The sequence below is a fragment of the Phyllostomus hastatus genome, unplaced genomic scaffold, assembly GCF_019186645.2.
Source record: "Phyllostomus hastatus isolate PE091 unplaced genomic scaffold, TTU_PhHast_1.1 phas_contig_58, whole genome shotgun sequence".
NCBI classification, from domain to species: domain Eukaryota; kingdom Metazoa; phylum Chordata; class Mammalia; order Chiroptera; family Phyllostomidae; genus Phyllostomus; species Phyllostomus hastatus.
In genome coordinates, this window is record NW_025333916.1 from 37824644 (window position 1) to 38113001 (window position 288358).

At 38.2% G+C, this 288358-nt stretch overlaps 1 pseudogene; it reads left to right on the forward strand.

The window, feature by feature from the left end:
* The first annotated feature begins 139523 nt into the window (after positions 1-139523).
* Positions 139524-139616, forward strand: LOC123825053 (annotated as a pseudogene).
* The last annotated feature ends 148742 nt before the right edge of the window (positions 139617-288358 follow it).

Below are 288358 nucleotides of genomic sequence, written 5' to 3' on the forward strand. Positions count from 1 at the left end.
TCAGCTGAAAGTCACATCTGGGGCTTCCTGGCAAGGCTTGAGGAACGGAGCTCATTTGTTACAACAGTATTTATTCACAAGTGTTTCTCCTTCACTTTATTGTAATTGCGTCTTTTAATATAAATTTTTAGTATTTGATTAAGTGAATGAATGAATTCTTTAAGTATCAATGAGTTATCACACACCTTTTTGGCTTGTGTTTATACAGTATCATTATTGGCTACTTAATGGGTTAAAGCAAAACGTGTGATAAAATGAGTTTAGTGATTAAAATAAGCATGTTCTTTTATTCTTGAGTCCATTTTCTACTCTCTGGGGATTAGCTTGAGGTAAATTAATTAAGTCTGCATCCTGCTGGGAAAGTCCTTTCCTCATTACTCTCTTTCTGATACCCTGTCTTCCTATTGACACTGATAGACCTTGAGATGGAAAATAGATACTAATTATTTTCCACCTTTATCCCTCATTGTTCAGAGCAGTATGTGATGATTTGACTGACATTAACACAGAGCTCATTAAAGCCAGACAGAATGAATGAACTCTCACGAACAAAGATACATAGAACACAAGGCACAACAAGAGAGAAACTATTATGTAAAAAATGCTACCCACTCTATTTTTAATTACAGAAGAAGGGGAAAAAGCAATGCTGATGTATATTCTTAGGCATGTTTTACCTGTCCAAGTGGTGACAGGAGAATCTATTTTCTGCTACCTTTTTATGTATATCAGCACCGTTACCAATTGCTCCTCTCCTGTCCTTCACATCCAGTCCTATAAGAATCTAAACTTACTGAAGAAATTAGGCCAAAAATAGGTGCTAGATTGATTGGGGGCCAGTGTTGATGAAACTTTGTCAGGACGTGAGACTCCAGAATTACCTGCTATTCAAGGTTCACCCAAGAACAACCTTCTGTAGTGAGAAGTTCAGAAGTATCCCCCTGTAGCCACTGAAAAAATTAGTTCCCTAGGAAATAAATACTCCTTATCTCAGAGAGACAGAATAAGAAAAATCAAAGCAAACTAATATCCAGCAATATGCACAAATGGAGATCAGTTGATGGGCTCATAACAAAGACAGTTTTATGGTCTGAAAGTACAGTGAAACTATCTTGTCTACATTGCACTAACATGCACACTGTGAACTCACTAGCATATATTCAGCATGATCAACCTATCCCTATTTCCTTAATAGAATTTAAATAATTTTTATTGTTTTTTTTGAGAGAGGGAGAGATTGGTTTGTTGTTCCACTTTGTTGTGCATTCATTGGTTGATTCATTTTTTAGCTTTTTTTAATTGTTCAAGTACAGTTGTCCCCATTTTCCCTCCCCATCACTCCTCGCCCCACACCAACCATTCCCACCTCCCACCCCTGATCCCACCCCCCAATTGGTTTTGTCCATGTGTCCTTTGTAGATGTTCCTGAAAATCAGAGGGGAGGTGGAAGGGGATAATAGGAGGAAAGGGGGGAAGGGTTTTCCAGGTTGATTCCCACATGTGACCTGACCATGGATTAAACATTCAAACTTGGTGCATTAGGGCAATGCTCTAATGCTCTAATGCTTTGGCCAGGGACCATAATGCAATTTACAAAGCAATTTTGGATTTGCAGTCAACATCTATACAAGATCGCTATGGGATAGAAAGACTAATGTTTTATTTCTTTTGTAGATTAAAAAAAAACAAGGCTCAGAAATCTTCAGTAATTACTTAAGGTCACCAGTTTTTAAATGACAGAAATGGAACCAGATCTCAGGTCTCCTTTTACTCAGAGATTTTTCTGATGCTTAATGATAAAAATGTGTCAACATACAACACAGTGTGATGCTTAATCTTACATACCAACTTAACTGGGCCACAGGGTGCCCATATGTCCTATCAAATACTATTGTAGGTGTGCCTGTGAGGGTGTATTTTGGATGAGATTAACACTCAAATTGGTAGATTGAATAAAGAAGTTTCTTTTTATCTATCTATCTATCTATCTATCTATCATGTTGGTTCTGTTTCTTTTCTAGAGAAGTCTGACTAATACAGTTAGCTTCTTTGAATTAGCAAAACTCTGATTCACAGTTGGCATTAAAACTTCATTATTAGGGTTTTACAAAATCTAAAACTAGGTGAACAAAGTTAAGTACACAAAAGTCTGGTATTCATGCACAGAGCAGAATCATGTACAATGAGTTGATGGCCTCTGCCATTTTAAAAGAAATAAAATTCTCTTTTAGACCTGTGTCCTTAAATATTTTTCATTTGCATTGCCTTTAAACTAACCTTGAAAAACTGTTGTCCTCTCACATTTTTATGTAAGTATCTAAAATTAGTTAACATACCTTTAAATATGTGCAATAAATATATACACACACATATATATGCACATATATATATTACCATATACTGTGTATGATGAGGATTAAATATATTTTCACCAAACTGTTAGAGCTGTAGGTTTACTGGGTTCCGGGGCCAATATCAGTAGTATGTTGCAAAAAAAGCAATTGAAAGGTTCTGTGAAGGCATGCAGAAAGTGCAAAAAGAAGGCTACAAAGGAGTTCCCATCAGACTGTCAGCTGATTTCTCAAAAGAGACCTTGCAGGAAAGAAGGGGATGGAAAGAAGTATTCCAAGTCATGAAAGGCAAGGAACTACATTCAAGATTGCTCTATCCAGCAAAGCTGTCATTTAGAATGGTAGGGCAGATAAAGTGCTTCTCAGATAAGGTCAAGTTAAAGGAGTTCATCATCACCAAGCCCTTATTATATGAAATGTTAAAGGGACCTATCTAAGAAAAAGAAGATAAAAATCATGTATAGTAAAATGACAGCAAACTCACAATTGTTAACCACCACACCTAAAACAAAAACAAACTAAGGAAACAACTCTAACAGGAACAGAACCACAGAAATGAAGATAACATGGAGGGTTAGCAACAGGGGAGTGGGAGGAGGAAAAGATACAGAGAATAAGTAGCATAGATGGTAGGTAGGAAATAAACAGGGGGAGGGCAAGAATAGTATGGGAAATGTAGAAGCTAAAGAACTTATGACACATGAACATGAACTGAAGTGGGGGAATGTGGGTGGGAGAGGGTATGCAGGGTGGAGGGGAATGAAGAGGGAGGAAATAGGACAACTGTAATAGCATAATTGATAAAATATATTTTTAAAAAGAAAGCTTTTAAGATACTTATACAAAATAAAAAAAAAGACAGTGCTGGAAATAAAACCACAGGTCCAATTCTTTTGTGTATATTGACACCAATATTGTAAAGGAAATATTAGCAAACTAAGGTCAGCAAGTTAAAAAGTATGTATACAAAGTCTCATGACCAGATTAAGCTTATGGCAGAAATTCAAGCTGGAGGCACCCAGACACCATGTCCATACAGAGGGACCTGAAATGGAAAAGAAAACATGTGGGGAGCACACACATGAAGTGAGACACTGTAAGCACAAGCAGAGCACGAACTTGCATCCAACTGCTTACTCTTGCTTTGGTTGAAATCCAAGACCAACTAAGGGATAATGATACTGGGGACCAAGGGAATCTGCTGCAGGTCACCACTTACACCTTTCAGATCTGTTCATCACCGAAATTAAATCAATTTGTCACAAATCTTTATAGAAATAACTGGTTGCAAAGTTGATAAAAGGAGAGGTTATGAATATGTGGTCTACTCTGTCTCTAAAAGACTTCCTAAAGGTTCAGGGTCAATTCTTAGTTTGAATGGATGCAAGTTGCAATAACTATCAATCGAGTTTGCAGAGGATTTCCTAAGCCATCAGACACAAATGGCCTGTACACGCCTTGTGGCAGTTCCCATTAACCTTTAGTGCTCAGCTCCCTCTTTTAGGTGTGCTACTTTGTAGGGCATACAGGGCATGCTGTTTAACCAGCATGAGGTCATCAATGCAGCATGACTTTCCATACAAACTCAAAGCAATTAAGGTCATAGTCTATGGTTTTACAGAGAAGATGATTGACAAATGTTAGTAGTAAGCTAGCCAGGGGTGAGTGGGTGATTATGTATATCTGGAGCTGTGCTTCTTAAATGAGAATGGATTTTGATTCCTTTTCTTGATGAGAATTGAAAATAATACATTTGTGTATTAGGGTTTTCCTACATAACAAACCCACCCAAAATATAGACCAGATTTTTAAACTTCTTACTTTCTGGATTAATGATTTTTGCTGGGCTTCTTTGAGGATATTTAATTTTTTTTTCTTCCAGGGCATACAACTGTGGTCAGCTGCTAGGTTGGTTGGGGCCTGGATGGCTTAATGTGGCCTTGGTTGGGTTGAGGTGGCAGAGAAACGTTGGGACAGAAAACAAGAGTGAGTCGAAACCACTGAAACAAGGAGCCACCGGACCACAGGATGAGCAGTGGCCAGAAGGAAAAGGTGGGTCACAAAATAACTTGCCCCATGTTTGGCACATTACTTCACCTGCTGGATTGGCTAGATTGCTGCTGGTGCTCCTATGCCTTGAAATTATGCTTCATTTTGAGTTACATCAATAGTCACGCTGTCTTTTTAAAATTGTTTTCAGTCTCTAATTTGTTTTCCATTTTGGGAATACCCTCATTTAAAAATGGAAGTTGATGAAAATTAGAGAAGAAATGCAGAAAATGTATAATGTTTTTATCAATTAAAAAAGCCAGGGAGAGGCATTAACATTTACAAATATAACACTCCCAATGATGTAATGGTATTGCAATGAGGCATGCTTGTGTCACCAGTAGAGGCTCAGAATGGTAATGAAAAACTTCCAACTCTTGTATCTCACCTGCAAAGCAGACCAATGTAGGTACTGGGTTGGTGATCCTCCTTGCTGTGATTTAGGTTCCCAGGCCATTCCCCAAGGCCTCCAGGTCCTCTGCAGGATCCACTGCAACTTGGGAGCCAAAGAAAGAGGAGAATGAGTGAGCAGAAGAGGGAAGGAATTATCATGAGCCCGACTTGGAACCGGCTTTCACCATTTCTGTACACAAACCAACATCCAGAACTCAGACACAAGACCCACACAAAACTTGTACATAAAGTTCAAAGAGGTAGAATTAGTCTATGATCTCAGAAGGCAGCCTGGTGGAAGGAGAAAGAAGGTCTGACCAGAAAAGAGCATTCGGGAGGCAGCTGGTGTGCTGGCAAAGCACTATTCATAACCTGGTGGTGCGGGTGTGATCAGTGTGATCAAAATTCACTGAGACATGCAGTTATGAATTGTGTGATTTTTTGTACATGGGTGACAATTTAATTTTGAAAGTTTAATATAATTTAAGGTTTTTAAGAGAATAAGAAGACAAGCCATGAACCTGGATAAAAATACAGTTGACCCTTGAACAACATGTTGGTTAGGGATGCTGACTTCCACACACTCAAAAATCTGCATATAACTTTTGACTCTCCAAAAACTTAACTAATGCCTAGTGTTGACTAGAAACCTTACCAAAAACTGTCAGTTAACACATATTCTGTATGTTATATGTATTACATACTATATTATTACAATAAATTAATATAGAGAAGAGAAAATGTGATTAAGGAAATCACAAAGAAAAGCAAATGCATTTATGTTACCACACTGTATTCATCAATGCAGTAAGTTTATGAGACAAAAAAAAACCCCTGCATGTAAGAGGACCCGGGAAGTTCAAGCCTGTGTTGCTTGAGGATTAGCTATATTTGGAAATCAAGGATCTGATAAAGGACTTGTACTCAGAGTATGTAAAGAAATCTCGAAACTCAACAATAAGTAAACAAATTACCCAATTAGACCATAGACAAAGCATTTGAACAGATCTATCATCAAAGGAGATATAAAGATGACAAAGAGAAGATGCTCAACATCATTAGCTATGAAAGAAATAAAAACTAAGACTGCCATGAAATATACCACACACCTATTAGAAGGGCTAAATACTACCCAACCAGCCTGACCTACTCTGCCTCTTTAACCTTGAATTTGATGCTCAGACTTTACTGAGGGATAGAAAAGAGATTGTGACAGGTTTGCAGTGCACTTACATTTGTCTTTGTTTAAATCCTACCACTGCAGAGCTAAATGTTTATGTAGGATTCTTTTACATATCCATAGATTGGCTTCTCAACAACTGTATTTTGGCATACATTAAAGATTGTATTGAGAAAAACCCAGTGAAACTCATAATTTTATTTTCCATAGGAATGCTGTTGTGAACTTTGTCCACTTCACTTCTAAGGGAAAACTCACAGATGTAAGTAGCAAATTTATGTGTGTGTCTTGGGTGGAAACTTTTTTGCTTGGAGTGGGTGCTAGGGGCAGAGGGGCTGGGTTAGCTTGAAAATGGAGCTGGAGTGGAGCAGAGCAGGGGCAAGGGGTGTCCCCATGACTCGTGACATGCTGTGTGTCCCATGGTTAATGTCCAAAATCCACAACACCTCTTGAGAAGACACTTTCTGTCTGTGCTGGCATTACTCCTTTAGCTCACTACTAACTTGCTTTATCCTTGCTTTCATTTTGGGATGCCGAGGAGCTGGTGAACATCAGAATATGGTCTCTATTGTCTTCATCATCTCCTCTCTCCTGAGTTCTGCACAAGTAAAATGAAGATGAAATGAAATAAATGGAACTAAATGCAGAAGATCCTCTTTTCTCCTTCTTCTACTAACAGCAAAACAACCCCTTCTCTGTAAAGCACAGGGAGGACACCAAGCAGAGGGATGACTTTGGGAAGCAGGTGCATGGTCTTCAGTCTTTCCCATGTAGAAATAAGCTCTCTCTCTCTTTCTCTCCTTTCAATCTCTCTCTCTCTCTCTCTCTCTCTCTCTCTCTCTCTCTCTCTCTCTCTCTCTCTCTCTCACACACACACACACACACACACACACACACATATCCATTCATACACGATTCCACATACATTAAAAATCACAAATGAAACAAAGCCATAAGGGTCAAATACTGATTCTAGAAAAACAGTTGAGTCAACTAAGTGTTTATTTATGAAAAAGATTTAGCTACTGTTTAAGGTAGTATCTTTCTTAAGTTAAAATAGTATAATTACATTCTAAATCTTCCGGGAAATTTGGCATTCACATAATGAGGCCTGAAGAGAGATGAGGTATCTGGTATCTTAGTAACTAAAAGTTCTGTTGTGTCTTCTAATAACAGAAGATAATAAAGTCCAGGGACTTCTGTGGGTTAATTAATGTTCTAGAGATGGAATTATTGCTATTAATCAGAATAGAAGCATAAAACTGTTATTAGGTACAGTGAACACCTCACAGAAAAAAGTCAGATTCTATGATGGTCATTTTGCATAGTGGATTTTCCTTTAAGGATTAAGGGACTTTGTCTCTTTATGGTGAATCGCCAAGAAGGGACAGTTAAGATCAGTGAATGGGAGGTAGGAAGGACTCAGTACATACACATATGCATCTACCTCTCTCTGTCTTTCCATATAGAGAAGAATAACTCAGGAAGTTTAATTACTGATGTTGGAGGAGCTTCATAGTCTTTATGTGGACAAAATTTCTCAGGAAGTTAGGACCTAGAAAAGACATCTCCACAGTTGTGCACAAGGCTGTCTCACTAGAGGAATTTGTACCCCATCTTGAGGTGCCCAGGAGTTGGGATCTCTCAGTCAAGGGTCTTCCTTCTCCTTGGCTCTCCCTCCACTCTGAGAAAACAGCCAGAAAACCCACTGCCAGCCTCAACGTCACTAAGATTCTACAGTCTTATGAAATAGCCAGTGAGGAAGTTAATTTTGTCTTCCTAGTTGTCCTGCTATTGGAACCTACCACTGAGGTAAGTGATGTCACTTTTGAGAGAAGATCTCTCACTGGAGTAAGTCTATTTTCAATCTATGCATATAAAGTAACAATGAAAATGAAATTACGGAGAGAGCCAGGGGTGTTAGCAAGGTGAAGACCAATGGAATGTGCTAGAAAAGAAAGAGGGAAGTCCTAAGAAAGGGCTTGGCATTGTGCTACCCTCTGTTCATAACTCATTCTTATTGGCCAGAATAATAATAATTGCTATAATAACAGCTGAGCATGAGAAACCAGTAATTATTCCAAGAAACAAGATAAGGACATTTCTTTGGTATTAGGAGCAGGTATCCAAACCACGGAAAGGGCATATGGGAGCATCGTGACAGTTAAGACAGGTGACTTTCCTGCCATGGCATGGGAAGCAGAGACTCTGATGACGGCACTGATCTCTAGCAAAGGACCTGAAGGGCAACTAAGTGAATCTAACTGTAATTATTTCACTGTTTGTCATCTGCACAAGTAAATTGGACATTCTCACTTCCCTCCACACTCAACTGAAATGGAAAATGAGCTGGCGGCCAGGCAGAACAGCTGGTAGAAACTCCCTGTGCAAAATCCACCCCAGGAACCAGGACAGCTCTTGGACCCCTCAAATCTGTATCTACTGCTTCAGATTTCCTCCAAAAGCTGGAGACTTCATGGTTTTGTGGGATGTGGCACTGCTGAGGATATGTTTAAGAGGGAAGGGAGGAGACAAATGTCCTGGGGGCAGGGGCTGGGAGCCCATCTTCTCAGGTACTTGGTGATGCCTGGTCAGCCCCAAGGGTAAACCTGGTCCCCATGATGCAAAAAGAAGGAAAAATCCCGAGAGGTCCCCTCCCCCAAATCAGATGCACAAGGGGGCCCACTGTCACATCCTGCTCAGGGCTCCTGGTAATACTTGGGGTCTCCCTCCCCACAGATACCCCAACGCACACATACAAGCTTGTGAGAATTCTCAGGGGTAGGCTAGCTTTTACACACACTTGACAGTTTTTTAAATACAGTTTGTGAACATTTCTAATTGATGGATGGATTGACTGAGAAGGATTTTAACAAATGCCAGTGCCAGGGGACATGATTATGGCATCCCACGCCCTCCCCCGCCATTTCCAGCACATCTGCTGTGTGTGCCACAGTAAGCCTTGGGGACAGCGAGAATCCACCCACATCCTTTCTCTGAATGATAACATCTAATGATTCAATGTTGCTGCCACTTTAGACTCCCAGGAGGAGGAAGAGGGCCTGGTCTTAAGAAGCTGCAGAATAATTGTCTTTTTCCCTGGAGCTGGAAAAAGCAGGTCCTACTTGTGATGGGCATGTTTCCATCCATCAAGTGGCTGGTTTTGAATGTGACTGTTGTAAAGATACCTTCTCCGTCACCCTTTGGCCCACCATGATGCTTATAGTAGGTAAAGGGCAAAGAAGGATAACTTCCCTTCTTCGCATGGTTGTTTCTCATATTCACTGTCTACCTTCTGCACAATGGTGGATGGCAGGTGACAGGTCTGTGACCTGTGTTTGCAGAGTTGCTGTCACCTTTGAAAAACTTGAAACATTTGAAAGTACAGCTTGCTGGTCTTCTTCAGTTCTCCCCATCAGGATAAATGTCGCTGCAATCACTTCTCCAAGGCCTGCTTTCTTTTGTCCCCACCTAGGGACAGCATAAAAATGTCTGAGTTCCAGAAGAAAGGAGAGTGCCTTGTAATGTTTTTGTGAAACTTACAGAAAGCAGAAGTAGCACTTATAAGCACCAAGACACAGTTAAGATCTCATAGGGGAAATTTTACCATCACAAAAGCCATTTATTTTTAAAGTCAGCAGAGGGATAGAACCTGAATAGATTTCATTATTTGCTGTAACACAAAATACATGCTTTGTGGAGAAAGAATATCTGGTTTTGATCAAAATTACAATTATTTCTTTTTCTTCTGTATAATTTGTGATGACTGGTGAATAAAACTATTTCTGAAATAAAGCATTATAAAGTCAACTTAGTAGAAGTTTGGCTAATTTCACATTTGAATCCAAGGTTAAAACATGGCCTTTTCTCACTGCTTTTACTCACTGTATGCTTCCAATGAATGTGTATGTCTGTGTGAGTGCGTGTGTGCATTTTCCAGCAGAGAAAGAGAGGTAATGCTGGTAGCATCTCTCCTGTTGAGAATGTATAAAGTCACATCCTATCAATTTTCATTTGCCACATTGCTTCTTACATAAGATGTCCCAACCCTGTGACATTGGCACTTACCGAAGAACAAAATGCCAGTATGATGCCTTTTCTTCACATTGGAAGAGACGAATTCTAATACACATACAATTTTGTACTATTAGCCATTGTCTTCTCAACTTTGTACTCTGCATGATTTATAGGATTTATGAATGAGCACGCAGCTCTTGGTTTGTAAACCATACCCCTCTCTTTGATGACACTGTGGATCTCAGAGAAGTTGGTGAAGTGAGAGAGAATATGCCAGGACAAAGGTGTGTATTGCCAAGATGGTGAGAAAACTGGATGAGACTGTCCAACATACGGTCCGATAAAGACCAGGAAAATTGTGTCCCATCTCATTACAAAAGCTTCTGCCCCAACTAAGGGGGCTCCCACTTTCTCCCTAGGTCCTGGCCCAGTCATGTAGCCCTGCCCGTACGTTCTTACTGACTTCAGGAGGGAGAATAATGCCCCCCAGGCATGCTCAAACCCCAATCCTCAGATACTGTGATTGTGTCACATCATAGGGCAAAGGGGAATTAAGGTTGCCAATGTAATTATGGTCGCTACTTACTGAATTTAAGACAGGAGATTATCTTGGCTCTTCTGGGTGAGCTCAAAGTGGTCATGGGGGTCAGGAGAAGTAGAAGATAGAGATAGGGGAGAGAGTGAAAGAGAATGTGACTGCAGAGGAAGGTCAGTGTGAGAAAATATGAAAAGTCCTTGAGAATCTTCTCTGCTTTGAGGATGCAGAAGGGTACCCTGAGCCAAGGAGGGCAGCAGCCCCTAGAAGCTAGACTGTGTAATGAAACTCATCACACCTGAAGTCTGCAGAAAGGAGCACAGGCCTGGTGCCTGTCTCAGCCCTGTGACACTGTTTCCAGCTTCCAACCTCCAGAGCTGTAGGTAATAAATTTGTTTTCTTTTGAGTTCGTAGCAATTTGTTAGAGTTGTTTTAGGAAACTAGTACACTGTTCTTACTGTCCTGGAAGAGTATGTATTTTCTTTTCTTTTCCTTCTTTATTTTTTTTAAATAAGAACAAGCCTGGAGCTTTTTGCCTCCATCGTCCTCCTGCCCTGTCTTCTCTGCTCACTCAGCCCCACTCTGGCTATGGCCGTAACTCTTTTTTTTTTTTATTTTATTTTTCAATTACAGTTTACATTCAATATTATTTTGTAATAGTTTCAGGCATACAGCATAGTGGTTAAACAATCATATACTTTACAAAGTGTTTCCCCTGATATTTCCAGGGCCCACCTGGCAGCAAGCATAGCTATTACAATATTATTGACTCTATTCCCTATGTTGTACTTTCTTGAACTCTCTACATGCTCTTTGCCCTTCTTGAAACCAGAGACTTGCATTTATGGGAGTGGGGACTGGACCTCTCTCTACACTCAGCATAATGGTCACTTTTTGCAACAGGGCAAATTCGGGGCCTGGGGGTCCCCTTTGCCTCGTGCACCCCTCAGATGGAATGAGCCAGTGTGTTCAGCACTAGTTACTCCCCTTGCCATCCACCTGGTACACAAGGAGGTTTCCCTCACTTTCCACCGTGATGGAAGGGGTCTCCACACAAGAAAACACATCAAACTTGTGTTGTATTATGTCTTTAGTGTGTTCGGTTATTCATTCTTTTAGAAGTAGCACTTGTACCTCCATTGTATTTCGGGCATGCAGAGATAAATAGGCAGATACAGATCTAATGCCAAAAGGTAATGTCTCTACAGGGTTTATGAAATGCTTTGACTTCTGTGGATTCTGACTTCCAGAAATAAGTGAGTGTGTGTTTTCTCATTGTTGAGGGTAGCAGTTCCTTTAGTAAGGCCCTGAACTCTGTGAATAATAAAGGATTTTCAAATCATCTCAAGTGAGAGATTTTTTTTGGTCTTCTATTTTTTGATGGATCTCAACATTTTGTTTGGCCTGGGGTGAGATCTTGGAGTCAGTTTTGTTTCTTTGTCTTTTTAATTTTTTTAAGTTCTCTAAGAGATTCTAATGACTGGCCTGAACTGGAACTTGTTTGAAATGGTTTAGCAATTTTACATGGAGGAAGTAAATTACACAAAGAAACAAGAGTGGAGTGAATGATCCAATTAAGAAAGGACTGGAGGGATACAGATTCTCTGAAAGTAAAAGGAAGGGGTCAAGTGTAGGGATCTTTGCACCTGGGGACAGAAGCCGGCCCAGCCTTTGGATGAAGGTGCCTTAAACAGGGACACATCAGGGCCCCACAGTCCTTGGCTCTTTGGTCCAGCCTCAGGGGCCTTGTTTTAAGTCTAGATCATCCCTTATGTCCTGGCTGCAGGGACTTGTCTCTTGTCATGTCACAAGGCCACTGTCTGATTTCCTGTCTTTCCAACTGTACCATAGAATACTACACCTCTCCCTGTCTCCTGCAAAACTCCCATACACCCTTATCACCATCCTGCCCAAAACACTGCCTTATATCTTAAATTCAGCTCCTTTATGTGGGAGCCCTACTTGACCCATGCTGCTCTCTTCCTGAAGGCCAGAATTATGACTTAGGGACTTAGTCTGGTAGATCTTTATCCAACTTCTGTCTGGACAGCTGTCTAAGTACCCTGGACACTGGACACACTCTTCAGTCTCCACTGTCAGACTGCCTGAGGCACTGCCTGCTGCTAGGAACTCTCAGGATGCCCATCCTTCTGCCCAGCCCTGGTTTTTGTGCCAAGTCACAGACATCTCAGATCTGGTCTGATGCACCATGACCAGGCCCTAACGGAGGTGACAAATCTGTGTTCAGGAAGAACAAAGTGTGCTAAGAAAAAGGGGCAGCCCTGTGAGCAGGCCGGGGGAGGAAAAGGTAACTAAGAAATGGAAAATTGATGACTAAAGGTGTAGAATGTTGCAGTACACATGTTGTTTTCCATTCTTTGGAAGAACAGTAATTCGGCTGTGTAAAAGAAATCTTTGAGAAGATTGATTTAAACACAAAGAAAATCACTGGTGCTTATGACAGGTGCTCCATAAAGCTGGGATGAATAGAAGAGAGAACTTTCTGAAAGGCAAGAGATATGACAGTTGGGGTCTTCCAGAGCTGGCTGTGTCAATCCTGTGATTCCAGACCTGTGGATGGAGGCAGCACTGGTCTTCCTATATCTCCCAGAACATATCTGGTTGCTTTCAAGGGTCACTCAGGCTTGGTGCAAACTAATTCAAGCACAACTTGATTCAACTTCCACAAAGTTGCTGTAATTCCCTGTTCTGTGCACAGTTAGAAAAGTTTAATAGCAGGAAGACCTCTTTGCAGTGAGCTGACTCAACAGGAATGTACTGTATTAGTTTCCTGAGGCTGCTGTAACAAAAGTCCTGCAAACTTGGTGACCTAAACAACAGGAATGTTAAATCTCATGGTTCTGGAAGCCAGAATGATAAGGTCAAGATATCAGTAGTGGTTCTTCTGAGGCTGTGAGGAGCATCTGGTCCAGGCCTTTGTTCTGGCTTCTGCTGTTTTGCTGGCTATCACTGGCATTCCTCAGCTTGTAGAAACGTTACCCTGTCTTTGCTTCCATCTTTGCATGCATTTCCTCTCTGTGTGTATTTGTCTATGTATCCAAATTTCTCCTTTTTGTAAGAACACCAGTCATATTGGCTAGGCATCCTAATAATCCCATATTTTTGTTTTTTAATTATTATTGAATTTATTGGGGGTGACATTGGTGAAGAAAATTATGTGGATTTCAAATGTACAACCCTATAATATATCATCTGTGTGCATTGCATTGTGCATTCACCACCCAAAGTCAAGTCTCATCTTAACTAATTATACCTTCAATGACCTATCTCCAAATAAGGTCACTTGCTGAGGTATTAGGGATTTAGGATTCAACCTATGAATTGTAGAGGGACACAATTCAATCCATATGCCATCTTGCCACACTGATCCCCTAGGTACAGGCCTTCTTCTAGGAAGTAACGCAGGAGCTTCTGTCTCCTCTCTTAGAGGGGTCTGGTGCAGAGATGCTTGCATTGACTGAAGGTATAGAGCATTGGGGACAGGGCACCCTGCAGAATACACAGGCATTATTTACTCACATCAGGATGCAACCATCCCACCTACCTGTGTGCTTCTTCATGACTACTTGTTAACTCTTAACACATGGAACTTTTGTTATTACTCACCCTTCTGTCTTCTTTTCCAGACTCAGTTGGAACAGTGTGGAAACTATGAATTTCTCTTCATCCTCACTGAATATTGCTGGAGAAATGTTTAACAAATGGCTGTTGAATGAATAGAGGAAGGAAGGAGGAAGGAAGGAAGGAAGGAGGCTCTCCTAATCAAAACTTCTAGTGGTTCCATAATTGACCACAGACTTATGGACCTGACATAGAAAACCCTCTACAGTCTGATTTCGGCACCTTTGGCAGTCCAGCGATATCCACTGGTATTTATTCTTAAGACCAGCTGAACTGCACCTGGCTCCCAAAACATGCCCAATGTGTTCCTATTTTTAAATTTTCTTTCTTCTCTATTATCATGTATCTTCATCAAAATGGTCACTTAGATTTGCTAAAACACACGGGGGACTGATTAAGTATATTTTGGAGAATTTATTTTTTAAAATTTGTTTTTTAAAGATTTGTTATTTATTTATTTTTAGAGAGAGGGGAAGAGAGAGAGAAACATAAATGTGTGGTTGCCTTTCATGCACCCCCAACTGGGGACATGGCTCACAACCTAGGCATGTGCCCTGACTGGGAATTGAACCAGTGGCCCTTTGGTTCGTACGTAGGCTGGAACTCAATCCACTGAGCCACACCATCCAGGGCTATTTTTAAAAATTCTTAACACAGTTTTCAAAACTAAAAATTAACGCATCTTCATAATCACAAAGAACTAAATGTGGTCAAAACTTTTAAATAAAATTTATAAATAAGTGTTTCAAATTTTGTTTGCAATTTTATTGAAATAAGTCAAAAACTTTAAATAATATTTATAGAATGTAACACTAGCAGATGTAGGTTTAAAGCTTTTAATTAATTAAACTTACAAAAACAATAGTGCTTGCAAGTGGGATAGCACTAGAATTTATTCCTACAAAGGCAAGTGAGAATAGAATTATTTTAATTCTATAATTGCATTTTTGAATGTATCGCATCCTATGTGAGGAAGATTTAGATAAAGTTTCAACTTTCAATTAGATGAATTTATGTTTTGAATTAGAATATATTAAGAGTTACATGTTTGAGACTTTGGATCATCAAAAATGAATAAATTCCCAAAAGTTTACAAGAATAACATATTGCAAACATACAGAGATACTCACAGATATAGAATCTCTATGTATATGTCATATGCAGATAAAAGCAAAAGCTTAATTTTAAAGGCTTTCTATAGGTGTGACTCACTTTGAGGGTCCTCCTTCTTGTCCCCAACCTGTCATCTACTGCACACTCTGGCCTCCTGTGTTCTCAGGGTAATAAACGTGAGGACAGGTTATTGTCAACAGACACAGAGTTCATCATAACTCTCACCTCTTGCGGGTGTCTTTAGCTTCCTCATTTCCTCATGAAAAATTATCCTGGCCAATGACTATCATAAGCATTTAAACACATAAAGTATGTACACTACACCACAAAAATGTCAGGAAACAAACAGATTATGGAGAAAATTGAACTTTGGTGAACTGTAAGTGTTATCTCACAACCCAGTGAAAAAGAATGAAAGAAAACAAGGGAAACCTTGAGAATTGAAGAAACAGATCCCGTGTTAGCAGGGGCTCTTCCATCTCTCTCTCTCTCTGTTTCCATCTCTCTCTCACCTTTTAATATTTTTTTCTTTCAAGCACAAAGAAGAGTTTTCTAGAATCAAGTGATAAATAGCATGCTATAAGGAACATAAGATACAAGTTTCTAGACAAATATTATTGATGATTTGAAAATACACGCATCTGATATATACCAAAACTCTGTGGAAGCATCAGTGCTGCCTCCCTCCTCCTCATCAGCATCCTTTCCGGGAAAACACACCAGGCTGTTGGGAGGCACCCTGACTTTAGAGGAGTGGAGTTGGCTTTGAAGAGATGCCCTTTCTCACCTTCCATTTCCTATTCTCCCCACACCCACCCACTAGAGGCATTTATGTGGATCCTCATTACCAAAAACCAATTTTACATCTTCTAGCCCTGTGATAGAAAATGTGAAGAAGACTAAGAGGAAATGAATATTTATAAATGAAAAGGGCAGAGGTTAACTACACGATAAAGTATAATTAAATATCTTTTTCTTTAAAGCATTAAAAATTTAGTAGGCATTTTATATGTTGAGATGTTACAAATGTCAATATTTATGCTATGCAATGCTAACAAAGAATACATAAATTTGAGTTTTTACTACACAATACTAATTTAAATAACAATGTGAAAATAAATTCATAATTATATGGATATGGAAATGCTTTTGCCCCTCGAACTCCCTAAACCACCAAAATGTGATTTGTTGTTCCATTTTTCTTGCTGCCTAAAAACCTTTAAAAATTAATCTCTTGTGTTTTTCAGAAGATGGATTGCTTGGGCAGTGGATTTGGATCAGGAAAATGAGCCCCTCATGTCTCCTGTCTATATTTCATTTCCACCTGGATTGCCACTGACACTTGCCCCTTTCAATAACCACTGAAAATTAATTATTGAGTCCCCCAAATCACAGGTTTGAGCTTAAATTCTGCCTGAAAAGCAAAAACTCTGCAAAGATTGCCTTCAGCCTCAGAACTCCCACAGTGCCCAAAGGCGAGTAATTTATTTTTACCTTCTTTCCAAATCATCCTTCAAGTAATGCCTTCAGAGATTAAGCTAAACTCTATTTCAGAGCCTACAGTCAAAGTGCCAAATGTCTCAGGTGTCCAAGCATCCCCAGTCACTGGTGTGGGAATTAAAATCAAACAAAACAGAAACCTGGATTGCTGCAGAGCTAGATGACTCTACTTCTCTAGTTAGGGTTGCTTTTTCTTGTTTCAGGGCCTGGTAGAATGAGGTCTGTGTCTCAAGATCCTATTTAAGATTCTTTCTCTGTCTTTGGAGGCCAAGGTCCTGGAGGGCAGGGGCCATCACACTTAGGCCTGGAGTTCCTACTGCCACCATTCCCCAGACACCTGAAGCAGTACTCCCCACAGAGAGGGGCTCATAGAGTGCCAGCTGGCCCCACATGTGGGAAGGCCAGTGAGTCAGATGGGCAGATGGGGATGGGGTTTTCAGAAGATGGAGAGGTATACACCTCACAAGGAGAGTGGAACTTTGGGCTACTACCTTCACGAGATGAAACTGATATTATTCAAGGTTCCTCCTCCCTGTCCTCTGTGGAACACATCTCAGCTGACACAAGAGGGTATTTCAAATAGAGTAGCTGACCACCAGCCATCATCTACCAGACATTTTGCCCCAAGAGACTTAATCATTGTCAGGAAAACTGGTGCTTTGTCTTTGCAGAAACTCTTGGCAATCTTATAAAAATCAAGATTTTAAAACAAATAATCAATGGCTTTTAATTGATATTATAAGAGTTATAATATAAGGATTATAATGACTCCGAATGGAAGGCACACTTGTAAAAACAATTGCATGTCTTATTACATGGCTTATTGAGGTTTTTCTTTTTTAATGAAACAGGCAGAGTGCAAAAAAGGGGCTCCCGGCAGAAACTCCAAAAAGGAAAATTAGGGAAGAACAACTTGACTTCTCACTGTGAACACTCTTTTCCACAATGTCAGCAGAGCACTGGGATGGTTGTTCATTAAGTCAGATGTGGTAGCCTTGACTTTTTCACTCTAAGGGGGCTCCATTTTTTTGAGTTGGACTCTATTTTGTCGGGGTTCATCCCTTAGTCTTTGACAATCTTTACTTTTTGTGTCTGCAGTCCCAGCAACCTGTACGTCACCTGATCTATCCCAGGCACTCGGTAAATGTTTGCTAGGAAAATTTGTGAATCTATCACTTAGCATAAGATGCTATGTATCAAATTAATATGTACTATATGTCAAGTACCTGGAGGTAATTTTCAGTGGAATAGAACTGAGTTCTTTGCATAATGGCCTGGTAACTCCATAAACAAATATCAAACTGAAACACACCTGGCATTTTCTTGATAACTTGGTTATGCATTCTGCCCAGTAATTTTTAAACCAATCAACCAATATGTTTTGAGTAACATTTATGTGTAAGTTTCTGTGCTTTAAAAAGATGACTTCTGCCTAATAGAGAAACTTGGATAAATGGGATTGCAACCACTCAAATCAACATAAAATAATGATTATTTTATAATTGTGAGCTATTACATAGCATTATACATTCTTTGGATGGTAGAACACAACACAAAGATACTCAGATTATAGATAAAAGGCAAAACTCTGTTACTTGCAGCTCCAAATGAGAAAAGACTGTCACACAGGAGTCACACTTGGGAACAGGTAACAACGACCTAGAGCCACAGGCACTACCTTCAGTAAAGCAAGCAGAATGGGCTTAGCCATGTTTACAGCTCTCTGTGATTCAGCTCATCTGAGTACATCTGTGGGCCCTGGGCACAGGGCTGATCCTTGGTTTATTCGTACCTGATCCCAGGGCAGTTAGGGTGGCTGCATGGTGGCCTGCAGTTAGAGAGTTCCATAAGGAAGAGGCTGGGGTGTAGGCTTAACCAGTGCTGGAGAGGAGAAACTGACAGGCCTCAGGCCACAGCCTCAAAACTGGGTCAAGGCTACATTTTTAAAAAATTACAATGGTGTAATGTATTATGTCTTCACATGAGTGACAAGTGATACCAATGCCATCCCTTTTCCAAGCAGAACTTTAGCAAATGTCTTTAACAACCATAAAATCTTTATGTGTCTTGTGTCGTATGGAAATACATGAATTACAGTATTTTAATGATCAGGTTGAGAATGAACATAATCACAGGTGCTTTTTGAAGACATTTTTAACATTGTAACTGGGATAAAAACTAAAGTCACATTCAGAGTTGGGACGAGACAAAGTACACTGAGTTCCACACATTCCAAGGGCATCTGTTGACAGTTTGTTATTGTGCTCTAGTCAGAGCTTGAAGGACTGAGGATTTAAATGGCTCATCCAAAGTCACTGCGTAAGAGTGTCACAGTCATCAAATGCCATAGGACACAAGCCAGAATTTAACAGTCCGTGTGCTGGGGGCAGATGGTGTTTGCAATGGAATCATGGGATAATATTGTCACCCCATATTTGGGAAATGCAGCTTGACACCTTCCTTAACTCCCCAACTCTGTACTGATTGGCTATCTATAAACTCACTAGGAATTTGGGTAAAAGTTGACTTGGTTTCTACAAGAGTAACAGCACTCAAATTTGGTACTATTTAGTTAATGTTAAATATGATTCACTTTTTAAAAATGTGAATTTAATTAGATACAAGAAAATATTATTTTTTCTCATTGTTGTTAATCATCCCTCAGCCAAAGACTTTTTTTTTTCATTGTTTTTAGACAGAGATGGAGAGAGAGAAACATCCACGTGAGAGAGAAACATTAGTTGGTTGCCTCCCGTACACACCCCGACTGGTGATCATATGTGCCGAGACCGGGGATTAAACCCACAACCTTGGGATGTGCCCTGACTGGGAATCAAAACTTCAACATTTTGGTTATGGTACAATGCTCCAACCAACTGAGCCACACTGGCCAGGACTCTCACAGAAATCTTAAAATAACTGTTCTTCTGTTAGTCCTTAAGCAGCTATATATCACCTTCCAGATTTCATTATACTTCATATACCATATGTCACACCAAATAAGTACAGGGTTATTTAGGAAGGGATGATACTCTCAGTTCATATATACATGTCTATCTCTAGACATGTACCAGGTGGGGCAAAAGTCGGTTGCAGGTGTGAGTATGTGAAACAGTTTATTCTTGTATTACTATTTATTTATTATTATATTTTCTATTGAAACAACTACAAATGTACTTTTGCCCCACACTGTATTTATGTATGTATAGGCATGTGTGTATATACATTCACATATATGCATATATATGGTACATGAATATGTTACAGAACAGACCGGGGGACGGGGCTGAATGATATATAAGATCCCCCCTTTTTCTCCAGGGTTTCCTCCCCCGTACTAGGTTCATTTTGCCCACCACCAGAGGAAAAATGTCTTTTGATAGCAGAGATTGGTGAAAAGGAAAGGAATTATTATTTATTTAAAAGTTATACATACTAGAGTTCTTTAGAATAGCCACAAATGCACACAGTCCTTTCTTCTCTGTCTACCCAGTCTGGGGTACTATATTTCAGGAAAGAAGTAGAAGTCCATGATTCAGGCTCCTGGCACCATCCATGTGGTAAAAGGGAGTACTTCCAAAGCCATGGTCCCAACAAGATGCCCAAGCCGTCTGGTTCCCACTCCGCCAAAGCCATGTGGTCCCTCTTCCAAGACCCCAAAGCCACGTGGACCCCACAAAAATGCCAAATGACTGTGGTTCCTGGGTTTAAATCCCAGTGCCAATCTTCCTCTGTAGCCCCATTTCTGGCTCCTCCCACAATTGGCTACAGCTGCCAGATTCTGGGCAGGTGTGGCCCTGTGGTGTGGAGCCAATCATCTCCAAGCTCTTCTGGACCGTTACAAATGCCTATTTGGGGCCCCCCTCTTGACTGCACCCTGTTACACATATACATGGATATACCAGTTCTGTCACTGGAAGAAAAGACCTGATGTGTTTTTTTTTTCTAATGGATGGGTTTGAACAAGATGATATTTAAGATTTTATTTAGGTTTTATAGCATTGGATATGTGAAAAGAAAAAAAAAGAGGGAAGGGATTTAATACCTGATGGTAACAGACTATCTTTACTTATTACATTTTAATTTGTTCAAAGAAAGAGAAAGTAGTTGATCTCATGTCCTTGCTAATTATTTTTCAGAGCTCATAATTTAATATATTTGCATGAAACGAGGTGGAGAATCTGGCTAATCTCCCTTTACTTGTAATATACCTTAAGGGAAATTTGTGGTTAATTGACAAGACCCCAGGGCTGATGTTAATAAAGAATGAGAGGATATGGTGGAATGAGTGAATCATTTGTGCTCTGCCAGTCCAACTCCCCCTTGTGAAAAAGAACAGAAAGGAATCCATGCAATAATTTTAAAACAATTCCTAACAGTGTCAGAATCTCTTAAGCCTTACACTGTTTGTTTTATCTTTAAAATCTCTTTCCAATTAAACAGACTAATACTTAGAATTAAGTAAAAGCCTCAGAGAATAGGTGGTACTTTTGCTTTTAACATAATTTAAAATGCAGACATCTCAGCAATGGAAGATTACCTAAGATCAAATACTCATATATTTGAAAGAAAGAGATACAATCCCACAAAACACCTGTGCAAGACACAAGAAGAATTACCATCAACCTATTATCAAAAGACGAGAGGTAACACATTTTGGCAAGAATGCGGAGAGAATTTTAGAGTTACCGTATGACCCAGCAATCTCACTTCTGGGTATAGATCTGAAGGGATTGGAATCAGTATATTGAAGAGATATCTGAACTCTCCCGTTCTCTTAAAAATCCTCCAGTGGATGAATGATAAAGAAAATGTGATATATATAAAAGGGAACATTATTCAGCCATAAAAGAGGAAATGGTGTCATTTGCAACAACATGGAGGAAAACTGGTCATTATTCTAAAGAAAATAAACCAGACAGAGAAAAACAAATATTGTATAGTACCACTTATATGTAAAATAAAAAAAAACATTTTAAAGCCTATTTTATAGAAACATAGAATAAATGGTGATTTTCATGGGCTGGGGGAAAGAGGACATGGGGTGATATCAGTCGAAGGGTACACACTTTCAGTTATAAGAAGCCTAAGTTCTGGGAATCTAATGTTCAACATGATGACTGTAGTCACCAGCATGTGTTGTATACTTAAAAGTCTCTGAGATTAGGCTTTAAGTATTATCACCACATGAAAAAATTTATCAGCCAAAAAAAATACAAACTTGAGATCAGATAGCAGTAGAGTACACCGATTTCTCTCTTTGAAGACCTATAAGAGATTTCAAAGGAGCAACTACAAAAGCTATAATTTGGGATCACAACCCGTAATCTCCTAGCCTACAGAAATGGTTCATCGGTGCATATAAGAACTGAAAATTTCCATTTGCATAACAGTCTCTTACTAGCTTTTTATTATATACCTATATCTCTGAAATACTCTCACAGCCCTCCAAAGAGGTTACAATTGAAACATTATTTTGAAGCATACCATTCTGACAGGTGAGCAAGACTGTATGCTTTTCAAGAGCTCTATCTACAGTACTATCAAGTCTATCTCTACCAAAATAGTCAAATAATGTGTGATATGTATGTTTCTCCCCAAAAGCAGCCGTGTTTAATTTGTCTTTGCATGAACAGAAATAACCTAGTACCTGGAACAGAGCTGGTAGGGTTGGGGGTGGGGGGTGATCCAAAAATCTCTGTAATGCTCCTTAAAGATAAAGCACTGTGTCTCATACTTCTGTTTTATCTTCCTTGAGATTAGTCATATGCTGATCAGCTATTTGGCTCACAAGAAATGTGCTGGCTAATTGCTAAATCTGTACATGCTTTTAGGGTTATGAGTTTTGTTCATAGAAATGCAAAAATCATAGCCTGTGTAAAGCAAAATCCAGCTGTTCATCGAATCTGCTATTTCTATTTGCACAATCAGGCAGAGAGAAGTCTGGATCTCCTGTCTTGGTTTCCCAGGAGTGACCTATGTAAAGTGTCATCACATTTTCTAAACAAAAATGAGTACAAATTTATAACAAATCAACATTGTGCCATTTACAGGTGCAAGAGGATGTCTGTGGGATGTGTTTTGAAGGCTGACCATTGAATGTCTGATTAATTTTGTTGATGAAGGCAATGGAAAAATAATGCAAATTACAACATCTGAAAATTAAGGATGTTTATGACTTTAGGGTTCAGAATAAAACAATCAGAAAATATAAAGATCTATTTTGCAATAATTTTGAAACATTGAGATTAGACTAAACCAAAAAAAGATAGCCAACCCCCCCCACCCAAAACCCAACAACAACAACAACAACAACAAAATCCAAAAGTGACTTAACATGAAAGTGAGTAATTTCTTTAAGCCTAAAAATGAAAGTTCTAGATCATCTATTCTCAAACCACCTCAGAGTACAAGGAGCATAAGTTAACTTTCAAGGAAGGCTTTCTTAAATTTTTCCTGTGATGTCATTACTATGATGTTCATTGAACAGTAATGAGATTTCTCCTGGCTTAGATGGTTGGCTCCCTCTCTTGTATGCTCAGGTGTCTCACCTGTTAGATGGGAATTACCATACCTGTTGAATATAGTTGTGTGTTACTACCAAGAGTTGTATTATTATTAAGTATTTATGTTATTATGCAAGTGTAGAGAGTGAAGCTTAAATCAGTTAAGGATTTGCGGGAGGCCCTGGAACTGGAAAGAAGCAGCCTGGGTCCCAAGGCTACCTGCAGTCAGGGTTGCCCCTGCCCCCAGGTGTGTGAGGGTAAAGGGAGAGCAAAGAATTGTGAGTCCTCTGTAGAGCTGAAGGCCCTGAGCCTATGTACTACCCATTGCTATTTAATAGTTCAGTCAACAGGGAACAGTGAAGTCTTAAGGAGGATACAAAGTTTATAGAACACTTATGCAACTCAAAAATAAAATAAAATTTGTGGCTCTATGCTGAGAGGTGCTCTGTATTAGGTGTATTAAATTTAAAAAGATTTGCAGTAAAGAAGAGGTTTTAACCTTGTTCCAATGTCTGTGGTTGGCTCCTTTTTTACTCCTGCAGATTTGAACTATGTTCCAGAGTTTTTCTTGGTTTCAAAGCCATAGTAAACATTATTAAGGTGTGCAGGCTACATTTCTTTGAAGACGACCATTTACATCCAGAAAAGGAGACTCAGAATACGCTGCAAAATTCCAGGACTTTCTGCTGTATGAATGCGGAAAGTCAAACTCCTCAAAATCCAGCAGAACAGAAATCATTGTCCTGGGCAGACACCCCTCAAAGCTCCTAGGATGCCATTCCTTCCTGCTGGGGGTGGTGTTTTTTTGAGCGGCTGGTGCTGGGTCTCAGATGATCTGTCTGAGCATGACTGGTGCTCAGGGAGCAAACCAGATCACACCTACACTGTGGTTTCAAGGGGAAAGCAAAGCAAACCAAACTCAAACCAGGATAGGAGTGACCATGTTCTGATTACCCCAGAGACTGTTCTAGTGAAGAGAGGGCCCTGGACTCTCCATCAAAAGTCCGTAAATACCACAAGCACCCAGGTGACCTTGCCATGGTCAGCAGAGGAAAGATGCTGCATCAGATAGCTTTCAGGGCTGGAAGTGGCCAGAGTCCAAGAGAAGAGATGCTGGTTTGGCAGTTACATCCACTTTGCAGGGGACAGGGCACTGTGATGAGCATTTTATGTGCATTGAATCTCAACCACCTTACAGCATAAGTATTAGAAATTCTATTTTGTAAAGGAAGATGTTAAGTATCAGAGAGAGTAAGTAGATTTCCCCAAGTCAAAGGTCTACTGAAAAAGAGAAAACAATATCATTAACAATATAATAACCACATAGTTAAATAAAATGTAATACATCTCATAACAAATTTGAAATATTTAAGAAATGCATTCATAACATAAGGATATAAATATATATTAAATTGCATACACATACACACCTATACTGCATATATATGAGTGCACACAGTCACACACATTTACTTAATTGAGCAAAAATCTGAATGACTTCTTATTAGCCATGGAAGGAAGATAAAAGGTTGGTGATATCACTAGTCTATGAACAAAAAGGGGTGGCGGAGTGGACTTGATGAGCTTAGGGGACTACCGGGGAGCCTGGCAAGCCCAGTGACAGAAACTAACCATACAAGTCGGATCATAAATTCTTAACTGTGTAAGGTCATGATGGGTAGTCATTTCAGGCCTATAGCTTCCTTAGCAAAAGTCAATATCTGCCTTAAAAGAGTCCTTTCCATGGTTCTTATGCATCTAGGATGGCACAATTTTGAAATGTCAGAATAATTTTCTTTTCCAGCCCCCCCAAAACACAACTGCTGATACCAGAGCAGGAGGCAACAAGACCACCAGTTGTTATCTTCTTGCACGTATACCATCTCTGTGTGCTGTGAATGGTAACTGATAGTTATCCTGTACCCATCAATGTGAAGGAAACATATGTCTCTCCATTTTCATTTTTAGAGAATCCTAGAGTTTTCCCTGCCCTACTTTCTCCTGCTGATTTAACCTACTGCCAATGGATTTCATGTGACAAATGGAAAACTGTGCTGTCTCCTTTGATTCTAAATGTATAAAATAAGCTGCAAAACTGCCATTCTCCAGAGCATTTCCTCAATCAATTGAGATTTTGCTTCCTGGTATATCCTCAAAATTTTGGCTACAATAAACTCACGCAAAAGTTTTTTATAGGTTAGAGGTTCTTTTGTCAACATATGAATATAGACTCCCAACTCATAAATAAAATACTAGCAGATATAATTGGAGAGTTTAATAAAAAAATGAGAATGATATGTTTGTAACAGAGATATTTCACAAATGGAAAATTCACAAATGTAATTCACCTAGTTAATAGTGTTATCCCCCAGTGGCTCAAAAAAAAAAAAAACCAAAACACACTTGGTATGCATAGGCTGTTTTAATATTTAGTTTATAGAAAGTTTGTGCCCTATTTTTTGCAACCTCAGCTTAGACTTTTATTTACTCATAGCCTCAGTTTGCTAAGACAGAAGTCGCTCACAGATTCTTCTTCCCCAGGGTTGGCCCTTCGGTAGCCTTTACTGGTAGAACTTTGGGTGGTTGAGTTCTCCACAGAGTAGATTTGGCAAGCTTTCTTCACTTCAGAATGTCGTAGGGAGAAAAGTAAAAATGACCCCAGTTCTATCGCCTAGAGATAAACAATCCTAATATTACTTCTACACAGTCGTGCCCACATTATACTAAGTAGCACAAACAGCGTTCTTGCTTACCTGTTTCCTCTAGCAATCGACCCCTCCCCAAGCCTGTTATTAGAGAAACACACCCACATTTACTAAGCTCAGTATACATACAGATGGCCCTTCCCAATCATGAACTAAGTAATTCATAGAATGAATCTTTCAATAAACAAATTCCTTAAGAAAATGTATGCTTTGGTCAAAAATTATTAATTATTTGATATGGCATCAGAGAAAAGAGCCTCACCAAATGAAAATCGGCATGGTAGCTGGCATGTTTTGAGTTATACCGATCACATAAAGGAACCGAAACCACACGAAATTAGAGTTCACATACAGACAACTACTGGGGCTCTAAATGCACCATCTAGTTTGTGAAAAGAGGCAACGTTTACCCAGCATTGGTAATAGACAGTGCAAAACAGGAAGCCAACACAGGCTCTGAGCAGGCAGGCCCAACATGGTCGTCTGGAGCCATCAGGTCCTAACTAACACCATGAGATACTGGAGCTCCAACTGTTTTCCGTAGACACTGAAATGAAATGAGAAAAACATAACCTGTAGTAGAACTAAGGAATATAAATTGCTTGGTACAAACAAGACACTTAATAAGTGGTAGGTGCAATCGAAATTATGAGTAGAGATTGTTGTGAAATTTCTACCAGATAATACTATAAAGGTGTAAGGGAACAGATGCCCACTTTAAAATAAGAAATTTTATTAGAAATTTCACTTGATCATTATGACCACTAACCATTGATCTCAGAATTTATTATGAGATTGTTAATGGAAGAGGAAAATATATGAAATGTGTTAGTTGTATTTTCAAATATTGTAAGATCTAAAAACCTTGCTGGAAATACTCATGATCCTGTTTACTTTTTCACTTTGACTTTTTTCTCTTTTTGGCAGTGAATTCAGAAAACTTTTCAGTGCATTTTTATTTGTATTTAATCTTTATTGTATTTTTTCCATTACCATTTAGTCCCCTTGTGCTCCTCTCCCCCATCAATCACCACACTGTTGGCCATGTCCATGAGTACTTTTTCCTTTTTGCTCAGTCTCCACCCCCTAAAATCCCCCCCACTAGCTGTCATCTGCTCTCCATCTATGAGTCTGTTTCCATTTTTGCCTGTTAGTTCAGTTTGTTTATGAGATTCCATATATGAGTGAAAGCATATGCTATTTGTCTTTCTCTGACTGGCTTATTTCACTTAGCATAACGTCCTCCAGGTCCATCCATACTGTTGCAAAGGGTAAAATTTTCTTATTTGCGGCTGAGTAGAATTCCAATGTGTAAAAGTCCCATAGTTGTTTTATCCACGGATCTGTTTAAGGACACGTTGCTTCTGTATCTTGGTAATTGTAAATAATTCTGCAATGAGCATAGGGCTGCTTTTGTTTTTTTGAATTAGTGTTTTGCATTCCTTCTAATATATTCCCAGAGGTGGGATTGCTGGGAAGATCCATTTTTAATTTTTTTAGGTATCTCCATACTGTTTTCCACAGCAGTTGCACCAGTTTGCATTCCCACTATCAGTGCAAAAGTGTTCCCTTTCTCCACATCTTTGCCAGCAATTTTTGTTGTTTTATTGATGATAGTCATTCTGATAGGTGTGAGATAGTATCTCATTATGGTTTTAATCTGTATTTCTCTGATGATTAGTGATGTTGAGCATATTTTCATATGTCTGTTGGCCATTTGTATGTCCTCTTGGAGAAGTGCCTATTGGATAAGAAGAATGAACATCATTAAAATGTCCATACAACCCAAAGAGATCTACAGATTCAGTGCAATTCTTATCAACATTCCAATGATATGTTTCACAGAGCTAGAACAAATATTTCATGTTTATGTGGAACCACAAAAGGCCCCACATAACAACAGAGATCCTGAGAAAGAAGAACAAAATTGGAAGAATCATGCTACCTAATATCAACCTATACTACAAGTCCATAGTGATCAAAACAACTTGATACTAGCATAAAAACAGACACATAGACCAATGGAACAGCACAGAGAGCCCAGAAATAAACCCACTCCTCTATAGTCAATTAATATTTGACAGAGGAAGCAATCACACAGAATGCACTAAAGATACTTTATTCAATAAATGACACTGGGAAAATTAGACAGATACATGCCAAAAAATGGAACTAGACCACCTTCTTACAACACCTACAAAAATAAATTAGAAATGGATCAAAGACTTAAATGTTAGACCAGAAAACATAAAAATTGAAGAAGAAAACATAGGCAGCAAAATCTTGGGCATTGTTCATAAAAATTTTTTATCGTATATATCTATCCAGGCAAGGGAAACGAAAGAAAAAATAAACAAATGGGACAACATCAAACTAAAAAGTTTTTGCACAACAAAGGAAATCATCAACAAAATAAAAAGACAACACACAGAATGGGAGAACATATTTGCTGATACATCTGATCAAGGGTTGATATCCAAAATTTATGAAGTACTTACAAAACTCACGACACAAAAAAGTGCATTTTTAATCTCTTAGAAAACATAAGAAAATAATAAAAAGTATAGTTTCTACAGAAATGATTTTCTTTCAGGTAGTCATAGGAATAGAACAATAAAATGTAATTGTGTGAAATGAGTTGTGTGTAACTTCAAAGAAAGCCTGTGGAAGACGGTATGTGACATGACATGATTTGTCTATTATACACAAATGCTACTTTGGCCAATTTATTTAGCTGTCCTACTCACACTGAAGTTTGGAACAAAAGATGCAGAAAGATTGTCGTAGGCATTGAAACCAAGCAATTTCAAAAACAAAAGGCAACCTGTTCATTTTCCATAGAAAGACTTAGGGAGTATTATACAAATACAATATCACAATCCAGGTATTCTGAAATGCCAAGTTTCAATGTTCACTCTCTTTAACCATCCTATTTGTTTTCAGAGAGTGATTAGAGTGAGCTCCTTTTTTCCCCTATGTACTTTGTGAAGAATCTAATACACATATACCATGATATCAAGATTTTGGTTTCAAATAATATTCTCTGATGAAAGGAACAAGCACAACTTGGAAATATGGTTGATTTCACAACTGGATCTGGAAAAGCACCAGATGAGCCTGGAACACATTATTGCACCAGAAAGTAAGTAAGACCTTAAGGCGTCATAGGAACACATCAAAGGAAGCCAGGGACCAGCTGCAAGAGCTGCCACGGGTATGATCTGTGAAAATTTGAGCACCAAAATAGATATTTATTGTAAAAGACAATGATCCATTGGATAAAATTAAAAAGACATGAGTTTACCCTGATATAAAAGAACATATAAGTAGGGGGAGGGATGGTTCTATCTTGCAGTATAATGTCCAACTAATAAATATAGAAATAATGATGTAGTTAGAAAAGTATCAATGGATGCTAAAATAATAAATGCATAAAAGTTTGATGAAGGACCAGAGATTTTTACAACCTTAAAGGATCGACCCATGAATTCCCTGCAAAGATAAAATTATGATTCTACATTGAAGAGTCTTGGCTGACAACACTTAAACTAAACTGTTAAAATTTAACCTTTGACACAACCAAGATGTCCTTCTGTATGTGAATGGATAAATAAACTGTAGTATATCTGGACAGTGAAATATTGTTCACTGTTAAAAAAGAAATGAGCTATCAAGCCATGGAAAGACATGGCTTGAGAACCTTAGAATGCACACTATCAAGTGAGTAAAGCTAATCTGAAAAGGCTACATACTTGAAAATTCCAACTCTATGACATTCTGGAAAAGGCAACTATGGAGACAGGAGAAATATCAGTGGTTGGCAGAAGTTTGGTGGGGGGGGGGGTGGTGAATAGAGGACACACAGAGAACTTCTAGGACAATGAAATTACTGTGTATAATACAGTATTTATGGATGCATATCATTATACATTTGTCCAGACTCGTAGACTATACAAGAGTGACCCTTAATTTCAAACATAGACTTTGGGTTACCATAATGTGTCAGTGTAGGTTCATCAGTTGTAACAAATGTTATCTCTCAGTGTGGGGGGCGGGTGGTGAATCTGTGCTTGTGTGGAGGGAGGAGTGTGTTGGAAGCTCTGTACCTTCCCTTTAATTTTGCTGTGAAGCTAAAACTGCTCTAAAAAATGAGAAGTCTAAAGGGAAAAAATGCTTTCACCGATTTGGAGATAAATTCATATTAAGTGCCTCCTTACACGATAATGCATTAAGAAGTCAGCAGTTCCAGAATATATCAAATCAGATATATTAAATATATAACAAACAAATTGGAATAAATTCCTTCATCACCTGGTTTGTTAAGAAACTGTTATGCTAATTGTGTGTACCCAATACTTCTGGGCATCCTAGCCTGAAAGACAAATGAGTCTTAACATTTCTAATGGTAGCTGTTCAGAGATGATAAGGTTTTTCAGGCCGATATCATTGACATAAAAAATGTCTTTATGTAGAGAAGCAGCTATAAGGTAGCTTCTCTGAGTAGTTTCTCTGAGTAGTTTCTGGAGCAGAGGAGCAGGGGTTTATAACAGGGGCTGTTGCAACAATATATTCAACTGCAGCCCTTACACTGGTGTCAAGATGAGTCCATTGCATGGGCGCAGCCATGAAGACCCCAGATGTGCATTGCTTCTTGTTGGCACAAATGCAGATGGACACATGTGGTAAAAATCATGTGATTAACAAATATTTAACAGCTTCATATATGAGGTCTCTCTGGGAAAAGTCCAGCCATTGCTAACATAACAAGAACAATTTGTGCAACATCAATGTAACCTGGCAGCCAAGGAGAGTGGACTGGAGTGCACATGTGTGAACAATGATGACTTCACTGTACCAGTCAGTGGGGGTGGTAGATGCTGTTGAGCGAACATGTGTATTGTGTGGCTGTCACATTCAAAATGAGCAAGTAGACCAATGAATCTGCATCAGATTTTGCATTAAGCTTGAACTTTCCTCCATGGAAACTATTCAGGTGATTCAGAAGGCTGCAGCTATAGGCAACTGGTGATTGGCAGCTTCATCAGGACAACATGCCCTCGTAAGCATCACATCTGGTGCAGAGTTTTTTGGCAAAATATCAAATCATCCAGGTGACTCAGTTCCCCTGCAGCCAAGATATGGAGCCCTGTAACTTCTGGCTTTTCCCAAAACTAAAATCACCTTTGAAAGGAAAGAGATTTCGGATAATCATTGATGAGATCAGGAAAATATGACAGTGCGGCTGATGGTGATTGGGAGGACTGTGTAAGGTCCTGAGGTGCCTACTTTGAAGTGACTGAGGTGTCATTGTCCTGTATACAATGTTTCCTCTATCTTATATCTTCAATAAATTCTCTCTTTTTCATATTACATGGTTGAATACTTTTGAGATAGACCTCATATATCTGCTCTCCTATTTGGCCAGTCAAGTCCAGTGTATTTCCAACCAATAAAGAGACTTTAGTTTTATGATCTGAGCTGGAGGTCTGTGTCTACACCTGCCAATCTGCCACTCAGAGCTGAGCTGCTGCTGGTTTCAGTGAACTTGTGATGCCCAAAGTTCCCTGAAGGGGGTGCAGTCCTCCGGGAGCAGAGCTAAGATTGCACAATACAGCTCTATCTTTATTTGAAGTGACTGTCTGCTACATTTAGATACTATATCACGTTAGTTATATTATATCTTTATTTTTAAATTAAATTTTGGGGGATAACATTGGTTGAGAACATATAATTTTGCTTTTTTTGTCCTAAGAAGAAAGGTGCTTGTTGAATGATTCCTACATTCACACAAATCTAATTGTGAATTATAATTCAACTCATGAGACAAATCATATGAATGCTGAAAGCAAAACAACAAAATTCAAACTAATAATCACATACAAAAATCAATGCTATTATTAGATTTGCTGTGTTTATTTGTGAAACAAATAATTTTTAACTCATAAGATCTTCTTAACTCATATAAGCAAGTTATAGAAAACAGAGAAATTATGTCTGTCTATGTCTATATATTATTTAAAAAGTCTTCATTCTGTTGATGTAATGATTCCCCTTCTCCTTCTCATAAATGCCATTGCTTCTGTCTTCTAATTGGCACCCTACTTGGGCTCCTGCCTCCTTCAGTGTGTCTGAAATATCTACTCTTATTGATCTCACATCAATGCTTGTTGCCTTTCACTTTGAAAGGCCTTTTGATTTTTAGGTTAACAATATCTACATCTGTATATCACCTGCCTGACAGACTTCAGGCCTCATCTTGCCACTTATTAGCTGCATGATCTTGGACTTAAATCTGCTCATCTATAAAATGAAGATAAAAATATAACTTTTATACAGATTAAATAAAATAAGGAAAACATTAGCACAAGATCTAAAGTATCATAAATACAACATAATTGTTATTATTTTAAGGTAAAGGGCCCAAGGACCCGAGATCCTGATGAGGGAGAAGAATGAGGGTCTGGGCAGTAATCGGCTTGGTGAGATGTCAAGAGAGAAACTGTGCTCAGATCCTGCCCATCCACCCTATGGAGAGTATAGTCCCTATGCATAGTCTCCACCATAGTCACCAGATGCTACAGGACAGAGTCTGACTAAGGAAATGAGGGACAGAAGTGAGTACTCAGCAATACTCCGAGATGATGAGGTCATAAAACTGAAGTCTGGGGCTTAGGTGGGCTTTTTCTTCCTAGAACCTTTCTTATTTTCAGGAGGACAACTTCAGATTATAGGGAAGTCATCTTTGACATACTCATCTTTGCTCCATTGCATGAGAATAAAGATGTGAATTTTGTGTTACTTAAAAAAACAATGACAGAAAGAAAGCTCTGTCGCCAAATAGGCAGAACTCTTATATGCAGCCTGAGAGATCCCAGGTGGAATGTAGCCTTTCCCAGAATCTTACTGGAACTCAGAACTAGAGACTGAGAAAACTGGGCACCAGTTCATCTTTCAGGCATTTCCATGGTGATTGAGTCAGGTAAATTTCAGTGGAAGAAAAATGTGACTAACAAATCAATGCACAGGCAAGGAAATGACGATGGATGAGCTTTCTCTAAATCAGCCTCCCTGAGGAGGTGTTTCTGGAAAGGACTGCCTAGACTGTGGTACCGTGCCAGCTGGGACATACACCAGAATTTGCATCTCTGAGAAAAGCTAATTGATCTGTCTGGGGTCCACATTTCAGAGCCTTCTTTCCCCAGACTCGATGTACTGAGTTAATTACCAAGCACATATGTGCATAAAGATGGACTGAAACCTGCCTAGCAGAGGGTCTGCGGATTTCTTCTTAATCCCATTTTGTTGTATTTCCAGTCAGTTCCCACACAATTCTAAGCTGATAAAATTAATAGATATATATAAGCTTATTTAGGCACAGTTTTATATGACCATAAATGAGAGTGAATCCTACAACCTGATTCAGCCTTAGCCTGACATCCAAGGCGAGCTAAGCAAACGACCTAGGTTGGGGTGGGGGAGGTTAGGCGGAACCGTGTCCTGAGGGGCCATCACTAAATGGGACTTATATTAACAATGTTATAGTTCATTTTGTTAATTAAAAAAATACATAAAATCTTCTGAAATTTTCCTTACTTACAATGATGCAGTATTGATAAATTCAAGAAAATAGAATTTGTGCAGAGTTTTGGGGTTCACCCCCTACAATAGTGCCCATTGGAAACCTGCAATTTAACTTCACATCTTCCTTTTCACCAGATGTTTTTCATAGGTAGAAGCTATAAACCTATATAACTTCTGGGGTGTCAGATCCATCCTTCTTCATACAAAGTGTGTGGCTCATGAAGACGGAGAAGACATCTGTTTTGGTTTACCCCAAGACGTTGGTTCAAGAATGCATCATCTGATGAATGATGGGGAGAGGCAGCCTTGATTCCAAGTAAACGCTTCATGATAGAAAAATGTCACTGACACTAAACTCCTAAGAGTCCTGAGCCACCTCCAGAGTGCAGATGTCTTCATGGAGCTTAGGTACCACATGAGATCAGTCTGTCAATGCCTGGGGAAATGGAGCCCTTGAAACACAGGGTGGCTTCAGTTACTGCAAGGTTTTAAGCTCTTCCACATACCCAGATTGAATCTGTGTAGTATTTGCAAGAGAAAATACTTGGTGAGATTCCAAGGGTTGGATTAGAAGAGAAGCTGGGACATTTTACACTAGGCTTATTTGAAATTATTCGAATTTTAATATGCCTGGAAATTAAAAATCAAATTTGTGACATTATGAATTGTTGCTACTCTAGAATTGTAACAATTATAACCATAAATACCAACAGGTGGAGTAGTTGCTACATACTGGTTGATTTTCAAAGCCAAGAGAGTACACATATTGTATTGCTATTGCTAATATGGCCAAGAAAACATGAATAAGTGGGCAGTTGGGGACAATTTATTGAAATGATCTTGTCTCTACATTCTGAGGCAAATACAGTCACACACTAATCTGTATCTCTAAAGCCCCTTAGACCAAAGCAGGTGCCCAGCCATGTGACCACCTTCCAGGAGGCACCACAACATGATGACTTGCCACCAAAATGGGCTCCAGGGGTCTTTATTCTTCTTAATGGAAAAAGAGGTGACTTTTGGTAGGAGTACAACAAAAATTGTCTCCAAATAGTGTCAGTCAACTATGAAACAAAAACCCATTACTACAAAATTCCACAGCAATTCTCCTCAAATGTGATTGGGTCCTTGCTTGTGTATTAAGGAAATAAATAAAACAACACAAAAACATGAAGTTTTGTTTCAAACCAGTACTGTAAATTCCTTTCACATTTCATTCAGATGCTGTCTGAGGTCTTGCAAATCACTGTTATTTAGATAAAATGTAATAAGAAAGCATTACCTGAACGCTCATGCTTTCCTGCACAATGACATTAATTTTAATTCCTTCCTCCAGGAAGCCATAGAGTTCCTCAGAAGACTGAGTAGTTCATTCACTATTTCTAGGAATTCTACCAGCTCCCAAAGCTCACATGCATGAGGGGTTCATTTTAGATTAATTATTTTCCATGATGTGTGAAATAGCTTGTAGGAGTAAAGAAGTATGGATTTTTGTTGAGTAAACGGTTGATGCCTTGTGAATATACCCTCAGTTCTCCAGAGAGGGTAGGAACAATGCCATGTTCCTACACACAATAAGAAAATTGTGAACACACTCTTTCCTGAGGCAGCCCCCTACAAGGAAGCATGGGGCAGGTTGCTGGAGAATGTATCCTAGGCTAGGTAGCATAATGTGATGGCTAAGAGTGTGTTGGGAACCGCCCTGACTGGTATCAGAAGCTGAAACCCCTGCCTAGGCTAAGGCTAAGGGAACACCCTTGGAACTGTAAGCCAGCAAGGAGACAAAAGCTTATCTCCCTGGGAGGAATGCTGCTTCTGCTGCTTTATTCATAGCTGAATCCCAAGAAGCTTGGTCGGTTAGCCAAAGACGGGTAAGATTCCCCAAGGGGGGAACGACCTAAGACAGGCATGATCACTTTGGGAGGCCCCCCAAAAGAAGGACTTTGGGGGGCTGCAGCAAAAGGGGGTGATGGACCCTCGCTCCTCGGCTTTGACATAGCCTGAGTTCTCAGCGTCTGAGAGAAAACCTCCTTGTCTCCCAGTTGCCTTAGTTCCCTTGCTCCACCTAAGCCTGAAACAATGACAGGGTGGTGCAGCTCTGTGCTGAAAAGTGCGGATTCCCCGGGGTGATCAGGCCTAAGAAAAAACATGTAAATTACTGTGAAACCTTCTTTGTTTAGAATGTTCTCAGTTGAATGAGAAGGGTCTTAGGAGGAAGTTAGTTTGTTCCTCAAAGTCTTACAGCTTAATGAGTACTGTACTCTACCTGAATTATTATGCAAAATGAGCCTAATAAAAGTAGATATGGACTGTAAATCAGTGCGCTCCCCACTAGGAGGGGGTGGCCATTTTGTCCCTACTTCCCCACAGAAACTAGTTTGTCTCTGTGCATGTGTTTTTTTTTCTCGCGTGTTTATCATTGAACCATCCACAGCATTCTGTGATCACTGCTGGCCGGTGACCCACACGCAACAAAAGTGGACTCCCAGCTTAGAATGAACATCCTGCCCTGGCATGGACAGGCACCATAGACTTCCCCTGGTGCAGAGGGGGACTTGAGTAAGGGGCATCAGAGGAAGGTGTTCTCAGCAGGCAGGCAGAGCTCCAGAGGAATAGATGAAGGTGCATCTGACTCAGTTTCCTTCTTACATATCATAAAGCTTATTTCTACTGCCCAGTGGAGAGGAAGTTATGAAGGAGGTGAAGTGAAACCAGAAGTCTTGCCACAAAAATCTGTCTTCAGATGAAATCAGACACCAAGGGTGGATAATAAATTGTTCACTCCTTCCTATCCATATGCCCCACCCCAATGTTCTCCAGCTTCCTCCTCTTTCAACTCCTGTGGTTTATATAAAAGGCTGCATGCACTCAGGTGTGGCCTCCAGCTTCAATGAAGGGATAAGCAGTAAACCAGGACAGTCCCATGACCACCTTTGTAACCCCACTCCCCTAATATCAACCCTGCTTCTTAAAGTAACTCCTTTAAGTGTTCCACTAGAAACATTGGCAGATGGCACAGATTTGTCCCTCACAAGTACCTGCAATGGGGCTGAAGAAAACAATAATTAAAATAACTCCAAGTCTATTTTGATCCCAAACTAAAAATCACCTCTTACTCTACTTCCCATTCCATTTCCTGTTGTTCAAAATAGTCCATCATTGATTCTGCAAAAAAGGTCCAACTACATTAAGATGCTACAATAATAAAATGTATAAAGGAATTTCCATGATAAAATTTCATCTCTAACTTTGAATATTAAGCCCTTCCAGTATTATATTTTCACAGACATTAAAGTGCAGAATTAAATCCCTTTAAAAATTAATTTGTTTTTTGTTAAACTGCTGTTAATGCATTGCTTATGTAGACTTAAGAAGTATACTTAAACCTAAGAGTAAAAAATTATCTATAGATATCATCCCAAAATATAGTTTCAATAATCAACATTTCTATTTATAATGTACTGAGGTAAACATTTCTATGTATTTATAGAAATAACAGTTCTTATATTAATTAATTAATTTAAATTTATTGAAATGGTATTGCTTAATAAGATCATTCAAGTGTACATTTCTATGATACATGATTTAAATGTTACATGTGTGCCCACTACTCAAAGTCAAATTATTTAAGAATCAAATTAAAAAAAGTATTTAAGAAGAAAATTAATTTTTTTCTATTTAATCACTTTATTTTTATTTTTTAATCTTTTTATTGTTATTCTATTACAATTGTCCCAATTTTCCCCCCTTTGCCCTCCTCTACCCATCCCACCCCCCCCATTCCCACGGTCAGTCCTCACACTGTTGTCCATGTCCATGGGTCATTCATACAAGCTCTTTGTCTACTCCCTTCCCCTTCTTTCCACCATTTTCCTCCCCCCTCCCGCCCCCTCTGGTCATTTTCAGTCTGTTTAATGTGTCCATCCATGCCTGTGGTTCTATTTTGTTCATTGGTTTATTTTATTCATTATATTCCTCTTATAGGTGAAATTATATGGCCTTTGTCTTTCACCAACTGTCTTACTTCACTAGCATAATATTCTCCAGTTCCATTCTGTTAGCATGAAGAGTAGTAGCTCTTTCTTTCTTTCTGCTGCGTAGTATTCCATTGTGTAAATGTACCATAGTTTTTGATCTACTGATGGAGAAAATTAATTTCTTTAGATTAAGTTTCAAGTACATTGTTCTTGCAAGTCCAAAGGAATGAAATTCTGATTTTTTTATTCCTTTCAGTCTGGCATCCGGGAATTTTGCTGTCTTCGTGAAAGTTTAGGAATTTGCTGTGGTGTCAGCCTGAATTGCTAGGTCTTATGTGAGATGTTCTTTTCCCATTAAGAGTATGTTTTCATTTCCCCCATCACTGGCTATCTATATCTGACACCCATATTTTAAACCTAAAACCTCATAAAGCTGTGCTCTCTGTTGCCCTCAGTATTCAGCTGCTTTGTATTTTCAAAGGCCCGTATGCTATTCTTCCCATCAATGCCTTAAAACTCAGTATATGGAAAAAGTATTTCTCTCCCTAATTGCACTTTGGCCTTAGTTGCACTGGTTCACTAAAGTCTGTGTGGCTCAGCCGTGTCTGTTTTGATCCCTGCATACAAGAGCATGTGAATGTAACATGAATCTCATTGCCCCTGTCATTTTACTCAAGCACCAGCAGCCTGCATTCCTGAGACCCCACCATGTGAAATCATTACCCCTCTTAACATCCATCATATTGATAAGATTGCAGTGTTGTGTTTTTGAGGCCTAAGTAGGCCCATCTTTGTTGGGGACAAATAGCCCTCACATCTCTTGAGTTAGGTCAGCTTCTCCAAGAAGCAGATACCATTCTGCAAGCAAAGATGGGATTAGAAATTCAAAAGATTTATTGGGACAAAATTTAGTGTGGCAAAATGCAGTCAGAGTTATCTTATATTATTTAAACCACTGTAAATGGAGGAGGTCTTTTAGGAATAGTATTTCAAGGGAGAAAGGTAAATAAACCTGATGGGTAGAAAAGAACAACGCCCCCCCCAAAAAAAAACAAAACAAAACAAAACAAAAAAACCCAAGAGACATGATGTCACAGAGGCCAAGAGAAAAGGATGTTTAGCAGAGTCAACAGCAGTGAAGTTGAAACCAAAAAATCAACATCATACAGAAACATGGAGACTGTTGGTGATCTTGAAAAGAATCATCATGGAGTGGGAAGGCCAGTATTGGATTGTGGTTGGCTTAGGAGCAAATGGAAGATGAGAGTGCAGGAAACACATGTAGGCAACTATTAAGAGAAACTTGTTTGTGGATAGGGTAAGGAAATGAGGCTTTAGAAGGGTGAATGGGTAAGGGGGTTTGGGGGTTTTGTTTTGTTTTGTTTATAAAGGACAATACTAGACAATGTTTATAAACTGTCAAGCATAATCCAGAAAATATGGAGGTTGATGATACAAGAAAGAGAGGATAACAGAAGGAGCAATATCAAAAGAGGATGGAACCTATAGTAGTTTGGAGTTATTGGGTTCTGATAAAAGAAGAAGTATTTAATCAGTTACAATAAGAGGGAAGAAGAGGGGTGCAGATGTGGGCAGATTTATGGATTGGGAGGGAAGAATAAGAAGTCTGCTATCTGGTTCCTTCTATTCATTCTGTGAATTATGAGTCAAAGTTAACCACTAAGGAGAAGGAAAATTTACGAGCCTTCCATCTAAAAGACGGGAAAACTAAGGAGGATAGATGAAAGCAGATTTACAAGGTAATCATGCCCATATGAGATTGGAGATAAAGATATTAAAGGGATACCTAACTGACAGGACATGTGATTTTCTCCAGCAATGTCTAGCCATTCCAATGAAAGCTTGAGCTAGCATATGAAAAAGTTTATACAGATTGGAGGGTTGCCATCCATGCAGGAAAAGAGAAGGAAGCAAATTCATTGAAAATGAAGGATTTTAATGATGACCTTAAGTTGTACATCAAAGGAAGGGAAAGCAAAGAGATGGTGAGGAAATTTAAAGAGCATTGGGCTGAAAATTACATCAAGGTTCAGAATTTTGGCAGTGGGATATCCTTGGCTAACTGTGTTGGTAGATAGAAATTTGTGGTTGGGGGGTGAAATGTCAGAATTTGATATCAGAGAGGTGACAGGTTTTTCTGATGTAGAACCCTGGGAGAGAGTGGTCAGTGTGCATTGTAGGAAAGGTCATGGAAGATGAGGAGATGTGGAGTTTCAAGGTCAAGGTGTAGATTGTGTATCTATGTGGACCATGGACGGTACATCTGACTAGGTGCTGGAATCCAAGTATTATGCGGAACTATAAGTAGAATATAGATGCAGGGATGTAGAAGAAGCCAGTTAAGGATGTTACCAGGTGGACAGTGCTGGCAGAAATGGAGAGGAACTAGGGTAGATTTCAATAGTTATTTTTACAGAAGCAGGGGTATTGAACACTGGAGAGGGACTGAGGTGTGGTGGGAGCACAGGGATGTAGGGGGAACACTAACCCCTTGCCCTGGCCCTCAGGTATGATGGGTGTGAGGAAAAAAATAATCTGTCTCAGTCTGTTTGCACTGCTATAACAAAATGTCAGACTGAGGAGCTTACAAATGCCATAAAGAGATTGTATTAATGTATGATGTTAATAACAGGGAAGCTGGATGTGGTATATATGAGAACTCTCTATACTATTATGCATATTGTTGTAAAATTACAATTCTTTCATAAATCTAGAATTGTTTTAAAAATAAATGTTTAATTAAAAATATGTATTTTGTGGACAACATAGTATTATTTCAGTGCATGCAACTTGTAATGTACAGACAAAACTCAACACACATCATCCATTTAAATATAGTCAGGGGCACTGCTATACAATGAACATTGTAAACTTTGTAACTACTTTCGCATATGGGACCTCACTCCCTTCTCCTCTCACTGACTTTTCTCTGAGCCTATAGAGACTGAGTGTGGTTCCAGGAAATGAGGAATGGTGGAAATTCTTGCCATGAAAGAGCAAAACTTTAAAAAAAGGTTGGTCATTCTTATGTTGCTGATGGATCTATGGCTATCTCTAGGTATGAATATATGAATAGATAGAGATTCATATATCCACATAAATGTCTACATATATAAATATCTCTCTACATATAGATACATATTCTACTTTATAGATGGTAACTTAGAAATATATATAAAAAGTATGTATTCGTATCACCTTAAATAGCATAATTTCAGTTCTGTGAATATCCTACAGCGGCTCTCACATAAATGTGAAGTGGCATATGTGCAGTGTTACTCTCTGCAGCATTGTCTGCTATGGCAAAATCTTTGAAGTAACCTAAATGTTCATCTACAAAGGACTGGTGTGTGTCTGTGTGCATATCATGTGGGCACATCACCCCAAACTAATGTAAACTAATACATGAGACAGGACTCTACAAGAGTAAGAAGAGGAAATACAGAACTATGCGGGGGGAAAGCCATTAAAATCGTCATACTTTAATATATGAGATATGTGCAGGCACTTTATTTCTAAACAAAATTCTTTTTTAAACAATATTTCCAGTTAGACTAATTGAAATAAGCATGGCAAAAATGCTTGGACATCTTATGGTGTGATCTCAATATTTATTTTCTACTTTTTCTCCTTCATTATTATGAAGAGTGACTTTATTCCTTTATTTCCTACCCTGACAGTTAAAAAAAATGTAGCATCCTTGTCAAATATTTGTTTGGATGCCTTTCAACCAACTTTGAGTGAAGAAGCAATATGATAAATTAGTTGCTTTAAATCTTCTATATGGATTAATAAAATGGTTCAGAAAATAGAGACAAATTCAGTTCTAGAATGCCAAAATCTCTGAAATAATTATATAAAAAACAGAAGGTTCAAACACAGCTTTAATGATACTGTCAGAATTCGCAATAACCCTGGAGAGAACATGATAAGAAATAAATGCCTTCAAATCTGTAAGGAAATAGTGCAAGGGAAAAAAACATGGAAACTATTATAATATGAGCTTTTATGTACCTTTAAGGGATACCAAAAAAATAAGGAGAAACTGCCATTAGCCAATTCTGAAGATGTGTAGGTGTTACATAAAGGATTATCTTTTTTATATTTTATACTGTTTTTGTATCTGTTTTCTCAGGAAGAATAAGCTTTTAAAGACTAGTTGTTCTAAAAACTAAATAGTAATGCTATAAAAAAAACTAGCATGAAGAAAGGTATGCTATAAATTATACTTGGGAATAATAAAAGAGACCTGTCAAATAGAAGAAATCATGCGATAAGAAAAATACCTTTGTGAAAGCAAACAGAGGAAAGTGCATGGGGGCTAACACAGAAAACAAATTATGAGACGTTGCTGTGACTGACTCCACTCTTGCTGTGGTACATCCCCAAGAAGGGATCCGGCCTCTCGCTGCCCCCACACTGTCTGCGCCCCACCGCGCCCCACTGGCTGCTGCCTGCTTTATTTTCAGGAAGTTAAAACATCAAAAGTCCTGAAGACTCAATGGCTCCAAATATATCAAGTTAAAAAAAATCTTGATTAAGCTCATTCTGCAGCACTTTTATCTAAAACAATTATGTATACATCTCCTGCCCAGGACATCAATAAAATGTCAGATTAGAAGTGGCCATTTCTAAGGGAGTGGAGGAAGGGGACAGGAAACTTTTTTTTTTTAAATGATCCCTTCCACTCATAGTTTATCTTTCTCATTAGTTCAAATCTGCTGGTCAACCACCTCCCAGTTTCCAAGTAGAGAGCATGGTGCTCCACTGGATGGCTGTGGTGTATGTACACACAGGCACAGAGAGCTTTATTGCTCCTGTGGTGGTACATGGGAGATTTCTTCAACATGGGTGTATTTCTTTGCATATAAGTGTATTTCTGTTCCCAAAAATTATTGGGCTTTCTTTGTTTTTCATATCATTGCTTATGTTGATGGTCTTCTGCTACTGTCGCTCCTGCTAACACTGCTGGACACAAATGGAATCAGGTAGTCCAGTTTATCCAGTTTAAAACCACAGTTCAGAGGTCAAAAGATAATGCAGTGTGAGACACAGGTCGGTTTAGAGTTGTTCGTATGAAAAATAATATAAAAATTAATAAATAATAGTAGAAGAATAAACTCTGTTGTACATATTCACAATTGCAAACCTACTTTTGCCACACCCTGTATTCTATTTCAGGCAGAGCAAGATGTGTCTGAAGCAAGCCAATGAAATACAAGTCTAGGGTCACTGAGAGATTTTTTTTGTTGATATAATTGGGAATGGTCACTTTAATAGCTAATATGTGTGGCTGTCTATGTCACATTCTGGGAGCTGGAACTTAGAGTCAATAAGACAAATCCAGTGAGGCATTAGGAACATGATCCAGCTCCAAATACACATCATGTTCATCATTCTCTGGCTTGTTTTTAGCTACAGAGCAATCCACTCACAAGGAAACTCTGGGGAGGACTTTCAAACTGTCTATCAGTGGATAGTCCCGATGATGAATGCAACTTTACCATGAGGACGATGACAACAACGTTTCACTGAATTAGAATATTAGGCAGACAATTTCCACCAATAATTAATGTTTTGTTTGGTCACTGAGACAGCTGGATTGTGATCAACATTACATCATAAGGCAGTAATACAATTTTGAAGGTCCAAAATGGATTGTCATATTTTATTTCCCAAAGTGGTTAAGTCAGCATTTTCTGAAAGGTGAGGTTGTTTTTATAAGTGCTTAGTGATTTGCTCAGGACACAGAGGAAAAAAAAATCAAAGACAAGATCAGGAATACAGTTCCTGGGAATGTAGTTCTGTGCTTGGTCCAGAGGGCAGTCATTACTAGTGGCTCTATATGCTTTGGTCAGGCATGTGGAAGTGGACAAACACAGCAGTGACTCTCAAATGGGTGCCCAGAGCAGCAGCATCAACATCATCTGGTTGGAAATACTAATGCAGGGTCTCTTCTCTAAACCTACTAGATAGGAAACTCTGAAAGTGTAGCCCCCCACACCTGTGTCTTCATAAGACCCCCTGTTGTTTGTGATACATGCTAACATTTGGAAGCCAAGGACATAGGAAATGATGTAAACAACAGGTGAGAAGGAAGCTACATGTGGTCAAGTCTGGCCAATTCTTCCACCATCACTCAAAAATACTCTAGTTTATAGATAATGGTTGGAAGAACCCGGACTATAGCTGACATTTTAGATGGCAAGATAGACAAACACATAATCACACAAACTCTACAAAGAAGAAGTGAGGTGTTATGGGACTTTAAAGATAACAGAGAAATTAAATTGTGGGTAAATCAAGGAGCTGACATTTGGTAGAGACAGGAGGGATGAGTGGGTGTTAGTCAGGTCAGGTATGGCAGAGGAATGATAAAAGTAAGAGGGCAGTTGGGAAGGCACTAGGAGGGGGGAGGAAAAGCTGAGAGTTTTAAGAAATAGAATAAAAAGGCAAATGGGGATTCATGAGCAAAGGTGGTATGAGCAGTGAGGGAAGAAGTTAAAGTATTGGTATCAGGTTAGCAGGGCAGATTAGACCCTGAGGTTTCTGTCACTGGGAATGTGAATGATAATGAGAACAGAGACAGTTTGTATTTTTTGTTGGTGCTCCCTCTCCCTTTCCCTCTCCCTCTCCCTATCCCTGTCCCTCTCTCTCTCTCTCTCTCTCTGTGGGTTTTTTTGTTGTTGCTGTTGTTGTTGTTACTGAATAGAATATATGCAGAGAAACAGGATGAAGGTGGGGAGAGTGGTCAGAGGACAGTGACATGAATCCTGGTGAGAGCAGACAGTGGGTTCAATTAGCTGTTGGTGGTGTGAGAGTTGTTAACACATCCCAACAATATCCAGGAAGTTAAATCAACAGGAGTCGATGATTATTTAGGGGGCGGGAGTTTTGTGAGGTGAAGAGGTTGTAAAGGACAATTCTGAACTTCCTCGCATTTGACAACTGGTGGATGATGGTGTCATTTACTTCTGTAAAAATATGACTGGAGAGACTTAGTCCATGAGGTACCAACACAGGACAGGTTTATGCAAATAATCACTATCAAATTTTACCTTTTGAAATAAGGCTCTCATCTCATTTTCACTCACCACTCCTTTTAGACATCAGAGAGAAGAAAGTTACTAATCCACAGGGTCTCACTACCCCTCAAAAACACCTATATCTTGTATCTGGCCCAGTTATTAAATCTTATCTTTATTTTGGTTAAATTTTCCACTACATTTTAGGACCATTATTCTCTCTTACTGCCTTCTGCACAATGGGACTAGGTTTGGGGTCCTCTCCTGTAATTGTAGGAGAGTGCAGCCAGGGGGCCCCCGAAAGAAGGACTTGTAATGGGGTTCAGAACTCAAGGTGTCCAGGAAATATTAGAAAGATATATAGGATGTCCTCACCCTCCACCACAAGTGTGAGTTGGGAGAAGGGACACATGGAGCAGGACCATAAAGAGCTGTTTTGCATAGCAACTAACCTTTGCAGCTAACCTCTGGCATGGTCATTTAACATATCTATAACCTTTAACTGGTTGCATAGATATGTTAAATAGCTGTGGCCATGCTCTGAGCCAGGGGGATGGAAGGAACTTCCCCCCAAGATGTAACTGGCAGGCAACCCCCCTAGGTACAGTGCCTGCGTGAGAACTTGGAGATGATTGACTCCATGACATGGGGCCACCCCTACGCAGACCCATGATGGAGCCCAGTAAAGCTGGCAGGATATTTAAACCCAGACTTGGCAGCCATTGAAGAGAAGCACGCGACTGTAGCCATGTAAGGAGGACCACACACTTTTGGCACAGGGGACCCCCCTCCCCACAGCCATGAGAAGAATCACCATGTGGCTTTAGCAGAGAACCACCATGCAGCTTTAGCAAAGAATCACTACACAGGTTTAGCAAAGAATCACCACACAGCTTCAGCAGAGAACCACCACTCGGCTTTAGCTGGTGGTCCCGGCAACACAGCCAATGGTGCTGAGAACCGAGGAAGGCCTACCAGCTGAGCACAGATTACTGGGAAGAACCTTAAGCTGCCTGAGCCAGGGACTTCTATTTCTTTCCCTGAGATACGGGCAAAGGGGTAAAGGAAGGACTGTGTGTGTTTGTGGGTGTTTTAAGGGACTTTGGGATTTTGACGAAGACATTAAGTCATTACTTTTAGTCTGTATAACTTGAATAAATAACTCCTTTCTTTTTCACCAATCTGTAACATGGGCAGCTATAATTCTCTGGCAAAGGGAAAGGTAAACCTAGTACAGGGAGACCCCAGGAGGAGTGGTAGCTTTAAAGTAATACAACTACTTGTACATATTCAGTAAAAGCCCACCAAAACTAGCTAGGAAGGATCTGCCCTATAAGAATAGAGTCCCTGCAGTCCATGAGATCCATCTCTGCTTGGAGTTGGCCTGCCCCCATGTTCCCTGCTATAAACTCTGGGTGTTCAGTTCAATTCTTTGTCCCGATCACCAAGAACCTGGTTACCTGTGCCCACCTGTGACATAATGACCTGCATCTAGACTGGACAAGAGGCCAGTAGGGGTCAACCTACATTGATAATTGCTGCTTTGGATTCTGGAGCTAGTGACACTAATCAAGCTTCTGTTGTCTTCGTGGTCACGTTGGGCTCTACAATATGGACATCTGACCGACCTTGCCTCCTTGGTTTAAGTGGTCCCTTCTCAGTCTCTGCTCTCAGAGAAGCTGCAGCTTTCTGTTTAGCCTGTGAGCACTCCCACTCCCTGTGAGCACTACTAAACCTTTATGAACTTGGAGTAGTAGGTATTCTGGAGCAGCCTGCTTCCCCTTCTTCACCTAAAGCTTATATTCACACAAATGAAGACATTCTCATAGAATTATTATTCCAATTATAACATGCCTATAATGAGAGTTATTCCTGGGGGAATTGCAAAACCACCAGCCAGGGTATTGTCTATAATTACGTCATTTGCAAATGTTTAGCAACCTGAAGCCCTAGACTAAGCATCCTCTCTGCCCTCCAGTAATTCTCAGTCTTTATACTTGCAGGGACAAAAGTTACAAGAATTATCCAACTTCCATAATTATAGGAAACAGAGACATTTAAAATAAAACATGCAAGAGAGAATGCTTAGACTTGTCAAGAGGGCTTTTACTTTTTGAAAGAGAACAAAAAGAGACTAGATCCCACAAATTATCACAATACTGTCTAGAATTACAATAACAATAATTGTGTTAACTCAGGAAAAGGAGTAAAACAATGGAATGGAAGACTATTCAGCCTCAGAGCCACATAAAATGTGTTTTAAATGACTTAAAAAGACAGCAATTTTTAAAAATTTTATTTATTTATTTTTAGAGAGGGAAGGAAGGGAAGAGAGAGAAACATCAATGTGGGGTTGCTGGGGGTCATGGCCTGCAACCCAGGCATGTACCCTGACTGGGATCGAACCTGCGACACTTTGGTTCACAGCCCGCGCTCAATCCACTGAGCTACGCCAGCCAGGGCAAAAGACAGCATTTTCAAATCAGTAGTTGAAGTATAGATGCTGTTAGGAAAAAGTTATCAATTTAGTAATGCCACACATCAAGAACCATTACAAATTTATATGGATTAACAATATAAATAAAAATAAAAATAAGAAATATTGAAAGAGAATGTGGGGTTCATTTTTTTTAAATTTTCATTTATTGGTCTTTTTAGAGATAAGGGAAGGGAGGGATAAAGAGAGGGAGAAAAATATCCATTGGTTAGTTACCTCTTGCATGCCCCCAATTGTGGACCAGGCCTGCAACCCAGGCGTGTACCCTGATTGGAAATTGTACCAGCGACCTTTCAGTTCACAAGCCATCATTCAATCCACTGAGCCACACTAGATGGGGCATGGAGGTTCATTTTATTGTCAGGGTTAGAATTGCCTTATTAAGACATAAATCCTCCCCATCAAAATAAATTCTAAGTGAATTAAGATCTAAATGACATATATGATATATACATATGTAATTAATAGAAGAAAGTAGAAAGGACTGACAAAATCAGTTTAGGAAGGCTATGCTTGATGCACAAGTCTTAGAAACCATGCAAAAATTATTGATAGATATGACCGCATGACCTCCTGTAAAATCCTCCAAATGAAAAATAAATAAGGAAAGACATCAATAGGAAAAATATGCAAAGGTTAACATACAAACTAAGGACAATACAAACTAAACAAAAGACAGGCAAACATGCAATCTTCCCTCTGCATTGGCAGAGATCACTATTGTCCAGTGTGTTGTTGAGGGAGTGGTGCATATGTTTGGTAATCTTGTGTTTCATTTGTGGAATTCCAAGTTGGTATAGATTTTTTAACAAGGTGATCTGCTAGTATTTATCAAATTTAAGTACTCATCCTACTAGAGAAATGTTCATTTGTATGCAAAAAGATATGTGCAAGGCTGAGCTTGGAAGCTGCAGAATAATAGTAAATGACTTAATTGCCCATCCATGGGGGGATGATAAAATAAATATTGTGGAATAACCTGTAGCAGCTAAGAAGAAAAAGAATAATTTATATGTTTTGATATGAAAATAATTCAAAGACATATTTTCACTAATAAATGCATAGCCAAAAAATGTACACTGTGATTCAGCTAACATACTAGAAAATTCAACTGCAACTCTATCTATATATATAAACATATGGGTTTATATAAATGTAACTCCATAGACAAGGAGCTGGAAAGCACACATGAAGCTTAAAATAGGGATTTGCTAAGAAGAAAATAATTGTATGGGCATCAATGCCAGGAGAAATTTTGAATTTTGAAATTTTGAAATTTCTCAGAGTCTCAGCTCCCTGAGCACTAGAAAGGGAGAAACCAAGGGCTCAGAATGCAGGGGGCTCAGCTCAGGTAACTTTCCCCTAAGGAATCAATCTGAAAGATCAGGGACACCTTCCCATTACTAGAACCAGGATGGGGCTGGAGAGGAGGCAGATTTCCTAATTACTTGATGTGATACTGAGGCAGATGGTTTGAAGCTGTGGAGGGAAAAACTGAAAATAACAACTTTATTTATTTACTTGTTTATTTTGTATTCTCTCCAACAGAGGACAAACAGCAAAAAGGTGCTCCCACTGACGTACCCCATTCAAAACAGAATGGCAACAAGGACTGTCATCAGCAACAGAGGTTTCTGTTCCTGGTGGGACAGGGATAATGACTGAGAGGAGAGAACCTCTTGCTTTCACTGGATTAGGTGCTGACTATTTCAATGACCTTAAAAATCTTGCTCAATATAACAACCATTCACATAGCTCAAGAAAATTATTCTGAAATGTGCAGAAATTTTAGGCAAAAAAACCCCCTTGTCATTAAAAAGTCATTTGTAGAAGGTTTTGTAATGGTATAGTTATGTACCATTGTGTCATCAAGTTAGACTTAATGCCCACATAGCCCTGGAAGTCCAGTCATCTCTGAATCTAATTCTATTCAAGTGGGTCTTATGTCAGACTAAATGTATGAGGGAAAGAAAGAGCTTTGAATGAAGGCTTAGCATTGTTACAGGGTGCAGCCAAGAGGGGGGACCCCAAATAGGCATTTGAAATGGGGTCCAGAACTCAAGGTGTCCAGAAGATTTTAAGGTGTCTTCACCCCTTCCCCACAGGTATGAGTTGGGGGAAGGGGCACACAGAGCAAGAACATGCAGGGCAGCTTTGCAGCTAATCCATGGCGTGGTCATTTAACATACCTATAGCTTTTGGCTGGTCACTTAGATATGCTAAATAGCTATGGCCATGCTCAAGGCCAGGGGGATGGAAAGGGACCCCCCCAAGATGTGACTGGGGGGCATGTCCCCCGAGTTATAGCACCTGCGTGGGAGCTTGGAGAAGATTGGCTCCATGACATGGGGTCACACCTGCCCAGACCCACGATGGCAACCAGAAAAGCTGGAGAAGACAGCAGATTGAGGGCAAGTGTGCCCGAGTGTAGGAGGAATCAGAAATGGGGCTGCAGAGGAAGATTGGCGTGGGGATTTAAACCCAGACACGGCAGCCATTGAGGAGAGAAGCATGTGGTTTTGGCTGAGTGGGGATCAGCCAAATTTGGCTGAGTCTCCCAGAGGACTCCGTGGCCCTGGGAGAGAGGACCATGTGCTTTTGCCAGAGTGGGGACCCCCGCAGCTTTAGAAGGGGGAGCCACCACCTGGTTTTAGCAGAGATCCTGGCGACTCAGCTGAGGGTGCCAGGACTCCAGGGAGGTCTCCCAGTCAAGACAGAGTACTAACTGGGAATAACCAGAGGACTGCCTGAGCCCTGGACTTCTATTTCCTTTCCTGAGATATGGTACTCTGGACTGGGCAAAGGGGGAAGGAAGGAAGGACTGTGTCTGTTTGCGGGTGTTTTAAGGGACTTTAAGATTTTTGGTAGACATTAGGTCACTACTTTAAGTTTGTATAGCATTAAATAAACGTGTCCTTTCCTTTTCACCAATCTCTGGCATTGAGAGACGTCTTTCCTCTGGTGGTGGACATGATGGACCTGGGGGCTTTTCTTAAAATAATAGTATATCATCCCAAGCCCCCCTTGTTTGTTCTGTAACAGTGTCATTATTCAAATTTTCTATACCCAAGCTATAACCAAGATCCAAAGTTTTGATTAGGGTCTTTGTCACTTTCATCCTAAAGAGACATACATACAGAGATGCCAGAATTCAAAGACTTCATTCAGGTTTTTCCCCTGAAGGGGTCCATAACTATCATGAAAACAACTCTATGTGAGGTCAAGGATAGAGCAAATTTCAAATTTTATTTGGGATTTATACTTCATGAATAGTTCCATGGTTATTTTTATGTTTTAGCTATGTGTATATAGGGTATATTCTTTTGCCAAGAACACCAAAGGCCGAGTAATGTTCTATCAGTTGATCTAAAAAACACCCAAATCTTCAAAACCAACAATAGCTTATAATTCAGAAACTTTAAATAATATAAACTCACTAAAATTTGATCAGGGTAAAAATAAGTGACTATATAACTTGACTGGCTTTGTTGAAATTGGTGGAATTTAGAGATAATTTTCTACAAGAGAAAGAATTCAGAAATTTTCCTGTATTGCAAAGAGTACATTTGATGGCAATTAAACAACAACAACAACAAAAAAATGAATTTTCTCATTTAAAGCTAATGTCTACTAATCATTGCATTTTATGTTCTAAGAGTTTTATTAAATCTTCTACATATATTATCTTATTTGTTTTCCCAACAATAAAATAAAGTATATATTATTTCTCCCTTTTTACAAGTGGGAAATTGAGCTTTAAGAGGGTAAGTATCTGCCTGAGTGTGTACTGCTGGTAGAGGACATGCTGTACTGCTGGTAGAGGTCTTTGGTGTTTTTTTTTAAATCAGTAACTCCAAAAAGTAAAAGTCTCATAACAGGAAAAAAGCAGAATTCTAAGCTAACAATTAAACACTCTAATTGTTTATAGAATAAAACAATCACCAGAATTTGGAGCTCCAATATTACTACCAAGGTAAAGTATCTCATGCAGCTAATTAAAATTTCTAATTTTCAGGTCCCATGGTAAATATATTTAAATTTCATATTGGCCTTATGAAGTGAACCATTCAAGGCAACTAAGTCTGTTTATTGTAATTCTAACTCAATAGACACATTGCTTTCATTCACTGAGTATGGTTGGTATACAACCCTGAATACAATTATTTGTGGGAAATATTTGAGAGAGTTTGGAGGTAAGTAGATGTTATAGTTCTCCTTATCAACTCCTATGAAGATCAGTTGATGAAGCTGGTCACAATCTTGAGATTCTGATTGAACTCAAGGAAATTTTAGAGGATTTCCAAGACTATTGTAATTAATGAATTATTTGAGCATCATTAAATAATGGGCATGATATTATAGGCACCCTGTCCCCATAACCTCCCCTCCACCCAAAGCACACACTTAATATTTGGTTATGAGAAAAACAACATAAGCCATGTGAAGACAGTACATGGGGCAGAACCTAGGGCCTGACCATGAACCACACTGCTAGGTACCCAGACAATGACCAGAAGTGAGGCCACTTAGAAATGGAACTTCTAACCCTAGTCAGGCTACCAGCTGGCACCAGGTGGAGCAGAACCGAGTTGTTCCCACAGAGCCCTGGCCAAACTGCATAATTTCAAGCACATCAATATTTCAAGCCACTGTGTTCTGCAATATATAATTCAGGGCTCTCTAACCTGAACACACTATATATACAGAGACGAGTATTTATAATGATTGGCCTAATTTACTGGGTTCTTGCTTTCACTTGATTTACTTAAATTAGTACCAATAGATTTTTAAAATATTTATCAGAAACTGCTCCAGAGCTTTCAAACACGGGGCATTTGACAGAAAGTTACATGAGGTAGAAGAGTGAGAAGTCAGACAAGCGGCAACACAGAGTGTTTATAAACACTTGAGAGCTGCTACCATCCTGGAGCCGAGGGAGTAATGGGAGGAAAGAGAGTGCAAGGACCCAGGAGCTAGAACCACCTTATGAAGACTGCCTTGTGGAAGTTAGGAACATGGAGGGTGTGGCTGGTCACCAGGAGGTGGAGCCCAGGGGAAAAGCTTCCTTATGTCCCTCTCCTTTTTTCTGAAGTCTTCCTCATTTTCACTAGACTGATATGATTGCAGTGATTGCCTAGTTGAAAAACAGATTTGAATGGCACATATCACATTTTACGCCAAATTACCTGAGCCAAGAACAGTTCTGATATAGGTTCATAATCACACTCTAGACCTCCTATTCCCCTGAAATTTCACTGAAATTTTCTTGTGATGGATTTAACTGCTAAGCACACTGCACTGGCACATTTGAAAAGAAGTTTATTTTATTTAAAAGGTATTTTATTATTTACACTATTAAAGTTGTTCCAAGTTTCCCCCTTTGCTTCCCTCCACCTAGCCCATCCCCCACTTTCATAGCCAATCCCCATAGGATTGTCCATGTCTGTGGGTCCTTCATATGTGTTTTTTGACTAATCCCTTCACATTCATTCAGTCAGTCCCTGCCTGCCCTCTCCCTTATAGCTATCAGTCCCATCATTCCATGCCTATGGTTTTATTTTTCTCATTAGTTTATTTTCTTCATTAGAGTCCTCTTAAAATTAAGATAATATGGTATTTGTCTTTCACTGACTGGCTTATTTTACTTAGCATAATTGTCTCCACTTCCACCCAAAAGGTAGGAATTCCTTCTTTCTTCCTGCTGTGTAATATTCCATTGTGTAAATGTACCATAGTTTTTTTATTCACTCATCTACTGAGGGGTACTTAAGCTGTTTCCAAATCTTGGCTATTGTAAATTGTGCTGCTATGAACATCGGGATACATACATTTTTTGAACTGGTGTTTCAGGGTATTTTCCCAGCCATAGAATTGCTGGGTCAAAAGTCAGTTCCATTTTTAGTTTTTTGAAATGCATCAGAAACATACTGACCTCACCAAACAAGAGTGACTCTGTTTTTGAGGTAGGGCAAGGATAGGTGACCTTCCAAGTGGGAGCCCCACACTGTGTGATCACAGTGGAGAAAATCTGAGCAATAGGGATTCATAAAGCCAGTCATTTTATTTTTTATTTTCCCAACTTTCTTCTCACTTACTCATTCCTCTGACATCTTCCCAGGAATTTCATATGTTTCATTGAACTGATCCCTTAAAATCCTCTTCCTCCTTGATTTAAACTCCACAGGGCAGGTGTTTTGTTAACTTTGATTCCTAGGGTGTGCACCCTAAGGGCAGACCAGGAGAACAGGTGGTATAGCAATTCTGTGCAAATAATGTCACAATACTGTATGAGGAATTGGCCTCTTTATGTTTCAAAACTAGGTGGGTGGCAGCAGGTAGACAACCAGAAACAAGAGATTTTAAATCTTAGCCAAGAAACAGGAGTGAATTAGGGACATGCTGGGATCAACCTTGTAAATCCTTTACTCCTTAATTGAGGTCATTAAAATGCACCTTGACTTGGGTTATTGATTGTTTTATGATCCATCCTTCATACACAGTAATCACTTTACACAACAATATAGGTCAGTCAATAAGAAGATGCATTTCATACAATTAAATGTGGTAGTCTGATGTCTACCATTATATCAAAGTCTTTAAGAACACAAGAGAAATTTCACTATGGAATCACGGTGGTAAAAGGAAATTCAAAAGTAATGGATAAAAAAATGAAAACCCAAATATCCAACAATGGAACCAGGTGCCTTATTAAGACATACTTGATTGATTTAAAGCAACTTCCACCTTATCCTAGTTTTATATTTTGGTGAGAACCTGGTTTTGTATAGAATACTGTGTTGTACCCTATTCAGAGCAAAACTTGACCCAGAGAAATTCTGTAGACAATTTTTATAGAAAACTTATTCTGGCATTGTTTTTTTTAATGAAGCCACCACTAGCATATTTATTTCAAAATTAAGGTTTGCCTTGGTTTCTGGAAGCACCCATCACTGGCCATCCTACAGAAACCTGGACAGTCAACAGGAGGAATTGGAGTGGCGAACCCAGGAATGATGCTTCCAGGGGTCAGAATTTGAAAGAGCTATATTGGGCTGACAGGTGTTGGGTTATGGCCTCTAAGAACCCTCTGACTGTTTGGGGTCCTGTTTTCCATTGAATAAAAAACACCTACCATTTTCTGACTCTCACTTTGTTGATTTCCTTCCCACTTCAGACCCCTTTGTTCCTTCACATGTACAGACTGTCAACCTTGCCATAGGTTGAGCTTTATAATCACGTACAGCTATGTGAGCACTGTTTGAAACATAAACAGGATGATCATAGTCTCTTCACTAGATTTTCTCTCTCCTTAGTGTAATGGTGACATAGCAGTGATGGGGGAAAGAATGACAAAAGAGAAGTTTGAAATGCTCTGCCTCTGTGGCCCTTGTGAAAGAATGAGTTGTTCACTAAAATGCTCCTGCAGAGCATTCATGGAGCGAAAAACTAAAAACATGTTTCCTCACATCGCCCTTCTTTCCATCAGGAAATACTATGACATGTTATTTCTGTAGTAGCTACCACAGCCCCTTCTCCCTTTTCCTTCCAAATATCTTTGTGCCCTCAAGTACGAATGACATGTAAACCAGAAAAGTCTGCATAGATGGGAAGAGGAAGCATGACCATGGTGGTCCTGATGCAGTCTGGGTATGGGTGGGTTTTCTTTGACCCAACAGGATGAGTTTTTCATTCTACATTATTAATTATAGTCGTGATAATAATTCTACAGTTATGATGGCACACAAAAGTGATTAATTAGCCTTGGTCGGTCTTCTTGTCTCAATATATCACATGATTTCTCTCTATTCTCAAGGCAAGTTTTCTTCCTTAAAATGTAAAATCACACAAATTTTAAAACAGCAAGAAAAAATAGAAAAGGGAAAAATAAAATCTGTTTTCAATGGACATTTTACACAAACACAAAATATTTGCAATATCTTTTAAACCAATCATAGAAATAATGGTCTAACCAGTTGCTACAAAGATTATCAAAGGCCTTGTCTATACTTGCCCAGTTGGGGGTTAGTTCTCAATGCGGTCAGCAGAATTGAGTTAGCTGGTACCAACCATAGAAATAAGAGCCACCATTTATGAAGACTTAACCCTTATCAGACACTGGGTTAAGATCTTTGTGTAGAGTTTCAACTTGCTACTTAAAACAACTTGCAGGGGAGTCATCATCACCCATATTTCACATGGGAAACTATGAGCCCCAAAGGATAAAAAGCTCACATATGTGTTCTACAGTGGTCAAGCTTAGCTTTGGAGTCAGCAGAAGCTCATTTTTCTTTTTTTGCACTGCTGGGTGGTCTCTGAGGACAGAACTCCAGAAATAAGTGCAAAAAATCAGAGGTGGGAATCCCTCCCACCTCTATCTTCTACCCTCTACCCTCTACAGAGCAAATGAAACAAACAACAAAAACAACAGTGAAAACATAGGAAAGAAAAAGATTGAAGAGTAAATGGTTTATCTCCCAAAGGAATATATCACTAACTTCTACTGGAACACTTTTAATTTTGAAAACTTTTTAGTGTCAAGTAAATATCACATTGAAATTGGTCATTGAATTTTTTTTTCTCAGCATTAGAATATAAATATGCTACAATTTAAAAAGCAAACAATCTGTCCTGTTTGTTTCCTGGATGTTATGCTTTCCTATGTCAAAATAGAACTTTTTTTTTGGATTTTAATTTATTTGTAATAATGTCAATAATAAAAATCCTTGGGATTTGAAAGATATTGTTTTATATTCTGCTAATGACTCACTAATTGCCAGAATGGATAATAGTGTAAATTACTATGCCACCACTCAATTAAAAAACTCCACATGTTTAAAATTAGGAATTGAGATTCTTTTCAAGATTGAACTCCAAAAATAGCTTGTGGCAATTCCCGTTTCAACTGGGTAACAAAAATTCCTAAAGCCAACACATTTGTTAAATATAAAATGTGTGAAAAGTGTTCATTTTAAGTTTGGCAAGTGAAAAGGTAATTCTCTCTAAAAGTGACTGGGCCTTGTGTTTTTAGATATTCATAAGTATTTTAAAGTAACACCATTGAAAAACAATTCAGAGTGTTTTCGAGCAATAGACTGACTCCCTAAAGAAGCATTTCTGAGCTACTCGTTGCTTTCCAATAATTTGGGTTTCAGCTTAAACAGGATTAACAGTATCACTGAAAAACCAATTTCAAGGTCTGGACTATTTTTCCAGGTATAATGGTTTCTTTTTAATGTCCTATTAAAAGAAAAAGAAATAGCTGCATTTTACTAAAATATGATTGAATTCATAAAAAGGCATACATATGCAGGTATAAAAATAAATTTAAGGACTCTTTCTCCAAATGAGAAGAGTAAAGCTCTTGAAATACATCTTTTCATAAATATGCCTTCATATCCACACAAGCCGCTCTTTCTGTCCCTTGAAGCTGTCCATGGGGACAAGGATTGCAGAGATTCATCTTCACACCATAATGTTGTCTGTGCGTCACCAACCCTGGAGTTTACATTAATCTCCAAATATGTCTCTGTGTATCTGCTGATTTGGTCAAAGATTTGTTAAAAGTGAAAAGTCAGAGTTTAATAGCACTATAAATTTACACTTAAACTTAACTATAAATTTACCTTTGGCTGGTTTTTACTTATGATAATTTAAAAGCACGGCTTTGTTTTGTTCTGAGAGTAGGTAAGTATATAAAAGACAGACACCTTTCGTGACTTGTGCCAAATTGGGACTGGAAGAGAAATAAGAATTCAGGAAACAAAGAATTATTTTTTGAAGCCAACATAACCCTGATAGCAAAAATGGGCAAGGATGACATGCACACCCAAAAAAGTACAGACTGATATTTCTCATGTATATAAATACAAAAATCCTAAGCAAAATACTATCAGATCAAATACAATAATACATTAAAAAATAATACATCACAATCAAGTGGGGTTCATTCCAAGGGCTCGAGTTTGGTTCAACATACACAAATTGATAAGTGTGATACACCACACTAACAAAACAAAAAAATAAAATTGTATGATCTTATCAATAGGTGCAGAAAAGCAGTTGATAAGACACAACATTCATTTATGATTAAAATACTCTGTAAAATGGGTATAGAAGGAAAGTACCTGAACATAATAAAGACTACATATGACAAACCCTAAGCTAATGTCATATTCAATGGTGGAAAATGGAAAACTTTTCCTCTAAAATCAGAAACAAGACAAGAGTTTCCATTATCACCACTCTTTATTCAACATAGTACTGGAAGTCCCAGACAATGCAGTCAGGCAAGAAGTAGAAATAAAAGGCATGCACATTGGGAATGACAAAGTAAAAATGTTGCTTTTTGCAGATGACATGATTCCTTACATAGAAAACTCTAAAGAGTCCACAAAGAAAAACTGATGGAGTAAAGTTGCAGGACACAAAATCAATGTACAAAAATTTGCTGCATTCCTATATATTAACAATGAAATTTCAGAAAAAGAAATGAAAAAACAATTCCTTTTTCAATTGCAACAAAAAGAATAAAACACCTAGACACAAACTTAACAAATGACGTTATGTACTGAAAACTACATACTGCAAACCATAAAGTATTGTTAAAAGAGATTTAAAAAGATGCATTTAAATCAAAAGATATTCTATGTTCATGGATTGGAAGAATCAACATAGTAAAAATGTCCATATTACCCAAAGCAATATACAAAATTAATGCAATCCCCATCAAAATCCCAATATTAATTTTTAAAGAAATAGAACAAAAGCCCATCAAATTTGTATGGAACCACAAGACCACAAATAGCTACAGAAGTCCTGAAAAAAATGAATGAAGCTGTAGGTATCACACTGACTTCAAATTATACTATAGATCAATGATAATCAAAGCAGCATGATATTGGCAGAAAAACAAATACTCAGACCAATGGAGCAGAATTGAGAACCCAGAAATAAAACCATGTGTTTATCAGCAAATAATTTTGAACAAAAGAGCCAGAAACATGCAATGGGGAACAGAAAACCTCTGTATTAAATAGTGCTGGAAAAACTGGAGAGTCACATGCAAAAGAATGAAACTAGGCTGTGGTTTGTCCCTATGAACAAAAATTAATTCAAAATGGATTGAAGACCTAAATATAAGATCTGAAACAATATATTACACAGAAGAAAACATAGGTACTAAACTTATGGACCTGGGTCTTAAAAAAGATTTTATGAATTTGATCCCAAAGGCAAGGGAAGTCTAGACAAAAATAAATGAATGAAATTTTATCACACTAAAATCTTCCGTACAGCAAAAGAAACCACTAACAAAATAAAAAGGCAACCAGCTGAATGGGAGATCATATTTGCAAACAGCAGCTCTGACAAGGGATTGATATCTAAAATATATGAAGAATTTATATAACTCAACATAAAACAAACAAACAATCTAATTAAAAAATGGGCAGAGAAGCTGAACAGACACTTCTCCCAAGAAGACACATAAATGGCCCACAGGTAAATGAAAATGCTCCACTCCTCTAGATATTAGGGAACTGCAAATCAAAATTGTGGTGAGATACCAGCTCACACCTGTTAGAATGGCTGTCATCAACATGACAAGTAATAACAAGTTTGGGAGGGGCTGTGGAGAAAGAGGAACTCTCATTCACTGCTGGTGAGAATGTAAACTGGTATAGCCACTAAGTAAAACACTATGGAGATTTCTTTAAACATTGAAAAACAGAGTGACCATATGATTCAACAATCCCTTTTTATTGGTATCTCCCCCTAAAATTTGAAAACATTCACAAAGATATATGCCTCCTCATATTCATTGCAACATTATTCATGGTGGCCAAGACATGGAAATAACCAAAGTGCCCTTACAGAGATGATTAGAAAAAGGTGTGGTACATATATACAAAAGAATACTACTCAACCGTAAGTAAAGATGAAACAGTGCCATTTGCAACAACATGGATGGAACTTGAGAATATTATATTAAGCAAAAGGCCAGTAAGAATAGACCAAGAACCATATGATTTCACTTATATGTAGGATATAAAACTGAAACATATAGACACAGACAACAGTAAGATGTAACCAGAGAAAAAGGGTGGAGATGCAGCAGGTAGTAAAGGGGAAAGGGGGCCAACTATATGATAGCAGAAAATGATTTGACTTTGGGTGGTGGGCACACAATGCAACATACAAATCATATATCATAGAAATGTATACTTGAAATCTATATAATCTTATTAACAAATGTTGCCTTAATAACTGGAGTTAAGAAAAAGAAAAAAGACCAAAAGAAGTATACATATTGACACAAAACAAAACAAAAAAGGACCACTAGAATGCTTCTGGGAGATCCATGCCCTCGCCTGCCCAATGATCCAGGAGATAGGGTTTAATCATACCTCACATAGAGTGACGTACTTACTTCATGCATGGACTATGTGCCATATATTTTGATAAACTCACCCACATATTACTGCAAGAGGCCTGAAATTTTTTTCTCCAGTTCCTAGTACCAAGTAAAATACACATTGTTTCCATTTATAAAGGTTTTTCTACTTATCGTACGTAGCTTCCATAAGAAGAATATATTTAAATAGAATATGATTTGGCCAGTGTAAAGAGTGTACAGTTTGAAAATGTTCAAGCCTGTTTTAAGTCACTAGTTATATAACAGTTCCTAAACAGACTTGCATTTTTACTTACTTTATTTAATAAGAATGCTTAGTATAACATATTCCAACCACTAAACTCTACATATATAATAATAGTTAAGGTAGTGGATTTGTAAGGGCTTTTCTTCTAAGAATCTCCAGTGTGCCACCAATGTCTTTATATATATTTTCAGGACATATATCTTCATATCCCTCTAGTATTTACCATGACGTTTTTGAGGACTTCCATAATATGTAGATTGTAAGATCTGCAAACTGTAGAAATCTGAACATTCAGGAAACTCATGGCATGCCAAATCTGGGAAAAGTTCCCACAGTGATTTCATCAGTTGAAAATTACCATGTATAGAAGTACAATAAAATCAACTCACCCAAGTACTGTGGCTATGAATACATCACATATTGTAGTGGAAAATGTTCTAGATTTCTTGGGCAGTACTTTAAGCAGGTTTACTTTTCTTCTTTACTGTTCTGTAAATATGCAGGTGAAATACTTTGATGGGAACATAAGTAGTGAGAAAACAAGGTTAAAGGTAACATGAAAGGAAAATCGCCCTATAGCCAATGGACTATCTTGGTTAAATTTCTGTGTTCCAATCGCTTCACCTTAGAGAATGTGTTTTGTATTATTAGCAAATGTCACATAATAATGTATATGGTAATATCTCTAAAATGAATAGAATCCATTTTTCAAAGCTTGACACCGATTTGGAGAGAAACCGAATGGAGTTAAAAATGGAAATAATGTTGAATAGCAATGGCATGATTCAGAAATCAGAACTTCCCCTGTTAACCTGGGGTAATTTATTACATGAGAGAAGTGACCCTGGAGAAAGAATTCTAATTCCTTAGGAATAAAAGATGACTGTGTCAGATTGACTAAAACGTGCAGGTCTTATGTGATTTGTGAATTAGCCCTAGTATTCGCTGTATCACCTGATTTCAGGATGAGTTCAGCTTTATCTTTGGCTGGTTTCCTGGCTGTCCTCCCAATATTCTAAAGCCTTATTAATAATTTGCTCTGCACACTTGCTTAAATCCTTTCTTTTGTTTGATAAAGTTTGCCATTCAAAATTTAATCTACAAAGTGCTTATTTGACAGGCCCCACGAAAATGAGTATTAATTTAGGGATGATATGATATTTTCCTGGGTCTACCCATCTTTGAGTGAATCAGTTTGTTTAAATCATCAGTTTAAGCAACACAGATGCTTACATGTAAGTGAATATCAAAGGGCACTGGAATGTTTAGATTGCTAAAACAGAAAGTGAGTGTTCCTGGTCCATCAAAATCTGGATCTGTGTATTATTAAACATATGACAAAAATCTGGTGTAAGTAATTTTATGAAAATAGAATAAGCGATCTATCTGTTTTAAATATTGACTCTATACCAGTCAATCAAGATAAGCACCAAAATCATATGCACTTGAATTAGATTACTTTACCTTCCTAAAAAGTCTTTCTCCAAGTGAAATAGTAAAGTTATGCTTTCAATTATTATTGGTTGATGCTATTAAAAGCAACATATAAAAGTTATTAGGGTATTTATTTGCAGTAAAAATTCTTAGTGCCTAAAGTGACATTTTGGACCCATGTCAATGCACAGTGTTGTCTTAGAGAAATAGTGTAGGCAGGATGGCTCTGGACTTTGTTTGGGACCCTGTGTCAGTCAGGAGTGATGTGTTCAAGTTACAGTGGCTGACAACGTCCAAATTTAAGTGCCTTCAAACAACTAGGTTTACCTTTTGTTTGGAGTAGGCCAACGTGGGTTAGGTGGGAGCCCCGAACTATATGCTGTTCTCAATGAAGACGGCAAAGTGTCTGCCATCTGGAATCGGCCCTGACAATTGAACGTAGATGAGGCATGCCACTTCTGCTCACGTTTTATTGACCAAAGCAAGTCACATACAATTCCTAATCTCCAAAGGAAGGGAAGCTGATTTTAGAAGAAGGATATCTTAGAATACTGGTGCACTGATGATGACTACCCCCCAAATAAAGTGCTGATGACTGCCACTCCCCAAAACCCACCCACAAAATAGAGTATCATTGGAGAAACTTTATTAATAATTCAGGTGTGAAAAGCTTTCATTCCTACCCACTCATAAAACTAAGATGTATCATTTATTTTCAATAATGAGAATAATTTAACTTATCCATTCTTTTTTTTTAACTTCTCTTTCAGCAAACTTAAAGCCAATCTGGAAGCTTCATGGGGCATGGGACCTTGCAATTTGAGATTCTCTTTCTCTCTCTCTTTCTTTCCATAGATATATTCACAATAAAGTTTTTGAAAAAAGAATGATTACCCTTGCGATGAGTCCTGCATCAGGCAGCAATAACTTGCTCTAGCAAGCCAGCCTGCTTACTAGCTGGGAGTAGCCTGAGGGTGTGAAGTCAATGGTGAACCTCCAGGTTTAGGAGCTGGAGGCTGTCAGCCAGCTGTGCTCCTCATGGCTTGTTTCCTCAAAGTGCGATCTGAGCTGAGCATCTCCCTGACCACCACAGAGGATTAATGTGGGAGTGTAATCATCTATAATGCCATTATAAATTATAAAAACATGCACATATGTCAAATTTTAAGTAATACATATTTCAAGTAAATGTAAGTTCCAAGATAGCCCAACTAACAACTAAGTGACAGAAATTGGCTACTTAATGCTAATGATCCAAGCTAAATGGATTAACTACTAAACATATTAATGTTACTCATTTTTCTGCAGTTAAAAACACTTGTCTTAAAACAGATTTTTTTGCACAAATATAGTTTTCAAATCTAAAACAAACTGGTTTTAAAATGAACACCTCTAACTTTTTTTCTCAAAAATTATTCTTCAACACCTTTGGGAAGCATTTGTTGGTTAAAATCATTTAATATTGGCCTCTCACCAAAATGTTTGAAATTTCATTCAAAACCTATACTTTTTTCCTTTATAATTTGCAATTCAAATATTTACCCTTTGAGATATATCTTTATGATGACACATTCTCTTGGCAAACAGAATGACCATATGTGGCTGGGGAAAAAGTGGTTTTTAATGAAAAGGCTGATCTTTCCTCTCTGGATAATATCTTCAAGCTGTATGAGGGAATAACAGCAAGAGACAGGGAGAAATCCTTACAGATGGCTCCTCAAACCCTAATAAGCCTGAAATGTCATGGAATGTGGCTTTGTGCCTGATGCTTTAATGCCACAAAATATTTTGTTTCCACACCATGTTATTTCTAGTAAAGTAATCATCCTTATCTTCACCTTAAATTATACCATAAGAAAAAAAGAATGTAACTAAATGTGAATGTAAGTGCAAAAATGTAAGAAAAACTAGGAAGTGCTTTTATTTAAAACCTTTGGTTAATCACAGGGAGAGTAAGAATGTTCACTCAAAAGAGACAAAGAGCTCTTGTATCTAGGACCCTCACTCCCTATACTTAGCACTGATCTGCAGAGTCTAAGTGTGTTGAACTTTCAGTAGCTTCTGTGAGTCTCAGTAGGCCCCGAAAGTGAATGACTTAGTTGCTTTAAAACAATGTTTTAGTAATACTAATGTGTTATAGCCAATAAATTTAAAGTTTGGATACTGATACATAAAGTAATAAAATATTTGTGAAACTACCTTGTGCATAATAACTTTGTGTGTATGTGTGTGTGTGTGTGTACCAGTGTTAAAGGAATCTAGTTTTATATTCTCATTCCAAAACATACATATTCTGGGATTTGCACCATTTCATTCTAAGTTGCCCATATCCAGCCAACTGATAGCAGAAAAATGGTGGTCATTTGAGAGAGCTAAAATTTCTTGAGGCTCATAAAACTGGTATCCTATACCTAATGACCTGATTTTGAATTTTAATATTTCATGCTTTTTCCTAAAGAGATGCTCAAAAATTGAATGAGCTCCAGGTTCCCAAATCTAGATCACCCTGATAAGTTGCCATTTCTCCTTCATGTGCTCTGTTGAACCAGTGGGCTTCAAAACATTTCCCTTCTTTGTAAAACGAAGGTCAGGCAACCCTCAGTGTTTATTAAGTCATGTATGACAAGAAAAAATATTGTGAGATGTCTCAATCAAATCATAGCAGGCTAGAGGGTAGAAGGAAGGCACAAGAAAGAATCAGTTAACAATTTCGGGGAAAACCAGCAAAAGACTGTTTATGTTCTTGGACATATGTTGAAATTTTGAATTAATTTTCAGGTGGCTATTTCTGCAACTCTCTAAGAAGAACAGCCAAGTAACTAAGTACCAGGTGCCACCTACCACATGGCACCTCTGCTTCTTGCTAACACATGATCCTCCTGGACTGTTGCCCACCACCAATCCATAGTTCCTGTGGACTACAGACCTGTGCAAGAAGTAGCCCTGCTTTACCTTCTCCTACTACCTTCATTTACAGACAATGTAAATTCTTTCAAAACAACTTACATCTTTCTTCCCCAAACTGTTTGCATGAAAAGGTCATACAGGGTGGGGCAAAAGTAGGTTTACGGTCGTGAGTACACAAATCACAGAATTTATTCTGGTTTTATTATTTATCAATTATTGTGTTATTTTCCATACTATAAACCTACTTTTGCCCCACACTGCATTGTCTTCTCCATCAGCTCTACCACTGGTGGGCTAGAAGTCATGCCCCAGGACCTGGTCTTTTTTTCTGGATAGCCTTTAGCTCAACAACACATATTTTTTCACAAAAGCTTTTAGCTGTGAAGTTTTCTGTTTTACATGCAGCAGATCCAAGACAACCAAATCTTAAGCCAATTGTGGTGCAGACCAAAAAGTAGTCCAATATATACCATGAAACCATCAATAGCTACCCGAATTGGTGTACCATTATCTCGTAGATGGGGATGAAGAGGGATCTAAGATCAGAAAGCAGGTGAAACCCTTTTCTTTATAGGAATCTGTGCCACCATGATATTTCCACCCCAGAACAGGAAGTTTCTCTTTCCTACACTTTCTAGGAATTTTATTACAAGGGAATTTTTCCACAGGTCACATCATTCTTTATGTGTGCTTTGGGTCCTTCCTATGAGGCACTCAGCATCCTCAGGCAAATTTAGAATTCAGCCATAACAGCCAGGGCTGGACTTTGGGCCCTCATCTTTCTTGGGTTGCCCGAGTGCAATCAGGACCTGCACAGGTGTTTGTTTTCGAAGGCTGCTACCGTGCTGATTTATGAGAAGAACTTCTGAAGAATTGCGTTTCTGTCAAAGGGTTACTCGCAAATGATCTGAATATGGCAAAATATCCACATAATACTGCAAATGTATATGGAGAACCCCTAAATACTTTTATAGTGAGAAATACAATATATGTAGACAAAATTTCAAAATACTATTAGTATTAAGTATGTTTGGTTAAATGTCATAAGTATCCAAAAGCATTATTCTTTCCCAGTGAGGTTTTATAGAACATCACTAAGATACCCACTCAGGTGTGACAGGGATAAGATTATAGTTTTCACAGACTGACAGTTGTAGAACTTAGCACATTAGTATTCTGCATAAGTTCATATTTCTGTAAGCTAAACCCCCAAATTGGTGTCATTTTTCTGTATTCAAACCTCCTGAACTACTTCTCAGAAGGATGTGCATGAGTGACTCTGGCTACATCATTTGCCTTTTCTGTATTTTAGTCATATTGTACAAATCACGATGAGAAAATCTGCCTTTCATTTAAGAAAATGACAGTTTTAAACTCATACATTTTAACATTTGTTTGCAACTGCTCTTCTGCAAGAAAAATCCCCCTATATCTCCTTCACTGAATGAGGTTGACATTAAGGAGAAAATACTCTCAGGAGAAAACATTTCCTTGGAAGAAGAGAACACAGGAAAATACTCAGTGGTTCTTGGATTGTGGTAACTGTATGAATAAAAACAGAGAATTGTCTCCTAGATCCCTATACACTTGCCCTCCTGCAGGGCAGGTAGCTGCACAGGTAAGTGGTGCTCTCCACCTCCTCAGGGCTAGCATGAGCAGGAGTGCTTTATGGATGTGAGACCCATCTCTATCTGGTCAGGTGTGGAGGGGTCTAGACCAGATGTCCCCCACTTTCTCAGCCATACCTAGGAAAAAAGATTCCCAGGGATTCATAGTCCATTTGAATCTGACCTTTGGGAGTAGAAGGACACACAAGTACTTGGCACATTTTATGTGACAGATCTCCACTTGGCTAAGAACACCTGGATCCCTCATTTACTGGTCATAAAGAACGATCAGACAGCAGATGTTCTGAGAAACTGCCACCCTGGACTGAGTCAAACCAGCGACTTGCAGAGGTAAAATTAACATCCCTTCACTAATGTCCTGGGCTGAGTGGGATTCTTTAGCACTATCACTTTTCTTTTTCTTAAAGCACGAATTCAACTTAGAATCAGCATATTGCTGTTTTACTGAAATCTAGGCCAAACAATTCACTTTGGGGACATCAGTTGCCTTGGTATTCTTACAAGCTTTCTGAAATCTATTTCAAGTTATTAAAGAAAACTAAAACAGTCTTTACAACAAGCAACTTACTTATGTGGTTTCTAAACATAAAGAAATGAAAATCTCTCTCTCTATATATAAGTAACTACATTCCTTAAACTCAAATAATTTCATACACCATAAAGAAACAGAACATTCTTTTTAAAAAAAGATTTATTCATTTATTTTTAAAGAAAGGGCAAGGAAGGAGAAAGAGAGGGAGAGAAACATCAATGTGTGGTTGCCTTTCATGCACCCCCAACTGGGGACCTGGCCCACAACACAGGCATGTGCCCTGACTGGGAATCAAACCAGTGACCTTTTTGTTCGCAGGCCTGTGCTCAACCCACTGAGCTAAAACAGCTGGGGGGAACATTCTTAAAAGTATAACTATCTAGAGGAATCCCAAAGTCATTTGAGGGACTATGCTAATAAATTAATATTTAAGAATAAACATGCTGGTGTAATGTCTTAGTAGGGTCCCTCTCCTTCAGAACTGCTTCTCCCCTCCCTTCACCACTGATGTATTATGTGGTTTACAAGCATTTGATGTCCATTTCTTTTCTTTTTCTTTTTATTTATTGTTAAGTATATTCTAGTGATTATGCTATTATAGTGTCCCATTTTTTCTCCCCTTTATCCCCATCTGCCCTGCACTCCGTCTCCCTCCAGAACTTCTACCCCCTTAGTTCATGCCCATGGGTTGTATATATAAGTTATTTGGCTTCTCCATTTCCTGTAGTATTCTTAACCTCCACTTGTCTATTCTGGACCTACCAATTATGTTTCTTATTCCCTGTACCTTTTCTCCCATTGTCCTCCTTTCCTGTCCTTGCTGATAACCCTCCATGTGATTTCCATTTCTGTGATTCCGTACCTGGTCTAGTTTGCTTAGTTCATTTTTGTTTTTGTTTTTTAGGTTCAGTTGTTGATAGTTGTGAATTTGTTGTCATTTTACTATTTGATCTTTACATAGTTTTGATCTTCCATTCTCAATGATAGCTTTGTTGGATAGAGTAATCTTGGATGTAGGTCCTTGCTTTACCATGACTCTGAATACTTCTTTCCAGCCCCTTCTTCTCTGCATGATTTCTTTTGAGAAATATTATGTATCTTGGTGTGTTTCTTCTTGGGTCCAACTCCTTTGGGACTCTCTGAGCTTCCTGGACTTCCTGGAAGTCTATTTCCTTTCACAGATAAGAGAAGTTCTCCATTATTTTTTCAAATAAGTTCTCATATCTTGCTCTTCTTCTTCTCCTTCTGGTACCCCTATGATTCGGATGTCGGAATGTTTAAAGTTGTCCCAGAGGTTCTTAAGCTTCTCAAGCTTCTCTTCATTTTTTTTGAATTCTTGTTTCTTCATTCTGTTCTGGCTAAATGTTTATTTATTCCTTTTGTTCCAGATCATTGATTTGAGCCCCAGTTTCCCTCCCTTCACTATTGGTTCCCTGTATATTTTGCTTTTTTTCACTTTGTATAGCCTTCACGTCTTCCTTTATTTTGTGTCCATACTCAGTCATTTCTGTGAGCATCCTAATTACCAGTGTTTTGAACTCTACATCTGATAGGTTGTTTATCCCCTTGTTGCTTAGGTCTTTTTCTGGAGTTTTGATCTGTCCCCTCATTTGGGCCATGTTTCTTTGTCTTGGCACACATGTTATGTTGTAAGGGGCAGAGCCTTAGATATTTACCAGGGCCAGGCAACCCACTTTGCTGCACTGTGGCACTGTATTTTATTTTTAAGTAAAATAGGAGTAGAATGGGATCTCCTTACTGTGATTTTAAATTTCTCTCTCAAATCAGCCTTGGCAATATGCTATGGAAATGTTTGCCAGTTAGATTAGATATGAAATGAATTATGAAGTGTTATTTGAAATGTAGTGAAATTGTCAGTGTGTGCAGATGATATTTTGATAATCTGGAATAAACAAAAGATACTTTTAAGCAAAAGAATTTAATATAAAACCATCGCAGACAAGAAGTGAATTGAGTAAGATGGATGACTTTAAACCACACTTGACAGCCCTAGCCAGTGTGGCTCAAATAGTTGGACCATCTACTCATAAACTGAAAAACCATGGGTTTGATTCTCAGTTAGTTCGCATGCCTCAGTTTTGGGTTCGGTTCCCAGTTGGAGCAAGAAGCAACCAATGGATATTTCTCTTTCGCATCCATGTTTCCCTCTGTCTCTCTTTCCCTCCTCTCCCCTCCCTCTAAAAATCAATAAACATGTTCTTAGGGGAGGATAAAACACAAAACAAATAAAAACAAACAAAAATGACACATGGTAAAATCAATAGCTTTGTTTTGGCTCAAGCTAATAGATGGAAGATACAGATCTCTTATCTCCTATATAAAATCCCACTGAAATGACAAGGGGTGTGTGTGTGTGTGTGTGTAAATAATAAATGAGACTCTGAGATGTGGGGAGTTTTTGAGCAATTTGTTTTGGTATTATTTGAAAGCAAATGGGATTGGACTGATTGGGGAACCAGGGACAAGAACACAAGCCAAGCCACTCTCTACCACCTGTTGTTTCAAGTAGCTCCTTTCCTTCTCCAAACTGGGGAAGTGCCCTGCTGCTCATCATTCAAATCTCAGTACTGGTATAAGCCAGGTGCAATCAGGATAATTTTACCATGGCTATAGACCATCTGGGCCAATGAATGCGCAACATGAGGTTTGGGGTCATTCCACATGGACTCTATTTCTCCAACTCAAACAAAGTATCTAGGACATAGTGGCCAAGTACTCGATGTGCTTGGATGGATTGATGAGACAATCAATAAAGAAAGAATGAGTGATTGATAAATGCCATTCGCTTTTCCTCCTCCTGAATAATTTCCTGTGGCCAGCACTGCACAGGAAAACACTAGCACCAGTCCCCTAGCAAAGGTCCAGCTTTGATACTGATTCTACCATGAAACATTCTCTACTCACCTCTCCTCCACTTGAGTGCTCCACCTCTCCTCCAATCCCATGTTTGTTAAATGTTCATTCATCAAATAGCTAGTAAGTTTCTGTCATGTGCACTGCACTGTGCTTATGCAATAGAGCCATGTACTGTATGTAGTTACTGTCCACAATGGTTGGCTTAAATAAATGTTTTTAAGGAAATAAAAGTAAGCTTTTATTTCACTTAGAGTTCTTATGACGGTACTGAAATAATAAATTTGCTAGAGTTAGATTTTTGGTTCTTTCTCAGGAGAAGCAGACACTTTGCCCTTGACTGAAGCAGTTTATGAGTTTGTCAGGATTTCAGAATGTGGCATCATGTAAAAAGTGCAACTAAGAATGGCAAGACAGGAATCTCCAGAGTAAAATCTACAAATAGCTATGCTGACTTTTGAATTTTAACAGAATCTCACAGGGTGACCAAAAGAAAAGACTTGAGGCAAAACAGGACATTCTGTACTTAAAATACTAGGAGGTTATCATAGGACTGTTTTGTAAATAAATCAAAGGACAAAGGTTTATATAATATTGTCATTTAAAAACTATGACAGATAAGAATAGTATGTGAGACTACCTCATGTTCTTTAAAACTCAGTCTAGAAGAAGGAAGCATAAAAATATTAAAACATAAGTCTGAACTCAAATGAAGAGTGTGAGGGGGCAGAGATATAATAGATCCCTTTAAATTGGGGATGATAGGTTAGTATTTTAAAAAGTTAAAACTTCGGCTCCAACAGGTATGTAATTAATCATGAATTATTGAACTATCCTTTGTTCATTACTAAGAATATGATACATTGGATTTGGAATTGCTCATTTGTTATTCAGTTTAAAAATATTTTTCATAATTTTATTTAAATTATAATTTTTCTGAGTCACCAAAATTAGGCTAAGAAAAGTATATAGATAAAGCAAATAAATACATTAGTGTATGGGTCCCTCATACAGAACATATTTACTTACCCAAAATATCATATTGTTTTTCAAGTGGCAGCCTGTTCTTACCAACTGGTCTTTGCTGCTTATCGAGGTTATGGTCTATGGGTTGCGATGTGGCTTTTCTCAGGCCCCAGTGACTTTCCAGGGCCAACACTGACATGCCGCCTTCAAACTTCTGCAGCTCACCTGGAACAAGGGTTTTGTTTGCTGTTTGTTTTTATTTTAGCTTACAAATTTAAAATCAGTCAGTTACAGTGAAACAATGAAATAAGGTTGACAACTTACCATAATGTGACAAGCCCATTTTAATTCTGATTTAAAAAGAAGAATAAGTTAGTGTATTTAGTTTGCCATGAACTATTTTGATACCAGCTACTAAACGAACATCTGAAGTGATTCCTACCTATTCTAGGGCCTACACAGAATGAAAGCAGCTTTGTGTCCATGCCATACAAGTACTGTCTTTAGCGATGCTCCTTTTTTCTAGAAATAATTCGATTAATGTTGGTTATCAGGTGTTTATTGGGTAATAAGCCCTGTTTTAGAACTCTACACAAATTGTTTGAATGAAGTAGGTACTACTGGTATCATTGTGAAAATAAGAAAATAGAGGCTTAAGGGAGTGAGTAAGTTGCCAAGAGTTGTATTTGATTAAATATACACACAGGTATATGTAACCATGAAGTGCATGCTTTTAATCTCTCTGCCACACTCTTTGCACATCTGTGTTATACCCTTTTCCAAAACACTTCCATGGTCTTCCAGTGTTCTTAGAATGAAGATGAAAAAGTTCTAAATGTGCCAAAGCATTGTCCTAACGTCTTTCTTCAGTTCTTACCATCCTGGGTGCTCAGTGGTTCTCAGTGTTCCAGTTGCAGGGCCTTTGCACATGCTATTTTTCTAACTAAAAATGTTTTTTTATCCTCACTTTGCCTGCTCAAATCCTACTTACCTCTGATATATCAGCCTGATGTGGCTGCCTCAGAAAGACTGCCCAGAACTCTAAGCATGTCAACCTTCTTACTGTAATTTCTGAGGCCATCATAAACAATACTTCATCTCTTTTCAGTTTTGAACTTCTAACTTCAAATGTGTCTGTGAGGTTGCCACATTAATGATGCCTCTATGCCTGGCTACAGAGTCCTCACCATGAGGCCTGTGACAGTGTTTGCCTCTAATCATTTCTTCTCCAGCACAGATCTCAGAAATAGCATGTGGTGGGTATCAAACACATACTTGTTGAAGTAAATGAGATAAGTAAATGAGTATGTATAAGTAAATGAGAACATTTTTCTAAAAACAATCATTTGCTTTTCTTCTTTCCTTACCGGTGTAGGGCAATGTTTCTACCACAAAGAACATACTAGTAAGGAAAGCATGAGAAAGAAAATTAAGGCACAAAGAGGGAGAACAGAACAATTTCATGAGAGTTATACAGTGGAAATATTATGGATAAGTGGTGTCTCTCAGATTCCAGAGAGAGGAAAGTATCAACAAATGTCCACTGATAATTGAAACAGCATTCGTGGAAACTGTCTTCAGAAAGAGGCAAGTATCTATGCCTGACATTTATGGGCACCATGCCTGACATAGAACAAATGTAACAACTAAATAAGACCCTTCCATAATGTCCTAATATTTTATTCACCTCATCTTTCTATTAAATCTGGCAAATAGTTCATGGTCCTCAACAAGTATTTGGGGAATATACTGAATATTGAAAAGCCATGTGACACAAGAAGGTATTCATATCATTGATGTGGTTTTAGATGAAGGGTATGATGATGGCAGAAGATGTTTCCTATATTTGGGTCTGCATATTCTTAACTATAAAATACTATTGTAGAATTGAGATGAGCCTTCAGGGTAGAAGTTAAATATATTTAAGCAACCAAGTTATGGAAGAGATAGAAGTGGTACCTACTCAATGGTACTATAAGATGAAATTTGGATTTGTAAAAGAAAAAAAAATCCAGAAGCAAGTCTTCTCATGACAGACTAAAAAATTCCATATTTCTTGCATGGAAATGAAAATCCTGAATAAAGCTGTGATTATTAGGCTTTGGTAATTTAAGTTTCTTTTTTCATTTGATGGATGTCCATTATGGTAAATGTAATAGATTTATACCCAAATGATACATCATTAATAGTGGGGCAATCACAGCTTTAAAATATATTAATATAAAAAGCCACATATTAACTCTAGATAAATATAGGTTTTAATTTCAATAACAAGTCGCTAGACTTTAAAAATGCTTCATAAAATTACCTTTTTAATTTGTAAAATGTAAACTGACACAAATACTGGAATTAAAATTTGACATTCATTTGAACCTTCAACGCTGGCCCCAGAGTAAATCCTAGTCATCTCATGCTTCTTTGTTCTTTGAAGAACAAAATTAGGACAAACTTTTCAAAAACATATCATTTTCAGGTTAAGTTATCCCAAACCATTTATTCAATATGCATGGATTCTAATTCTTACAACACCATTATAAGTAGATATCATCATCCCCATTTACCAGTAAGAAATCAAACACTCATCTCAGAGCTATAAGGACAGCAATTGCTTTTGAACCCAAACATGTGCATTCCAAAACCCTCAGGATGATATACAATATCACAACATGCACAAAGGGCAAAGGTGCATAGAGAAGATTGAATGATCTGCCTGAGCAAAAGGGAGGGATATTCGAGGCAGGCAAGAAAGTGACTAGTTTGCTGAACAGAGATTTTTAGGGAGAAAGAAGCATTAGCAAAACACAGAGGGATGGAACTCGAAAGATATACTGAATTTATGGGATAATCCTGCATAGTCAAGGCACTCAGTACATGGTTGAGGTATGGGAGGGGAGTGATGCTTAGGGGAGGGCAGAAGGTAAAAAAGGTTAAGAGGAAGGGTGTAGTAGCATAGATGGAAGGAACAGATACTAAAGATTCTTGTAGGTTATGTGTGGCTTTCTCCACAGAGATTTAAACAGTACAAAACTAGTACATCATCAGGTCTGTGATAGAAGTAAGTCCTTGGCAGTAGAGAAGATGGATGAAGACTGGATAAAGAATAGATAAAGAGGAGGAGGAGAAAGGGTAAGAGCAAAAAAGAAGAAGAGGGAGAAGAGAGGGAAGAGGGGAGGAGTGAGGAAAGGAAAAGGAAGAAAAAGACTATTAAAATGACAAATTTAACTGATGAGGAGATGGTGGGAGTTGGAGGGCTCTGAAGTTCCCAGCCTGGTCATGTCCAGCAAAGCTTCCAATCATGACAGAGAACAAAGGAGGTTTGGCTCAGAAGGCACCTTCAGATTAGGGCACTTTGGATCCAATATTGGATAAATCATAAAAGGGAGTGCTCTAGCAGGTTGCTGTAAATATCAGTCCAGTTATAAGTAGAACATTTTAGAATAAAAATAAAGATTAGGGAGTTCTCAATATGTTAACTGTCTTTAATGGTGACTCAACAAGTGTTCAAAGAGTGGATGAATGACTGAGTTAATAGATACATAGATTTATGAAGCCATAAAAGTTGATGAGATTGTCCTGTCCAGGGACAACATGCAACAGAAAGAAAATAGATTATTGCTCGAATAGGTTTGAAATGCCTGGCACACACTAAAGTCAGCTTTCTGGTTTTGATTACCTGTTCCCCTTGAGCAAGAGCAGGACATGCTTCAAGAAAATGTGCAGGATTCTGGGTAAATCTGTGGCTCCTACACAAGGGGTGTCTTGTAGCAGAAAAATATTCATATTTTCTTTAATATTCAACTAAGCTAGACTCAAATGTATTTGTAGGTTTATTGTTTGAAAGCAGAATGTCTTTCTCAATAAGAGAAAAATTATAAATAAAGGTTTGCTCCTTGTGCATCAGCTGATTCTTAGGAATAATGTTTTGCAGCTGTAGTCTTGCCAATCGACACTAAACCCTCTCAAGTTAAACATACAAAAATTGTCATCATATTTTGGTGACAATGGAGATAAACAAAACTCAAGAGGAAGTTGGTTATGAGAAGGTGGTGGGTGAAGAAAGTAAATCCAAGTTTTTATGTATCTCAATATTTTGAAATATTTTAACAAACACTCAATTACTTGGCTTATGTTTTGCTGGTGAGAGCATAAGCATGTTAGATTTGACTTCTCACCCTAGGCATTGAGCAGGTAAAATGAACAAGTAGAGAGGGAGCTATGTGGAGGCAATAGCAGTTTAAATGCATCAGTTTGGCATGTATACATGTGTTTGCATGTGTGTGTTGTTGTTGATAATGATGCAATCTTTTGGTTGCTAAAGTAAAGAGGAAAGCCCAGAGTATGTTTTTCATTTTGCACATTGCACTCTGAATTCAAGAGAACATAAAAGAGATCAGATAACCCCAGTGGGGTTTTCTAAATCTCTGTAATAACAAATTATGCAAAGCCATAGTAAGAACCTCCTCATTATTTCATGAGATACCATATTACTGTCTTTTGTAGACTATCCCCTAAAATCATTCACTACCATTTAATGATGGTGGCTGTCCATCATTTTCATACCCATGAAAAACAAGTGAATTTTAGAATGCTGATAAAATCCTTGTAGTGAGATCCAAGCTATCCTAAAAGCAACATAAAATCCTTCTTTATAAAGTTACCTGCGGGATTCCATTAAGTAGCTCTATTTCTTTGGTTGTTTTGGTACCATGGAGTTTTTATAACTACTCCTCTCCAGAAGAGGATGTGAGGCTGAAAACTAAAGACTAATAATCAAGCTGCAAGAGATTTTCTTGAAGAATGCAAGTGAACATTCATTTGTGGAAAGTTTGTTTTTATTTCTTTGTTTTTTTGCACCTGCTAGAACTGGCAAGTACAGAAAATCTGCTTTATAAATTTCAACCCTCTGTAAAGCAACCATGTATCCTGGGATTGCATAAAATGACAATTTTTCAAGAAATAAAAGTAAATCTACTGTACCACATCAAAGCCATTTACAACCACTCCCCTCAAAACTCGCTGTGGTCAAGGACTCCCCCAGAGCTCTATAACTCTCTCCCATGACTCTCACATTACTAGTGCTGGGCTCACCTCCATTATCTTTCTGTTAATCTGAGCTTTATCTAATGTTTTAGTCGCACACCTGTGTCCAGAAACACAATTTTAATTGCTCCTGTAATAGCCAAAGCCAGTTTTCTTCTGACTAGATGGTTCATACAAGCAGAAACTAAGTTCCTAGAATGTGCATTTACATAACAGAAAGCCATTTGGAGCCTTTTGTTATCCTCATCACATGACAGTGTTCACAGAGTTTTATAACAACCCTCACGCTTTGCCTTTCAAATATGAAATTCTTTATTGTAAGATAAATATCTTCCCTGCCAACAATTTCATGTGAAGTCTCACTGGGTGGGATTTGATGATCCCAGGTTCTTAGTGAATTCCCCACACACTAGAATTCTGTGCCTTGAGAGATCAACCAAGCCTCCTAAAAAGCCATTCCCATGGAAGGGCTTTCCAAGAAAACAAGTGCAAGAACTAACACAGGAAATGGGGGTGCCTGCCCTTGCACTCATCACAAAAACATCCAAAGTTAATGTTGTTATTATGCTTAGAAATTTAAAACCCTACAGAAGCTAGCATCTCAAAATTAAAAACACAAACCTTCAAACTATCGACTCACAGAATGAGTTTCCTGATGCTCTCCTAACTTTCCCATTAAATTATTAGTGGTAGTCTAGACAGTATCTTGGCAGCATGGCTTTCAGAAGGATGGGACAAATGCCAGCAGATCTGAGTGTATGTGATGGTTCATTCTATGTGTTAACTTGGCTAGGCTGTGGTGTCCAAATGTTCGAAACATTTGGACACCACAGCCTAGCCAAGTTAACACATAAAATACTAGTCTAGATGTTTCTGTGAAGATATTTCATAGGTATGCTTAACATTTAAAGTCAGTTGGTTTTAAAAAAAAGATTTACCCACAATAATGTGCTGGACCTCATCCAATCACCTGAGGGCCTGAAGAGCATAACACAAGGATTGTTCTACAAGAAAGATTGTGACTCAATGCTGTAACAAAGAAATCTTGCCTGAGTTCCTCATCTGCTGGCCCGCCTGTGGATTTCAGGCTCAAGACTGCAAGATCAACTCTTGTCTGAGTTTCCAGCCTGTCAGCCTGCCTTGCTGATTAGGTACTAGCCAGCCTCCACAATCATATGAACTAATTGCTTGAAATCAGTATCTATCTATCTATCTATCTATCTATCTATCTATCTATCATCTATCTATCTATCTATCTATCAATATTTATCTATCTCCTCTTGGTTCTCCTCTCAAGAACTTAGACTGATACACTGTGTTTCCAGGGTTCCTCCCAGTGATTTCCCTTATCTGGATTCAGTAAAGTAGTCTCTTCTTAGGTCTCAAGTTTTGGGGGCTGGAGGCATAGATTGCAATAATTTGGTCACCTGAGCCTTGGGGAGAATCATGGATCTAAACCCAAGGAAATGTCCGTCTGTATTCACAGATCTGCTTTCCAAAATGATGTAGTAGTTGGGCAGGAAGAAGAGCGAGAGAAAGCTGGTTTCCCTTTCTCATCTTGCAGACTGAACTCGTGTGCTTCAGGGCAATTCCCTCCCCAAGTTGTCCTTGTTTCTTGGTGGACTTCTTACCTGATAGCTGCTGGTTTTTATTTTAACATTTGCTCTGGTAGCTCCTCTGGCCCACTTTCTACTCTTACCCTTCTAACAGTCAGTAAGGATGAGTGTTGACATAAGTTTAAAAAAATTCTTCTATGAGTGTGGTCATGGCTCATAATCCATTAACTTTCCTTGAAGAATTTGGATAACTGGTATCTGGATGAAGAAAGGATGTTTAGGGAGCTCTTTACTTTCTTTTTTTTCTCTTAGTTCCATCAAGTACAGGGTATCAGCAATTTCTCCCACTTCTAAATTTTTGAGAATTGATCCCCAAAGAGACAAAATATTTGGCTTAATTTTTGTGTGGGTGGACTGGAATTTACACCTTCATATTCCATGAGGAATCAAGAGACAAATTATAACTCAGATTTTATTTGGTCCTACTGACATTTTTCTTTTTAGATTGACTCATTCTATCCTCTGAGTTTCTACCTAATGTCCTGTCAAGATGAGCTTGAACTTGCTCTGTTCTCTGCAAGTCCTTCACAGGAACGTTAAGGAAAAGCAAAATGAAGGAGAAGGAAATAACCAATAACACCAAACTCCTAACAAACAGAGGATTAAGGGAAAAAGTCATTACAGATCCTAAATATGAAGTATGGTTGTGCACCATTTAACAACAAGGATATGTTCTGAGAAATGTGTTGCCAGGCAATTCTGGCATTGTGAGAACATCATAGAGTGCACTCACACTAACCTGGATGGAATAGCTCTCCACACCCACAGCTAGGCTCTATGATACAGCCTATTATGCAAGCTATATACCTGTACAGCATGTTACTGTACAGAACAACAGGAGATTAAATCAAGCACAAGAGAAAATGGTGAAATCAAGAGACACAGTAAACATGAGATGCATGAGCTGCTTCTAGCATAAACAGCATATTGTTTTACAGTAAACCTGTTTTTCTAAGTAGAAAAAATATACTTTAAAGTAATGATAAAAGGCATAGTATAGTAAATACATAAACCAGTAACATAATCATTTACCATTATCAGGTATTATGAAGTGTACATAATTGGATGTGCTATGCTGTTATATGACTGGTAGCGTGCAGTTGGTTTGCTTACACCAGCATCACCACAAACATGTCAGTAATGTGGTGTGCTACAATGTTAGGACTGCTGCCACATCACTAGGTGATGGAAGTTTTTCAGCTCCACTATGATCTTAGGAGATGCATGACTGTAGACACTTCAAACTATACAACCTCAGCAAGGCAAACATTAGTGTATGAGCTATTCCTCTTTTTACAGAAACACCGGCCTGTTACCAGTGGGACTACAAATGTCTACACGCAAGCCACTTTAGTCTGTGTTGGATTAAATTGAGCTTCCTTGTGTACCACTTCTGAAAGGGGAGAACACTCAGTGATACGCTCCAGGAAATTTTCTTTTGTTCTAGATAAAGGGACAATGACCAGTGGCATGGCCTCTCTGCTGTTTCACACCCATATTTTTTTATGTCCTGAAAATTCTCTCCAAGCATCATCGCAGAAATGCCAATAGTCGCATGGTCAGGGAAGTATCAGCCTGGTTTTCACTTTATAGCTCCATATAAATTAGAAAAGCAGAAAACCATTGGCCTTGTGGATTCTAAATGCATGAAATCCAGTTGTATGATACTACTTTCATCTTATAAGGCATTCAGAAAAGCTTGCATGGATATATGGCCACGATTGAAGGCAGTAGCTCTCAAACTTCAGTGGACATCATGGCCTGGAGGGCTGCTTCAAGTCTGATTGTTGGGATGTCCCCTGACTGATTCAGTAGGCCTCGGGTGGGGACCAGGGAATCCTGACAAGATCCCAGCTGTTGATCTAGGGACCAGGCTCCGGAACCAGTGATTTAGGAAATAACTGGCATTACATTACATGCTGTTCCTTTCATGGGACACAAAAGAATACTGCACGTATTACATAAGAAACAGTGTTATGCTTCTTTCTTCAGAATCATTTTCCATTCACTTCAGGATTATTTTGAGTTTACAGAAATTACAAAACCAACCATAATGATGGGTTGTTATTTTCTTGCTAACCGTTTTTCTTCTTGATTCTAGATCCCAGCTGGGAACACAATAGTGTCTAGGGATCTCCTCATTTCTTTTTTACAACTGCTTAATTTTAGCCATAACACTGCTAAATCACCACTTGCTGGCTGCATTGTTTTATTCCATATTGTCCCAGAAAGAGAAAAAAATCAGTAACATTTTTTTTCTGCCATTAACTTACTTTGCATTGTTTTTTTTTTTCTTCAGAGAATAGTTTGGACCATATAAAATACTTTCCTATCATTTCCATTTAGTGCAGCATTTAATTTACTCTCTAAGTGTTGGTTTGATGTAATAAGAAAAAAATACCCACAAATTCATTCCTTTAAAGAAGACTGTGTGTTGGGGAAGAGAGATGCTGATTACGACATCAGAATAATTAAGTGTGAGGCCAATTTCACCACCACGAGAAGCTCTGTGGTGTTCAGCATGTCCATGCTCTCTCTGGGCCTGGTGGTGTGAGGACTGTACAATAAGCATTCAAAATCTTTATATAATTCTAACTATTGTGTAAGATTTAAAGTGATTGCTAACAAATAGACTGAATTATGTCTACAAACACATTTTATTTTATAATAGCTATAGGTTACATAACAATATATGATGAACTTAAGGGCTATTTATCATTAAATAAATTATATTAAAGTTATCCTTATTTCTACAACGTATATATCAATTATTAATTTTATTTTTTAATACATTTACTTCTAAGACACTGCAAATTAATTAAAAGGTTTTTGATCTGGAATTAAATAAATTCAAAGGTGTTTTAAGTGTTCATGGAATCTAACAAGAAGCTTCCTAGACTTTAACAATGAGAATTTAGTAGATATTTTGAATTTGATCAGATGTGTTTTAGACTGACTATATCAGTAATAGTCATAATGATTTCACTGTATATAATTTATTTAAAAACAAGAAATTTTATGTTAATCAAAAGTATATCTTACACAGTAAAAATACAAATGTAAGGTAACATAATTTAATTTTAATTTATTTCTTATGAAATATTTTAAAAGTAGATTTTTTGTCCATTTTCAAATCCTCATTCTTTTTTTGAAATATTAGAAAAATAATTTATTAAAGAAATAAGATTGTAAGTATAACACTTTAAGCAAAGCAATCCACTCAGAACAGAAGTAGCTGTGAAACTTCCAAAGTGTATAATCTTGATGCATTTTTAATTGCATGTAACTCATCATACGTTGGTTACATAAATGCACAGACAACATTCAGGAATAAACATAATTCACTTTTTACCTCCAAGTTCTCCAGCAACAGGTGGTTAAGTTGAATTCCTTTACACTTTGTGTTCATATTTTAGAGAGCTATAAAATTGTTGCATTTCACATTTATCAATTTCTCTTTCCCTGAGCACATGGTCAGTCTATTCAATACTCATGTATTATTTGTATGTCTACTAAAGAACATATCACTATTTTATAAGTATTGTTGCAATCTGATTACCAAAAGTGATCAAAGGAATTTTGATTGGACAATAGATTAAATCTTTCTATGGTGGAAAGTAAAAATAATTAAATTTGTTTTCTTTGTGGTAAAAAGTTTGAGAATCCTTAATATTGCCCAACTTCATTATTTAATAAATGATGTAAACTTGGGTTTATACAAATGATAGATTACCCTACATGCAGTGGGAGAACTAAGACCAGAAGCTCAGATTTCTGATGTGGCAGATCTGAGTTCTTAACACAGTATCCCCTAGAAGTAATAAAAGTCAAGAACTCTTTAACTGCATCCAGGGTCTGAGGCTCTAGCTCTCATTACAGGAGGAGACTTAGAAGATATGGCAGCGAAGTGCAATGTAGATCCCGGATGGGATCCTGAACCAGAAAATGGGCATCAGTGGGACAACTGTCATGATCTGCAAACGTCTGGAGATGAGTTCACAGTGTTGTTATCAACTGTCTATGTTTTTTTTTAAAGCAACTGATTTAAAATATTTAATTCTTCCATAGTTAATACTTTCATATAGCTTTAGACAATAACTCAAAATATTGCAATACTATAGTTTAAATAATTATAAAATTTACCCAAACATTATAAAGGTAGAGTGATTTATGGGGTACAATTACTTTCCTCGCATGCGAAATGTCATTCCCCCATAAACAAAGGTTTTTTTGTGAATCCATTAACCTAAAACCATGAAGTCTTTGAGTGAAATTAGTGCTCTGAAATAAAGCACAAAAACTCGTGATAGACCTGACCTGGCTGGTCTTCAACATTTGTTGGGAAATTGTTAAATCTGGGCCATGTTCTCTATTCACTTTGTCCTACTCTTTTTTGAGGTTTTGTTACCATTAATTATTAATTTGGCATTACCTAAGAGATAATATCTCAGTAGTTCTACTAATTGTTTGTGTTTTAAAAACAGGAATCAACATTTCCCTTTTAAATATTTAAATAACTCTTTAGGCTAGAATAATCATATTAATTGTGTCTGCTGGAAAAATTTTAAAAAGATATTATATCAAAGGAAAGACTATACAAGTAATCTATCATGCAATAACTTTTTTTCTTATTGACTTCATGAATAAAGCCAAATGATAAGTGAAGCAGTGAACGAAATGGCCGAAGGTCATGATATACACACTATAACTGGTATTTAGAGACTGCTGCAGTTCATCCTCAGTAGGCATCGGATGGGGACACGGGGTTAAAGAGACCCTTGCATCGTTGTATCCCTTCTAGAGAGATGATTTTAGATCTTGACTCGTGTCAGAGTTCAAGAAACTTCTAACAATAATTCTTGAGTTCCTAGGTCCACAGAGAAATTTCTACATTCACAAAACAAGATATTAGATTCTCTATTCAGAAGGAATGTCTCAATTGTGTCACGTGCAGAAGGGAGGTAATTTTTACCTCAAAAGATAGGAATGTGTGAACTAAAAAGGATTTGGTACTTCCAGTATGTGGTCAACACATGCATGTTTTCATGCCCTACTAATACTTTTAACAGAATTCAATTTGGAGAATCCTCAGCCTTTTATTCAGGTACTAAATGGTTGGTCAATTCTCACCTGTGTAAGAGCGGGTCAATTGCATGATCACTCCCACTTGCTCTAGTTAGTCTCAAATTATTTGTTGTTTTAATCTTATTTTTCAGTTACAGTTTAGGTACAATATTATTTTGTATTCATTTCAGGTGTATAGCATAAGGGTTAGATGATCATATACCTTACAAAGTGATTCTCACTAATTTCAGTACCCACCTGGCACTGTACATTGTTAGTACAGTACTATTGAGTGTAGTCCCTATGCTGTACTTCACACCTTGTGACTACTTTGTAATGATCAATTTGTACTTCTTAGCCCCTTCACCTTTTTAACTCAGACCTTCAACAGAATAAAAATAGACTCATAGGTACAGAGTCTCAAATGATATGAACTTTTTAGCATTCCTAGTTTTCAAAGATCAACAAATGATTTTGGCATGCCCCCCGGGTTACCTGCTCAGTAGCCATTTCTACCTCAGCACGACTGAGGATCTCCTAAATTAAGGGGAAAGAGGTTCATGAGAGGGTCATGAGACAAAGAGTAAGAAAGTCATGGTTCATTAGGACAGTGGCAGCCCAAGGAGGGCAGGTGTCCAGACTTCAGTGAATAAACAGTCAAAGGCCTCCAAGACAAGAAAGGTCAAGAGGACAGTCCTAGCTCATAAGAGGCAACTGATACACATCACTGATCCTTACGAAAACTCTGTAAGGTAGGTATCACTTGGCTGCTAATCATTAATCCCTTTACATTGAAGCTTAGAAACAAAGGGCTAGCCTACATTGCCAAACATTTTTTCTAATCAATAAATGAGAATTGTACAACAAGATGGTTTTTTTTGTTTACCATATAAGAGCATATTGCTTTTGTATAGCTTTGCTGTTGCATTTATTATTTAGTTAAGATATATGAGATAGATCACCTTCCTCAGAGAATGTAATGTTTCTGCAAACAGTTTTGGTTATTAAACTTAAAAATTTTAACCATTAAATAAATTGGTCATCTGTGTAATCAATATATCTGAAGCTGAAAAATAGAGGAGAAATAAGGCCTCAAAATTAATAATTGAAAGTCACTAAAAATCTGCCATGAAGCCCCAAAGTGTTGTCCATTAGCCTTGGGCTTTTATTCTACTCTGATTCTAACCCTCCAGGTTCTGTGATTTGCGGGGCCGCAGTGCCCGAGGAAAAGAACTAGAAGGTGAAGGGGCCTCTTAAAGGAACCCCATTGCTGCTCAGGCTCCAGAGCAACAGCAGAGATGGAAACCTGTAAAAACCAGACATGAAAAAGCATAACATTTTGGACCAGCTCACCCGGGGACAAAGAGACTCTCATACTTAGATAAGACTTGATGGTTTTCTTCTTGATGAGTCACAGGGCTAACCTGGAAACATATTCTGTACAGGCTGTGTTTGAAATCAGTGAAACTGATATTGTATTTTGAATTTTTTCCCTTTAAATGACATGTTTAAAACTGATGCTCTGGGGCTAGGAGGGAAATTCCAAATTTAACCTGCTCTATGAGGTATAAAAATAATTCATCCTCCACAGATAAAACAAAAGTTTTATTCTACTTCTAATTAGATTTTTCAATATGTAAGAGGGAATTTCTATAACTCATGCAAATTTTCACAATTTATTTGTCTTTCTCTAGCCCAAACTCTCAGCAAACCAGGAGAGAGGTAAGAATTAAAAACACTGTTGTGAGTGACATAATGGCATTCAATGCCTTGTGCTTACAATGCATTGCACCAGGTCTAGAATACAAGTAATTGATAGAATAAGACCTTGGCTATAGGTCATCATTCAGGGTCTGTAACCCCAGCAATGAATGAGAGACCAAGGGCACCTTGTCCTCTGTCCAGCATTTCACACAGACCAGCTGCAGCACCTATGTGGACCCTGCTGGACTAGTGAACAGAGGATGCATTCTCATCATTCATGATGGATCAGTCTGTGGCTGTGATGAAGGGGCTATAAAGATAAAAGAAAGGCTATGAGGAGCACATGCATAGCATACAAACCATACACCCTTGAATAGAGTGATGTCAGTTACTATGGGCCCACAGGGCTGACCACTGGATAGTTTCCCAAGGAGAAAGTCAGCAAAGAAGGTGGAAAAGTTCCACCGGCTGAGATTGAATTTAGAAAGCCCTGGAGAGACTTTATTTCCCACCCTCCTTTTTAAATGTACCTTCTGATTGCTCTATGTGCAAATAGTTCCAGGTTCAAAGTTGTTCTTAATGACAGTCTGCTCTTTTCTTGATTTTTCTGAACCTTCACTACTTGATTGAGGAATGGTGTCAAGTCTGATAAAACAGAATATTGTAGTTACGCTGTTCGACACAGACTTAAAAACACATTCTTTTCTTAATGGATGTTTACATTCAGAAGACAGACTCAACAGTTTTGAGGAAAACCAAACCAAGCGTAAGAACTATCTCCTGGTCACCATGAGGCCCCATGGTTATAATTTTACATGGTAACATTGATATCTTTTTTCTACCAAGTCCTAAAATATAGGCAATGTAGTCCCACCACTTGTGAGTAGATTTAGAATAAAAGGGTAGATGAGAATGTATGAAGAGTAAAGAACACGGGAGTGAGTATGTTATCAGGCAAATTGTAACTACCGGGCTCTCCTCCTGCCCAGCTGTGTTATCTCCCTGATGGCCCCTTTACTTCTCTTCCATGTTCCCCAGTATCTCCCCCATCTCTGGATGCTCACATTGTCTTGGAAAAATTATGTGAGTACTTTTCACTGTGGAAACAGGTCCCTTCCAGGCAGAAATGGTTAAAACCAGGCCTGTTGTCTCCCACCTCCAACTAGATGCATTGGCCCATTTAGGTCAATGCCCATAAGGGTGATGATGCAAAAGCCTCCGTCAGCCTTGGTCCTTCAACTCACCCGTCCCCACCCCCACCCCACAGTCCCACCAACAATATGAGACTGTTACAGGGGTTAAAATATTTTTTTCTTGTGGTAAATTTCTGAAACTTGGGGAATATCTATTACAACTCTAACCTAGGCTTATCTAAGAGAGCTTTGCACTCATACTCTCCCTCTGACTACTACAGTATACACTGTTTGATGGTCTGTTCAAGTGACTCCAGCCTCGTGAGTAGAAATGAGAGGAGTGGCAGGGCAGAGGGGGGAATCCACACCGGAGGCCCTCCCAGTTTTCCAGAATTACAACTAGCCCTGCAGAAGCTCCATATATGTTTTCCAATCTCAGTTTGGGTCATAATCAAGAAAGAGTGGCATTTGCATATCAAAACTCCACTCTCTCCTATCCTGCTGTATTCTGAGGAATAAAAGGAATCTGGAGGCTAGATTTGGAAGAGGAGACCTGGATTCATAAGATCATTACTAACAAGCAGTGTACTGGGGCCAAAATGATACAGACACATAATTTCCATATGACAGGAGTGAATCTGTGTCAAAGAAGCATGTATGCATCCCAGATGCCCATCACGTAGGCTGTCTGTGTGAATGTAGCATGGTATAGTTTCCAGAGATACAAGCCTTTTTAATATTTCTAAAACATGCCTGTTTTTCTTCAGTTCTCCTAGGAATAAAGTGTCAAGCTTTTATGATTCTAATCTCTTATTATGATTCATTTATTCAGGTAATTCTCCCTAATGAAATGACACCAGCAGGCCAGGCCACATTCTTTAAAGAAGCATCAGTCCTTGACATCCCAGCTACCCTACAAGTAGCATGGTCCTGTCTGGGGAAGGGGAAATGGGGTGGGGTTATGGGGAAACGGTATACTTTCACGCACAGGCATGTGCGTGAGGCTGAGCTTGCCTGGCGACTGCGGGAGGAAGGCGGCCTGGGCTCAGTGGACTTGGTAGCTGCATGACTTGGTGAGCCAGGGGATTCTTCCCAATGTTGGCTGTACGCTTGCTTCAGAGGGCCAGGGACTGAGAGCCAATAGAAGAAGGCCCAGGAACTGCAGTGGGAGAAATAAAGAAACAATGACCACTAGTTCATTTAGATGGAATCCAAAGTTAATACTAAATTACTAACTCTCATGCCCCACCATGCCACGTTACTGCTGTAATGATGCATTCCAGCCTTTGGAATAGGGGCTTCAGGACCCATCTTTAAATGTGAGGCCCTGTGGTAGCCTAAATCTCAGAGAAGATTGAAAAAATAGTATTTTGCCCTGACTGGTGTGGCTCAATGGTTGAGTGCCAGTCTCAGAATCAAAGTGTCACCGGTTTGATTCTCAGTCAGGGCATATGCCTGGGTTGCAGGCCAAGTCCCTGGTAGTGGGCATGCAAGAGATAACCACACATTGATGTTTCTCTCCCTCTCTTTCTCTCTCCCTCCCCCCTCTAAAAAATAAATAAATAATTTTTTTTTCGAGAAAGCAGTGTTTTGCAAGTCTCCTGCTATTTTGGATGAGTCACTTAAATAGATGCTTCTGTGCCTCCCCATCTCTGAAAATGACAACCTCATCTTCCCGTTGGTTAAACCACAAACCTTGGAGCCATTCTGCACACCATTATTTTCAGCTCTGACCTAAGGCAGAGTCCTTAAACAGATTACCAGACTGGAATGGCCTAGGGCAATAGGGTAACTAGGAGGCTAATCAAGGCCAAGCTGGGGGGTGGGGCCAGGAGATTTCAGTTGTGTGAGTCCCTGGAAACCTCAGGGTGGGGATTGGGGCTGGAAGATGTCTGCATTGATGTCATTTTAGGCTGGTAAGCGAGAGGTTTCTTATTTACAGGACAAGTAGAAGCAGTTTCAGTTAAGTGGCCAAAGCCTAGAAGAGCAGTGCACATAATTATTTAAAAAATAACACTGGAACAACTGCTGCCACCTAAGGTTTAGTTCGTTGGAATGCAGGCCTCAGGCTTCCCATTCAATGTCGCAGTCAGGATGGTCTGCAGCCTCCCTGCTACTTACCCTGTAAACACCTGCATACACCACGAACAAGTTGGCAACTCTTATCGGAAAGAAGGAATTTTAGATGCCTTCACACAGCTTGCAAATTTCAAGAAAAGACAATGAAGTTTTCTTTGGAGACAATTTTCTCTATTTTACTTTTAATTGTGAGATTATAGCGGAGTCAGATTACAACTGTGAACATTTTAATAAGAAACTGAAAAATGCAGATGACTTGATTAAAAAATATCTTCACAAGCTCATGGCATGATCTAAAGTAGAAGCCACTTCTTCCACTGTTAACATAAATAGGTGATGGCTACCACAGTCTAGGTTAGAATGTTAGAAACATTTCAAGGCTTGTGCTAAAATAGAATCATTTTTGTCTAAGATACTGCAGCCACATACATTTGTTCAGAAGCTCCTTTGGAACAATGTCCCTGACGAAGAAGGTGGGCACTACAAGGCAGGGCTTCTGGGATTTTGCAAATAGATGAAGGTGGAGATGAGGTTTCTTTTCCTCCCACTAAATAAGAAAAAAAAATGAATTCTTGCAGAAGGGGACCTTCTAGAAAGCTGAGAAGAAAGAAAAAGGAAACAAGAAACCCAGGGAGACGAAGGGGATGGCACAGGTCTGCTCCTGCATGAAATAAACCTGACAGAGCCAGTTTTCAAGGCAGCGCCTCTGCTTTGAGTCCGCACTGCTGTGTGGGGGCTGAACACACCGCTCTGTTTTTTTTATTTCCCTTCATATGACCCAGTGTGATGGGTTGGGAGTAAGGACTGGGAGTGAAAGGTAGCAGGGAGAAAGAGAGATTTCAAGAATGATCCAGAAAGAGATGAGAGAGCCTTGAGTTGAGTTGCATTTATATGAGGTGTTGGCAGCCACCATTTTGGTTGCTAATGTTTTTCTATGGGAAAAAAAAGAGAGAAAAAAACAAAAAACAACTCCCAATTCACTGGACACTGAAATTTTAGACTCTATCAGCACTTACAGCCTAAGATTTATACAGTAGGATAGGATAACACATAACCAGCGGGTTCATTCTGTGCCATTGTTTTCAGCCCTCATGGCTCAGGGCTGAGGAAGGAGTAAGTCACCACTTTAGTGAGTCTGTGGGGCCTTGGGGATGCCTGCAAAACTCAGAGGTGAAGGACTGATGGAAACCAACTCTAAACCTAACTGTCCTGACTCTCAGGACTGGGATGCTTAATCAGAGTGCCACGTAACAGACTGTTTTGGGGAGAGAACACCAAGTTAGCCACCTAAATTGCTTTAATGCTCTGTATCGGTGATTTTCAGCCTTTTTCATCTCATGGCACTTATAAACTGATTACTAAAATTCTGTGGCACATCAAAAATATATTTGTGATTGACTTACAAAAATTAATCATAGTAATTATCTACCCTTTGTGCTCCAAAGTGACTTTTAAAAAATCAGTGACCTACCTTTGAATATAAGCATGTCCACTACCAAGAATTAACCAATCAGATGTAAACTTATTATGTGACCTGACCAATAACATGCAACTCTATCATGTGACCTATATTTTTATAGTTCAAGACAGGGCATTCACACTGGTCCACTATTGTTGTGCTGGCTATTGTCTCTTTTTTATATTTGACAGTCTAAGGGAAAAGAGGCCACTGCCCCTGACTAAATAGTCAGGTATCACATGTTTTAAAAATTCTTGTGGCACACCAGTTGAAAATCACTCCTCTATGTAAACCCAGCAGAGAACTTTACCGAGCCTCCCACCAAGAGGGCTCCATTTCCTACCCTAATGTGAAAGCTGCCCGAGATAATTCCTACTTTGGCTAGAGAATTAATCCTTACAACAGCAGTAATCTCAAAGGGCAAAGTGCCTCATTAACAGGGAACATAAACTACAGAGCACTTAAGAGGCACATTATTAAAAAATATTAAGAGGCATGTTATTAAGAAATGAAATAATAATAATTATCATCACCTGTAACCTAAAGATGCCACCAGGGATGCATACTGTCTTTACAGGGTACATTTTATGGGAGGTGAGGAATTCTAAGGAAGCCCAACTTTTAAAGAATAAATGCAATAGCCTAATAAACATATGAAAGAAAATATGTAAAGCTGAAGCAAATAAATTATGTTCCTATGAAAACAAAGACAAATGACTTACTGAAATTCATACATATGTGTAATTTAAATATTTAGGACTTCTCCCAGTGTTAACTGCATAAACAACCCTCCCAAAACTTCTGTTTGAAATGTCAAGTCTTCTGCAGACATATCATTTGAAAAGGGATATAATTCATTTACTTACACATGACAATAACCCTCAGGCAAAGGAATCAAGCTTGGCAAATAAGTCACTGTTACAGATTATTCTGAGGAATAAAATGAAAATTTTCATTGCCTTTTTGCATGATTTACTCTTCTCATTGTAACATTGACAGATAGACAGAAACATAATTTTTTAACTAATGACATTGCAGTAAGTAAGCTAAACCTGAATCCTGAATTAACATTGCTCAGTTTTATATCCCAAAGCTGGCATTGTCTGGTGTAACAGACAGATGAAAGGGCTGGTTTTCAGAGGACGGTGGTGGTGCTGTTTCCTCAGGAGGCCCACGGGTGGAATCTGAAAGTGGAGGAGGAAAAGCCAAGTCCCTGCTGTGTCCTGTTGAGTCCTAACCCTGTCAGCCAGGGCCACCCAGCCCATCCGGGACCTCTAAGGGAAATACTTCTTTTCTTCACCATGGTCTGCTTTCTCATGGGGCATCTGAGTCCATCCATAGGCAACGTACAAATCTTACCCAACAATTAAATTCTGGACAAGGAGGCATATCTTGCTATTCCACCGGCTGCCTCTCTATTTTTCTTTCTTTTTCAAAAATTCCTTTTTTCAGAGAGCTGGTTTAGAAGTACATCACTGGTCGAGTGTCCTCATCTCCTCATCCATAGCGGAGAAGCTGGGAGCCCCCAGGAGAAGAGGGTTTGGACACAGGATTTGGACATATGCAACCAAAGAGCATTGCAAAGTGAGAAGTTTGGGAACAGCTGTAAGGCGAAGACTATGAATGGAGGATGTGCTTCAGGGGAAAAGGGAAATCCTGCACAATGAGATGAACACCATTTGATCAGAGATAGAAGGAAGGAGTCTGGGGTAAAGAACACAGCAGGACAATTGGTACACAGGAGATCATTAGAAGGAAGCAGAAAAGCCAGCTGACTTGGTGTCCTTTATGAGAGAAGTTCATCTCAGAAGTACTCTTCCTGAAAGAGATATCAGCATTTATCAAGCCCCAATTATGTGTTAGGTGCTCCGCTACATGTTGGGAATACAATGGGATAGGCACACACAGTGCCTTTCTGAAACCAACCACGGAGAAGGGAAACTGTTAAAAATATTTAATTATAAAAGATTAAAAAATTATAGGAGCATGCTATGTCCTCATGAAACAGCCATCAACTTCCTGCCCCAACAGCTTACTTACCTTCAGAGCACCCAGGGTCTATAGATGGGATCAGATAGTGGGGACCCAAAAGAAGTAGCCCAGGGAACCTGCTTTGTAACCTGGCTCAGCCAACACTGGCCGTGTCTCTTTGGCAAGTTAATTTTCTCAACATCCAGTTCCTATTTTTCAAAAGTGGGTTTAACAATACCTACTTCGCAGAACTGTTGTTAAAATAAAAGAAAATCAATGGAAATTGTCCTGCATGGTTCTGGAACTCTGTTAGTGACTCGATAAATTACAGGTGATATTGCTAGCTTAGAAAAATTTTATCCCATCACCTTTGTGCCTGGTGAGCTGTTGTATTTACTGACAAAGGTGAAGAAGGACAGGGGAATAATAAAAATGGGAATCAAATCTAAATGCTATCTGTTCAAATGATTTAAGCCAGTATTGAAGTCTGGTCTAGTTAAGAGGACTTGCGCTTTAATCAAAGTGTAATTGCAGGAAGAACTTCTTGAGTGTTGGGACAGATTGCTTATCTTCTGTTGGTTAATATTGGCAAGAAGAAGATGGGTATTTTTTCTGCATGACATTAGAACTGAGACTGATAAGTCTTTAAAGACTTTTACAGAATTACAACATAAAGTTGAGACCTTACTTAAGGTCTTTAACATCCATTCCTGGACGTGCTGACTGCACCAGGAGCAGCTCACTGACCTGAATAAATGTTTTATTAAAACTGTCCCCAACCACCTTGTTGGAGGAAATTGTGCCTAAGGAAGCATGGTCTTATGTGGTTTCTTATGAGCTCATGAAAAGAACAAAGGATGATATATGGGACACAAATCAAATATTGATGAGAAAAATTCCAGGAGTTGGGTCTCACTTTAAGGAAGCTATGAAGAGGAAAGATTTAGAACACAGAAAATTATATTTTCCCCACTGATGTGGCTTTCTGTTGTTATTCAATGCATTCCTGTAGCACTTGCACAGTCATCTATGATAATTAAAAAATATGACCTATGAAAATCCTTTTGTAAACCACAGACCCAATGGTTAATGCAGAGGACTTGTTTGAAATGCAGGTAAGAACTCCCTGAGGATCCCCAGGTACACTTGGAGGAGATTTTGTGAGATCCTTAAAAACAATTTCATACATCTACATGCATATACCTTTGTTTCAAAATTTATAATGTATTATACATACTGTGCTTTGTTTTTGCTAAACATTTCACCATGACCATTGGTATATATATATTAAATGTTCTCTGAATATTCCAAAAAAGCAAACAAACTGAATTCTCTTATGACTTGCTAGTCCTCAGGCCCCACCTCTCTCAAGACCTTCAAACAACAAAACTGACCTATGGGCTTCGGGCTGACCAGTTCCTGAGTCAGCCTAGTCGGGGCTGGCAGAATGCCATAGGCCCCATTGCCCATGTAGGGAGAGCTCTGGAAATCCCTTATGTACCCTGAGCATGAGTACCAGCATGACCCTAGAGAGAGCACTGTGTCCCCATGGGGTCATTGAGCTGCACCTTCTTATCCTGGAGACATTTTCCTACCCACTTGATCAACCAAGTTTATGGTGTGACTTCCTGATGAGCATATTACATCTCCTATAACCCATTCTAATTGGCAGCCCCACTCATTGTCCTGCTCAGTGATCGACAGCCCTGCCACTGGGCTCCAGATCCACATTCCTGAACCTCCCTTCACCTGACCCTTCCTGGAGCAGTGGGCTGCTGCTTCCCATCTGAACATCTGCCTGTGGGCACCATGCAGCTGGCCAGTTTTATCACCACCTTTTCTCACTCAGTCACCTCTTGGCCCAGCACTTTCCTTGCCAGCTCATGCTGCTGGCATTCCAGCATTCTCAGGGAAGGCCCACACTGGTCAGGGCAATGGGGCTTGGTCTCTGAATGTAGAGTTAGGGCAGCTGTATGTCCATCAGGGAGAGGCTGGGGCAGTCACTGTTTTGGGTGGACTGTACCTTTGCAGAAGCTGGTGGGGCTATAGAGAGAAACATCACAGGAGGCAACCTCTTGCCCCCATAGTCAGTAATTGTATCACCAGGGGCCTCAATGGGGACACTGCCCTTTTCCTTTGCTCCTGTTCTCTTTACTTCTAGAAAACCTTGAGAGTCCACCTCAGGGATCACTCATGAATGTGATCTGTACAATCTGGGCTTCAGGTCTGCCTTCACTCATCTTTGCTTCCTCCTTAGTCTGCTGTTACACTTGCCTTCCCCATAAGCCCTCTTCTATGTGATAAAGCCACCTTCCTTCAAACTCAAATTGTGCTCCTTCTCTGTTGGGAAACTTTGGTTGCTCATCCTCTGAGATGTAAACACCTTTGCTGGTGCACAGGTACCCTCACAATTTGCTTCCAATCTGCTGCATGGCCTACCACCCTCCCTCACCATCTCTGGGTTGGATTTGTTTGCAAAAACAGAGATTCACAATTACCACGGTCTACACGAGGAAGCTCCTTCTTGTCTTGTAAGAGAGCACACAGGCAGGTAATGCAGGGCTGGACTCTGCTCCATGACTCTGTGTGTGACTCTGTGCCATTAAAGGCTTGGAGAGCCAGGCTCCTTCTCACTTACTGCTCCAAGATGATGGCTCCAGCTCCAGCTTTTATGTCTGCATTCCAGGCATGAGAGTAGAGGAAGAGATGAAGAAGGGTCTTTTAAGAAAGTTTCCAGAAACTGGCACACAGCATTTCCACAAACATGCCCATGTCTAGAGCTCAGGAGATAGGGACCTACAAGTGCTAGACTTCATGTTAAGCCTTCTGTTGCTGTGGAGTAAGTGAGACAGCAGGCAATTTGGGCCACATCCTTTAATCTTCAACCACAGTGAACCTCTCACCAGCCCCCAAAACACTGCAACCTTTGTGCACCCTATCTTTGTCAGCAACATTTTCTCTTACTTGTCCTTAAACAAAAGCCAATTTATTTTTAGTGATGACTGAGTTCCTATTCCCTCCTTTCAGTTAACATGCATTAAATGCCAGACTGTTTTAAGAATGGTGTAAGCATTAATGTATGTTTACAATGTCCTCATAATATATGTTCCATCACCTGCCCCATTGACAGACTATGTGATGGACTATGTGATGTAACAAAGAGGTTACAAATGCTGTACCATGTCACAGATCTGGGTCCCTTGCCCCTACCCCTCACTGCTTCTCCTTCAGCCGTACCCTCTTGGTTGTTCTTCAGCATTCAGTTCATGCATCAGTGTAATATTCCTTTTCTATCCTACACTTCACTGAGGTGCCACTAGCCTGCAGGCTTGTTGAGTGCAGGTCCCGTATCTCTAGCCCCCAGTCCTGTGTATAATTATATACTGTGGAAATTATTTCCTGAGGAGATGTAAACAACCTGCTCCACCTAGAGACCTAATGAAAGGACAAGAGAACCCTTATGGTATATAGAGGAGACCAATTGTGCCTGTACACAGGAGTGTATATACATGTGTGAATGTGTATGTGAGTGTGAGTGTGTGTGTGAGTGTGAATATGTGTGCCTGGGGGGTGAAGAAGTAGCCCAGAGAGATGCAGGAGTAACTCAATAGTATAGAGTTCTGGATCAGAGTGACAAAGCCATAGGAAGAGAAAAGAGGAGGACTTGTAAAATCAGAGGACAGAGCAGGGGCATCAAAGTCCTGTTACTACATGGTGAGCCTACTGTACCAGCTGGGACCCAGAAATGAGTAGGGAAAGTCTGGAAAGGCCAATGAATACAGCAGAAACCATAGGTCATGCTGAGAGCAATGAGGGGAAAGCCAGAGAGGCAGACATCTGACTGCGGTCTTCAGCTGTGGTATTACTAGTGAGGGCTTCTAACTACAGTAAACAATATTCCACTCTGGCAGAGAAACAAAACAAAAAGCAATGTGCAGGGAGGACTTGAGCAGTGCAGGAGGTAGAAGTGGAGCAGCCATGTGCTTGAAAGACTGGGGAGCCCCTGGAAAGGCTGAGCACTCAGTGAAGAATGAAGAATGAACAGGGTTTCCTCGGGGCTCCGCTGCCAGCCTCACTAACTCAGTGGTGACTAGAATCTGTGCGCAAATCTCTGCTCAAGGGCGTGGAGAGGCTGGCCTGGCTTGGGTGACACGCTTGGCAAGGAAGGACATCTCACCTTGAATGATCATCACACCAACAACACAGAACTGTAGTTCTGTAGTTTCCTTCCAACAATTGGGGTACTGCTCCCTCGAGAACTGAGAGCGCATGCTCACCAGGGAATATATCTGCCATTCACTAGAAATGGGAAGGATTTCTGTTGACAACTGGACAAGATGTTTGTTATTCCAGCAGTAGGACCTGGGGGATGAGGAAAGAAACAGAGATGGGAAAACGCAGGTGACAGGAAGGGAATAGTAAGCAGACTAGGCTGGCTAGAGCCAGATGGTGATGGGGCCTAAGTACTATTGGGCCAAAATCTGGAAAACCACCTCAGTGACACACAAATAAGTTTCAATGTTATTTTGTATACAAAAGGGAGCCACTAAAGGTATATGGTGAGCAGTGGTCCCACGTTACTTTGATCGATCTTTGCAGGTTGGAAGAATTGGTGACAGGAAGATCAGTTAGGAGGCCATTGCAATGTTCGGGGGAGAAATAATAAAGACCTAAGACAAGGTAGTAGCAATGGGAAAGGACGCTGAAAATAAATTTATCTTCAAAAGAGAAATTTAAGATTGTATCTTTTCAATGAAGCCACTCCGCTGTGGCCTGAATTTAGTGCCGTCACCTCCAGCCACGCAGGCTATGCATGGCACATGGAAACTAATGGCTCTCCTAAAGCTGTGTGACATGGCAGCTCTGCCCGGAGCTTCTGAGATATATAGGTAAATAAATATCCACTGCTTCCTCATAGAGACCTCCAGTGATCGGATAAATCAAACAGTCCTAGCAAAGCAAGGAATAAAAACAAAAAATATTGGAGATAGGCAAGGAAGGACCGACAAGCAAGGGACAAGTAAAATAGTAAGAAGTATTTTATACTCTGAGAATGATGGATCTCGAGCTACAGACAGATGGAGAGATGGATGGTCAGAGGGAGCGCAGCTGCAGGCCCAGGAAATCAGTTATGCGTGTTTCATTGAACAGTTCAGGAAATCCAGTTCCCATTTTCATTCAAGCACAGTGGTGTGCCTTGCTATTCTCAAGGAACTAATTTCGTTTAAAATTCCCATGGCAGGACTGCATTACTGTAGGTAGGAATGGCTACCCACCAGGCAGTCCTAATCCCTTCCTCCCATACCTGCTCCCAGCTACAGCAGGCAGAGAGCCAGGTGCTCTCTTTCTCAATACCCTGTCCCTGGAAGGGCCCTGTGGTTCAGTCACATGGATGGGAGGGACAGTCTGCTGGGGGTTTCTGGGAAGACCTTTCCTTTCCTATAACATAAAGGAGCTCTGCTTTCTGCCTTGAGATATCCTCTTTGAGAATAGATACCTGGAATTGTGGAAGCCACTTTGCAACCATAAGAAAAATGCAGGAGAGTCAGAGACTCTAACTGAGGTCCCACTATTGTGGGACTGCCCAGTCAACATGGAACCACTGATCTTCTTGCTCAATAAACAGTGTATGTTCTTGTTTATATTTTATTTATTATTTATTTTAGACAGAGGGGAAGGAAGGGGGCAGGGAGGGAGAGAGGGAAACATCAGTGTGTGGTTGCCTCTCACATGCCCCCTACTGGGGACCTGGACTGCAACCCAAGCATGTGCCCGAGACCAGGAATCCAACAACAACTCTTTGGTTTGCAAGCCGGCAGTCAGTCTACTGAGACACATCAGCCAGGCCACAGTGTATGTTCTTAAGGGTTAAGCCACTTCTGGGTGAACTTTCTCTTCACTGCAGATGAATGTGGTCTGAATTGATATAGTCTCAGTCGAAGGGTATAAAACATGCATTGCCTGTATCACAAGTACTTGAATCTGAGCTTATTCTATCCACCACCTGATGAGTAAGTACTTTGAACCCAAGCAGTGAAAGATCATTATTGACAGGCTCCTTCTGCACCATTACCTCCTGAAAAAAAGAGGCACATTACTAGAACTGATGAATAATTATGATAATAAATAATTCAATGTTTCAATCAATATTTTCTCTCTCCATAATTTCCAAACAGTATACCACACATCTATTTTAATAAAAGCAACATGAACTTTTTGCTGCTATGTTTCAATGGTGAGTTATTTATCAACTGACAAGCTTTCCATTTGCTAATGTATGATAAGCAATCTGCTTCAGGAATTAGTACGCTCTTTGTTTTTTCTTTTTATTTCTGTCTTTATTCCTGAAATAAAGTTACTCAGAACAAGTATGACAAAGAGGATTTGGTTTTAAATCATTAGACATACTAGTCACAATTAAGTTTGAAAAGAGCAGGTTTTTAATTTCTACAAATCTCGGTTGCTGAATTCTTATGAGATGTTTTATGTTACATCATTAGCAGGTTGTCTATAACAAGAAATTCAATCGCTAGAAAGCTGTTAAACAAGGTGTTGGGATGGGTGAACCTTGCTCGGTAAGATGTGGATGTGCAGCTAAAGTGTAAATTCACTTTCAATTCCATTGATCCATCATCTTACAGGTCAATACACAGGATTTTAGCTCCTGGAGTTTTAAAGGTTTCTTTTGGGTCTTGGCATAAGTAGACTATATATCAAAAAAGCCATCTGTCATATTTTTGGAAATTAAGTTCTTTCTACCAGCCACAAGTAATAAATTGAAGAGTTTGAAGTTACATTTGTTCAATGGTCTCTTGAATTTGCTATTATATGTCTGTTCTCAGAATGTTGTTCTAGAAAAAAGTTTTAAGGCACACTTTTATTTCAACTATTTCTGGGAAGTACAAGATCAAGGTGGCAGCAGATTTAGTGCCTGGTTAGAGCCTGCTTTCTGATTGGCGGGTCACAGTCTTCTCATTCTGACCTCATGAGGTAGAGAGCAGAGAGCTCTCTGAGGTCCCTTTTATAGGGACATTAATCCCTCCTCACCTAATCACCTCCAAAAACCATCCCCTGGAGGGTCAGAATTTCAACATATGGATTTTGGGGGTTATAAACATTCATTCTATAATAAGGATTAACTACTAAAAATTAAACAAAATATAAACATAGTACCTGACACATAGTGGAAGTAACAAGGGTTATGCTATTATTGTTCGTTCATATTTTATCTGTACATTATTATAATTATAAAAGGCATCTGAGTTAAGCTAATAAATTATTATTCCCTAGAAAACTGTAAACCAGTTCTCCATCATCTTTAGAATAAAATACAATAATTAATGGGACAAAAAATCACCTAGTCCCCAACAAAGATAAAATTAACAATGGCAGGCATCCAAAGATTTATTTTATGCAAATAAGGAAGTAATATTATCAATCATAAAAATCAGCTAATAAGGAAGAAAAACATAGAAGTGACAGAGTGGATGAAGACTATTAGAAGAGCTATTATTAATGTTCTCCATTTGTTTAAGAGGACAGAGGAAGAAAAGGGGACAGAACTGGAATGTATACAAAAGATTCAGAAGGAACTTTTAGAGGAAAATAAAAAACAAACTGAATAGAATTTAAAACAGATTAGATAGTATAGAAGAGAACAGCAGTGACTTTAAAGACTTTGCTATAGAAATCAATCAAAAGGAAACAGAGAGATAAGGTGATTGAAAAAATAAGACTCATTGACATGAGTCTTATGACATGACTCATAACTCATGTCAATGAGTTATGAGATAACATGAAGCAATCTGCAGGTACACAGAATAACAGTGCCAAAGGAGATGAGACAGAAGGAAAGAAAAAGAAAATCATGTGAATAAATAATAGATGAAATTTCTCCAAAATTGAAAACTATAAATGTAAAGATCCAAGAAGCCCAGTAAATATCAAGAAGAACAACCACAGCAAGCACAACTTTACCAAGCTGTTAAAACTTAAGGTAAAAGTCAATCTTAAAAGCAGCCAAATAAAAAGAAGTTACTTTCATATGAAGGTGAGAATGGCAGAACACTTTTTGTCATAAAATATGGAAACCAAGAAACAATAGACTCATCTGTAAAGACCTAGAACAAATATTGTCAATCCAGAATTATCTATCAACAAAAATACCTTTCAAAATTGAAGGTAAAGAAAAAAACACAACTTTTTAGAGAAATAAAAATCTGAGAAAATTTATCACCAGGAGAATTTTACTACAAAAAATATTAGCAAGTTTTTCAGAAAAAGAAAGAGTAAGATAAAAAAATGAAAATTTGGATCTACACAAAGAAATAAAAAACACTGGAAATTATAAATATAGAGATAAATGTGAATAATATTTTTCTCATAATTAATTGTTAAAAAACAATAATTTGGGGGTGGGATTTATAGCATATATGGCTGTAGTGACACAAAGAATAAATAGGAAGAAATAGAAATATTCTGTTTTAATGTTTTAAAACTATAGGAAAAATGGCTTAGTGTTATTTAAAGCTAAATTGTGATCAGTTAATAATGTGCACGGGAAAACCTGAATAAGTCATAAAAATAAGACAAAGAGTTAGCTAAAATACAACTAATGGTGATGAAATGGGATTATAAATAATAATGCAAACATTACAGAAAAATTCAGGGCCAGAAAAGAGAAAAATAAAAGAATACATTAATAAAATGGAAAAAAATATGAACAAGATAGATTTAAACCTAAGTATATCAAAACTATATTAAAAATCAGAAGTCTAACATTTTAAATAAAAGAGATATTTTCATTTTAGATTAAAATCAAAACACAACTATATACTTTCTGTGAGAGACTCATTGTAAATATAAAGACAAAAATAAGTTATAAGTACAGGATGAGAAATATACCCCACACAAACACTAAGCAAGAGATAGGTGGCTCTATCAGTAGCAGAAAGGCTATATTAGTATCAATGTACCTTTTAGAATAAGATCTTCATTATTGACAATGAAAGAGACATTATCTAGGCTAGAGGGTTTAACAAGAAGCTGTAACAATGATAAATGCACCTCATAACAGAGCTCTGAAGTATAAGAAGGAAACACAGATTAAACTCAAGAGAGAAACAGAGAAACCCACAATCATAGTTGGAGAATTCAACATTCTTTTCTCAGTAATTGGTAGAACAAGTACAAAATTAGCAAGGATGTAGAGAACAGGAACAGTGCTATCAACCACCTTGATCTCAAAGACATTTACAGAACTTTTCACACCCAAACAGCAGAATACCCATTCTTTTCAAATGGTATGGGCCATATTATGGGCTATAAAGCAGGTCTAAGTAATTTTTTAAAGATGTTATTTATTTATTTTTAGAGAGGGGAAGGGAGGGAGAAAGAGAGAGAGAGAGAAACATCAATGTGCGGTTGCTGGGGGTTATGGCCTGCAACCCAGGCATGTACCCTGACTGGGAATCAAACCTGTGACACTTTGGTTCGAAGCCTGCGCTCAATCCACTGAGCTATGCCAGCCAGAGCTAGGTCTAAGTAATTTTAAGAGAACACAAATCATACAAGTTTGTATCTCTGACCCAATTATTTAAATAATTCATTGTATGAATTAAAATTTTGATTACTTATTTTTTTATTAGCATTTATCCCCCCACACATGCTTCCACCTCCACACACACCTTTGACACCCCTGGAAACCACCACACTGTCGTCTGTGTCCACAAGTTCTTTATCTTTATTTGTTGTTGTTCAGTTCCTCCACTCCTCTAGCCACCCCCAAGCGGTCAGCCTGCTCTCTATCTGTAAGTCTGTCTCTATATCATTAGTTCAGTTTGTTTATTAGATTCCACATATGAGTGAAATCATGTGGTACTTGCCTTTCTCTGACTGGTTTATTTCACTGAGCATAAAACCTCTATGTTAGCCAAGATTTGGAAGCATCTCAAGTGTTCGTCAGCATGTGAGTGGATAAAACAGCTGTGATACATTTACACAATGGAATACTACTCAGCCATACTTAAAAAAAATGTTTTTAAAGAAAATTTTATCCTTTGTGGTAGCATAGATGGACCTGATTATTTTCAATTGAACAATTAGAATAAAAATTAATAACAGAAACATATCTGGAAAAATCTCCAAATAACTAGACATTAAACAGCATGCTTATCAATAACCCTTTATACAAACAAATCACAACACATCAAATTTTGTGTAATGTATGTAACTAAAGCAGTGTTTAGAGTGAAATTTATTGCATAAAATTTTTATGTGAGAAAATAAGACAGGTCTTCAGTGGATGGTTGAAATCTTCCTCCTTAAAAAGTTAGAATGAGGAGATTACATTAAAACAAAAATAGAGGGAAAGGCAATAATAAAAAGAGGATATATCAATGAATGTTTTTTAAAAAATATGAACTAGCTATACTAGTCCAGGAGAATTTGGTTTTCTAATCATAATGGCGAGTCTCTGGTTCATTCAGAAGTGAACCAGGTGAGCTTCAGAAATTGTCCAAAAGCAAGTGCCCAGTTTGCTGGGGACACAAAATTAAAAAAATGGTCTGTAGCATGATTCCTTGGTTGCCCACCCTTAGCCCAGAACTCTCAGAAGTGCTCCAATAAAGTACTGAGGTTGACGGGCAGTTTGTGTGGGCAAGAGCCTCTCTAATTCGTTTGAGTTCAGTCAAGGTTTTCATTTCAGAAGAGAGAATTTAACTACTCATTTTATAGTAATTAAGAATCTGGCATCTTTAAAAAGAGGGACTGATGATTATATATTTTGTTCAGTCTCAGTTAGCCTGTAAAACAGATTCATTTCAAATTCATGATGGTTTAGCTGAAACTCAAGACTGCAAATTCTACTTGTGCTGTTTTTCTTAAGTAAATTTGGAGGATTTTGATTGTTGTCATCAGTAGATATTTTTTAATGAAGTGTATTAAATACATACACACACTGCATTTTAACAAGAATAAACCTCTGTTATATTTGAAATTCTTTGCAATGAACTTAGCAGTTACCATATTTCAGTTATTCTAAGCAGATACAGTGTCTGGTAAAAGTAACACCATTGAATGTGGTTGGTAGTTATGTGAATGTTTCACACGAAATGGACAGCAATTTGAACATTTCACCTAAAATGTCACATGATGTGCTTGAGTGTGATATTGTTATGTTACAGAATTACATGCTTATGATTTTGTAATACAAGATTTGGTATAGATTACCAGCTCATAAAAAGAGGTGTTATTTGTGCTAGACCCTGCATATAAAATAAAATACATCCTCCTTTCTTAAAGCCAATGACACATATCATAGTCTTCCAATACTATAAGTAAACATTTTTACAAAATTTTCCACTTCTCATATTTCAAGTGTAATTTCTGGAGATTGTAGATGATTATTTGTATGTCCTAGAGGCAGACCCTTGATGGACTAATTCCTATAATCCATCATTTTTCTTTTCTTTACATCTGTGTCATAAATCATTTTTACACTTGATTGTGCAGAATTTCTGAAGCTAAATTTTAGAAAATGTATAGTTTTGTGGCCATCTGCTATACCACATGATCGTGTATACTAATGCTACCTTTCTCAAGGCACTCAAAGTTCTTTTAACAAAATTTGACATTTTCATTATGACCATCTTTCATATATACAAGCTCTTCACTGAGATGTTTCAAAAAACTGAAAGCAAAGTTTGTGTTTCCATTCTTACAGAGATGGATTTGCATGTTTCTTCCAGAATAAGTATGGATCAGTTTCCTTGGAGAGATATATTTGGAAATATAAGTGAAAGCATTCAAATAAAACTGTGTAATTACAGACATTGTTTCATAATCTTTTTGATGAAATATCATTTGTTGTTTTGGTAGTAACCTATCTCATAAAAATCCTTAAAACATCTCTACCAGATATCATATACAAGCATAAAACAATCACTGGGGAAGAATATTTCTGCTAATTGGCATGGGAGTGGGTTTCCCCAGACTATAAATCTCATAGTAAACAGGAAGAGAAGAAGATAGCTGTGGAGGGTTTCCCATGCCTGGTGTCCCCTAGCCTTGAAGATCTGGGATTTAAAGGTCTGTAGAGGAGGAGGATAGTGTGTGAGGGGGAGGGAGAGGACATAGCAGTTAGAATGATTTGGGGCTCAAATAGGTTTACACCATAGGGGACATTCAATGAAAGGTGGCTCCCAGGCAGAAGGGCCCAGCTCTGCCTCTCCACTGTGTTCCTGCTCCCTGTACTCCTGGAGCCAGGTCCCTGGTCCCTGCCCTGGCTGGTAAGAAGCAGGCACCTACATTCCACCTTCATATCCCCAAAATATCAGCATCCAACGGAAGAAAGGAGTTCTCCTTTCCTACAACTCCTAGGAGCAAGGACACATTTCCAGGAGCACCTCATCTCTCACTGGCCAAGACTGACTTGCAGGTTGGATAATAGCTGTACAAATAAAAATGCCAAGACCAGACATAGCACATACCCTCAGTCACCGTGGATTTCAGCTGCAGACAATCCTTCTGCTTTACACTCAGGCTGCAGCATCCATCTCAAGCATTTGCCTCCATTCCTGTTCTCCTCAGACCTCTGTGCAGCCTCAGGAGTTCATCCCAGGATAAACCTCAGCCATTGGGGGACCCAGGAAAGGACACTTGGAGGAAGCATTGGTATCCTTTCAGCAGTCCTGGATAAATGAAGGTTCACACCCATAGTGAACCCTGATAAGGCTTCTTCTTCCTTGTCCCCTGCCCTCACCCCTCCCACCTGTTGCTGTGCAGTCATCTCCCCAATGAACTGCGGTCTAAACACTTGTTTGAGGCTCTCTTTGAGGAGAGCTTAAGCTAAAATGCCGGGATGGGCCCTTTTTACAAAGGACAGAATGAAGTCCAAATGAAGACTGGCATCTAGTATGTTTCTTGCATTCAGGTAAGGGCTAAGGTGGCCTTCTACAGCCCATCTCTGGGAATGTTATTCAATCTGCATGACGTTTACCATCTCCTGAGAAGTGTGCAATTCAAAACCTGCACCCTGCATGCAGTGGCTTTGAGAGGAGAGGGAGTGGAGTGGGCATCTGCTGTCAGGTGCATCTGGATGCCTTCAAAGGGCCGAATGCAATTTCAACTTCTTAACAGTTAGGGAGTAGTTACATTTATACAGCCCTAAAATTATATTCAGCCCTTTGAAGGCAACTTCGAGGTTGATGAGGCCCCTGGTGAAAATGAGTTTGACACCGCTGACATAGGGGAAAAGAGAAATCATTCAGCACTCTTGTTATTCCAATGTATTTAAAATATCTGTATTCCAATGTGCAAATAAACAAACATAGCACCTAAAATGAGATGTGGTTTATTGAATAACAATAATTAAATAGTTAGTATTGAGCATTTTAATGCTATTTAAACCATACTATTAAGTTCTTTACATAAATAAATTTATACAATACTAACAAAAACCCAACAAGGTAAGTGTGTTTTCCAGACGAGAAATTAAAATCACAGAGCAGTCAAGCAACATGTCCAAGGTCACATACCTGGGCAACTATCTAAGCCTAAGTTTGGTCAATACCATTAGAGGAGAAACATTAAGATATCATGGGAATTTTAAATTAATAAGACTATATTAATACAAGGGCATAGTATTTGAGATCCAAATAATCCATTGGTAAATTTTTAAAATAGAAGTGATAAATGTATAGACGTGTAATCATTAGCCAAGCATATGGTGTTTCTAATATATTTATTGCTTAAAACATATTTCTCACAGAGTATTGAATATAGTACTCCATTTATTATTAGTTGTGTAACACTGGAGTATATTTAAGATCTACAAACATAATGTCAAGTTACTGCCTACAATTGAAACAATCAATTAAAATTGATTATAAAACATCTTACACGATGCCCATCAGCTCTTGAAGGTATTTTAATATGAATCTGAAAGGTGCCTGTTCCTTCCCACCTTCCTTCCCATGGTTTCCTCCTTTCTCCTGTGATGTCATCAGAGGCCTGTGTGGGGCGTGATGAATGGTCTCCACTAGAGGCCACATGACAGCTTGGACAGTATTACCACAATTCAGCAAACATTCAATGCATTTCCAATTAAATAGCACATAAGGAAAAATGTTTTTAGCAAAGGCTTTTTTAATCTTCTAACATAACCTTGAAAAATATTTAAATGGTGAAACATATTTTTTCCTATGCCTTTAGTTAGTCATAACTACTGAAATACTATCAATGCCAGCAGTTGAGTTCCAATGCTTGATAAAAAAACTTCTCCATAATATTTAAAGTATCTTCAGTTTAAAAAAAATAGCTTTGCTCTTTTATTTTTTCCATGTATTTAAAGAAAAAATCCATGGTTTTGGAGAATAATTTGAGAATACAAATTTTCAAAAAGAGCAAGTGAGGTTGTTTGTAGCTTATGATAATGATGATGATGATGATGATGATGATGATGATGACAGAAACAGAGAAAGAGCTTCTTATTAACTCTAACAGGTTTTTTTCTACTTGCTATGCTTTTGAAAATTTAACTGGTTTATGTACAGTGTTGCTGGCTGAGGTAAATTTACCTGGCACTTTTCAGAAAAAAAATTGAGGCTAAAACAAATAAAAGTTTACTTCTTCGGGCTTTTTCACAGGCTTATTTTGATGGAATATATGCTCTGACCAACTCATTTCTTATGTCTGCTCCTGTCTTTTCTGAATCAGCCATAGCATACAGGGCAGAAGAGCCCTTGGTATGAGACTTGGAACAGTAGCCTTGCTTGGCAGGCTGCGAGGTTTAGATAAGTGACTAGGCTTCTTGGGGCCTCAATATCCTCATGGAAAGTTAGGACCATATGTGAGAACATTTGGAAAACCCTAATGTACTAAATAAGAAGGAGGCACTTTATAATATTGTCATTATTATTTATATCATAAATCTATTTAAACTTCAATTACCAGTTACATTGGGTTTAAGTTAATTCTCAGGGGCATTATTTGACATATGTAATAGTGCATCAAAATGCATCTTATCAAAAGAGATGCTTACCAAGGAATCCCTTTGCCAGCATATATTGGTTTTAAGGTCTTTCTTTTTGACCTTTAAGGGTCTCTGTGGTCATTCCTCCTGGATGAGGAAGAATCATATTTATTCTGTGTTCCATGTTGATATCCTTGGTGATAGCCTTTGAACAACCCTTTTGCCTTTTGTGTGAAAATTCAATAAAGGAGATAGTTTTTGAAATGCCAACAACAATGCTCTTTCTGTGTTTGGAATGCCCTTGATGTATCTAGCCTAGCATTTACTTCTATTCTTTATGTGTAACTTTCGAAGGAGACTTTGACTTACCTTTCATTGAGATATAATTCTATTTACCCAGCATAAATATTCAGGATTCTTCCTCCTTTCATGTGTAGTAATTTTTGGCATGTTTTATATTTATGATAACTATTAACTACTTAAATTATTTAATCATTAATAATAATTATTTACAATAATAATTTTATTTCATAATTATTCATGATTACTTACAACAACATAAAAATTCATATTCTTTACAATTTAAACATCAATTGATTTCCTTGCTATTGACAGTTCCCCAAGGTTCCTATCATTGACAGTTGAGTAACCTGATCATAACATTGTGAAAAACTGAGAATTTAAGTGAGTGAGTTTTTTAAAAACAGCAACTAAAGTACTGAGAATAAAGAAAGAAAACTCACCATGAAGTGTTCTGAATGTGGGACGTTCCACCAGAACTTCACAGTCTTTGATATCAACAGGGGCCCTGGGAGGGAGGAACTGCAGTCTCCTTCTCAGAACACAGCTAGAATGTGTGTAACCCTCATGTTACAAAACCCGCGTGACTTTCCTTTTAAAATAACATTCTTGAGCGTTAATTGAGATGATAAAGAAACTGAGCTCAAGTTTCATCCTGTCTGTATTCCTCAGTTTACCTGAGCCAGCATTTCTGCCTTAGGTAAGACAGAAGCTAGAATAAATAAGAAAAACCATGTGAAAAAGAAAACAATGTTGTACTTCTACCACAAGGAAATCGATTGATTCATTATGCCAGCTACATCCAACAGAAAGTGAACTCCAGTAGAAAGTAGCTGGGAGAAAAAGAAAACAAACTAAAAATCTCAACTAGAATTATTAGTTTTCTAAGCAAAGTTCTCCTAAAATTTTTAGGAGATTTTAAAATTGATGTTGACTTTATTTTATAAGCTTTTAGTAAATAAATATAAACATAAATTAAACAATAAATTCATCAGCCACTTGAAGAACTTTACATCATTTACATTTATAATCAAAAGAAAACATACATATGTGTGCACGATATGTTACTCTTTCCTTAATACAATTTTTGTTAATGTAAAATATGGATGAAATTATAAAGTCAATAAGCAATTATAAATGAATTATTCAACATGCATTCAGATTTCTTAGCTGTATGAGGCTCTTAGAAGCAAAAACACAAGATAAGATCAAGTGTGCTGGGAGCCTCCCCTTTGTTTCCCAGCAGATGAGAGACACGCCCACATGGGACTCAAATCCCAGTCCCCAGACAGCAGGCCACCACTACAGGAAGTGACATGCTTCAGCAAAGAAGAAAGTTACCACATCTGATTTTTCCTAGAACATGTGGATGTTCGTAGTATTACCACTAATTACCTTCACATTTATAAAAAGAGTTCTGTATTTGCAAATTCAAAAAGTCAATAAATGTATCATTGTATATATGGCCTAAGATTTTTCATGATTCCAGGTTAGTTCAGAACAACCTGGAAAACTATACCTTTTTAATCAGTAATAGGTTTTTTGAAAGCTACTACAATATTTTTGCCTGTTTAAAGGGAAAGAAATATAATGTCAAATCCCAATAACAAAGATCTCCTTGTGTTGGAGTAATATCTGACAAAGCATCTCATAACCCACTTCCTTTCCCCAAATTTCCCAAGGCTGTCTGGGCCATGTGGTTTTTGTAACTCACAAAAACAAGCCTTACAGCAGCACAAAAAACACCACTCAGCTTCATGAACCAAGGGACCAAACTGCTGCAAAGACCACTTGAAAAGATAAGGAAGAAAAAATGCCTGGCCGGACCTGTTCACGCTGAACTTCCTCCCCACCTCCACCCCATCTCTGCATCCACTCTGCAGTGCCAGCACCAGGGAACAGCAATGGGGTGCCGGCCCCGCAGCCTTCAGGCCCCAGTCACACTGACAGATGGCACAGGGGGAGTAGCAACAGACCTTTGGGAAGGTGCTCACACATATGCGATTTTATTTGAGAGTTTAATATGTTAAAGAAAATATGGTAGGATAAAAACAAAATGTAAGTTGTTTTTTAAAATATATTTTATTGATTATGCTATTACAGTTGTCCCATTTCCCCCCCTTCACTCCCCTCCACCCTGCACACCCCCATCCCACCCAAACCCCCCCTTTAGTTCATGTTCATGTGTCATAAGTTCTTTAGCTTCTACATTTCCCATACTATTCTTGCCCTCCCCCTGTCTATTTTCTACCTATTGTCCATGCTACTTATTCTCTATATCTTTTCCCCCTTTCTCCTCCTCCTACTCCCCTGTTGCTAACCCTCCATGTGATCTCCATTTCTGTGGTTCTGTTCCTGTTCTAGTTGTTTGCTTAATTTCTTTTGGTTTTGCTTTAGGTGTGGTTGTTAATAATTGTAAGTTTGCTGTCTTTTTACTATACATATTTTTTATCTTCTTTTTCTTAGATAAGTCCCTTTAATATTTCATAAAATAAGGGCTTGGTGATGATTAACTTCTTTAACTTGGCCTTATCTGAGAAGTGCTTTATCTGCCCTTCCATTCTAAATGAAAACTTTGCTGGATAGAGCAATCTTGGATGTAGGTCTTTGCCTTTCATGACTTGGAATACTTCTTTCCCTTCTTGCTTGCAAGGTCTCTTTTGAGAAATCAGCTGACAGTCTGATGGAAACTCCTTTGTAGGTGATGGTCTCCTTATCTCTTGCTGCTTCTAGGATACTTTCCTTCATTTTTATCTTGGCTAATGTAATTATGATGTGTCTTGTTGTGTTCCTCCTTGAATCCAACTTCTTTGGGACTCTCTGAGCTTCCTGGACTTCCTGGAAGTCTATTTCCTTTGCCAGATTGGGGAAATTCTCCTTTATTATTTGTTCAAATAACTTTTTCACTTGTTGCTCTTCCTCTTCCACTTCTGATACCCTATAATTCAGGATGTTGGAACATTTAAAGATGTCCTGGAGGTTCCTAAGCCTCTCCTAATTTTTTCAAATTCTTGTTTCTTCCTTCTTTTCTGTTTGATTGTTTCGTCCTTCTGGTCCACTCCATTAATTTGAGTCCCAGTTTCCTTCCCATCACTTTTGGCTCCCTGTGTATTTTCCTTCATTTCATTTAGTGTAGCCTTCATTTTTCATCTAATTTGCAACCAAATTCAACCAATTCTGTGAGCATCCTGACCACCAGTGCTTTGAACTGTGCATCTGACAGGCTGGCTTTCTAGAACTTTGATCTGTTCTTCTGTTTGGGCCATTTTTTTTGTTTTGTTTTGTCTATATGTGAGGGGCAGAGCCTTAGGTGTTCACCAGGGTGGGGCAACCCAGTCACTGGGTTGTGATGCTATATGTGGGGGCGGGGTCCAGGAGGGAACAATGGCTCCCCATCTACTCCCTGTCAGGTTCCAGTCCCCTCCACCACTTCTCCCAAGCAAACTGGGCCCTTCTGGTGCTGATTCCCATGTGGGTGGGCCTGTGTACCTTCCAGGACCCTGTGGGTCTCTCCAATGAACTCTCCTGTGAGGCTGGGAGCCTCTCCCTGTGCCTCAACTCCCACAGGTGTTTTCAATCAGTGTTTCGAGGCCTTATTTCCCAGCGCTGGGACCCTGGGCTGCGCAGTTTGTCTCACTCTCCAGTTTCACCTGGTTTATCTACCGGTGAATGTGGAGCCACCTGGTCAGCCAGCCACCAGGCTCGCAGTGCCTTGCTTCATAATCGCCACCTCGCTGGGTTTGCCCATTGCCACCCTGCACCTGGTGTCTGCCAGCCTCCGCCTGTGTGCCCAGGGTCTGCCCGCTGCTGTCTTGTGCATCCAGGGTGCCTTGCATACCCAGTTCCACCACTTTTTGTGCTGCGACCCCTCTCTGCCCAGCCGTCTGACTCCACTCTGCCTACCAGTCTGGATGAATGTGTCTATTTTAACTCCTTGGTTGTCTGACTTCCATACAGCTCAATTTTCTGTCAGTTCTGGTTGTTTTTTGATTTCTAAATTGTTGTTGTCCTTATTTTGTTTGTGTGAGGAGGCACAGTGTGTCTATCTACGTCTCCATTTTGGCTGGAAGTCTAAAATGTAAGTTATTTTTTATTCCCTCTGAACTGGCACCAACTCACTTTGATTTTGCAGTTTTCTGATCCTGACAGTGTGTCAAGTTCATCCTGTGTTCCCTACCTTAGTGTTCACTCAGCATGTAGAGCTTCCTCAGTTTTCCCAAACCACATATAGTGACTAGAATTAAGGAGTCTCAAGTTTTTTGTCATAGCACAGTAATTAGAACTGAGAAATTTCTGGTGTGGATCATCTGTGTGTTAATTCTTAGTTTTGGGAGCTTTTAGGCAACTCTGATTTTCCAGTATTTCTTCTACATATTCTCATCAACTAGATAAAATTGGATGATTCACAGCAGCTAGTGTTTGCAGAACATATAGTATGTGCATGATGTCTAGTGTTTGCCAGGTGCTCAGTGTTTACAGTGTATTTTGTGGGTTCATGGCATTTGGGTATGAAAACATCTGGTGTGTGATGAGGAGGACTCTACTCACCACCTTGCACCCTACACAGTTGGACCCATTCTCCAGGTCCTACGGAGAGCTACATTCAGTGCTTCCCCTGTCCTGGGCTGTGCACTGTTCCCAGACTGGAGTCTACATGATTGGTATCTGGGATTCTCAGACTTTTGGACTCAGTCTGAACTATACCACTGGAGTCCCCAGTTTATAGATGGCAGATGATGGGCTTCTCAGCCTGCATAATTACATGTGTATCTATAACTATCTATCAAGAGAGAGAAAGAGATTTATAAATAATAGGTTTATAAACAATTGGCTCATACAATACAAAGTATGCATATTCTATTAGTTCTATTTCTATAGAGAACCCTGGCTAATACAAGGTATTATTAATTTTGCAGCAATCAACAACATGGAAGTGTCTGTTGACACCCTCTCTAATACTGAATGTTGGCACATTTTAAAACACTCCCCTCTTTGATGAATACGAAAAACAGAGTTCCCTGCACTTTGGGCCAGGCTTCCTCCTGCAAACCTGTCCAGACCCCAGGAAACAGCACAGTGTTCTACAGATACGGCTGAAGCTGCTGCAAACATAAAGCTGCCTGCAGTAACATTTCTCTCTTCTGATAATATCAATGGTTGTTCACATTCTTGAAATTCCACTCAAAGCTTAAAACCAGTGTATTTTTCTATCCATATACAAAAGCCCATTCAATAAAACAATATATTTTTCCTTGTACAGCATATTTTATACTGTGGGCAAAATTTTGATCACTTTAGCCTTTATTCTAAATTATGCATTAGGAAAAAGTGGTTAGTTGCTTTCATATACCAACAAAAATTATTATTTCTGGAAGATGGATTTCTCAGAGTGAACCTATGGAAATTTGCAGACTTCCTGTTATAACAAGTATTATGAAATCAAAGACCAAAGTTTTCTCAAATACAATTTTTTTCAGTGATGAAAATAGTTACTGAAGCTCTCATTTCATTATTTTAAGTTGGAGAACTTAGACTATTCTCATTTTATATATTGTCCTATTTTTTGAAAGTATCAGAATTCAGATAAGGGTGTTGTGTAGAACCTTAAAATTTAAAATTTAAAACATTTACTGATATTATGTTTTACTTTTTTAATGGAGAGTTTCCTTTAAAAATATTTTTTATTGCCCTATTTTTTTTCTCCCCTTTATTCCCCTCCACCCTGCACCTCCCCTCCCACCAGCATTCCCCCACCCTTAGTTCTTATCATGGGTCATACATATAACTTCTTTGGTTTCTCCATTTGCTATACTATTCTTAACCTCCTTCTGTCTATTTTCTACCTACCATTTATGCTTCTTATTCCCTGTACATTTTCCCCCATTCCCCCTCATGCACCCCAATGGTAACCCTCCATGTAGTCTCCATTTCTGGGATTCTGTTCCTATTCTAGTTGTTTGCTTAGTTTGTTTTAGTTTTCTTTTTTTGTTGTTTCATTTTGTTTTGTTTTGTTTTTTTAGGTTCAGTTGTTGATAGTGTGAGTTTGTTGTCATTTTACTGTTCATATCTTTGATTATCTTTTCTTTCTTGAATAAGTCCCTTTAACATTTCATATAATAAGGTCTTGGTTATGATGTACTCCTTTAACTTGACACTGGGAAACACTTCACCTACCCTTCCATTCTCAATGATAGTTTTACTGGATAGAGTAATCTTGGATGTAGGTCCTTGCCTTCATTTTGAATACTTCTCTCCAGCCCCTTCATGCCTACAAGTTTTCTTTTGAGAAATCAGCTGATAGTCTTATGGGGAACTCCTTTGTAAGTAACCATCTCCTTTTCTCTTGCTGCTGTTAAGATTCTCTCCTTATCTTTAATTTTGAGTAATGTAATTATGATGTGCCTTGGTGTGTGCTTCCTTGAGTCTAATTTCTTTGGCACTCCCTGAGCTTCCTGGATTTCCTGGAAGTCTATTTCCTTAGCCAGATTGGGGAAGTTCTCATTCATTATTTTTTCAAATAAGCTTTGCATTTCTTGCTCTTCCTCTTCCCTTTCTCCTTCTGGAACTCCTATGATTTGGCTGTTGGAACGTTTAAAGTTGTCTTGAAGGTTCCCTAAGCCTCTCTTCATTTTTTAGAATTCTTGTTTCTTCATTCTGTTCTGGTTGAATGTTTATTTCTTCCTTCTGGTCCAAATCATTGATCTGAGTCCTGGTTTTCTTCCCTTTACTGTTGGTTCCCTGTACATTTTGCTTTATTTGACTTTGTATACCCTTCACTTCTTCCTCTATTTTGTGATGGTACTCAACCATTTCTGTGAGATCCTAACTATCAGTGTTTTGAACTCTGCATCTCATAGGTTGGCTATCTCTTCATTGCTTAGTTCTATTTTTGGAGCATTGATCTGCTCTCTCATTTGGGCTACATTTTTTGTCTCTGTGCACCTGTTATGTTGTAAGGGGAAGAGCCTTTGGTATTTGCCAGGGTGGGGAAATGCACATAGCTGTATTGCAGGGCTGTGTGGTGGGGAGGGGTCTGAGAGGGAACAATACAGCTTGCTTTGCTCTCAGCTGGCTTTCAGTCACTTCTCCCACTATCCACAAGCAAATTGGGTCCTGCTGGTGCTGATTCCCAGATGAGTGGGTTTGTATACTTTCTAGGCCTCCATGGGTTTCTCCAAAAGACTCTCCTGTGAAGCTGGGAGTTTCTCCCATTGCTACAACTCTCACAGGTTTCTAGAGCCACAGGTTTTGAGGCTTTATTTCACTGTGCTATAACTGCATGATCTGTCTTGCTCCCTAGTTGTTCCTCCTAGTTTATCCATGCAAATATGGGACTGCCCAATCCACCAGCCGCTGCCTTGTCATGAGAACTCTCCACCCCAGCTGCCTGACTCCACCCCTTCTACCAGTCTGAATGAATGTTTCTTTAATTCCTCGATTGTCAGACTTCCATACAGTTTAATTTGAGGGCAGTTCTGGTTATTTTTTGTTTTTATATTTGTTGTTGTCCTTCTTTTGGTTGTGTGAAGAGGCAAAGTGTATCTACCTATGCCTCCATCTTGGCTGGAAGTTCTCCTGAGATTATGTTTTAGAACTAGATAGGTAGAGACAGACCTTATTACTGGAAGAGAGATATATTTCAATTTTACTGTATATTTTAAACAGAGCAATAATATTAATTTTGTCTAGACTTTACCTTTATGTTAAAAAATACCTAGTTTTGTTTTATCAATGTGAATGCATTTAGAAGAATAGTGATATCAATTTTTAAAAGAAAACACAGCATTGTACTTCATCTTGGGAATTTTACAATATCCTTAAATATCACATGATCTATCAGTTGACTGTATTTGGCCTGGTTTACACTGCTAGTAATTGTTGGGTAGAGCCCAAGGTTGCTGCTGAACATCTTTACAAGGTACAGCACAGCCCTTGAAGCAAATAATTGTCCAATCCACATGCCAATAGTGCCCTTAGCTGAGAAAACATGTTCTATACAACATAATGCTAAAGATGCTACCTGTACCATTTATTTACAAACCCACAGACTTTGCTAGAAATATGGCTTTGGGGCTGTGTGGCAAAACTAACATGTATTAAATCCCCATTTGGACATTCTAAGAAATGTGATGTGGAAAAGACACATTAGCCAAGCCTGTACAACAAAAACAATATAATGAAGTTTAAAAAGCATGATTCAATATATATATGAATACTGCACACCCAGAAAACATCTCAGATAATATTACAAATATACAAAAGTCAAAATTTAATAGAACACATCTGTCTTAAAGGGAGATGTGGATCATTATTAGAATTTATGTACTTGTGGTGATTAAATGTAAACCCAGTTTTTAATCGACTTGAGTGTTTTCTTATGATTGAGTTTTAATAGTTCTCTGTTTATTTTGGACAATAGTCCTTTATCATATATGATTTTTGCAAATATTTTCTTTCAGTCTGTGGCTTACTTTTTCATTCTTTTGCAAAGAGCAGAGATTTTTAATTTTAATGAAGTCCAGCTAATCAATTCTTTCATGGGTCGTGCCTTTCATGTTGTATGTAAAAATTTATCATCAAGTACAAGATCATCTAGATTTTCCCCTTCCTCAGAAGTGCCAATTGACACTGGAAATGAGCTTGAGATCACAGTAGGTTACGCTTCCACCAGTGCCCATCTTAATGGCTGCCCTGTTCGCTTAGATCCCTGCTTCCAACCATGCTGTCTCAGTGTCTGTGGGTCAGCACACCTCTTCTACTGTATCTGTGCATTTTGCACTTATAAATTAAGCATTCAATAAGATCTTATCCTGCAAAATATATACAAACATAGACAAGATCAGGCAATGTCTCTGTGTATTTTCACTATGCCCAAAGTCAAACTCCAACTGCAAACCACTGCCACAATCATCTCTTAGGTATAAGCAGTGTTTTTCTTGGTATTGTAATTTCAGATTGCAAAGGTTTTGAGTGGTCTATTGTTCTCATGAGGTATGCTAATTTTAATGTGAGGTTTTCCATAATGTGATTTTTTTTAAGAATCATGTATGGTTTTATAGCAGAAACACCTGCACTTTTGCATGTGTGTGCACATGCAAACACAAAGGCATATTTACAGACCTGCACACAGAGGGAAGATATCAATATGTGGATATATGCTTTCACTATCATTTTCCAATTTCATTTTTAATGTTTATGCATAAGCTCCATATTTGTTTTCAAATTTCCAGTATATTAAATTCAGTATCATAGTTTTCTAAGTATTTGCATCCTTTTGAATATCTTAGATAATTTAATTTATTTCCTATCTTAAATAAAAAAAATATGTATCTTTGTACAAATGGATATTTCATTTAGCTGAGTCATTTTCTGGAAGTTACATATATGCATGGCTGGAGTAATACTTCTAAACTTCCAAGTAACTTCCAAATACTGTGCAAAAGCCATATGTCAAATGTCATTTATTTCTGCATCAATACTACAATTACAATTGTAGTGGTATGCATCAATTTATACATGTGTGGATTAGAGTTCTTCTAATTCCAAATAAGATCTATGGGTTCTTATTCCCAAATACCATGTAAATATGTACTTTGGAATTCATTCCTTTAGTTAAAAGTCATCTTGTTGACATCATTTTACTAGAAATAAGATACAAAAATCTCAAGACAGTAGATCAGCAACATGGCTGAGGAACATAATGCAAATTATTCACAAATTAGTAAGTTTGCACACCCACCTGAAGAGTTTATTTTCTTCAGTTTCCTCTTCTGTAAAACTGGAATAATAATGCCCAATTCACAAGGCTCTTTTGAGGCATAAGTGATATGTATTAAAAGAGAACAATAAAGTTTCTTTGAGAAGGGATGCATATGGCTATTACAGTTTTATGCCTCAACATAATTAGAAATTACTACATACTATAAACTTCCAGGGTGTTTGTAAACTTTTTATATGAGAAGTACTAAATCTGTAAATGTCAAGTGCTCATTATTTAATGTGAGATGCCACAATGTTTTCCATTAAGTGGTGCAAAGTAATTCAGCTACATGTCTGGAAACAATGAATAATTTTTTGACTACTTGTATGTTTGAAGCTTGGTGGCAGGTGTCGAAGACACAGAGAAGAACACAAAATGAATTTGCTGTCTGGTAACAGAGGGAGAACACATTCATAATGTGTTCCAAACAGCACAGCATAGGGAAAGATAAACATCAAGTGAGAAGCATAAGCAGGAGTTTAGGGAGCTCAGAGGAGAGAAAGGATAGGTGTTCCAAGGAAATGGGAGGTTTCCTCTGGCTTTTTCATGAAGGTTAGGCTGTAGCGGGATGTGAAGAACATCTCTAGTATTGGGTCACATGTGCACAGCATGATGAGGGAAAGACAAGGAGAGCAGTGTAGGTTCCTGTTGAGAGAAAGAGAGAGAGAAAGAGGGAGAGAGAGAGGGCGATGGAGAGAAGTAATGATGTGAAAAAATGTTGGGGGGAATCTTAAGAAGAACAATGTTGGCCGTGGTATATAAAATGTGTTGTACATGACACAATGAAAGGCAGTGAAACCTGTTAGAAGATTAATGCATGATTCCCTTAAATATATATTATAAATGATTTAGTTATCATTGCAATTAGGCTATTTTAAATAAGAGCACAAAACAATTAAACTAATATATATCAATTACCAAATACTAATTTATGCTTATTATGTACATCTTGCTAAAGATACTCATAATTCATACTACATGCTATGATGTATAGATGCTGTTAATAAATGTTAACTCAGTGACTTTCTTTAAATACATAAACACTATCGGTATTGATCTATTACACACTTAGTTTAAAATGCTAATTATAAGCTTTCTCATTTCATTTTGCTTTTAATAATAAATACCATTAGTTATATGTACTGCCTATAATACTAAAAATGATTTTTTTAAATTTTTTTAAATATTTTTTTTATTTATTTCTTTTTTAGAGTGGGAAGGGAGGGAGATAGAGAGAGAGAGAGAGAGAAACATCAATGTGTGGTTGCTGGGGGTTATGGCCTGCAACCCAGGCATGTACCCTGGCTGGGAATCGAACCTGGGACACTTTGGTTCCCAGCCCACGCTCAATCCACTGAGCTATGCCAGCCAGGGCTAAAAATGATTTTTTAGTTAAAATACCAATAGTTGGTTATAACACTTTGATTTTCCTGAAAAATGTGTTTTCAAACTGATTAGCTTGAAGTTTGTGGTGATGTATTTGGGGAAAAATTAGTAATAATGGAAAGGCAACAAAAGCTGTAGAGGACATTATCACGAGTTGCTTCAATTATGCAATAGACTGGTAAGGGGCTAAAAAAAGAGTCCGCATGTATGTTTAAGTTGTGTGCTTGTGCGTGGAAGGAAGGTCATTGGCCAAGTGCAGGGAAAGAAGTGCATTTGGAAATGATACTAAGGGGTTTTCTCACAAGATAATACAAATATATTTCTTCATTTTTATTGTCTATTTGAATACAATTTATTATACTAACATATTTGCTGGAGGTGTTACTTACTGTATAACAAACGAGGCTTCAACACCAGAGCCCCTGGTTTCATGAGCCCTTATGTGACCTTGGGAGCATACCTAGCAATTTTTATTCATAACTTGGTAACTTTTTCTTAAAAACCAAACTGTACAATACTAAAGGCATAATCCACAAAAGAAACAATTAATAAGCTGGATTTCATTAAAATTAAAAACTAGTCTACAAAAGATATCAAGAGAATGGGAAGACAAACCACAGATTAGAAGAGAATATTTGCAAAAGGCACATCTAAAAGATGAATATTATCCAAAACATACAAAGAACTCTAAAAGCTCACTAATAAGAAAATGAATAATCTGATTTAAAAAAATAGGAAAAAACAAGGCCTGAACTGACATCTCACTAAAGAAGATTTACGGATGGTAGAGGAGACAGAATATACAGATGTGTACAGATATGTCATTAGAGAATTGCAAGTTAAAACAATAAGATACCACCACACACCAATTAAAATGGACAAAATCCAAAACACCAACTACACCACAAGCTGGTGAAGACAGGGAGCGAAAGAGTCTCTCCTACATTACTGGATGGAACACATGTTGGAAGTGGTTTGTCACTGTCCTACAAAACTAAACATCCTCTCACCACGTGACTCAGCAGGTGCATTCCTTAGTGTTTACCCAACTGAGTTGAAAACATATGTCCCCATAAAAAACTGCATATAAATGCTTTTAGAAACTTTAATCATTATCTCTAGAACTTGGAAGCAACCAATATGAATGGATAATTCATAGTGCATGAATGGATGGATAATTTGTAGTGCATTTATACAGTAAAATGTTATTCAGCATTAAAAAGAAATGAGATATCATGTTATAAAAAGACATGGAGGGACCTGAAACACATATTACTGATAGATGCCAATCTGAAAAGGATAAAAACTGTGTGATCCCAACTATTTGATATTCTGGAAAAGGTAAAACTATAGAGATAGTAGAAAGATCACTGGTTTCCAGGGGGTTGAGAAGTAAAGTTGAAAAGGTAGAACAAAAATATTTGGAGCAGTGAACTATTCTGTATGATACCATAAAGGATGCACATACTTGCACATTTACCTGAGCCCATAGAATGTACAACACCAAGACTGAACTCTAATGTAAGCTCTGGACTTTGGGTGATAATGTTGTGTCAGTGCACGTTCACGTACCATGATACACGTACCACTCCGGAGGGGGATGCTGACTGTGGAAGAGGCTGTGCCTGTGTGCAGAGAGGGACCCTGTGAAATTCTGAACTCAATTTCTCTGTGAACCTAGAAGTGCTCTAAAAAAATAAGGTCTACTTTTAAAATATTGCCTACGCATACAAATTACAAACTTCAGCCCTCGAAAAATCTATACCTGTCCCTGATTATTGTAGGATAAATACTAATATATTGTTCATCATTTATGAGGTGAATTAGCACATTCAATATTCTACCTTCCATTGTTTTTTCAACTGCTCTTCAGCCACTCACCCCAACCCCCAAGACTGTTTGCTTACCTTGTGATCCTGTTGACAAAAATGCTTCTCACTCAATACCCTAATATATGCTAATATAATCATAACTTGTATTTTGATACATTAAACTTATAGTTTTATCCTATTTTAAATAGTTATAATGATGACATGCACATAATACTATTTTGTCTTCTTTACTTAATATTACATGAACATTTCCTCATAGTCATCATTCGATGGTATCAAAACAATCCATTGTGTGCATGTATCATTATTGGATGCCTAATCCCTCCACTGTTGAAAACTCAAGATGGGAACACCAGTTATTACTCAGTTATAGCCTTAAAATACAAAGCTGAACAGGAATATTATTAGTCTATTAGATTAGTTTTGAGTCTACTCCAGAATCTGATTTTAGTAATAAATGTATTTTAGGGTAAAGTCAATGCTAACTTAATGCCAATGCCCACTAGCTGAAATCACAATAGATATTAAGGGAGTTTATTTATGCCATAATTTCCCATTAACCATTCAGCCCCATGAGAGCTGCCTCCTCCATTACCGTACACCCATGGCCTGTCTTGGTGCTTGGCACATATTTTCAATAAATATGTGATGAATGAATTAACTAAAGAAAGGCCACAGTCTTTAGGGCTAAACCAGAGCCAACACAAACAAAAAGTCAGGACACTGAGATTTGGAAAACATTACATTCATTTTGAAGGGAGAAGGTGCGTTTTGTTAAAAGTGTGCATGTCAAAATACCCTTCTGAATGTTTATGTGATTTGTGCAGAATGACTAATGATGTGTTGCCGGGGTGATGAAAGGCCCGGTGGGGATCCTGCAATTTCTTTCAGTGTATTGTGTGTTTCTCTCATCAGGCAGATGCTGTCTTTAGTGAATATTTACTTAATAAAAGTGTCAGCCTATTAACTTCACCTTTTAAAACTCTGCCCTTATGGACAATAATTGCTGTGCAGTTACCTAGTTTCCACTAATTTTCTTAATGAGGTGTTAATTTTGTCGTCTGACTGAATTAATGGTGTCCAGATACATGCTCACACAAAGGCGGGAAAAGTCATTTTTCTAACAGCAACACTATTTTCCCTACCAGATTTTTAAAGGAACATTTCAGTTTCATGACTCCTTGTTTTTGTGCAGGTTAAGGTTCTCCTGATTCCCTGCTTTTCTCCTCACCCCAACTAGTTAATAAAACAGAAATTCTAAAGAAGCACCTAAGGCCCAAGGGCTTTCAATTTCTTTGCTACCACCTCATATCACCACGCCTTTCAGCGAAAGGAGAGTTTCCCCATCTCTCAAGGATTTAGATGTTCTTTCTAGGTTATGAAGTAAAAGGGTAGTGAAGGCATGGGCCAGGGATTCATTTGTTTATTGGACAGGTATTTACTGAGCTTCTCTTGGGCCTGGAACCATGCTGGAAGCTGCAAAGACCTGAACACAGAGAAGCCTCAGCCTTGGGCAGCTAACGTTCTTGTGAGTTGAATGAAGCTGACAAGAAAAGCTTAGAATTCTCGTTGGCATATTACAACTGACTGAGAAGCCCTTACAGTTCCCTCAGCTTGACTAAATTTGAGATTAGCTTCTTCCTGACTCCTGGCCCCTGAGCTTCCTTTTATTAGAGCGTTTACTTTAGACAACTTTAAATTGCAAATTATTTATCTGTTCCTTTGAGATGTAAATCTTTCAAAAACTGTTGCTAATTTTACATCGTGGAAATGTCTTTCTCAATGACTTGAGAGCCATGCCTTTGAAATGTAATCATGAAGGAAGAGGATGCCCCTATCTCCCAGTCTCTGTTGGGAGTACAGTGGCCTAACTTCAATGAGCACCAACCAGCAAACTGTACAGAGGCGGAGCAGAGCATTTGCAAACTCAGGAATAACTCCATCTGTTGAACACATTTCACTGATCAACCAACCCCCAAATATCCCTTGGTACTTTCCCACTAGTTCACCCTGGAAGTTAAAAATCCCACTCACCTTTGTATGGCAGAGTTGAGTCCACAGTCAGATTTTGCCTCACTCACCTACTGCAGTAGCCTTAAATAAAATCTACTTGCCTGTGTAGTATTGCCTGGTTCAATTTATGTGTTGACACAACAAATGATTCTTTGGACAAATTGTTATACACTCTCTGACTTAGACGCCACATCCAAAAAATATTAACTCTAAAATCTGGCTTATTCACCTCATTTTATAAATTATGGCAAGAAGAAACTGTGTGTAAATATTTGAAAAATAAGAAAACACTATGTTGCACAGGAGTTATTAGTGCATTCAGTTAATTTAAGTAATTTAATACTTAATAGCTAAATTAAAAAATTTAATAGCTCATTTTATAAATCCGTATGTATAATGATTTAAGGCATATCTATTTGCCAAAATACAATGATAAACTAATTAATTCACATTCTTGATCTAAAATGATTTTAAACATCCACAAAAGTCCTCCCACAACTATGACCTCAAGCTTTCTTCTCCTAACATTTGGGCAGAAGCAATGAGCCATACAAACTGTAAGGCTTCACTAATTCCTTATGTAAAAAAGGGCCCCCTGTCTTACCGTCACAAATATTCAAGCCCTGGGGTCTTCCTTTCCTTACTGAGCAAAGAGCTCTCTACCAGAGTTTGTTCTCCATCCATGAAGCAGCTTGTGGCACTCTAAGAATACTCGCACCAAGTATAAGGGAACTGTGGCTGTTCTTGGTTACTTGATCTTTTGCCTCTTTTTTTTTTTGTAAGGTTGGCCAGCTTCCCTCCCTTAGTCTGACACACAACCAGAACCAGTCACCCAAACCTTCCCAGGTGGAGTTGTGTACAGGTTTAGTTGATCTGTTGTGAGGTTACAGGATCATATCTAAAACCTTTAGAAAATGCAGACTCATCTTAAAATGATCAACAGGGAAAAAACCTCCTTGTTCTCTAAGACAGAATGAAAATAATCTACTCCTTAAGGCAAAGCATAATAAAGGTAATGGCACGTGATATTGATAAATTGTGAGTAAACCTGAGTTCTGCTTATCTTGGAAATAAGTAGTTCTCTCTCGAGTACCAACTATACATCGAAAGTAAGAACTTGTAACTCTTCTCCACTGAAATCAGGCCACCCCAACTGCTTTGACTAGAAAACTTGAATGGCTTCCCATTGAGCTCAGGATAAGACTGAAGCTCCTGTAACGTGCTCTGGGGGTTAGATCCCAGGCCCCTCCACCTTTCACTCTCATCTCTCACCCTCCCCCACATTCCTGATGCTTCACTTACACCCAAAATCTTCATGTCCTCAGAGGACCAAGTGCTATTCCTCCTAAGTTTTCCTCCTAAGTGCTATTCCCTTTACCGGCAAAAATCCCCAATTTATACTGGTGTTTTCTGTCTAACAATTCCCACTCCATAAATCTGGTTATTTTCTCAACCATCTCTCCTGAAGAACTTACAAGTGCAACTTCACATTTATTTGTATGATTACGTGACTAACTTCTCCTGAACTAGACCATACAGTCTTTCAAACCACAGTGTAAGCTCCTTAAGGGTAAACACCATTTACCCACAATCATCTTCCTAGTGCCCACAGAGGGCCAAGCTCAGAGAACACAATCTCCATGCTGTTGTGAATAACACAGGCATTTGAGATGTCCAAAACAATCTGTAGGGATTAAAAAGTGGTGTGCACATTGCAGGAATGACAGTTGTCATTCTTATGTGTGTAGTAAAGACCTAAGACCAATTGTCATTTCCTTAGTAAAGAAGGATTTGGCATTTATTAATAATAGTCAAGAGTCATGGACTAATTCCAGTGAACCAGATAATTTAAGTGGAATACTATTTAGCCATAAAAAGAAGGAAGCCTTAGCTTTGTGACAGCATGGATAGACCTGGAGAGTGTTATACTAAGTAATACTGGGTTCTATAGACAGTTGCCCTCTGCCAGGAGACCCAGGCTGAGAGTAGAAGACACTGAGTTCTCACCGACATTGTTATCCTGAGCAACATGGGGAGGTTCCCTTTTCTTCCTCTTCGAAAAAATGATGACACCTATAAGAGAGTGTTATAGCTTCATTAAGAAAAGGGTCAATATCTAAGTAGATCTGTCCAAGTCAAAAGTTGGCTTCCCTTGGCCCACAAAGAAATGTGCACAAAATGCACACAATAGAATAAGATTCAAAGAATGACGACAAGTCACGGAAGTGGGGCTGAGCAGCATGAGTGGGGCATTACAGATGGAAATAACTGCTGACCTGTGGGAGAAAGCATCACGGTCCTCACACTGTGTAGTCAGATGCAAACAAATGTCAAAGGTATTGGAACCCTTCCACATGAGTAACAGAGTTATGTGATTTACAAGAATTAACATTGGCAGGCTTCTAGGCAAACTCTCAAGTGCAAACCATCTCCCATCATCATTTTTTCTAAACAAAAACTTCAAGTCACAAGACATTTGGGTTGGAAGATACCTGAATTACATCATTGTTAAGGCTGCATTTACAGACAAGAAAATTGATGGGGAGGATGTTCAATGGGTGTTTCTAAGGATACTATAATTTACTACAATTTAAGCTTTCTTCATTTCCAATGAAATGTTGGTTTCAGAATTTTCAAAAGTGTTTTTCTTTGAAAATACAGAAAGGGTAATATGCAATTTCCTAAAAATGCATCAGTAATAGCATGGCTTATGAGTTTCTAAATGTCACTGGATTAATAAAAGTATATTAAAAGTAGTTGTTATTCAAACTAAAGTTTAAGCTATGATTTACAGACATTCAATTATCTTATCATTAAATTGACTATATTTATAACCAATGCATTAAAAAAACAAATAACAAGAAAGATCTGACTTTTCTATCAGATTTTGGGCTATCTCTTGCATGAGCTCAGGAAATGAACAAGAAAATAAATTGATAAAAAAATAGCTTTATTTTCAGTTTTGGTAGAATAAAGTAAACACTCTATTTATGGTGATACAAAGTTTGTTTAAGCAAAACTTTTTAAGATAAAAAAAGACTTACATAACCATTTGCCTTAGCTAAACTATAGTAGAAAAAAATCAGTAGAAACACCCTCCTGGTTTCCAGCAGACCTAAACTCTGGGCTCCGGAGGCCTCACTTTCTTTCCTCCTAGGAGCTCTGCCCAGCCGAGTTCAGGGGAACAGTTGGGAACAGATTCAGATGTGTTGTTCAGGGTTATAGAACACACCCAAAATTTTCCCTGAAGTTTGAATGGCACCTCCCACCCACAGGAGGTACAGTGGTCCAATCTTCCTGATTCCATCAGAAGCACTCTCAAAAAGAGCAAGGCAGTTGGAGGAAGATCCTGTAGTGTCTTGGGATGTTTTCTAGCCCACCTCTGGGCCCTGTGCTGATAAAAACCAGATTTGCAGTGCAGCTTGTTAAGTCCAGTGCCCCAAGGAGATAGCCATAGACTGTGGATGACTTGTAGTTTTGAACAGGCTGCTGAGGTGTAGATGTGGACAGCATCTGACATTGGCTTACACCAGCGTTAAACAATATCAGAGCCATATTCAAAGGAAGAATCCAACAAGCAGGCACTAAATTCTGCTGAGATGAATTCCACCTCATTCCTTTTCATTATTTTCATTATTTTTCTTTTTTATTACCTTTTTAATATTTTTCTTTTTTCTCTATTTTTCTTTCATATTTCTTATTTTATTATTTTCTTTTTCTTACTCTACTGTTTTTTATTTCTTTTTCTTATTTTTATTATTTGTCTTTTTTTTGCTGTTTCTGCTTTCCTCTTTCTATTCCCTAATCTTATTGTTTTCTTCCTTCTCTCCTTTCATTATCATTTTTCTTTCCTTTAGATTTTTATATATTTTTTCTTTCACTGTTCTATTTCTCTTTCCTCTTTTCTTAATCTCTGCTCTTGTTGATTTTGATGTTGTTTGGAGGGGGGTTGCTTGTTTATTTTTGCATGTGTATGTTGTTTGGTTTTGCTCTGTCAGCACCTGTACAACAGCATACAAGACATGGATGAGGTTGAGCCTCTCAGTCAGCCAGCCAGAGGGACAACCCCATCAATGAACAAGCGAACAACATTCAGGACCCAGATACAATAGGAGAGTCCATATAACCCAAACAAGGGACATTCCTAGAACATACAGCTCAAGATATCAAGAATACTGAACCACTTGGTCACTCAGGACTCCTATCACATAAGGCCACCCAACAAAGACAAGGAGTCAAAGCAGATCTATCTAATACATAAAAACAAACAAAACAGGCAGATCAAATGAGGAGACAAAGAAACAACTTCCAAAAAAGAGAAAAAGAAGAATCCCCAGAAAAAGAACTAAATAAAATTGAGGCAAGCAATTTATTAGACAGAGTTCAAAGTAATGATTATAAGGATGCTCAAGGAAGTTAGAGAACTACCAGGAAGTTAGTGAGTACTATGTGAGTCTGAAAAAGGACATAGAAACTATGAATAAGAACCAGTTGGAAAAAAAGAATGCAATATCTGAAATAAAGAACAAACTAGAATAAATTAAAAGCAGGCTAGATGAGGCAGAGTATTGAATGAGCAATTTGAAAGACAAGGTAGAAAAAAACACCCACTCAGAGTAATAGAAAGAAAAATGACTTAAAAAGAATGAGGATAGTTTAAGGGAAATTTGGGACATCACAAAACATAATAATATCTACATCACAGAGACACCAGAAGGAGAAGAAAGTGAGCAAAATATAGAAACCTGTATGAACAAATAATGACAGAAAACTGCCTTAATCCAGTGAAAAAAAGAAGTCACACAAATTCAGGAAACACAGAGAGTCCCAATCAAGACAAGCCCAAAGACACCCAAACCAAGACACAGCATAATTAAGATGGCAAAGCTTAAAGACAAAGAGTAAATATTAAATACAGCAAGAGACAAGCAATACCTACAAGGGAACTCCCATAAGACCGTCAGCTGATTTCTCAACAGAAACACGATAGGCCAGGAGGGATTGGCATGAAGTATTCAAAGTAATGAAAAGTGAGACCCTGCAACCAAGACTACTTTATCCAGTAAGGCTATCATTTAACGCTGAAGGCAAAATAAAGACCTTTCCAGACAAAATATAACTAAAGGAATCCATTACCACAAAAGCAGCATTGAAAGAGATCTTAATGGGACTGCTTTAAAAAGAGGAAGAAATTGAGAAAAAGAAGAACACAGGTATAAAGAAAAAAATGACAATGCATACATACTTATCAATAACCTTAAATGTAAATGGATTCAATGTTCCAATCAAAAGGCATAGGGTAGCTGAATGGATAAGAACACATGAACAATATATATGTATATATGTGTATATATATATACTCTGTCTACAAGAGACCCACCTCAGAACAAAAGATTTATATAGGCTGAAGTGTGAAGGGATGGGAAAATATTATATGCAAATTACATACATTACAAAAAACAAATATTTCTGGACTAGGAATACTTACATCTAACAAAATAGACTTCAAAACAAAAGCCATAACAAGAGACAAAGATGGCTACTACATAATACTAAAGGGATTAATCTAACAAGAAGATATAACCCTTGAAAATACACACACACACACACACACCCCTAATACAGAAGCATCTAAATATATAAAGAAAATCCTGGTGGAATTTAAAGGAGTTATTGGCAACAATACAGTGATATAGGGGATTTCAACACTCCACTGTCATCAATGGATAGATCTTCCAGATAAAAAATCAACAAGAGTGACCTTAAATGACACACTACATCAAATGGATTTAATTGATAGTGACAGAACATTTTATTCCAAAGCAGCAGAATATACATTTTTCTCAAGTTCACATGGTACATGGATCACTCTCAAAGAGTGATTTAACATTTAAAATAATATATGCACTCTTAAGTTCATAGCGAAATTGTTTACAATAGCCAATGGTTTGAAACAGCCTAAGTGCCCATCGGTAGATGAGTGGATAAAAAAGCTGTGGTACATTTACACAATGGGATATTATGCAGCAGTAAATTAAGGAATTCTTACCTTTTGCGGCAGCATGGATGGAACTGGAGACTATTATGCTAAATGAAATAAGCTGGTCAGTGAAAGACAAATACCATGTGATTTCACTCATTAAGTGGAAACTAATGAACAAAATAAACTAATGAACAAAATAGAGTCAAAAGCATAGAAACATGGAACAGACTGACGGCTGTAAGTGGGGAGGGGAGAGGTGGGAACTAGTTGAAAGAAAGGGGAAGGAACTAGTCAAAGAACATATATGCATAACCTAGGGATGTGGGCAATGGTGTGGGGATTGAGTGTGGGAAGGGGGCACTGGGGGAGGGGTGCAAAGGGGGGAATTGGGGCAATTGTAATAGCATAAAAAATTAAGTATTTAAAAATAAATAAAATAAAACATTTCTAAGGAAAAAGAGAATAATTATCCATATGTATGTGGAGTTGCTTTAAATCAAGAGGAGAATTATAAATATATATTTTGTTAACAGATAAGATGTTCAGACCAAAGTCATGATGATATTAGAGAATAACTTATTTTCTATTTTTTCCTAAGATATCATAGCAACTTCTAAAACAATGATATTTTAAGTTATCCATTTGATTCAATAATTTTAGTTTTGTATAATCACAATAGTAGACTACTACTATTAAGATACCTGCCATTTTCAAATATTTTAATTTACTTCTTTTGCCTATATATAGTTTATTCTGGCTCTAAAATGGCAAAATTAATTCATTTAAAAACATTATCTATTAATTATGTAGTTGGTACTGCTGAACAACTCTATGCTAATGCTTCTAGTGATGTTTAGTGGGGGTATTAAAAGAAACTAAATAGGTGCTTGAAAATGAATTTTCCAGCATTTGAGGAAAAAAATCTCTCTTTATTTATAGTGTGTATTATTTTTACAATTTATAGAATTTTCAGAGTCTGCAAAGTTTCAGGAGTATAAATATAACTTGTCAGAAAGTGAGAAATAAAATTAAAAAAAGGAATGTGGTTAATTCCAAGACATATTTACCATCGGTATAATTTAAAATAATTAAAATGGTAATTTTAGATTTTTCATACTAATATGTAAGTAGACAGTCTGCTATACTTTCATCTCAAACAATGAAATAATTAACCTTTAAACAGTATCTAAAGTGGAAATCACCATCCCACTGTGTATTCCAACTTTAATCCAGATAAACCCTAAAACCCTGAGGAATAAAAAGATTTACATAAATTGACTCTTCTAATTACAGAAATTAAAAACATGTTTGTAGAATAGAACAAATGCATGTGAAAGAGAAGGAGGAGGAAAAGGAAAAGTAGATAAAGTTTTTAAAACATACATATACATATATGCGTATATGTATATATATATGGTTTTCTCTTATTTCTTCTGTTGCTTTTGTCCTAGTTTCCCTGTACATTTCTGCTTTCCATGCATTGAATACTGTGCAGAAATGATACCTGCAGATAAAATAAACAGTACCATTAAAAACGGTTATTTTTGGCAAGGCATGAAGATTCATTGTGAACACTGAGACTACTAATCAAAAAAGCTAAATTACTGTATTTCAAATGGTGTAGAACCCAGATAGGTAATACGTGTGTCTCCATTTGAATCCCTGCTGCTGTGTCAGAGAGGTATTTTTAGTGCTTCTCTCATTGTCCCAGAGTTACGGCAGAGTAAAAGGGAACCTTTTGTATTTGCATCTGTTACCTTTCTAAGCATTATCAGTGAGGCAATGATGAAATATCCTCTTCCACTCACTGGGCAGCATGTTGCCATAGCAACATGTCACTATAAAGTTCAGTTCAGACAGGTTATCCCTAAGTAGCAGACAGCTAGTACGATATAGACGTTATTTCTTTTAACTTGCAATTGAACAAATGAATTAAATTGGTCTTGGTGCTGTGAGCTCAGCATTGCAGTTATATAGTAAAAGGGAATTAAAAAAAGAAAATAGGTCTTCTTGGCTAATGTATGCATGAAAAGGATGTTTTAATTAACTTAGTTTATCAGATTCAACTAATGGCTTACTTCATCCCAAAAAGAATGCTAGCTTGTTTAAACATCCTAGTCACAAATTATATGCAACATTATTTTATCCTGAAGTTTTATTTTAAATCATATTCCTGCATCCTCACCCTCAGCATATAAACTCCAGAGAGTCAGGCTCTGGGGGACATAGTCTGTCTTGTTCACTGTGTTCTCACTGGAGTCTAGAAGTGTTCCCGGCACACAGTAGGTGCTCCAGCAGAGCACATGGTTCATTGTGTGGACCCTGGGGCCTGATGGCCCAGGTTAGATTCCCAGCTCCAGGTGGCATATTTCTGCCTTTCCATCATGTTGGGACTTAGCTCACAGGTCCAGAGCCACACGGGGAGCTTCTTCTTGCCTAGGGCTTGGAAGGTGCCTGGCACACAGGGTGCACTACTCAAAATTTTGCAATTATTATTTTCTTGCCATTTTAAGCTGACCGATTATAAACCCTACTCAAGCCCAGCCCCTGCCTGTCAGTCCTCCACACGTGAAACAGGACAGATCATCATTCTGTTTCAACTGCCTTTGCTGCCTTGCTGAAAAACAAAGCAAAACAAAACACTCCTTTAAGTACTCTACATCATAAACTAATAGCTTAAAAGAAATTTGCCGCTACATTTCCTGTGAAAGGAAACAAAATTGTATTTAAGACAAAAGTGCAGTCAATCCAGTCCTCTGGGTCTCCTTTTTAAACTCTCATCCAGCCCTGTGGCTGAAATATAACTCCGGCCAGACTGAAGTCATTTTGCTAAGGAGGCAACTCAAGGTTCTGAGGGAAATTACTTGGCTTAGATTTATTGTATCTAAATTATAAAACAGCCACCCAGTTGACAAAGTTGGCAGCCCTTCCCTGGCAGTCACCAGGTAGAAATACAAAGTCTAAATTACCCTCTCACACCCAGGGGTAAAATTTATATTATGTCTCTTCCCATTAGTGTGAGTGGGGATGTTTGAGAAAAACCTATGCAAATCACATTTACACTACATTAATTTAAAAGAAAAAAAGGAGCTGTCTACTCCATGGAATAGGAAAATTATGTTGTCACTTTTCTGAATTGCTACATTATACTAATTATGAACTAGTGGCTGACATTCCAAGCTATTTGGTAGCTAGAGTTGTCACACTCTTTCTTTGGGCATGATCTTATTCATCCCCAAGGCTTCAAACTGATCTGAGGTCTCTATTACTGACCCAAACCTCTGTCTTTAGCTTTGAAGAATAATTTCTAATTAACTGTCAGCCCTACACATGCAATTGAAATTCAGCAAATCCAAAACTGAGCTCACTGTCTCTCCTTTGACCCAAATCTGTCCATTCATCTGAAATTCTAAATTCACTAGAATAAAATTTTCAATCTAACCTATGCTAACTTTCAGCTTTATCTCCTGTCTCTCCACCCACAACTCCAGCTGACTTAAGTTTTTCACCTTTCAGAACATTCTGCCTTTCTCTATCTGCGGGTTATGCATAAACTGTGCCTCTTCCTGAGGACACCCATCCATACCATCTCTACCAGGAAACATCACACTGTCTCTAAAAGCCAGCTGTCATGCCTCTCCTCTGGGGGTTGTTTCTGACCCACCCAGCCCAGGTCAGGGTTCCCACATCTCTGTGCTCATTGAAGGGTATTTCTCCTTCAGTTAAGATAGTGCATTGGGTCAAACTGTAGGGAAGGTGTCTGCATTTCCTTGCATGCTGGGAGCTTTCCTTGAGGTCAAGTGCTGAGTCTTATTCTCATCCATGATACCTTTATTTCCTCAGCACACGGTTAGCTTTCAATGAAGGTTTATGGAATGAATACACGACAATTTCAGAATTCTAAAAGTAAGCCTCAGAAGTCAGTGCAAGCTTAAGGTTGAACTTTCGTCTTTTAATCTTCCTGGTTAGTAAAAGGAATAGCAGAAGAATGATCACATTAAAAATTCAATTACTGGCCCTGGCTGGCATAGCTCAGTGGATTGAGCGCAGGCTGCAAACCAAAGCATCGCAGGTTTGATTCCCAGTCAGGGTGCATGCCTGGGTTGCAGGCCATGGCCCCCAGCAACCGCACATTGATGTTTCTCTCTCTCCCTCTCTATTTCCCTCCCTTCCCTCTTTAAAAATAAATAAATAAAATCTTAAAAATTCTATTCCTTATTTTGACAATTTGAGGTGTCCAGAGGACACAGATTAGCCCTAAATATTGATGTACACCCCTTCTTACTGCCTGTTTAACTAAAAGTTACCCAAGTAAGGTGTGAGTGGAAATTTGAAAAAGTTGGCATGACAAGAGATTATAAATACAGCATACCAATTCTCAAATATTAGTGACTATAAAAATAAACAAACACACAAGAAAAAACACAAAAATTCATAGACACAGACAACAGTATAGTGGTTACCAGGGGGACAGGGTTGTTAGGAGGGTAGAAAAGGGTAAAAATATGGTAACAGAAGATTTGACTTTGGGTTGTAGGCACACAATGCAATATATAGATGGTGTATCATAGAATTGTACACTTGAAAACTATATAATCTTATTGGCCAATGATACCCCAATTACTTTAATTTAAAAATGGTTACTCATAGAGATTATTAAAATAGCAATGACAGGTTTCAGCTGCGGTGGGGGTGGGGGTCTCTGCCCACAGGGCCACCCCAGCTGCCAGGGATGAGAATAAGTCTACCAAGATGTGATCTGCTTGGGGAGGAAAGGTGGCTGATCTCTCAAAGGAGAAGGGCCAAGAGCCTTTTCCTCAGTGGGCTTTTATTGGGTTCATTTGCATAAGAATACAGGTAAAGCTCATTAATCATTGTCAGGCAGTAAGGATCAAACAATAGATAACAAAGAACTCTGAGGACCTATTTTGAGTCAGGGTCAGATAGCTAAAGAGCTATAAAACTTTGAGGAACAAACTCACTTTTTGCTTGGACCCTTATTCAATTGAGAGCATTCTGAACATAGCAGGTTTCACAGGATTTTATATATTCTTTCTTAGGCCTGATTGTCCGGGGAACCTGCCTTTTCTAGCACAGGGTTGCACCACCCTCTGTCATTGTTTCAGGCTTAAGTCAGACAGGGGAAGTAAGGCAGCCAAGAGATTAGGAGACTCCTAACAGACAGGATAAGGACTTGGGCTTTGTCAAAGCCAAGGGGTGAGGGCCCATCACCCCCTTTTGCTGTAGCTCCCCAAGTCCTTCCCTGGGGCCTCCACATGATAGTACCTGTCTTAGGTCGTTCCCCCCTTGGGGAATCTTACCCATCATTGGCTAACCGATCAAGCATTGGGGGCCAGTTATGGATGAAGAAAAAGGAGCAGAAGCGACACCCCTGCCAGGGAGATAAGCTTTGTCTCCTTAGTGGCTTATGGTCCAAAGGTCACTTTCTCAGCCTTAACCATGGGGGGTTACAGCTTCTGAAAACAGGCAGGGCAGTTCCCAACATTCAGCCCTGAGACTTGTCTTTAGGAGGTTTGCCCTGGGGCTTGGGGACCACCATAATAAGGAAGAATTCTAGGTGAATCTAACACCAGTGGTTTAGGATCATTCCTTGAGCAACAACCAGGGGTTGCTGACTTTAGTCCACATTATCAAAGGTACTGACAGTAAGGCCAGTGATAGATAAGCTTTGAGACAATATGGCTATCTGTTAACTTCCTGAAGCTACTTGAATTAATTTAAGGAAAGTGCTGAGCACAGTGCCTGAACTACAGGAAGCACTTACTGTGGTTGAGCAACTGTCAGTGCCTGACCAAAGGCACTCCCTCCAGTCGAGAAGCTCTCCTTCCCATACACTAAGATGTAGCTCCTAATAAGTTGTAAACTTAAGTAGAAACTGTGGCCTTCTAACAGGCTGCACATTAGATTCATGTTGAGGTTGTAAAACATTGTAAATGCCTGGATCCTGCCTTTATGTGCAGAGACCTGAATTAATTGGTCCTGGTAGAGTGTAGGCATCGCTTTTTCCTAAAAGCTGTCAAGGTGAATGTAAAGTGGAGCCATAGTTGAGAACTATTGATGTCTAGAGTATGAGAGGATATTAAGAGAATTATGGCAATGTACAATTAATGATTAGATAATTAATCCAATTTTCTTCATTATCTAATTGGGTCCCAATCAGTAAGCCAGGTACTTTAGAAGATTAAAAGTCTTGTATAGCACATTTTAGAGATCCTACAAGTTCTACAATTCTAGGGGAACACATGAAAGTGTATAAGACAGGATTCCAACCTCCTGCCCAGCTGCGAGGACTGTGGTGGGCTGACAGCCTTCAGCTCTTAACTCCTGCAGTGTCTTCCTGAGCTTTTTCACTGTGTGCAAAATATCCTAGGGGAGCCCCTCAATCTGAGTAAGCTAGTGGTAGCCAAGTGTGCACTCTTTTCAGAGATGCCTACACACAATGACTGGACAAGGCAGTGGGTCAAAGACCTGGCTTTTTCTGCTCAAATTTTACAATAGAAAAAAACAGCTTTGCTTGAAAATTACATTAGGCTGGTAGAGGCTTTCACAGGTCTGATGGCACTCTTGCCCAATTCTGCTTCCTTCCTGCTTTCAAAGGGTTACTCCCTCCAGAAAGCCTCTGCTCCATCCCAGTGTCTCCATTCTGGAGAACCCAATCTGCAGTAGGATGCCCAGATGAGCAAAGCCAGTGAGACACAGTAGAAATGCACCACACACAAATCCAGAAAAAGCCAATGGGAAAGAGACAAAGATGGTTTGAACTTAAACTTGGGGGCAGCAGACATTGTGTATATAGCTTCTCTTTATATTTTCACTTTAAGTGTTGCAGAATAGCTATTGTGATTTCGAGTTGACATATACAGAAACAGACCTACAAAGGTCTGCAAATTCACTGTTACATAGTTTATAATAGGTGGAAGAAGGATATGATCTCAGTTTTGTCTGGAACTAAAGCTTACATTTTCCCCAGCACACCATATTGATTTCAGTTCTTCAGTCTCATAACAACTCTATCCAACATTTGTCTGAACTCCTACTGCAGCCATTTTCAAATGGTGTGCCTCAAGAGGCATCCTGGTGTGCCAAAAGCATTTTAAAACATATAACATCTGACTATTTAGTCAGGAACACTGACCTCTTAGACTGCCAAATAAAAAATGATAACAGCCAACACAACAATAGCCATCTGGTGTGAATGAATCCAAATTATACCTATTTTTTTGTCAGAATGACAAAAAGTCTATTTTTGGTGTGCCACACAATTTTATTAATTAGTTTACATGTGCCATGTGGAGAAAAAGTTGAAAATTACTATCCTAATGTATTAGCCATAATTTAGATAGTTACATTTAACACAAATTTGCACCATTTCCTAATGCCTTCTTACAGCCACATATAATCACCCCAATACCATAAGTGCAAATGCCTTAAAGTTAGGAAAAAGTTATGTTTCTCTTATATCATACCTTACATGTGTTTCCATAATATAACTAATTGTGCCAATTGTAATTAAATAACTGAAATTTGCAAAAAGACTTTGGGCAATAATTTAGAATACTATAGCAGAAGTGAAGATTCATGTATCCAATGAACTAACAGCTCCACCCTCAGAGCACAACTTCTCCACCTTGGACAGCAAATTTACTCATGAGTTACACAGTTTCCTATGAAAATTCATTTACAGCAAATGAATTTTATGTAATTTAATAATTTTGTTGTACAACTGTGTTTCCAAAATAGTTATGTAAAACAAGATCTCCAAAAATACTCAAAAAAGATCCAAAATTTACAGAAACACTTGGCCTTGAGAAGATGAACAAACATGAAAAGAATGGGAGAGAATCCAGTATTATTTCACTGTCTGGTTATATATGTAAGTTTCTTCACAACATGCATTAATTAATATTTTATAAAATTATTTAATTATGAACTAACTTTCTGATTTTATTTTTAATTCTAAACGAATGTTGTTGTTGTCGGTAAGTTAACCTGCAGGATCATAAGCAACAATACTTTGTTTATAAAACATATACAAGTAAAAGATTAAGAAAAATAATTTTGAAAACACTAATTTGAATTCAAAGATTCTGGAAGTATTTATATGTATTAATATAGCTCAAAGGTTTAACTTTTAAAAATTTTACATTAATTAAATATATTTGACAACATTATTTCACTTTTATCAAACACTTTCTTCAGCTTTCAACAAAGGGATAATCCACATCATTGGTTTGGCCTTGATTTCTAGCTCTTTGAGGAAGAAACTGGTTTTGAGAACATAAGGGGTAGATCTAGGCCAGGGTAAAGAGAAGGCAGAAGTCAGAGATAATTTCCCAAAATATAGTATTAAATGATTGTTTCATGATGTTTACTAAAATATATGTATTAAAAATTTTGGAGGACATTTTCTGAAACACCTAGATCTCAGCATTTTGTAAAAAGGATGACAGTATACTTTATGATCCAGACTAGAATACTTTTGACAGGAAAACAGGATACTATAACTATTCCAGGGTGATGAAAACCATAAAGCAGGACTTATTCTTAGACTTAATCTTCAGACAATCAACATTTAACCATTTCCCTGAGTTGGTGTATCAGTGATAATGCATTACTATGCAATACATTAAATTTTTATATAATGAGGTGCATCTTCTTTGTGTGGTAGTTACATAGACTTTATGGTTCATGTGATAGATGTTCCTGTGACTGGGTTTATACAAGTCTGCCCCTTTTCATTCATACTTTTCTGGGTGGGTATGTGATGCTTCCTGCCAAGGAAACATCATTTTCTGGGGCAAGGGAATCTGGGAAAGGTTTTTTCATAAAACAATGAAAGCCCAGTAGAAAGGGTTTCTCTCAATTGGATGCATATGATACCTGAAACCACATAGCTATTTTGCATCATCCAAGGAGCTAGTCCAAGTACCCTGCTGAGGATGGCAGATTGGAAATTGAAAGGACATTTATGTAATGCTAACATTATTCAAATACTGTCTGACATCCTGTAGATTTTTGTGGCTAGACGGTATGATGGCTCTTTTTAGGGTAGAAATATTCTGTGAAAACAATTTACCAAAGAGAGATAATATTAAAGTACATGAGTTTAATTATGTCTGATCAATCTATCATTATATTAGTATGATCACATTAGTGTGGTCAGTGGTACCGCCAAAGAGGAAAAATATACAGCTCAGATTCTGTAAGGGGGTACAGTCATTGACATTTGCTTGGTCTGCCCAGTTCAGCAATGCCCCTGATCAAGGGAGCTGTAAAAGTACTGTGCCAAGTATTTGTGGTGAAAAGAAGCAAACAAAAACAGCCCCTGGTGGCTGGAACTGATCTGAAGTTCACAATTAGACTTCTGTGTTATTGTAAGCTAGTCTGCAAGTTTAGACATTGTGTTCTGCCTTTGAACATAAACAGTCTTAGAAAATATCAGGCAAGGTTACAGTGCAACACAGAGTACCCAACATTCCTTGCACTCTTTGCCAATTATAGATTTATCCTTCCAATAGACTATCCTTTCCACAGATAGGATTTATTGAGATACCCAATTATAGAGTCCCCCCAACTTTGTGCCACCATCTTATCTAGTGCAAACCTCACCTCTTTGGATTCTCCATCAAATCACCCAACCAAACCCAAATCCTCTAATGGGCTCTTTAATATCCTCTTATGGAGATAGCCCACAGTTCTCTATGATGTGCATTCTCCCTCATTACAAGGAGTAATAAACTGAACCTGTTTAAAAGCAGATGTGTTCCTAGTGGAATTTAGCTAAAGAGCATTGGTAGTGAATGTATACTGTCTATTAAATCTTCACAGCAATTCTGCGAATAATCGTCATTATTGACACTCTCCAGATGAGGAATCTTAAGCTCAGAAAGCTTACATGTCTTGCCCAGGTTCACATGGGTATTGAATGACAAAGCCCACGTCAGAGTTAGGTCTGTTGTGCTCCTAGCCCTATGGTCTTTAAAATACAAGTTTTAAAAATCATTATAATATTATATGCATGAAAAATACTAAGTGAATAAATGACTAACATAATACTAACACTTAGTGAAAAATACTAACATATATGTTAACATAATAAATGAACATCCACGAAGTCAATTTAGAACAGTCAGGACTGTGAGATCTGTCCTTGTGTCTATCTTATCACATCCCCCTCCTTCATCTCCTTCATCACTAGAGGAAACCAGGAAGTTTTGTATTACGTTTACCATTACCTTTCCTCTTTTTATTCTTTTTTAGTTTTGAAGGCATTTCAAATTTACAGAAAAATTGCAAGTACAATCCAAAGAAATGTTTCCCAAACTATTTGAAAAGGTCACCAACTTGATGCCACATCATCCCCAGAGCTTCAGTAGGTATTTCGTACCAACAAGAACATTCTGTCTAACTGCAGTGAGACCGTCAAAATCATGAACTTAAAGTTGATGCATTTCTACCTTCTAGTTCTCGATCTCCACTCAATCTGTATAAATTGTTCCAATAACACCGTTTATAGTAAAAGGGATTAGTTCAGAAACATATGTTGTGTTTAGTTGTCATGTCTGTTAGTCTTTTTCACTCTGGAATAGTTGCACAATCTTTCTTTGACTGGCATGATGACCTTTTGAAGACTTGAGACCAGTGATTTTGTAGAGCTTCCTCAATTTCAGTCTGTCTGGTATTTTCTCAAGATTAAGTCCAAGCCATCTATTTTTGAAAGGAATGTCACAAAATGATTACTGTATTCTCACTGCATGCTCTCAGGTAGTGAGTGATTTTCAGCTTGTTCGATGATATCTATTTTGATCACTTGATTAAGGTGGTGATTAAGTGATCAGGTTTCTCCACTCTAAAGTCACTCTGTTTTCTTTTTAATGAATACGTAATTTAAGGAGAAGTTCTTTGAAACTGTGCTATATCACAGTCCTCATGAAAATTTAACTATTTGCCACATATGGATATGGACTTACACTGATTTAATTTATTAGGTTATAATCCACTGCTATCATTATTTATTTTGATGCTCACATTATCCCAGATTTGGCCAGTGGGAAAACATCCATGCGGGCTTCATTATCTTTGTGAGATGTCACCAGTATTCTGTCATCCCTTCTTTGCTTTTTGGCCCAAGATATTCCAAACTCGTCTCATGCAGCCTCCCTACTTCTGCTCAGGTACTGACCATTTTTCCAGGGATCCCTGGTTCCTTTTGGTGGATAATGATATTCTAAACCAGTATCTGGGTTCTAGGTGTGCTCATAGCTATTGGGATGTCAACCCCCGAGGTGAACAGACATAGGGACACTCAGATTTTGATACACCAAACCTGTCTATGCCCACTCCCCACTTCGGTCCTAGCATCCATGCTAGTTGAGAGTGCACATGAAAACTCTCCTAGTTTTGCTCAATCTTTGACACTTCTCATTGTCCTGACTCTTTTCTTATATGGACATCTATCCTCCTACCTGAGGCTTTGATGCACCAAGCCAAGCTTGTTCTCTCATAGACATTCCAACACTCTCCTCACCGTCCTTGGGCTCCATTGTTCCGCAGCAGGTTTGGATGCTCTACCAGAATGAACTTCACATGGGATTCCTTGCAAATTCATGTTCTTCTCCACAAGATTCTCCTATACTGTTCCCTGTAATAGCTATTTAATTCATTTTTACTGCTGTATCAGTATGTATTCCAAGATGTAAATGCATCCAAAATTAAGCATCTTTTCAATGTTATAATAGGCAAAACTTATTTTTACTTTTTCAAGGGTATCTTGGCTATTCCTGGGTATTTTTTCTTCCATATATAACTTACCTCATCAAGTTTATTAAAAACACTTGGTGGATTTTGACTGGTATTGTATTAAATAGATGAAGCAATTTTTGAGAAGCTGAAATCTTTATCATTTTATAGCTTTCTGTCATTCACCAGGTTGTAGCTGTCAATTTATATATCTTTACTATATTTTAAGGGTTTTATATTTTTATATAGGTTTTTCACATCTTTTGTTAATTTTACTCTTAGATATGTGCTCCATTGTTTTCTAGATTGTTTCTTTTGAAAAGTTACATATTCTAAATCATAATTAATGGTGTATATTGTATATTATTCATTTCTTGCTTATCAGTATTCATGTATACTGTATTTCTTTATTTTATTTTTTGTTTATAATTATACAGTGTTATACTGTGTATAGAGTTATACTGTGTATAACTCTAGTATGGCACTTAATGTAACTGGTGATAGTAGGCATGCATATTTCATTTTAAATACATTTCTAATATTACAAAATGATTGTATAAGAATGATAATATTGCCCTGGCTGGCGTAGCTCAGTGGATTGAGTGTGGGCTGTGAACCAGGCATCGCAGGTTCAATTCCCAGTCAGGGCACATGCCTAGGTTGCAGGCCATGGCCCCCAGCAACCACACATTGATGTTTCTCTCTCCCTTCCCTCTCTAAAAATAAATAAATAAAATCTTAAAGAAATGATAATATTAATATTGCTTGCTTGATAGATTTTAGACTTCTAAAATTATTTATTTTAACATATTATGAATATGTATGAATACTATATTTTTATCTGTTGAAATACTGTTTTTTATTTGACATTTATATATGATTCTAGTTACAAATTTTTATTCCAAGTTTAAAAAATTAGTTATTTTTTAGTTACCATGTTTTTTAATGCTGTACAGGAGGACTCAGTTTGGTAATTTTTATATTTAATATTTACATCATGATTCAAGAATGAGATTAACTTGTATTTTTTTCTTTCATACTGTTCTTGCCTAGTGTTAGCCTTATTGCTGAGTATAAGATCTAATTGGGGGAATATATCCTCTTATTTAAATTTTTAGGAGAGTGTGTATAAAATATGAATGATATATTCATTGAAGTTTTGGTAGAACTCACCTTAAAGTTAGCCTGGTATTTTTTATGGAAATACTTGGAATTACTGGTGTAATTTTTCTATGGTTATATATATATTCACGCTTTCTACTTATTTTTGAGTTAATGTTGGCATGTAACTGAGTGACAAAGAAAATTTTCTGTTTAAACTATAGTTTATAATTTACAGTCATAAATATGTTCATAGTTCATCGCTTCTTGGCCTTTTGGCTAAGATCAAGTGTAGTATCTGTTTTTATCAGTTTAATACGTTCATACTTTATATGTTATCTTTAAAATTTCTCTTCTATCAGTAAATATTATTCCTTTTGTATTAAATGTTCCATATTAATATTATTTATTTGGGCAGTTTTTTTTTTCTATTTAGTCTATAGTGGTTTGTTCATTTCTTTAGTCTCTTTTAAAGAAACTTATTTCGATCCTCTCTATTGTATGTTTGTCTCCTATTTCATTGCTCTTTGTTCTAATTTTCATTTGATACACCAGTCTTCTCAGGACAGAGTGAATTGTTATTAGTCTAGACCAATTTTAGTAATTCAACTACCTATGCCAAAGACTGATTTAGAAATGAACACAGGATCTAATTCTTACCTATGACATGATAGTTATCATTTACTGAGCATTTGCCATGTACCAGGTGCTGTGTTAAAACATTTCGTGGATTAACCCAATCTCCAAAGCAACTCTTAGAGACCAGTACTAATAATTTTATCCCATTTCCCTGAGTTATATAGCTGTAAATGGCAGGGATAGGACATAAACCTAAGCTACTTTCAGTGTCTGCACTAGTAGACTCTCTTTTGCTATATCCATTTCTTCATGCAACCAACACACGGAAATCCACAGAGACCCTGCTGGCTGCAGTATGTGCAGTGGGAATAGTAGGAAAATAAGAGCTTGTCTTCTTGAAGTTTACATTTTAGTCAGGGAGAAAAACATGTAACCAAGTAACCAAATTGTGTGTATGTGCATAGTATAAAAATGGATGAGAAAGAAAGTTGGGGTGTGGTGAGTTGGGGGTTTATTTTAAATAGCGTTATTAGGGAAGATTTTTCTGAGTAGATGCTATTTGAGCAAAAATTATAGTAAGAGAGTAAGCCATATCAAGATTTCAGAGATCATTTTAGAGATTCTCTATGTTGTACTGTTTGCTTCCTAGCTTCAGATGATATTTTAATTGCAGTGATTTTTGAATCTTTATTGCACAGACTGCAGGTTTATATTCTGTTTCTCTATCCTTTTTGATGCCCCTAGCTACTGCGTGCAATTTTCCTTAGGTGCACTGCCAGTCCCAGCCTTACCTGTGACTGCTGGGTCGGGGAATGCAAGCCTCTGTGGTGTTTGGCAAGCAGATTATCTTCCTCTCTCAGGCATGATTTGAACACGTTCTGCTCCTTTTTACTGAAAGTATAAAACTAATTCCAAAAAATAATGTACATTCACCCAAGTTTTACTTAAAGTTCCTGTTAAACAATTTTTTTGAATTACCTCTCCCAATTCTCGTAAGGACTCTGTGATTCTTCTACTATGAAAACCTAAGATGTAACTATATTTCCTCTCACTGTTAGACAGGACTTTGGTTACATAGTCATCATTAAAAGGTATCTCCCTTATATTGGCCTTTCTCTTTGTGTCCCATGCCTGTTCTCTGTGGATTTTAGGGGTAGCTGACACATCTGTTATCAATGTATTTTAGAAGGTGAAAGTAAAACCGAGACGTGCTCCAGAGACATTTAGGCTTGGAAGAATAGTATTTTGGTTAAATTACTACTTATATCCATCACTCATAGGGTACATGGACAGAAGATGTCTGCCCAGAAGTATTTGTAAATTAACGTTGCCAAACTTACAGGCAAGGAGAAGGTAGCAGGAAGGAGGACTGAGTAAGTGCAGCTTAAATGAGGCTTAGGAAGATGGCTTCTTTTCCAGGAAATCTGCCTTATGGTGCTGATGTGTTCCAGAGGATTAGACACAGGTACAAAATATCAGAGTTCTCTTTTCACGAGGATTACCATCTGCATGAATTTTTGTTCTGTATTTCCTAAAGAACATATCATTTTCTTAACTTTTAAAAATAATTTTGCCAGCCTCTGTCTCAGTTTTTTTTTTTTAATCACAGGGACTTTTTTGTTGTTCATTCTAAAACCAAAGAGGGGTAAGATCAAGGGTGGAGAGTAGGGATGGCTGGGGTTGGGGGAGTGGTGGGGGTAAAATGGAGACAGTTGTACTTGGACAACAAATAAATAAAAAAAACCTTAATGTTAAAAAATAAAAACATTTTCTTCAAATATTTCTTTTTTATCCCTGCTTGTATTTTGGGATTTTTTAAATCATCACCATTATTATCATCATGGTTTTTAAGTGTTCACATAATTAACATACAGGTGTTACACCTCATAAATATAGTATCTTCTCTTATCCAGTGTTTCAGGGTTGCCATGGTATTCTCTTTGCTGACTTTATGTAGATGTTTGAGTAAAGAATAAAGTTATTTGACATGAATACATATATTTATCCTTAGAACCTTTTTATCAATTACATACAAGACACTTGGTTCCACTTATTTGAACTAATCACCCTTGATAACTATTGGTAATGGTAAGCAATAACAGTATCGATTTTGATTAAGTTTAAGATTCTGATAACAGTAAAAGCCTTAACTCTGTTTTATGTAATGGTAAGATAGAACACCCAATCTGTGATCAAATGACCTGTATTTAAATCCTGGCTCAGGAATTCTCACACCTTCTGCAACATTGGACAAGAGGGGTTTTTGTTTGTTTGTTTGTTTTTGGTTTATTATTTTCCAGGGCTTGATTTTTTTGTTTGTGAAGTGAATCTCTAGCCATTATTCCAGCAACACTAACTCAATGGGCAGCTTTTCCCCAAGATTGTGCTGCCTCGCTCAATGATTCAATGGTCCTGCTCCAGTCACACCCGCCGCAATCTTCCAAAAATCACTTGAAGACATCTTTGCAGGATACATGAGAAACCAATAACACACTAGTCGTAGGGGAGCAGAACATCAAGGAGATTGTACACAGCACCCTATAAACCTTATGAATCTTGCACATGTAAACTTAGTACCTATTATCACAAACAAACAAGTAAATGAAAAGGAAAATTATAGATAGGATCTAAAGGTGGAGAAAAACCTCTATTTCACTCTATTCTACAGTTGACTCAAAACAACACTTCAATAAAGCTACAAGAGTAGGGAAATCATTAGAATTGTCTTTTCCTTTACTATTTTATGAGTAGGAAGAAGAGCTAATGAGTAACAAGGTAGCCAGAAGACAACTATGAAAGTTGAATAGTATGTATTGAGCCTCTCAGCACTGGCAGTTTACATTACATCAATATTTGGTCTATATTTTATAGACCTAAGGAGGCTGTTTCATAAAATCTTTATTCCCTCTGATGGTCCCATGGCCCCTGAGCATTAAGAAGTTACTGCCTGCCAGACATTCCTATACCCACTGTTGCTTAGACACTTTAAAACATCTGTTTATTTTTTATAATGATTTAAGATTCTAGTTCTTGGGAAACATAATCCAATTCAACACTAACTTTTTTGATTGCTTTGAGTGAATAGACACATTTTTAAGTATTTTGTACATTTTTGACAAATAGTCATGAATTTTTTTTTCGAAGTATTTTGGAGGAAAGTGGTGTTTGAACACCTGTTCAGCAGAATGAACAGATTGTGCTACGGAGAGAATAGTATCTATTCTGGTCCATCCTTATTCTGGCACACAGGCACGGAAATGTTTTGTTTCCTTAAGGCTAATTAATTTGTACTGATACTCAGAGCAGTGAGTATATAAGACTCGTCTTTTAAAGAGTACTTTAATTCTGGAAAAAATATCCTTTGCTATATACTATTAAACATGTTTATGTAAATATAAACAGTACAAAAGCTATAATACATGAATCATATTCCATGAAAATTTCTTAATTCCCTACACTAAGATTTGAAATTAAAATAAGAAACCTCATTATGACAAATAAATTGAACCCCTGGTTTCCACTCAGACCATCTGCAACCTTGAGATCCCCACCGATTTCTGAAAATGCCCTTTAGCCCACACGTTGGAGGAGAAGAATATTGGCATTTAGTTCAGGCCCAGACAAGACAGAGAAAACTGGAGATTTGGCTTTTGAAGAGTAAATGATCATGGGTTTAGACTTTAGATATGATTTTAAAGAGAATGATTTAACAATGGGTTTTTAGCAAGAAAAGCTTAACGAGTGCTCACTCTTCTTTTTGACCTTGGCTAATACCCCTACCCAGCTGGGGACTCTCATTTTAATGAGGCGATATTGTATTTCTGAGCAGCAGGTTCTGCTTTAAAACAGTTCTGTTCTCTTCTGAAAGCCTAAAGCTGCTTTCATGCAAGTATTATAGATTAAGAAATTATTTCTTCAAATGAAGAAAAAAATTCCATAAGGGGCTTAACATTGAGCAAGTTTAATTTTAAAAGAAAAAGTAATCTTCTTGGATGTTTTGACTTTTAAGGTATTTCCATTAACAGTAACCATTTTCTGTGCTTTCAGTTACCATCTTATTTTTCTGAATCTGTAATTTGCATTTCATAAAGATAACAGACAAAGGGCAATTTCGGCCTTCTGAATAATTAATTATAACTTTTTAGCAGTGCGTTTCAAAAGGCCAGAAGGGAATAAGTATTCACAATAAAAGCTGAAGAGTAGGGATGTGACTTACTAAGATCTCTAGTTATTCAGACACATTTACAGAGGAATGGTTTAATGGTTCTTTTAAATGCTTTTTATAGTATGATATTTCATTGGTCAAATATTAATGGTTGACTCAACAAATGGCCCCAAGAAAAATGGTATGTGTCTGTTCAAGTTCTATTCTATTTCTACTTTCATGACAGTCATTTTCAGACTCTGGAAACAAATAAATTATACGCTATTTGTGTCTGAATCTTCCACAAGTGCAAATGGTACATGTTAAATATATTACATGTATCATTCATATGTGGGATATAAAACTGAAAGCAACAAACAAATAAACAAATAAGACAAATAAAAACTTATAAATAACAGTACAGTGGCTACCAAGGAGAAAGAGAGTAAGGGAATAGCAAAGGGTAAAAGGGGTCAAATACATGGTGACAGAATGAGATTTGACTTTGGGTGGCGTATGCACAATGCAATATACACTTCTTATATTATAGAATTGTACAACTAAAACCTACATAATTATATTAAGCTGTGTCACCCATACATTTAATAAAACAATTTAAAAAGACAATTAATTCCAATATAATTTTTGTAGATCTTTAAAATGCCTTTGTTGAACTGCTGTCCCTACCACTCATTCAGTGTAAGAGCAGTACAAATTAAAATTAGGGGCTTGATTCTCCTATTGAAAATAAAAAAGGTAGACATTTCCTCCTCTTTTCTTAGAGAATTTACTTAAGGAAACATGCAACTGTAATTTCTTTGTCTTTTTGGAATGTATGTACATCTTTGTAAGCTCTTTCAAGGACATGGGTGCCATCTCTGAAATGCAATCTCATAGGGAGATGTGTCCCTGTGTCCCAGTCTCAGTGCAAGCATAGGAACCCAACTTTGATGCGTACGTGGTTCCAAGTTGCAAAACTGCTTTCTATCATGAGATACGAGGGGTTTGTTTTTCCTTGGATAAAGTCATTTAACTAACACAGATGATCAGCCGTGTTACCAAATGTGTTTAGGATGAACTCTCTGTTCATCAACTTGAGGACTAGTTATTGTTGCTCTTGACAACATGCATGCAATACCTTGTTTCTGCTTGCTTATACAAAAGAGTGAGATTTCCTTCCTTTTTTCTTTGCAATTTCTTAGCAGACTTTCTGTGATGTGCACCACATTCTGGTTTAATGCTAATCCAATAATAAAACTGTTTTTTTTCTTTCTTTACTACTTTTATGAAGAGGTTTTCTGAGTTGGGAGAAGATTTTGTTTTTAATTATATTTCTGCAACATCAATAATAATACTCCTCCTCTAATCTCCTCTTACCCTTCACATAAAATCCATATAATCCCTACAGAAATACCCTACAGAAATACCCTGCAGCAAACCTGGGGAGTTAGGGAGGCAGGTGTTCAGGTATTGGGTCCCTAAACACTGTAGTGGTAACTTTAATTAGACTGCATGCCCATATGATGGTGAGGAAGATAGTGCCAATAAGTAAAAATGTGCATCCCACAGTAAAACATGTGCACACATTTTATGACTTAACCTGGAGATTTACTGAACATCAATGATGGAATCTGTTTCTTCCTTCCATTTCTGGGACATTGGAAGGGAACATATCATAGCTACCCAGTGCCACTAAGAATGAGTTAAATACATATGAGTTTTATATACCTGTTTTTTCTTCAATTCATTGACCTTTTTCTTCCATATAAAATAATGTTCCCACCTCTTCCAAATAATTATAATAAAAGACAAAACAGAAAAGCCGAAATGCATTATCTTCCCAACAGTTATTTTGGCAAAGTTGCTCATTTCAATATCTAATTCTTATGACATCCCAACAAAAGTATTCTGTATGCATCGTAATGATAAAAGGTATTCCTGATCCTTAATTGCAAATGACTATGTTCCCTGCCAATAACCTAGGTATGTAGGATATGCACAGACAGAGCCTTGTCTCATGAAGAACAGAAGGGAGAAAATCTTACAAGAGGTCATTATTTCAGGAAGTGTTGGAAGAACAAGCACAGACATTAAATACAGTTAACAACTATTTCCCTTTATTCAGTACATAGATTTTTCTTTCTGTTCCTTTGCACAGAAGTCAAGAGCCTTGATAGTTCCTCTTTTGGATTCAATTTCAAAGAACTTGTGTCTGCTTTTAAACATTTTTAAGTCAGGCTTAATTATTAAAGCAGACGCTGACCTTTCTGTGAGACTGTCAGATGGAAACTACTTAAAGAAATCTACTCACCCCATGGTGAGCTTAGTTCCTCCAGAAATGAACATTTCTGGAGCAGTGTCTGGCACTAGCCACTAATGTACACTGTGAAAATACTAAATTACAGCCTGTATATTTTTCTTAGGTTCAACTTTCACATATCATCAATTCACAGATGAGGGTTGTTCTGAAATGAGTGGTCAGGCAGGAACATTTACGGCGAAATACTTTATTCAGAGAATCTTATTACTTATCACTTGGCTTTTAAAATACCACAATCGTAATAAATCCTAGGGTACACACTTCTAGAAGAATAAGCTGTTTGGAAATTTCCTACCTTCACAAAGCCATCTGGTTCTGATTTTCCCATAGAAGTTGAATAGAAAAAGAAGTCTGAATAGCAAATCTGAGCAACTCTGCTTACTCAAACATTTGAGAGATGTTATCAAAAGCTTCAGTCTCAAAAACAATAGAAAAAGGTTATATACCATTCCAGCTCAAAAATAACTTCTCAACATTGTTTTATATAAAGCTATCCTTACCTTAAGGCCTGGTTTAGTGTTGTGATATCGTTTTGGAATAAATTTATCAGAGATCATTTCTGAAAAAATAATGACATTTAATTTAAACCTTATAACTACAAATTCAAAATTCCTTTTCTTGTCAGGGTCTTGACTATGTTTTATTCTCATAAAGAGATAAAGGGATAAGCTTCTGATACATCTGTCTCTAGTCCTTCCAAGGTCAGACCTAGAGTGGTTGAGACCTATTACCTTACACTTGAAGAGCAGCATGTCCTTTGATCAACAGCCACTAATGTACACTGTGAATTAATTTTTCCATTTATAAGTAACTAGGAACTTGGGCCCCATGTTTTGTACTAGTCCAGGAGGGTGGGAACAATGAGATGGCATATGGATCTTTGACCTTGAAGGTCAGGTGAAGGCCAGAGGAGCAGAGTGCTGTGGGAGCCCAGGGGAAGGATGCAGAGGGAGTGCACAAGGTTAGGGAGGACAAGACAGGCCGTAAGACAGATGCAGGACACTTATCAGGCAAAGGGGAGCAGAGGTGGAAAGGCAGGGAGCAAAGCATTCCACAGAGAGAAATTTGGCACACTCAGTAGTCAGCAAGGAGGTCTACTCTGGTGAAACTGGCTATATAAGGGCTTTGGCAGGTGAGGATGGAGGATTAGGCAAAGGCCAGACAGGAACAGCATCATGTGACATTCCAACGCTCTATTCCCAGAGGATTCAGCTTCATTTAACTGTAGAAACACATCTTGTTCACAACTGATAATGAATAGTGATATTATTTTTGAAATTTCTATTATTTTAAAGACACTATGTGTGTATAATATATACACATGTAATTTTAATCCTCACAACTAAAATTAATGCAGAATTCACATATGTGCTCTTGCATTGTGTACTGATATATTCCAAACACTAAATTGACGCAATTATTTTTTTTTCTTTTTGTATAAACCTGTTGTAGGAAACTTGCTCTTTGTGTACTTAAGAGAGAAAACATAACTCTTTTTTTCCTTTTGCTTTTTTAAAAAAGCATTTCCTAAACTGAGTCATAATCAGGCAATGTCATGCTCATTTCATCTGAGGGCTTCTGACCCTTCCCAGCTCCACTTTATCACACTGCTGCTCTTTCTTTAACGGCATCAAACCAGGCTTATGGAAAAGGATGCAGAGCAGATCTCTGAGTCCGACTTGCACTTTCCTGGCTGTACCAGGGCTTTATTTGATGGTTGGCCCCAGGTAGGTGTGAGACCAGGAAGTCATGCCCAGCCATGGCTGCCCACTGAAATCAGCTGGTGGGGGAGGGGGGTTAACATAGTATCTAAAACATGTGAGAACAAGGAAAATAGTGTTTTACTTATTTTTTAATATTTTTTTATCCTCACTCAAGACATTTTTTTCATTGCTTTTTAGAGAGAGAGGGAGGGAGAGAGGAAGGGAGAGAAACATCAATGTGAGAAAGAAGCAGCAACTGGTTGCCTGCCTCCTGTACACGCCCTGACCACGCATAGAACCCACAACATGTGCCCTCACCAGGAATCAAACCTGCAACCTTTGGGTTACAGACAAGCTCCAATCAACTAAGCAACACTGGCCAGGGCATGTTTGCTTTTTTAAGAATGATGTTCTAAGAATATAAATATTGCAATGTTAAGAGACCAATTAGCTATACTATTTTTTATTATTTTGGTCTATAAAATCAACTCTATTTTAGAAAAAATTGACAAATGCAGTCCTTGAAATATGATTTATTTACTCCAAGACCTGAAAGAAACTTTTAAAACCCTAGAGGCTAATAGCTCATGTACTGACCTATGGGGTATCAGGTCAGTGGACTTCAAAGTAAATCCACATTTGGGCCAAACAAGATTGATCTATCTCAATGCCTTGTTTATAAATTTTTTTATTTCTTGTCATTAGATTACCTTTTAATAAGATGGCCTGAAGGAAGCACAGAGATTTGTGAATAATTTTTTTAAAAATGCTGTTCTCTCCAAAGCTTTATTATCATTACTTATTTCTAATTATTTAAAATAAGATCATCTTGATCATGCCAACTCTGAGTAAATTCATTAATTTATATCAAGAACAAAGGAAATCCAAAGGAGAAAATAGCTACTACTGAACATGTTAATAAACAACCAACCACTGATAAATTTGTGTTGGTTTTATTAAAATGAGACTTTACCTGAATAACTATTTGAAATCAAGTGGAAGAATGAGTTTGATTGAGACTTTGGAAATTAAATTATAATAGTAGTTTATTGTTCTGTAAATGCTCTCCATTTCTCTTGGAAGTAATAATGGTACAGAAGGACCCAGTCAATGACAACCCTTACTGCTTTGGTGCAATTTCCTACCAGAGTTTGGAGGGCCTGTTCAGATTCAAGTGCTGAAGCAATTTTAATGTTCTTCAACTGGGACTATAGCAATTAGGATACAAAAGCAAGGAACACTCAACCCAATGAACAGTAGCTTAAACCTAAGGACACATTGTTACTTCAACCCAAGCCAAGGGCATGTGGTCCGTGAGACTTTAATTTTTCCACAGTGACAGGGCTGGGGCTGGTGGTCAGTCCTTGGTCTCTTCCCCCTCAAGTTCCAGAATGGCTGCCACAATTCTAGGCATCACTTTTCTGGTGATCACCTGTGCAGCAGAAAGCAGCAAGGTCAGGCAGGTAGAGATTCTCCTAGTGATTAGACTCTGTCTGTTCCAGAAGCCCCCACCTAGCTTCCCTACAGTTCCCATTAGAAGGGCTGGGCCTGGAGGGCACTCCAACAACTGAGGATGAAATGTGAGCTTTCTGGCCACTGCAGTTGGAGTCCCATCAGCCAGGCAGGAGGGAGTGGGAAGGTCTGGTGGCAGTCATTCCTACAATGGGTGTTACTGAGCCTTCTGGAAAAAAGTACATTCTGGAGAAAGTCGAGACACACAACCGTAGTGTGACTGGCAACAGTACTGAATTACATGAACTGTTAAATCAAACAAACCTAGTAATTCTATCTTTCTGCAACTGTTCTGCCTCTACAAGTCTCTCTTTTCCTGTCTGTACCTCCTCATGCATCACCCTCAGAGTAGAAAAATCTTTTTTTCCTGCATGTTTGATTTTTGTTGTTCTCCAATACTTCCTGGTTTCTTCCAATGCTTGTGTAAGAAACTTCTATGCTATATGTATGAGGTCTCAGATCTTGGGGACTTCATATCTATCTACCTACGTGGGCCAGAATACCCAGGGAAGGCTGCTGAAGGCAGAACCCCAGGTGTGCAAAGTCTGGTGGTGACTGGTTGCTCAGCCCTGACTTTGGGCAACAGATTAGGTGCATCACTGGGGAGGAGAGAACTTCCAAATTTCACCTTAAAGGTACATGCCACATTTGTTAGTCAGAGTTACTCTGTTTCGTGGAAGTGAAGGTTCCAATCTCCCATTTCAAAGGCTGAGGCACAGTTCATATCTTCAACAGACCCCCTTGTTATTTTGAATAGCAGTGCTTTACTATTCTGAACAGTTTTCCTCTGTGTGGCCACTTTTATTTCCTTGTGCAGCAGTTACTTGTACACTTTACTGATGATTTTGGATGAGGACATGATTGTCACAATCCTTTCTGTGCCTGAGCACCTGGTCACCACAGCCAGTGTTCCAGAGCTCTTTGGGAAGGATTAATAAGGACAGCTTTGCCAGGACTCTGTTGTGCTTTGATTTATTTCCTTATAGCTTGTTTATTCCCTGAATGTGCCACTCCTTGGCAAAGTGTGCATATGAGTGTGTCTGTGGCCACTGTAACAAATTACCAAAAACAATGGTTTAAAACAACACATGTTTGTTCTCATACAGTGCTGGAGGCCAGCAGTCTGAGACGATTTTCACTGAGTGAAAGCCAGTGTGTCAGCAGGGCTGGTTCCTGCCAGAGGCCCAAGGGGAACATCATGTTCTTGACTTTCCTAGCTTCTGGTGGTTCCCTGCATTCTACATTTCATGACCTCTTCACATCACTCCAGCCTCTTGCTTCCACCATCAAATCTCCTTGGTCCTCTTACAAGGAGCCTTGTGATGATTACCTTGGGCCCACATGGATAATCCAAACTAATCCCTATATCTCAAGATTCTTAATTCAACCACACCTGCAAAGCTCCTTTTAACACTCATAAGTTAACATTCACAAGGTCAGAGGTTAGGACCTAGATGTCTTTGTGCACATTATTCAGCCACCCACAGAGGAACAACGGACGTGTAATGGAGGAGATAGGGGTCTGGGATCCAGGAAAAAGCAAACAGAAACACAAAGACAAGTTCCTAGAAACTGCCACACACACTTCCACTTATACTCCACTTATATTCCTTTAACAAGAGCTTCACATCATGGCCACAGCATCCCCAGAAAGCAACTGTGAGTGCTACTATTGTCAGCAGTTTACAGATGATAAAACTCAGGCCCAAAGAGGTTAAAGTAAATTGCCCAAGATCAAAGAGCCCACTTCACATTGATTTAACATGAGTGACTTCTCCCCTGACGAGTCTTCAGTGCTTGGATCATAAATCTACTTGTCTTGCTGTTCTGCAAATTATCTGATTTCACATCACTGGACTGAGCAGAGAACCTGTTATTTATTTTGTAATCCTATTGCTTAGCCCCATGTCATGGGCATATATACCATAGAATATAGTCTTTCTGGTGTTGGTGTCAAGAAGACAACTTTTTCTCTCTGAAACAATGGCTTCCCAGCTACTTCACATCAAGCAAGGCAGACATCGAGTCTGGGGGTGATTGCAGCCATGTTGCTCCATGAGGCTTGGATCCAAATCCTCATGACACAGGGCATCACGCCTGAAGGAAGTTGAAGACCTTATAGAACAGAGCAGCTCTCCCAGCCCAGTATCACCTGCTTTGGGGCATTTATATGGGAAAAAAATAGCTGTCTTTTAAAAATCATTCATTTAATTTGAGCTCTCTCTTCCTGGCATAGGAGTCTGATCCTAACTGTTGTGGAGCGTGGGGTGAAGTGAGTAAGTTGGTGATGAAAGGATCTGGGACTAAACTGTGAAGGTGTTTTGTGTTCACCTAGATGGGGTTTGATTTTAATGAACTGCCAGTAATAATTTCAGAATTGGCTTGCAATCAGAGCTTGATTAGATTTTTAGGGAAGATAACTTTGGGGCACTTTAAAAGAGGGAGAGCACGCTCGGCATCAGACTGAGGAGGCAGCGGGTGCACTGGTAGCATGCGGAAGAGATGGTGAAGGCTGAGCCCCCACACCGTTCATGAGGAGAGAAGACACAATCCAGAATCAGTCATTTCTGAGGTAGAAACACGAGACTGGAGAAGCATTAAATGAGAGAGGTAAAGGAGAATGAGGAGTCAACTTTGAAGTCAATGCTCAATGTCGAGGCCACTGGGAAATAGCTGCCCAGGGGTTGGCAGGAGAACAAAGGGCTGGCCTTGAGCAGGACCCTATTCTCATTGTGGTGCTGAACTGTGCCCCCTGAAATCCATATGTTCAATCCTTAACCCCCATAATCCAGAATGTGACTGGAAATAGATTTGGAAATAAGGCCTTTAAAGTGGCAACTGAGTTAAAATGAGGTCACTAGGGTGGACCCTAATTCAATATGACTGGTTTCCTCATAAGGAGAAAAGATTAGAACACAAACACACAGAGAAAGACCATGTTAGGACACATGATTTGCAGGCAGGGAAGGAAGACCTCGCAACAAACCAACCCTGCCAACACCCAGGTCTCAGACTCCCAGCTTCTAGAACTATGAGGACATACATTTTTATTGGTTACTCCAGCCAGTGTCTGGTACTCTGTTATGGCATCCCTAATGCTATAGATGGCATGTTTCTGTTCAGCCAAAGTTCTAGATTGAAGACTTATCTCCAGTATAATGGTATTTGAAGGTGAGGCCTGTGGGAGGTGATTAGGTCCTGAATGGGATTAGTGCCTTTATAAAAGAGGCCACAGAAAACTCCCTTGCCCCTGCTGCCATGTGAGTTCACAGCAAAGAGATGGCCATTCCTGAGCCAAGAAGAGTCCCACCACCAGACACAGTCTGCTGGCACCTTCACCTCACACTTCCAGCCTCCAGAACTGCAAGAAGTCAGTCGTTTCTGCTCAGTAAATTTCTGCTCTTTGTAAGCCACCAGTCCATGGTATTTTGTTACAGCAGCCGGAAAGACTGTGACACTTAGCTAGCTAATGCAGAGACATAATGTGCCAAGCAGGAAACTCAGCTGAAGACCTATAGCTCCACTGGCTGAACTAGAAGCTGTGTTAGAGGTGGAGAGGGAGGCGCAGCTCAGAGGCCACGTGGGACAGGAAGCTCTTCCCCAGGGCATGTGGAGTCTTTGGCTCAGAAACCTAAGGATTTCCAGAACCATAGTCAGAGTTGTTTCATGTTTGATTTGGGCTCAACGTGAAGATGACAATCCCATAGCTTGTGGATCTGTAAGGGCTCGATGAGTATCTTACAAAATATTTTTTATGTCTGTTTTGTGTCTCTAGAAAATAATAATTGGCAATACTTGTGATGCAACATAAGTAAAAAAGGTATTGCTTAAAATTGTATAATTATATGAAATGAATTTAAAAAGTGTGTGTGTGTATATATATATACACACACGCACACACAAGACTATTTTAAGTTTTCTGCAGTTTCTCTTATAATTGTTTCTGGAGGTTAGGGGTACTATTCATTTATCAATACTCCTAAAGGAGTCTGCAGTTTACAAAAGCACAAAAAATCCAAGTGCTACTAAATATGTTTGTATAATTTTAAAAATTTAGTAGATAACTATGTAGGCGTTAAGAAGGAGATGAGGAATAAAAAGAGCCTGCGTGAATGGGAAATAAACTCTTCTCAGTTACTTGCCCAGTCTCACTTGATATATTATCAGGTCACACTCCTGGCTTTTTTTCTCAATTTTTGACGTGTGTCTCATAAATCATTCTTTGCTCCTTTCTTGAGTTCACAGCAAAGAGTGTAAAACCATGCTTCCTTGGGCACAATTTTCTCAGCAAGGAGATCGGGGAGAGTTTTAATAAGACATTCATTCAGATCTGTGAGCTCTTCCTGGTTCAGGCAGCACACCTGGGAACAAAGGCTTCCTTTCTGCGTTACTGACATCAAGACAGGAAGTGCTAAGAGCAAAGTCTTGAACGTGTGTCCTGATCCTGGAAACATCTTTAAAGATTTATTAGGCCTGATTCCCTGAAGGTTCCCATTGAAAAAATCATGCAGTACGAATTAACACCTGTTCTTTTGATGATGTTGAGCACAAAGTAGGCAACCTCTCAAGTTCTTCCTGAAAACAGTCCTGTTCTCTGGACTGTAGGATATCTTAATGGTAAATGACTTAAGCAAATATGCCTGATATCGGGTCTCTTTTTTTCTCATTACCTTTCCCTTTTGTCTGTTGGTGGAAACAGTTCTGGTAAGCTTGCCAGACATTGGTGGATCAAACAACAGAATAAAGAAAAATGCTCTGGGTAATATCAACTATAATTTTTTTTCCATTTGCCAGACAACACTCAGAGCACTTGCCATATGCTTTATTTTCACAATAGTTCAGCAAAGCAAGTATGAGCAGATCCATTTTACAGAAAGCAGCAGAATAAAATTATTGACAAAAGCACTTTCTGAGTCAGTATGCTCCCCCGTCTGGCACTGAATCTAACTGAGGATGAGGTGCTGAGGAATTCAGTGCAGGCAGACCTCAGACACATCGTGGGTCTGGTTCCAAACCCCTGCAGTAATGTGGATATGTATAAGCCAGTGATTTGCATTCATGATACCATTGCGTAAACCGGTTTCCCAAAGAACACTGAGCATGCCAATAGCTATGCTGCCAGGAGCCTAAATGACTGCATCACATAATGATAACATTTGACTTTTTCCATTAGAAAATAATTTACTGGCCACAGTTTTGTATTTTTCCATTAAATGTTTTTCAGGGGATTACACTTTTTCATTGGGGGTGTTGGTCTAGTTGAGAACCCCTTGCCTCCTCCATACGTTGCCCCAAAAAGGGCTTGTAAATCCCCTGTGATATATTAAGGTCAGGACACTATTAGGTATGGCTATTTAATTTTTTAATTTCCCTGCCCTGTTCCTTGCATGCCCTGTAGTTTAGCATCCTTAAGCAACCAGGTTAATGAAATACCTTAAGCAAACAGGTTAATGAAGTACTTAGGAGATCACTGTTAGGTGAGGAACAATTCTCTCAGCTTTGTAGGGTTAATCTCCTGGGTCAGCTTCGCTGGAGGTAGGAAATGAATGCAGTGCTGCTGATGCCTCTGCGAGGTTGTGCATAGAGCACTAGAGCCACATGCAAGGTGCTTTCTTGTTTTGTTTTTGTGTTTCTGCAAAGCTAGCCTATCACCTGTATATTCTGGTGAAGCATTCCAAGCTTCCCTCGAATCTTTGAGGATCATCGTAGAGTCAGAGCATGTCTTGACCCTGGTCCCATATTTAGAAGGTCCTCAGGATAGTTTAATGCTCTGCTCTTGCAGTCTTGAGTCTTAATAATCTGTAAAGAAGACTGTATTTTCATTTGGCAGTGGTTCCCACGATTTCTGTAGCCAGTTCTGCTGGAATCAAGGCCTAAGTAAATCCCTGAAGCAAGCTTAAGTAAGTCCCTACCATTTCTTCCACCCTGATTTTGTAGGAATCTTCTAGTTTCACAATACCTTTCTCTTTGGAACTTGTGTCTTGCTTTTCAGGGGTTGGGCCTTCTATGGCTGGCAGTGAGCTGGGGCAATTGTACTGGGACAGAATAATCTCAGGAATGGGCTTGCTTGCTGGCTGAGGTGTTACCCATCCCCATTGTATGACATCATTGCCTAGGAACAGCAGTGACCAATGATGACCAATTTGGGAGTTTCAGATGTCTTAAGTGAGTTATATGGTACTTTTATCTGGAAGGAAATTTGTGGACCTCAGTGGTAATTGACTATATGCAAGAGTAAATCTGGGTAAATCTGCTCCCTCACTGTGTTTAAATGATCTTAAGTAGTCTCTCCTTATCTCTCTTCCTTCTAGCGCTCAATCTCATGGACATGTTTGGTGAGCTCCAGGACTATTTCAAATGAATAATTAAAATGCAGGGTGAGTAAAGTGGGTTTGTGGGAAGTGAGGGAAGTTGCACAGATCTTAGGGAGCACTCAGAAGACCAACGCTGGCTTCTCATAGTGCTGGTGCCTCCTCACTCCCCATTTAGAAATCACCCAGTTCTGTTTCTTATTTCTCCTTTTCCTGAAGTCACAGTCTTCTGTCTCTTCTTCCTCTCAGTTTTTCTCTCCTGGTCCCACTGCTCTGGGTGATCACTGTCTGGGTAAAAGTTGTCCTTTCCATAGCTAGTGAGAGGAAGAAGTGCCTGCTCTGCATCTTCATTTACCTGCAGATGTGGCCTTAGGCATCTGACAGTGATGCTTGTGTAGAATCTCTCCCCTTCTTTTTATGCAACGGGGGATCCTTGCAGCTCAGGGATCCTTGCAGCTCAGGATTCCCTAGGGATACCCTTGCCTTGGAACCACATCTGGGACTAAAAATTAAATCTGATTCTTAAAACATACATATGCAGCTGTTGCATTTAGGTCAAGACATCTGTCCCTTTTAGCACAGGCGTTGAGGAAGTTCCTCACGCTCTAGCCTGGTTTCTAGTTACAAGCTATTTCTGTTAACCCAGGAAGAAGCACCCCCTAATCCGGATTATGTCAATGGTTTATTAAAGGAACTCTGAACCTAATAAGGTGTATCTTTCAGGTTCGTATTATAAGATTCAAAGTTGAAATGTGCCGTCTCCATGTTCTCACACTGAAATATGGAGGAGCAGGCATCTCCTAGGGAAACTCCACCTTCTTTCTTTGAGGTTTAAAATCCTGTATGATTATTTAAAATTATCTACTTTCTGATAAAAGAGTCCACTTCAGCCCCAGTAATGAGTCCTCCATTTATACTGATTAATTTTTAATGTTAAAGATAAATGTAAGAACCTGTTTAAACATTTTCCAGGAGCTAAGAAAAATGGTTTAAAATAATTGATTCAAAATCCTGTAGAGATATTTGTTTGGGGGCCAGCATCTCTGGCAGACATCTGGCCATGTCTTTGAGGCTGTGGATTGGTCCCAAACATGTGGGGTTGATCATCACAGTGAGATATGCTTTCAAGGGCGGTAAAAACGTGCATCCAAAAGTCTATTTTACAGCCTGCAGTGGCGATTAATGCTGTCTTATCTTAGAATTCCCACTGTTACTGGTTAGCTATGTTTTATCTCTGCAACACAGTTTTTTTTTTTAGGAATCAGATACAACCATGTGGTCAAGATACATGATTATTTTAAAGAGCAAGATGCAAAGTATATGGAGTTTGATTTTCTTCTTTTGTTAGCAAGTTTGTAAAAAGTAAATACATTGATTTGCATTCGCATAAAATATTTTTATTCAAGAAGACATTGGAAACTTAGTAATGGTTAATTTTATGAAGAGATGAGATTTTTTTTAAAGATTTTATTTATTTATTTATTTATTTATTTATTTTAGAGAGGGAAGGGAGGAAGATAGAGAGAGAAATATCAATGTGTGGTTGCTGGGGGTCATGGCCTGCAACCTATGCATGTACCCTGACTGGAAATCGAACCTGCGACACTTTGGTTTGCAGCCCACGCTCAATCCACTGAGCTACACCAGCCAGGACCAAGATGAAAAGATTTTTAAAATTAATGACAGCTTTCTAAACTATTTGAACTTGTAGTCTTTAGCACAGGTAACATTTTTATTAACCTCAATGCATGTGACTTAGTATATTCACCCAGGTATAGGTTATGCTGAAATAGCCCCAATATCTCAGGGACTCTAAGTCACAAGTTGAATTCTCAGTCACAGATTGGCAGGAGGCCTTATTCTTCCCAGTGGAGGCTTTTCTATCTGGACCACATGGCCCTCTCATCCCACTGGCAAAAGGAGAGTGACTGGAGACTGGAATCAGCATGAGCTTCTTACTGTACCAGTCAGGAAGCAGTAGGGATGCATGCCCCAAATGCTAAAAATTTGTTGCCCAATATTAGTTCCAAGACCCTGCTAATTGCAAGGAGGGCTGAGAATTATAAGTGTTCTTTAAACAATCTTCAGCTTTAGAGATATGACCATGTTAGACATATGCATTCTGTTTCTGACACAAATGGCATTAAAAGTTCCCTGGGAGTGAGTACCTTCGATACCCAGTATTCGCTACTTATGGCTATGTAACTTTCTCACAGGCTGTCTCATTTGCCAGTGTCAGTGAGGGTACTTCCATCTCAGACATGGCTCCTCGTGCTTGAGAGAAGTCTGACACATCTCTTAGCTCCCTGCCCTCATGCACATACTGATGTGGACTCCAGCCCACAGAGTCCGTGTGTTGTGGCTGTGATGAACAAATTCACATGGACTGTAGAAGTCCTGTGGAGAAAAAGGGATGGCATAGCTGTTCCCTAAGAGAGAGGGCCCCAACCCCTGCCTGGACAGGATTTTATTGTTTTTCTGGTTACATTACATCAAGGATGGTCCTCATTTACTATGGACAGGTTTGCTTTAGGTGATTACCTTTTACAGATAACAAAGTGGAGGATGTTGTGAATTGCATCAGAGAAAAAGGTTATTTGCAAATGCAAGGGGGAAAGTGGTTGAACTAATTACACTCCATACTTGGGAGGTTTAGCACAGACTTTAGGAAGTTACTTTAAAGATATGCAGTAAACATTTGCTGCCTCAATTCAGGGTGAAGGAGTTTTAGCAACAGCAAGCCTCATAGCAGCCTCGGTACAATGCAGACCTGATTCCCCATGGGAAAACCCATCTGTGGGCCCGGTTCCTATGTGCTGACTCACTCCCTGTCATTTTTCTGAATCAGGGGCTGGGCTACTTTCACCATGCCACGTGGATGGGTTTTGTATAACATACATTAAAAGTCAAAAAGAGACTAGACTTTACTACTTAGTCTCTCTCTATATCAGCCTATTAATAAGGGTTAGGTTATGTGCATCCAAAAACTAAATTTCACAGTGCTTAAATATACAAGATAAAATAGTATCAGGTATGGAAGAAGGGATGTTCTTACACTTTGCAACTCTATCATAGTCCCAGGTTCCTTCTGTTATTATGCTCTGCTCTCTCTAGGGTTTGCTCTACATTATATGGCCCATGGTGGCCACTGAAGATGCAGAAGTTAAATTTGCTTTCATATAATCAGAGAAAAAAAGAAACAAATAAGAAGAGAAAAGGGTTTGTGCATAGCATCTTTTGGAGAAGATTTTCAGGAGCTTTCACTGATTTTTTGCTTACTTATCATTGTCCAGAAACTCAGTGGAATCTTCTTATATAGCTGGGAGTATGAAAAATATAGTTCATATTATGGGGGCCATGAGCCCAGGTAAAAGCCTTTTTACTATTACAAGAGGAAAGAATGGGCATTGGGATGACTAGCTACCTTTGTCATGATCACGGAGAAAAACCTTCTCTAAAAGCTTCCAGTAAATTTCCCTCCTTTTATCAGCCAGAATTGGGTCACCCTGCTAGACAAATGCCAGGTGACCAACTAAAGTGGGATTTTAGAAAAACAATACCTTTTTATTATAACTATGTTCCATGTGAAATTCATTGCTGTATATCTGATATTCCAATTTAACAGAGTATATTGCATTTGTACTGGTCTAATCTGAACACTGATGTGCAAAGGATATTGGAAAAGTGAGTACTTGACCCATGCAGACCCTACAGGTCTAAAAGAGAATTGAATGTGGGCTGGGGCGGGGGAGGTAGGGTAGAGGTGGAGGTGGGCAAAGGGGAGGAAAATGGGGACAGGAAGATACTTTGCTTGGGGTGATGGGTACACAATGCAGTGTGCAGATATCGAGTTGTACACTCAATAAGTGAAGCCTGTATGGTTTTGTGAACCAATGTCACCCTGATAAATTCAATTGAAAAAGTAAGTCAACCAGCCACACAGGAAGAGCATTTGGCACATGGTGACAAGTTGAGTCCAATAAAGGAATAGTAAAGTGGTTTCCAAAACACAACCATGGACTATTTATTTCATGTAATAGTTAATACAATTAGATTCTAAGAAAAAAAGAAGATTTTTGTCCCCCCTAAAAAAAAAGAAAGAAAAACAAAGATGGAAGAGAATGTGTGAGAGAAGTTATGATAATATGGCATTGTTTAAGGTCACACATGGGAAGAAGCTGCAAAGCTGGGGTTTTAGGCAGGTAGTAGGATTCCAGAGCTATGACCAGAACATGATCAAGAAATCAGTTTAGCCCTGGCTGGTGTAGCTCAGTGGATTGAGCACGGGCTGGGAACCAAAGTGTCCCAGGTTCGATTCCTAGCCAGGGTACATGCCTGGGTTGCAGGCCATAACCCACAGCAACCGCACATTGATGTTTCTCTCTCTCTCTATTTCCCTCCCTTCCCTCTCTAAAAATAAATGAATAAAATCTTAAAAAAAAAGAAATCAGTTTAAACTTATCTAGCTCCCAAATTTGAGGGTTTAACAGATCAGTACATACTTGTTTAAGGGGCCTCATTGTAAGGTGCTCAATCTTTATTTAACCTGTCATTTCTGGTCTTGATCGACAGTGTAATTGTGGCTTTCCCAGCTGGTGACCTGGGCATTTTCCCAAGCACCTCCTGATCTGAATACCCATTTTTTTTTTTTACCAGTCGGACTTGAGAGTCCCTGATGTAGATAGCCTAGCCAGAAAAACAAAATAACTTTATTTTAGAGGCACCGTATAATTTTCTTTCAAGCTTGGACACTTTGGAGAGCGAATGGCCCACACTTGGGCCATTCACATAGATGTCAGTGGGACTGTACCAAAGAAAGGGGGTACCTGAGCCTCCAATGGAATGCCCTATAGTTTGATCTCTTAATCACATAAAATACTCTCTAGAATACAGAAATAATGCCAAAGCCTCTTGTGCATTTATCATTGGGCACCCCAATGTCACAATAAGCTACCATTAACTTTCTCCACATTCAGACAATTTGCCTGATGCTGTGAAGCAGGAGGTGAACAGAACCATGAAGCCCAGGGCAAAGGTGAAGAGGGAGGGGTGGGGCTTGAAAGCTGTCAGCAAACATCTAAAATTGAATCAGACTCTTTATACAGAGGTTTAGGGTAAATTTTTTTTCTCACAAAACCCCATCTGTTGATGAATGTTAGAAGACATCTAGTCTAAACCTGTATCATATATTTGTTTTATGAATAACTTTCCTTAATAATAGCTCTGAATTGGAAATGACTCAAATGTTCACAAACGCAGGGATGTACAAAGAAAATATGGTGTATACATAAATGGTATACCACTTAGCAATAAAAAGGAAGTAAATGGCTTATACTTATTACCCACACTAAGGAACTTTAAAAACATAGTGCTAAATGAAGAAACCAGGAACAAAAGACAACACATGGTACGATTCCATTTATTTGAAATGCTAGAAAAGACAAATCAACAGAGACAGACAATAGATTAGTGGTTCCTTAGGACTAAAGATGGAAATGTGTATTACATGTAAATTGACATGTGAGATGTCATTAAGGTGATTAAAATAATCTAAACCTAGATAATAGTGATGGTGGCACAACACAGAATTTAATAAAAACCACTGCATTGTATATTTAAGATGGGTGACTTCTATTATGCATGAATTATACCTGAATAAGGATTTTAAGAAAATAATAACTTTGACTGATGTTTCTTTATCAAAACTAAACTGCATTATGATAGTTATATAATAGTCTTTTAAGTTCTTAGAGAAAAGTCTCCATTTAGTATATATGTAAAACTATATAATCTAATAATATTTCAGTAGGCTGCTTAAAAATGTGACTTCCCTTTCCTATTTTTAAATATTAACTTTGGCTTTTGAATAGAGAATTGTTGAAATGTTTGGTGGAGCTGATTCCAGAGTTTTGTTTCTGTGTTTCTGTGGGGCTTCTAATATTACTACTTATTAACAAATACTGACTTGAAATAGAAATTCTAAAGTTTTCAATAATGAAGACTATCTAAATAAACTCATATTTTAGCCAACATAAGGGATTATTCAATATCTAAGGCTATACAATATACTACACATTGAGGAAAATTTCAAATACCATGTGGCTTGTAGAGTTATTTCACTTGAAAGTCAACCTGTGTCCTCTGTGTGTCTTGTCATGTATGTTGCTCTCAATATCAGATTAAAAATCCTGTAACCCACATGTGGTAGTGAGACTCTAGTTTATGATATACTTACTAGCAGTACTGATATTCACAGAAGATAGAATGATTCAAATAAGTAGCTTTGGTAACGTCAAAGGGAACACTATGTGGAGCTAAAGGAGTTAACTTAGACACTTCTGGTAATCAAATCCCAGAAGCATTAAATGAATATGTACCAATTGTTGTGAAGACAGCCTCAGAATACACACAATGATGCCATGAGTATAAAAGTTCCATCACCTGAAAATTCTCTGTTCCTGCCCCAGGCCACTGGACCAGAAGTTCAGAGGACAGTACTCAGCAATCGGTGTGAACCAGCCTCCAGGTGTTTCTGTTACTTGCTAAAGTTTGAGGACCACTGCCCTAAATGTTGTCTGTATTCCATTTCTATGCTTTTCTGAAGTTTGTGGGAGACAGAATATTCATATACCTGGACTTGTTGCATTTATAATTCACATTGACACAGACTCTCTGCTTTTCTAGCTTATCTGGAGCTATAAATCATAGGGTCATACTAATACCATCCTCACTACAAGAATATTGGCATTTGTACAATGATGTCCTAGAAGACATTTGAAGGCATTAAGAAAATGGATGTGAAAAGTAAGAGGGACTTTTATCACTGAAAACTGTCCCCTTGTCCAGAATCAAGAGGCTTTTCCTGGGGATCATCCTCTCCACTGAGAAGTGGGACATGAGGGAGATCATTTTAATCCAGCGCAGACCAAAGTGACATGAATTTAAATAAGATTTCAGCCTTATGGTTGACAGCGTTGTGGTTAGAAAGTAGCATGTGGACTAACATTCACCATGGTGACATGGTGTGCATTGATTAGTCTCTTTCTTACGTATGATTCTTAGTGGTTTTCACCTTAATTTCCTGTCTGATAAGAGTTTGATATTTCTAGGAGTTTCCTTTTATTCCTCCTTTTCCTATAATATTCTCACATATTGAAGTTTATGTAAAAATATATAAAAAGGTTCTTTTGTATTTTGTGATAGCAATGTAATATTCTTTTTAAATTGGGATATGTTTTATATACCATAAAATCACCTCTTTAAAGAATACAATTCAGTGGATATTATTATATTCACAAAGTTGTGCTCCCATTACCACTGCCTAATTCTAGAACTTTAAAATAGAGTAGTTTCCCTCTCTTTCATTCCAGTGAAACATGTTGAACACACAAGTCCATCATGCAAACACCTTGGGGACAAGCTCAGAGGAAGCAGTGAGTACATCTGAAAAGCGTAATAGCATCAACCAGATAATCACTTGGGTTATATTTAGCTTTTTAATTCCTGTGGTACTTGAACATAGAAATTCTAGTATGGTTACACAATTTTTATTCCTCTTTTGGTATCAATCCTCAAAGAGTTAGAAAAATGTTAGTTTCTTAAACTTCACAGAAACAGGAGTAAGAGACTCCAAACTTTCCACTTTTTCCCAGGTGTTGGTTGTTATCTAGTTATTATCTATCTGACAAGAAGGCCACCAAGAAGCAAGAGTGCTTGGTAAGGGGACCTCATGAGACACGAGAGCTGGGTCTACAGGACGAGGAAGGGAGGCCAGGTGTCTCTCTCCTTTCTGCTCCTTGCACATACCACATTCTCCTGGAAAATAGTGCTTCTGAAAAACGTTGCTCTGAGGTCAGATCAATGATTCTGTTGGGTCTCCACTGACCCAATTACTATCAGCTTGGATCCCACATAATCAATTTGGGACTACTACTCTGAATCCAGGTGAGGCTAATGACCACTTAAAGGAATCCTGCAAATATAGTCAAAACATTTGAGCATTTCCCTAATCCTCCTATAGGGTATTCAGCCAGGTATTGTCCAATCCATCCATCTACCTGGGAGACTGAAGCAGAGGAGAGATCCATTTTGATAAAACAGAGCAACAGGGTCCTGATAGCTATATAAATGAATATGAAGAGGTAAAAACCAGGGAAGACTTTGCTTTCTGGCTTCTGGAGCAAAAGTAAGAGCAGTTATTTCAAGTTGTTTAATTAGGGCACCAAATTGAGGGACACCCCAGACTTCAAACAGGACCAGCATTTCTGAGAGAGCCAAGATACTCAGCATCCGGACGCTTATTCCAAAACCAAATTGGTGCCCAACTGTTACTGTGTTAGAACTATGTGAGGACCGTGTATCTTGGTCTGGCCTTCTCTAGTGCAAGGAGCAAGAGACGGGGGGCAGCAAATTTGCACAAGTCAGAAACCCTATAGCTACCCCAGGGAACTGAGGCTTCTGATCTCAAATAAGGAAAGAGTTTCAAGGTGATTGGACTGTGATAACTGGGTGATATCGGACTGCAGTATCCATCTTGGCTGCAGATGCTCATCGAAACACGAGAAAAACATACACAGAGACAATCAGGTCCTGTGGAGGAATAGGAACAGCAGGGCCACTCCTCACGTGGGGAGCACCTTGGCCACCCTCTCTCCTGGAGGGTGCCCTGTGTCCATCCCCAAGCAGATTTTTATTGAAAAAAAAAACAAAACAGACTTAGTTTGTGGATTCACAGTCTGGCAGAAAAGATCAAAAGATGTAGGCAACTTACAAAGGTGGGGACAGAACTCCTGAGATTCTGGGCAAGGTTTGGGGATTTAACATATGGCTCAAAGGGCAGTTTTGGTTTCCTGTCTGTGCTTTTAAATTCCAAGTTAAAAACATCCTCCAGCAAACAGATCTCACAGGATCTTGCATATTCTATGTCCCAGGCCTGATCACCCCGGGGGGTCTGCCATTTCTGGTCTGGGCTGCCCCTGCAGGCAGAAGACAGAGGCAGCCAGGAGACTTGGATTTCTCACATCCAAGAACAAAGACTCAGGCTTTGACAAAGCCAAGGGGGCAGAGGTTGATGTCCATCACCCCTTCATTTCCACAGCCCCTTCTCTCAGGGCATTATCACATGATCGTGTCTCTCTTAGATTCATTCTCTTTCTTAGAAAATTGTTATCCATCATTGACTGCCGATCATACCAGGGAAATAAGTTTTGTCTCCTTCAGTGGCTCCTGGTCCAGAGGTCTTTCACTCAGCCTAAGTCATGGGGGGTTACAGCTTCCTGAGACCAGGCAGGGTGGCCCCCAAATGACTGTTATTTGTTGGATGACAGCAGAATTAAATTAAATATGCATGCATTAGTTTTCCAATTTAATGAAAGAACAAAAGTAGCATGAATGAGAAACTTAGTGAAATTAAAAATTAAATACATTTATTTAGAACCTAATATAAGAGCCAGATACCATCAATTACTTCCAAATCCACAATTTAAGGTGATTAAAGTTCTGTTTGAAAGTATATTTTCTGATATGATTTTTGCTTAAGAAGAGGGGTCTTTTCTAAGAACTAACTGGAAGTGACTGATTTGATATCTAAGAATTATCATTAGTGTTTATTCATTTGTCCACTCATTTACTTGTTCAAAAGTTCTTTAGATGTTATGGAGATTCTACTGTATTCTCTGTCTTGTGCTGATTGGTAGGTCACAATGAGACACAACTTTCTAGTGGGGCATCTGTGGACTAGCTAGTGGAGGACTCATAGCTATCAGGATCCATATCACTACTTTGAGGAAATGTAAGCAGATCCTAATGTTCCCTTGGATTTCCTTCCTTTTTCCTGTTGATTTTTGTCTTCTCTATCCTAGATGACTCATATGTTATTGACACTATATGACAAAAGGCAGTGATGACAGATTCACATCCTTCTCTCTCAACCTTAGGAAACAATATTCAATATAAAAGCCCTGTTTTCAATGAGAAGGAAAATTATTGACTCAGGAAAAATATGTTCCCATAAATCTAAATTTTCAAAGGTTTTTGAAAAACTCACAAGGAAGGAAAATATGATCTAAATACATCTCAGAAAATAGATAAGTGTTTATTAACATTATTCTCAAATTATCAAATTTTAAATGAAAAAGTTCTGTTTTTAAAATGTAAGGATGGAATTCCAGGCAATAATAAATTTAAGTATAAAAGTATACAGGTGTCATTTTCTTCATAGCCAGATGTAATGAATTTTGTTGTGGAAGATAGCTACTGAATGTCCATGGCACTGAATTATGTTTTAACCTTTAATTTTAGGATAGAAAAAAACATTGACTGTCTTCTTACACTGTTTCTGCAGTTGTCAAATTCTGCCATAAAACCCTGGAATCTTCAAACATCACTCTGAACTACAAACATCACATTTAAGCTCAGTCTTAGGCTCCAGCTTCCTCTAAGATAGGACTCTGGTAGGTGTTAAGAGTGACAGGTTTATCATCTGTCTTTTCTAACATCACCATTTTTTCAGGCCCATTTCTGCTGCTGCAGCTACTGGAATAGCACTTTGAAACTTGATTATAGTGTGTTTTATTTAGTCTGACTCTGTGGGTACCCCAATATCACAATAAGCTGCCATTAACTTTCTCCACATTCAGACAATGCACCTGATGCTGTGAAGCAGGAGGTGAACAGAACCATGAAGCCCGGGGCAAAGGTGAAGAGGGAGGGGTGGGGCTTGAAAGCTGTCAGCAAACATCCAAAATTGAATCAGACTCTTTATACAGAGGTTTAGGGTAAATTTTCTCTCACAAAGCCCCATCTGTTGATGAATGTTAAACGATATCTAGTCTAAACCTGTCTTATTTTTTCCTAAAAGGCAGATTTCATCATCGTCATTTGGTAGGTGAGAGGTACAGCCATAGTCACCCATGCTGACATCTACAATAAGTTGTTGAGGACTTACAAGTGTAAATGAGTGCTTTGAAGCTTGGCTTTAGACAGAGCAATTCTTATAGAGATTCTAATGTGAACAACTACAAAAATTTCATTCTGTAAAAGTAGATATTCTAGTCCCTGCAACGAAGATACAAGGGACTAGGTGACATACTGGAAAAGTCCTGGGGAAGGATGGTCTTTTTGGAAGACTGTGACAATTAACCATGCAGAAAGAGGATGCAAGACTGGTGCCATTTTGATAGTTTGGCTACACATACCATACTTCTGTTTTGTACAGGCACTCACTGATAACTGTTTTGGACATTTTTAAAATGCAGTTCACATTAGAATTGGGTGAAGCTTCTGATTAAGAAAAAAGGAGTGCCTGGAAAGGTGCCTGTATTTCAGAGTAGCAGCAGTAGATAGAAAATCAACATCCACTTAGCTCATGGTTATACCCTGGCAGTCTGTTAGGATGAGGGCTAAAGGTTTAGCTCAGGCCATTATGGCTAAAGAGGGACACTTTAAATTTGCCCAGTGACTACTGAACTTCTAGACAGAACTCAAAGCACACTATAGACATGGTCTGTCTTCAATGGAAAGATGTCTTCAAATGCCAGGTCTGGGCACTAAGGACATCTCTGTTGCAGAGACAGCAGTGGCCCTCTTCAACCACTGTGTCCAAATGGGCAGTCACAAGCCACTTGGTTGTCCAGAGACTACCTCCACACCTCTGTGACTTACCCACTCGCTGATCAAGGCCACGGGTTAGAAAATTCCTACCTTACCCCACTGCTCCCCTTCTGTCCCCACAGCCGACCACTCCCATGGAGCTGGGCGCCACTCTCCTTCCTGTGCTTATGCTTTTGTATCACGCTACACCACTAGTCACACGTATGTGTGGTTCATGTGAATGTGTACTTGCAGGCTGTTATTTTTATAATTTATTATTACTAATGAAAATTTATGCATAAAACCTTGACATTTCTTTTTTATTTTATTTGTATTTATTTTAAAGGTATTTTAATATTAAAATTTAATTTAAATTTTATCAAAATTTGTCTTTCACATTTAAATTTACATTTAGTATTCAAAATAATTATACTCTGCATCATTTAAAGAACTCCAAAATTCTTTAAAAGTTTGTTACAAACACTAGGAGCTCCCCACCAAAATGCACACCTCACTCCAGACTCCCCAAAAAGCAAATATATTTTATTCTTCTATGTGGAGGGGCTCCACCCACAGGGCCCCCCTGGGCACCATGGATGAGAATAAGTCTACCAAGACATGATTTGCTTGGGTGGGAAAGGTGACTGATTGCTCAGAGGAGAAGGGCCAAGAGCCTTTTCCTCAATGGGCTTTTATTAGGTTCATTTTGCACAGGTAAAGCTCATTAATCATTATCAGGCAGTAAGGATCAAACAATAGGTAACATATAAAGAACTCTGAGGGCCTATTCTGAGTCAGGGTCAGATAGCTAAAGGGCCATAAAACTTTGGGGAACTTTGAGTTTTCACTTCCTGCTTGGATGCTTATCATTTAATTGAGAGCATTCTAAACAAAGCAGGTTTCACAGGATCTTACACATTGTTTCTTAAGTCTGATTACCCTAGGGAACCCGCCCTTTCCAGCACAGGGCTGCACCCGCCACCAGCATTGTTTCAGGCTTAAGTCATTGTTTCAGGCTTAAATCAGGTAGCGGAAGTAAGGCAGCCAAGAGATTAGGAGACTTCTTGCAAACAAAGTGAGAACTCAGGCTATGTCGAAGCCAAAAGGCCAGAGTCCATCACCCCCTTTCTGTAGCTCCCAAGTCCTTCCCTGGGGGCCCCCATGATAATGCCTGTCTTAGGTTGTCCCTCTCTTGAGGAATCTTACTCATAATTGGCTAAGCAATCAAGCATTGGGGGCCAGGCAGGGTGAAGTAAAAGTAGCAGATGCGGCACCCCTGCCAGGGAGATAAGCTTTGTCCCCTTAGTGGCTTATGGTCAGAAGGTAGCTCACTCAGCCTTAGCCATGGGGGGAAGGGGTTGTGGTTACAGCTTCTGAAACCAGGCAGGGCGGTTCCCAACACTTCTGATTATTCTTATGTTAATTTCCATATCACTTAGAATTATGCTTATACTGCATCCTGTATACTGTACCATTTCAGAACTTTCCTGTCTGAAATGTCTTCATTCTGCACTTGTACTTCATTTATAGTCTGACTTGCTATAGAATTCTGAGACAGAAATAACTGTTTCTCAAAATCTCAAATGCATTTTTTCTATATTTTTTAGCATCATTCTTAAATATTTTTAAAGCCATTCAGGGAAAGATGAATACCACATGATCTTACTTATACGTGGAATCTAATGAACACAATAAACTAACAAACAAAATAGTAACAGAAACTTAGATACATGAAACAGACTGACAGCTGCCTGTCAGTGTGGGGGGTGGGATAAAAGATAGTGAAAGGACTAACCAAAGCACATTCATGCACAACCCATGGACACAGACAGCAACGTGGGGATTGGCTTAGGGTGTGGCTGGGTGGTGGTGGGGAAAGGGAGAAAAATCAGGAACAACTCTGTGACACAATAAGCAGTAAATATAAATAAATTTTTAAAAAAGAAAACTGTTTTCCTGCTAGGAATCTCATTGAATCTTCTCTCTTTTACGCTCATTGTTCTGAAAAGACACAGCGTATCTCCTGCTATGGCACTGTCTTCATCTGCTGTATGGAGCGGTCAGTGGTTCATTTAAATTTGGAAACATGTCTTTCCAGTCTGCACAATTTTTTAAAAGTGTTTTACTTTCAAATTTCTCCCATTTTCTTTGTTCATCCAGTGGTCTTTAATTGAAAATAGATGTTTTATTTCTAATAATAGTTTTGAGATCTAATGTAGTGATACCTTTAGAACTGGTTAATTTATTTTAAAATACCACAGTATAATACTGCCTTGTATAAATATATCTTAATTTAAAAATACATTAGTAGATCTGTAGGTTGTTTCTCTTCTGAGTTTTTATAAACAATGCTGCAATGAGTGTCTCTGCGCATGTGTACCCGTGTGCACGTGCAGATTTTCTGTGGTGTGGAGAAAGGTCGGGGCGTAGAAACCGTACACAAACCTTGTGGGACATCGTGACCTGTTTACCCCCCTGGTAGCACCAATTTCACTGTTACCTGCCTTTTAGTACATCCTCAGCATTGTTTGATACTGTCAGACCTTTAAATTTCGCCAAAATGATGGGTGAGAAATCGTGTCTCAATGAATTTGTCTTTCATGATTATTAAAACATGGAGATCTTCAAATATATTAATTAGACGTGAAAGTTTTCTATGATTTGCCTACTCCTGTATGCAATTCTAAACCAAATTGAATTTCTGGATATGATAAAATGCATATCTCAAAATATTTAATAAATCGTGAACTGTACTGGAAACATAATTTACTTATAATAGGATTTCCTAGTTAATAAGGAAATACCTAGATTCTATGGATAAATTATATAAAATTTATTTATAATACTTTCTTATCACATCATATTTAAAATAATTTTTTAAAAAATTAAAATACCCTAGCTGGTGTAACTCGGTGGATTGAGCACAGGCTGTAAACCAAAGAGTTGCTGGTTCGATTCCTAGTCAGGGCATATGCCTGGGTTGCAGACCAGGTCCCCAGAGGGGGCCACGTAAGAGGCAACCACACATTGATGCTTCTCTCCCTCTCTTTCTCCCTCCCTTTTCTTCTCTCTAAAAAATAAATAAAATCTTTTTAAAAATTAATATGGCAAATGAGTAACTGATTTACTTTTTTCCTGTTAATCTTATGGACTATGTCTTTATCTAGCCAATTCATTTTTAAAGTGATAAATATAAATATGTTTTTTCTATATAAAAAAGATAAAAAATAATTAATCATAATTTTCCAAAGCGGAAAAATCGGTATTAATATTTTATAAATATTTTCATTGCTTTATACGTATATACACACCTCATATTTCAAATGCAAACATTATGTACAGACTATTTGCCACATTTTTTCCACTCAGTATAACAGGATGAACATTTTTTCTACACTATCATACATTATTTTGCAACAGTATTTTAAATAACTGCACAACATTTCCATTATATAGATATAGGACAATTTATTTAAACAGCTCCTTGCTCTTATATACACATTTCCATATTTGAATTACCACTTTCAGAACAATAAAATATAGATAAAAATCATGTCTTAATTCATTATTGAAAAAATAACACAATAATAATAGAAGTCCCTGGTGAGTGCCTAGTTTAGATATGTTTTCATATCTACATGTACTATATTATTCTCTGAATATCACTTATTTTCTGTCCTCAAAGTATTACAATAATTTTATGCATCATTGTTCAAAGATGGCATCCTGCACATGTACACACACTCACATATGCACACGCAACAGACACACCTCTATGTCTTTTACCTGAGGGATTAATATTCCAGCTGATGGTATCAAGGTCATTGTCACACAAAATTAAAGATCTTTGGATGTTTTGTTTGGCCAGTTCTGTGATGGACCGGGAAAACATTACTCTAGTTTAGATTCCTGTGTAGTGGTATTTTAAACATTAATATAAATTCTGATGTCCACTTGCCTGGGTTGGTGTCATATTAAGGCTTTTTTGAACTTACAACCATATCATTAGTATTTCATATAGACACCTTATCTTGCATGAAAAGAGCTGCCATTAATGCTATAAAAAACTCAAGTACCACATTTTACTAACATTCATATTTTTTTCACACTTTAACTTTTCAAATTAAGGAGGTATTATAATCAATTTTCTCTTTTTTTGTACCTTTTCCATTAGCATTTATCCCCTTTATACCCTCTTCTGCCACCACCCACTTCCTTCCCCCCACAATCACCAAACATTGCCCATGTCCATGAGTCCTTTTTCCTTTTTGTTCAATCCTTCCACCCTCTAGCTACCCCTACCCAGAGCTGTCAGCCTGTTCTCTATCTATGAGGTCTGTCTCTATTTTCTTTGTTCAGTTTGTTCATTAGATTGTGTCTTAATATAGTTGATGGATGTTTAACCTTCTTCATACATAAAATAACAGCACATCTCATAACGAATGGTTTCTTACATTCTTTAACTTACAGTCTGTGGGTAACGTGGTGAGTGCCATTTGGCATGGCTTCCCATAATCCCCAAATCCTCATGACCATACACCAGGTGATCCACTCCACTTGAGTGTGGCCTGGACCTACACAGAGCACTGTGGAAGTCCTGGATGTCACTCTGTCTTGCTGGCCATTGCCACCTGGCTCCTCTTGCTGCTAGTGCCGCTGGGAAAGACAGCCTGCCAAGGAACCGGAAGTGGCCTCTGGCCCAAATTCATCAAGAACCTTGAGGGAATAATAATTTTGGAGGATAGCTATCTCTCTCAAATTAGAGATATCTAAAATGCCCATCAATAGTTGGATGGATACAGACATTTTGAATCTTTTATACGACATCAATGAAAATGACTGAATTCCTGCTACATACAACAATATGGATGTGTCTCACAAACATGCCCTCATCAGCAGTCTGCCAGGTTCTCTAATATTTCACTCAAACTGTATGCATTGCTGCAAACTTCTGTTCCATTTCTAAAGTGCATATTTTAAGATCTATGATATATTATAATATTCATGCAATATTTCACACTCTTTGACTCTATTAGTATAAGTTCTATATATATACCAGAAATCTAATTAAAAGTCAATGATCTAACAAGTAATAAAATATCAAATCTAAGTGCTAACATGCTAATAATTACATTAAGAATAAACTATCTAGACACACAGAGACTGTAAGAATGAATTAAACAAATGAAACAACCGTATGCTGTCTATACAAAACTCATTTCAAATGCAATTACACATGTAAGAAAAAGAGAAGAGGATTAAAAAAGATATGTGTCCTGGCCAGTGTGGCTCAGTTGGCTGAGCATTGTCCTGCAAACTGGAAGGTTGTGATTTCAATTCTTGGTCAGGGCACATGCCTGGGGTGCAGGTTTGGTCCCTGGTCGAGGCATGTGCAGGAGGCATAGGATCGATGTTTCTCTCTCACGTCAAATTTTCTCCCTCTCTCTATCTCCTTCTTTTCCCCTGCCTCTAGAATCAATAAAAGAAAAAAATAGTAAGATATACCACAAAAAACTAACCAAAAGCAGAGATACAAACCAATGAGGCTTCAGACAAAAAGTTTTCCAGGAAAAAAGAATACCCATAGAAGCTTTATTAATCATAGTAAAAAAAAATAAATACAAAAAAGCCCTGGTATCTATCAATAGATGAATGGATAGACAAACTTTGATATTATTCTACAGTGGAATGCTATCCTATAATAAATAGAAAGAAATCTATAACACATGCAAGAACATGGATGAATCATTAAATATGCTGAGCAAGGAGCCTTACACATGATAGAATATATGGTCCCATTCCATTTTCATGAAATTCTACATAAACAAAACTGATCCTGGAAAATAAATCTGAACAATCATTGCCCATTGGATGAAGCAGAAATGAATATTGACTGGGTAAAAGCATAGGGAGACTTACTGTGGTAAGATTAATGTTCTGTGTTTTGGTAGGGGTTTGGGTTACAGTGCATACATTTAGGAAAGCTCACCAAATGGAAACAGTATTTATTTGTGTTTTTCATTGTGTATAAATCTTATGTATCTGTAAACAAATATTGAAATTCAGTTAATGGTATATAAGTTTAAGCATTTACAGGTTGTGTACCAATGTTTTCAATTTACTTCAAAGTGCTTAAAAAATAGATTAAATGATGAATATATGGATAGACAGATATATATATAGACATGGTAACAGCAAAATCTAGGTGGTGAATATTTGAGTATTCATTGAAAGCATTCTTTAATTTTCCATGTGTTTAAATATTTTCATCATAAATCTTGAAAAAATATATAGTTCTACAGATGTCATTTTCCCACTAAGACAGAAAATAGGCCATGAAGAAATTACTGTAAATCAACTCACTCCACCTCAATAAGGTCACTGAGTCCATTGCTAGTCACTTTATATTTTCATATTTTAAATTTATGACTCTTCTTATTTCTCCTAACTGCTTCAAACCAATGGTGAAATTATATTCTCTCAAAGATTCTGATATCCCAACAGGCTTCAGACTATCAAGCTTAATTGTTTGGAAGGTGAGGCTCTTCTTATTGACTGACCTACATTTGTGTGCGATGTGTCCATGGGGGGAGCATACAAACATCAATAATCCACCACCAGGAGGCACATTTTAATAACTACAGTTAAGGGAGCAAAGGTTTACAGGGTCTGCTCCCAACAGGTTCCTTATTCACTCTAGGGTCTTCGCTAAGATTCTTAAACCCTGAATCAAACAAAGAGACTGCTTCCTTACCAGAGTCCCATAAAATTATTCTTGTAATTTTCTGTAACTGTCTACCTTCTTCACCTAATATTTTCCCATCCAGTTCATAGTATACATGAGCATAGTATACATGATTGTGTATATAGTATACTTTGATTACCTTGGAATCAAAGTTAAAATGTTTTCCACAACTGGATAGAAAAGGTAGTTTTTAAGGCATATTCTTTGAAGTTGAGTCAAACTAGGGAGTTCTAAAAAGGAAAGTTTAGGAGGACATATAGCAAGGAAATGAGGTTTAGACAACTAGACAATAATAGATTGATCCTGGGAAATGTCATCATTCAAATTTAGTCAATAAAAAAATCCTTAAATATGGTCCCTGGGCTTCATTCCTGAATCATCTCAGCCTGTTCCCACACACTAACCCTGGGAGATTAGCAGGTTTAATTTGAATTTCAGATTTTCTGAATACTCGGTAAGAAAGTTCACTGCTATGGCACTGAGAAGCAGAGCTTCGATTATCTCAAGGGGAGTAGGTGATTCTGTATACACTATGACATTTGCCCCTCTGGCCTGCCTGTCAGCCTAAGCATCTTTATAGGCCTGTCTCAGTCCTGTGGAGAGGTGCAGAGCTGTAAGGAAAAACAAATCAATTTTTAAAAGTCTGTATTAGTTTGCTATGGCTGCTGTAACAAATTATGGTAGACTGGATAGTTTAAACAACAAATGCTTATTTCCCCACAGTTCTGGAGGCTGGAAATCCAAGACCAAGGTGTTGGCAGGGTTGCTTCTTCTGAGACCTCTCTCCTTGGTTTTTTGACGGGTGTCTTCTCCCTGTGTTTTCCCTCTGTGGGTGTCTGTGTCCAGAGTGGCTCATTTTGCAGATTACCAGTCATATTGAATTAGGGTCCACTCTAATGTATTCACTTTACCTTAATCACCTCCATAAAGGCCCTATCTCTAAATATAGTCACATTCTGAGGTCCTAGGGGTTAGGACTTCAACAAAAGAATTTGGTTGGGGGGGGACACAATTTGGCCCATACTAAGTCCTATTCTTCAAAATATTGTGAAATTTTTGAGACAAGAATGTATCTGTTTAATAAATGGTACCATGTAGGGACAGGAGGGATGCTTTTGTACTTTGCAACAAGGTATTAGGGTTCACACACCTGACAATCTTGAATAAACAGGACGGCTTCATCCTGGGAGAGAGAAACCATGGGGAAAAAAAAAGTTAAAACCTTCGTGCTGGAGACAACTACAGACTGCTAGAGTTTCTGAGGGGACTGGCAGGAAATGGGTGAAAGGACTGAGATTCCATGAGGACAGAGGCAGCAAAGCTGTGGTGACCTTTGTAATCAGAGTCCCAAGGCCCCTAATTTCTCTGCTCAGAGAATGAGAACCCAACTTCCACTTTGGGGGCATTTAAACAGAAGGCATGCAGACACAGTCCTGTAAATACGAACTGACTGGAAAGAGAGGAGAGGGGAGAGAGCAACAATCAGCTGCCTAGAGATGGGAGCAGGAATGGGGGGAGGCCACAGCTCCCCTAATGACAGAGGGGCCCGCTGAGGGAGAGAAAAGGGCCCCTTGTGGGGGCAGGGCTGAGACCTGCAATGGAGCCCCCACCTGCAGCGTCTGCCCACACAGTAACTCTCCAGCCTGGGATACAAACTGCAGAAGACTGGATTAGTAAATTGTCACAAAATAAAAACCTACAAGTGAATGTTGTGATAAAGCACATCAAAGTTTTTAGAAATCTTCAGAGATACTGTTTCTTGAAAACTGCTGGAAAACGGCAACACCTACAGACTTAAAAGTAAAAATTAAATTTAAAAATCATCACATTTGATGGCAAAGAATATTATATTTATATAAAGCTTTGGATGAGCCTATTATGAATGAGGGAGAGAATTTAAAAGTTAATTGCCATGTTATCATGATACAGTGATTGCCATAAACTGGTGTTTGAAATTGTATATAAATCATGAATTTACTTTTGGGTGCTTGTACCCAAAATTACAGACACAAGTTACAGAAGAGCTAGAGGAAGGATTCAAGCACAATCACATAAATTTACATTTAAAATTAAAGCAGTCCACAGAAGAACCTACACATGGGTGCTCATAGTGGCTTTATTTATAATTGCTAAGACTGGGAGCACCCAAAATGTCTTTCAGTAGGTGAATGGATAAATAAACTGTGGTATGTCCAGATAATGGACTGTTAGTACTATATTCAAATGAGCTATCAAGTGATGAAAAGACATGGAGGAAACCTAAAATGCTTATCACTAAGAGGAAAATGCAAATCTGAAAAGGCCACATACTGTATGATTTCAAGCATGTAACTTGCTGAAAATGCAAGTAGTAAACATATCAGTGACTTCCAGAGGCTGGAGGGAGGAGAAGTGAATCGATGAAGCACGGAGGACTTTTTACCAACTATATGAGAAAAATAAAGAGCAGAGAATGTTTTCAGATAAGTACCTCTGGCCTCTATTTCTATCCAAATTGCTGCCCTATGCCTCTCTTATACAGAAATTCTAGAACCTTCCCTGGGAGGAAGGATGGAGGCAGATTGTGTTGTTCACTGGGAGAAATGTCTGCCCCCAGTGTTCTGTGATGTGGAGGATTCTGGGGCCAGGTCCAGAGGAGGAAATTTGTTCACAGCGTGGTGACCTGGTGCCTCCTTGGCAATCCAGCAGAGACGGAGGTCTCAACGTGCCCATCCAATGTTTACTCAGCATGAGGCTGGTCCTCCTCCCAGACGTGATTTGGCAATCTTCTCACAATTTCCTGGGTTCTCTACAGACATAACTGCTGCTCTGTTCTCTGTGTTGGGTGATTAACTTCAGATTTTCAGCCAAGAAGTTTCAGTGCCTTCCTTTGACTATACACCACACATAATTTACTTGTTACAGTCCTCTCATATCATCCCTCATTATCTTCTTTAGCTTTGATTTATGACATGAAGGTTATGATTATATTTTTTCTAAAGGTCTCTAAACAGATACAGAGTCTCTCCATGCAATAATAAGTTTAAGGCTCAGTTTTTGTTAAGACAAAGTTTATGTGACATGATCTAAACAGATGTGGATTGTTGGGGGAAGGTTTTCTTCCTCTGGAAGAAATACATGTTATGGGCCAGTAGCCATCTCTTCAGCGTTCTGCCTCCATGTCAAGGAGTGATGTCTGTGATTACTTAATTTGGGAGAGTAACTGTGCATGCTCAGCTCTGTCCTTCTCTGCCTTGGGACCAGGACAGCTGGGGCCACCGCAGTCCAAGGCTGACACCAGATGGGAACATATGTTAATTTTGGAATTCACGGAGCTCTCATGTAAGCTACCTCTTCCACTATTTTAACCACTAATTTGATATTTTAAACTTTCTCAATTTTGTTCATGGCAGAGGCAGGTGAGTAGAGGGGTGCTATTTCTTGGGTATGTGGGATAGCCCAATGTGTGACCATTCGAGACTACAAGTGTCTCTCTTCATCAAGATTAATTTTACCTCCAATTGCATGGTTCTCAGGATTATTTACATGGGAATTTATAGTTTACATTCATTCCAAGAAACCCCTGAGAATGTTTCTAAGGCTAGTTAGTGTTTGAAGACTGCACAACATTGTGATTCTTTCTGGACGATTAGATTACAGAGAATGTGTGCATCTCAGCAGTGTTGCTTCTGGGTCTTTCCTGCTTTCAAGGTGTCTAGCAGAAATCTACAAAGAAGGACCTGCTATTTATGAACTGGCAATTTCTGGGTTCATGTGGGTGTGGTGACCTGTACATCACCCCTCCAGGGAGCTGATCCATGGCTTTGAGATTGTCATTATTGCCTTTTGCTCACCTGGTATTTCAGAATGAATTTGTGCCTCGTTTAAACACCAACTAGGTGATAGTGCTGCAAATGAACAGAAAGCTAAGAGGAAAAAGAAAAACCAACAACAATTCTGAGAAAGGACCGGTCATGAGATAACGGTTTTGATGAATTATAGAGCAGTCTTGCCAGGCATTAGTATCATGATTAACACTTCATTTGTTTTGGCACAATTATACTGTTTTTATTAATATTTTGAAAATGTTGATATATTTTCAGTGAAATTTATCCTCAATTTAGTATAAATGGCATGTTCAAAGGTAGCTCCTAGATTTGGGAGACTCATGGGTGTGGAAAACTCATCTCTGCAACTGAAACCAGCAGAATTCTAAACTTGATGAAGGAGATCAGCCAGAGATCACAGACATTTTCCTGAGAGGTAGTTTTCACGTTTGCTGATGAAACTTGATGTCTGTAATTTGGGAGCACAAGATGGTTTTTAAAGTATATTGCATTCTTGTGTTAGTTTCCTAATGACATGAATCCAGTTAACAAAATTACCATGGTTTACCTGGGTCCTCGGGTCATGGTCTCTCCAGGCTGCAATTATGATGTCTGCTGGGCTGCATTCTCATCAGAGGCTCGACGGACAGAGGATCCTTGTTCACCACATTCAAGTTGGCAGAACTCGTCTTCTTGGATTTCGTGACCACGGGCCCTGGCCTCCTCCCAGCTATTGAGTGGAGCCACTCCCCACACTCCAGAGGCCACCCGCAGTTCTCTGCCTCATGGCCCTCTCCATCAGAAGTCGTGGCATGGCAGTTTCCTTCTTTCAGACCAGGAAGGAATCTTCTAGTTCCTCATATGGTCTCAGTTCTCTTTTAAATACACTTACCTGGTTAAATAAGACCAATAGTGTCCCTTTTGCTTAATTTAAAAAGTCAGCTAATCTGTGATCTTCATTCAAAAAGTCAGCTAATATGTGGTCATCATTACCTGAAAAATCCTATCACTTTTGCCTTAAAATGTAACTTAGTGAAGGGAGGGAAAACTTTTAACTTTGCCAAATAATGTAACCTAATCAAAGGAGTGACAGTCATCATATTTGTCCTATTCTATTGCTTAGAAAGAAGTCACAATTTCTGTCACACTTAAGAGGAGATGATTATCCAAAAGGCCTGAATCCTTGAGAATTACCTTAGAGTGTGTCTGCCATAATTTTTAATAGTTTGCTGTATTTTCTTTAATTTATTATGTGGCCAATTGACTATATTTTAGTTCCTCTCAGATTTGCCTAGTCTATCACAGAGAAATGAATATTTGACTCTAGAAAATTTTCACTGGTTATCTGGGCAGATAAATGCTGGTTATGTTTTCCTGGGTTAATGGACATATAAGTCACTTTCCTGCATTCTAACTTTCTGTTCATCAAACAACCCATGTATTTACAGTTTTTAAAGTACTGAATGAATGTGTCCATTACAAAGTCTGTTCTGAGAAAATTATAATAACACCTGCTCTTACCCTTTTATACATGACTGATTTGCCACTCTGCTTTCCTTCCATCTTGAAATTTTGTTAAGCTGAGATACTCCCACTATGCTTGATCAACTGGGGAGACCTGATGCTTTCACAAAGAAACACACATAAAGTATGTTCACTGGGTGGCTCCACCTGAAGTAGCCTGTGAGATTTCTTCTTCAGCATCATTCTATCTGCAGTGCATCCCTTGGGCATCAACGTGATCTCTGGGTTTTTGTCAATGCGGGTCTAGAACCCAGATTCTTCTGGTAAGGTGATACTCTCTCAATGAGACCCTTTAGCAATGGAAACATCTCCCAATATAGAACACTTTCTAGATTGTGATAAATGAGGGCAGTTGGCATAAAGGCAGACACCTAAAGCAGACCAAAGTGACTGGTTCTTAAGACACAAATGGAATGTTTTTCTCTGTCCTGCTTCTGTTGTCCAAGAGTATTATGCTAAGTTAAATAAGCCACTCAGAGCAAAACATATACCATATGATTTCACTTATGCAGAATCTAATGAACAAGATAACAAAATACACACAGACTAAAAGATATAGAGAATAGATTGACAGCTGTCAGAGGGAAGGGAGCTGGGGGAAAAAGGTGAAGGGAATTAAGAAAGGACATAAACAACAGTACAGTGAGTACCAGAGTGGAAGGAGGGTTGGGGAGGTAAAAGAGGATAAAGGGGGAATAAACAGTGAAAAAAGGAGACTTGACTTTGGATGGTGAACATACAATACAATATACAGATAATGTATTACAGAGTTATACACTTGAAACATGTATAATTTTATTAATCATGTCACCCCAATAAATTCAATAAAGTTTTAAAAAGAACAAGGGGAATAATACTTCCCTCCAATCCTCAGAGTTGTCACCAAGTGTGCCATAGCAGCCCTCACTTGTCAGCGTTGAAATTCTTCAAAAACTTTTTCACTCTTTCCTTGCTGCTGCTGCACACAGTAGGTCCCCTTCTGGGAAACCATGAGTTTAGAGGAATAATACTCAGTCTCTGCCTTCTCTGCAGGGTACTGGCTGTCTAACAAAATCCTGGCAGTGGCTTTTTTGACTCAGAATCTTGGTTTCTGACCCAATACTCCCCACCTACACACAGCTTTCTCTGGCCTGACATTTCCCAGCCAGAAATGCAAATCATTTTAAGGTAAATTGAACCACTCCATCAAGAGAATCATTCCTAAGGGCAACCCCATCATGAGAAACATTCCTAAAGGTAACCAATATACTAAGAACAGACAGTAAGTAGTATTTCTGCAGTTTTTTGTTTAAGACTTTAATACCATGAAAGTGTTCTCTGCTTTTTGCACTTTATCTATGATTCAAAGACATAAAATATTAAAAGATTAAACATCCTCCAATATACCACATTGACAGGTGACCACTTTCTGAATAGATATGGTTCTTAACACTTGTGTACATTTATAAAGAAAAAATAAATTTTATTTTCTAACACTAGGGGAAGTTAACAGTCAAAACCAAAACAGCAGGAAAGAATTTCCATGACGTGTGGGTTTTCTAGGAGTTTTGAGGTAGAACTAAAATCTCAGTGTGGCAAAATACCTAACTCTAGTACTCCAATATTTATTCCAATCAGGATAACAGTTTGAAGATCCGAGGGGAAAGCACAGAATGACACCCAGAAGATATTAGTTCCTCATTTTATTAATTGACATAATAGTATGTCCTAACCCAACCCTCACAAAGATCTTGAAATTTTCCACCTGCAATAAGTTACAAGTAAATTAAAAAAAATACATGGAACACACGGAAGAGCCAACTTCAATGGCTACCCTCATAGAATATTCACTTCTGGACCTTCCACAAAAGCCATTGGCAAAAGCGCAGAAGACTTCTAAGGAAATAGTGTTTTGCACTCCTACTATGCATTCACTCTCTCCCATTCTCTTTTGGAATACTAATCTTGGGCCACTAGTACCCAAAATAGATTGCATCTGTGTATAGCTTTAATTTAATCTCACATTGCTTAACACAATAATGGAAATGTTACATATCTCTAATTATCTAAATTCAGGTTTTGTCTGATGCAAGAGACTCTGTGATTGCTTTCATTGGGCCAAAGGGGCCGTGTGCCACACTGAAGGAGGCACAGGGTCAGCCCAGGACAGAAGAGTTTATCAGACAGAATAGAGTGCTGCTTCTGCCAGAAGCTTCTGGTGATTTTCTTCAGGCTCTGTTCTTGGCAATTAACCCAATGATGAGTATATATTGGGACCCCATTACTGACTGCCCAGTATGTTTATTCTTGCTTTAAAGGCTCTGTAGTGAATAGAAAAGAAATTGATAATATATATAATGATGATTACAGAAACGATCCCAAAGATAGTGCAGTAATGGACACTTCTGTTTTTTTATTTTTTCCTCCATGTGCTGGGAACTGTTTTAGGAGCCTCACACAAATTATATGAACTTCTTTTGGGGAAAACAGTCCTATTTTAAAAATGGGGGAAGTGAGGGTCACAGTAAACTTACCCAAATTTTCACATACATAATGTATGACTAAGAAAGCATCACTATTATATGAATTATTATGATGGTATTATCAACAGGTAATTGGTGTTATTGTGAATGAGAAGAGTACTTGGTGATTTGGAATTAGAAAGAGACATAGAATTAAATCGAATGGTTTATTTTTTCAGGATAAGATGGAATAGTTTTATTTTTAGACCCGCCCCCTTTCTGGGCTGTTCCTCTTCCATATTTCAAACTACTACTCATCCTTTATGTCTCAGCTCAATGTCATTTTCATCATCTTCTCACGTTTGAATTCCCCCAGGCTATTATTGGTTTTGATAAAATTGTCTATTTTTACTTTGAAAAATTAATCCTGATTTTAGTTAGACACATTGCATGGCTATATGTTTCATATGTTTTGCTTTCAGTTCTATTGCAGCATGAGGGGATGTGAGGGGAGAGACCACACCAGCCTTGCTGACTGAATTCTTGAAAAGACCTGGCCTAGATTGCATTCTCAAGAGTGTTATCTAGGAGAGAAAACTTTCATTTTGTCAAGTGATGATAGAGGCATTGGCTAGTCACAGTCATGGGGCGGCTCCTTCTTTCGTGGTGGTTTCATCACTTCCTATAAGGCATTTTTCAGCCCTTCCAAGGCCTGATGTAGCTGATAGAGTCAGAAATCTAACTTAACTGTTCACGTGCAACTCTGTTTGCTGAACTCCAACCTGCATTCCCGAAGGTGAGAGCTGCACTCCCAGTTTTGCTGTGAATTTTTCTGTGGTTCTGAGCAAAGTAGTAAACATTTCCAAGTACAATTTCATTCGTTTGGAAAAATGTTGACTTGGTTCCTTAGGGATATAAAAGATTGCAATACATCTCAGATTAAAAAAAAATGTTAGTGAATGCTAAGCAATTACTTTTTTGTGATGTAATATCGACCACAATCCAGCGATCTTATTGACCAACAATATACTAATTATTGCCGGAAAGTGTCTGCATGATGCTAATTCAATTAAACATTGCTATTATTACCCCTATGTGAAGTTGCTTTGATTGCCAAGACTATTCATTGCTGACAGTTCGAATGCCCTATGCAGTGTTGTCCTATGAGGGGGGGGTGCTTAAAAACCAAAACAAGCCAGAGAATGATGGGCTTGATTCTAGTAGGAAGTAAACCACACACTCAAATGCCTCACTAGATTTCTCCTAAGAGTAAAACATTTTAACTATTAAAGTCACCACTTCCAAACACGCCAAAAACACATACAAACTTGCATAAAGATAGCCCTTACGCGTCCCAGAGTTTCTGGAGGCACAGACTTCTTCTAGATTTAAGAGTATCATTACTTATCAAACAGTATGCTAAGTAGATTCAGATTGGATAAAGTAGACTACCTGATTTTATCTGTATTGTCTCATGTAACCAAGTTTGTTAACAGAGAATACAGTGCAAGAAAATCATTGCTAGGATATGAAAAAAAGCAAGAAAAGTCCAATAAAGTCCAATAATATTATAAGTATATGACTTAATTCATGGTAAAAAATAATATATTCTTGAGACAAACTCTCTCATGTACAATTCAATTGACTTTAATGTTTAGAAAAAGAATATTTATTTTTGTGGACTTTGGTATTAGGGCCAAGTCACAAAAATTATAGAGAACCACATATTGATTAGTGAAAAGAAAAGCTTTTTAATTACTGGAATGATCCGAGAGTGAGGTGGGCTGGTTCATGGCACAGTGAATTCCTGGTCACAGGGGATGTAAGCCTGACAGTCACTGTAAAATAAAAATCACATGGAGGCAGAAGGTTTAATTGAGGATGCCTGGTAACACCTCTACCTTCAAGTCTTCTTTTTATGTTCTTCCTAGTGGCATTGCAAACTTTGAAAATATCACAAAATTATGCTTGAGACTTAAAATTTCCATTTTGATACTTATGCCAGAAATTTTAGTATTCACATAATTTAATACTCTAAGCTTCTGACTGATAGAAATATTATATTTTGAACTATCTTCTGGCTTGAAGTCACCCCAAACCAATAGTTGGTAAAGATATTTCATTTTAAATGACATTGAGGTTGAGGAAAAGTGCTGAAGTTATTCTTCATCCAGTCGGAAGGAAATAAAATAGGAATGACTTGTTGGAATTGCAAACCACCAAATCTCATTTTGATTAATTCAACCAGAAATGCAGAAATGCTTTTGAAAGTATTTTTCATTCTGGTTCAAATATTTTGGAGTGAAATATGCTTCATATTTTAAATGCCAATGTGAAGGGGTTTTTGTTACATAAGTAGATCTTCTTTTTTTATTTTTGGAAGACACTGCCTCCTTACCTTATATTTCAGTTTTGTATGGATGATACATCCACATGGTTCACAACTCGTGAAGTGGAAGTGCATATACAATAAAATTTCTCTTTGTACAGCTGCATTTTATGAATGTGATCTGTTTACTTAGGCAGTTCCTGTTGAGAATACTTAGGCTGGTTCCCATATTTTACTGTCACAAACTATGCTCAGCAAGAAATACGTTATGTTATATGTGCAAGAATGTTGGTCACATATGCTTACAGATCAGATTGTGACAGCAAGTGATATATACACTTATGATTCTGATGTATGTATTTCCAAGTTGCCTTCCTTAGGAGTTGTGCCATTTCACGATTTTATCAGTAATGACTGAGCAACTGGCTTATTGTGAAAACAGTTTGATCTTCCATAGCAAACTTCTAATACACTTCATTTCCAAAAGATTGCGGCAAACTCAGTTCATATGGTAACAACTTTCAGACAGTGGTTTGCATACAGGTGCTGTGACAGGACACACAGCTAATTCCAGGATGACAGTTTTGAATCTCTCCAATATTCTACCAGGTGACATTGATGCCTCCACCAAAATGGTAACGGGAAATTTTCCCTAGCTTGTTGGCCTCTCGAGTGTGAAGTGAAATCTAAATCTCTTTGGAGGAGACTGGATTGCCCTTCCTAGTTGAGTGTGGGCGGAGGAACAGGAGAATAAGTTGAAAGCAATTGCCCCAGGTATAACTGTCCATGAGCTATGTACAGCCTTCAGAGTACCTTTCCAAGCATCTCCATTTTCTCTCTCCCACTTCCTGTTTTAGTACATTAATAATTTGTTCTTAAGGAAATTTGATGTAGATTAAAGGAAAAGTTTTTTTAATAAAAATGCAAAATAGGAAAAGTAAAAGCAGGATTAAACCCATATATAAAGTTAATACACAAATGATTTATTAAAGTTGGATTAAGTATAGTATTATGAACTTCTAAGCAGCTTTAACACAGAAGTAAATAAAATCAGTCTTATAATGCAAAGTGGCTATAAGAAAAAAGATAATTATTCAAGATAATATAATTATTATAAAAGATAATTATTTAGTAGAAGCCTGTCTGGTCCTGGTACTTAACTCTGAGACGTTTCTCCCAGGGTTCTCAGTAGCAAATACAGTGCTTGGTGAGGCCTCTGCAGTAAATGTGGTGTGTGCTGCTCCCCGCCTATCGTTAACCAGTGCTGTCGCTGGACTGTCCCTGTGCTGCTTTTTATGATTGCCAGATGCCCTCAGCCATAGCCATCAGGAATCTTTGTGGGGGAGAAGAGGTTGTTCACTTAAAGGTCTCGGAAGTGACATGGCACATCTAGGGCTAAACAGTGAGTTGAGAGAGAGAGAGAGAGAGAGAGAGAGAGAGAGAGAGAGAGAGAGAGAGAGAGAGAGAGAGAGAGAGAGGGAGAGGGAGGGAGAGAGACCTGGGGTTTGTTTTAGTGGGATTGAGGGTGGAGACTTAGGGTTTTCCAGGCTCATTCTTTATTGGTGAATTTAAAACATAAGCACAGGAATTAAAGCTTAAAGAAGAAAAAAACAAACAGCTCGAATAGACTGTTGTTACAATCAACCAGGATCTCTAATAAAAAGTTGGGGAGGGGGGCATGGCCTGGCTCTTTATCTAGTCTGTGTCTGGCTGTGTGTTTACTCAATGGGTGTCTTTGAAGGGGTGCCCCAGGCAGCACATCATTTCTACAAAATCCTACTTGACCAGGGGCATTAATAAGCATTATCACCCCCCAAAAGGTTAAGCACATTCAGGAAATCATTCAAACAAGTTATTTGTTATGCTCTTACTCAGAAGATTGAATCAATTAATAGGTTTTCAACTTCCAAGAGGCAGTGCATGGCATTCATAGTTGCCCATATCCTTTGGGTCCCAGATTCCTGTCTTTGGGGAGCATCTTGGACAGTTTTTCCATGGAACCATAAGGGAAAGGCTTCTCTAGGGAATGAGCCCTGGGAACACAACCCCCCATATGCAAAGGGGCTGTGGCAGTGACTGGGCTTCCGCGGGGCTTCCTCGGGGCTTCCTGTTGGGAAAGCAAAGGATGCCCGCTCCTGAAGGGACTTCCAGGGCCCATCCTACTTAGAAGAATACCCCATAGACAGGGGTATCTGGTTAATGAGAGGCTGTGTCGGGGACAGGGAAGGAGCTCTGGAACAGCAGACCCAACCACCATTGCCGGTGGCCAACAAAGGCCTGTGGGTTCAGGTGGGGTCCTTACTTGTAATCAATCACATGGTTCCTTCTTCACCTCTTGCATTTGCTTCTGCTTCCAATAGACTTTGGAATCCAAGTCAGTTACTCTTTCCTTGTCTTGAATCAGCCACTTCCTATTATGAAATAATTATTTTGCAAGCAGAATAAAAGCCCCTGTACCTCGCCTCATCTAAATTCTCCTTTCTGCTGGGTGCTGGAGCCCAAAGAGAAGAACACATAGGGTGCAACTATCTTAGAAGGCAGACAGCCAGGTAGAATGAAGACAGTTCTCTTTGTGTCTGTAAATGGGCTCTCACCACAGATGAAAGCAGCAGGAAATATTTAGCTGAAAGAAATGAAGCAGGGCAGGTAGACAATGCTGCACACGGAACAGGGGCCCGATTGGTGATGGAAGGATGGGGAAGGGCAGATGCCATGCCTATCCCCAGCAGGTGGCACACTGCATTTGACACAAAAGCACGGAGTTTTTCAGCAGAAGCCTCAGGCTTAGAGTCTGCTGAATTTTGTGGGATATGAAGATTCTTTTTTTGAATAAAATCTCCATACCAAGTATTAGGTGGTTTGTTAAACATACAATTTATCTTGATAAACTAATGTTATAAAAAGGCAAAAAGATGTGGCCAGCAGTGATTATTTCCCAGGTACTCAACGCATGCAGAAAGAGGGATGGTGAAACTGAGAAGTCATGCAATTTGAATATTAATGTTAAAACCCAGGCAGCCTTCTGCCTTCAGTTATCATAAAATGGTAGACAATTAAATTAAGAGAGAAAGCATTACTCAATTAAGACTTTCACATGGCTCAGGGACATTCAAAATAATAGTTGCAAAAATATAACAAAAGAATCCCATCCTTCTAAAAAAAAGTCCTCACATCAAAAAAGCATATATTTAATGTATAAATGTACCAAGCCATGTATCAAAATCTAAATTAAAAACTATTTGTACATGTGTCAGCCATCTGGAAATCCCCCCTGACCTCCGCTGCTCCAGCCATGCTCTCTGCAGGTAATTACTTGAAACTGGCTCCAGTTTCCGAATTCTGCAGATGGCTATCATTATGCCTTCAGTCACCATACAATAACTCATTTTGCGCTGACATACTTATATAATCCTACATATTTATATTAGATCGTCTACCTCTAACATAAACAATTTGTCATATTGGATGTAGGGGGAGAAAGAAAAGGAAACTGAGGGAGAGAGGCAAAGTGTGAATGCATAATACGTGTGACACTTAGCCCATTTCAGACATACCCCAGTGTGCTTGGATACCCGTGCCATATAAATTATTAATTACAGTTAAGATCAAGTCTCATCTTTCTCAAATTGGGAACTTACCTCTAAGCTAAACAAATATTATCCTCCCGAGACAGTAGTGAAGATTAGGTTCCCCAAAACCTGTAGCCTTCCTACATGATGAAAATAAAAATATTATAGATCTAGGCCTAGGAAACCTAAACTTACAAATTCAAATTTAAATACCCCATACATCATATTTTCCCTTTTTGTTCTTGAATCTCAGGGTTACATTTCGCAGGAATTCAGGATTGCTCTTACTGCCGTAAAAGTGACTGCCAAGTGCTACACCCATCTGTGAGGGAAGAAAACGTTAGGTTAAAACCCCAAATCCATTCTGAATAAGATCACATGGAACCCATTTCCTGCTTTGTCCCTTCGGTTGTTTCAGACGTGGAAGCTGGCTGATGGACTGATGTCGGTGCTTCTAAGGGATGTCACACTCCTGTGGTCAGGCTTGGCCTCACCCCAACAGCCACCTCCTGGCTTATTGCCCTCCCCCAAATCTCCCATGTCTTGATTCTCTGGAACTTGGACTGTTTCAGCTCTGTCATCTTATAATTTACCAAATCAAACATTGTTGTTTGAATTATTCCCAAAAGTTTGGGTAGAAACTGTCAATATTGAGTGAATTTTACTGTAGTTGAGTAGGTCCCATCCCATTAAGATTGCATTTTTTATAAATAGGACCAGCATTGGGGTTGAGCCAGACCCTTGGCTAAAGGTGTGTCTGAGAGAGTGGAGTGAGTTAGGGGAGGAAGACATGAGCGCATGAAGTAGCAGGAGACAAGTTTTCCTGTTTGAATATTTGTCTGAAAATTAGCTCTGGATGCTTTCAGGAACTTCATAGGGGAAAACAGATGTTACCTGTTCATAAATTAATTCAAAAGGCAATCTTCTAATCAGATTGAGAAAGGAGTTGAGCTTCCTTCTCAGTATTACTTGTATGGAAAGAGTAAGCATGCTTTTGGCCATCATTGTCCACTTGGAGGATACTTCTTATGGTCATATATTCCTTTGATGAGGCCTTTGGCCAGTTGGGACTGACGTTTGGCATTCTGTTTGCACAAGTGGTGGTCCCAGGCATCATTTTAGGAGAGTCTAGCAGCTGGGAAGCATAATAAATAAAAAGTTTTTTAAATCTTAATTTAGATTTTGAAGCAGTTGGGAAATACCCTTGTCATTTGGATGTGTTGTCCTCTGATGCTGCTGGAGTTAGTACTTGAGGAAATTCTCAATGGGCAAATTTGGTAGAACAGTTGGGTCTAAATTGATATTACAATCAAGTAAGATGAAAGAGAAAACCAATAATAATTATGGCCTGTGCTAAATGCCACTAATCCAAAGGAAAGCAGGCAGTAAACTAAGTAAGACATTTTAATTGAAGTAGATGCAAAGACCTGGACATAACTGAATAATTTAAAATAAAGAAAGACCCTTTACAATCCTTGGAGACTCTTAGAACACAAGCTTCATTCTCTAGCCCATATCTCCTGATGTTTCAGTTATTTGGGGATTTTTAAAAAAATTTATTTTATCTTCTTAAACTTTTCTCTTTTATTTTTATTTTAAATTAAATTTATTGGGGTGGCATTGGTTAATAAGATTATATGGTTTCAAGTGTACATTTCTAAGACACACATTTTCTACATTGCATTGTGCACCCCTTAAAATCAAATCACCAACCAAATGGGAGAAGATATTTGCAAACAACAGCCCCAACAAGGGGTTAATATCCAAAAGATATCAAGAACTCATACAACTTAACACCGAATGAGCAAACTGTTCTAAACAGATATTTCATAGCTATTTTGATTACCCCTTCCATTTCAGTGTGAAGCAACATTGGCTGTTACCACAGGATTTAATTTAGGATGGGTGTTTTGGTAAATCCATAAAGAATACTTGGGCAAGGAACCAATTCAGTTATTTTCTTCTTTGGGAGATAATGGTATGCTGCAGTATAATTGGAGACTCTGCCTTGAATGGTCCTTTTTCTCTATGCTGAGGGACTACATTTTTGGATAGCTGCTTTATGTCACATTCTAGAAAAGGATATTCTTATATTATATCCAGAGACATAAGGCATTAGTTCTAAGGGAGGGAACTGTAACTTCTTTGGGGCAAGGGGGATTTCAATTTGTAGGAGTGTTGGTGACAACCAGTGGGAGTGCTATTGGCAGACTCAGAGGTATGTTCTTCATTGTAGGTTATTGTCCCTCACATTGTAGAACTTGAATTAAACTACTTGTCCCTGTAATAACACATTGTATCCCACTCAGGCATTATAGACACCAGAATAATCCCTGCACTTCCCCTCATATTCCATGGAGGAGCAATATTAACCATATTTGGGACTGAGAATCTTGGTGGGACCAGGCTATATCGATCTTTGAACCATGTTGTTTTAGAGTGTCTGATAAAGAGACCTGATGGTACAGGCTATATGATATTTTATTTCAAAGGGCACATGCAGCTTCTGGCTGCAGGGTTGGGTCAGGCTGCAACAAAGGTGAGGAGCCAAGCTGGCCTAGGCTGGGCATAGATCACCGACTATCAGTAAAACTAACATGGCACATGGATATTGGATAAATGGGTATGACTTGAGGGTGGTCATAAGCAATGGTGAGGGTGCAAGGTGTCACGTGACTTTGAACTCTGAGGCCGAGGCATTAGACCTCAAGTAATCTGAATAGATATTGGTGGCCCACGAGGGCTTATTAGACAGGTGAACCTAAGGCAGTCCTCCCAGCTGAAATGCTTTAAGGGGCAACCCCTTCCTCTCCAACCCAGCACATTGCTCACAAATGGGTGGGAAGTTCTAATTCATTTCAATATTAGGAGGCCCATTTTACTATCACATATAAGATCTGGAAAGGACATAATTAAGTGGAGAAAGCTGTGTAGGAGGGCACTATGCATCACTTGACTTAAGTTGTTTAGTCTCCACTTTTCTCTGAGCCCCCTTCCGTGGGTCTTGGGTGCCCACAGCCTGCAGGGTCTTTAGGCCCCATAGTCTTCAGGCTAAACTGTCCTCAGACCACAGGCCCTGGGTAGTTCAGCCCGTGGGGTGAGCTCCCTCCAGGGAGGGGAGGCTCCTCAAATAAGATCTGGGAAAGGTCAAAATCTTGGCCAGATAAGGCGAATCTCAAGCTCTCTGGGCTGTGTCTCTGCTATAGTCCTTTCCATCAAAGGTCACACATTGCACCCTGTGTATTTTCAATATTTTAATCTACCAACTGCCATTTTGATAAAGGATTTTAGTTGAATCAACCTTTGCAGCTAATAACTTCACCAGGTAAAGTTGATTCATTTTTCTGTATAAAGTTCAATTGTCAAATTCTATTTTGGTTTCAAGTTTTAAACAGATATATTTTTAATGGCTTTCTAGTTGTTTTTCCTCATATCTTTTGGGAAAAGACCTTGCATAGGACTGGAAAGTTCCAGAGGAATGACCAAGGTCAAAGCCAGCCTGCTGTGTGAAATGGTGGAACTGTGCAGGGGTCCAGCCTGTGCCAGGCCAGTGGATAAACCCTGGGCTTCTGGGCTGAGAACACCTGAGTGGAAAGTGTTACTTCACACCAAAAGTAACCAACACTATTTGAAAATCATTTATTAGGAACTGCAAGTGGTGTGACTGCTCCCATATTGTTTATTACTGTGACTATATAAAGGGGGAACCCAATAGTCTCAACAGTGCAGACTTATGCAAACCTAATGTATTGAAAGACTTTGAATTCAGGAATAGTTGCATGGATCTAGCCCTTCTACAAATATTTATTGAACACTTGTAATGTGAAATAGAGACAGTACTCTGCTCTTGTTTCTTTATTTCCTCGTGGGGCAGTTTATCCATGTCCAGTGCATCACGGTTCCAACTGGTTCCTGACCCCAGCGAGGACCAGCTCAGCCCTTAAGGGCTAACTGATCTGACCCTCTCCCCCTCCTTCAATCACGTGTTTGGAGCTGAACCTGGCTTCTCCCACCAGCCCCTCATCTGTCAATTCTCATCATTTCCCCTATCACTGTTGGGGACTGCACATTACCAGCATTTGCCTTCTTCAGAGTCACTTCTGATTCATCATTTCTCTGCACTCCCCATCTCCACATCCAGAGAGTTCTTTCCACGTTCTTTTCCTTCTTTAATTTCTGCTTCTCCCAGCACTACCCAGAACTCACCCTGATACCAGCTCAGTGCAAGTGTTCCTTACCTCACCCCCAATTCTGTCATTATTCCTCCAGTTTCCCTTCTCACCCCTGCTGTCCAGCCCTCTTCCTCCCTTCCCCTAACTCACACCTCTCCCACCTGCTGCAGCCAGGGTGGTCCACCTTAACCAACACATGTTCCCCAGGCTCACAAAATGTCAAGGGAGTTAGGACCATTTGCAAGATAACTCTAGCTCTTATTTCTGTCTTTCTTCCCTAGCTCCTTCTGCCACCAAATCTCTGCTTCAGGCTCATGATTAATTGGTGGCCCTTAAAATATGCCAGGTACTTTGGAATTTGTTCCATTTTCAAGTATTTGGTGTCTTTCTTCTCCTATTATTTTTTAATGTGATCTTATTCACACCTGGCAAGGCTATCCATTCTGCACAGCCCTGCATTCCCAATCATCCATCATCCTCTTATTCTGAACCCCGTGTTACTGTCTGCTCCATTAACTGGGCCTTTTCAAGCACGTCTCTGTGTTTTCATAGCTTCCATAAAGCCTTAAATGAGCTTTTCTGCATCACTGGATGGTGAGAGAGACCAAGAAAGAGAGAGGGAGATCAAGTTATATTTCATACACTTCCCAGCCCAAACCCAATGCTATCCTGTTTGTTCTCTCCAATCTAAACCTTTTCTACAGTCACTGTTTCATACCTGAGAAAGTGAGGATTTGAGGCCTATGTATGGACTCACCTTTGGGTTTTTTTACTCAAATTTTGGACCCTAATTATCTTGGAAACCTCCCACTTAATATCAATTTCTTTTTTTGCAGATATAAATCTCAGTTCAGATAACTTGTTCCCAGGAATAAGATTTCTAGTAATTATGATCTTAGGGATTAATTAAATAAACTGGTAATCTGGACTCCCTCCCCTGCATACAATTCTTTGGAAGCCAGCTTCATATTTTGTCTGCACACCCCTCAGCAGACATGTTCTCTGGGAAGGGTTTTCTGGCTGCTTCTCTCTCCCACCCCTTCTGTTTCCTCCAGACTTTGGAGAGCACCATGTGCAGAGGGCAGGATCTACTTTCCTCTGTTCCACATTTTACCATCTTGCCTCTACTTTTCATGTCGATGCCCTCGCCTTTCACTGCTCCAATTAACATCTCTAATCTTCTGGTCAAATCAGGGGAGAGAGTTTTGCTATGTGCGTCTTGGTGTTGCAGCTGTGTGTGCTCAACAGTCATCAGTTCTGCAGTCATTCCCACAAACTTCCATACTACTCAGTCACCTGCCCAGTGAGAACTTTGAAAGCCTGAAAGGATAGTATTCAGAAAACACTGAAGATGTTTTGAAGAGAAGGCACTAAGACATGTTAGAGACATGTTGTCTCCTGAGTAGGAGGTTATTGTCCTGGGTGCAGTAATGGGCTGTGCTTGGCCAAAAGCGACACAGCACTGGTTGTTAAATATTAAAGAATTTTGTAAGCCGTTGTTAAGCCATTGGCAACTTGAAATCAGCCATGGTGGAAGTATACCCACCAGAGAAATTAGAAAACTCATAAATCTGGCTGGGTGTTATGGTTATTACTGTTTTTCTAGAGGGGCAGTTTTCTACACCACTGAGTGCAAAGGTGTGTCAGTTACTGGTTGTTTCCATAAAAGTGGTGGTGGGGAAGAGAGAGAGAAAAAGAGAGTGCGCTGCAGTTCTGTACTCCCAACAAGGGCTGCTCCCTCTGTCTGATCACTCTTCTCCCTTCACCTGGACAACCTCTCCTCAACTTTTAGGCATATCAAGGATCACAGACCACAGACCCTGTCCACTCAAGCCTTAGATAGTGTCATATCCCAATTATACATATAGCACCCACTACATATGTCTTTTATCACATGGTCTGAAAAACTGTTTATTGATCTGTCTGCCTTAGTTGATTGACCAACTTGAAGGCAGAGATCCCATTTTGTTTGCCTTTAAAAATGCACAGTTTTACTCTGTGTGAATATCATAGGCCCTCATTAAATATTTCATCACTGAGGAACCATACAGAAAAGCAAGGAGAAAAGAGAATGGCTAAAAGAAGCTTTCATTCTGGGGAAAAAATTAATATTGAGGGAAGTCCAGTGGGCTACTGTTGCCCTCAGCATCTCCAGAGCAATATGAATAATGCCTATTTAATCATAAAAAATAGTAGAAGAACCACGGTGCAAGCTGGAATAACTCAGCCTATCTCTAGGACCAAGAAGGGGAAAATTTTGCATTCTCCTTGAAATTATAAAATTTTCAGATTCCTTGTATGAGAATGAATTGGTGATCTAAGTAAAGTTCACCTTAATTAGTCTTAAGTTACTTTTATATCAATTACATATCTTAAGTTAAGTAGCATATTATTCTAAAATTTCTTCCTATTCTGCAAGTAAAATATATCATTAACCAGTCCTATTTTGTTATATGCTAATTGGTTGCAAACTGATGGAAACATGTTCACTGCCTGACTGCTATTTCAATGCCCACTAATCTACCTGAAGCACCACCTTCAATAAGACTGTGTGGTGGCTGGAGTGAGAATGGGAGTAGGGAGTATCATATGTAGTACCTCTTCCTCTTTCTCCCTGACGTTCTCAGTTTCGCCTACCCACTGCCTATCATCCTTGGTTTACCACCTTTCATCTCCTCCTCAGGTCTCTTGCTCTGGGATCCATTCCTATTTCAGACTTTTAACTTCCAGTCTGCTGCACCCCCAACATACACGCACATGCATGCACACACACTATTGATTGATATTCATCTGATTAATGCAAATTCTGGAAAAATGTCTCCATGTAATGGATGAGAAAACTGAGACAATGACTTCCCTCAATTTCCACAACTAGTTAGAGAAAGAACCAGAAAGTACTAATTTTATCCTTCTATTCCTACATGCATTTGTCTACAGGACTGCTAAGGGTCTATCCATGCAGTCTCCTGAACTCTAACTTCCCAGGACCCAGGATAAACTTCTTGACATTGAGTACATGGTAAGAGAATCATTGCTTCTTCTAAGTCAATGGAGCAAAACCAATAGGACTATATTACTCAAAACTAGCCTTTTAAATAAATCATTTTCAGTCATCTGTATTTCTGGTATAAAATGGCTAATTACTATGACATTTTGTGAGAATATATTTAAAAATCAGATACATCAATATTTATTTTTCAGTTTACCAAGGATTCCCACTGTGGCTTCTCTCTAGCTCTTACGACTAGTCTTTAGCACTAGTTGGATTGAATATCTGGATCTAAATTATTGTTTAAGAATTAAATAAACTGATTATGATGTTTAATAGCTGCATTTGAGCAAAAATCAGTTTGTAATCCACTAACTATAAAACTTTACAAATGAATGGCATTTGACCAGGGCCATCTTAAGGTTGTATTATATAAGGTTGTAAATAAAAACTCCATCTGCTTTTGAGGCTGTATGATTTCTGCAGACTAAGGAGTTTAGAGTTAAAAATAAAAAATTACATTAATCCTTAGGTTTTGTGATGAAAATCTAAATAAATGATAAACACACATAGCCACACATATACAGTCTTATGTGCAGAACCCCATGCACACACCTCATACACACACACATGCACACATCACACAATCACTCAGTTGGGTACTTACACATGCATTCACATACATAAGTCCATGTTCATACATGATGGACTATTAAATTAAAGTTATTATGAAAAACTAAAAAGAATATCAAAAATGCAATTGCAAACATGACAACAATAACAACAAAAGAGTCTAAAATTAAATCTGATGTGACCTCTCTGTCTTGACTTTAATAGTGGTGGACATGAACTTGGGAAGTGTGTCTTCACTTGAGATGTTCTCATGTTTATCAATCAGCCCCTTTGAGGACCAAACACTGGTATAGTCTTTTCTTTCTTGTCCTTTTTACCTCAAATATGCATTTCACAGAAAATAATCCAACATAATGCTTTCTTATGTGGAATATCTCTAGATTTATGCATTTACTAATAGAGTAGGTCAAATGGAAATTTAATCCAAGATACATTTATGTGGAAAGAATCAGAACAGGCACATTCATTATTTCTATTTATCCCCAAACCAGCCAAGCTGATGTTATTTTGAGATCTCTACAATTGAATGCTTTTTAAAATGAGTATTAAGTAAAATGGAGCTTGCATCATATTTAATGTTTATGCTAATGTGCTTCTTGATTCTAATCTGCTATAAATTCATTTCAATTAAGTGGTCAAATTATTTAATGCAATTTTGCCTGTCTGAATCTATTATCATTTGTCCACAAGAAACTGTTTGGCAAATACCAAGAACATATATTACTGGTGGGCAAATAGATTTTCTTCCTAGCAAAGTGCAATATGTAATTTAAATAATCTGATCATGCAAAATCTCATTAAATATCTAGAAAATAATCATCCTGGTCAGGAGCAGCTGAATTTCCACTATAAAAATATGTTAAATCTCTACCACGTAACACTTTCTTTAACTTGAAAAATGGAAGAAAAGTTCTATTTTTATCAGTCACCTACTTTGTATTTCTTACATACTAGTATGTGTTCTACATTTGAAGATATCTCTTTAGCATTAAAACCAACAAAACAGATAGGGTTCCCTCTCCTACCAGCTGCTGCCCTCTCCCACCTCTCTTTTTCCTATGTGCATAAACATCACAGAGACCATTTTGAATTCAAATAATTTATTAGTTGCTAAAACGAGATGCACTGGCCCTTTAGCATACCAGAGTTCTATTTAGAAAACTTACCTTTGATTCTAGAATGCTCAAGTAGAAAGAGACCTACAAAATCCATGGCCCCATTTACCAAATAAGAACATTGAGGTCAAGAATCAGTAAATGACTTGCTCTTGTGTAGAAACAGTAGCTTTAAATATTTAGTGTACGTTTATTTCCCTTAGCTGCATCTTTATGACTTAACTGACTAGCATGGTTCCCCTGTCCTTCACCATTGTTCCTGTCAAATAGATAAGCAATGAAGACCTTTCCCCCTGAGGGCTGCCTACCATGTGGGAGACCTCTGGGACCTCAGAGGGCTGGGACCAGTGGCACCAGGAGCATTTCTTATTAGCAACTAGTTCTGAGGCTGACTTCCTCCATGATTTCCCAGATTCAGCTCATTCTGTTGATTCTTGACCTTGAACAATTCCTATGCTTTAAGTCCTTGCTACTTATCACCAGTTCCAGTGATACTTCCAATGGGAAGCTTGCAGGAACATCTCACTGAACCCCCTAATGACAATTACAGAACCACAATCATCTGTAAAAAATCAAGCCCCTTTGAAGGAGCTCACCCAGAACTCTCCACAACTAAACACATGAGAGGGACAGGCACAGGAGGCTCTCATCACACTCCTTTATTCAGGGAATAGTTCTATAATGACAAATTGTACAGTTACATAATAGTTATACAATTTGTTTATAAATGCTAAACTTCTTTAAATATGAATTAAAACCATTTCATAAAAAGATTCCTTCTCATTACCGATAACTGGAGAAAATTAAAGATCCAGTAACTACCAGTCATGGAGGGAAGGCAAGGAGCCCCTACCATGGTTGTGCATAACCACAAGTGTTGTCAGTACAACCACTTTATAAATGGTTTGGTGTTATCCCATCATACTGAAGAAGAGCAAAGCCTACAACCCAGCCTAGGTAGATAGATATCCTAGGGGACTTTGTACCCTTGCAGAAAGACACATGTTCAACACATTCATATTGGCACTGGGGAAGCAATAACAAACAAAAACAAGCAATGGCCCATTTATTAGTAAATTTGGAAAAATAAATTGTATTTATCTCCTTATTCTATAGAGGAATGGCTATAGCTATACATATTGGCATGAACAAGCTCACAAATGTCGTATGAAATGTGTAAAGCAAATCCTGGAAGAATATGCATATAAAGTTCAAAAACCTTCAATACATTTTGTTTTGCTACATAAAGCTACACAGATACACATGCTATATGACTACTATGTATTGGCTATTAAAAAATGGCATGGGAAACATGAAACTCAGTACGTATGTTTGTCCCTCCCTGAGGTAGGAAGGGTAATGAGATTGGGAAGGACTTCAGAGGACTTCGGAGGTAGGATTTTCCATGCAGCAGTTTGAGTGGATGGTGTGGGCGCATTTGTTATGTTGTTGTATTAGTTGTGTATGTAGTTTATGTAAATTATTTTATTTATGAAACATTTCATAATGACAATGGGGACTGGAAGAAGAGAAACCAATGTAAGAGCTTTTAGAATAATAATGCTGAATTAATCATTAAATATATATAGATAAGAAAAAACAGATATTATTTACATCTCAGTTCTCATAATGAAATACATTGAGTCTCTATCTTTATCTTGATTTTTGCTGCTGTTAATTAATAAATTAATTGTTTTATAATTTTATTCTATTTTCAAAAACACCCAAATCACGTTTTTATTATAGACTTTTTGTCGTAAAAGAAATATTTTCTTCTTTAATTGAGGTACAATTTAAATGTAACATTATAGTAGTTTCAGGTGTACAGTATAATGATTCAATTTTTGAATATATCTCAAAATGATGACTTCAATAAGGCTAGTTAACCTTTTTTTATCCTACATAATTACAATTTATTTTTATCTTACGATGGGAACTTTTAAGATCTCTTCTCTTAGCAACTTTCTAATATGCAATACAATATTATTAACAGTATACAGTCACCATGCTGTACATTACATCCCTATAACTTATTTATTTTATAACTAGAATTTGTACTTTTGAACTTCTTCCATCAATTTCACCCAGCTCTGTTCCTCACTTATGGCAACCACCAATCTGTTCTCTGTATCTATAAACTTGGTTTAATTTGTTTCAAAAACTTGGGAGGGGTAGATCACATGGAATTTGTCTTTCTTTTTTCTTTTTTACTTATTTCACTTACCATAATACCCTCAAGTTTCATCCATGTTGTTGCATATGGCAAATTTCATTCCCTTTTATTGCTGAATAACATTCTGGTGTATGTGTTTGTTTGTGTGTGTGTACATCACATTTTCTTTATCCATTTATCCATGTATCTTCTTATTATAATGTTGAATTTCCCTCCAAATCTGTCACCAAAAAGGTAAAGAACTTTCCCATAATATTCTAAGGTGAGTTTTAGTATTTTGAAAATCTGTTCTAAAGACTGAAACTGTTGACTTGAAACATCAAGGTTATCAAGCAAACCTGACAAAATCTTAATCACAGACAAGTGAGTTTGTTCTCTTATATTTATAAGCTGCTTGCTTTTGAGTTCAATTTTTGATCTAGTCTTCTGCTAATTAATAAGATAATTTGGTAGGTACAAAATAGACAAGGGGAAGTTAAGAATAGTATAGGAAATGAAGATGTCAAAGAACTTATATATATGACCCATGGACATGAAATAAGGAGGAAATGCTAGAGGGTTGGCCACTGCAAGGTGGAGGGTGATAAAGGGGAGGAAAAAATGGGACATCTGTAATAGCATAATTAATAAAATATACTTAAAAATAAAATTAAAAAAGAAAAACTTCAATTGGGTTCAAATAAATTTAAAAACACTTAATAGATATTTACATCTTTAAAAAAGTTTTCAAAAATAAATAAGTAGCTATAACATATAAACCTGCAAAATACAATGCTAACTCTTGATCTTGAGAGCTATGATTTGATGTTTTCTTGTTTACCTACTTGATTATTTTATTTTTACCACCCCTTCATAGAATGTAGGCATTCTTGGAGGAGATTTCTACTGCAGTACAAGCTTTTTGAACAGTATCTAGCTCCTAGTGAGCCTTGATAAATATTTGCTGAATACGCGAATGAAACACCTTCAAAGATTGTGTAGGCACTAGGCGTACATCACAAGAGAGCCAAACAAAGCACATGTCTGAGCTTGCTACTCACAAAAAGAATTTTCAAAATCATTATCAGCTCTAAAGTTTTACTGAATTCCCTGGATCCTCTTGACATTTGCTCTATGAATAAAAATGGTATTCTGGTGTTCTTAAGTTGAAAGACCATTATTTTCCCATTAACTTCCTTAATAGTCAATGACTATTATCTTTGGTGCCAAATATTAGGCAGTGTATTTTTATACACATTGCTGCAATGATCCTAGAGACCTTCAGTCATGAATCCTCACATACTATTGCATCAATATTTCCTGACACAATTCTACTGAGTTTTTCTTAGGCGAATATCTTCGTATTCTTTATTACCAACTTCAGAGATGACAGCCTTAGCTCTTGAGTCACATCTGAGTGCAGCAGGTCTACCTTGCTCACTCCTTGTTGAGATGATGGCCAATGGCCCATGAGTAGTTTGAGAGAAGGAAGCACCAGACATCACAGGTAAGAGAAATCACAAAGGACCAACATGAAGGACATTAACATAAATCACAATAGACATTTTAAAATGCTTTTGCCAGACAAATGGCAGGAGTCATCCTGACTGAACACAGCTTCTGCCCCAGGGGTTCAAAGCCATTGAACAGGTAAATGAGCAGAATGAGAATGGAAATTGTCAATACAGAAAGGTCTGAGCTACTAAAATGGAAAGTTTAGAAGAGTTCAGGATTAGAAAGCAGGAGCTGGATGTACAACTAATCATGAAACTGGATAATGTGTACAATTTGTATGAGTTTGGAGACATCATACTCCCATGACATCATCCCCACAATCAAGGTAATAAGTGTATCATGGGCTTATGCATATGTCCAAATGCTTCAAATTGTATACATTAATATAAGCAAGTTTTTCATATACCAATTATCAACCAATTGCTATAGGTGCCAATTCAACACCAACAGGAATCCCGAATATGGGGGTGCAATAAAGAAGGAAACTTTATTCAATTCAAAACAGTTCAACTGTGATATAGCAAGGGTGTGAAAACAACATGGTTGTGAGGCAGTCCTGGGCCCTAAGACAAGTTCCCTATTGGGCTAGACAGCTAGGCTCCGTTCTTTTCTGCTCTGCTTAGCTCTGCTCTAAGGAGACACCTTGGTGTTTCAGCTCAGCCATGAAAACACAGTTTTCAGTATTCTGTCTAAGGGGGAAGTATGCTCTCCAAGCCATAGGAGCAGGCTTAAATAGACAGAAGTTTCTCTCTCTCTCTCTCCTTCTCACATCTTTAATTGGTAAATTCTCATGTAAATGAGACTTCAAAATCTTGCCGTTTGATTGGTCCAAAAGGCATTGTCCTAATTGGTCAGAAATGAGCATTCTGATGGATCGGTGAAGAATGTTGATGGGGACACAGCTGCACAACTCGGACTGCATGGGGAAAGCCTCAATCTCTTTGGATTAAATAGGATGCCAGGAACTCTTTATAGGGGCTGGCTCAGATGGCAGAAGCACAGTGCAGACAGGCAATTCAGTGGTGAGGCAAGTAGTTCAGTGCAGGCTTCTCCTTGAACTGTAGTTTGCATGAGAGGCTCCTCTTTTAAAAAATTTAAGCCCAGTTAGCCACCAGGAGCCTTTCTTAGTAAGGGTTTCTATAATTATACCTCAATAAAGCTGTAAAAAAAGATTTTAGAAAAAATTCTACATTGAAATGTAGACTAAAGAAAATGAAAACATTTCATTACCTTACATAATGTGAAATCCAAAATCAGTCAAGAAACGCACAAAGAAAAAATAACTTACGTAACCCTTTCTCACTTACTTTTTTAATCCTAAATAAACATCAACAAATTAGAAATAAAACTAGCTAAGCTTTTCTAACTCTGAGAAAGTTTAGGTTCTGTAAATCAGTTTGACATACAGTTGACCAGATAATATAAAAAGCTAGATTTAAAATAAGATTAGACAATTTTGAAAGAAATGGTTAAACATGGAGGTACAAATTAAATGGAGATGAGGCTGGCTAATTGATAAAAACAATTAGATAATTTTGATTTTTATGAGTTCTAATTTTTAAATATTTGATTTTATATGTCCACTTGATCATATTAATTTATTTATTTCTGTCTACTAATCAATCATTTATTGAAACCCAATTGTATGACAGGAACTGTGGGTTGAAGGTTAGAATTCCACCTCCAATTCCAAGGCGTTCATAATGTCACTTCAGGGTTATCCTAGGTGACAAATTGAGTGATACCCTTGGTGACAAATATTCCACCATTATATGTACATATACTTGCTTAAATTTTCTGTACTGTTAAAGTACAAATATTCCTTATATGGGATACTAACACTGTAAATATGACCAGTCATACATACGATATGTCCAGAAAGTATCCAGCCAGGTCCTATGAAAAGTAGAGACATTTATTGAAGAAGATACAAGATACAAGAACTCAAGCAATGGGTGGTATGGCTCAGTGGATTGAATGCTGGCCTGTAAACCAAAAGGTCAATAGTTTGATTCCCAGTCAGGGTACAGGCCTGGGTTGCAGGCAAAGTTCCCGCTTGGGGCTATGTGAGAGGCAACCAATCCATGTACCTCTCACATATTGATGTTTCTCTCCCTCTCTTTCTCCCTCCCTTCCCTCCTCTCTAAGGGTAAATAAATATTTTTTTTACAGATACAAGAAACATTGCACATAGGGCAATGATGCCTAAGCCCCTTTCAAAGTAGGAATCTTGGGACCTCATACAATTCTCCCAATCACCATCAGCTGTCCCATTATATTCCCCTGAGTCTTATTGAAGTTTGAAACCTTTTCCCTTTCCTAGGTAATTTTGGTTTTTGGAAAAGCCAGTAGTCACAGAGCACCAAATCTGAGCTGTAGTGGGGCCAAGCCACCTGGGTGATTTGATGTTTTGCCAAAATACTCTGTATGAGACATGATGCATGAGCAGGCGTATTGTCTTAATGAAGCTGCCACTCTCCAGTTGCCCATAGCTACAACCTTCTGAATCATCTGAATAGTTTCTGCAGATGAATGTTCAAGTTAACACAAAATTTGATGTAGATTTGTTGCTCTACTTGCTCAGTCATTTTGAATATGATGGCCACACAGAACAATGTTCACTTAGTGGTTTCTACTGTCCCCACTGACTAGTACAGTGATGTTTTCATTGTTCACACATGTGCATTCCAGTTCACTTTCCTCATCTGCAAGGTTACATCAATGTCACACAAACCATTCTCATTATATTAACAATGGCTGGACTTTTTCCAGACAGACCTTGTATGTTTAATAGCTATATGAGAAAAACTATAAAACTCTGATAGAAGAAATAAAAAATAATTAATAAATGGAGAAGTATTCCATATTAATGAATAGGAAGATTCAATACTGTCAAGATGTCAATTCTTCCCAAATTAATCTATAGATCTAATGCAATACAAACTAATACCAACAAGTGAACATCAACAAATGGGTTCTAAAGTATTTAGGGAGAGACAGCAGACCCGTAATAGACAATATAATATTGAAATACAAGGACAAAGTTTGGGAATTGACACTACCTGACTTCAATATTTATTCTAAAGCTACAATAATCAAGCAAATGTAATATTGGTGAAACAATAGACAAATAGATCAATGAATAAAGTGGAAAGCCCAGAAACAAGGCCATATAAATTTAGTCAACTGATTTTTGACAAAGGAGCCAAGCAATACAATGGAGAGAAGATAGTCTTTTCAATAAATCATGCTGGGAAAATTAACATCCATACTTTAAAAAATGAATCTAGACACAGATTCACCCCTCATAAAAAGTTAACTCAAAATGAATCACAGATTTAAATGTAAAACATAGAACTATAAAATTCTTAGAAAATAATGTAGGACATAAGCTAGATGACCTCGGGTATGGTAAGGATTTTTTAGATGTAACACCAAGGCATGATCCATGAGAGAAATAATGGAGAAACTGGACTTCATTAAATTAAAAACTGCTCAGAGAAATACTCAGTTAAGAAAATGAGAAGACAAGCCACAGACTAGAAGAAAATATTTGCAACAGATACATCTAATAAAGGGCTATTATCCAAAGTACATGAAGAACTCATAAAACTCACCAATGAGAAAACAAATACTCAATTTAAAAGTGGGCCAAAGACCTTAACCAATGTCTCACCAAAAAAGAAATGCATATAGCAAAGGACCATACAAAAAGATGCTCCACGTCATGTCATCAATCCATCGTTGATGGGAGTGTGAAACAGTATAGGTTATTTTGGAAGACAGTTCAGAGGTTTCCTACAAAACTAAATATATTCTAATCATGTGATTCAGCAATCATCCTTCTTGGTATTTTTCCAAAGGAAGTGAAAATTTGTGTCTACACAAAAACCTATACTTGGATGTTTATAGTAGCTTTATTCATAATTGCACAATCTTGGAAGCAAAGACAATGTCCATTAGCGGGTGAATGGATAAATAAACTGTGATATATTCTGACAATGGGATATTATTCAGCATTAAAAAGAAGTTAGCTATCAAGCTAATTTAAATGCATTCTATTAAGAGAAAAAAAAGGCAATCTGAAAATGCTACATATTGTATGACATTCCAACTGTATGACATTCTGGAAAAGACAAAACTATAGAAACAGAAAGAAAAAATCAGTAGTTGCCAGAGGTTGGGGAGGAGAGAGAAGGATAAATAAATGGAGCATAGAGGATTTTTTAAGACAGTGAGAATACTTTATGTAATACAATTATGGTAGCTACCTATCATTATACATTTTTCCAAACCAATGAAATATACAACACCAAGAGTGAACCCTAATATTAACTATGAACTTTGATTAAAGTGTGTCAGTGCAGGTTCATCAGTTGAACAAACTTACCTCTCTGGTGAGGAATGTTTTTAAAGGAGGAGTCTATGTATGTGTGAGAGCAGGGTATATGGGAAATATCTGTGTTCCCACACATAAGAATAAGTTGTTCTAAAAAATGAAATCTTAATAAAAATTCCACTGAGAGTTTTGCTAAAATTTTTGTCAATAAGGTCAAAGCTAAATGCCATCACAATATTTGTTTCCAAATAGTGTTTTCAGTTTTTACTACATTTGAAAAGATCGTATTTCATGCCTTTTTAATTACATTATCATGGTCAGTACTGAGACTATTTATGGTCACAGCTATCAAACTGAACTTGTATCAGATTTTTTTTATTTTGCTGTTGGCATCTTTTATATTCCATTTCTACAGTACTATTAGGTAGAAATCTCTAACAGCTGTGTTGGTTTCACCCAACATCTACTGAGTGTCCGGTCTGTGCTAAACGTTTTGTATACTTTGTCTCCGTGGCTGATTTGTGTTTTTTTCATCCCATTTCAATGTTGAGATAATGGCTTGAATGCCTGCTTATTCAGAACAAATTTAAAACTGGAATCTGTCAGAACCCACACAGGTGCTCTGAGGACAGCTCGTAATACTTCAGTTTTACTGGCCTGCACAACTTTTATGTCTGGCACACAGTGGCCACTCTCATTAAAACAAAAATGTATGCATAGCAGCAGCCCCATGCCTTGTATGTGGATTTTTATTCTGTGTTACTGCTCTGCCTTATGTGTTTCAAAATATATCATGTATCAGCCTAATTTTATTTGTCAGTAGCTACTGATCCTTTGCATTCTGCTTTCTATGCCTATCACATTATTTGTTTCAACAAAGTATGTGTATCCTGAGGGTATCAGTTTATGTACCAACACATTCTGCACATTACTTAATCGTTTAACACTGGGGCTGGACATCAATACATTGAAGTAACTAAATAGAGGTATACTTTTATACTAATTGGCATTGATTGATTCAAGATATTATGTATTAGATGGAAAGGACAAGCATGTTTAAATAGTCTTAAATATAAGTGTGATTGTGTCTAGAAAAATACTGATAGAGATTATCTGTGGAAAATGGAATTAAGGTAGTTTGTCCATCCTCTTTATACAAGCAACAATCTTTTTTTTAAGATTTTTATTTATTTTTAGAGAGGGAAGAGAGAGAGAGAGAGAGAAACATCAGTGTGCGGTTGCTGAGGGCCATGGCCTGCAACCTAGGCATGTGCCCTGACTGGGAATTGAACCTGCGATGCCTGGTTCGCAGCCCGCACTCAATCCACTGAGCTACGCAGCCAGGGCAGCAAAAATCTTTTATAGGCAAGAATGTTCTGTATTAAGAAAGATACCCTATTTTGAAAATTCAATCACCAGAAGTTCTAGTTACAGAGGAAGGTTGGGTATGGCCTTGGAAAATAAAACCTTTAACTATTTTGACCCTTTGAAGAACCTCAATCCTTTGGAGGCTATGTGTAAATTTATGAAAATATAAGTAAATTGTTCTAGTAAAATAATAAAGACATCTGTCCATAAATTGGATATTAATACTTTTTTTGTAAAAATGTTCTCATGAGGAATGACTGGGAAGAAACCATTAGATAAATTGTCAGTACAATTCCCAATATTGAAAATCTCTCTTACCAGCTGTCCTGACCACTGAGTGTAGCCAGGATGAACTCACACCCATAACTGGTCTAGATGTTGAGATTGATCTCTCTCACACACGTACACAATCCCAAAGGGTACTAGAAAGTATACTGCTTCATAAGGACAAAAATGAGGATAAAAAAAGCAAACATACCAAATAAGCTTGGAATGGATCAAGAGAACAAGAAAAGGGGACAGTCCTGGGTATTTTACATGGCTGCTAATTAGCCATTCAGATTTTAACACAATTGAGTATATACGTATGAAAATGCACATGCATATATGGAGACCAAGAGATAGATGATAGATGATGATAGATAGATAGATAAATAGATAGATGATAAATAGACATTTCCTTATTAAATTTATTTCCTTCAGATTTCCAATTTCCTTATAGAAAACATTGCATTCTTCTGAAATATTTTCTTGTCATATTGCTTGGATCAGTCTTACTGTTTTTGTTCTCTTTTTTGTCATAGCCATTTGACTTTGGGAAATTGACTTAAATTTTCTGAGCCCAGTTTTGCCATTTACAAAATGAAACCAATAATCCCAATTGTGTTTGATTTCTTTTATGGTGTAGCAAATCGCCAAAAACATAGCAACTTAAAACAAACTCATTAATTATCTCACCATTCCCATGGATCTGGTGGGAATCAGGTGAGTGTCCCACGAGAATGCAATCACAGTATCTGTTAGGGCTGGTTTCTCACCTGAGCTCAAGTTCCTCCCCTCAGCTGCCAATGAGGTGATGGCAGAATTCAGTTCCTTGCAGTTGTGGGGCTAAAGACCTTGGTTTCTTCAGGCTGCTCCCCACCCCCTGCCCTGCCAGTGACACTCTCCATGAAATGGAAGTCTCCTCCTTTAAGGCTAACAAGGAAGTCAGAGCCTGCTGCTGATTCTTGCTTCTTACTTCTAGACCCTCATTTTAAGGGTTCCACTGATCAGGCCATGCCTACCCAGGATAATCTCCCTTTCAATGAGCTCAAAGTCAACTGAGTTTAGGACTGCATATACATCTGCAAAATGTCTTTACTCTGCCACACAATGACAGTGATATCTCATCATCCTCACCTGTTCTGCACTTAATCAAAGAGAGAAGATTATACACAGTATAGTGGGATTCATGGAGCCATCATAAGATTCTGTCTATAACACTTAAGCTATATGGTCATTGACATTTCAATATGACTAAATGAGATAATGCACACAAAGTTTGCAATACAGCACCTCAGCAAACTGGATGTAACCGCCAAGCCAACATCCCTCCTCTTGCGCTCTGGCCAATCTGAGACCTATGAGGTCTCCTTATGCACCAGTTTTCCTGTGTTGGCCATGGCCAGCTATCTGGATCCAGGGAGCATGTAGGGTCTGATGGAGAAACACAGGTCTCTACCTTTTCTCTCACTCTTCTGTAGAAAAGGTTCTGGGATGAAACCAGACATGGTCACTCCTAACCTCAAACACCATGACTACAGTCTGGTTTGAGACTGGGCCTCTCTTCTATCTAAGCAGACCACGGCAGGCCCAGCCCCAACCACTCCTGAAACACCAGCCTAGAAGAGGAAGCACTGCATCCTGGGCATTTTTGGGGGAGAACCTTCCATCAGAACAATTGTGTTCTGCTGGATTTTGAGAATTTTGATCTTTAGAATTCTTCCAACAGCTTACTGAAGTTACATAGTGCATTACTAAGTCTCTTTTTTTTTTAGACATAAATGGTCTTCTCCAAAGACATCTGTAGCTCAAACATTTCAATAAAGTTACCACAGCCACTTGAAAGCAAATGGAACTCTGGAACATAGATCAAACTTACAGACTAAGAAAGAGCCAACCGCAGATATCTGAAGGGGTTTAAACCTGCTCTTAACTACACATACTTTTGAATCTTATTCCTTCATGTAGCACGGAGCAGCTCTCAGCATAGAGCCACAGATTTTATTTTATTTTTGAGTCACATAAGGTTTCTATAAACTTTCTATCCTCCTTAAGACTACTGTCCCTGCTGAGTGTCACTATCTGAGAGCAATTGGCACATAGGCTCAGGGCCTTCCACCCTGAAGAGAATGTGCCCTTCTCTGCTCTTATTCAACATCACCTGCCTGGGGGCAGGGGAGGGGAAAGTCCTGACTCTGGCTCAGGTAGACTAAGACCCAGGCCTGCTTTTCCCATTCCAGGGTCTCTTGCAAATCCTTTAATTCCTTTGTGCATCAGTTTCTACACTACATTTGTAACATAATGCAACTGTTTGATAATTATACAAGTATTTAACAACAATATTTAATAATAACCTGAGTCTATCCAACAGGTATTGCAATTCTTATTTTATAGGGAAGCACTCGAGGCTCTCTCTAATCCAGTGGCAGAGCCAGAATTGAATCAGGTCCTCCTCATACCCTGGGAGTTTTGTAGGGCACGGTCATGGCCTTTTTCCTAAACTAACCAAGGTGGGAATGAGTCCTAAGTTTCTTACTGGAAATTTAGTGGGTAGTCCTTAAGATATTGTTCATATTTTATTAAATGGTGCTGGTAGATTTGACTGCATCCTTTCGAAGAGCAGAGTCTGAGAACCGAAAGGCAAAGCCCACTCAGAGACCCAGTCCAGATGACACAATGAGCCAGAAACTTGCAGAGAGTTTTCTCCCATTCTGTCTACAAACAGAGTAGTTTTTGTACAAAACAAAAACAAAAACAAAAAGGAAAACCCAAGACCCACTAGCTGAGGATTTCCTGTGATACAAATGAATAAATGCTTCTCATTTTCATTCTGTCCAGTGTATCAGAAATCCATGGTCTGGAAATGCATCTACACATCTTTTAGACCCTTATGTTAATGAAATCCATAACTTTGCTTGATTCTTGTGGCCTTGCAGATATTCTCATGCACATTGGTTCTTGGTTATTCTAAAGTCCTTTGGCTTTTGCTATCACCCACACAATTTAGCAGTGGGTTATCTTATAATATTTTATAATTGTTTTACATTATTTGCTAAGTGATCTCTGTCTGAGTCTTATCACTGAAACCACACCAAAAATCCATCCAGAAGCTTAAAAAGGCTAAGGAAAAATTACCATCCTCAACTGGGAAAAGCTTATAACAAAAGCATCCCCTACCTTACCATCTTGCCTAGGTCACCTTGGAAAGGGGAAGAGAAGGCAGCTAGAACAGGATTAGGAAAAGTGGTCTGGGTTATATATCTCCTGCTCTTATGCCTCAATAGGTACCAATTTTAGTTTGAGTGGAGAATTGGGATTTTCCAACATTAAATATTGTGGCCTCAAAGGTCATCCTATTATAGAATACTATAGACTGCTGGTCCCAGGGAAAAGTTTCTCTCTCAGTAAAGCTGTATTTTCCTCCTTTACTGATATATTTCCAACACATTAACATTTTTCTACCAAGTCCTTTAAAGTTCACCTACCATAGGCACTTGGTGTGTGTCCCCAAGACACAATGGAAACAATTTAACAAAATGCTGTGCTGTCCCATAGCAGCCTTTTCTGTTCTGGGATAAGCATGAAATGAAAAATAACTTTGCGGCCTCCTCTTAACCTTACATCTGTCAGTCCCACAGGTAGTATCTCTCACTTGTCCCACCTCAATTCCCAGAATTGGTACCATCACCTGGACCAAGTAGAGTTGTCTGGATGCAAGTGGGATACTCTCACTTTGGTTAATTCAAGCAAAGGGGAAATTAGTGGAATTAAGTCAGTGTGGGTGAATAATCAATCCTTAGAACAAAGACCAGAGACCATAGGGGTTCTGAAAAGTGAGACTCAATGGAAAGTCCCTGCAGGGTGCAGAATTTCAAATATCTTTATACTTACTTAATTCTATCTTCCAATCAAGATGACCAAGAGGGGAGGGAATTTCAGGGGAAAAGGGAAAGGGTTCACAGGAACAAATAGAACACATGGACAAAAACAAGTTGGAGGGGGTGGAAATGAGAGGAAGGTGTGGAGGGCTAGGGGGTGGGATGGGATGGGAGTAAAAGGCAAAACACTGTACTTGAACAACAATTAAAATTTTAACAAAAGATTTAATCTCCAGAAGAGAGCGATTCTGATTGACCAGGTTTGAATCTCATGCTACCTCTTGAGATGGGCCTGAGGGTGGGGATGGGGAGAGCAATTTGCTAGATATTCTCATTGTGCATGATCTGGGGAACTGGGGTTACCAATTCTTTCCAATTTGACTGGCAATTGCCTGGGTTTATTACTAAAAGTCTTGCATCTAGGGAATTCCTTTGGTCCCCATGAAAAGTAAAGACAGTTGTTTACCCCAAGGAGTGCTTGTTATTTATAGTAAAACTGAGGCATTTCTACCAAAAGCAGGCAGGAAGGAAAAATTTAGATGTTGTTACCAGACAAAAGGAAATATGGATGCCAGGAAGGCCAAAAATAATAAGAAAATAGGAGCTATTTCTGTAGGCTAGAAGACTAAAAGTAGGGACCATAAATCATTGCTTCTATACACACTACTTTGAATTATCAGCTAGGTCTCCAAAAGAGAGAAAACTTCTGGGTACTTTACTGCTGTCTAGTCTCAAATCTCCTTTTTTTTTTGGTAATTATCCTTGAGTTTTGCATAGTAGCTTTATGGACTTACATGTCTTTCTGTCCTCTGGAGTGCTGTGTTTGGTCTTAGGAAAGCATTAGTAGCAACGGGTGCATCTGGGATGTCTGCATTCAAAATACATTAAAGGCAACAGCATGTTCTATTCTCCATGGATTTTATTTAATTCCAACTATCAGCATGTTTAAATTGAAAAGAGAATTTGAGGATATATTAAACAGTGTAAAGCTTAAGAGATTCTGGCACTATTAATATTGTTTTAAAATTATTGTATGGTTTCTTTTAGACTTCATGATGGTGTTATGACAAACATATCACAATGAATCAGTCCTCCTATGTATGTTCTCACGATTTAATATAACATCTGCCCTGGGCTCTTCTAATCTAAACATAAAGTTTTCTTAAGGAATATTACAAGTAAAAGGGAGTTAAGCCAGGGCTTCTCACCTTATTTTATGCAAATGCATTAAATTTAGAGCTCTAAAAAATTAGGAAACATATGAAACAGCTACTCTTTCATTGAGCAAATTAAAAATTAATAATTAGAAATATTCTCTAACTACCAGGTATTAAACTAATTAATTTCCTTCCTTCCTTTCTTTCTTTTACTGTTTCCTTTCCCTTTCCCACTCCTCCCCACCTTCTAACTTCTTCTTTCTTTCACAGAGCCAGATCTGAAAAACCCCAAATAAGGACATAGGAGTATTTATTATCTTGTTTTATTTTTTCCACAAGAGAACTATCAGGCCCAGAGTAATTATAGTGACTTTTTATGATTACAGAAACTGTATATAAATATGTAAAGTGAGATGTCATTTTTAAATACCTGTTACATAAAATACACTGAAATTTGAGAATGTGATATTTAGTTTCCTAGAGAAACTAATAATAGAAGATCAATTTTCAGAACTCCATGAAATATTCTTACGTCTTTAATTAAAACTACACTTTAGAAAAACAGTGTTTGATATTGACCAGACATCATTATTTTTCCTAAGCACCAAACTAACTTTTCATAAAATCGTAGAGAGTTTAAGGTGGCCCTTGATCCCAAATGAGAGTGAGGAAGCTGCCAAGCCACACCTACCAAACAGGGTGATACTGCCCTGTAACTGCAGGGATGGTTGAGTGAAATTCTGGCTGGTCTCCAGGGACGTCTTGATGACTGTGTCTCACTCAGGCATCAATGCTGGAGTCGTCATTCTATTTCCCTTTTGTCATCAGTTGCCAGCAGAGACGTGCAGAGCCAAGCAGTTTTTGTTGCTCTGTTCCTAGCTGGGAATAGGACTTATCCAGTGCAGACCAGCTTTTACATTTTGCAGAAACCTGGGGCCATGACATTTCCAGGCCTCACCATTCAGCATGACCCCTGGCGTTATTATTTGATTTGTTATGCTCTTTTGGAGCAGCATTTAACTCTTGTAAAGTGTCTTTGTGACTGCTAATGAAAAGCATAATATATATAAAATACATCAATATTCTAAAGGGTTCTACTTTGCTTTGTAACAATTATTTTATAAACTATAAAATTAAATGAGATGTACATAAGATGTGAAAAAATGACAAGAGAAATCTGTACTTTAGTCAGAGCAAAAGGATTTAACCTCATCAAAATATATAATATAATATCTAAAATTGGAAATAAATAACAGAAGTGTTCAAGTAGTACATTTGTTAGTTATTTAAAATAATGTAGGGGTCAATAATTGTTTGGGGTGATTTATATAGATAGCGTAAGGCAAAAGTAGGTTTAGTTGTGAGTACATTAAACAGAGTTTATTCTTGTATTATTTTTATTAATTATTGTATTGTTTTCCATAAGAGCAACTGTAAATCTGCTTTTGCCATACCCTGTACAACTCACCAAGAACTTGTTAGGGAGAAAATGGCATTGATTGTGAAATCAAATGACTGTGGAATTGTTGCAAGCTTGAACCAGTTTGAATTCATTACAACTAAAACTGAGGAAAATATTTTTAGGAAATTCTGGTTTGTTAGCATGAACTTTTAGTTTTAACCGTAGTTTAAAATAGATCAGTATAAGTTAATATAGATAATATTAACAAACATGTTAATACCTACTCTTGAGTGAGTTATTTACCTTATATTAGTATGTAAAACAGGAATGAAATCATACCTGTTTGGGGGATTATTGTGAGGAGTAAATGAGTTGATATGGATTGTCGATAGCCCTTTCGGGTGGTATTATTATTAATAAAGAATGTGTCTCTCTGTGTGCTACACAAATAGTTCTGTAAATTACTTTTCACTTATATTCATTTTAACGTCATTGTTACAAATTTCCCTTCCATCAGCCTCTTGGCTATGTCTTTTACCTTTGTCTTTTTTCCTTTTTATTGAACTTATTTGGATGATACTAGTTAACAAAATTATACAGGTTTCAGGTGAACAATTCTACAGCACATCATCTGTACACTGTATTGTGTGTTCACCGCCCCAACTCAAGTCTCTGTCCATCACTATTTACCCCCACAGCCCCCTTCTCTCCCTCCACCTCGCTCCACCCCACTCTCCCCAGCAATCACCATGCTGTTTTCCTTGTCCATGAGCTCTCTTTCCTATTTTTTTTGCTCCATCCCCTCATCCTCTCAGCAACAACCCCCCAACAGCTGTTAGTCTGCCCTCTATCTATAAATCTGTCTCTATTTTGTCTTTTACATTTTTCAGAAGTAGATTCTTTAAAAGATTTATTTTAAGGATCAAAATTACTGGACCAAAAAATGTGAAAAACGTGTTCAGGACCTGGAACATATTGTCCAATTACATTGAAAGTTTTGCAACAAATATGTTAATTTTTATTTTATTTCATTGTCAATGCTATTTTTATTTTAATATTGTCTATGTGTATAAACAACACTATTTCTTATTCTTTTAATTTTTAGAGTTGAGTATTTTCTCATACATTTCTAATAACTGTTATTGGGATGCATTTAATTAAATCTTTGCAGCACTATGCTTCCTCAGTGGTGAGAAAAAGGAAAATATGAATTAATGTCCTAAAAGGTGGAGGCATCAATAGTTTCCAAGCTCTGTTCAGGTCAAAGGAGCAGGAACTGACCAGTATGGGTGAAGAGGCTGAGATGAGGGTGCCTCTTCACTCCTGTGCGCCATCAACCCATCCACACTAGGGTCAATCCACGGTCGACTCTTTGATTCCTTGTTTCATGGCACTGGGTCTTTGCAATTTCTCTAGGGGAATTGTTACCTCATATTTGCCGTAAATGAGTCTGCCTGGATTCCATTCATGTCCTGAGAAGTAGAACATGAGGACAGGAAAGCTTAAATGGGCCAGACATAGTGAGGGGCATGTCCATAGGTTACAGATGAGTGGGTTTCAGTGGAGACTTCTGAATGAGGCACAGAGTCCTGGGCAGCCAAGGACAGAACTATGGGAGTAAAGATAGACTAATGAGAGCCAACAAAGGGAGCTTGCTATAACAAAGGAGTCAGTCACCATCACTATCATTTATTTGGCATAAATGTTAAGTAGTAGAAACCAGGGGAGGCTCAGGGTGGCCCTGATGGGAGGCTGCTGGCCTGGGGAAGCTGGAGGAGCATTAGATAGAAGTAGGGTATCCTGTGTGATTGGTTAGGGAGGCACATTTGGCTTCCTCTGGTTGGTCCTAAATTGGAAGTGGGGTAAAAATTAGAAAAGTTGCCAGTTATTAATCAAGTCTTGGCCATTTGGGGCCAATTGTTACAGGGGTTATTATTTAGCTTCCCAAAGCATTGGCTAGGGATAGTGGTCTGACTCAAAGAGAGCAGGTTGGCTTTCTAGGCTAATTACAGAGTATAATGGGCTAGTTTCCTGAGCCTGTTGCTATGGATCAAGGCTCAGAGATCTGTCTTTATATACGGTCTGGCCATTGTCTGTTGTGTATTCAATCTTTCAGAGTGAAGATTGTGGAACCCCCACAAAGCACGGAAATGGGGTCTGGCATGTATGTCACAAACTGGGGGTTTCATAACTTTGGCCCCAGTTCAGCACCGCTGCTCCAAACAATGTTTTGGGGTTTTACAGACTGATAATCTAAGATCTCAAGACTTCTCTTATCCTGCCTGCAAGATGTTGCACTAGAGAAGTGTTTCCCTGAAGAGAGTTCATTATTAGTCTTTGTTTATCGCAAAGAAAAAATACAAGCGTTGCTTTTATTGAGAGATTAAAAGGATAGCAGACAAAAAACTCCCTCTTCCCTTTGAGACGTTGATGAATTTTACTGATAATATTTTAATTCCAGACAATAAAATCTGTTTTTGTCATTGAAGAACAAACTTGTTTAATTAGTAAGAAAATGAAAAAAAATTAATTTGATTTGTAAATTCCAATTTACATTCTCTACACCACCTGAATTTTTAACCCTAGTGTGTATGCGATTAAGCTTGTTTTACTAGCTGTCATACCAATGTGCTTTGTCTACATCACAGACACATTGAAGCTTACCCAGTTGGCATTTTAAAAATATTTGACCCCAGGTCGTGATGGTGTTCATTAGTGGCTTGCTTCTGTCTGTGTTTCTCTGACCTGTGTCTTGAGAGAGAAGGCACTGCAGCTCTTGCTGAAGCTTTTCTGGGCCTGTGCACTGAGATGTGGCAGTGACTTAACATTGACCTCCCTGAGCTGGGATTCTGCCTTCAAGAATGTGATAAAAAAGAACGTATCAGCAGCATGGATTCTATACTCCTGTCAAATACGAGCTACAGTCCTGACTCACGTACATCATGATTTGGAATATGTCCCACTGTCTTTTTCAGGACAGACTGCTTGTGACTGGAATAGCCACATGTTGAAATGTGCACTACGTGTTTTCTGAGGTCTAAGGGAATAATCATGGTATTCTGTGAGGTGGCTGAATGAGACATATTGGTATTTTCTTTTGGGTGTCCATTCAGAGTCACATTTTGCTCTTAGCTGTAAAGTTGGGAATGTATTTATTTGTGGTTTGTATATTCTACTGGCAGCCTCTTTCCAAGGACTTTTCCCTAATCAGAACATTAATCTGTTGATTAACTTCAGCAGGAAAGCAGGTCTGAGGGATGACAGGGAGAAGCGGAGCCACAGGATGAGAGACACGCAGGAGGAGAACCACGTTATAGCAGGGATCAGGCTATAAACTTAGGGCCAGAATAAACAGATGAAGTGTATGCAAACTTATTCTGCAAGGATCAGCACACTCACAATAATGATTTGTGACGAGTAAATAATCAAGGCAAATGAGCAGACCTGAGCATTCCACTTATTTGATTCATTACAGAAGCATTTATGTGGATTGCCAACATGAACTTGGCATTGCAAGGGATACAGAGAGAAGGTGGGTGCTGAGTACAGAAGATGTGCAGACTTTCAAAGGAAGAGAGGACAGCCTTGAGTCCAAGCACCTTCTTTAAAGGCAAAGTGAAAAATACTGAAGAAGGGGTGACAATGCTTGTTTTAGACTTCACAAGGGCAAGAACCTGATAATCCTGGGAGGTGTGGTATTTGAGAAAGGCCTTGAAAATGAGATGGATTTTAGTAGCCAGAAGAAGGGAAAGGGAACAGACAGTATCCCCCCCCCCCAAAAAAAAGGATGGAATGAGCAGAGGCAAACGCAGTAAAGTAGAAATTTGTTCTATTCATTAAGTTGTAGATAATATGGAGGGGGAGTTATATGAGAAGATTCTTATCTTCTTATCAAACATTTCAGTTGGTTTTATTGTTAGAACACTTCATACATGCTTTTATGGGTTCCAGTGACCTTTCATACTTAAATAGAAGCAATGCTATTTTTTTTCTTTCAACCCTCACAATTTGATTCTTAGCTTTTATACTACTTGTTGAGATAAAACTTTATACATTGAAATACACACATCTGAACAGCTTGGTTTGATAAGTCGATACAGACAAGTAATACACATTTCTGCCCCGATAGAGAACATTTGTACCTTCTCAGAATTTTTTTTCCTGTTTCTTTCCAGCCAGTTCTAACCTGACTCAGAGGCAACTTCCATTCCCATTTTTTCATCTAGATTAGTTCTATATAGTTAAAGCCATACAATGCAGATGTTTTGGTGAATGGCAATTTTTGCTCAACATTCCTCTGATATTTGTCCATGGTGTTTTGCATATGAGAAGTTTGTTTTTAATTGCTCAGTAGTAGTTAATTTAATTAATATAACACAATGTGTTCATCATTTCTCTTGTTAACGGGTGTTAGAGTTGTTTTCAGTTTGGGATATTGTTAAGTTCACTGAAGTCATTTCATCAGATATTCTCCAACTATTAACATAATGATGGTGAAGTTCATCTATGTTTTTCTGTATCTGTGGTAGTTGTTCTTTTTTATTGCTGAGTAGTATGCCGCTGTATTAATATACTTCAAATTTTGTATTTGCCTGCCAGCCGTGGGCATTGGAGTTGTTTCTGGGTTTTTACTATAATAAAGATATTATGAATATACACAGAGAGGTCTAATTGTGGCTATTTCATTCCTCTTGGGGAAATATTGAAGAGTGGGATGATCAGGTCCCCTAAGCATATGGAAAGCACGTGTTTAACTTCATGAGAAATGTCCAAAGTGTGATCCCAAACTGTGTGCATCATTATGCATTCCCACCAGCAACATGTGAGAGCTCCTGCAGTTCCTTACCCTCACCGACCCATGAGGTGGTCTGTCCTAATTACAGTGGGGTGAACAGTGGTAGCTTTTTATGGTTTTAATTTGTTATTCCTGAAAACTAATGATACTGAGGATCTTTTCATATGCTAATTGACTGAGATGTTTGAGTTGGGCTTATACTCAAAGCATCAAGGGAAGATTTTGTCTTGCTTATAGCCTTTTTTAAATCACACATAATTGTAAGACAATGGAAAGCATTATTTTTCTCAGAACCCTCAGAGTAGTGTATGTGTTTGCAAACCATGTATCAATAAACCAGTTGGGTGTGGGGGTGAGACCCCAAAGGGCAAGTTCAATGTGGTGCCTGCACTGTCCTCGAGGCAGCGTGGGCCCCATCAGTTGCCATCTATCCAGCATTTGGAGAGGAGCGGTGGTTTTCTGTGTGCCAAAGAACTGAGTCTGCATCACTGGGCCCTCTGTGAGGACAGAGAGGAGGAGGACGAGGAGGAGATGTAGATGCTTCGAAAGAGAGTCTGGGGAGAATGTGATCAACCTAGAGATGCACCATTCTGATGGTTAATTTTATGTCAAGCTGGAGGGTATTTCTGGATGAGATTGACATCTGAAGAATTTTAGGTAAAGCAGATTGCTCTCCATATGTGAATGGACCTCACTCAATCAGTAAAAGCCTGAATAGAACAAAAAAGCCTGGCCTCTCCAAGAATTTATCTGCACCATGGGCTCTCCATACTGCCAGTCTCAGCTTCAGATTTTGAATGTCTTAACCTATATATACATATGTCTATATATATATATCAATATATCAATATATAATTATACATAGAATAGATAAATCTGACACATATTTATTTATTCTTTATATCTATGTATACAGCTATATCTATATATTCCCCAGGGAAACAGAACTAATAAGAGAGATATATATCCTGTGTGTGTATATATATTTATGTGTGTATGTGTTTGTGTGTGTGTTTATGTGTGTGTGTATATATATATATACACACACACATAATTAATGATATAAAACCCTGACTAGTATAACTCCCTGGGTCCCCTTTCTGCCTTCAAGGAAGGACTTGTTGCCCAGCTGCAAGGTACATGAATGGCAGAGTGGCCTGGAGTCAGCATCTTCAAGATATGCCTCAGATTACAGTGACCCTGTGTCTGACCTTCTGGACAAGGAATATAATGGGCAGGTGTATAATGGCCTAATTGCCCCACTATTTTGTCCCAATAAGCACTACTTATTCCAGAGTTCCTTTCTAAGTTGACAAAGGTTTTGCTGATCTGCCATGCAATTCAACTGCTCCCTCTGCTCAATCTTGCTCTCTTCCCATTACTTTCACAGGTGTTGACCCCTAATTCCAATTTGTACCCCAAATTCCAACTAAGCATCTGATTCTGTAGAAATCAAACTGAGAATAGAACATACACTTGTTAAATGGGGTTTTAAAATGGAACATTAAATGCAAAGCCTTTATTCCATTACAACTTTACTCCTTCATACTACTGCTTTAATCAAACGACCAGTTCTTTTGTGTGTGTGGGGGGGGGGGCGGTCCTGCACTCTCTCTTTGGTGCAGAAAGATAAACTATTTTCAGGCTTCAAAGCTGGGGAGGGCGGGGACCAGCTGGAACCTGTGTTACTAGCTTTGGCTCATCGGTCAGCACAGTGTCCAGGTCCAGGTAGCCTCTCTGGGGCTTTGTCATGACTGTGACATGGTTGTGTGTCACCTTTGGAGTCATTGTGTTACAGAACAGAACAAGGGGGGCCTGGGACAATATACTATTATTGAAAGAAGGCCCCGGGTCCGTTATGTCCGCCGCCAGAGGGAAGATGTCTCTCAATGCCAGAGATTCGTGAAAAGGAAAGGAAATGTTTATTTAATGCTATACAAACTTAAAGTAGTGACCTAATGTCTTCATCAAAAATCCCAAAGTCACTTAAAACACCCACAAACAGACACAGTCCTTCCTTCCTTCCCCCTTTGCCCAGTCCAGAGTACCGTATCTCAGGGAAGGAAAACGAAGTCCATAGCTCAGACAGTCCTCTGGTTCTTAGTCCCCCTTCTCGACTGGGAGACCTCCCTGGGTTCCCGGCACTCTCGGCTGAGTCGCCGGGATCTCTGCTAAAACCAGGCGGTGGTTCCCCCTTCTAAAGCTGCGGGGGTCCCCACTCTGTCCAGGCCTCGTGGTTCTCTCTCTCAGGGCTGCGGGAAGGGGAGAGCCCCAACTCTGCCAAAGCCACGTGGTTCTCTCTTCTCAGGGATGCGCATGGCTCTCTCTCTCTGGGATGCGCATAGTTCTCTCTCCTATGGCTGCGGGAAGGGAGAGTCCTCACTCTGCCAAAGCCGCGTGGTTCCCTTTTTCAGGGCTGCACATGGCTCTCCTTCTCAGGGCAGCATGGTTCTCCTTCCTAAAGCACCACAGTTCTCTCTGCCCAGGGCTGCACATGGTTCTCCTTCTCAGGGCTGTGGGAAGGGGAGAGCCCCCACTCTGCCAAAGCCACGTGGTTCTCTCTCCTATGGCTGTGGGAAGGTTCTCTCTTTCTCGGGGCTGCGCATGGCTCTCCTTCTCAGGGCTGCGGGAAGGGGAGAGCCCCCCACTCTGCCAAAGCCGCGTGGTTCTCTCTCCTAATGGCCGCCAAGTCTGAGTTTTAAATCCCCTCGGCCAATCTTCCTCTGCAGCCTCATTTCTGACTCCTCCCACACTCGGCTTCACATGCCAGAACTCGTATCCTTCCAGGTTTACTGGGTTGCCATCTTGAGTCTGGGCAGGTGTGGCCCCATGTCCTGGAGCCAATCTTCTCCGAGCTCCCACGCAGGCGCTGTAGCTTGGGGGATCTGCCCCCAGTCACGTGTTGGTGGGGAAGTTACCTCCATCCCCCCCCCCTCTCAGAGATGATCACAGCTATTTAACCGACCAGCCAAAGGCTATAGATATGTTAAATGACCACGCCAGAGCTTAGCTGCAAAACAGCTCTCAATGGTCCTGCTCCATTTGTCCCGTCCCCCAACCCACACCCTGGGTGGGGGGGGTTTGGAGACATCTTAAAATCTCCTGGACACCTTAAGTTCTGGACCCCATTTCAAATGCCCATTTGGGGTCCCCCCTCTTGGCTGCACCCTGTAACAATTGCAGTCCTTTCACTGTTTTACTTTAAACTGCATGTTTGCTAAGATTGTGTGGAGTTTCTGGGAATGACCAAGCAAACAGCAAACAACAAACAAGATACCAGTTTTCCTGTCAATAATTCACTCATTTATGACAAAATGGCCCTTGGATGATGTCTGGTGGGCAGCTTTTATTTAAAATACTCACTTGTGTCAACCTAGAGGTGTACCATAGAGGACGGGGAGTAAAAGCCTTGAGTAATGTCAGCTTGACCTTCTGAAGCTGCACCCAAAGCTCCACTCTCCTTGTGAGGCAGATACATCTCCACGTTCTGAAAACTCCATCTCCATCTGCCCATCTGACTCACTGCCCTTCCAACACGTGCGTCCGTGAGTCCGACGGGCACTCCATGAGCCCCTCCCTGTGGAGAAGTGCTGCTTCGGGACCTCCCACTCCCCCAACCCTGACCAGTGGTAAGCTGTGCTTGAAAAAGGAATCGATAAAGGGCACAATGAGGTTCAAAAGCGTGTGCTTTGAGGACCTTAAGAAAGGAAATTTAATGCTAAGTAGAGAATTAGACCCAAACTTGATAAATTGCCTCTCTGATTTGTTTTTATATTGTATTGTTTCCTCTTAATTCCCAAACCATTGACTAGGGAGTTGAATGAGATTGTGATTTTTGACATTTAGGCAATGGCCTCTGAACTAGAGTTTGCACTGATTCCTGAAGGCATCTTTTGAGGAGTGAGGTGGAAGATCAAAAATAAATCACCTGCCCTTGAAGATGGTGGAAATTCAAGTGACACTGGCATCCCTGGAGGGTATTATTGTAGGCCCAGACTGGAGACCAACTCTGTGATTTGGGGGACTCAATAATTAATTTTCAGTGGTTTTTGAAAGGGGCGGGTGTCAATGGCAATCCAGGTAGAAATAAAATATAAACAGGAGGCATGAAGGGCTCGTTTCTGATCCAAATCCACTGCCCAGGCAATCTATCTTCTGAAAACCCAGAGATTAAATTTTAAAAGGTTTTTTAGGCAGCAAGAAAAATGAAAAATAAATCACATTATTATGCTTTAGGGACTTTGAGGGGAAAGGCACTCCTGGATCTATAATTATGTATGCATTCTCCTATTGCCTTATATTAGTACCAAGTCCCAGCAATCATGACTTTACATGTGTGTGCACTCTCTTTCAATATTCTATGGCATGTGTTGACATTTTTCACATTTTCACAGCTTGTAATTACCTGCAAAAGATTAATGTTTAGCAAAAATATTTGCAATGATGCTATAATGCAGTTAGCCCCACTCTTCTTGTGTATAAACATTCATTCCCTCTTATTGTTCTGCATTTTTTGCTACCCAACGGCAGAATTCATAAAGTTGGCTTTTCGATAATCAGGGAACAGTAAATGCTGCTAGCAGGAGGGCGAGGAGGCAGTGAAACTGGAGAGTGGGAAAATTGTTCCCATGTAAAGTTAGGAGGCAATGAGAGATGTGTTCACTGTTCCACACCAAGTGCTGCTGATGGGTAGGCAGCTGCCCTGATGCTCTTACGAAACTGTATTACACACCAGAAAATGGGTACCATGTTCAAATCAACAATGTATTTATATAATGAATGGCATCTCTCATAGTTGATGTTATATACCAACATTTTGCTAACTTACAAGGTTAAAAGATGCCAAGATAGCTGGTCATTTCTGGGTGTGTCTGTGAGAGTTTTCCATGAAGAGGTTGGCAGGACTTACAACGGGAGTCCACTGATTCTCAGGCTGGTCACCACTGACTGGGACTCACACTGTGGGTTTCCCTGGGTCTCAGGCCTTCAGGCTTGGACTGAATGGCACACCAGTTTTCCTGGCTCTACAGCTTGCAGACAGGAATTCATGTGACTTGTCAGCCTTGGAACTTATCTGATAAAGTTCTGAATTTCCACCTCCCTCCAATCTTCCATACCTCTTTTGAATCTATTATATTGTTTCAGAAAAACTGAAATTCAAAGCAATTGGAAGCACAAAAATAGTTGGTTTCAAACAACTATCTTACTATTTCTCTCTCTCAGAAATATCTACAGTTTCTTAGTTGTACATACATTCACGATGGAGGAAGGGGACAGGTGGGTCAGAAAAGGCCACAGTGCTTTTAAAAATGCAAACAGCTCTACTGCCGAGACCGGAAGTGGATCCAGCGAAGGGGAGCCGAGTCAGAGGCAAACGGGCCTGACGGTCCAGGGAGAGAATGTTAGGATTACAAGGAGGCTGCTCCCGAGTTATTCCGTTGCTCTTCGTGACAGGCCCACGAGGAGTGAGATTGAGTCATTGACCAATATGGATGAAGGAGTTCTGAAGAAATGAGTTCCCTGCCCAGGTAATGACTCAGTGAGGACCACTGTGATGGGAGACAGGGCTTTGGGGGGAGCCTTGGAGGAGACACCTGCCCAGGGGACCAGCTCGTGGCCTCCATCTGCCTCACTGGCACAGACGACACGGAAGCTGCTGGGGTGTGCTCAGACTTCTGGTTGGAGGAGTGCTTGCATTTTTGGACACCGATTAGCTTCTCTAATTACAGGGTTTGAGCATTGCTTTAGAGAGAAAAAAAATGGATTGTCACTATTTAAATCTTCTAATCTATTGTGTCCAAACTCCTGTGGAGCTGGTCTGTACTGAACTGCAGGTTTAAAGAATTTCTAGGATCAGCCACAACATACAATGTGTTTTCTTGTTTAGGTCATAAATTGGACCTAAATGCAATGTTTAAAGGCCAATGTGTATTTTAAGAGCCTCATAAATATAAACTCTGTACAATAGCGGATAATATTGGCTTCCAGGGAAACAGTAGCCTTTAATAACTTTAAAATATGTTCTTTTTAAAAATTGCTCTCTGTTATGAATATTTCCTTTAACTTGGCCAAGATCTCCTTCTAGCCAGGATATTTGTCTCAGGAACCAGACACCTGCATAATTCTTTCTTAAGCAAATTCAGAATCAAAATAGGCTAAACCGTATTGCAGGTATTTATGTTATAGGGTACAGAAATGTACCCAGGCTTCAATCTTGCCTCCTGTGGGGTTTAGTAACAAAAACAAGAGTTTTAAAATTGAGAGCTTGCTATGTAGAGCTTGGCTGAAAGTAACTTAGTGGCAGGAAGATACATTAGCAGCAGCCATTTGGCTGGATTTCAAGGCGTCCTTTCATGTTATGGTATTCTGAATTGGGGAAATATTTTAGAGCCTATTTTGTCGGAATATTAAGAATCTTTTTAAAGTAAAGTTTTTGTATTGAGATAAAAAAACAGCAAAGATTTTGTTTCATTAAAGAGAATATTATCATAAATAAAATAGTCACCAAACCAGAGTTTGAATTCCTGATGGAAAGGTGGGACACAATAAGGTTATTTTGGGGTTTTTCTACTTTGAGGACATTTGCATCAGAGACCCGAGAGCATCCTGAGATTTGAAAGCATGCTGCAGATGCCTTGTCACCAAGAGGGGCTGAGAGCTCCTCAGTCCCTTCCATTAGAAGGAAGCCTGTGCCCAGGGGTTCAGGGAGGCAGAATGGCAGGTCTCTGAGGTGTTCACCTTCCGCGGGGGTCTCAGGTGTGATAGCTCACTGGACACACAAGCCTGTTTTTATTCATCTTCTCGAACTGTATATAAAGCATGGGGCACTAGCACTTTTTAAGAAGCTAAATACAAATCACGGTTTGGTTAATAGGAACCAGAGCTACAAGCAATAGGATATTTCCTGCAAGACAAAGCACGAGATCGGAAGGTCTAGAACACAGCTGGCTCTGGAGAACCAAAACTGTCATTGCATCTTTTTTCTTCTAGAAAGTTCTTTCTTTTAGTCTACTCCAGACTTTGTTTTTGAAAATTAAACATTTTTATAGTTTATGCTATTACAATTTTCCCAATTTTTCCCTTTTGCCCCCCCTCAGCCTACCCTCCATTCCCATAGTCAATTCCTACACTGTTGTCCAAGGAGGACATACAAATAAATAGACACTATCTCAGACTCTAAAAAAGTCTGTCATAAAGACCAGTGATTTTCCCTGGTCTTTATGGAAAATCATGTTCAAATCAGTCTTCCTGAATGCTTTTTGTTTCTTGTAGAGCTGAATTACTATTCTTCCAAAGACTGGACTGTCCTTATCATCAATATTTCCCACTTTTTTAGCTACACTCCTTCCTTCCCCTCCCCACTGAACCTGTTAACCTTTGTTTTACTAACCTTTGTTCTCAGTGAAGACATAGATTTGTCACTCCCATGATCAGCAATGACTGTGACTTAGCACAAAGACTGGCTGGTCAGAGGCAGGATGGTCATCTGGGGAGGCCCTGCAGCAGGCGGCGTGGCAAGACTGCTCAGGAACCAGGCAGTGATGCTTCAGGCAAAGGGAAGAACATGTCTTAGTATGCGCTTTAGTTCTGAGTATAGCAAGATGCTATATAATGAGACCATGCCCCAAGAAGAAAGCAGGAGACTTACTAATTTGGGCAAAAGCTAGTGTGATAACACCAAGCATAGTGTTCTTTCTTTTTATCAGGTCACCTATCTTATCAGGTATTTCCATCCCTACCCTGGCAATGTAAACCTTCCTTCCAGAATATCTACTGCTACTTTCCAACTATTAACCTCTCTGAGATCTACAGCTGTAGTCAAAGAGGGGGTTATCATTTTCATATTCGGAGATGAGTGTTCACCTCACAAATCATGCAGAATAGAGTGTTTTTAAGTTAAAATGGCACAAAGTTCTGTGTGATGCAGAATCCATTTCTTTCTGTAGAAATAACAAAGACACAACACTGGCATTTTGTTATACATTAAGTGTTGAAACAACACAACTGGGACATCTTACATGATAAGCAGCATGACAAACTGCCACGGTCCGGCCGCAGCTAGGTCCAGGGTTTCCTGAAAGGTGGGTAAGGCGTCGGCGATGGGAGACAGACGACAACACGCCTCAGAGGACAGTGATGCTCTGTTCCGTTTATTGCAAGTACAAGCAGGTTTTTATACTTTCATTTTTAGCAGTGATTGACATTTGTGATTAGGTAAAGCAGGAAAAAAATAATACAAAGGTAACCAGGAAAAATACAAAAATTCCCATAGATTCAGTTATATTAAACAAAGATTATTTTAACCAGGAGAGCCATAAATCAGACAATTAGGAATAGCTGTACATACAGAGTTTGAATGTCTTATTGTTTATTAAAATTATCATGGGGGCAAAAAGGATATGCTAAATTGAATAGAGGTTATAGGAAATTTATTATAAGGCCTTTGTAATGTCTAACTTACCTATTTACCTTTTCTGTTTAAAGTATTTCTCTATGTACCATGGACTCTAACTCCCTGGTAACTGTTTCTATATGCTTAGTTTGTAATAGTTAACCAGCTTTTCTTATTTCTTTGCCTGTCTAATTCTATTTGATATATACTCCTATTCAAGGTAAAGGTGGGGCTGTTACTCCAACAACTTTTAGACACTCAGGGGCTATTTCATTAGAGGGGATTTTATTCTTTGGTCAAGAAATTATTTTATACAACTTCATTGGAATTATGCAAATCAATAAACCTGAGATACAGATATCTGACAATCCCACCACCTGTTAATCTCCAAAACAAACAGGTAAGGAGAGATAAACAGGAAATTCAGCTACAATAAACTCTTTTTATTTCTTAGTTAATAAACACCAGGGAGGTCTGCTTCAAGCTAGCCTTTCCATGAAATTTAGACTATTATAAGGCACTTGAACTTCATCCTTATTGACCATTCTAATGCCACCCTCATTATATGCTCCTGTATAAGGCAATGGGAGATCTGGAACCCTTTGGAGACCATTAGCTCCTTTTGGGGGATACCATAATTTGCCAATAATCTAATATGCTACCCAGGGGATATCCCTGGGCTGTGGGTAAGGGGTCTATATAGTTTTTTTCTTGTTTTATAGAAAGACTCTTTGTATCTATGGGTAAGGAACAGGTGTGGGAAAGTCCGCCAATAATTCAACCTATTGTAACTGATTTATGAATTTTTTTATGGGAACAATCGGGGATAATTTTTTACTCAGGTTTATAAACTTCTTGTTTAAAACAATCTGGGCATGATTCAATAGTCTAGGGAGAACTAGTTGTCCCTTCAGAATTTCCCTCAAAATCAATCATTAACTCTTTTCGAGCCTCTTTCTTCTCATGTCCTGTTCTTATGGGAATCAGGGTACAAAGTAAGACCATGATTAATATTAGCAAGGAAATTATTAAAAGCAATCCCCAGAAAAATTACCGCCCCCCTTTGTATGCCACGCTCTCTTCCAGGAAGATGGATTCCTTGAATGCCCTCTTTCCATGTTCAGACCTTGTCAAAAAACATGGTTGGAAGAGGGCGTGGCAACAAATAACAGTTGATAAGAAGTAATGAGAGTCACACTTCAGCAGGAGAGATGTTACCAACATTACTTCTGTGCTAGAAAGTGCTCTGATCCTATTTGCAAACTCGATATAGGTCCTGCATTAGGAGCAGGTGACCTCACCAGCATTCAAGCTCTCCTGCTATTCCTAGCACCATGGCTTCCAGGACTGCATGGTGGGTAGAAAGTAGTGTGGTCTGCCTCTTAACCAACTTTATAATAAAGACCTGGTAAAAGTACAGCCAATTTTAAAAGGCAGGATAAAATTGGGCATGTGTGGCTGCACAGCCAGTAAAAGTTGGACTATGTGGCATCAGGTTCACTTTCAAAATCTTCATCCCATTGGCCAAAGCATTTCCTCTCCTTATGCCCACTGGTCTTCATTTTCCTCCTGGCATCCATTCCCACCAGTTCATCTTTTCTCTCAAAAGAAGTTTAAAAGGAAAAAACAAGCAAAAATCAAATGGACAACAAGACACCTCACTTCCACTCACTTGGCAATGTAAGCAGTGGAAATATTGGCTACCTTTCTTTAGCTTGGAAGGTCATCCCACCTGAGATCCTGCTGTTCAAACTGCCCCTCACAGCCCCTAGACACATAAATACATGAGAAAATGTCTGATATTCTATCTGGCACAGCACACTGAGTTGAAATGGCAAGTACCGACATGTTTAATGCTTTTGAACTTCCTAGCAAAGATAAAATACAGTACATTCCCAGGAGAGCATGAGCTACAGTTTGGCTTAGAAAGAGCTACACCCTTTCCTGTAAATTTGAGTAGAAAAACTGAAATAAAGTGTGCTCACATATGTGACAGGGTTATGCACAGAGAGAATCACACACTGACATTCTGCGGGTTGATACGGTGGATGGGGTAAGATAAAGCCAGGTTTAAACTTTAGATACAAATGTAAAATTAACTAAATTTTACCTAAGTTGACTCTAGTGTGGAACTATTTCATAGTCCTCTAATTTATTTCAGAGTTTTACTCACAAAGAATTGTCATAAATTATATGTAAAATTAAAATAGATAAAAAATAAATTTTGATCAAAAACAGATACTTAAACCTTTCTAAACAAAGCACATATTTTGTGGCGTAGAAAGTTACATCCATTCAGTGTCATAAGTGCTGACCTTAAAAAGAATAATGTTATTTTTCAAAAATCTCCTCTGAGCATACGCCTATGCCTCTTTAGCCATAAAGGCTATTTCTGCTTTCTGTAAGTTTTATCAAAATATTGCAAGACATTTCTTTTCTCCAGAATTCAGACGTTTTGCAATACTTTTGAGAAAATTCTTTTCACAGATAAGGAGAAAAGAAAACAGGTATTGGAGCAGTGATTGCAGAGAATTTTATTTTGACAGGACCAAAGAGCATTAAGCTGTATGTTTTTTCAAAGTTTCAAGGTTTTTCAAAGGCAACGGTGCTGCAAAGGCGAGCCATTGATGCTTCACTTGCCATTGTTCAGAAGGGAAACACTGTAAGAAGAGACAGCAGACGATTCTCCCTTACTCTTCTGCCGGTGTGTGATTCATCTGGAGATTCAAAAGGAAGCTGGTATTAAAGCAATTCAATGCAGCCTGCTTTTAAAAAACTCAGCTAGTGAGAGTCATTTTGTAACAGCAATGACTCCATAATCTGTATAACCAACAAGAACTCTGGCAAAAACGGTCAAAGCCAACATCTTCAAAACCTGTAAACTAATTGAAATCTTTAAAAAGATTTAAAAAGCATTTATTATGCAGAATATAGCTGAATATTGGTAACTACAGTGATATTTGTAATGATTCGTCCAGCTGTTATCGCCCTCTCTTTAGCTTCATGACAGCCTTGAAGACTGCCAAGAAAGCATGATAGCAATGAAAAACAGCATTCTATAAGCCACTTCAAGGGACAAACAGGTTTGGAGTTCTCCTAAATCCCAGCCCCTAGAATTGGTACTATTTGACCTGTCTGTCAGTTCACTGGATACACCTACTGGAAAACCCCTGACATTTATCTCCTGAAAGAGTTCAATCAGTAAGAACAGTCTTTCCTCTGGCATGTTAAAAAAAAATCTTCTAAGCAGTGGAATTGCCAGGCCAAAAGGCAGTTCCATTTTTAGTTTTCTGAGGAAATTCCATACTGTCTTCCACAGTGGCTGCACCAGTCTGCATTCCCACCAACAACACGTTAGGGTTACCTTTGTTCGGCAACCTCTCCAGCACTTATTGTTTGAACCTATGCACTCCAGTGTTCACAGCAGGACAACTTACAATAGCCAAGTGCTGGTAGCAACCTAAATGCCCATCAGTGAACGAGTGGACAAAAAAACTGTGGTACATTTACACAATGGAATACTATGCAGCAGAAAGAAAGAAGGAGCTCCTACCCTTCACAACAGCATGGATGGAACTGGAAAGCATTATGCTGAGTGAAATAAGCCAAGCAGTGAAATACAAATATCATATGATTTCACCTATAAGTGAAACCAAAATGAGAGGATAATGGAGGAAAATAGGGGAAGGGCCATCAAGGAACACGTATAAAGGAACCATGGAGAAAGTCAAAGGGAGTAGGTACAAGGGTAGGAGGTGGGGATGGGTGGGATGGGGGGACGTGGGGTGGGGGAAATGGAGACAACTGTACCTGAACAACAATACAAAAATAATTTTTTAAAACCCTTCATCTTTATTTAAAAAAAAAACAATCAACAATAGTTTAACATTGTGGCTTTCTGAGGTGATCTGCTTGGGAAAAAATAGATGTTGACCAGATAATTTAAGATGAAAAACTGTGGAATGAGATGCCCATAGGCAATCTGGACAGGTCTCACATATTTCTGGGGAACTAGAAATCCAAGTACATGTGAAGAGCTGTGTACTGCAAAGAAAAGACTTCAGAAGGCTCTCATCTTTCACCAGACCTGAGGCTCTGCTCATGAAAGGGCAGGCTTGTAACCTGCCACCTGGAGCAATTAAAGCCCCAACATGTACATAGAACCCCCCAGCAAAGTTGGGTAGGCTCACTGGTTCAAGGCTTTTAAGGAAATTTCTGTCAAAGAATTTGATGACTGTCAAAGCCCTATGTAAGGAATAAACAAACAAACAAACAAACAGATAAACAAACACAAATAAGATTCATACTTACAAACTGTATTTGTAAAACTCCCAAGTGACCATAAACAGAACTCTGTTCTATTCTCCACATAACTTTGTACAATTCTGAACTGTGTGTATCTATGGCTGCGTGGCATATATGATGAGGCATTTTCTCCCTGATGCCTCTGCCAGGATTTGAGAGTTGCCCTCACCCAAGCCACTTGTGACATTGGGAAAAAGAAAGGCTTTGTCTTTCATGCTTTAATACTCAGCAAGGAAATGAAGAGAGAACCCAGCCCTTGGAGAAAACAAAGGCAAGGATAGAAGACAACACTCAGAAGGTGGAGGAAGGCTGCTGGATGCTGGGCCTTGGAGCAGGTAGAGAAGGTCTCCCTCTTTCTTCTGTTTTCCACCTGCACATGGCCCAGGTGGGCATTACATGAGCCTGGACACTTATTACTGAGGGACTATGTTGTACCTTCCAACAAGAACAGGGTTCCATCCAGGGTTCCCTTCAGAAGGACAGCTGAAAAGGCCCTGGGATGGCTTCCCAAGGGTCTGGTCCCTCAGCTCCAACCTAACAGTCCCTAAATGTCATACTTCTGGGCTGGCTTGGCTTGTCCTCCTCATCCCTATGACTTAGCAGACTTTATCCTGGCAGCTACCTGCTGCCCAAGACCTGGAGCCCTGGACCCAGGGTCCCAGCCAGATGGAGCCATCTCTACCAATGGCCTCACCTTATCTGCCCACCTGATCCAGCCAGTTTAAAGGACATGCTCAGGACCAGAGGCCCAGGATACCTGTGCAGCTCTGAGGACAGAGAGGGAAGGGAGACTTCAGGGATCTTTCAACCTCAAGCCCTTGTTTATTTTACTGCATGTGGGTCTCTTTCTTCCTTGGTCATCACAGTTCACCTCTAGCCCTATCTTAGCCTCCCTGCTCTACTATATCTTCTGATTCCCAATCTGTCTCCCTAAGTCCCCTATCAGGACCCTGATTCCTCCATCCAACTGTACCACTAAGGGTTTGTTCTGCAGAGGAAGCAGAACCTGAGGGCAGGTCTCTGGCTGCACTGTCAAGGGTGGAGGGAAAGCTAAGGACAAGGAAAGGCTTTGACTGACAGATCCCAAGTCCTGGGTGCCTTTGGATATGACACAATGTCCCTGAGTGGGATTGCCTTGTGCACAACTACTGGGACACCTTTTTCTAGGTCCCAGGTTTCCAAGAAATTTTGTTCACATAGAGTCTGTGAAGCTCTTACAAAGTCAGCAAACTGTCAAAAATAAACAAGCAAACAAAAGAGCTCCCTGACCCTCCCCTTCTCCCCCTCTAGCTCTATCTCTCTGTCACCTTCTGTTTCACTGACTTCAACTCTCTCCATGCCTGGTTGTCCATCATATAATGACAAAGTCCCTCAGTGAGAGGAAGGTACACTTCCTCTCTGATGATCTCTGAATCTGCTCTGTGTGTGTTTCTCATTGCGCTTGAGAAAATTTCTTTATGCTTGCTTTTTTTTTTGCAGTAGAAAATAACAATACTTCCAATTGAATGGCAACCTGTGACCCAAAGGGTTGGTAGTTCGATTCCCAGTCAGGGCACATGCCTGGGCTGCAGACCAGGTCCCTAGTAAAGGGCGTGTGAGAGACAACCACACACTGATGTTTCTCTCCCTCTCTTCCCTCTCTCTAAACATAAATAAATGAAATATTTTTAAAAATTAAAAAAGAAATAACAATACTTACATTTCTCACCACATTAATTAATTCCCTTAGAATATGAGGGGGAAACCCCTGACATTTATCTTCAATTATTAGACAAAGGTTGAGTTACTAATATACCTGAAGCAGCATTTTTCTCCAGGCCTCATTATATGGGTGCACAGCTCTCCAGGAAGACTTAGAACATAATTATACCACCTTTATTTAAAATATATGATGCTGTCAAAAGGGAACTAAATGTTTATCATAAATAAGCCATAGGGTGACTTGGGTGTTTTCTAGATTTATTTTTATGACAGACACAGATATTTTTCTTGACAGATATCAGTAGAAGGCTTGAAAATAATTGCTGAGACTCAATGTCTAATTCAGGAAAGTGTAAAATGAAGAGGAAGAGAGTGCAGTAATTAAATTCCCTACAAATTCTATGAATGAAGGCAATAAATGCTGACCCACAGTGTTATCAGCATCCACACTGCTTGCTGTTGCCAACACACCTGCCATTCTCCATGACACAGGACTTTCTCTGCCATTCTCTATTTGAAGAAAATGTGTACTCTGGAGAACCATTGCTCATGGCAACCTGTGAGGAGTCAGTCACTGCTTTGAAATGGTTTGGGTAAGAAGAGTTTCCTCTCACCTGGTGTATATCCATGCTATGTCACTTTTTATGTTTGGATTATATCATTAAGGATACTTCTTGCCATAATTATAATATAAAATAGACCAATTCTTAGTTAACAATTTCCCAGTTCTTTTATTTACCTTGATAAATTCATTATAAATTCATCTGAAAAATATCCTCAAGAATAATCAAAGATATGTAAACAATTAGGGGACTTGGCTTACCAAGCAGCAAGGCACATGACATATCCAGAGTAATTAATACAGTTTGATATTGATACAGAAATATATGTTTGTCATTGAAACACAGTAGGTAATATTAATAGATCATGTATATGTATATATGAAAGTAATTTATTGTATACAAGAAAGATATTGCAAATCAATGATGAATAAATTCCAAAAACGCCCAAGTGATAAACATGAAGTAAGACGAAACAATTAATGTATTATAAAAGATAAAAGAAGTTAGTTTTTTAATATTGTGATAGAAAATAACTTTGCAAGCAAATCACAGATGTCAGTATTTCCCTTTATGACAAAAACCATAATGGAAACAAAGGTAAATTTGACACCATAAAAATATGCTTGCATGTGACAAAGTCATTATAGTATTACAATATGAGCTAAAACTTAAGTATTTGCAGTATGTATAAATATAAAGGATTAGTATTTAGAGTATATTTAAAAATTAAGAAATATACAAAACCCAAAAACAATACATCAGCAGGCCCAGAGTAAAGACAGGGGAAGCTCAGAAGAGTGCAGACCGCAAGGACCCACAGTGCCTCACCCATTGCCTGAGAGTTGGGTGTGTGAAAATAACATCAGGATGTCACTTTATCCCACACAGTTTGAAACACTGAAAAATATAAGAATGGCACCCACTAACTTTGTTGACAATGGGGCTAAATAGTTACTGTCATCCACCAGGTGATGGATTGATCTAGTCGTCAAAGGACAACTTGAGTATTTATTGACATAATCAATGTACTTTATTTTTGGCCCATCATTTTTGCTTGTCAGTATCAAACCTTAAAATATATCCACATGGGAAAAACAGTAAGACAATCACATGGCTTTTTGTTGTAGCACTGTACTTAGAATATGAGGGAAAAGCACCTTGACATTCATCTCTGTGAGGATGGTGACAATCTCCTACATCGACATCCCGAAGTACTGTAGCAAATGCCTCCATTGGTCAGCCCCTCACCAACACCTGACTCCTCGAAGGCAGCCAGGCTACTGCGCGGTGTCTGTCTTTCTTGAACTTTAAATACAACAGTTCCAGAGTTCTGTTTGAAAATCATATGTACTTATAACATATGTATACACACATATGCAAATTTGTATATGTGTATGAATATATACACATTTGATTATATATACAAATAAGTATATGCATATCAGCACACACATATAAATATAATTTTGCTTAGTATATGTTCTTCTAAATACAGGGCATTTTTACTAACTATAGTGTTTTGTAATTTATATTTTTTGGTTATTTAACAGATTGTGTAAATATTCCTATGATAACCCAGACAGTTTTTTCCTTATTTGTATTAACCTTGATTTAAAAATACTAATTGACTATAGACACAGAAGAGTGATGTCTGTGTGTACATGTGTGTGTGCATCTGTGTGGAGATCATTTTTTAATTGTTAAATCAAGCTTGAATCCCTGGGATAAATCCAAATTGATCATGCATACTTTACTTGTTGCTTGTTTTAACTTGGTAAATTATTTTACCATTTTTCTTTACAATTTTTGTATGTGCATTTAAGAAAGAGACTGACTGACCTGTGGTTTTCTTTCCTAACACTGTCCTTCTTGGTATTAACAGCAATATTTTAAAAGCCAGCTTTTTGTATTTTCAGCATGATCTCGCAGAAACTTTTTATTTATTACTTGATATGGTTATTTGATCATGCTGCATATTTGTGACATAATATTGAAATTACTATTTTACATTAGATTTTAATAATTATTATTATAATGATATTGGCCCTGGAACTCTTCTTTTGCAGAGATCATGTTATTTATTCAGTGTTAACCCTGAGCACGGAATCTTTGTTCTTTTGAGTTTAATCATTCCGTGTGGCTTTAATGAGTTCTGTGTTAATGGGCCTCAGAGTCAAAACATCAGGCACTGCTTTGAACAGTGAGGGGTAAAGGTGGAATATAATTAGTACTCTTTTAGGTCTCAGGGTCCTTCAGTAACAATAGAAGAGGAGAGGGCAAACAGAGTAATGAGGAGAGAAGTTTGCTCAGCAAGCACCTGATTAATTAATTTACCCCAAGTTAATCTGAAAAGAGTAGAAAATGGACTCAAGGTGCTTATACCCACATACGGCTATTTTTAATTGCTAAGTTTTTTATTGGAAATTTTGCTTTACCTGTAAATTATTAATCCAGTTATTGTAATGAATGCATCCTATAAAGCTGAAGCCAAAAAAGGTGCACAATGATTTACTCATTTTAACCCATTCATTCTTTTATTTAAACAAATGATAAATATTGACAATAAAAGAATAAAATATGAACTAAATGAAGAGCAAAGACTTCTAAATAGACATTGTTTTAGCAGAGAGAAAATCTGTTTCTTCTCCAGGCTTCACCAAGATGCTTTGCATGTGACTTTCAGTTACCTTTAATTTTTTTTTTTTGGTGGGGGGATCCTTACTTAGCATGATGCTTTTTCCAGTTTTTTCATTTTTAAAAAATTAAAGGTTACATTCAATATTATTTTGTATTTCTTTCAAGTTCATAGCACAGTTACACTTATTTTTTAATTAGTATTTTTGTGACTCAGTTAGGACTGTGGAGCAGGATTCATATTCCATGTCCTGAGTATGTTTCAAATACCCCTGAACTATCAGGAAATTTATGAATAGTGCTCTACTAATTCCAAAGAGGAGAAAAGCTAATTTAAACAGTATAATGAACATTCCATATAGATTTGCCATTGTATTTGTAGATTTTCCTAAGACTAGATAACAACCCAAGAAGTATTAAAGTGAAGAGATAAGGTAATTTTTCATGATGTCTCAATGGTAGAGGTTCTATGAAATCAAAGAACTTCTCAAAGTCTCCTTTCATCCCAGTTTCTGATGTGGACAGTCAATGCATCCTGAAAATACTGCAGACTGCCGAATTGGATGTGATCATCAAAGGGGACGCGTGGGAGAACTAGTTGTGCTAAAATAGCCAGATACAGGAATGGAAATTTCCTGAAGGCAGTAAAGATGCTCATTCTGTGGTGTCACCAGCTCCCAGCATGATTTCCTTCACACAGAAGGTACTCATTGGATATTAGCAGCGTAAGTGAATAATTCCCTCCTTTATGTGTGGACAGCAGGGCCCATGCCACACCCTTCTGTAGGACCTCTTCCTGTAAGCACACCCCTAGTGATATGATAGAGGTCTGCACAGGCAGATACTTGACTTGTACAACAGGAAAATGGCAGCCCCATTATGCCTTAACATTTGGAAAATATTCCTTCATTAGGATACATAACCTAGGGCAGAAATAATGAGAGCAAGTATTCATGGTGAGGCACATGGTGTTAAATTAAAATATAAAAATACTATTACAAAGGGTTTCAGGGTTTCTGTGAGTGCTACTGAAATGAGAGATAAAGAAAGAGGAGGGAGGGAGGAAGAGAGAGAAAAAGGGAGAAAGAGAAAACAGAGACAGAGACAGAGAAACTGAGCACACAAGTGCTTGGTTCATTCCAGGTAACTTTGACTTATGTTTTTTTCTTTTCTTCTCGGCCCCTGGACAGTGACAGCTACGGTCTAACTCCTTTGTCATCTGAGTCCCAGCTTTGTAAAGACCACTCCACCCATGGCATCAATAGACCTCAAGGTGTCCATCTGCCTTTCTAAATGTCCCCAAATGACATCAGAGCTTCTGATAACTTCCATTGCTTATGAGTAACCAGTCCTGAAGAGAAGCGCCTGTTCCTACACTATGTTCAATTCCCCGTTTGTGTCAGCTCCTCCAGACCTCCAAGGTCCACGCTGGGAGCTGTCTTCAGATGTCAATTATTCTACCAGCAGCCATGGCCCCATTAAAGACAAAACTTTGAGAGATGACAAGTCCAGGATCCCCTCACCAGTCCCTACTTCAAACATGACCCCTGGGACTTGAACTCCCTTCATGTGGCTCCCGCAGCTTAATGATGCCATCAGCATCTCCTACCTGAAGGCAGCACTAATGACAGGCTGAGACAGTAGACACATCTCAGTTAATTGAGTTCATTTGCTTGTTTGCAAAGAAACACAATTAATAAAATAAGTTGTGCATGTCTTATTTTTTGGCAGGTCAATCTTGAAATGATAACTGACTGATCTGCTCTGACTGAAATGAGGAAAAACTTCATGCTGAAAAATCCATATGCAAAAGTAATGAGCATATGTTCCTAATTTGAGCTAAGAGAAAATAAAAAATAAACAAATTTAGCACATCTCAGTCTTTGACAACCACTCACAGGTTATTTCAGCTAAGAAATGAGCATATGGTTCAGGGAATAAAGAGATTAGCTGGCTTGGTGTGGAAATGATGCTTCTGGGCTGAGTTTCATGACCTCAGTGAGCTCATTCCTTCTGAGATCGGGGTCAAGTCTGGAACATTAGTTCATTCAGTAGAAATAGGCTTAATTTTCTAACTTAATCTGATGGGAAATGAGATACCTCCAAAGCCTTATTCTCAGTGAAGTGACAAGATAAATAACATTTTCAGCCAATTTCCTTATGTTCAAAAGTTTTACAACTTGTTTCTGACTTTAAGATAGGGAAGACTTCTTTAAAAGATTGTTCTATATTTTTTTAGATGTGTGTCATAGTTTTTTCCTTTTTATTCATTCAACATATTCTATCTGAAGGTTTTTCTAACAAAGCTGAACTGGGATGCCAATCAAATTTCATTTTCTTTATATGGTGAGCAAGCTTTCCCAGACTGGCAAATTTGCTTTATGGTGTCTAGGCTCTAGACAACTCTGATTTGCAATCTAAACTTCTTCTGTTCTTTCATACTGCTCTACTTACCTGTATGTTTGAGAATGCCAGACTTTGGCTTTGGCAGTATTATCTTCTGTATTGTAGAATAAGTCCCCACATTTTCTTTTTCAGAACTGGCTATAAATCTGAGAGATTTGTTCTATCATAAAATTTGAAAACTGTCCAATTCCCTCTAAAATCTTACAGGTTTCTATCAGAGTCACATTCATTTTTTATTTGTTTGTTTGGTTGGTTGGTTTGGGAAAGATGGATATCATACCAATGTTTGTCTGTGTTTATTTACTCTTTTATTTCAGTAACTGACTTACAACTTACTCTCTAAGGAGTCGATATTCCTAGGGTAATTTCTGGCTATATGATAACCTAATGTTTATGCAGATGATATCCTCTTGCGTTTTCTAATTACATTTTATGCATTGCCTTAGATGTGTTTTTTTAATCTTTGCAGTCTCTTTGTACTCACGTTTTATCATTAGCCTTTCTATTGATTCCTCTGAGTTTTACAAGTGCATTTGAATATCCCCTGCAGAGAGTGACAACATGCACCATTTTTTCCTTATTCCTTATGATGTTTATTTTTTCATAATGATATCGCATAAAGGTATCTAAAATGAAAATCTTTACAGATTCAATATATTGTAACTGAAAAAATAACAGAAACAAGAAGCAAGTGATCAACCAGGAATTTGTATTTGTCTCTTATATGGTTGACCAATGACATACGTTAAAATGTCCCAGTAACCCCTAAAATAGACATGGGTAAAGAAACATGACCAAGTGGATACACTGGCAATAGATCTAAATAGGCAAATCATAATTAAGAAACCAGAATACCCAATAAGTTTGAATATCTCTTCATATAAGGCTTATTAATAATGAGAGGAAAGTATATTGAAAACTGAAATAACACTTTATATTTCCCAGTCGTTAAAGTTTAGTAAAGTTAGGTACAGTTTATTGTCAAGAAAACATGGGAAAAAAAGTTTTAGTGGAAACCTGAACTAATATAGCAATTCTGAAGAAAAATTCAAACATTTAAAAACTCGGGTTTTATTTCATGTAAAATCCATTATTTCTGTCACCAAGGAATATATCCAAATAGAGTTCTGAGTGGATAATTTACTGTGTATAAGGGAAGAAAAGGGGGTGGTAGACAATAATTTCTAATCTACAGAAGATATAAACCATGTTGGCCCTGTCAAATCTGGACATCCAGTTATTTTCCCCATGGTAATCTCACTCAAGTTCAAACTGACATCTAAAGAATGCTAATGTTATCATTGTTTATAATAATGAAAACTGGAAAAGTCTAGATCAATCAATACATTAGCAGACAAGTAATTCCTGGTATATAAATACCTTGAGGTACCATGAATATTCCAAATTAGTACATGTTGTCTACATATCATATAGATTTATGTCAAAAGCAAATTTGGAATAAAAATGTGATAATACTTTATGCATGGGATTATTCATTCATTAAGAAATCTATAAAACAAAAACAGCACTGAAAGCTGTTATATATATATTTTATATATATAGGGTCTTATTCAGATTAGAGTACCATAACAAAATGTCATAGAATGGGTGGTTTAAACAATAAAAACTGATTTTCTCACAGTTCTAGAGGCTGGAAGTCCAAGATCAGGTTGCCAGCACGGTCAGGTTCTGGTAAGAGTTCTCTTCCTGGCTTTCAGATGGCCGCTGCCTTGCTCACATGGCTTTTTCTCAGTGCATGAACATGGAGATAGAGGGAAGCTCTCTCTCTCCTCTTTTTATGAGGCCATCATCCTACTGGACTAGGACCCTACCGTTATGCCCTCATTTAATTTTACCTCCTGAAAGCCAATGGTCACATTAAGTGTTTAGGTTTCAAAATACAAAATTTGATGGAGGACAAAATTCAGTCTAGAGAATGTAGTAAATTAATAAATTTATAACCATTTTCAGTTTCTTTTCTGAAGAGTTTTTAGGTTAACATTTATTTATTATATGAACACTGTTTACATGCAAGTATATAGCACATGAAAAGTAGATTAGCCCTGGCTGGTGTATCTCAATGGATTGGGCATGGGCCTGCAAACCAAAGGGTTGCCGGTTTGATTCCCAGTCAGGGCACATGCCTGGATTTCAGGCCAGGTCCCCAGTTGGGGACATGTGAGGGGCAACCACACATTGATATTTCTCTCCCTCTCTTTCTCTTTCCCTTTCCTTCTCTATAAATAAATAAATAAAATCTTTTAAAAAAAGAAAAGTAGATTAGGATTTAATATATTCAAACTGCTCTCCATGTGGAAAGGATAATAAAATTAAGATGCAGAAAGGGACAAAAATAAAGCTGTATGCAGAATGGGACAAAAATAAAGCTGTATGTGGACTGATGGGAGAGAGTTTATTCCACACTGAGAAATATAATTAATGGTAAAGCCCTGGCTGGTGTAGCTCAGTGGATTGAGCATGGGCTGTGAACCAAAGCATCATGGGTTCGATTCCCAGTCAGGGCACATGCCTGGGTTGCAGGCCATAGCCCCCAGCAACCGCACATTGATGTTGTTCTCTCTCTCTTTCTCCCTCCCTTCCCTCTCTAAAAATAAATTTTAAAAAATTTTAAAAAAGAAATATAATTAATGGTATACATTCAATTCAATACCAATGAGGGCAAGCATATTTCAATACATGAATTAAAATTATAACTAAAATGGGTCAAGTGCATGGATACGTGTGAAAGGGGTATAGATGAGGGTAAGGATAAAATAAAGCTATTTTAAAAAATCTATGCCCTGGATGGTGTGGCTCAGTGGATTGAGCACCAGCCTGTGAACCAAAGGGTTGCTGGTTTGATTCCCAGTCAGGCACATGCCTGGGTTGCAGGCCAGATCCCCAGTAGGGGGTGCATAAGAGGCAACCACACATTGATGTTTCTCTCCTCTTTTCCCTTCCTTACCTCTGTCTAAAAATAAATTAATAAAATTAAAAAAAGAATCTAGCAAAATTGAATTTATGAAAATTTAAACAAAATTTTGACCTTATTTTTATTTAGAGAATATCTTTGATGTTAAATGGTAGAAATAATACCACTTGGAGGCCAGCACACATACACAATTCTGGTCCATTTAGAAGAGAGTAAATCCAGAAATGTTTGTGACATTTGTAGCAATTAATGACATGATGCAGATAAAATGCGGATAAAATGAAGGACTCCAGTTTAGACATGGTATGTTCAATGTGATTCATTTTTGATAAAATAGCATTTTCACTTTTAAGATCACCAGAGGCACAGGCTTTCTTCAATAAGACCGCTCCTGTCAGCATTTCAAATGACCTTCCTATTGTCACATACAATGGTTACTTCCCTGTCCTCATTTCATTCACTTTTGACTCAGCAGATCTCTTTCTTGAAACAATGTCCTCCCTCTCTTGCATTCTGCTACATAGTGCCCCACTGGTTTCAGTTTGCATTTCTTACCTCCTTCTCCATTTTTTCCCAATCTCACTTGCTGGCTTTTTTCCTCTCTTGCAACCTGCCTGAGGCCTCTGTCCTCTAATCTCTCTTCCAGTCTCTGTCAATCTGCTTTCTCAGCACCATGGTTTGAGTCCATCATAGGCAGTGACTCACAAATCTGTGTCTGCAGTTCTGACTGTCTCTGAAGCCCTAAACTTTTAGTCTTTTACAAACAACCACATACCTGATATCTCAACTCTCCTTAGAAGTCAGAGAAGTGCATTGCATTTGATATGCTCCATATGTAACTTGAGAAGTAGTATCCCAACTTATTCTTCTGCTTTTTCCATATTAAGAAGTAACATTAAAATCCACTGAGTTACTCAGATCCTGAACTTGGTCCATTTTTCATAACCCACTCACTTCTAATTTCTCAGCATGTCCCACCAACTATTGGCTGAACTGGCCATCTATCTGCATTCTCTCTGCCATCTCTCTAGCTCTTATCTCTCACCCAGGCCCCTGACTGGAAGTGATCCTGCTTCTACTCTTGCCGCCCCTCCAGTCTCTCCTCCTTGCAGTATCCAGAATGACCTTTTGAAAATGTTAATCAAATCATGTAATTCTCCAGCTTAGAAACCTCTCAGGGCTTCTGATCATACATACAATGAACTGTGAACTCCTTGCCATGGATTATGGATAGGTACCAACTGGCCACTGTCTGACATTCTGACCTTTGTTCATTTTACTCTGCACTGATGTTACCATGTTCCAGGTGCATGGGCATCTCCATACAACCTGCTGCAGTACAGTGTACAGCCCTGTAGTTCCCTCTGCCCAGATTCTCTTCCCCTGGAGCTTACAAGGCTGACTCTAATGTGCCATTCAGTTCTCAGGCACATGTTGCCTTTGAAGAGAGGTCTTCCCAAATAATACCATCTGGGGTAGGGCCCTCAGAGCCCCCCTCCCACATCTAGGTTTCCAGGATGTTTTTTTCTCATATTATACTTTGCTTCCTTTTTTGCAATCATAAGTGTTTTGTTTACTTTTTACAGTTATTTATGCTTTTCTCCATACACTAGAATTAACTTTCATGGAGACAAAGACTCGATCTCTCTTGTTTATTAATATATTTATGTTGCCTAGACTGGGTCCTGGCAAGTGGAAAAAAATCTGATATATTTGAATGCTTATTATGAACCAGACATAGAGACTGTCACATTGAATCATTTATGGTCTGAACAACCCTGTGCAGTAGATGTGATCATTGTTCTGTACTACAGAGGAAGGAGCTAAGAGCAGACAGGCAAGCTGGCTGAGGATGTTGTTAATAACAAGCAGAGCTGGGATTTGAACTCAGTACATCTCTGTCCAGAACCCACACTCTAAATTGTACATTGTTACTATATTTAAACTTAATGACCTAAGTCTAATGAAAGAAGAAGCAGAAACTTTTACTTGTGTTGTCACATATTATGTTAGTTCTTATTTTAAGACTCCACTCAGGTTTCTGAGTATCCTCAGTGTTAATTGTTAGAAATGCCCAATTACTGAAATGGTGAACAGTAAACATTATGTGAACAAAACAGATCAAACCACAGAATCCATTGATGAAGTACCATGCAGAGTAACTTCCATGAAAAACTGGCAACAGTGAGAGCAATGGTTTACACCCATCACCTCTGAATTAATTAGCCAAGGAAGAGATTGGAGATCCCCCCGAGTCTCTAACAGGGGTCCAACCCACCGCCTACGGGCTGCATGCAGCCCAGGACAGTGATGAATGTCGCACAACACAAAATTGTAGATTTACTTACAACATGGTGGGGGGGGGGGGTTGTGTGTGATTACGTGTAACAATTTATTTAGTGTGTGGCCCCAAGACAACTCTTCTTCTTCCAGTGTGGCCCAGCGACACCAAAAGGTTGAACTCCCTGAACATTCAATGTGTTTATCCTTTTTTTATTTTATTAAATTTATTGAAGTGATATTGGTTAATAAGATTATATAACTGTCAAGTGTATAATTCCATATCATCAGTACATTACACAGTGTGCTTACTACCCAAAGTCCAGTCCCCTTCTGTCACCGTATAATTTACCCACTTTACGCTCTTCATCTCCTCCACTCCCTTTCTGTTTTGATAACCACCACACTGTCATTTGTGTCTATGAGGATTTTTTTTTGGTTTGCCTTGTTTGTTTGTTTGTTGCTTTCTGTTTTATAGCTCCCAGATGATTGAAATCATATGGTTCCTGACTTTTTACTTCTGACTTATTTTGCTTAGCATGATATTCTCGAAATTCATCCATGTTGTCACCAACAGCAGTATTTCATCTTTTCTTATGGCCGAGTAGTATTCCATTGTGTATATGTACCACATCTTCTTTATCCAATCATCCACTGAAGGAAACTCAGATTGTTTCTGTGTCTTAGCCACCATAAATAATGCTGCAAAGATTATTCTTATCAGTGTCCCAAGTAACTTACCTGCCTGCCATCACTGTTAATTGTTATCCATGGACAATACTGATAAGATGATCCATAAATATAACCTGTGCCTTGTAGTTCATGATTTATGCCCTTGCATATTAAAATATGCGCTGTGGGGATCACTTGTTCAGATTCTACATCATTTTCATATGTGCATAATGGCAAGGAAGTCAGAAAAATAGCATTTCTGCTAACTACTGAACTGTGGCAAAAATCCCGTCGGGCTGCTTATCTTGGCAAGTTTCCATTCTTTTTAGCTTCCAGTTAATAACATATATCATCATGTAAGACACTCTAGGTTTATAGTACCTAGATGAGACTGTGCACCTTAGCTACTGAACCAGCAATTTTCATCTTAGAGTATATTAGGAATATTGAAGTATGAAAGCTCATTGAAGAAAGCTTTCATATGATTGTATAAAAGAAGGTATTTTGAGAGCATAAATCTATCTCTACAGACCCATTTGCTTTTACCGAGCTTTCCCTTATTTCAGAGTATGTATTATTAATCCTTAAGACAGGGTTTATGGTTCCTTGTCTACATTGAGCTATTTATGAAGGATGTCCCTGAACTAAGATAAGGTTAATGAGGAAAAAATGTATCACCTACAGCAGCTGAACCAGGGAAGGGACATAACCTCATGTTGATAATAACACTTTTTCTATATGGGCAAGAAAAGGAAAAAGCCATCTTAGGGGAGCAGATAATGCAACCTGGCTCTTTCCCTAACCTCAGCTGCACGCACGTCACAGGGCTGCACTATGAGTCAACTGAATCCTAGCAGTGCTCCCTAATCTTCTAGACTTGAGAATAATCATACCGAAGGTCCACAGAGAACCTTTTCTCTTCTGACTGGGGGGAAATGGGTAAAATTAAAGAAAGTGAACAAGAAGACCGCTCTCTTCTGACTTGAGACACCATAGCTCCATGTGAATTGAGATAGGATCTAAATTATTAGAATATTATCCATTGGGAGCCCACACACATTCACTTGCAAACATAGCACAATGAATGGTAATGAACGTGATCTAGGACATTTAACAGACTCAGAGAAGATGAGAGCAAATAAATGACCTAAGTAAAGAGGAGACCCTTGTGCTGGGGATCCTTCATCTCCAGCACCTAGTCGTCCTTGCAGGTTGCATACAAGTACACTGTATTTCCAGAGGGAAAATAAACTGCTACCCCAGTTTATGGGAAGAGAGCCAGGACATAAGCATATGAGCTCAAAAGAACCAATAGAATGCCCAGATTGGATCATCACAAACAAGACAGAAGGCTGAATATGCAACATGTAGGACACAGGCAATCAGGGCTTGCAGGGGACAGGGGATAGTGGGGCCAATTAAAAGAAAACTAAAAGAAAAACATTCATAATTGTTTCATAATACGAAACTCAATAAAAACATTCACAATAAAAGGAGCTTAGATATAAGATAATAAGAAAATGAAATGTAAAAGGAGACTTACAATCAGAGAAATAAAATTAGAATTCAAACATCATGATTATAGGTCATAATTATGAATTAGATCAAGGAATAGAGTAGTTCTATTAACTATAAAATTACTAACATTAAGTTTTGAGATGTAATAGAATATACATGGAGACCACAAATGAAATGAGAAAATGTGAATAGATATAAAAAACATGAGGTGACTGTTGTTCTTAAATTATGAATTTAAACAAATTAAACAGATATCCTTAGAATACATTAAATTTTTTCCCAGAAACTATAAAATACTAAATCAGCACATCAATTGATAATATCATATGCCATGATATTTTGATTCAAAATGCTAAGTATCAGCAGATATCCAAGTTAAATTATTAAATTTCAAGGAAAAATTCTAGAGATATTCATGGGTAAGGCAGGACTCACTGTCTAGATTGGAGTGTTGGTAGAGGAGCAATATCCATGAAGTTCTGGGTTCGTGTGACTTGAGGATATTCTGCATCGCTAAGCCTAAAATAGTTCTGGAGACATTAGAAACTCTTGAAAACAAAACTAATTTAACAATGAAAATTTTTCAATTTTCAAGACTTTTCAAGACTTTTCAAGACTTTTTAAGACTTTTCAAACAAAAGTCTTAGATATTGAGAAAACAAACTTTTGAGTAATAAATTTATTTGGAGATGACAAAAATATATTTGCATGATATTTAAAAAACTATAGAAATAAAATTTTCATTGAAAGTAAATTTATGTAACATTTACAAAGCTAGAGAATTGTAGCTATGGAATGTGAATGCTCTATAATGACTTCAGACCACTCAACAGTTGATTGCATTAAACAAAATAAATACAAGCTAATATGCCAAAAATATCTTTTAGGCATGGAGAATACAAAAAAATCATTATATTCTTGTAGGTATATATATATTATTTCTAGAATGGAAATCTAGACTTAGTTTGGTGATGAGTAGATAAATTTGTTACTTTTAAGAAACAGATACTAATATACAAGGTGGGGCAAAAGTAGCTTTACAGTTCTGAGTATGCAAAACAGAGTTTATTTTTATATTATTGCTTATTAATTATTGCATTATTTTCCATACAATTGCACCACCCTGTGTAGATTTCTCACAGTAGAAAAATGAGACTAGATAGAATTGTTAGTGATGACTTCATAGAAACTGGAAATCACAAATATCTAAATTATAAGAATCAGTGGCTTTAAATACGGTTTTCTGTCTTTCCCATGCAGATATCAATAATATCTATCTATGCAGAATATGGAGGTGAAAACCAACTTTTTTCAACTTTGTGACCAACCAGTTAAATTTGTCTAAGTGATTTGGGGCTGAGCCTTGTATCCTATCTCATTACATGCTTTCTCTTGACTTTTGTATTTTGCGTCAGGTTTGTTCCAACGCCTTGGAGGATATGAAAATATCACACAAGGCTCTGATTTTCCAAAGTGACTCCATCCTGTAGCCAGATATTGCTACTCCAAGGGTCACCCATGGCCTCCTGTGTAAGAAAGAGTGAGGACAATGTTGTCAAAACCCCACACATAATAAACTACCACCTCTTATGTATATTTCATATAGTTGCTTAAACTTATTAGTTCATCGATAATGACCCATTTGTGACCCTATTGAAATATTAAACTTCTTTTAAATTTTTGGTATTACCTCAATAGGGTTAGCTCAAAACCCAATTAAGGGTCAATTAGAAAATAATAAAAGCCTCAGAAATGATCAGCATCCAGGCCTGTGAATAGGAGGCTGACGCAATTCCCAGAATTAACCTCAATACTGCTACTCCTTTGTAAGTTTTAATTAAATTAATTTAAATTTGATTAGACCCATTAATGTTTGAATATTTTGAAAAAATATCATTAATTGTATTCTTTTATTAAAAAAACAAGTGGTTTACTTTTTGTTCCAGAATCCACTGTGGAAAGTGACTTCATAATAGAGATTTGAGTACTTCTACTTCTTACCAATTTTAAAGAACTTTTACAGAAAGTAGCCTATTTTAAAAATAGTATCGGGGTTTCCCATTAGAAATACACACAAGTTATTGTGAGTAACTTGTTAGACAGCACCCTCATACATCTTTATTTTCTAGTCCTATCTCATTACTGGCTCCCTCTAGTGATTCCATGTCCCAGCTCCAAACTGAGGTTGGGGTCACTTCCTTACCCCCACTCCAGTCACCACTGCACCCCAAACCATTTGTCTGAAAATGTACTCCCACTGTGCCTGGTGAGCCAAGGCAAACATTAAAGACTGAAGATACTCCTCCTTTTAAAAAAGCCTTTTCTTGTCATCCCAGACCCAAAAGTACCCCATTTTATGAATTTCTAGAGCATTCAGTTATCTCAATGCAACCAAGTTCCAGGTCACACCCTATTTTTTTTTTTTTTTTAGTTTCTACTGCTTGCAGTGGTTCATCTAGGTCCTTCTTGTCTAGCCAAATGGTTAGATTATATTTAGAAGAGGGAAAGGCCAGGGCCCTTGCGCCCTTGGGTACCAACAGCCAACAGCCCTGAATACAGAGCTGAGCACCTGTGTACTAGCTGGTCTTCTCAGCACAATAGTCCAGCCAGGAAGATTGAGAGCTAAAAGCTTCCACTTAGCCTGGGGATATAGCAAGGCTGTCATAAAAATTTATGAGATAAAATAATGTCAGAACCCAAATAAAGAATCCAAATATATATATTTTATATATACACACACACACAAATATATACATATACATATATATACTTGTTTTATATAACATGTGATGGGCTTCAGTTTTCGTTCACAAATCCAAAGCTCAAAATAATTTCCAAAGGATTTTAAAATCAAAAAATCATTCTCATTTAAGAAGTGTTTTATTACATTTTAAGGCATGTGCATTATGTTCCCTTCAAAATCCAATATTCAGCAAGGATGCAATTTTATATTTGTTTATTTATAGATTATGAACATAGTTTATGAAGGAAATAAGAGCAAGAAGGGGTCAGAAAATATGAGCCATTCACCCCGGACGGGAAAAACAAAACAAAACAGCCCCCGGGGTAATCTGCCATATGTGTCACCGTAATGTCAGGTGTCTGCAGTCTAAAGCGAAAACATGTTAAAATTCACAGCATTTGTAAGTGATGAGTCTTTTCACTTATTAATCTAGATTTTCTTCCCTGGGGGAAAGTTAATCTCACAGATTTCAGTGGTAAGCACATTTTAAAATGAAAAAGGACACCACTTTATCTTCCTCAGAAAAGCTGTCACTCGAGTCTCTGCATGAGCAAAAACACTTAGGTTACTGCACACTTGAGTTTGCAAGTTGTAAATGTTAATTTTTAAAAAATGAGCTATTTTTAATTTTTTTAACTATTTTTCTAGAAGTCATTTTTCTTAGGAAGAAAACATTTTAAACCATCTGAATAATATCTTGGAAATTACAACATCCTAAAATCTTCAGAGTTTTTATTTCTGCATTTTTCACACATATTTGAGATTCTAAGGAAACAAGGAAATATATTTAATCAACAGCACGATTTGTTAAATACATGTCAAGGGTTACATTAGATGCTGGAGCTATGCAAGTTGAACAAGGCGTCCATCTTCCTGGGAGAGAGACGGTGAAACTTGGGATCACTGGACAGCTCAATCACATTACAATGGGGGAAGCACAGGAATATGAATGGGCTTACTCAGCCTGGTCTGGAGACCAGAGACAGGCAGGGCCCATCCTCTAATAAAAAGATGTTTAAGCTGAGACCTGAACCCTAAGTGAAAGATATGAGAAGGTACATCTCTTCCAGCTGGGGGACACAGCAAAGGCAAAGGTGAGAAAGAATATGGTGCCTTTGGGACAAATCAAGGAAGTCAGCAAGTCCAAACCCTGGAGAGGAAGAACACTGACAATGAGGGAAGAGGGATCCGATCAGGTGGATTTGAGGGAGCTGGGTAGTTTGTGCATAATCTGCCAAGTGATGGGAGGCCATTACAAAGTTTAAGTACTGTAATCATGTCTATAAATGTCTCTTTGCTACAGAGACTGGAGAGGCAGAACCAGTGGCAGGACATAAGAGGTAGAGCTAAATCCATAGTCCAGGAAAAAGACAATTACAGGTTTTGCCAGGAACTGGATTGGAAAAGTGGACAGATGCAAGAAATATTCCAGAAGTAGCACTAAATGTATTTGGTGGTCGATTGAACTTTGGTAATGAAATGAGGGAGAGGGAGGATACCAACACACCCACGTAGCTGTGCAGGTTGTGCACTGAGAAACTCAGGGGTGCCACTGCCACCACATCTGCTTGGACATCTCTTCACAAGTTCTGCAACATGCCAGAACCTAAGAGTCCAGTGATGAAAAGTGTGTCTTGATCTCTGTCCTGGCCAAATGAAAACTGGTGACATGTACTGCCAGGTAGGAGGAAAATCAGGGTTTGTGATACGTAGGTGAGTAGTGGTGGCAGTGATGAGGAGAAATGATGAGTCGAGCATATATAGTTTGCGTTTGAATTTGAATAGGCATGGGTGCTAGTCAATGTGTGTCTGCTGCTCAGAATATCGGTGGGATAGTGGGTGTTTGAGAAATCTCACATTCAGGTGATAATGAAAGCAAGAGAGTTTCCTGAGATTATACAGAGTGTGTAGGACTGAAGAGCCTTTAGAATTTCAAAGCTCTTGGAATTTCAACATTTATTGGAAAGATAGACACAAAGGATAGAAGAGGTGGGGGAAGTAATTGAGAGACCCGGGAAGGCTGGTGACAGAGGGTTTATTTAAGAGTGACAGGAAATGAAAAAGTAGCTGAGTTTGAAAAAGGGAAAGTGTCCCTGGGGTGTAGTGTGACACAACGGTGGTTTTGATTAGAATGACTCCGTTGGGAAAAGGGGCAGAATCCAAGTGGTAGTGACTTGAGGGTGGAGTGGAAATGCAGAAATAGTGACAGGAGATGTAGACAACTCTCCCGTGCAGATTAGATGAGGGCAAGTAAAACAGTAGCAGGAGAAAAGTTAGAGTAAAGGGAGGTTTTGAAAATGTATAAATGTGGTTAATATTTTTTAGGAGGTTATGCAAGCAAGGTTGAAGCAATTAGCTTCCTATCGAAGCAGATACACACCATTCTGTGTAATGAGAGAATGTGTCATCCCATACATCCCATTTCTGTTTTAATTGAACTAACTCAAATTAAAAAGTTATAAACTAAGAAAGATGTTCAGAGAAGAAATTTTTAAGAAACATTTTGAAAATTCTTATGTTCCCTAATGCAATTATGATTTTATCACTTTCTGGAAAAGTTCTCTTTCCCTTTTCAATTTACCTGTTCGATGGCTTATAAAATTTTAATGCTAGTGGCATAGGAAACTTAAACAGTAATACATATGTGGCAGGCAAAGAATATAAGTCTTATCCCAAGTTATTTACAGAAAACTTTTTGAAGCATTAGCTGGATTCTTGAAAGAAGGGTCCTCTTCTGTAAGCCCACAGCCTGGCAGCCAGGAGTTGACAATGGCAATATTTATGTGTATAGAGAAGCTCAAGTTTACAATTTGTTTTTAAATCTCTTAAATTATACAGAAAATTTGGGATTGATAAATAACATTTATTTTTCAGGATCTTCAGTTTAACAAGCTTTTAGGATATTCTTCACAGGTGAATCAACTTTTATGTTGTCTTAAGTGATCAAGTATATCAATGTCTGAAAACATAACATGGTCTTACTAGGGTTTATGTATCTGTCATCTTTATGTTTGAACTAAAGTGCACAATTTTAGTAGGTATTCATTATTTTCAATCTAGTCATTATTTTCAACCTATTATTAAATTACAGATTTTCTTGAATGTATCATGTTGCTGCAGATTTAAATATCTTTTAAGTTTTCTGTGGGCGGAATAGTGTCTGCCCAACATTCATGTTGAAGCTTTATGCCTCGGTGTGATGGCATTTGGAGATGTGCCCTTTGGGAAGTAATTGGGTTAAATGACATCATGAAGGTAGGCTCTTGTAAGAAGAGACACCGGAGAGCTGCTGCTTCTGCCTTTCTCCACTGTTTGAGGGTCTGGCTGAAAGGCAGCCATGTGGGAGAGAACTCTCACCAGAAACCAGACATGCTGGAACCTGACAATAGACTTTAGCTTCCAGAACTATGGGAGAATAAATATCTGTTCTTTGAGGCCCCCAGTCTCTGGTATTTTGCTGTGGCATCTTAAGACTCATAGCACAATTACTGACCATGTAGATAATGTAAATCATAAATTAGATTACAGAGTGATGCTAGAGCTAACGATTCTAGATCAGGTTCTCTCCATCGGTATTTTTTTTTTGTTGTGGGGGGCTGCCCTGTGCTTTGTAGAATGTTTCACTATTTCTGGATTCTACCCGGTAGATGACTGTAGCATCCCCACGTCCCCAGCTGTGACAACCAAAAGGGTCTCCAGACATTCATCGTGATTCCCTGGAAGTCAATATTCTTCCATCTCCTGTACCCCTACCCCCATTAAAAACACTTTTCTGGGTCACATTTAAAGCAAAAAAATCGGCTTAGTGTTAAATATAATTCTCTTTATACCTTTATTCTCATAGAGCTGACAATAAAGACATCATTTTAGAAAAAAAATGATATGAAGTGCAAAATCATAAAATTTAAATATGTAGGCACTAAAACACATCTTTATTTATGAACAAATTTCCATATTGAAAATATTTTTTAAAATGAGCTTAGAAGTACAAATAGAATTGCATATGCTAAGTATCTTCCCAAATAAGGATGTACCCCGGTGAGCTCCCAGTTGTGCCGTGGCCCCAAAGTGGAGAATCAGCTTTTTTGCCTTTCTGGTCATTTTTGCTGCTTGGATTTTATCTTATTTTTAAAAGAATGCTTTATCTTTTCATTACAGTTGGCATACAATATTATATTACTTTCAGGTGTGCAACCCAGTGATTGGACATTATATAACTTATTAAGTGATTACCCTGATAAATCTTGTACTCATCTGACATCATACATAGTTATTACAATATTATTGACTATATTTTCTATGCTGTATGTTACATTCCCATGACTATGCTGCAACTACCAATCTGTACTTCTCAATCCCTTCACCTTTTTCCCCATCCCCCAACCCTCATTGCATCTTTCACCATCCCCCACTCTCCCTCCCCTCTGACAACCACCAGTTCTCTCTCCATGTCTATGAGTCTGTTGCAATTTTGTTTGTTTTTGTTCTTTAGATTCCACACATAAGTGAAACCATGCCTTTCTCTGACTGACTTACTTCACTAAGTATAATATCCTCTAGGTCCTTCCATGCTGTCACAAGAGATAGGATTTCATTTTTTAAGGCTGAGTAATATTCCTTTGTATATATGTACCTCAGCTTTTTATTCACTTGTCTATTGATGAGCACTTGGGTTGCTTCCATAGCTAGGCTATTGTAAATAATGTTGCAATAAACATAAGGGTATATAAATTGTTTCATTTGAGTATTTTGTGTTTCTTCCAATATATCCCCATAAGTGGAATAGCTAGGTCATAAGGCAGATCCATTTTTAATTTTTTGAGGAAACTCTGCACTGTTTTCCATAGTGGCTGCAATAATCTGTATTTCTACCAACACTGCACAAGGGTTCCCTTTTCTCCACATCCTCGCTAACACTTGTCACTTGTGGATTTATTGATGATGGCCATTCTGACAGGTGTGAGGAGATGCCTCATTGTGGTTTTAATTTGCATTTCTCTGACAATTAATGATGTTGAGCATCTTTTCATATGTCTATTGGCCATCTGTATGTCCTTTTGGACAAGTGTCTATTCAGGTTCTCTGCTCATTTTTAGTTGATTATTTTGGCATTGACTAGTAAGAGTTCTCTACAAATTTTGGATATTAACCCCTTATCAAATTTATCATTGGTGAATATGTCTTCCCATTACGTAGGTGTTGCTTGGATTTTATCATTGTAATCACCCACCTTCTCTTTCTATTGCATACTAAGAAAGTCTGGATGGGTTCATAATTCTCTGTTCAGTTTCTCTGAATGGACAATCCTTATCCTCTAAAGATTTGGGGTTTTAAGTACAGCATAGGAAATAGAGTTAGTACAATTGTAATAATTCTGTGGGTTACCAGGTGAGTATGGGAAATATGGGTGGGGACGCTTTGTAAAGTATATGGTTATCTAACCACTATAATGTGCACCTGAAACTAAAGCAAAATAATATTTCATATACATTGTAGCTGGAAAATAAAATTTAAAAAATAAATAATAAAAGTGAATTCTTGTGAAGAAATAAGAAAAAAAGGACAAATGTTTTTAATGAGCATGTCAGTCTAAAAAATCTCCTTAGAAACTCTCACTTATAAATATGAAAATTCTTATCTTGTATTCATAGACCACTGATGGGTGTTTATGAATGGACAGCAAGGGGTCTAACCCCAACCTGAAATTCCACACCAAGCCGTGCGTGTGTAAGTGTTTTCCAGGGAAGAGTGCCATCGATTTTGATGATTCTCAAAAGGGTTTGACATGGAAATTATAAACAAAACCAAAAACAGGTAGCAACTGATTAAATAGTAACATGTTTAGTTTAGCTACTCAATTTATCCTAACACAGTCTTCTGTTCACTTAAGTTTCTGCTGTTTTGTAATAGAAATTGTTCCTAATTGCTATAAGGCATAAACTAAAGAATATCATATCAGTTTTGAGGACATGAGATCTTGACATATTTATTCATCTTGTTAATCAAGGTTGATTGAGTTACCAGCACTTAAGTGAGACCATGGTAATCAGAGAGGATGATGGTTTTCCTAACCCAGAAATGACTAACAGATGGTAAAACTGCGTGACCATGGCAAACATCACTACTCACACAGTCTTTCACCAAGACCAGGAAGCTGCTGGACGCTCTTCATCACAGTCAGGGAAGATAAAACCCACCTACTTTGTCTCCTTCAGTCTTGATTTCCCTGCTCTTCCTCTATACCATGCTCCACATGCTACCAGCAATCCTAACATGCAAACTTGATGATAACATTCTCCGACTTGAACTATCTCCATCCATCTGAGCACAAAGACCCAAATCTTTAACCCGGCTAAAGGGAGCTGCATCATTCTAGACGACAGGCAGCAAACACAAGGCCTGCAAGCCAAATCCTACCCTCCACTTTGTTTTATCCAGCCCAGCACCTTGTTTCTACCCAGTGGCAGCACCAAGCTCTTGCTTAACTGTTAAGAAGTAGTTACATTTATACAGTCCTAAAATTTCATTTGGCCCTTTGAAGGCAACTGCGAGGCTGATGTGGCCCCTGGTGAAAATGAGTTTGACACCCTTGTTCTAAACCATTTCCTCTGTTTCCTTGATCTCTATATGAGGACTAACTTCCCTAAATCCATATGATTCTCTGTATATAATTTTATTGTATGAAACCAAGACCTTGTTCCTTTGAGCTGTAATTGCATGAGGGCTTGAAAACAGATGTTAACTTTTGGATAAATAGGAATTTTGAAGCTCATAAATACACAGAGTAACTTGGATGAATCTCAAAGATATTGTGCTGAGGGAGAAAACCCACCAACAGTGATTTTCATTTGTATGATTTCATCTATGTATCATGTTTAAAATGACAAAATTATACAGATAGATAACAGAACAGTGTCTGCCATGTATTGGAACTCTGGGAAGCTTGTGGCTATTAAGGGATATTGCAAGGGAGTTTTCCTGGAGTGATGTACAAGGTCTTTCTCTTGATTTTGGTGTTCAATTATCAAATACACATATATATATGATATATTTTATGTTAGAAGTGGAAAAACGGTATCTAATTCATTATTCATCACATGTCCTAAAGTAGTAATTCCATAAAATTAAATATTTTTAGATTGTATATTTTGTTTTTCAAGCCATTTTCTTCCTCTTAAAGATTTTGCAATAATTCTTTCTCTCACAAATGCATGCCTTCATTTACAACAAAGCTGCTGTATTAAATCAGCCCAGGGAATTGAAGGGACTTCGGTGCAGATCATTTTCAATGTCTGTGTGTTGGCACATGTATCTACCTGATGGACCATGAGCTGGGAAGCAGGCAACCTGTCTGGAGTTGGCACTTTAGGCACCAGGAGCACCACCTGTCATTCTAATGTGCTGGAGTTTTCCCATATTGCAACCAGGCTGCAAAGCCTTACTCTCCATTAGTATGAGTTCACTGCTTGCTCTTGAGATGCAAGGTTTCTTCAGCTGATGTTAAAGCATCTTACACATCACCTTGGCTTATGATGGGTGGAACAATACACTCGAAGCACTCATCCCAAACCTTCAGAGACATGTATTGTCCATAAAATTATTTTTATTTTGTAGACACTGTTCTCTTTTCTACTGCAGTGCCTATGAAATTGTCTGTGTTGCTACATTAGTTGGCCAACTTGGAGAGAAATGACAGAGTATTTAATAATAATGCATGGAAAAACTAATTATAAATAATTAATAGATAAGGTATGCATTTGTTATTGCCTAATTATTAGGAACCTTGCTTATTTTGATTCCTTTGACATTCATACTATTTTTGGCATTTTTTATAGTTCTAGTCCTCCATGCAGTGAAATGTCAGCATCATTATTACAGAAGTTTGCATATGAATAAGAAGCCCTTTTCTCTAAACCTTCGTCACCCGACGGAGTCAATTCATGGCTCTACACCCATAATAATTGTTCCTAAATGACAGGGAACAATAAGATTTTATCTCCTCATAAAATTAACATAAAATAATTTTTATTTCTTTTGTTAGAAGTTCCCCAAACAAAAGCCTACTCATTTTTGAGTAGCAGAACCATGAGGCAAGGTATTTCTACATGATATATAGAAATATATATACATATATGTATGTGTGTGTGTGTGTATCCTGAGCTTTCTTTTTTGCTTAAATTGCTTAAGCAGTGATGCAATGTATAATAATCTTCTAAAGTATATTAACTATGGTCAATCAGAGAGACATATAGTTCCTCCATAGTGCCTCTCGAGAGGTACATAGTCATTCTCATAGTTTCTCCTATCAGCTAGATGCCTTAACAAATTCAAATCGCTACTTTTGTTAGACCCCAAAATACAAGTATTCTTACAGTTGACTGAATGGTAAGGCTCATTTTGGGGGTACAAGTGATGAAAATCACTGGCCCCCATTCTCCTCTTTTATGAAAAGGAGGATCTTGTTAACCATTTCTTTCTATTCTCTTACATTAGGTGTGATTTTTGGTGAAGGCTAATAGTTAGAGAGAACTCACATATTGGTCAAATTGAAAATAATGTTTCTGTTTCTGTATTGAAACCATCTGAAAATCTGTGGGAGGATCCCAAGGCAACAGAGGTATACTGGCCCCTCACAAACCCAAGCAGAATCTCACATGGACCCCCAGAGTGAAGTGTGAAGGTCCCAGATATCAGAGGGAATGACAGCAAGTGACAGACAGACACAGAGGAGAGGAACCAAGGACAAGTTTGAATAGGTATTGCCAATCTTGTTCAATCCAGAACCTCAAGGCTTTGCACAATAAAGTTTCACCGCTGGTCAGACTGTACTCCAAGGCATTTGTTCACCCAATGGTCCAGGCATCCTTCATCTCGTCACGTTGCCACCTCGACATACGGCTTTGAGGCCATCACTGGTGGCAAGAGAGTTTGAGAGAGTGTGCAATTTAGCAAGTCATAAATATTCAGACTCAGAAGAGACACAGTCACTGTTGCTTGTATCACATTGGTTTTATTAGTCATATAACCTTACAGAAAATCTAGGAGGCTGGAAATGTGGGTGAAGTTATGGATATCTCAAGAGCAGAGGTTGTTTCTGGTACACAAAATTAAACACTTTGACTGGAATGCTTCCATCAAGTCCACAGCCTCACCCAGATGTCATGCCTGGTGTATCAAATCTATGCTACCTTTTTCCATTGGTTTTCTGCTCTGTGTGAAACGTCAGGCAAGGAAATGTAGGCATGCAAATTAGAATTGCATTGGCATTTTTCTCATTTGCGATAACTATATTATCTAGGAAATACTAATTGAGCTGTTCTACTGAGGTTATAAAAGATGAGCCATTTAGGGGCAGCAAACAAGGTGTGGATTGTCCAAGGAAGAATTGTAGGGTTGTCTTGCAGGGTAAGTGTCTTTTTGAGATTTGTTCATGAGTCCACACTTGAAATGAGTTTGGCCAGAACAGATAGGTATGTTTTTCACAGCAAATTGCCAGCTCTGTGTGTGCAATTGTCCTCAGTTCTGTGAAACGGTTATTTGTTTGGCTATTGCTTTCTCTTCATTTATTCTCTGAGCACTCTTGATAGAAAAATGTTGAAGATCTCTTCTTTTCTCATGTCTTAACTTTTCTTTCATTCTGTCTGGTTAATACCCTTGCTCTGTGTTCTGAGAAAAAGGCCTTACTTCCACTTTTTAGCTCACTAATTTTCTATTTTCTATTTAGACTACTTATTACATTTTTATTTTATTAAATGTTTTAATTTCCAAGTATCTATGTGGTGTATTTTTCTCTTGTATACTATATTTTCTTTAGTATTTCTGGGATGATATTAATTCCAATGTACACTTTACTTGTTCTTATAACCGTGTTCCTCTTTTCTCTTTTTTTTTTTTCTCTCTCTCTCTCTCTCTCTCTCTCTCTCTCTCTCTCTCTCTCTCTCTCTCTCTCTCTCTCTCTCTCTCTTTAGAGTGTACAGCCTTACATCACCCTGTTCCATTCTTTGGTCCATTTCACCACACCTCAAGGAAGCTTATGGACCAATGTCCACCAACCATACTCTAATAGTACATTCACTTTGCACATATGTTGCACATGGAAATAGAAATATTTTATGACTTTTTTTGCTCATTACACCTTTATATTTAGTATACTTACATTTCTTCTAACTACCTTCTAGTTTTCCTCAGGCACTCAACAAATCTTTATTTTGGTTAAGTCAGCCAGTTTCTTGGAAAAACTTATTTCCCTGTCCTTTGTCTATACAACTTTTTTGATTTATAGTTTATGACCTAGAAACTTAAATGCTACCAGTGTCAAGTCTTCAAAACAATCTGTTCTTAAATGATTTTCTCTCTTGTGCCTTTCCAGATTTGGATGCTGTGTAGGATTTCTTCTGGGCTATTTTCAGATATTTAGTTATTGTCTCTACTTATTCTTAGCAGCCTACTTTTTCCTTTAAAGAAATTAACCCCTCTTTAAGAGCAAATATACATAACTGGGCACATGGATATGCAGAAGGCCGAATATTCTCATGACTTATGTGTATGTCTTAGCCATGGTGAGTATGACCAATGACATAGGTGATATCAAATAACTGCTCTTAAAATAACACTGCACTGTGCTCTACAATTTTTAGTTGTTAATGTCATAAATTCAGGAAGAGAGTGTTGAAGATAAATTTGGCCTTAACACCTTATTTGAGGAGCAAGAAAGCTCCCCTTCAAATCCCACATGCTTCCCAAGTTGAGGGGTCCTCTTTCTCATAGTGTACGTTCCTTTCTTCTTTCATTTTGGAACTTCCCCAGGGCTTCAGTTCATTGGAGCAGAACTTGATTGCCCTCTATGGCCTTTTCTGCCTCTCATTTCAGTGCTGTGATGGGGTGGAGGAGAACTGGGGGAATAAGCTGCTGATGACATATTCATATCTGAGACACAGTTAGAAAAAGCACATGTTTGTCATTGATTTAACTGTTTTGTCTAACTTAAGGATATAAGTTGTGCAAGATTGTAGATTTTCTTGTGTCTAAGACTAGTTTTAGGATGCACCATCAATTTAATCAGTCTTTCTTTGGGGAAAGAAATATACTACAAATAATATTATATCATTTAAAAGGAACCATTTTAATTTTAAAAAATATTTAATGCTTTTAAAAATGTTTTAAAATAAAGGGTGTAAAATAATGAAATTAGGTCTCATTTCAATTCAAGACACATACTATATGCAATATATATCCACTATCTGAATTAGGCATATTAGAGAAAGGATATAAAAACATAGCAGTATTTAGCAAATGCTGGCTACATAATTTGTAGAGTCTAGTGCAAAATAAAAATGTAGGCTTCCTGTTCTAAAAGCAGGAAAAAATATGTAAAATGCCAAAATATGAAGTTTTGCCCTTTCTCCTTTAGTGTCTTTCTCTGTTTGTTATAGTGCTTATGTATGTTTTATTTAACATCATTTTAAGCAATAAAATGAAAATTATACATTGTTAGCAAGAATCCCATTTATTTTCATGTTACACAATACCAGTGTTATATGAAAACATAAAAACATTTAATTCATTTGCAGAATCACCAAAATTATACACTTCATTCTTCATAGCTCATACATACACGCATACTTTGTTCATATCAGAACAGCAGACACACTGCACACTAAATTACCTGCATTTGTTTCTTTTCCCTTCATAATGTGGTTATATTTTAACCACATTTTCTACCTTTGGCTAATTGATGAGTAAGGCAGGACTGAAAGGAAAAGGAACTATGGACTATTCTATTTTTGTCTTTTCTGTCACTATTTTTAGCATAAGTGGGTGGCTTGATAGACAACAGTTCTCACATACATATATCCTGATTCATTGCAGGAGGAATTAAGCACATCCTCTGTGACTTCATAAGACAGGACAGTTGGAAACTCTAGCCTGGTTTCTTCCAAGCTTATCTCCATGCACCTTTTCCCTTTACTTGTTTTGCTTTGTTTCCTTTTGCTGTACTACATCCTAGTTGTGAGTGACATTCTGTTCTGAGTCCCAGGATTCTTCACCGTGCATCACTGAACCTGGAAGTAGTCTGAGAAAGCACCGACACACCCACCTCTAATCATTTTGTCCCACTATTACCCACTACCTTCTCTCCTCTTTAGGTCTTTACCTTATGTTTCTATTTTTGAAGCTAAAATCCTAGCTTGCCTCCTTGGGTCTTGTATTTCTACCTTCAAAATAACTCTATAAATTATTCTAATCCTTAAATGTAGTTCACTTCTCTCTTCATTAACCCATTCCCTATTAGCTCAGTTTGGCCACAGACTTTCTCACTGAGGATGTTGTAGGAATCTCCTACCTGCAACCATACGGCTTTAGTCTTGCACCTAATCAGTCTTGCACTATTTTTTTCTAGAATAATACTTGGAAGATACAGATATGATTGTGGTGTTCCCCACTTAGAGACCTACAAAAATCCCCTGAATGACAGCCCTCTGATACATCTCGAAGGCCCCATATCTCTTACATAAAAGTCACTGATGACTAAATGATTATGCTCTTCATCATAAATATTCATTAATACCCAGGAAAAGAAAAATGTCACCAATTTTCAGCATAAAATAAAAATAAAGCTGTAAAATGAAAGTATATCATAAACAAGATGTTATTTCTATTCCTTTTTGGTATAGATATATCCAAGCAAATATTGTGCCTGGATATTTCCAGCAGTCAGATAAATAAGGTAAATGATTCATATTCAGTTCAGATGAAGCTGTTTATAATCATGTTTTTATATTATCTTTCAGTGTTCAAAGCAGGACGCCAAAGTATATACAATAATTTATTTCTGTGGTTGAATTGAAGTAAATCCACAATATTTTGTATTGAGAGTAATAAAAAAATAAGGATACGAATAATCCTGACATTTCACTTGTGTGATCTCATACACATTTCATAAGGTAAAATAACATTTTTAATTTAAAAAGAACAAGAAGGTACAATTTTAGACCAATAAATAAAAATATACCAGAATGACAAAGGCATTTTCAGCTATGTAGATATAAAAAAATGGAAGTAATAATAAAAGAATAATAAATCTTGTGAAGTAAACATTATAAAAAACTGAAACCTTTGTTCAAAAATCTCCTGGCAAAAGAAAATTGGGTGAACACTGAATTGAATGTGTGCTATTAGGCAGCATATGAGTTTTCTCACTGAGCTAAATGTTGGTGAATGCAGGTGAATGTGAAAGGCTGAAAAATCACTGTGTTCATGAAATAAGCATCTGAGTTTCACACTTTGAGGACAGAGTAAAATCTGATAGATATTGAAGCTCAGAAAAGTTATAATTGCTATATTCAAAAATTTAATACTATATTCATAAAATTTAATCTTCTTTAATATATACAGAATGTGTGTTATAATTATTTATTTAAACTTCAGTCTGTGCTTAATACTAGCAAGAAACCTTATTCCCCAGGTTCCTCTCCTGCAGCACTCGCCTGAGGTTCACCAACAAGTTTCCCCAGAGCCCCTTGATCTGATGAATTGGTAGCAGGTGCCCTGATTGTGGCTGAGCAAGATTCTGATGTTACAGAAGAGCTCAGAGTGGAAAAGTACTAGATGCAGAGTCATAGTGGGGAATGTGTCTTCAGGTTTTCCTGCTTGTCCCTACCATAAGGAAGTCTCAGCAGGAATGGCAGAAAAGGAGCTCTGTCCAAGGCTGCAGACAGAGAATGAAGGGTAGGGCTAGAAGGCAAATATGCAGAAGACCCTGGCAGTCTGAGGGACCTGAGTCTTTGATCGCCACTCCCACAGAGCCGGCAGTGTACTGCCTGTAAACCAAATCTGGAGTGGGGAAGGCAGCTTTCCCCAGTGCAACCTGCCAGGTAAAGGCTTCAAATTTCACGCAGAGGTTTTTAACCAGGGCCTCTCACACAGAAAGCCCCCATATCTCAAATCCCATATTATGCAATGTTCCCACATTTTATCTTCCCCTTTCCAACATATGCCTTTATTGCTGGTGTTCTTGTTGATCAAGGTGACTCAGCAGAAGGAAAGTGTCTATAACCAGCTCTTTGTTGCTCTGTCCCAGAGATTCAGAGACAAAAACCCTTGGGCTCAACAATACCTGGATAAGCAATTGTACCTTTTATCTGAGAGTCTCAGACAACAGACACATGGAGTCAAATGGATCCTACTTGAAGGTGACCAATTTAAGTATGGCATAATTTTAGGTCTGGAACCATAAATGAACCCAAATGTCTGCAGAAATTTTGAGAAAGAAGAACAAAGTACAAGGGATCACAATACCTGATATCCAACTATATTACAAGGCCACTGTAATCACAACAGCCTGGTACTGGCATAAGAACAGACATAGACCAATGGAACAGAACAGAGAGCCCAGAAATAAACCCAAGTCTCTATGGTCAATTAACATTCAACAAAGGGAGCAGAAGCATAAAATGGAGTAAAAATCGCCTTTTCAACAAATGGTGTTGGGAGATTTGGACAGCTACATACAAAAAAAAAATGAACTCAATTGCCAACTTACATCATACACAAAAATAAATTCAAAGTGGATAACAGATTTAAATATAAGTTGTGACACTATAAAAGTCCTAGAGGAGAACACAGGCAGAAGAATCTCAGATATTCCATGCAGCGATATGTCCTCTAGAGCAATGGACATAAAAGAAAGAATAAACAAATGGGATCTCATCAAATTAAAAAGCTTCTGCGTGGCTGAAGAAAACAGTATTAAAATGAAAAGACAACAAACAGTATGGGAAAACATATTTGCCAATGATACCTCAGACAAGGGTTTGATCTCCAAAATATATAAAGGACTCACATGACTCCACTCTAGGAAAACAAAAAAAAACACAATTAAAAAATGGACAAAGGACTTGAACAGACACTCCTCCAAGGTGTACATACAGAGGACCCAAGACATATGAAAAGATGCTCAGCATCACTAGCCATCAGGGAGATGTAAATTAAAACCACAATGAGATACCACCTCTCACAGGTCAGAATGGCCATCATAAACAAATCAACAAACAAGTGTTGGAGAGGATGTGGAGAAAAGGGAACCCTAGTGCACTGTTGGTGGGAATGCAGACTGATGCAGCCACTGCGGAAAAGAGTATGGAATTTCCTCAGAACACTAAACATGGAACTTCCTTTTGAACCAGCAATTCCACTGTTGGGATTATACCCTAAGAACCCTGAAACTACAATTCAAAAGATCTTTTGTTCCCCAATGTTCATAGCAGCACAATTTACAATAACCAAGTGCTGGAAGCAACCTAAGTGCCCATCAGTAAATGAACTGATGAAAAAACTATGCTACATTTACACAATGGAATACTATGCAGCAGAAAGAAAGAAGGAGATCCTACCCTTTGCAACTGCATGGATGGAGCTGGAGAGCATTATGCTAAGTGAAATAAGCCAGGCAGTGAAAGACTAATGTCATATGATCTCACCTATAAGTAGAACCTAATCAACAAAACAAAGCAAGCAAAATATAACCAGCAACGTTGAAATTAAGAACAAACTGACAGTAACCAGAGGGGAGTTGGGAGGGGATAATGGCGGGGAAAGGTGGAAGGATCATCAAGGAACATGTATAAAGGTTACACAGACAAAACCAAAGGGGAGTAGGTTCATGGTTGGAAAGCGGGGATGGATGGGGTAGGGGGAGTGGGGGGCATAAAATGGAGACAACTTTTATTTAATTGTTATTCAAATGTACTTGAGTAACAGTTAAATAAAAAATTTGTTTCAAGAAATTTTCGGTCTGGAGAAGACAAGATCAGTGCCTTATGCAGGGATACAATTTACTTAATTCATTCGTTCTTTTTAAATTACTGTAGATATTCAATATTAATTAGTGTCAGGTGTACAGAATAACAATTTGACATTTACATAACCTATAAAGTGATCCATCTCCCTGAGAAGTCTAGTACCCACCTTACATCATACATAATTATTACATTATTATTGACCATATTCCCTATGTTGTACTTTACATGCTCACAACTGTTTTGTAACTGCCAATTTATACTTCTTAATTCTTCCACCTTTTCCATCCAGGCCCCAAGAGTCCCCCTCCCTTTCCTGATGGAAATCAGGCAACCATCAGCCTGTTTCTGTTTTATTTGTTCATTTGTTTTGTTTCTAGATTCCATACATAAGTGAGATCATATGGTGCTTGTCTTTCTCTGTCTGACTTATTTCACTCAGCATAATATTCTCCAGATCCATCCATGCTTTCACATATGGTAAGATTTCATTCAGTTTTTATGGCTGAGTAATACTCCATTGTATATATATATACAGCCTCTTTTTTATCTAATCAGCTGATGGACGCTTAGTTCACTTTCATGTCTTGTCTTTTGTAACAATGCTGCAGTAGCATAGGGATAAATATATCTTTTTTAATTTGTGTTTTGATTTGTTTGGATGAACATCCAGAACTGGGACAGCTGGACCATATGGTAGTTCTGTTCTCTTTCCTTGAAACCTGGCACAGATCTACCACACTCACAAGCAACTTGCCTCTACTGTTTAGCAAAATGAAATATCCCATCATTTCAAGATCTTGGAAGAAAAACTACCATTGCCCTCATGTACGAATAACACTCACAAGGTTTTGTAAAATTACTTGGGCAGTGTTTACATCAAAAATAAGCTTGGATCCTTAACACTGTAAAATTAAAATTAAAACCAGGAGAAGGTACATGAGTAGTCTACAAAAGCAATTCAGACAGACTGGAATTTTTCAAAAATATGAAATCAAGAGAAAAACATTAGAACTAAATTCATGTACATTTGCTAGTTAGAAATTTTGTGTTGTTAAATGAAAACAAAATGGCTTATGGCTTTTATTCAGGTAGAGAAAAGAACTCAGGAATGGGGAATATAAAAGGATTCACTGAAAGAAATGCTCAAGGGCATGTGGTAGCCAGTACTTAGTTCAGTCTCTGCAAACTAAGTTTTAAGTTTTCATAGACTGCAGGAGAAATTAACATGTATTGTTAATTAACATTAACATACACACAGCTATCCGTGAGTGCATGGTTTATCTGGGCCTGTACGTGCATTCCTCTCGCTTTCTCAGGAGAATTAAGGCAGACCGCATAAGGCCTTTCACAATGGGCACATCTATCTTGAAACCTGAATGCCTTTTTCATACTTGCTTGTGTGCTTTCTCATATACATATAATAAATTACTTTACCACAGCCACAGATATGGTAATTAAAGTGAAACAAATTGCAGTGGTCATTTAGTAAAATGATAAATTGGTCAGAACCAATTAGAGACAGAAAACTTAACATTAAGACGATGATGAATGGATGAGCAATAGTAAGTAAGACCTGTCTAGAGATGTAGTGTGAGAACTCTCCTTCCATGTCCAAAGCAATAAAATCTCCATGGTGAAATAAGAGGAAGGAGATAGACTGATACATTTTAAAATACCATGCCAAGTCTTCACTTTATGGTACTTTCTCTCTTAAAAGAGCATCCCTAATCTCTCAAAAAGCAGATTGCAGACTTTAAAAAAATCTTACACTTCATATTTTTCCACAAAATTACTTTTCACTTTTATGACAAAGTGATATTTCCAGGATTCTTATTCTTCATGTCTATTATCTTTAAAGCTTCAAAAGTGATTAAATTACTTTCTACCTCAACACCCAACTTTGTGTATCTTCCATCATTAAATTACTTTTAATTTTATCCAATGGAAAGTACATTAAGGTTATTAAAGAAAATAAATTTATATCACAAATGTCAAATATATTGTGAATCTTAAAAAGTTGGGTAATTTTTGTGGCTGTAAATAAGGGCAAAGTGCTATTTTAAAATAATCACTAGTTAAAATCTCAAATGAGTTCTGATATTGATTATATGCTATTGTTAAATGACCAGGAAAAATTAGATGTTTATTGTTCTAAAAAGTCTAAGTAAAAACTTAGAACTGTTGAAAGTAGTTTGGCTTAGGAAAAATAAAAGCTGTAAAACATTGAAACATTCCACTTTTTTGTAATTTTCCATTCACTCTTTCTTAGCTGTACACGAGTTGTATCAGTTCACCCAGTTATAGCATTAGTTTCCTCACTTCGGCCCTCGTTGTCCCTCATGCCCTCCCAGTCATACCCCAGGAGGCCAATACCGCACAGTTCATTTCTATGACCTAGTGATCTGCTACTGTAAATTCTGTATACAAGTGTGTGCTAGTAAGTGAGAAATACTAATGGACCTTCCAATATGTACAAGTTATTATGAAATTAAAAAGAATAAGAACTCTTCCTTGCCCTCCTTCACTTTCAAAAGGTGGTAGTGGTATAATAATTGCAATGTTATAGTTCAATTTTAGTCTAAGACAGAGCTAGTAAAACTTGTTCTGAAAAGGTCATAATAAGTGTCTACTGCAACTACCCTGCTCTGTCACAGCAGCATCGAAAGCTGTTATGGATGATGTATCTGAAACCCAAGTGTGTGGCTAGATTTGGCCCATGGGCCAGTTTGCCTACTCCTGGTCTTAGGCAGCAGTGCACAGCTGATGATATATGAATAACACTTTAATGTATCCTGTAACCAAAATGTGATAAAACAAAAGCAGATAAGAACTCTGTCAAGATGATTTCTGAAGGCTCCTCCAACAAAATACTATCCTAATTACTGCCCTGGAAGAAATTGAATAGGAATTGGAGAAAATATATTTATTCCAAGATAAGAAGTCTCACTTATTTACCAAGTAAGCTTATTTATTTAGCAAGTGAGCTTAATCTGTGCCAGACAGAGAGTTAGACACTGGGTAATAAACCAGAGTAATGTCTCTGTGTGTGCTTGAGTGGATATTAAACTCAGAGAGTTAGAAAGGTCCACCATGACCCCTCATCAACTCCAAGGTCAATTGGGCTGCAGCACCATGGGAGCTGAAACTAGAGAGACTAATGAGTTAATATACCAAAAGTATAACAAAACCAGCAGTCATCATTCATTAATTTATACACCTATTAAATTATTTTCAAAACTGGTGGCCCTGTGCCCTCGAACTTTCATTAATTCCATCTTAACTCTATGTAAGAGCTGACATTTTACACAACAGATCAGTTATATGCCCAAACTCTACATGGCGAATACATCTAGTTTTCATACTGATGATCATATGTTGGGCCTTACACAAGGCCCAGAGATCTGCAATTAGTTCAGAATACATAAACCCTCACTTTTTCTTCTACATTTATCTGCTGGTGAATGCAAAACAATGACCTTACACAGAGGTTCACTATACATAGACGTAATTATGTATGCTATCAATAGTCCCCAGCTCTTCCATCTCTACTACTTTTTTTTTTGAGTCTACAAAAACTCTATATTAGAACTTTCCTGCAACCTTTATCTTCTCTTACCTGTTACAGGGAGTGGTCATTACTAAGTCCTGCTTTCCTTTTCAGGGAAAAAATAATGATTCTTTGCTTAGGTTTTGATTCTTTCTTATTTGTTTGTTTGGTTTGGTTTGGTTTGGCTCACTACAGTGATGGTCTAGTAAACCAGCAGGGACAGCTAAGCATTGCTTTTCTTTCCCTTCGTGATTTGAATCGATGCCATACATTGTTATTACAGTATTATTGACTATACTCCCTGTGCTGTACTTTACACCCTCATGACTAAACTACCAATCTGCACTTTTTAATTCCTTTACCTTCTTAACCCAGCCCCTCAACAGCTCTCACCTCTGACAATGGTCAGCCTGTTCTCTGTAAGTGTGCATTCTATTTTGTTTGTTTATGTTGTTCTTTAGATTCCACATATAAGTGAAATCATATGGTCTTAGCCTTTCTCTGACTGACTTATGTCAATTAGCATAATAACCTCTAGGCCATTCATGTTGTTGCAAAAGGTAAAATTTCATTCTTTTTTATGGCCAAATAATATTGCACTGTGGATACATATATATATACACCACAGCTTTTTTATCCACTCATATTTAGGTACTTGGGTTGCTTCCGTATCTTGTTTATTTTAAATAATGCTACAATGAACATAAGGGTACATTTATTCTTTCAAATTAGTGTTTTAGGTTTCTTTGAATATGTTCCCAGAAGTGGAATTGCTTCCTAAGGCAATAAAGCAATTTCATTTTTAATTTTTTAAGAAAACTCCATATTGTTCTCCATAGGTGTTTCACCAACCTTCATTCTCACCAATAGTGCACTAGGGTTCCCTTTCTCCACATCTTGCCAACAACTGTTTGTGGATTTATTGATGATGGCTATTCTGACTAGTGTGAGATGATATCTCATTGTGGTTTAGATTTGTATTTGTCTGGTGACGAGTGGTGTTGAACAACTTTCCTATGCCTGTTGGCTACCTATATGTCTTTCTCAGACAATTGTCTTTTCGAGTCTTCTGCCCACATTTTAATTGTGTTGTTTGTTTTTCCCTTGTGCCTCTATACTTTTGAATGAGAATTAGTATTCACTACCGACAGTAATATCATCAGGGACTAAGGAGAGATTCAAGTTGATTTAAATTAATATATTTTATTCATTCCTACTTTAAACTGTGAAACTATTTATGGATAAATTGTAGACATAAGAGACTACTAAAGATTAATATTTTAAAATACATTGTAAAGTAATGTATCTTTTACTCATTATTGCAGTACCTAAAACTAGATTACATCAGCCACATATCCATTACAAAAATGTTCAAATTCCCTCACATGGAACTGCTACAAAGAAAACCATATAAACACAGTAAATGCCAGCTCAATCTCTGTGATTGAATAGAAGATGGTCAAAATTAATCAGCTTTTGAAAACCAGGAGTGTAGACCCAATTTCACTCTATTTTTTCTTGATTTTTTTCTGTGCTTAACATATCAAGAAAAGGTAATTACTTTCACATTTGAGTTATTCATATAATTAATTACCTCCAAATGTGGATACCATTTAGATAATTCCCCTAGAGATTTTAAAAATATCCCAATACACCACTGTTTCTCACAGCTTACTTTATTAGAGCTATTATAACAAATGCATAAAAAGTAATTCAGTAAGAGCAATTTTAGACTTTTGAATGATGGCCCTTGAATAGGAAGGATACTGGCTGGTGTTTCTTGGCAAAGTTAAAACAAGTCAAGTTCAGTGTAGCTCTGTGCATGAATGCTTACTCTTTCTGGTGTCATATTCTAAATTTCAACTTTCCTTATCAGATAGTCTTTAATCACACATTAAAAGCAACTTTGGAAAGATAAGTATATGAAAATTGTTCAAGAGATAAAATGGAACCCAGATAGCTAAGTAAAGTTCTGATAAGCTAGCAGCATTTCAGCTATGCTATTTTTCTATGAAAAAGACTGAATAGTTAACTCGGAATATTTTTAAAGTTACCAGAATGTAGTTTCAATTTTGCTCTCAATAATCTTTAGAAACTTTATTAGGCATTTTATTAGCTTACTTTTCATTCTTCAATTTTAATAAAATAAATTAAAGGCTTATGTGTCTATAGTAAGAACAAAACCACATGGTAATCTATGCCACGTGAGGTTAAAGGACCCAAGGTTTTAGGCATTTTCAGCACTGATTATGGTCTCTGTTAATGCTGACAATATCCATGAGGACTTGTTTGGGATTTGATTATTCTATAGGATGTTTCAGATCCTTGAACCTAGAAAGGGAACCCTAGCTGGGGAAGGCCTGAGTTCATCTTTGTCCAGATGCAGCACCTATATGGAGTGAATTCTTTGTGGATGAAAATCAGAAGGGCAGGATGCAAATGGTCAGGGAGTTCTTCAACTCCTGATCTTTATCGTCTTCACTTCACAACAACTTGGAGAAGATCCAGAAAGCTGTGGACCCTCAGGAGACAATCCTGGCAAGGACTCTTGTTATACCATAAATCAGTACTTCAAGGCTCCATAGCCCTGTCCACTGCCATCTCCTAAGAACTAGAAATGTAGATGACATACTTTCCAGGGCTGGAGGCAGGCCCAGGACCACCTGAGCTGCTTCCTACACACCTTTCCATCTTGACCTGTCCCTGGGTAGAGGATCTTACTGACCACTCGGATGATAATAAAGGGTCAGTCCCAGGAAAGCAGCATAGTCATCAAGAGCAGGCCAGACTAAGGGCAGGGGAGCAATGCTTGGCGCTTTCTGATGAAATTAGCTTTTCTGACTATTCCTGCAAAGCTCTTGTGTCTAGCACATCTACATTTCACCTCTGTAGACTCAGTAATGCCAGTTTTCCATTGGATATGATCTTATAAAGCAAATAAATAAGTATGGAGTGCAAGTAAAGCATCAAGGAAAAAGCACTCAATGCCACCTTTTGTATGCCTTAAGACCAAACACTGATCAATAAAATTGAAGACAGAAAAACCCATTCAGTGAAATTAAATTGTGTAATTTACCCTTAGCATGTTAATCTTGACCTAGAGAGCAATTGTCTACAAGAAACTGAGAGTATTCATTCTTAACTTAGAAGAGGGCTAAATGTGTAACATCACTTTTACACTTTTGACTTTGCTAGAAAGATTTTGCTTAGAATGCCCTGTTAAATGGGAGCTCTACCCCAAGATAGAGTCGGCTGGGGTAAATAAATAAAGTAGGTAAGCAGCATAATGGTCAGAAGCACTTCTCACTGGTGATTCTGTTACACGGTTGAGATAAATTTTCCAGTAAAACGTAGAGTTAATGGGATACTCAGCTCACCTTGATATCATTAATTCTCTTCAATGAGCTGAGAGAAAAGTAGTTAACCAGGCATATTGCCCCAATTTTTCTGCATCACTAATCCTCCATGGCTTATCCCAGGTCCTGCATTCTGTTCACCCCATCCTTTTGCTTTATCTTCTCAATAGTTTGCTGGACTGACCCTTCCATGCATGCTGCTGGGTACTCACCTTGTGCATGAATGCAGTGTGTAGTAAGTTAGCATGACTTCATAAAGGAGCAGCGCATTCCATCATGATGGAATCTTACTATTTATCATCTAGTCTTCTTTCAACTTAGGCCCTCTGGCCTCATTAGTGCTGATGTGAAGTCACTGTCTCAGTCACACCAGGCCCCTCCTGCTGTGTCTTCATATCATCTTCATTATCACTAACCCCCCGCCTTGGCCCAACCTTGAAAACTGTGTTGGGTATTGATATGACAAACATGAGCCATTTTTTTCTTACAGATGTAGGATCTGGCCCAGTCACCATCTGTGTGGCCTTGGGTGAAACAGTTAAACAATCTCTCAGTGTCTGAAAAAGATGGTAGTTTCGGGTTCCTAAGGCCACTGAGAGGATGAAATAAGTCAGGGCATGCAAAGGACTGAGCTATGCCCACATGTTGTGTGCCCACCCCCACCAGGTTTTGTTTCTGCCTTTTTTGGGCAACCTTAACATCTTCATGCTTCAATTGAAGGCCCCGCTTCTTTTTTCCAGGCTTTCTTTGAAATTTCTGCCCCCACTGGTCTCTTATTTCCTTGACCTTCTGTGAAGATGGGGGTTCCTAACTTCATAATAGATAGTGTTCTTCCCAGAGTTGCTCCTTAAGTTCCAGGTCTGAGTTGTCTCCATCAGGGTGGTCTTCCAGCAAAGCCAAACCGTGTGATGCTGGTTTTCATCTGACTGATTAAGTGCTGACTACTGTGTGTGCCTTGCTTTGTGGTTTCATGGGCTCTCCACACCCTGGGCAAGAAGAAGACATATTTTAACCCTCCTTACTTGTTAAAAATCTACCTGTAGACATTTAATCTCATAGATGGTTTTTTGGTTTGGTTTCATAAGACCTCTTAGTTTCATAGGTAAATGTTACATAGTAGACAAGACAAAATTTCATCTAGTAAATAATTTATGCTTAAATATCAATAGCAGATGAAATGTTACAAAAGATTGATAAAATGAACATTAGTTTTGTAGCTGTCATTTAATTGGAATTGTATTTTTTTAATATTTTGTTTATTTATTTTTAGAGAGGGAAGGGAGGGAGATAGAGAGAGAGAAACATCAATGTGCGGTTGCTGGGGGTCATGGCCTGCAACCCAGGCATGTACCCTGACTGGGAATCAAACCTGCGACACTTTGGTTCGCAGCCCACGCTCAATCCACTGAGCTACGCCAGCCAGGGCTTGGAATTGTATTTTTGTAAGTATGTTAGATATACCAAATCATTATATTAGATTATACAATGTATTATATCACTTATTATATTTTTTCCAGTTATAAATATATTGTCATATTTTTCTTACAAATTTAGGAAGGGTCAGCCATTAGAAAGAAACTAAAAATATACAGAAATGTTTCCAAGTTTCCTATTTGCTGTATAAGTATGGCAATAATGCTGTTTGTAGCTGAATTAGGGCAGAAGGAACTTGACTACACCTGAAAATTCTCAGAAATACAGTGTATTCAGATAGAATCAGTTTCTAAAAGCCAAATAATTGCCATTGTCCAGAAGCCTTTTGATAATTTCCTGCCATTCCACAAGGGCTTTTAATAATTCTTGTTCCATACTCACAACACCTTAAGAATTATGGACGCTTGCAGCATCCCCTGTGGGAGGCAGAGGCCATTATTTTCTGGAACTCCGCAGTTTATTTGCATTTATCGATAGCTCATCTTTTATCATGCTTTATAGTGCAGCCTGAAACGTTTCTAGTGCTTTCCTAGACATTATCAAAGACCTGCAGCTTTCCTTCTAGATGAAGAGCTGAGCAAACAAACCTCGCACTTTGTAATAATCTTTGTTTAGACACAAGGTTAATAGATAGTGACATCTAAAAAGAAAGATACTAAGACAAAACAAAACAAAAAAACAAACAGCAACCTGGAAATGGCAAGGTATTGTCTTGAAGCAGTGTAGATCTCAAATCTTAGTCTGTGGGCGACCCACAGAGAAGTCTGGTGACAGCAGTGGGTCCCTCTGCATTCTTGGCTAATTCTCTGTGGCCAGGAGAAACTGCTACACAAGCATGCATGCCCCGGGGCAGGGAGGGGCAGGAGACACAGGTCTCCACTTCTCCTTCCACATTCACTCTGAAATAAACAGGCTCTGACTCTCTTTGGTCTTCCCCAGTGGGCAAATGACTTCATTCACGAAGATCCTTTTTTTTTTTTAAGATTTTATTTATTTATTTTTAGAGAGGGAAGGGAGGGAGATAGAGAGAGAGAGAGAAACATCAATGTGTGGTTGCTGGGGATCATGGCCTGCAACCCAGTCATGTGCCCTGACTGGGAATCAAACCTGCGACACTTTGGTCCACAGCCCGCGCTCAAACCACTGAGCTATGCCAGCCAGGGCTATGAATGTTCTTTAACTGCTGGGATCCCACAGCTCTACTCAGTTCCACCCACTGCCCAGGGTACCTGCCTCCTCCCTTTGGTCTGATCTGTGTTAACCAAATCCTCTTCCCAATCCTGATGCTGCAAAGCTGAGATCTGAAACTGCACGTTTACTCCTCTGAGTTACCGTCTTCCTGAATGTGCCATGTACATACAAAGAGATCACATCCACCCACTCCTTTTGTTTGGCACAGAGATTGTAAGCATCTGTCCTGCTGTTTGTTTTTAACTGTGCTTGTTTTTGTCTGTTGCTATTTACCTGCTATTTTATTTGTCAAGCAGCCCCCTCCCTCTTTTTTTTACAATGTGCTTCAGTCAATCTGTGCTTTCCTTTAAGGCTTTTGACTAACAGTTGGAAACTCCTTCCTATTTGCATTCCCATAAATATTTTCAGCTTTGTTCTGGGGCACAGTGACTTGGAAAGTTACTTGAAAACTAACTGATGATTGTGGATCTTGCTTTTAGGATTTGAAGGCAGAGCAAGAGCCACAGAGGCAAGACCCTTCTAAGTGTTTTACCCAGTGACCCAGAAATTGTGATGTTTTCCAGTTTGGCTGTTGGGAAGACACACTATTCCCACCCTTGTGTGAATGCAGGTGTGGATCCCTCTGATGAATCCAGGAGATTCCTCCCTAAGCCATGGTTTTTTCCCTCGCATGTGCTGATAGCTTCCCGAGGAATAATCAAAGTGACCCTCCACAGATCCCCGGGCTTCTGCCTGTGTGGCTCTTTTCCCTTCCACACTCTGTCTTAGGAACTCCAATCACCTTAGTCCCCCCAGCTTCTCTCCTCCATCTTTCCAACACAGCAGGAGTATGACAATTCCCAGCTCTTGCCCAATGGCCTGTGAAGTCCCCCTGCCAGGCTGGAAGCTGGGAAGTTTCATTGCTGGCTTTATTTGGTAACTGTGTCTGGGGGATCATAGCCTTGCTTTCTCAATGTCAATTCCACATATTTTACTTTGCTATATTTTATCAAAGTCTTTTTGGTAGTTTCAGGCTGCAGGGTAAATCTCCTCTGTTTTGCTCCATCTTGGCTAGAAGTGGAATTCAAGTACCACACTATCTTAATTACTGTTTCTTTTTATTGTGTGGTTAACATCCATAGGTTTAGTTCAAGCTCATTTCACTTCAATCTTGGAAATGTTTTATCTATTCATACACATTTATTTTTCATCAGGTCTTTATAATCATTTTATCTCTACATACAAACAGTTCTGTCTTTGGTTTATTGGTGTCCATTAAATATATAAGCTAATTTATGAAAACATGGTTTCTATACTTTCAAAGTTTTCATAATTCAAGAATATTATATACTTTTTAAAATATGATTCTTGTACATGTCCTTGAAAACATTATTAAATTTTATTCTTATAGATTGTGTACATATCTTGTAAAAGTTATTCCTAGATATTTACCTACTTTTGTTGATTTTGAAAACAGATTCTGTTATTATATTTATTAACTATTGTTTTCATTAAGAAAGTTACTGTTTGCACATTAACTTTGTACGCAGGAACCTTACTAATTTCTATTTTTTATTCAAATGTTTTCATTTGAATTTTGTGCTATTTTTCCAGTCATGTCTTCCATAGATACCTATTTTAAAATAATTTATTTGTATTTTTTCATTGCATGTAGCAGAGAAAAGAAAAACTTTCTTTGCTTTTTGGCAATCGCCATTTTATAATTCACTGGGTTCTGGCTCTACCTGTCATTTTTACCATGTCAACTAGAAAACTGTGACTTTCTAAGTCTCATTGAGAAATTCTCCTTACTCTCCCCTAGTTCTTTTCTACTTAAAAAGTATCACATGAATCTGTATGATAATTTTCTTAAAATAATTAAGGCTGTTTAAAAAAGAGATTTTACATAAGTATTAAGATTTCTCATAGTGCTTTATCCTATAAATATTCAAAAATAAAAGAGATTGTAACAGAAAAATGGTAAGTGGATTTGGGTGTATGAAGTATTTAAATTACATGTACATGAATTAAAGATTTGGGCTTAACATAAATCATTGAGATTAAGAGGAGTTTAAGTACATGGCTTGGAGAAATATTCAAATTCAAATATTTATCATCTAATGTTGAGTATTAAAAATGACACAATTAAAATAAAGCAGATATGCTAAGTTATCAGGGTAAATATTTTCATTTTACTTCAAATTTTTTATAATTAAAAATGTGATGTTTATTAATTAGATTAATGCTACAGGAAATAACAGATGCATGTAAAATTTCAATGGCTTACCATGGATCAACCAGGATAACAGAGGTCACGGCTAAGAATTTGGGTAAAATTTAAGATAGGAACTAGCATCTTACATGACTTCTGATGATGAGGTGAGTGACGTCCATGGTCAGGGAGGCTGCCACTGGCGACCTCCTCGGTCAGCCTGATGCGAGGACGTGGGTGTCTCTCAGACTCACCCGGAAGCTGCAGGCATTCTCACGAATCTCCATGAAGGTGCTGTCAGCTGTCCCAGTCAGTGGCAGTGAGGAGGGATCTTTTCAGAAGCTCACCGGGAAACCACAAGGAACCCTGCATGTGCCCAGAGTCTGCGAGCAGCTGGCTCTGAGGTTCAGACCCACTAATCTGGACCCAGACAGGCAAGGAGATTCTCCGCTTCAGCAACACAGAGAAGTTGCTAGAGGAATGGTGGACAACAGAGAGGGCTGCAAACTCACCTGACAGTGCAGCGGGATGTGGGTGGTCCGGGCTGGTGTGCAGTCTGCTTGTTGGGAGGATGAAGGTGACATTTGACGTCCACCCACATTCGCTTTTCTCCACTTCATCTGCACTCAGTTTCCACTGACAAAGCCGGTCGATGGCCCCTCCAGCTGCAGGCGGAGCTCCCTCTCAGTGACTGTGCATACGATGCTAGAAGGAACTGTTCCATAGGTGAAAAGTGACCTTAACAAATACATGACCTACATAAACATTTCGACAAACTTTTACAATTGAAAAAAATAATGCTGGGTGTAGTGTATAACATGAAATAATAGTTTTCAACATAAATCATGCTGCTGTTGTTCTTGAGTTTATTTTTTGAATAACTTCAATGCTTTTGAAAAATTCCAGCTTTTTTTCCTAGGATACAAATGTTAGTACTAAAATAATCCCTGATTTTACTGTGTGAAAGTTGAACTAATATTTTAAGTTGTCTCTGCTGACAGTCACCTGGTCTTGTCCTGAAGGAAATGGTTACAATGATGAGAACTTTCTGGGCACCTCTGCTGAAAGGTGATGCAGAAGGATCTGAAGTCTCTGGTGAAACACAGGTTTTATACAAAAATAGAGGGGACACTGTTGAGTTTCATTCAAATCACACATGGTAGATTATGTGAAACTTACAAACAGGCATTGCTTACCTTGTTTGGCTGGAAAACAGTCTCGGCTTGTACTCATTATTGTGAAAATATTAGAGGTTACCTGAATTCTACTGGAATCTTGCAGTGAGCAATAGGAAACTGAACCCATTTATGTTCTCTGAAGCAACTTCTATTAAGTTCAACCTGGAAGGAGATTTGAGAAATTTTTTTTTAATTTTTAAAAATATTTTCTATTGTTGTTCAAATACAGTTGTCTCCATTTTTTCTTAAGCAGGATGTTGTTACACATTTTATTCATCTAAATAGGTCTTCATTAATCTCTAAATGAATGTGTGAATTAAGTGAATTACTTATGTAATGTGATTACATCTCAGTCTCTGTATCAGGCTCTTAAAATCAGCTATTTATATTGCCTGCAGCTAATATCAGCTGCATTAATTGTTATAAATGAGTAAAAGTGGAAATCACTTATTTATGGGTATGGTGCCATGACATTTTATGTTCAACAAGGTAATATTTTAGTTTGATGATTTCAGTGACTTATGGCCACATTATGCCAGTGATTTTCAAAGACTTATTTAATTAACTTCTTGTGTTTCTCCCTCTCTTCTTTCTTAACTGAAAATATCTTTACTTCATCTCAGTTGTGATTGTATTGTATAGGAACTTCTACATACCGTGTTCTGACCTTGCTATACCACTTAGAATTTACTTTTCATTTATAGTGACAAAAACCTGATTTCAGAGGTCCTACACATAAGGACCGATTCTCTCACAAAGAAGAGCTGTGGAAGTTGGTGGTCTGAGGCTCAGAGAGCCACTCCACAAACTGTACTTGACTCCTCCATCTATACTGGCACCTATAGCATCAAGCTTTCAGCCAGAACAGCACTTCACATACCAGAACGACAGCTAGAACAGCCACCTCCTGCCCATCTCATCCACATTCTCGGCAGAAATAATCCTACCATTAGTATATATATTCCCCACATGGACACCAATGTTAGTTAATGAGACAAAGACAAGTATTTGTAGTGAACAGGAATGCAATGTTGAAAACACAGATTTCTCTCATTAAGGTTCTTTAAAAAGTAATGAGGTAAAAGATATGTTTCGTGAATGTTAAGATTTCTAAATATGTTTCATTTTGTCATAGGAAGAGAATTTTCCAGATCTAGGTTGTAAACCTGGTTATAAAAAATTTGGTTTAACAAATCATTCCTTTGGTAATTTTAAGCCCATAATTTTCTTTTTTTTTTTTTTTTGGAATGCCAGACCTCATATGTTACTTTTGCCAAAAATGTTAATGAACTAAAGATGGTCTACAGCATCAATAAATATGGCTTGCATATGTTTTTGTTAGCAAGCTATTTATCATATCTAGCAATAAGAAAGTATATCACCCGTGATTTATAATATATTTGGACCATTAGTAGTTTAACATGTCAATAACCCTAGCAAACTGATTTATTTCTAAAGATGCATATTTATTCATAAGATTTATTAAAGTATTCATAGCTATCTATATGCAAGGCATAAAGTTTATAGTGACTGGACTATTAAATAGTTATAAATTGTCAACAACTCATAGCAATTAATTTTCTTTAATGGTCGTGATTTCCCAATAAATGGTTTATGAAGCACTTTAGCATCTTAGTAAAATATGAAGCACTTCGAATGGGTATTCTTGTAGTGGAGGTAATAATGTTCTTGGCAACAACATTGTAAATTATTCATGATTTGCTAGTATGTTTCTCCCCACATACTTCTGCCACAAATACATTATTAGTGCACTGAATGTGCCAGTAAAATAAAGTGACTAACCCAAAACAGTACTATCCACTTAAGTTATTCAACCCATTTAAATATTTTTGTACCAAGGGGAAAAGTTCACTTAACACTCTGAAACTAATAAAAGCCCATGCTCAATGTATTGTATTATAATGAAAGTAACAACATGAGGTTTGTGTATTATCTGAGTCTTGGATCCTCTTAAGATCTTGAGGTTGCCCGAGCCATCTGAAATCCACAATTTGTCTCCATACTTTTTTCATAAATTAACTGAAATAAATCTGGGACTTGTCTTCTCAATCTAGTTTGAGATTTTAGTGCTTTGATATGTATCTGCTATTGAAGCTACCAAACTGAAAGGACTTCTCTTCAGCAGTTAGCATGATGTTTGGGCAATAAAATAATCAACACACATTTCATGAATAAAGAAATACCATAAAGTTACCAAAACTTAGTATATTTATATAGTACATAGTGTATCTTTATAAAATGTATATATTTTAATTGATTTGACAGATATTGTTTTTAACAAAGTTTGGGCAAAGTTATTTCTTATTAATGTAGGCTTGTTGCAAACTTGTACTTTTGCACTGAGAGCTGGTGTGCAGTTCAAGTCGGAGAGCTGGGAGTAGATACTCCTGTGTGAATGCAAACTGCAGCTGGGCAGCCCCATGTATCTGTCTCCACAGAGGAGATTCAAACTGGACACACTTAGTGTCACAATTTTATGTTCCTGACAGTCTTGGCTTAGAAAGAAGGATTGTTTGTCTTTTATAGTTTGTTAAATGCCAGAATGGATGTGGAGTTCTATAAAATGCTTTGTATGTAAACTGTCAAATATTGTCTCACATCAATAGCTTCATTAATATTGTACTAATTGTGCTTCTGGAATCAACACTACTCTGTTATTTTGTGGTGTCCTCTTAACACTTTACTAGATCCCGTTTCTAAGTTAAGGATTCTTGTATTTGTGTTCATGGATTGCTCTGTAGTTTTTTATTCCTATGCTCTGAATCCAGATTTTAATGTTAGCTTATATTGGTCTAGGTAAGGTAGACTATGTTAAAATATTGAATAAATCCAATCTCAGTATCTCAACCAAGAAAGTTCTAATTTCAGCAGATGGTATAGATGCGAAACTGTTGCACTTTGCTCAGCACAAAGTTACTCGGGGACTTCAACTCAATGAGTCACTCATCTTCACATTTTCTGGCCGCATCATTTGGAATGTGAGACCTTCACAGTCACTGAGGCAGAGAGAAAGCATGTGGATCTCACACTGGCCGAGGCCATGGCAGCCAAATGTTCCATCTTGTAGCCCCTTGGCTAGAACTAGACACATGGCTCTGCAAGGGGCTGGCTGTGCAGCTTTTCTCATGCCTGACTGCACAACCGTAAGTTGGTGAGCTGTGGTATTGCCTAGCGTATTGCTATATTTGCATGCTCTAGAAAAGTTGCAATCATTTTTTAAAGTGCCTGTTTCCAGTTTCTGTGAGGACTAAATAAGTTAATATGGCTAAAGCAAACAGGGGTGGGACATATAGTAAGTGCAAAGGCCTGTCTGCTGTTGTAATTATTATAGTCATAGGAGTAATGATGGTGGTAGTGATGATGGTTGAGAGAGTAGCAATAGTCACATTTGTAGTAGTAGCAGTGTGTTAACATGGGTGATTGAAGCAAAAGCATTAGCAATAGTAATATTGGGGACAGGAATAGCAGGAGTTGCAGTAGCACAGTAGTCCTAGCAGTAGAAGTAACAGTAGCAGTAAAAGGAGTGGTAGTGGTGGTAGTTGCAACAGTAGTAATGGTGATAGTAGTAATAGAAGTAGCAACAATAGTAGTAGAAAGGAAGTGGTAGTAGTTGTAATAATAGCAATGGGGGGGGTACTAGCAGTAGTAGTAACAGCAATAGTTGCAGTTGCAGTAGTAGATGTTATGGTAACAGGAACAGTAGCAACAGTAGCGGTAGTTGCAGCAGCAACTGCAGTAGAAGTACCAGGACCCCATTTCTTGGCAAAATTCACATATAAAGGCACATATACACATAAGCCTTTTTAACTTTTTAGCACTTTGCCTTTTTTGCACTTAGATTTTATGTTCCATTTTCCATTTCATTTGCTTATCGTTCTGTTTATAATTCTGTTAAACATTTAGTAGAGCATTATAATTTTTATCTTCATTTATTTAAAAAAATGTTGAACTGTTCATTCTACTATGATTGCACCTTGTATACACAGACCACGGTTTTACTCTCCTCTGAGGTCGTTCAATTTTATCACCTCTGGGCTAAATTTTTGGACATTGAAACTAGAGTTTCTGGGCTTTGGTCCTGCCAGCACCACTGATGAGTTTTCTCTGTTTCCTCAACTGTAAAATGTGAATCATAATAGTACTGACCTTGCAGGACTGCTTTAAGGATTAAGTGAGTTAATACATGTGAGGTACTTAGCACAGCAGCAAGCCTAGGGCTGTCGCTCACTGCTCACTGAGAGTTCTTGTTGTTACCTGGGAGGTGTCTTTTTTCCTCTGCTGTTAACTTGCATTTGCTCTCTTCTTCTCTTAGTTGGATTTGTCCAAGATGTCGCAATCTCTGACCTAATCGATTGCTCTTAGTTTTGGCTGCTGTATATTATAATCCATTTTTTCTACTTTCTTTGGCATTTTAAAATTGCATCTGCCAAGATACTTCAGTTATATAATTAGTTAATTTAATCTCAGTATTTGTATTCTTGGTACATGTATTTATAGTTATACTTTCCTCCTAGTGGTTTGATTTTTATTTACTTAAGGAATAATAATGCACAGTGTATTTTTATGCCCTTATCAGCATTCATATATCTTGTTTGTAAGGTATCTATTCAAATATTTGCTTACTTTTATTTGGAGTTTCTTATTATTATTAAATAGTAAGAGTTCTTTAGTATGTACAGCTCATATATTTTTATATAATTTAGGTGTATACTCTACATGCTGCAAATACTTTCTCCTAGTTTATGAAAACTCATTTTGGTTATGGTATTTTTAGAAGTGTATGCATGCTTCATTCACAATTATTTTACCATTTGTGATTTTTCCATTCTAACAAACTTTTTCATGTCCCAAAGTCACAAGGATTTTCTTCTCAAAATCTTATAATTTCAGGCTTTACACTTAGATATCAGACACATTTAAAGTCAATGTTTGGAATGAGATATCTTCCATTCCCCATTTATTGAGAATAATATATATCTTCCACTTTACTATCTATTTTCTTTTGATTCCATCAGTTTGATGTATCATTTTGTTACCTTTTTTAGTTTCCCTTTGGATTAAGTCATGAATAACTATTATCTGTTCCTTAGTTATACATCCTTTTACATATGTTCAGGAGATGCTTCAGAGATTACAACATACCTCAATGAACTATTTTATCTTCAAATAGGATAAAAATAATCTTATTTTTTGTTGTAATCATCTACATCTAGATGATACATTTTGATGTATCATCTCCATCTTCCTATATTAGCACTTGAGGACACTTCAACTTCATTTACATTAATATCTTTTGACTATTTGGTGTTATTGTGCTTACCTGTTTTATATTTACATATATTTTATATACTATATTTATATTTACCAACAAATTTATTCTTTCTGTTCTTCTTAATTCTATCCTAATTTATTTTCTCCATCTTGGATTCTTTTACTCTTGAAAGTAAATTACTTTTAATATTTCTTTTAGTGAGTATCTGACCATGATCATTCTGTTTTTATTTGTTTTATCCTTATTTTACTTGAATATTTGTAGAAAATTTTTAGTTAGTGTGAAATTCTAGATTGAGAATTATTTTCTTTCAGCCTTTTAATGATGTAACTTTTTTTTTTCTGGCTTGTGTTGTGTTTGCTGATGATCACATCTGGCAGACTTACCCTTGCTCCTTTGAAGATGATGCATATTTATATTTCTGGCTGCTTTTCAAATTACTCCTTTACCTTTAGTAATTTTCAACATTTTCACTATAACTTGTCTCAGTGTGGTCATTTTGTATTTAAGCTGGTTACATTCACTAAAATTCTAGAATCTGTATAGTGATTTCCTTATTGATTTTAGGAAATTATCCGTTTCTTTCTCAGTCTCTTTCTCCTTTTTTCTGGGGTTCTAAGTATATGAAATTCAGGTCCTTGGCTCAGTACTCCTCTTTGAGGCTCTAAGTAGTATCTTATTGCAGAGAAGTTTCACCGTATAATCCAGTAGACAGCTGAAGTCAGGCAAATCATTTTATTTCAGTATAGGTATGAGATGACTCAAATTTGGGTTAAAAATTTAAAACCTCTGTCTACTTCTGATGCACCTATACTGCTACTGCATAGTTCACCAACTGTCCAAGTTAGAGGCTACATCAGTGCCAGGGTATCAAATACATCTTAGGTTCTTAGCTTCAGTTTTTACCTCTTTTGCTTTGGAAATATACTGAAAACTAGATTCAGATGTTCAACTTTTGTCTGCTTATTTCCTCATGCATCTCACCTGTGCAATTTAAGATTTTTGCAAAGACTTAAAGGGGCATACAGCAACATGCAAGCTCACTGCTCAACACTTCTTTTTCTCTAGGATTTTCGCCTCAGAAATGATTTGTCTACCATTTTGGATCCAATTATGCTTTTAGTATAAAGTCCTAGGAGATCAATCATTGGGTAAAAAGTTTTAACATTAATAACATTTTCAATACATGTTGCTAAACTGTTTCTCAGACAATGGAATCAATTAACTCCCTCACTAAAGTGTATGGCATAAAATATATTTACTTGCAAAGTAATTATTTTCTATAGTGTCTTGTATCAATATAGTACATAAATGAAGATGAATTAAACTGAAGGAGTTATTTTATCTAAAAGGAAATCCTTTCTTAAGTAAACGGGGAATGTCGTGGTGGAAAATTCTTTTTTAGCTTAATGAAAGAAGATAAACTCAGCCCTGGCTGGCGTAGCTCAGTGGATTGAGCACGGGCTGTAAACCAAAGTGTCGCAGGTTCGATGCCCAGTCAGGGTACATGCCTGGGTTGCAGGCCATGACCCCCAGCAACCTTACACTGATATTTCTCTCTCTCTCTTTCTCCCTCCCTTCTCTCTCTAAAAAATAAATAAATAAAATATTAAAAAAAGATAAACTCATGACTCTTGATAAAATTCAAGCATCATATAGAGATCACCATCAATTTAGCATTAGATTTTATAACAAAGACTAATGTTACAGAGAATTTATCATTTCACTCATCTCACTTGACTGTGAGAAGAGATGTTTTTGCTTTTCCTTCTGTCAATTTGCATGTATTTTTTTACCAAGGCATAAACAATAGTTTGTGCTTTAATAGTGTATAAACCACTTGAGGTTTGGGACTTCTACCAATTCTCTTCCAATTACATGGAACAGCATTAGATGCACTGTGGGGACTTAATAAAAGAGTGTTAAATAAATATTTTTTGAAAAATGTGGAGTTAACAATAACAGCAAAACCTTTCACCTAAAGCATGTCACCACAATTGCCTTTTTCTGAAAACATCTTGATGACTGACAAACAGATTCTTCTCTGTTTTTCAAAACACTTTATCAGTGCATCAAGACACAGAGGGACTTGGAATAACATAGGTCACAACTGTTTAAAGAGAGTCATACAATTCATTATCTCCATTATCATCTTAAAAATACTTTTTGATAATTTCAAGTTTCAGAATCTTTTCGTATTAGTGCAGCTTGTATCCAAATAGGAGGGGATTATTAATTTTACAATGCTAAAACTGAAACAAAAAGAAACTCACAGTCTTTCATGATTCGTGCCGTAGGGCTCCCGGGATCTATTATTAAGTGTGATGTTCATGAGCCTGAGAACAAACCACGGCTCAGGCGTACTAGAGAAGTGGACTCAGCTTGCACACCCCCTCTACAGTGTACGAGGGAAGTGTGAAAATCAGGCTCATTTCTAAGGCTTAGAAGTGTGAAAACCACTCACATTTCTAAGTCAAGATTCTCCGTGGCATGACAAACACCGCCCGGCCCTGTTCATCCTGCTGGATTTAACATGTCTGCAGAGCTTCAAGCACAGCCTCACACATGTTCTTTCCAAGCACATGCTTTGCAGGGTGAAGCCCACAGTACTGATGAAACTATTTATCACAATGTCATTCCTTAAACTTTTAAATTATAACATTTAATATTCTTGGGACAGTTATGATTTTTTATAGGGCATCAATTTCACTTTTTTATTATATTAAAAACTCCCCCAAATTCTTAACAACTTAATGCCTCAAAGGATAAAAATTCACCCAAAATACAGTCATTTTAAAGAATTAAAGTAAACAATGGAAGGCCTTAAGGGAAAATCCCTTCCAATAACTATCTCAACAAAATGTTGGGGATGATTGTTTTTGCCTCAATGACTCAGTCGCTATTTACTCCTCTGCTAAACCAGGTACAAATAGAGTTAACTTTGAAAAGTGCTTTATCACAACAATTTAAAAAGTAACATGGTGCACCTCTACAAAGGATACTATTGAACATATTAAATGCATAGCTGTGAGCCATAGAGAGTATATGGAATAGACAGAAGTAAAAGGAATCTATACATTGTACTGTATAAAAAACAATGTGGCCAAAAATATTATATCAATGCATCCTCTGAGAAACTGAGAACACCTGTGCACATGGCTGAAATTTGTTCACTGTATATGAGCAGACACATTCATTCATTCATTTCAGTGATTCATAATGTATTCACTCTAGTACATAAAGTTAAGCACTTAATTTTTTTTACAAAGAGTCTTAGTGCATTAGTACTAATGGTTAATTGGAACTGATCTATAAAAAACATTTCATTTGTTTTTTGTTTTGACTCATCTTTTATTCATTTATTCATTCATTTATATACTACTGTGCATATTTTACTCCTTTTCTGAACCATTTGAGAATATAAATTTAAAATAATGTCTTTCCCACTACTGCTTAGGTGTGTATATTATAAGAACATTATGTTCTCAGACATACCACAGTAGTGTGGTTATCAACTTCAAAAAATGTCATAGTGACATGACAATTTCAACTAATCTGTATTGCATATTTTAATACCTTCATTTGCCATAATAGTGTCATTTTTAGTATTTTGTGTTCTCTGGTATATAGATCTAGTCTAGAGTTATATATTGCTTTTGTCACTTCCCTTGAATGATATTTTGAATGCAACCCAGTTATTTTATAAAAATTCCTCAGTTTGAGTCTGATTGATAATGGCCTCATGACCTGATTCAATTTATGCACGACCAGCTGGATCAGACATAATGACATGCTCACACAATAATGTCCATCCCTCCCGTTGGTGATCTGAATTTTGACCATCTGGTTGAGATTTTATGTTTTCTTTACTCTATATTGTGGGATTTTTCACCCTGCAACTTCCATAGTAAGAACTTCAGCTTCAGATAACATCACATTTACTCATTTGCTCAGTTCTACAACATGTGCAAAATGATCTTAGTATCATTGTACCTGTCCAATCACACACACACACACACACACACACACACACACACACAGAGATAGAGACAAGATTTGTTTGTATGTGATTCAGGTGATGAGAATTACTGTTACGTTGGGTCATATTTTAAAGTAATTCTGATAATCTCCCCTAATTAAAAACTGCTGACCCAAAGCTTTAGGATACAGATACACTAATTTTATTGTTTATTTTATTATTTAGTTTCAGAGTATTTTATCTCACTACACTGTACATACCTTTGTAAACCAATCAATCAGTTGGTTATCTCCATAACAAACCACTTAAAACAAGAACAGTCATCAATTTGACTCATGATTCTTTGGGCAAACGATTTAGACTCACTCAGTCAGGTGGTTTTGATCTTTGTGAGACTGCCTCACACATCTGTACATGTGTGTGTGTTTCTGAGCATATACAACTTTTATATATTATAGAATATGATATTATTGGTCATGATTGATATGTAGACAGGCCTTGGCTTTAAATGGTTTCACTTACAATGGGAGAAAAGAGACAAGTCTCCAAAACTGCTTTAATGTGGGTTTCCCATGGTGACTTCCTTCTCAGAGGACAGTCTAGAAAGAGGAGATACAGAGTAACTTGACAGTAGAGAAATCTGATGAACTCTATCTCAGCCAGTTGAATAAGGTCAATATCAAGGGCCATAAGTCATGCTTATATTATACCTTCTTGACAGGATGCACCTCTATGATTTTTGTCCCAATGATCCATAACTCATCTAATTATAAGGAACATGTCAAACCCAAGCTGACCAGTACTCAACACTGTCAACCTCACCAAAAGACAAAGGAAGTCCAACAAGCTGCCTCAGCCAAGAGAAGCCTAAGGAGTTACGACAACTAAATGTGCTATGCTGGATGGGATCCTAGAAAAAAAAGACAGACAAAAACTAAGGATATTTTCTTTAAGAAAAAGAACATTTGCATGAAATAACATCAGTTAAGAATAACCTATTCATTCTGGCAATTAGTTCTGATAAGTTTACTGTAACATGTTAGCCATATGCAAAGCTGGGTGGGGGTGTACAGAAACCTTCTCTACTATCTTTATAACATTTTGTTAGTCTAAAACTATCCTGAAAATTTTTAAATGTTTTATAAAAAGCTTATTTTAAATATTTGAGTGTGTTAAATTCCCCTGTTATTTATTGGGAGTGTCATACAACTTCTCACTTTAAATCAGTGGTTCCCAATCTTTAACCTGTGAGAGAATCACTAAAGTCTGTGTTAAAATCTTATTTTAAAAAGTCTGGAACTTGCTGTATGTTGGCTTTCCCTATAAAACTGTATGTACTGATCCCTCACTGAGAGATCCTAATTCATTTACTCCTGTGTGTGTTGGGACAACAAGATTTTTAAACACTCCCAGTGATTACAGCACACAGCCAAGGGTGAGAAGCCCTTTCTTTAATGTTTTATATTCGAGATGTTGGCTGTGTTTTCCCCCCTTTCAAATATGAATAGCTGACCAATTATACCAGTATCTCTAGAAATGCTAGCTAACCATGCAGCTCCTGATTTCTACTCCAGAAGTTGTAATGATAATACCAAGATTTGGGATCAAGAATTTCAAATTTGGCAGGGAATTACTCTTAACCATATAAAACTTTAAATGGCTGGTAGTGCAGAGTCATAAAAAAGGAGAGGCATGGAGGAAGAAACTTACTCTGGGAGGGAGGGAAGTGAGGTGGGGGACAGAGGGGAGCTGAAATAAATAGACATTTTAAAGTGAGAAGAGAATAAGAATGCAGAGGAAGAAGGCAAAAATAAAAGGAAATGGGAACTAAAAGTTACTGGGTTTATAATCATCTACTGGTCATACATATTTTCAATATAATGTCTTTGTAAATTCTCACAAAAACCCCTTTAAGTGATATTGTTGTTTTCATTTTGCAAATGAGAGCAGACTCAGTGAGAATGAGCAACATGCCCCAAGAAAGTCCAATGGGCGTAAATGATAGTGAGCTCTGAGCTGGGGTGGGCAACAGGCCATGAAGCCAATGCTGTCTGTGGCCCAGGAGAGGCCAGAGTGCTGGCAGTGAAATGTCACCAGGTGTTAGACCAGAGTGGACCTTCGTTCAGCAACCTTGGTACTTGAATTATGGCTAAGAAAGAATTCAGAGTCAAGATCCAAACTGTAAGAGAAAGTTTATTTAGAAAGTCACAGAGGCAGATGAAGTGAGCTGTAGAATAAAAGTGGGTTTAGGAAACAAGTTATAAGGACAAAAAAAAAGGCCTCTGGGAGTTAGGAGAATGAAAGAGGCAAGAAAAAGGCGCCTGCAGGGAGGGGTAAGGAAAAGCTGGCATGCTGCGTAGGGAGAGCTGCCCTGGGTCTTTCATCCTAGGGGTTATTAAGGGTAGAATCTCAATAGAATATTCATCAGCTTACCAGTTGTGTCCTTTTAGAGTCGTGGTCTCCACTAATTGGTCAGCACCAGGGCAGGGTGTCATTATTCATTGCAGCTGGTCCTGTTGTTGGCCATGGGGCCACTTCATCTGGTTTTACTGTTTTTCTGGGTTTGGAGTTGAAATATAACTGAAGCCTAGATGTTATCTCTAGGGCTTAATGCTGAAAGGGAATGGGTGT